Below are 288,358 nucleotides of genomic sequence, written 5' to 3'. Positions count from 1 at the left end.
GTCTGTTTGCGATGATCAGTTTTCTGTATGTAATGTGACTTAGTGGTGACCTCTTTTAACTGAATAATTCTACAGTTTAAATCAGATATTTAAAGAGAAGGGCTTTGGCTTCCTGGTTAAAACATCAAATAAATGCAGTGATAGTAAAAAAATATAAAAAGACACACTCCAACGACCCAAAGGTTGTACATCCGAAAAATACCTTAATCTTTTCTTAATCAGGGTTATAATCCAATGCTGCAGTAAATGATGAACTATGCTGTGTTAGAACTGAGTCTGACTGATTCAACAACAACTGAAAGGCAGGAGCAACACATGAAATGACAACAGCACCAATAATTTCAACAAATGATCTTCTGCATGCATGGAAATATCAATTACTCATGTTTTTGTGGAGACTTTTTGACAATGTTCTTTCAGTTCATTGGAATTTGTAGACATCTGGTTAACATGAACAGAAAGCTAAAAGCTGATATAAATTTCCTGGAAAAAGGTTTTTTCTATGCACTGTGAAACAAACAAACAAAAAAAATAAACAATTGTAAAATACTGGCAGTTGTGATTTCCAGAATTTAACTGTAGTAAATGCTGCCGTACTGTATGAGGCATTATGGTATAATATTTTGGCAAGCGTCATTTTATGTGTTAGTCTGTTTGCAGGTCAGAGCTGCAGACGGTTTACTGAACTGTGTGATGCATTATTGAATTTTATTATAAAAATAAACATTATGGTAAATTACCGGCAGCTGTAGTTGCCAGAATTTTACCATAAAAAAAGCAGTAAACACACAGTGTTTATGAGCATTTCAAAATGGAAAATCATAAAGGAAATAAATTCAAAGTGAACAAAAATGCAGACTATGACTGATCCACTTAAAGAAACTATTGAAACGTTCAGTAAAAATAGGACTGATTCAATTTCCTGTCCAGTATCCTCACAAGGTATTACTAAGATCTGAAAAAACCCCCCAAAAAACCAGCTTGTGTCCACATGAGGGAGAATCGAATCCATGGTGGAAGAAATACATGATAACAGGATTCTTGATCTGGGCTGACCAAGAGTAATGAGTCACTGAGTCCAGACTTTGTTCAAGCGGTGGTGCAGCATGGACATGCTTTTCCAAGTCATCAGTTGAGCTTCAGACTCATCAGTCCATCAGGTGAACAGATCAATATGTGAAGGTGCCAGAACTTTCTTCAGCTGAACAGAAACAAGACTAAAGTAATTATTTTTGGACCTAAAAAGGAACGGTCACAACTCATCTCACAGCTTCAGTTATTACACTGGTGGACACTAGAGATCAGCCCCAAAATCTGGGGTTGTGATGAACTCTGACCCGAAGTCGGCCTTCTGTCACCTTTATTATTTTACAAAGCCAAAAATGACTTTGTTTTTGCAAAAAGACAAAAAAAACAACAAACTTAGTTCTAATGCTAAGATATAAATAAATGTACACAGAGATCTGCCAAGCTATCTGCACATTTTTGTTCTATTTCTCATTGAAGCAAACACTGAACATGATGAATGTGAGACATAACAAGAGTAGACAGAAAACCAAGTAACATGGCAAAGGAGGTAATGGGACAGAAAACAGCAAAGGAGTGCTGATGCTATATGGAAATGCATGATGTCATAAATCTGTGAGGGACTGATGACCTGTGCAGGGTGACCCTGCCTCTCACCTGTTGACCACTGGAGAAAGACACCAGCACCCCATCCTACACCTCTAGGGATAAGGGGGTATGATGATGGATGGATGAAGTCATAAATATAGAGACAGCAGATGTGACAATGACATTTATAGAAGATAAAGTAATGGCTCTACATATGACATCATTAATAAAGCAAAAGATTGCAGGAATGATAGTATATTTTGCAATAAATTACTGGAGTAATAAAACGATACCCTTACAACAAAACTGACAGAGCGATAAGCTCCTCAAAAATAGCAACAACATTTTTAATCAAACTATCTCATCTGTGCATTTAATATAACTGTATCATAACAGTTGTGTTTATTCATTTCTACACCCGGAAATTAGTTCCTCTCACATACAGGAAAAGGAAAACAATTCTGTCCAGATCTAAAAATACCAGGTAGGTCAGGTAGGACTCTACTTTCATGTAAAGAAGCAACAAATTGTCCGTTCTTTCCTGAGCCTGCGTTGTGAGAGAGGGCAGGAAATAGAGCCATACACAAAATTAGCCGGACGGATCAATTTAACCCTTTAATTGCAAAACACAAGCAGCTGCCAGCACCTTGTTTATAACTGTGCTGCAGTCAATTATGAACAAGCAGAAGAAAAAGAAGAGAAACTCTCATGATGGAGTTGTGGATCTGCTTCCTTAGCGTTTGGCAACTTGTGTAATAATTAACACACAATTTAGTAGTGCAGCAGGACCTGGTAATTAAGCTCCCTTCAGCCTAATATTGCTCTTATTCTAATTCTCTCTCCCTCTGAAAGCTGGCGCTACTGTTAAAGCAGCGGGGCGATGAGAATGCTGCCCATGCCTGCTGAAGGGTACATGGCTAATTTATGACTAGCAGCAATGTGGCAGCTTGTAACAAAGACAGCACAAACATCCAATCAGCAACATCCACCACCTGAAATTCAGCATAGATTTCTTTGATGGCTCATTCTTGATTCTTATGTTCACCGGAAAAAACATATTTGATCAACTCCACCTTGTGATAAGGTCTACTTATCCAGGTTTACACAAGCATTTGCTATAGATGCTTATGATTGTGGGCAGACAAGCTCTCCTGTAGCAGTCAATACTGCAGCAGATCTGAGGAAGCCTCTCACCGATAACAATCTGTTGCTGTTTCATAGTCTGATGAAGAGGATGCTGCAATATTCTTCAATTTATGAAGAATCCTTCTTTGTACAATAATCTGTCCTGAACCAGACGTTGCAGAACTGTCCCCAGAACTGACCCAGCATTCTTTATCAGCTTGTTGTGCTTAAGGTCTGTTAATTCCTGGCTCTGAAACTGCTATTCCAGCATAAGATGGCAGGAGAGATCTCACTGTATGCAACACATTCTTAGAAGATCCAGAGCATCTTGATCCAAATGACCTAATCTTCCTCAGGTAGTGAAGTCTGCGCTGCCCCTTCTTAGAGACAGCATCATTGTTTTGTGTGTGTTGCAAAAATATATGAATGGCTCTGACAGTTGTTGAGTGTACAGCCATTCTAATAAGAAAATATGAAAATTACATTAAATCCTATTGACATATTACATATAAATTGAATATCTAATATCCTCAAGTGTTTGATAATTTATCTCAGCTATTTGAAAGGATATGAGTTTTTTTGTTTGTTGGTTTTTTTGTTGTTTATGAATCATTTTGGGTCACACTACATTCCAGTTGGTGGCTGTAATGCACAGCTAATATTTTTGGCTAACTGCCAAAAAACCCTAGAGAAACAGAAGAATCTCATGGTTGACACATGGCAGCTTTCATTGCCCCACCTCTGCTGCTTCCACTTCCACCCTGAATAAACACACCTGCTCACAATCATCTTCTCCTGTTCTTCCCTCAAATTTTTGCCTCTAGCGATTTTTTTGCTCCTTTTGTGCTTCCTGACTCTTGCTGTGTTTCCATAGATAATACAAATGCACAAATTGGGAATTACAAAAATTAATTTGCTTAATGGAAACAGTGCAGTTTTGACAAAAAAAAAATCACATCTATCTATCTATCTATCTATCTATCTATCTATCTATCTATCTATCTATCTATCTATCTATCTATCTATCTATCTATCTATCTGTCTGTCTGTCTGTCTGTCTGTCTGTCTGTCTGTCTGTCTGTCTGTCTGTCTGTCTGTCTGTCCGTCCGTCCGTCCGTCCGTCCGTCCGTCCGTCCGTCCGTCCGTCCGTCCGTATGGGGCTGAGAAGATCTCTAACAGAAATAATAACATTTGAGGATTCAGATTTTCGGTGTGATGTCTTTGTCAGATTTCCTGTTAATTACAATTTATAAATACATTTACACATGGTGGTAACAGATGGACAGTGTGGAAATCACCATGTATAAACACTTCTTTCCCACAGACTCTTACTGTTGCCATCGTCATATATAGGACTTGGGTTAAATATTACTTTCCATTTTGCATCTTGCTATTACTAACGTTTGTAGGAAGACTACTTCACACTCTGTCCTGTCATCACAGGGATTAAAGTTAATTTTAAATGCTCACACATAGAGTGTGGATCTAGCAACATGAGCCATCTGTTCAGACTGCAAAGAGAATCCACAACAAACAATGTTGTGATGCGACGTGACGGCAAAGCTCTCTGTCTTATCCTCTGACATGTCAGATAATAGTAGTATTGATAATCTGTCACCTACGGTGCTTTATATGTCGCTATGCTTCAGATATGATATCTGACTGAGAAGCGCCTCCAGTGTCCACTGTATCGTTGCCATGCTGTATTGATCTGACTTGCTGGTCTCACCCTGTATGAATCTGAACCGAACCTTCTTCCAGCATTGTACAGTACAACATGTTCCTGAAGAGCTGCTGGGGCTTTGTGTTTAGTACATCTTTACAGGATTGAAATAATTGAACTTTCAAGAATTCACTCTGAAATGGTGCATAATCAGTCTGGTTTCTTTAACACCAGTTTTCACATTACAATTTTTGGCATCCTGTCTTCATAGGTCCTCAGAAATAGTTGTTTATCATTACAGGCATATCAAAAGAGTTTTGACATAAACAACGATATTATGCTTTTGCTAGAGGTGTGTGACATTCACTGCTGTTCTTTTAAATCAATGTATTCTGCTGATAAAAATCTACTTGTATTTATCATTTTTTTCTGTTTCTTTGGTACATTTTTCGAAACGTCATAAATTTCTCATAAACAGTTTACAGGAAAACAAAACACCATTAACTGCAATCACCTGAATTTCGCCTTTGTGAAACAATAAAGGCTATGCCTATTCAATTCAATTCATTTTTATTCATTTATTCTATCTTGCTCAAAATCCTTATTTATTTCTCATAAGCTTCAATGAACATGGCAGTGCCAGTGCTTGTTTCATACTGTGAAGAAAAGACAGTGAAATTGCATAGTTATGTTGTCAATATAATCGTGTACTCTAGAGGGATATTTTAATATAAACTATATCAAAATATAAACAATTCAGTGATTTATAAACTAACAACAGTATTTTAAAGTCTATTCTCTGATCCTCAGGGAGCCAGTGGAAGGACTTTAGAACTGGGTGATGTGCTCTATCTTCCTAGTTTTAGTGAGAACACCAGCAGCAGCGTTCTGGATCAGCTGCAACTGGAGGACACTGTTGCAGGAATCAATGTGACTAAAGATAAACACATGGATGAATTTCTCTAGATCTTGCTGAGACATTAGTTCTTTAACTCTGGAAATGTTCTTCAGGTGATAGAATGCCGACTTTGTAACTGTCTTCATGTAACTCTGAAGGTTCAGGTCTTATCCATCATCACACCCAGTTTTGGGCCTGATCTCTAGTTTCTAGCTGTAATAACCAAAGCTGTGTGCTGACTCTAGATTGCTGCTCTTTCGATGCAAGATACAAGATAATAATTTCTTATCATGAGTTGTAGGTTAGAAGTTGGACCAAAAAGCAGACTGTTACTAGGTGTGCATATCATCTTGAAAAATTGTTTTAATGGAAAAATGATGAACAACCTTACAAAAATCACAGAGAATCAGGGAAGAAACAAGAAGTAAGCCAAAGCAAAAAAAACAAACAAACAAACAAAAAAAAAAAAAACAAAGAGATGCTGGAGGCACAAGGAGAATACAGAGAAGTGACGGGAATATATGGGAGAAAGAGAGACTTAAATCTTGAGGAGATTGAATGCTGAACAAAAGACTTGGGTTGATGAGCTAACTCAATGTTTCTCAAACTGGGGTTCTGGATTACAGGTGGTCCGTGGGCCCCCCTAGTGGTCCACAAAGTATTCCATATAAACAACCATTTATTTGACGTTTCTTGAGCTCAAAGTATGACGCATATAGCTGGCTTCCCAAAGGATTGTGGTTAAAAATAATAATGGGTAAGTAGCTTAAAAGCACTCACAAAAAAAAAAGAATTCTGACATGAAATAATAATCAGAATAAAGAAACCTAATAAAACTAGAGTAGCAAAATTTAATTATAAACCAGAAATAAATGTAAATATGAACACTAGGAAGAATTGTCCAACCCCTCTCTAGGAGGCTGGTTCCAGAGCCTCAGCCATGCATTGAGGTGAACCCGACTATTTCTAGCTAAAACCTCTCAACCTCACACACCAGCTCAGGCACCTGAAGCCTGAGAGAGGCGACATTCCACACCCCAAGAGCCAGCTTCTGTAGCTGAGGATCAGACTGTCAAGGTTCCTGCCTTCACTTCTGCTTCCATGAACCAGTTCACACTTCGACTACTGGACAGTTATGAAAGTTTTTGTATGAAAAAGGTCTGAAGTTAATTAGCTTTCCTAATCCACAGGTGGTGTTATTCATCTATTCTGATCCAGATGCCATCCTAATTTAGTAAAGTCCATCAAGAAGGATACCTTCTCCATCACAGACATAAATCCATAGGTGCCTCATTGAGCACTGAATTGTTCGTCAATGTCGCCACCATTTTGGAAGTGGCAGAGTAGAGTGATCATGGAATTGTTCCAACTAGTGGTGCAGAAAAAGATAAATTCTACACAGATTTGCAATTTCTAGACCTGAGAATTTTAAATTGATTCACAATGCTCAAAATGTAATTTTAAAATGCTCTTAAGTTGTATCTCTTTGCTGCTCCTACTTGCGAGTTTACTGCATATCGCATTACGCATCCACTCAACCACGGTAGGAGGCCGTGTCTCCGTTGATGTAGCAAAGTACGTAGCTAACAGCCAGCTTCTTTTGTCTGAATGGAGTGCGCTAGCATGGAGCATGAGTAGAGTATGATTCAACACGACCTGCTGTAGCTAACCAGTGTCTGGACACACTTTAGATTCTACAATGTGCCAGGGAGGAGACAGCTTGACATGAGCTCAATAATGAGCAGGCAAAGTAAAATAAAATTGAGATACCTTGGACATACGACCAGTACCCAGGCTTATTCCATCTTAACTGTGTAACACAGCCTTCTTTTTGAAGACTGCCATGCGATTTCAGTGTGGATGTAAATGTTGTGTTTGTTTGTGTTTTAGGGGGCTGGAATAACAACCCGTCATCAGCCAGACAGATCCAGGCCATTTTCTGCCATCTGATTGCAGGGTGTTGACAAAAAAAGGCTTCTTGTTGTTGGTTAGTGTTTTCTTCCCCCAACATGGAACATGGTATGAAGAACTTATTTTCCATTAGTTTTTCTGGGAACCTGAAAAACTAATGTTCTATTATAACAGTTCTATTATTTTCTGACCAGCATAAAAATTCAGTTTATTAACAATATTAAATGTAAGATACCCTCTTTCTTTAAAAATATGTGCCCAAGAATCTTTGTCAATTCTGTTACCATATATTCTTTCCCTTTAAATTTGTGCAATTTCCTCCCACCATATGATGTCATTTCATCTGATAAAGAATACATACAGAGATACATACATACATGTACATTAAAGTATTTTCTGGTTAAGTTGAATACAACCCTACATTGTTACTGTAGACAGGCCTCTCTCAGCATTGAGCTAGGCCAAGTGCCAATCCACATAGAAGATAGGAGTATGTATTAAAGGGCAGAAGAAGATTGAGATGCAGCAAGGGATTGGGAAGAGTTAGGTTGGTGACAAACCTAACTGTAAGAGAAAAGAGGAAAAAGCAAGACAGCACATGATGCAAGTAGAACAAGAAGAATAGAACACAAAGAAGACGACCAACCACAAACTCCTGATTTCACAAAGCCAATCTTCAGGGGTCAGCAATGTTTAGAAATCAAAAAAGAAAATTGCTAGCTAAAGTATCATGCATTGTTGGTTGACTTATTCTATATTATTATGTTGACACAACTTAAATAATTATGGTTTTAATAACTTTTATAAAGATATATATAAATACCACTGTGGTTGTTTGTTTGTATATATGTTCATCAATGTCAATATAAAAATGATTGATCATTTGTATCAAATACAACAACATTGTGCTCTTTCTTCAGAAAGCCAAGAATCAGAATAATCACATCAACATCTTAGGTGCTTGTTTGACTTCCAAATATATTAGTGTTTACATGCAGATGTTGCAGACACTGTGACGTATCGCGGCGATGGGCTGACCTGCTCTATGAGGTGTCTACATATTTATATCTATGATCTCTAGAGCAAAGCTGCCATGGGCCATAAAGGCAACCAACTGGTCGATCTTGCTCTAGAGCATGTTCACGTTAGATTTCAGTAGAGTTCGTGATTGTGTGTCTCAGACTTTGAATTCACTATAATCCCTAAAGCTAAACATTAGAATGCAGCAGCAGTTCTTATCTAAATCTGGGTTGCAAAAGATGTTTTGTTTATACATAAATATTTATGGCAAAGTAGCACAGAGCACATTATGCTCACCAAACTTTATAATGTTATGTAAGTGTGTTCATATACGTAGATATTAAATTGCTGTTTAAGATCACTAGCCAAGCAAACCACCACACAACATTATAAAGGATAGTTCCAGACATGTAGGCTACAGTATCTCCTCCTACTGGGCTCAGTCTTTTTTATCTTTGCAGTCTGTTTAGTGCAAAGAACATCTGAAACACTGAGATGAAAGTTAAAACTTTCTGTCAAGTCACAAAAAAAGGCAGCTGAAAAGCATTGTTCATTTGTTCTTTAACAATCTGGCCGTAATTGACAGGTTTATTTTTTTGACCTTGTTGGCTTTTTCTTTTGCAGGCTTACTTCCTGGATTTTCATTCTCACATTACAATAATACCCATTTTACACAAACTCCCACATATTTGAATGGAGCCACTGGCATACAATTTACAGCAGATGTCGGCAAAAATCCAAGTAATCTCCAAATTCAAAGAAATCCTGGTTACAGCCATAACATGTAAAGTAGATTATGTGTTCTGATTAGGCTTGCTTGACAGATTAAAAGTACCCTTTGAAAATAACATTTAGACATAATTTTCATAAAGCCCTAAAGCCACATTTCTTATCAAAATATTTTTTATTGGTCTGATGCAATATCCTAATCTTAAATGTCATGTTTCCATTAGCTGTTGTATAATTAACAGAAATAAAAGGCTTGAAACCATCAGTCTGTGTGGACGTAATCTAAATAATGAGTTTTATTTGGTTAATTGAGATACAGAAATCACCTTTCAAAAGTATCCAAATTTATTGAATGGGACTGCAGTCCACAGAACATGTGGATTACAAACAGTAATGGATGGATGGATGAATGTTAACAGATAGATGGATTAATAGATGGATGAATGTCTGATGATGGATGGATGGATAAAACAAGTGGTTTTCAAATACAGTGTCAGGGTGTGATTAATCTGATTAAATATTTCAATCGATTGACATCACTAGTTTATGTATATATTGTTATATGTATATACTTATCATTACTATCTTATTTAAATGATCACCACTATATGTTGAAAATGTCAAGAAAGTAATTTAGAGCCTTTTCTAAGGAGAAAAATGTAAAAACCAAAGTATACAGCAGATAGAAGGGGTGTAATGGAAGAGAAGTCTAAGGGAGAGATTAGTCATGTCTTTAAATGGTAAATATGTATTCATTTCCTACTAGTTACATAATGACATGGGCTGTTGGCCCATCTATGATCCTGTCCCGGGGCAGGCAGCACTGCCAGCTGGCCCAGCTCCTGCTATGGAGCAGGTTATGTATTCAAAGTTCTGGTTTAAATATCTCCTCCTGAACATTCAAGAAAATTTCTACTGAAGCATTTTCTATTTTATTAGAGAGGTACTGAATGACTCATCAACCTTTGGTTTTCTATTACATATCAGGTTGTTTGTGTGCTGCCAATTCATGTTAAATCTCATTTCAAGGCACTCAGAGCTGAACCAGCCTCATTTGCCAGTTGAAAAGCTCTGGCTTGATGTTTCATAAATGTATTGTCAAGAAGTAATTTTTCACTGTTGCACAATTAGATACACATACAACACCAAGCAACATTAGGTACCAACTTGTCATTCCATTCATTCTCATGGATGATGTGAGATCTGTTACTACCAAACTGCATAAATTGGTGGTGTTCACCTTTTTTATTTTGCTGGCACTCACCTGGCATTGGAGGAGACCAGCTTGGTTATCCTGACTGACACATACTAGCTAAGCATTCTAACTCTAAACTCACACAATGTTTGCGAAAAGATTTGAGTTACATCTGCAACACAGGGCATTTTTGAAACACAAAAGACAATTTACTCTTGTGTCTAATTTATGTCTATTTAAATGAGGGTATCATTGTGACCTCTAAGATTTGCATATTTTACACTATACTTGAATGAAATTAATATATTAAGTCTGGGAGCAGGGCCCGCCCAAACCACAACTCTAATTTTCCAAGCGACCTATTTTTCTCAGTCTGTTATGTTTTGTGAACTGTCAGACTCGTGACTCTTGCTACGATTACAATCTACAATTTTGACTCACCATGGGAGGTGACGTGACTTTTCAGGTCAACCCTTCTGATTTGGATGATGATCTCTTCAACACTCCATCTAATGCTAAACATTGTCCTCCTCCACTAATGAGACAAGCTCCAAATCACAAATGCCTGTGCTCCGTTATCTTTGACCCTTGTGCTCAGGCTCCCATTACATCACCATCAGCTCAACATCTGTCTGAGGTTCATCTTTCACCTCCAGCAGCATCCCAGTCTCGTGGCTGTGAACTGCTTAGAAACATCAAGCAACACGTGAGTCTCTCAGCCAAAGCAATACTAGTGCATCCACGTCTCAGTGTTCCTCCTCAGGCATACCCAACATGCCAAGTCTTTAAATCCTGGACTGTCACGCCCCTTCAATGCTCTTTAAAAGAAAAATTATTCCATTCAGCCGCGCAGACAACAAGTTAAGATTCTTCTGACTGCTTTCATCTTTAGTGCCTCAACAAACAACAGTACTACCATCATTGTGGCTTCTCCTCAGTGTCATCTTCTTCCTCCAACATCTTCCATGACATCATTCCGTCGCTGGCTTATGAACTTCCGTTCGCACCGATAGCTCCCCCTTGTAGGAGCCAGGTCATATTACCCCCTGTGCATGCATTCTCTCTTTCATTCCTGTCCTCTCAGGCTTCACAAAATCCTTGTGTACATGCATCCTTTCATACCTCCATCCCTTCTACTCTTCTTTTAGTCAAGTTTAGCTCCCGCTTCTTTTCAAAATGCTTCCTCATCCATTTCTTTCTGACCTATCCTTTCAGCCTTCTCCTTATCTCCATCCATCCATTTTCTAACACACTTGTCCCTAGTGGGATCAGGAGGGGTGCTGGTGACTATCTGCAGCTAATGTTCTGGGAAAGAGGTGGGGTACACCCTGCACAGGTGGCCAGTCTGTCGCACAGAGAAAAACAGGACAAACAACCATGCACACACACACTCCTAGGGAGAATTTAGAGAAACCAATTAACCTAACAGTCATGTTTTTGGACTGTGGGAGGAAGCCAGAGTACCCGGAGAGAACCCACGCATGCACAGGGAGAACATGCAAACTCTATGCAGAAAGACCCAGGGCCTGGAATTGAACCCAGGACCTTCTTGCTGCAAAGCAAAGTGCTACCAACTGCGCCACTGTGCAACCCAGTGGCTGCAATCCTTATCTCCCCAATACCCAAATGTGCTTCCTAATGTCAATAACCCTTACAATCTCACCACCGTAGTTCCTCCTGTCCAGTCCTCCTCATCAGTTCAATGTCCTTTAACTATTTCACCCTCATTATAATAACAAATTCTAAATGGTAATTATGTAGATTTAGCCCAACTACTTCAGCTTTCTTTAAGTAGCTTCAAGGGAATTACATTCAAGTCTGGGATTTATCTCCTCCTTGTTGTGGGCTCAGTGATTTAATCAAAACCTTCTCAGAGCTGGGTGTCCCTATTTCTGAACAGTAAACTATCGGTTCATGCACTTCTTTAGAATTCTTTGGCATTACTTTTGATTCCTCATCCCCCAAGCATCTATACCTACCCAAAAATTAATTGAAACACTTTGCTCCTGTCAAATTTCTTACTGACAGATGTTACAAGCAACAGTCGCTTACACTCTTAGCCATCTAAACTATGCCATTCGAATTACTTCTCATTGTATATCTTTCATTTCATTGCAAGAGGGAAATGCGTCTCTCGCACCATTTTCGTTCCTTGTGGAATGGCATATCTTTCTACTACAGCGACTTTCTCACTCATCCACGTGATATTCAAATCTACAGAAATACAGTGCCCTCTGTAGGCTTTTGTGGCCATTACGGAAGAGTGGAAGAGTTCATGTCTCTTCAGAATCAATCACGCTGTCATCTGCACTTCACATACTTTAATCCCATCATCATTGCAGCGATCCTATGGGGGTACAGATGGTCTAAATCTATTCTCATTAATTCAGATAATATGGCAGTCGTAGAAATTATCAACAAAGGGCAATCTTGCTCTGCAGAAATCATGCAGTTAATTCGCAGACTTGCCCTGGTCTCTGAAAACATCAGTTCCTGCTTCGAGCAGCTTATATTCCAGGAACTAAGAACATTGCTGATGCTCTGTCTCTCCTTTCTTTTCAAAAATTCTGACTCCTGACTCCAGATTCAGAAACTCATCTAACTCCAGTCCCATCGTTTTCTTCAACAATTTTCAACTGACTCCCCGCTTATCCTACCTCATCAAGCACAGTCCTTTCGTTCATCCATGCCATCCATTCACAGTCAACACTCTGCGTGTGGGGTGCGTTTGTTTGTAATACCTTGTGTGAACCAACTGCTCTGACTGAAGCCTGGTCACCACAAGAGGAAATGCTGTTTTTGGTCAGGGTTAGGCTTAGAACTAAGGTGTGAATTGAGTTTTGGTTAGGGTTAGATATGTAATGGTTAGGGTAAGGATAAGGGTAAGATTTAGGCTGTATAAATGAATGGAAGCCAATAGAAAATCAACACAAAGATAGCCACACAAACATATGTGTGTGTGTGTGTGTGTGTGGGTGTGTGTGTGTGTATGTGTGTTTGTCCTGTCTGTCTTTGTGTTGCCCTGTGATGGACTGGTGACCTGTTCAGGGTGACCCTGCCTCTTGCATGTTGGCTGCCAAAGATAGACACCAGAACCCCTCCCAACCCAACCAGGGATAAGCGTGTAAGGTAAAGGATGGATGAATGGATTATTTTATCTATTCTTGTCGTAATAGAGCAGTTTCTTCCACGTCCAGCCAGGGTATTTCAGACCAGACTATCCAAGTTTAGTTTGCTGCTCATCAAAGACATACTGTTCCTACATCTGCAGTAATCTCAGGGATTTGCTCCATGCTCACTCTCACCTCTGATCAGTTTAATTCTGTATCTTTTGGAGGTCCAATGTGAGCTCGGGAAAATTAGAGGAACAAATTTTCCAGAACATATCCCCACACTAAGTTTTTATCTTCCAAGGCCTCCAACATTTTCCCCAGATGGCCAATCTCATTCATCCCTATATCCCATCATCCCTTCATCCTTACTGTATATTTAATTTCTGTATTATAGAAATTGAAATCCATTAAAAAGCTTTATCTGTTATCTGATCAGTATAATTTCAAAATTACACCCACCTGGTATCAGCCCATTCTACAAAGATGAGAATAGCATTGCTTTAAGTAACCTCAACAGCTCTAACAGCCTTGATAGCAACCATTTGAGGTAGTAACTGATGCTCCAGGTCCACGGTTTCACACATGAGCAGTCTCCCATTTACAGGCTGTTCAGTGGTCCATGTATTGTCCCAGCTTTGATGCTCTTTCAAACACAACTCATGAATATGTTAACTGGGCCTTTTCAAGGCTCAAAGGAAGACTTCCTGTTCTTTGTCCGCTTTGTTTTCTTATGATTTTCACTTATGAGAGTGCTGAGGTCATACAGCAAACAAAAAACAGAAATTGTCCTCTTCACACAGACTGCTAATTATTGGTCTCAATAGAACGTTGGGAAATGAATTTAGAACCCTCTGGATAAATCTGTAAAGAATAATACTGTGCTTAGAATTTACTTGGATATCTTCATGACTAACACAATGCTTGAATTATCATTTTAAAATCCTTATCTCAGAACAGCACTGTTAAATAAAAGTAGGTATCTTACTTTTGTGGAGAAATAATGTGATTAGATGCGGACCTAGTATTTAATCTCTTTCATCTGTTTCTTTGCAGAGCAAATTCCAGAACAGGCAAGCAGTGGACACAAGTGAGTGCCCTTTGCATCAGCTTGGAGAACAAAGTGGTGAAAAGAAGCACAGGCTCTACTGATTGACAAGCTGCTGCTGAGCCCTCAGAGGGGCTGTTAATCTTCCTCTGTGAATGCTGGAATTATCTCACCAGACCTTACTGCCCTTTGAGTAAAAGGAAGAAGTCAAGTTTGGGAATTACATTACAAAAGGACATGCTTCACCAGGTGGAAGCAGTAAAGAGGAGGTATTTCAGGTGAAATCTCCCCTGTCTAAGTGCTTCCAGCAGTTTCACTCAATCTGGGCCTGACTAGAATTTACCAGATCAGTGAAGTAAAAAATTGGTGTCAACAAAATGAATAAAAAAAAAATCTTGTTAAGAAATTTCATAGGCTTCACTAAGAACCTGCCAATTAAAGAACCTAAAAAGTGTTTGTTTGATCATAAAAATGAAGAGTGACGACTCAAGCAAAGCATACCCTGCTTTCTGCTTCCTCTGAGCATAAGAACATGCAGCAGTGCCTCTCCAAGCCTCTACCTGTTTGTCAGTCAGTAGAGGATGTCTATGTAGCTGGCTAAAGTTTGATGTTTCCTCTGTATTGCCTACCTCTGACAGCTTCACGGTTGAGCTGTTTTGTTTTTGCAGTCTGACTCAGTCTTCTATAAACCTTCCTGAGCCTTCTGGCCAGAGAATGACTTGCCTATTTCCCAGAACATCAATGATTCTTTTAATTTCTCTGTTTCATTGTCCCTGATGCTTCAAAGCTGCAAAACGCTACAGTTTTCTAAAAATCAGTCGCTTCCAGGTAAATAAACAACTTGTCATAGCTCAGAATGCCAAAAAACACACAGCACATGGACAGACAGATGGAATTCTTTACTTCAGTGAAGTTCAAACAAAAGTACAATAAACAGGCTTCAGGCAGAGATCTGCCCCAAAAACAAGAGAAGAGGAGGAGAGAGAACGAAAATGACGTCACAAAACTCCAGAAACACTTGAAGAGTAAAGACTCATGCTTTTCAGTTTACATCTACTGTATTTAAAGACACAAAACCATTTTCTCTCACTGTCTGATATTAAATCAAGTCAAGTTTATTTCTATAGCACATTTCAGCAACAAGGCAGTTCAAAGTGCTTTACACCATAAAAACACATAATACAATAACCAATAATAAAGTAGACAAAAAACATTACATTCTGTGAAATGCCATTATCAATATCACCAAGAAAATGTTTGGGGTGTATGTGTTTATTTATTTATTTTTTTGGTCTAATGCATAAAAGTCACATTGGGTGCCATCATATGGTTAAATGTTGCATGAATACTCTCATCTGTTTACAATATTCATATTTCAATTATTTCTTCGTTAACTGCACCTTTAAATAACTCCCAGTTATCTGTATGCTTGCATCAGTTCCACTATAAGTCACCACAGAAATAAGAAAGTGAAGGAATAGAAAGAAACAAACAACACAGCTTCAAACTGATTGTCTATCCCCCCATCTCCTTAACCCCCCAGCTTGTTTTTACTGTCAGGTTTTCCACATTCATTCAGAGCCACTTACTCTTGAACAGCTTCAGGACTGAACTGGCTGCAGCAACAAAGATGCAATGTGGCCATCTTTCAAACAGTATTTCATATGTTTACTTTCAAAAAGTAACAACATATATATGTGTGTGTGTGTGGGGGTGTGTGTGTGGGTGCGTGTGCGGGTGTGTGTGTGTGTGTGGGGAGGGGAGGGGGGGTATTTGTGTTTACTAGAAGTGCTTGCCTCTCATTGTGGACCCTACAATTGAACCAGACTTGTGAATGTCAAAATTCTCTTGCTGAAATCTTAGCTGATTTAATTAAATTTTTGACATCCACACAGAGCCATAGCTGCTTACAGCAATTTCCTCTTAATGGCTGCTGTTGTTTCTGGGCTAAGCTTTGTAAAGAAATGCAGAGGAGCAAGTGATGTGAGCTACAAATTGACGGCAGCAGTTCATCCAGTTTACTGGAGAAGAACTTCCTTTTTTCAAGTTCTTCCAGCTGTTTCTGCCTCCACATGTTAAAAAAGATGTTACAGGGTGGAAGTAAGTGTACAGCAAATCTTAAGCTGTTGCTAGGCAACTTCCCTTTGAACATTGCCACTATTTCACATAGAGGAGATGTCAACATAATTGACAAGGCAGAAATACACTTGTTTTTAACTTTACCTGTAGGTGCTTGAGAATCCTGCCTCCTTCTCACAGTGTGCTGTTATTTGGAGCAGTGGTGACATTCTAATGCTCTAAATATCTCCACTTATTTCATAATGCAGTACTTAACCAAACAACAGCACCTAAACAGCTAACAAAATCTGGCAAAAAATTTCTCAAATCAAATAAATTTTTTGTTTTAAAAAAGAGCTTACAATTGAGATATACAGTACTTTCCACCATCAAATCATCTAATGATGTAAAAATAGATAAATTATAAATAAAATATGTAGTTATACAATATGTTATTGCCACTGGTCGCATACATGCATCTCAGTAACTGCAAGATTGAGGATTGGAACCCTATTTCATATCGCTGCAGTGCAGCTGGAGGACCATGCTGGGACGCTGTGTCAACAAGCTCAACCATAGATCTGTAGAATGTTGTGAGGATGCTGGTAGGAAGGACCATTGTTTCAGTTTCCTCAGAAACAGTTGGGATGAAGAAAAAAAAAACTTTTGCATTTACAGTAATGTTGACCTCTCATCTGTTGCCAGGTGAAAAGGAAGGGGGCCAAACCTAAGACCTGGTAGCAACAAGCAGACAGCTGCAGGTATTATAATAGTTATAAGAGTTATATTAACATTATATTAACAGTCCAATGGAAGATCCTACAAAAACTATGAGTCAAGCAGCTCTAGTACTAGAATAATAACAAACAGGATAGGACAAATAAAAAGAGGTAAATCAGCAGAGGACCTCAGTCAAAAATACACCGAAAGGAACAAAGGACTTGACTATTTAAGGTGCAAAAACATTACCATGGGAACATAACAAGCAGCATCAATGGAAAACACTTAAAAATTAAACACAACAATACACTAATAAAGACACAAATAGGCTACGTGATATAGGCTTTGTTTCAGAGGGTTTTTTTTAAATAAAGAAAAATAGAGGTCTGCTTGCTTTGTGCTGTCAAAGTTAAAGTTATAGGTTGCTTGTAACTTCTGTAATATGATATTATAGGATGTCCTTTTTGTGGTGTTTCATTTGTGAAACACAAACACATAGGAGAGCAGGTAAATGATGCATTTCATGAATAATAGTAGTTTATGCTGTGTTTTTTAATAACACATCCATCCATTCCTTTTACACCCTTGTCCCTAGTTGGATCAGGAGGGGTGCTGGTGCCTATCTCCAGCGAGACATTTGGGGTGAGAGGCGGGACAGATCACCAGTCCATCGCAGGGCAACACAGAGACAGACAGGATAACAACCATGCACACACACAGTCATGTTTTTGAACTATAGGAGGAGAGAACCCACACATGCACAGGGAGAACATACGTTTAAGAACTCGTTTAGGGAATCAAACCCAGGACCTTCTTGCTGCAAGGCAACAGTGCTACCTACTGCGCTACTCACTGCTCATACTATAGCAGCCAAATCAAATACTTTTATGAAGCTGAATGTTTTGCAAAGCCAGAGCCATTAAGGTAGGATGTTTAAAATGTCAACAGGTCATTTGGAATTTACTGTCTCTATGGTTTTCAGGTCACTTGTTTTTGACTCTGGATTAAAAGAACACTTTAAATATTTTATTGCTCATACATAAATTTATAGTATAATCTAATTTTAATTACAAACCCAGCTAGGTGGTTTTCTAGACTTGCAGGCTGCCCGAAAAACAAGATTAAAAAAATCATTATCTGTTGAAAATCCCAAATACTCTAAAATTATTCATAGCTTTAGCTTTTAACCTTTTGAACATTCTTGTTGGTAAATATTTTCAACACTGTTAACAATTGAAGTGAATTGACATGGAATGGAGTTTAACTGAGCTTTTGAGTCCTTAATTAAATTTGAGTGAGATTCTGTGGAGAGAGTTAAAGATTGGAGTGATGGCAAAAAAATCTTCCAACCTCGAAGTTCATCACTAACGATGAATCATCTCAATTCAAATCTTTAGAAACTATCAAGCTGTTCTTTGATCACAGAACAGGTTTAATTGCTCTAATAATAATAAAGATTCTTTATTATTGAGAAGGGTGCTTCAGACTAATTTGATAAATGTAAATAAAAATAGATTTTTTTAAACTGATACTCATTCTAAGTTTTATTATAATTTGGAAGATACTTGTCACATGTCCTATGAGAAACAGGTTCCTTGATCGAAGGAAAATGATGTTAAATCTACCTGAGGTGTTTGTTTTAGTTTTGTCAGGATAAATAATAATAAACTTTATTAATAAAGCCCTTTATTTCCCCAATTGAAATCTCAAATGGCTCATTCACATGCAGATGACTGTAAGCTACTGGATTGTAGCTACAGCTGCCCTGGGGCAGGCTGACAGAACCTGACCAACACCAGCAGGCAGGGTGGGTGAAATGTCTTGCCCAGGGACACAAACAATGAGGGCAGGCAGACTGGGAATCTAACCAGCCATCCACCAATTGCTGGGGGAACTCCTACCGCCGTCACTACAGTCACTCCTTTCATGAAAAATTTACTAGGTAGCATTTTCAATGGTTAAAAAATAAGATTTTTTCACACTAATTGTCAATTGTGTGGAATTTTCCCCAAAATCTAACAGTAAGTATAAAATATACTTTAAACTTGGAAAGATTAAAATCTCAGTTTTTTATTTTTAAGAACTCTTGAAGTACACTGAAAGCAGCACAGCCTTATTAGCAGTAGCATTCAGAGGCTCACACTCAGGTCCACAGTACAGCTGATATACACAATGAAATTGTTTCAATGTGGTCCTGAAGTCAAGAATAAGGTTAGTGTCTTTGCTACACCTCGTAGATCTATGTTTTTGTAGATCTATTTTTTTCCTCCAATTATAACCTCAATCAAAAACACAGACTAGGAATTCACACTCTGATCACAGATCCATGCTTTGACAAAAATCATTTCTCCATTTGGATCATGCAATACGGTCTTCGCTTGCAGCAAACAACTGATTTCTGTTAACTTAAAGCTTGACTCAAAAGAATAAATGAATAAACAGTAGAGAGAAATAATTATAACATCTAAGTTCTTCTGCAGCAGCCCCACATGATCACTGCACCTGTCACACTGAAGAGAGGTGTTTCATGATGAAGCTCTGGTCTGTTCGGGTCTGTTTCATTTGTGTCATGCTGTCATGTGTCTACTCACTGTTTTTTCTGATAACAAGAAAACAGTCTGCTGTTGTCTTCAGCTGAGGAAATAATTATTTCATGATTATGAAAAGCAGCTTGACAGCCAGAAGAGTTGCTCACAGTATAATTATTTTCAGAGGATTACAACCTTCAATGCAAACAAGAGTGTTATCTTGCAGATGTATTCTACATATAAGCAAACAGCTGTGGCAACAGAGTGATCTGGGGTGAAGCTCAGTTTGATGCTAAATGATGTTTCCACCTAGTGAAAGGTGATATCAAGGCAGGAAATATTACAAATAAATTAAAGTTCTTTCTGACAGAGAGAGTCAATGACAGTTCTGCAGAAACTATAAATGTAATATCATAGAATCCACAGTGGAATTAAAAGAAAAAAATGGTTTAAACTATCTGATTTGCATAAAGAAATAGTTATTAAATATTATACTGGTATATTAAATTCAAACAACTGTAATACATAAATGTTATGAAGTAAGTGTTTTGGTGATTTATAGTGGGGGAAAATTGTTTAATAATATCCAGGACAGGAAGTGTGGGCATTAAGCCAAACATCTCAGAATAATCTCATACCCATTTAGAGTACATGTCTAGCAACAAACAACACACAGCAGTGGGCTTTGCTAATTATTGAGGTGCTAATTAGTACTAGCACTACATGTTTTTTCAATCCATTTTATACAAACACTAAAGCAGTAAGTATATACAGGATATAAAAGTATAATGCTGAAATGAGATATAAGCCATCAAACATGCTCAGAAACAGCTTATCCCTTGTAGTAGACCCAGAATGTTTTTTTTATCCAAAACTTATTTTCTTGCAAAACTAATTGGGAACATTGTCAAGCCTAAAGCAGGGTCACTGATGACAACTCATGTAGAGTTGCTCCACATTCTTGAAAAGGTCTAACATACTGAAAAGGCATTTCACCAATGCAGATTTCTGCATTTATCACTAATATTGTACAGCACAATGTTTTTTAACTGGATGTTGCCAACTTGTGCTTCTGTTGTTACCAAGTGCTGAGGTCTCTTACCGTTAGACAGTGCCTACTGGGAAAATAATCTAATACAGTATACTTATCCTGTCTGGAAGCAATAAACAGCCCTTTGAAGATCTAAACTTCAAAGTGTTGGAAGATCAAATATCTGCACTGTAAAAGTAACTAAAACTCAAAACTTTTCCAGCCAACATAACTAGATTGTATTTGCAGCTTCAAAATAAAGAGCAAGAGACAAACAGATCAGGCAAGTTATTGAGAACTTCATTTAACTCAAAGAGCCTGTTCTGCTGATCAAAAGTTTAATATTTTTGTCTTAAATGTCAAATTGGGGCATAAATTTGACATTTATGTTATTTTTGATGAGTCACTCAAATTGTCATAAACCAAAGGCAAGAAATCTCTGTCTTTGAATCTGGAAGGACTGCTGATCTGAACAAGGAAGGCCTCTTAACGCACTATCCCCATGCGGGTGGGACACAGTAAGACAGTAAGACAGAATGCTTTAAAGTTCTTAAAACATTTTGAGGGGTTTTTAGGCAAAACAGCGAAGTCATTCCAAAAAACGTCCTTTGATCTGAGCTCAAGAATCAGAAGGGCTGTCTTTGAAAAACAGGCAAATGCTCAAGATTGAGGTCCTGAATGATGCTGACTGCAGTCAAATAGCTAAAAGATTGCAAGATTAAGTCTGACAGAAAATGAGCATCTTCAAAGTACAAATCTCTTACATTCCACCAACATGTTCATTTGGACTTTGTAAGTGAGCACCAGACATGAGGCATTGAGAGATGAAAGTTATATTCTCAGACAAGAAAGAGTTTCATCTGGATGGGCAGAACTGTTCCTGGGTTTGAATCCTGACTGGGTTTCTGTCCAGGTCCTAGTTTCCTCCTGTCCTTCATAAACAGCACTAAACTGGCTCCGGTCCTTTCCTTCAAACAGGAGTTTTTCTGTAAATCTTTAACAGCATTCTTCCTCTGTGTCTCCTCTGAAGTATGGGGTTCCCCAGGGGTCGATATTAGCGCCTGTTCTTTTTGCCTTGTATCTGCTGCCTCTGGGTTGTATTTTTAAAAAGCACAAAGTCTCTTTTCATTGTTTTGCAGACGACATTCAAATCTATCTACCTGTAACTACAAATGACAGACAGTCTGCTGTACATATGTTACAGGATCGTCTTTAGGATGTACAGGCATGGCTAAGAGCAACTTTCATTAAACTAAATAAGGAAAAAACTGAGATTTTAGTGTTTGGTCAATGCAGTCCCCTGCTTGGACATGACAGTGTTGTTGGTCCCCTGTCTTCCTTTTGTCGTCCATTTGTGAAAAATCTGGGTGTGATTGTTGATCCTATGTTTTATAAGCATATTAGCACTGTTATCAAAGTCAGTTTCTTTCAACTGAGGACCCTTGCTAAGATAAAATATTATCTTCCTCTGCCTGATGTTGAGAGGGCTATCCACGTATTTATTACATCACGTTTAGATTATTGCAACTTTACACCCAGAGCCCTAATGTCAACTGACCAGCTTTTATTGTCTGTCCCTAAAGTTAGGCTAAAAACTAGAGAGGACAGAGCCTTCTCTGTGGCGGCACCCAGACTGTGGAATGTCTCTTAAGCTCTCTCAGTCAGTAGGTCAGTTTAAGTCCAGCCTGAAAACTCATCTATTCTCCCTGGTCTCCAAGACCAGTCGAAGAGAAAAAGTAAAGGATGGATGATAATTGTTGCCTCTAAATTTTAAAACAGTTTGGTTTTTATTCATGTTATCAGCTTTTGGTATCTCTGCCAAAGTTTCTTTACTCATTAATTCTGTTCAAGCGTTTGTGACAGATTTCATAAATATTTATCAGAAATAAAAGAGAATTAGAGAGAAGGAGAGAAACAAACCAGCATTAATGCTTTTTCTGACAGTTCCTCTGACTGCTTAGAGAATGCATTTGTTCAACAATGAGCTGCTACGGTAATGTTTCTGCTGTTTACTGCTGGGCTGGTGTCTTCTGGAGGTTTGATTATTGCTGACAGAGAAGCAACATGTAAAATTCTGCATTGTAAAATCAAAGTAAGGACGTGAGAAGAAGTGCAGATAATTATTTTTACGAGTTAGTTACCCATTACTTAGGCTTAACTGACATTAAAGCGATCATTATGGACATGTAAATGTGGTCATTGTGAAGGTAGTTGTTAGGAAAATGTCCTGCAGCTTCTTCAGTAATACACATTATTATTCTGGTCTGCTCCGTGTCTGTGCTTTTGTCTGAGCTTCTCAATTTCTCTCTTCCACTTGAGAGCATGCATGGTGACTAATTGGATTTTCTTCCTCAGCCGGCAAGATGGGGCATGCAGGCATGTGACAATGGCAGGCCACACACACAACACACACCAAATCCATTAGTATTTGGCCTGGACTATATGCTAATTGCAGCTGCTGTCCACTCACTTCTTCTAATCGCTGTAATTATTTCTTGTGAGATGATGGTGGCTGATGTGAGAGAAGCAGGTTAGAAAGTCAGAACTGCCTCCTGCATGCACATCGCCACCTCAATATTCACATGCTAATTAATGTCAGAATTTTTTTAACATGGCTCATGTTCCGACATGATGATGATGTCAAGATGACATAACTGTTGTTCTAAAAACAGAATTTGATTCAAAGTTAGTTCAAAAGGGGAAAATAAATCCAAAGGGAAATGAAATGTTGTAGCTATTAATTCAAATTCTTCAGAGTTATTGTAGATTGTAGGCAGATTGTAGGCTGTTGGCAGGAATGATCTCCTGTAGCAGTCTGTATTACAGCAAATTTCCATCATCATCTCCAGAGGTTCCACAGAAGTCCCCAGAACAGAACCAGTGCTCTTTATCAGGTTGTTGAGTTTTTTTTAGGTCTCAGGGTCTGATGCTGCTGCACCAAAAGATGACAGCAGAAGAGATGACACTCTCAACAACAAACTTTAGAAAATCTGCAGCGTCTTGCTGAAAACCTTGAAGGATCTTAACTTCCTCAACAAGTCCAGTCTGTTCTGTTCCTTCTTATAGATGCTTCACTGTTGCATCTCCAGTCTAGTCTGTTGTCCAGATGAACACCGAGGTATTTATATTCCTCGACCACTTCCACTTCTTGTCCCATGATGGAAATATGGTTTGTTCTAATGTGGTACCCGTGTGGTAGATTTGATAAATAAAAACTGCAGGAACTGTGGGCAGGGTTTTAAAAACAAGGCAATAAAAGTTAACGATAATTTATTTAAAAAAAGATGAGTGACTAAAAAAACATATAGGGCAATAATGAGCAGCAGAGTCAATGGATAATTCTGTATAAGTCTTAGCTAGCCCAAGGGGGGCGCGGTCCTCTTCGGCTTTCAGTCCTTCCCTTCGCCAGCCGACCGATCCTCCACGGCCACGTGCAAATCTTGGCGGCAATCTGGCCACTCATGCTCCAACACCCGGTCGTCCGTTCCTCGACGGCGACCAGCTGGATGAATCTCTGCGGCAACCAGTCCTCCAGTCCACCAGTGATCCAGTCCCACTGCTCTGCCGCTCCTACACCTATGATCTGTCCAGCTTTGTCTCCAGCTTCAACTGCACAGCTACCTCTTTATTACCGGCTTCCCGGTCTGCACGCTGCTTAGCTAATGGAGAACACCTGTGCTGCTGCAGTGGGTGTCTCCGGGTATGAGTGGTAACGTCACCTCAAAAGCAAAAGAAAAATCTGAAAAACATGCAACACAACAAAGCAAGAATTTAACTCAAACTAAATCTAATAAGAAAAGTAAATAACTTCTAAATATAACAAGCAAATCCAAAACAGCAATGTAAGAGACATGATTACCTCAAAAATTAACTCAAAAAAGGAAAGACAAAGCCACATTACCACACTAACTCTGTTTCTCCTGAAATCTACAATCATATCCTTTGTTTTGTTCACATTTAAGAAGAGATGATTGTTCCCACACCACAACAAAGCGCTCCACCAGCTCTCTGTACTCAGCTTCTTGTCCATCTCTGATAAACCCGACAACTGCAGAGTCATCTGAGTAATTCTGCAGATGACAGAAGTCAGACTTGTGCTGGACATCTGAAGTCTAGAGAGTGAAAAGGAGTGAGGAGAGTACAGAGCCCTGAGGTACATCTTACATTTTAGCTCACACTTCCAATCTGGTTTGTTTACATGGAACTAATACTCCTCAATCCATCCATCCATCCATCCATCCATCCATCCATCCATCCATCCATCCATCCATCCATCCATCCATCCATCCATCCATCCATCCATCCATTTTCTGTACACTCTTGTCCCTTGGAGGGGTCAGCAGGGGTGCTGGTGCCTATCTCCAGCTAACGTTCCGGGCGAGAGGCGGGGTATTAATTGAAACGAGTGGGATATCGATTCCAGATATTACACGCCTTTCAGAGAAGCAAGAATTGACCAGAATATAGACATAAAGCAACAGCAGATTGCTTGTGAACATGAAGCTTTTCCAGTTAAGCTTTCATGGGTCAACATGATGGACCTCAACATCCAAGTCGACGACGATCCTGTCATTTTCCCTTTTGAAGATGACATAGACAGCCCCATTAAGCTGGTAGATGAATCAGCAGAGATCCAGGGGAAATCAGGTCCTTCCGGCGACTTTGAGAGTCCAACATCATTGGAAGTTGAGCAGGAAACAACTGCCTCTGCTGGCTTCGAGATTACCTCCTCAGTGGAAGTTGTGGAAAAGACAAGCCAACACGTCATTGATCTCACAAAGCAGGTAGATAACCTTAAAAAAGAAATGCAGAGTAAGATTTTTGATCTCCATGAGGAAAGAGAACCAAGGATTGCATATCAGGCTGAAGTCAAATCACAGCAGGAGGAGATTCAAAAACTGCAAAAAATGTTAGAAAAAGAACGTCACATGCAAGTCAAATGTGAACATGGAAGAAACGTGCCAGAGATTAAAGATGTATCAAAGATTTCTTGCTCTTCCAAAGTTTCAGCCGACAAGAGAATTCTTCAACAGCTGGAGTACTTCAAGAGGGAGGCTGAAAAATACGCCTCCCGCAATAAAGGTCTGATAGAAGTCATGGTTGAAGAGTACAGAGTGAGCCTTAAATATGAGGAGCAGCTCAAAAGTCACATTGAGCAAGTTTCCAAATTCAAAACACAGGAGGAAACAATGAAATCTCTGCAGGGTCAGGTTGCAGATCTAAAGGTGAAGTTGAAACTTGCTCTGGAAAATAACCATCCTAGAGTCTCCACCCAATCAGAGACCCCAGTGCAAACAGAAGGCTCCGTACAAACAGAGGAGTCCAATCAAATACAAACCTTGAATCAATGAGTGGTCTCCATGCATAGCCTGGCTCGGCCTTTGCACCGACCCACTCCCAGGTTGCAAATAGAAGGCTTCCTACGAACAGAGGAGTCCAAGCGAAGACAGAGCTCCAATCAACCAGGGAGCTCCGAGGAAAGACAGATCTTGAATCAATGAGGGATCGCCATGCATAGCCTGGCTCAGCCTTTGAGCCGACCCACATCCAGGTTGCAACCAGAGGAGTCCATGCAAAGCCAAACCTGCACACAAACTTGGAGGTCCGAGGAAAGACAGTCGTCCATGCCACCAACCTCCACTGGTTGTATGGAGGGCCTTCATGTTGGCATTGGCGTGAAGGCCAATCTATGCCCGGCTCGGCCTTTACTCCGACCCACACCCACGTGGCACTAACCTAGGTCACTATCCAAACCCAAGTTTTGCTAAAACTGAGCGCCTGGTGGCTGGACTATTTCCCATGTCTTTTTCCCGGCCGGGCTCAGCCCGAAGAGGAAACATGGGTCTCCCCTCCCATGGGCCCACCACCTATGAGAGGGGCCAAAGGGGTCGGGTGCATTGTGAGATGGGTGGAGGCCGAGGGAGGGGGCCCTGGCGGTCCAATCCTCGGTTGCAGAAGCTGGCTCTTGGGATGTGGAATATCACCTCTCTGGTGGGGAAGGAGCCGGAGCTAGTGTGTGGGGTTGAGAGGTTCCGGCTAGAAATAGTCTGTCTCACCTCAACGCATGGCTCTGGTTCTGAAACAAGTCTCCTTGAGAGGGTCTGGACATACTTCCACTCTGGAGTTGCCCACGGTGAGCGACGTCGGGCAGGAGTGGGCATACTTGTTGCTCCCCATCTCCCCATATATATTGTGAGGGGGCATGCAGCGGTATGAGCCGCATTAACGGTAGTAGGAAGCGGCAGTTATTTTGAGGTGTAGAACAATTGCGAAGCAGGTCAGTCACTGTTCTCCCTTGCATTGCTATGGCAGGCCCCAATAAATAAATAAAGTGTCAATCAGTCCTTAGGGTGCAGCAATACTTATAGTTGCATTTGCTTCAAGTAAATGAAGAAGACAGGTTATACCTGTTGTTCACATAAAACTTCTTCAGAAAATTTATTTCCAAAACTTGTGAATCTGTAATCTTCATATTTTAAATAGTCACCATGTTTAATGTCAGACTCATACAGCATTTAAACACTGTTAGAGTGGTGTAGTAATGAGTCACATTGACTGGTTTCATTTCACTTCTTACATTTTGAAATAGTTCCAGTCATAACACCACAGCAGCAGTGAAGGTGTCAGCCTGCGTTTACAGACTGGGATGAAAGAAGCAAAACTTCTTTAACACTTTTCATTCCACATCATATGGTGTGGCTGGCTCGCAGTCTGAGAAAATGACATGCCAGTAACTTCCTAACCTCCTAAAAGGTCCTATAAGGTAAAGCTACACAGCAGCTGTGTTGGGATAGACACAAATTTCCTCAGCCAAGCCTTTACACTTATAGGAAAACTTGACTTGGATGATGTGTAAAACCTTTAATCGAGAAATTCTACCTGAAGTTGAAACTTTTATGCTTATTTTTCTTTCTTTTTTTGTTTTACCAATAATTATATTTCAAGTTCAATTTCAGATTCAACCAAAAAGTTTGTTTGTAATAACAAAAAAAAAAATGGATCTGTTTATTGCCATTCAGAGGCGACAGATGTCCAGCTCCAGCCATTTATTGTTGGATCCTTCCTCTCCAGAAACGTTGGAGTCATCATCGCTTCCTGGACTAGATGGCTCAATAAATAGGAGTGCCGTCCTTCCTTATCTTACACACTTACCCATAGTGGGGTCATGAGGTGTGTTGGTGCCTATCTGCAGCGGTCAACGGGTGAGAGGCGGGATCACCCCGTATGGGTCACCCTGGACAGGTCACCAGTCCATCACAGACTCCAACTAGCTTCTTTGTCAAAAACTGCAGATAAATTGGCAAAATCTTTGATGAAATCCTCACATCTTCCTCTGTTTCTGTATACTCAGCTTAGTTGTTTACGGTTGTTGTTTACCTTCGTTATGTCACAAGATGGCGCTGGTGTTTGACCCAATTACTACAGATAAAAACAGCAAAGCATTTATAGCATTCTGTGAGAAATATTTATCATGACAGCTTGTGCACAGAATGAAAGTACAGTAGTTCATCTTTTTAAATCATTTAACCCTCCTGTTATGTTCATTTCTGAGGTACAGCAATAATGTTTGTGGGTCAATTTGACCCGGGGAGTGTTTAATCATGCAGCAGTATCAGAAACCAAAAAATTCCTTCAAAACATTTTTGTATCTGCTTATTAACTCAAATGCTAACCATTTCAATCAATATTTGTGCAATGATGTTTTTTTTATTTTTCAGAAATTAAGGCTCAATGACGACAACCTGCTCATTTACTCATTTGGACATAAAAAATGGAATTTACATTTTTTTATGTAGACTGAAAAAAACCTAGACACAAAACAACAATTCCCTTGTAATTGATCTTTGGTAATTTTTTTTATACTACACTTTATTTATTTTTTCAATGGGTGATTTTTATAATTGAACTTGAGACACACATACTGTTCAGGGTCAAATTGACCCGCTGATTAAAATCAAGATAAATGAGTCATGCAGAGAGTATTTATGTTTTCCTCCACTTCTGCTGAGTGTCACTCAGTGTGGGTGGAGTTTGTTCACGGGAACAGAAAAGATCCCCATCAAATGTTGTATGAACACCTGCTTTCTCGCAGTTTCCTAGTGAAGTATAAAGAATAGTGAGTTGGTGGGCTGGGGTGTGTCGGGGTGTGCATGTATGTGTGTGTATGTGTGTGTGGTGAAATATGGTTCAAAGCTGCAAGGAAACATATAGAATTGGACATTTTTTAAAATCTTTTTTAACCTTCAACCTTGGGTCAAATTGACCCAAACAGTATCTATGTAAAAAGTAGATGCGGAGGGTTACAAACGTGTAAAATGAATACATTTTCAATTTCTATGTAGAGTGCACCTATTAAGACAAATAGAAAAAGTTTCATGCAAAAAAAAAATACTTTCAACTATCTAAAAAAAAAATTAAACTTTAAAACTGGTCAATTTGACCCGGAACATAACAAGAGGGTTAAGTGGTTTCATTGTGTCAGTGACACTTTAGATTTGTTGCACTCCTAAACACTCGAAGTACACAAAAAATATATTCTAGAGCTAAGAAGGTGGGTTTTGTATGTTATGTCCCCTTTAGAAAACACTGTGACTGGGACAATGAACTGCCATATTTTTCTTTAACATCTTTAAAAACAACAAAAAATCAGACAACTTAAGCAGTAAATACGCAAAATGGTATGACTACAGAGAGTAAAGCCATAGTTACTTAATTTGATTTTTTATGATTTGACAACAAGCGAGCACAGCTTTTGAGCTGAATGCCCCCTGGGTGACTCTGCCTACAGGCCCAGTAAACCAAGTAAGAGTTGCAATAAGCCAGTTACTTTTAAAGTGTGTGTAATGAAGTCTCAGCATGTTTCAGCCTCCTTTCTTCACAGTCTATAATTACTGCCTAAGCATTAGAGTTTTAGAACAGAACAAGGTTTAAGGTCTTCATTGAGCACAGGGATTAAAAGAAGGATTACTACAGTGTTTCATAATACAAGACAAATTACACTAAACCCTCCTCACTTGTTACTTACATTTCTTTTACATTAATGATTTTGAACAGTTAATTCAATAACATTTTACCATGCTGGGTGTGGTTTTACAAACCCAAAGCTCTTGCTCTCTTTCTTTGGGTTCTAATTAATATTTTTATTATTTTACAGCTAATGAATAGGGGAACAACACAATAGAACACACGACACCGAGTACTTCCAAGTTGAGCTACTCACACTTTCTGTATGGGGCTGTAGGAGGTCTGAAGGGCATCCAAGGAGGTTGGAGTCAGAGGTCCACTGCTCTGTTTGTCTCAATTAGCTGTACCTGTAACATGCTAATGGGACAGTTCAAAACTACAGTAGTCAAACATACAGGCAGTTAGATTGGAGTTGTCTAGCAACGCAAAAAGAACTGGATGAACAGAAGAATATTTTTTTTACACTTGCAACACACTGTAAAACATGTGAGCCACATTAAGTTGTGCCTATAATCTTCTACTCTTTACGCTAAATAAATTGAACAAGTTTTCAATTTATTCATTTTGTCAAACTTGCTCTCAAAGAGTTGAATAAACAAGATTTTTCGGTTAGCACTTAAAAAACTGAAAGAAGAAAAAGTCAGCAGCGGGAACTGGAAGTGTGTTACATTGATCTGACTTATGTGTGTTATTAAGGTAAAGGTTCATTGTAATACAACTGATAGTTTGGAAAGTTTGAAGATAATTTTCTGTTTACACTAAAATGTTTTGAGCAGAATTCATTGTGATATTTAATAAAATTAGATCAGAAATTTTGTTAATGCAATCTGAAACAATAATTTTAATTATTCTAATGTAATATAAGTAATTATTTTAACTTGATAATAAGTAATAATAATAGAGAAATGTGTGCTGTTTGACTAGTTTAGGGAAGTTTTTGCCCTGCACATTTTGAAATAATTACTTGGTTTAAATTGCAGCAGTAAGTTAAAAGTCATAATTCAAGATTAATGAACTTAAAAAACAATGTTTAGACAACTTGTCTTCTGCTAAATCAACTTCATGAACTTTAATTTCTGAGTTAAAACCAAAACAATTTTCTTGTTGACTTAAATTGCATTTTCAAGGCAGCAGGTGAACTTTTGTTTTTAAGTTAAACCATCTTCAGATGTTTTACAGTTCAGTTGTTACAAACGATTGACGACGGTTATAAAGAAACACACAAAACCCAGCCATTAGGTTTTACTTTTTCACACAAGATCTATTTGTTTGGGTAGCTTTTTCCTTATTTTATTTTTTACATTTTACTTGATTTTAAAACATGCTTCATAAGTGTGATTTAACAAAGCATGATCAGGAAAATACATTAGAGGAGTAAAAACAGTGCAGTGTGTTAAAATTATAAGATTTTTCTTTTATTGTTTTAATCATACTCAGACATGCTCTCTGCCCTGCGTGTTACACATGTTGAAACACAGTCCTGCAGCTATGAATATACTAAAGGTTTTCCTGAGGTCTGAATTTCAAACTTCTCTTTCAAACACAGTGGGTATCAGTGCTGGTTCCAAGTAAATCAGCTCAGAGACCAACTGGGAAAATCATACTACTGGCATCTGGTTCTTGTTGCTAGCAGCAACCACACTGTCACAGTTTGTCAGCTTGAAGCCCTGTTCATCCAGGCTGGATGTGTGTGGAAGAAGAAGGGTTATTCTAATGTCACCTTTTCTGAAGCTGTCATCCAGGTGGAACGTGTGCGTGTAAATTTAAGTTACATTCTTCTATTATTCTCTGACAAAATCCCTTTGGGAGAAAAACTGAATGCAACGGCAGTTTGGGGTCACAGAGGTTTTCTAGTGTATGGCAGCATCAGTGTTCAAGTTTTGTGAAATAAAGAACTACACTTTATGTCACCTGAGTTTAACTAAGCAAATAGGTAATTACTGCAGGGCGATTAACTCTCAACTGGCTACAGGTTGTTTAACCCAAACTAATCTAGTAGCTTCTCATGTCAAAAGGCACACAGGGAAAAGACGTTAGTCTCTTTAAAGGGATCCATGATTAGCTGTAACAATATACTTCATTTAATATATATTCGGTTTAGATATAAGAACAATACAATAAAATTACTGCAGGCTGTTTGACTTTCACTCGACAATGTATACTGGGTAAATGACGTATGGTAGGTCCTATTGAGCTGGCTCTTTCCAACCAAAACAGTAATGAGTAACGTAAAGTCTTTTCAATTTGAACCAGATCATAAGAGGTAATGAAAATGAGGAGGACCAAAAGGAGGAAGAGGACGGAGTTGGCTCTTCATAAATGTTTCATTTATGAAGCCTTCAGCTTCATGTACCTCTGGTTGGACTGTGTGACCTGGTAAAGCACACAGTAGTTGACGTGCTCCGTGTCTGATCCAGAGTTCGGTCCTTTAAAACCCATTCATGGGTCTTTGGTCCGGTGTTGAGTCCATAGCTTCATATTCAGTGCCAGCTGTTTTGGATTTATTATCATTTAAAAGAACTTCCAGTGTTGCCTGTTTCTGATGTTTCTCCCATCGTCTTTCGCACACTGGCCGGCGGTGGAACTCAGGGTTATGTTAGTAAATAGTAAATGAATTTCTATAGTGTTTTGTTGAGTCCAGAGGCCCCAAAGCACTTCACACTCAATTCAGTCATTCAACCATTCACACACAAATTCACTCACATTTAATAGTGAAAGTAAAATCATTTCCACACCAACAATGCAAAGAGTAGTCAATGGATTGGGTGTGGAGCCATAAGAAAACTACTAATCAGACTAACAAGAGAAAAAAAGCTTCAAGTTGCAAGGAAGCATAAAGACTGGAAGCAGGTCATGAGTCCAGACGACTCTGCTCCAGTCTGGATGCATCAGGGTGAGGAGATCATGCCTGCAGGGCTTTCTGCACCAGCCTGAGGTCAGGGCTTTGTTCTGGGGTTGTTACAGAAGGACCAGCAACATTATGAGTCCAAAGAATGAGGTCAACTGAATACCTGGATATACTGAATAACCAGGTTATTTCACACATTGATTTTTTTCTCTCCTGGTGACAGACACATTCTGAGATGCCAGCTCCAGGATACAAACCTTAAACCCTTGTAGAGGGCTTCAGGAAGTAGTCAGACTCTCCCCATCACCAGTAAAGAATTTTGTTGAAGAATTAACTTAGCACTGGATGGAAACAAATTTCATAATATTGCAGAAGCTTAGTGAAACAATGCCACAAGAAATGTGTGCTGTAATTTAAGCTAAAGGCGGTCCAAAGAAATATTACAGTAGTCGGGCCGCTTTCGTTTTTTTTCTTCTTTTGGCCAGGCAGTGTATAATTTTAAGATCCAGGTCATGGAAAAAATGTTCTATCACTATTTTAGTTTTAATTAAATATGAACTGGTTTTACTGGATTTTACTTGTAATAAACTTTAAATCTAATATAAAGTGCACAAAATCATTTGTAAATGTCCCTTGTTTAAAAAAAAAATCTAAACAGAGCCAAAGGCTGCATGTGGAAGCTTATGTGAACTCTATAAATTATTAGCTTATGCAGTTATGGCAGCATTAACTGAAAATAGTTTCTGAATGACTTTATCAGCCTCTCGCATTACTGCTTCAGTTCATGTGGGGTTGCAGGCATTTTTATGCACAGCTCTGCTTTAGGCCATCTGTCTGACAGATTACAAAACATTTAACTCTCAAATACTTTGCTTCCTCAATCTCTCCAAACTAGCCACACTGCAATATCCAAAGGCTGAAACGTCTTTGGATGTATTGTTTTTTTTCTTTGTATTTTATTTGAGCTTTGCACAGTGTGACCTTGGGATGAATTAGATGGGATGTACAGTAATGGGAAGATTGGCTGGTGTTTTAAATGTTTTTCCTTTGGGAATACTCTCTCATTGTATAATGAGGGACTTTAAATAGTTTATAAATGTCCCTAAAACACTTCCCAGATTGATAAACAGCAATAATTGCTTCTCTAAGGTCATTGAAGATATCTCTTATTTTTGGCATTGTGTTAGGTTGCACACAGAATGATCCAGACTGGCAAACTCTCAAAACAAATTAATTAGCTGCTTTAATTAGCAACATTCTCCATAAAATCTCATATAAAACAGCAAATTTGTACATTGTTTTTGCAAATGCCTTTTTTGTTCACTTTATTGATTGAAGAAAGGTAATGTGAAATCTGTTCTATATTTCAGCGCATTTGTAGATTTAAATAACGAGCTGATTATCATCATGATGACCTCATACACAACATGCTACAGCTGAAATGGGTTGTACTGTCTCTTTAACCCAGACTGTATATACATAGATTTTTATAAGTATTTTTTTAGTTCAATGTGATTACTGTCTTCATTTTTAAAGAATTAAAAATTAATCATGAAGTTAACTTCTTGGCACAAAAATATTTAAACACACAATTTAAAATATGTGAAAAAATTACAGTAATGTTTTTCATTTCTAGCCATTTTGTGTTTATTATGAGGTGAACATTTTTCAGTTCTGTAAAAGAAACAGTGTTGAATTTTTCTGAATAAAAGATTTCAGCTTTTCTACAGATCCTAGTCTTTGTCTCACTCTGCTTTCTGTGACGTTCTATTCCTTTTTGTCTGTAGACAGATCTGGACTTGCAGGCGGGCTACTTCATCGCTCACATCACTCATATGAAGCTGTGGAAAATCAGGTCTGGCATTGTCCTGCTCAAACAACATGAAGAGAAAAGAAGCTGCCTCAGTGATAGCACACATCTCACACACCAGTGGCATGCCCACCAGCAGGTTAGCTAATAATGCACCTCCATGCCATCATGAGGACTGGCCTCCTTCAACCCTTTTCTGATGACATACCTCTCATGGTCATAAATAGAAGTTAATTTTTTCCTGATGGAACTGGAGCTCCTTTAAATCTAGCTGTTTCTATTTCTTACCTCAACTTTCTGCTATTTGTATTGTGCTACATCTTGTCTCTCTGGTTGTGTGTGTGTGTGTGTGGGCATGTGTGTGTGTGTGTGCGTCTTTCTCAGATTACTGTTTATTGGCAATCATAACAGTAAGCCTCGATCGCAGTGAAGCGCTGTATCAGTGTTTATACTAACCCTTGTCAGTTCTCTGCTGCCTCGTCACCAGCCTGTCAGGATGTCTGCTGGCTGCTTCTCTTCCCATCAACCCATCATTTGTCTTGTCAGAGACCGCTGGGTTTCATCTCACATTATCACTAGGTTACTCAGGGAATCCTTCATACATTATTTGATCACCCGTGTCAACTTTCCACCTCTGTATGACAAGTTTATATATAATTTTATGTTGTTTTCAGTTCTATGTTTGGATTCAGTAAGAGTGGAGTAAAGAAGGTTTTCCCAGGATGGACTGCATGTTGGAACAGTTGGTAGCTCTGTTGCCTTTCAGAAGGTCCTGTGTTCTGGTCTGGAGTCTCTGCGTGGGTTTGTCTGATCTCCTCATGTAGTCCAGCTTTCTCCCACAGTCTGTTAGGTTAACCTGTTCCCTTTAATCAGGATCAAATCAGAATTTCACATACAGGTTAATCTACAAAAATAGAAAATGGTGAAAACATTCAATATTTTTGTCCCTTCTTTCAGAAACTCATTTGTCATATAGATTGCTTACAAATAGAGTAAAAATATTTTAAGCCTTTGTTTCTTGTAATTTATCTTTCAGTTAAGAAAATCCCCCCAAAAATTCAGAATTTTATCAGAATAAATGGATATTTTAAGAAGAAAATACACCCAAACCTGACACCTTCACCCATTATGACTTAATTTGTCGCTTGTTGAAAATGTGTTTTCACTTCTATTAAAAAACCTTTAGTCAAGTGAATTTAGGGGTAAAGCACATTTAGGGTATAATCAGATTTTAAAGAAATTAACATGTGGGTTATAACAAAAAAAAAAAACCCTTCAGCTCAAAAATACAAATAAAAAATTTTACCCTCATTACTTTCAGCTTCAGTGTGTTTCTTTTGCTTTTGTCCTGCACAGCATCTGTCTATCAGGTCCTGTCATGTCTGGTGACATTACAGGAACAATTAGTAACATTACAAGGAAACATAGCACATTTTTCTTTCAGTTTCTCTGCCTTTATTCTGACTTTTTTCAGATAGGCCTGCAGAGACGTGCTATGAACATTTCCATCCACTACTGTTCTGCAATTAATAATCTGTTCGTGTGGGAAATCTTTTTGAGAGGCAATGTTTCACAGGAGGTAACGTATGTAGCACCTACTCTCTGTTGCCTGGCTCTCATTGAGTTTTTCAGTGTAAATAGAGATCAGATAATATGTCCAACCCAGAGCTGCCTGTGTTGAATGTTATTTTAAAACACCATTTTATTCCATTGTGATGCCACATGTTGCTTATACCAAAAGTCTTTCTATTACTGTTGAAGCATTATTGAACGCATTACTGCTACATTTTAGCTTAGTTGTATTTGGACAAAAGTAGAACCAATAACAAAACCATTTTCTTTTACACAGCTTTGCAAGGGTGTCGATGCCTCTTCAAGTTGTTTTTTTCTTTTTTCATGTTACGACCAGAATTAGATCATTATTATACTGGGATTTTATGATAAAAAAGGCATGACTGTGAAGAAGGAAAACAATAAATTTTTTTGCAGATAAAAAGCTAAAAAATTTGTCATGAATTTGTGTTGAGTCTGTTCAGGCTGGATTGTGAAGGTAATTGAGAGATTTTTTGGAATATTAGAAATAAATGCAAATCAGATCTTTCATTTTTTCCCAATATATATAAAAATCCTCTTCACAGCACCTCACCAATTTGTGTTACTCTGTCTCATGAAACCCTAATAAGATAAACTGAATTTATATTAGGTTTTATTGTGACAAAATGTGAAAAGGTTCACTTGGGATTCCTATATGTACAAGGTGGTGTATAAAAGATGGAGTTTTCAGAATGTAATTTTGTCCTATTAAAATAACAGGACAAATTTAATTAGGACAATTAAAATAATAGGGCTTCTTATTCTTTCAGGTCTGCATATAGAAAACGCTGAACACTCATAATTAGTTTTCATGACCATTTTGCTTCACTGAACCAGCTTGTTTTTAATTACCTCCATTTGAGCATCAACTACACCAAACACTGCAGAAAAAAAATATTTAAGTTGTTTTCTGGCTAAGGTGAAAGTTTTTTTTCTAACAAGCTAAGGCAGTTCTAACAGCAGTAGAAACAGTTATAACTGGTTAATTACACTGCAAGGATCTACAATTAAATTCACCCATGAGTAAATTGGGACATCTTGTTTCACTAGTTGAAATAAATATCTGTAATGGAGGGTAAGAACATAAAGACATGGGAAATAATCAGCAGTCGTTTCGCATATTTGCATTGACAGCTTGTTGCATCTCCCTACAGGCAGCCAAGTTTCACAGCTTCCTACTGGGCTTCATATTTATACATAATATATCTATCTTCACCCCCCCTCCCGCCTATATATATATATATATATATATATATATATAGGCGGGAGCGACTCTCTCTCTCAGAGAGAGTCCAGAGAGAGAGAGAGAGTATATATATCTATATATATATATATATATATAGATAGATAGATAGATAGATAGATAGATAGATAGATAGATAGATAGATAGATAGATAGATAGATAGATAGATAGATAGATAGATAGATAGATAGATAGATAGATAGATAGATAGATAGATAGATAGATATCCGTACTGAGAGGACCCACTCTGTCACTTTTCCCATTTCACTTCCTCCCATGTCTGCTGACAGTTCCATCTGTTGCATGTTTTTTAAAAGGGTGTCATTAATTATCGTCAGTCTCCCCCTGAACCCTGTGCTGGTCATTTCTGTAACGGGATGTCAACAGAAAAATAGAAGTGTTGAACAGAGGCACCTCTGGAGTTGAGCTCTGCTCCACATGTGTTAGACATGCAGGAGGTTAAAGCTGAGGAGACACAGCACAGCGCTGCAGTCGGTATGAACATCTTAGCTTTGAATAGTCAAATTATTTAGTCTGCAAACTTTGTCAAGCAGCTTTCACACAGGTAGATAGGGGTGTGCTTAAAAGAGCTTCCTCTATGCCACAGCTCATTAACTCTGAGGTTCAGTGAAAGTTACCTGCAACTTTACTTGATACTAAAAACAGCCCCTCTACTCCCTGGTGTGTGTGTAGGTGGCCCTGAAGCCACAACAGAAAGCTGTGAATCTAATAAAGATGCAGTGGAAGGGATTGTAACGAACACATTTCTCATGGATATTAGGCATGTGTGTGTGTGTGTATGTGTATGTGATAAACTGGATGGAAGGAAGAAATTCACACACTCAGAGGACAACAGTTGGTAAATGGGACACATGTGAACCCATCTGGGAGGATTTAAAATGAGCACCAGCTGTGAAACTCTCCCCAGCATGGAGTCATTACATTACTTTATCAAACTGATAGACGTTCACTCGTCACAATGTGTGTCTGCTACTCTGTGCCCAATTTACCATGATTGGTATAGATGATTATGCACAGAAACCTGCATAAACACAGATGGCATCCTGTCACACGACTCTGTAGTCTGCAGAGCTCAACCCAGGCTGCATAACAGCCATGGCCGCTGTGATATATGTGGCCTCAGGACACAAGCACTGGCCCCTGGCTTGCAGATGTGAGAGCAGGCAGGAGCAGTTTTTATTTAAAGTTGAATTCAAAAGAACAGCTGGAGCAGCAGCAGAACAACAGCAGGTCCTAAACGGTCCACAAGGGATCATCCAACCAAGAACACAGTCAGATTGAAGATGTGAGTGGGGGGAAGGAGAGATGGGTCAGAAACCTGAGGGACGTTCCTCCACCCCACTGAGTTTAGGTGGAACAAAACATTTGCACTTTTGCTGGCTTTTATAGCAAAAAAAATTATCAATTTCAGCCACTATTATATTATATATATACTATTAATGTTAATGAAAGTTTAAAGGCAAGGGGGGTGTTGGTGTCTATCTCCAGCTGTCAAAGGGTGAGAGACGGGGTCACCCTGGACAAGTCACCAGTCACACAGAGACAGACTGTGTTGCCTTGCAATGGCAACACAGTCATCGCAAGGCAACACAGCACACACCCTTAAGGAGAATTTAGAGAGACCAATTAACCTGACAGTCATGTCTTTGTACTGTGGGAGGAAGCCGGAGTACCCAGAGACAACCCACGCATGCACAGAGAGAACATGCAAACTGCATGTAGAAAGAACCTGGGCTGGGAATTGAACCTTCTTGCTGACAGGCAACAGTGCTACCAACTGTGCAGCCCAATATTTGAAGTCATTTCTTGAAATAAATATACAACTAATGTGAGCTACAAGCTTAAACACAACTAAAAAAAATGTTGTGAAAATAGTGATACTCTTTCATAATGACTTATATAATCAAGGTCATGTAAAAATATCATGACTGGTTGGGAGCTTTGGGCATGTCAGAAGAGGATGGATCGATCTACTGTTACAGGACCAAAGAAATTAGATTTGAGTAACAAAAATAATCTTTCAGTTCTTGAAATAGGAACTGAAAATCATTTTTGCACACGTCCACTTTAATAAGATGTTTGAAGAGTTTCAGTCAGGTTTCCGAGCTCATCGCTCCAGAGAAACAGCACTGGTAAAAGTCACTAATGATGTTCTCATATCCTCAGACATGAAACCATCAATCATTAGATTGATGTTTGAGTCTATCAACTTTCTGAAGTTCTTTGAAAGTTTTGGATGAGTATTTTTATTCACTTCCAGTGCAGTTTTTCAGATAAGACATGTCCTGTTTATGGTGAAGCAACTTATAACTAATACATGAGTCATTCCTCCATGGATGTTGAAACATAAAATGCTGCTTGTTCTTAGTTAGGACATGTTTTGCCAATAAATTAATACGATGTGATCATCATGAAGAAATTAAAACTCTGTACTGAGACATGGCTGAGCCTCCAATTGTACATTTAAGAAGAAAAAAAGACACATTATAACCCTGATCAAGAGCAAAAACATCTGTGTTAGAATCAATCATGTGCACCTAGTGTGAATGTAAGTTGATAAATGGAGCAACGTGACAATAAATAAATGAGCACTTGTGGCTCAAGCTAACCCTCGTTTTTTTTAGTTCTTCCTCTCATTGACCATTAGAATGAATATATCACCCATACACAGAGATTATTACACTGATTAATAGACTGGCTGAGAGGATAGTGATTAAGTATCACAACCCTGTAATTTATTCTGTGACCCTTTAGTGAATGGTACAATGCACATAAACTACTTAACTGCTGTGCTCTCATTTGTTTCATGGCATAGTTCTGACTTTTTGACCCTCTACACAGTCCGTTCTCCTGACTAGTACAGATGAGGAAGTTCCTCCTCAATTTTCTACAAGTTTTGCGTAAGCTGCTTGCTTTGCAAACTGCTTTATCTCTGCACCGGATTCACAAAGCAGATTACACTTAAAGCAAATTCAAACACACTCATCCAGCCGATAACATGGGCTGGATGTTATCAGCAATTTGGTCCTTTATTTGGACCAAATTTTATTTTTCTTGGAATTGTTAGATGATTATAGTTTATTGGAGAAAGATCAGGCCTAACATGACATTACGCAAGCAGTTCATTCCAGCATAATGTGTTGAATCCTCCAGAGACTCTCAGCATCCATCGAACCAGTGATGTGTGGCGGGTTTCTTGACTCCTCTGGAGTTGTATGTACAAAGTCCAAACTAGAAGCTCATGTATTTTAATTGTGACCTTGATTAAAACATTTAGTTGTTTTAAATGTTTTCTGTTATGCTCTCATTAAATCTATATGGTTCTATAGAAAGATAAAATATTTTAACACATTTTATTATTTTTGTCTTTTGAAGTTATTTTTTTTTAATAAAACTGAAAATGATGCATGATCTTAACCTCATTTGTATATGAAGTCCATGCATCTGCCCTTTTCCAGGTGACAAATATCTCTGTCACTGTTACAAAATTTGTTCCAGTTTGTCTCGTTTTTCTTTCAGTTTTGAAAGTCCAGGTCTTTCAAAAAATATGTTCAACAAGGAGGAGAGTCATCCTGGAACAGTTCTATTCCAACTGTACTTTTGTGCTTTTGCCAGATTCTTTTGTAGTCTGTAGAAGAAAAGCACCTATTGCTCTTTGTGTGGATGGGGTTCAGCTCTGTCCTCACCCTGCATGTTTCAAGTATATCACACACATTCATTAGATGTATCAGATACACGTCAACATAGGACATGTGAAATCGAGCATGTATGTTGACTATGTATAGAGTGAGAAATGGGGAGGTGGCAGTTGCCTGCTTCAGTCAGACTGTGTAACAGCGGCACCAGCAGTGAGGCACAGCACTGCCTCACCTCCCAATTATTTCAACATGCAGGTGCTTAAACTCAATATTATATTTTGCAAAATTCAGCAATTTTGAACATAGAAATATTGATACCATACATGAAATGAATTTGCAGGACAGTCAGGTGAATAAACAGATTTTTTCTTACCTATTTTACTTGTCATGACAGTGGAGGCAGTGCCTCACCTGCCTCCCTGACTGCACATCATCGCATCAGACAGGACAGATCCTTCCAACGTAGTTCCTCCTTCTGACCTTCTCTATTTCCTCTCAGGCTGCTTGCTGTGTCTCAGCCTTCAATCTGTTTTAGCTAAACAAACTGCTCCCCCTTCTCTCCAAGTTAAAGATGTTATGTAAAATTCTATAATTGGTCCTTTTCCTTCACCATCCTTTCCATCATTTGAATAAACCCTTTAGGTATTGCTATTTGCAAGTACTGGCAATAAGTATTTTATCTATCAACTTCACACCATTTATAAAAACCTCCACTGACAGTCTGACACCCAGCTATGAGCTGCAGAACTCTGCCTCTGCTGACCATACCTTATCTTTATTCAGTCTAGCAGCAGGCTAAAACAGCAGACATTACTTCATCTTTCAAAGTGTATCTTTTATTTGTTTCTTATCTATTAGGAATAAAAATGTGTCTTGCCTCTGGCTGTAAAAGCAGTCCCAAAATCTTCAATAAACTTGCAGAAGCTCTCTGTTGGATTCTTCACACCAAATACCATCTACTTTTTGTCCTATTTTCTTTTTCACAATCTTCCCTGCCCTCCAAAAAGATTTGGTATTTTTACCCTTGTAACTTGTTTCTCTGTCTGTTTATCCTTTCTAATGTTATCGATTCCAAGCAACAGTTACTCTCCCTTGTTAGTCACAAAAATTTTGAAATGTGTATAATCCCACAGGGCTGCGTAATCATTTCCCAGCTCGCTGACATGCCTTCTATCTCCTCCCTCCATGCCTCAGTCATTCTCAACAGTCCAGATTTGTAAGAAGCAACCCTGGAACAACTGGAAATTCTTTCGTCTGCTCTGATTCTTCTTGTTCTTCTTGAAGAACAACTAGCTCTTTAAAGGCTCAGATGCTTGGAAAAGTTTTCAGCACTTTTACTTCTCAGATTCCATTTAATTTCCTTCAGATGATCTTGCAACCCCTCACCTCCTCTATTACTACCTCACAAATCTGACATATCTGGCTGAAATTAGCTACTTTTACCAGCTAATCATTGGCATTCTCCATCAAGGCTTCATTGACTCATTATATTACAGAAAGAACTTCAGCAAAATGAAACATGTTTTCTTCAACCTTTCCACAACTACTGCAACTGCTTGAATACCCTATACCGATATATGTCCCTCAATTTCCCCATTCGACCTCCTGGCCTGTTTCAGGTCAACATGTTCAGTGTATGTAATATTAACCTTTCTATTCGTCCATGTCCCTCATCAGTGAGATTTAAGTTGCTTAGTTTGCCTCATCTAAACTATGTATTGGAGAGCTACTTTATTTATGTTCTGTTTCTTCATACCTGCATGTGATGCATCTCATAACCATGAGCTTTGTATTCTGTATTTCAAAAAGTAATAGTCTGAATTTAACTGAACTGACAGAATTTCATTTTGTTTATCGTAAGACCTGCAAATCCGTCAGACTTTTCCTTGCATGTAGGAAGAAATTCAAAATCAACAGATACATCAGTTGTCTACAGTCTACTGTGATCATTAGAGCTGAAGCATGCCTGTTGTACTGCTTACAAACCTGATGCAATGTATGCCTTCTTTCCCCTATTTTATTCTTGACTTGAATATCATTGGAATTTTCAGTGACATAAATCATGAGCCAATCAGTGAATGCGGTCAACTGTTAATCAAATCACTTCAGTGTCGTATCTGGCTTGGTGCTGCTGGTACTGTCCCTGAAGTAGGTACAAAAATCTGAGAACGGGCAGAGCCATGCTGGATCCTCTAATGGAAAATGGAACTGGTCGAGGCGGACCAGGACTGAACTGGTTAGAAGCGCTCTCTTTGAGTTGTTCATTATACTTATCATCAGGACTACTAGATACTGTATATATTATAAATTAAAGCTGTTCTTTGGTTTATTTTGGTAAGAAATTTCTAACTGTTGTGCCAAATTGGTCTAATCAGGAGTATTTAAATCCCTATTTGTCTTTGGCTGTTTACACCATTTTCTTTTGTTTATTAATTAATTTACTGTAATGGTAAGTTGCTGATAAAGCCAAAACTTGGATTCATTGATCTTTTTTAACGGTCTGTGATGTAATTTCAGTGTCACATGTCTTTTGGAATTGTGTCCTTACTTTTATGTTTATCTGACCCTGGATTACCTCTTTAAGATCCAAAATCTCATTTACACTTGCATTAGTCATGACCACGGCAGTGAGTTTGCCCTGCTATTGGTTGATTGCCGGCCCGATTCCTGGTCTGCCCGCCCTCATTGTTTGTGTGCCTGGGCAAGACACTTCACCCACCCTGCCTGCTGGTGTTGGTCAGAAGGGCTTTTAGTCAGCCTGCCTTGGGCAGCTGTATCTGTGATCCAGTAGCTTACCATCATTAGCATGTGAATGAGCCCTTTGAGATTTCAATTGAAGATATAAAGGGCTTTAAAAATAAAACTGATTATTAATACAATAGAGACCTGTTTGGGAGAATTGCTTGGTCCCCATATGAGCTGGTGATTGGGACTTTCCCTATGGAGCTGCTGCTTCCATGATCTTATCTGGGCAATTTATAATTTAAATATTATTTATAATTTAAATTATAAATATATTAAATTGAGCTCTACAATAGGAGTGAATGATAATGACACAACTGAAGTGATTTGTGTTTGAAATGAGCTGGATCAAATCAAATAAATTATACTAATTGGATTTCATTTGTGTGTGTTTAGTAATTTTTCATCATATAAATAAATCTACTTTAGGTCTCTGTCTTTCCTCATGTCAGTCACCAGTTTAATGTTCTTCTTTGGTTCAAAAAATATTTCCCATAAGTTAGACTAGTACTTTCAAACAGGAGTAATTTGGGTTATTCCCCAGCTGTTTACCTTTCTGAGCCACATGCGAGGTTGACTTTCTTGACTCATAACCAAGTTTAAAGCAAAGAGAGGCGAACGGCTTCTGTTTAAGCATTTAGGATTATGGTCCTCCTACTTCCGCTTTAGGCTCCCATGTCCAGACCTTTCTTCTCCTGCTGTGATGGGAGGCATATTAAGCCTCACTCATTGATTCGGGTCTTTACTCTTACATAGCTCACATTTAGAAAATCCACTTGGATTCCAGAGAAATTGCAGTCTAAGATTTGCTTGCTTTAATCCGCTCTCCAGTTTTGCCTTCATCAGTGCTTCCAAAGTGACCATAAGATCAGCCGTCAGTCCAACTTGAGTGATCACAGTAAGTTGTGGAGTGTAATTTCTTCAGCCACCTATACTCTGCTGCTCCCCCTGCTGAGTTACAAAGTGCCTTTCATGTTGCAGACAAGTTTTCAGACAGTAAATACTCAAAGAAAATGACTATACCTTCTGATAAGAGCAGCCTGAAAATTTAGCAGCATAAAATTGCAGCCAAGTGCAGATTTGCTATTAAGCTAGTGCTGGCGTACTTGAAAAGAAGTGATTGATGGGAAGTGCATATTAAAAAAAACAGACTTTGAATCACTCCCCACTCCTGTAATCCCTCAAAACAGAAGCACTGCAGAACTGTTTGAGATTACCACAATTCTCAAGAAGACTACAGCACATGCAAAGTTCTTCTTTTGTACAGCTGGAAAGAATTTAAAATTGTACCCAGATTTTGAGGAAATGGATTAGGGAATAAAATGAGTTGCTGTTAAGAGGCTCCTTCGTTGACAGGTAGCTGTGGAGAAATCTAATTTTAGGTGCATTTCCCGATTTTCTGTGTACTCTGAAATGTAAAACTGATGCACTTCCTCTGTGTTTTGACCAGCAAGTCAGTTCTTATTTCCAGAGTATCAGATACCTTTGTTCTGTCAGGGAACAGCAGTTTTTCAGAGATATGCACAAAGCTGCCAATTGGTATTGGAGCCACGACGCTGTGGCTGTTGTGATATTTGATGCCGGAGGCAAACTCTGGCTTATGAAGCTGGAAACACATTCTATTTTTTGGAGATAAGAAGTTATGAAATGATATTAAGTGCCCCGGAAACAAATAAATCTGGAAAACAATGACGGAGAGTGAGCAGCTCAATCATTTGTAGGAAATGAAGAACAAGGAATTAATACACTTTAAAACAAAAAGACAAACACAAATGTGCCAGTTTTATTTCCATTTCTGATTTATTGGACTTTATTTTTAAAGCTATTACCCAGGAGTGATGCATGCATAATTTCCTTATTTCCAAGGAGAATTCCCCCAGAATGGAAATGGGGATTTTCACTTCGTCCCTTCATTAAGAAGGTCATCCAACAGAACGGAATCATTAATAGTCATCTGCATTTATATGTCCCTCAGAAGAGAACAAATGGAAGTTTCTGTCTTTTAATATATTTTCAAATGTTCAAACGTGAGCTATAAAAGCTCTACATTATTTCAATGATTTCACAGATATGCAGCTCTGTAGTATGCAGTACATTAAGCAATCCTGATTCAGAGACTAAGCAATGTCTTTGAATGTTCTGTGGGATTGTTGGAAAAAGTTCTTAGTGACAGATCTCAGCGCCTGCAGGCATCTGCTTGTGATCTTGTGACACGCCGCACTGCGTCGCCGTCTTGTCTTCTTCAGGTTATGCTCCTACTCCAAGAAGTGAAGAATCCCGCACAGCATACCTGGTCTGATTTAAAACATGTTCTTGATGATGACAAAGACGTCATGATGCTCTCAAATGCTCAAAAGCTTTTCAATTTTTCATCTTTCAAAACATTTCAAGGTTTTGAGGTCAAGCCAATATATTTCTCACATTCAACAGTGAAAAAAATTAACATAAATGTTTTTGTAATAAACAAATTCCTTTACCAAGGTAATGGGTGAATTATATTAAATCATCCAAATCTGTATCAATAGATGTTTTCTATAATGAGGATGGAAATATGGCTTACTTTGTTCTGCTGGCATCCTACCTGTAAACCCACAGTCTTCAGAAATGTAGAGAAAAATCACTCCTCAGATAGATGCTTTCTATTTCATTATTATAATGAAGGCTATAAAATATATACAGGCTAACATTTCAAAGTCAAAGGTGCTACAAATTTTGACCATAATCTATGGAACACATCAATGAATGATTCAATTACGACAGATCCACACTTTTTTAAATCAGATGAGAGGGTTAGGTTTAACTATGCTTCTGCTGAGCTCTCTATGCAAGCTACTCTGATCCTGACTAAATACTTTTGCCACATTATGTACTATGTAAAAGATAAGTGATCACAATCACAAATTTGTGCACAATATTTGAGAGAAATGTTTATTTTTTGTGTATAGAAAATGTTTTAGATCTTTGAGTTCAGCTCATGAACAATGGGAATAAAAACACTTTCTGTATATATCTGTTCAGTGTATCTGTGCTGAAACTGTCAAAGTTTGGGGGCCCTAGGTTTGTTGATGCCTTGGGCTGGCTCTACAAGAAGGTCTCAATTTCATCAAGCTTTTTCAGTCAACTTTATTTTAAGTAGTTACAGTCAGGGCCCGGCTCAAGTATGAATGGACCCTTTGCTGCTTGGACCCTCTGTTGGGCCTGGGGGTCTCAAGTAAAATCTGAAAGGAGATATTGTTAACTTGTTTTTACATACCAAGAAAAACACTGATGGATCAATTAAAGAATAATTGCTTACTTGTACAGTACAGACCAAAAGTTTGGACACACAGTTGTGTCCAAACTTTTGGTCTGTACTGTACATCACAAAGCAAACTGCGTCTGATAAAGAATGCAAAAATAGATGTGGTTTTGATGTGGTTCCTGGTGGGCTGAACTGAGTGTGGGCCCCAACATGAAATTCTATATTGGGCCTGATGCAAACCGTGGACTGCTCTGTAGTCGACCTGTAGTCAAGGTGTAGAATGTTTCAGCAGGTAGCTGGAACTCAGATTTAATTACATGATAACTACAAAAACATGGAAACATGATACTTTGTTACTGTACTTAAGTATAATTTTTATGTATCTGTACATTACTTAAGTAGATTTAATGGTGGATAATTTCAGTTTTTACTCCACTACATTTTACAGTATGTATCTGTACTTTTTACTTCACTACATTTCTACAAAAGCGTTGCGTTACTCATTACATCCAAGTCCCATTTCACTTTCTTGATTTGTTTGTTAAAATGTGAAGTTCAGGGACATTAATGTTCCATCTAAATATATTGAACTTTTCCCTTCTAGTTGTCAGGTCAGGAGCTCCTATAGGATCTGTTCCCTGTTCTGCTACAGTGCTGAGTTTGTAACTGGTGCTTAGCAGTGTATCAGAAAAGAATGTTAGCAAGTTTAGTCGAACCATGTTACTCGCACAAATTAAAATCTTGAGGTTATAATGAAGCTTAGCCTTGAGGACATGGGAACAGAAAAGCAGTCTAAGGTTTTTGTTTAGCAGTGTTTTGTTTCATTCTTTCAGGAATTAAACCATTGCAATTTTCTTTAACCCAAACAACCTGTAGCCTTCAGCGAACAAAAGCAACATCTGTGCAAGGTGATTCAGACCAATGGGTCGACAAATATTTTCCATGCACTGCCTCGGCACTGCATGTCAAAGTATGCAGTGTCTTACCGGCGCATGATATTATAGAAAGCTGTTGCCCACACAATGCTGGGCCCAAGCTGACCCCCCTAAACGCTGTGTGTTTGAACTCAGTCATGCCAAACTCTGTGGTGAGTTACAGATTTATTTGTCAGTGCTGATTTGTGAGGTTTCGAGAGGCACCAGCGATTGATGGTGTCCAGCCGACAGGGGTGGCAAACGAGAAAACGATCTCAGCTCACTTGGTGGTTCTGCAGCTTTCAGGTTTCCTCATCAGCAGAATGACTTCCATCGATTCTTCTCCTGCATCATTTGCTTAAAATCGACCAGAGCACTGTTTATTCACCCAACACCACCAGAGTGCCCGCTGCACATTAACTGCAGCAGAGACGAAGCTCTTCCCTCCATCTTCATACAGTTCTTTGTTTTCCAGCAGTTTTACTCTTTTAAAAGGAGCAATATTCATAAGGCTTCAGAAAATCTTCACTATAAAAAACCTGAAATCTATCTTTAACAATTGATGTGCCCTTTTTTCTCCAAAAGGAGTTCAGAGATCTACAGCTCTTTGGTCAAGAGATGTTTTTAAAAGTATTGTTTAAAAATTTTATTTGAATTGCTTTACCAGTTTGAATCAACGTAAATGACTTTGTGTCAGTTGCTTGTGTGTGTGTTGTTTCTTTTAGTGAGTTCATGCCTGTTAAAGCAGCAGTACGTAACTTTTGTAAAAATAGTTTTTTCTTATTTCTTTTCTTTCTTTTTTTTTACAAATTGCATAGAGTGGACATATGCTTTTAAATCTTTCCTTACATGTAAATAATTATCTAATGGTCTGTATAAAGTAGAACTGCAGAGCTTTGGTTTGAATTCCTGGTTACTGCAGTTCCACAGACCCTTGTTTATCTGTTGTGAGGCATTTTACACCAACTCATTTTGCTGCTTTCTTTTTATATTAAAATATTAATGCTACTACAAAATGAAAGAAGCAAACAAAGCCTCGATATAATTATGGAGGCAGATAACACAAGTGTCAAGAACATCAGTGAATGCATTTGGATCATGTGTCCCCCAAGACAAAAACAAAGCCAAATAATTATATTCAAAACATGCAGCACAGCACAAGGAAGCAGCTAAAAGCTAGCATACAGAGCTAACAGAAGCAGAAGGCTCAATGCTGCTATAAACCAATGGCCAGGACGTCATTATCAACACACAACATTCATGTCTAAAGTAAAGTTTGCTGTCATTTTAGCGTTATTAGCAGTTTATTAGTTTATTAGTAAAGAGAACTAACTGATCCTCAGATGAAGTTTTTCAGACAATCCCTCTTAATACTGGTGGAGGTCTATAAGTGATGAATGTAGGTACATTCCTGAAAAAATACAATTTACCAGACAGTTTGAAGAGCCTCTGATTTGTGTGGGTTAATACATGCACTTACCAAACATTTTGATTTGTCTACTTGTAATAGAGGCATAACTGAACATGTACTACAAAATCGCTACCAGGAAAAATAAGTGATAAAACTGATTAGCTGGAAGTCATGACCTTGTTTAGCAGTTTCACAGCAAATGTGTGACATCATAAACAAGAAAAACGTTACAGTGAACAGAGAAAAATTAACAAATTGAAAAATATGACTCAAAAGAACACAAAGATATCTATGCAGCACCGGGATAGAATTTTTTTTTACATTTTTTTTCATTCGTAGACACTCAAAGTACACAAAGTAGGGCTTAAAAGTGAATTTTGCATGATATGTTCCCTTTAAAACTATCACTGTACCGTAAAAAATGACACTGAAAATCTGTGAAGAATTGAGTTTGTCTGTTTCCTCCCCGTGGTCCTACTGCCATTCGCAGAAATATCCCATTCCTGGTCAGAAGCAACCAATCACAGCCAGGGAGAGGGTCCTAGCATTTGTCAATCAAGCTTGTGTATTTGCTGCTCAATGTGCTAATTACAGAGAAACAACTTAACCTTTAAAGGAAAACTGTATATTCACATTCATCTGTGGCCATGTTAAGTAGCCTACCATTCATGGCAGGGTTCTTGTGGTGAACTAGCTGTAGCGTATCAGAGAACAAGAGTTGATGTTACCAGCACAAGCTGGTGACTTCCATCACTAGAACGCTCCTCCTTGCTCTGGTTGGTTGTTTGTGTCAAAGTGATGTATTGTAGATAACAGTAGGACTTAAGGGAGAAGGGAGAGGAGGCTCATTTTGTCCCATAGATTATTTGTCTCACAAAATGACTGTTTTAACAAATATTTATTTTATAAATAATGCATATTGTTTACAAGTTACCTACTACAATTTTAATTGATAATTAATTAGCTTTTGGATATTCAGTGATTAAAGTGCTAATCTTTGAGATGATTTTCAAATAAATCCTGAATCCTGAGCAACATGCTGATTCCTCATGCGATCAAGACAGCTGCCTCAAAAGAAAATATAATTATCACATTAAATTTAATTCATCTATGAATATGAATATAATTTCATGCATTTTAACTTCACTACATGTCATTCATTATAACTGCTAAAGTGGATGCAGCAGAAAATATATGACTGTTATGTCTTTAACAACTGTGGCAACAATAGTTGTGTCTCACAGCACAGTAATATTTTTACTGACATGACAGGGAGACTGTTAATCAAGATGGCTGAGCTCTATTCATCTAATAATGTTCCACTGTGTCCTTTTCAAGGCTGTTGTCAGCAGACACTAAACGAGGTACAGCCTGAGGAATTTACCAACACAGACATACACGAGAATCAGGCAACCAGGCAAGTTGAAACCTAATTGCAGAGGTTTTGTTTTCCCTTGTGCTGCTACTGAAATATGAAGACGGCAAAGAGCAGCCAACATTACCTGATTACCTGATCAGCAGCAAGAATGAGGGTAGTTATAAAAGCAAATGTCTTAACAGCTTGCTGCTCTTCTAAAAGCTTAGGTTAGCACAATGCCAAGCAGGAAATACATCAGCAATGAAGAAAATCTTACTGCCCATCAGAGTGGGGAGGATTTTAAGGTTAGGTCTAAACAATTTGAAATCTATCAACCTACAGTGAGAAAGATTATGTACAAGTGGAAGTCAGGCCACTTGTGAATTCAGCTTGATGTCTGTAGATTCTAAGAGATATTAGAAGCTCTGTCTCAGACTCTGCAGGCCTCATATTCCAGATTAGTGTTAAAATTCATCAAGTAATGTAAACTATCTATGAATAACAATTACTGCTTTGAAAGAATTTATTTAAAACATTAAAATAATGTCCTTAGTAGTAAGTTTGTGTAAAATAGTTAAGGATGTGGATTTTACAAAGGGCTGAGTTGTGTTTTATATGATCCTGGTAAGACAGTGTTGGACTTTTGGATAAAAGACTGCAGCAACAGAAATGTGTTTGCAAGAACCCAAGCAGAAAAGTTTAGTAATATACTCATTTTTATTATTAAATTATACATCTATACAGTAGATCCTTAATAAAACTGCAGCTATACAAATCATTAAGAAGTGACCACATGTATTACCCATTGCAATATAACCTAAACACTCAGAGGTATGTGTTCATTCACTGTTACAGGAAATCTGCGCACTATCACATCTTTGAGGGATACTTGTGGGACATGCACAGGGAGATCCAGTGGCTGCAGACTCATCATGCTTGTCTTGTTTTTCTCAACCCCATTTACTTCAACCTAAGCCATTATGGAGCTCCAGTCCACCAGTGCATTGGTCCAAAAACTTAAATCAGAGGAACAAATCCTCCCCAAGTGTTTGTACCAATATTTAGAATCCCCAGAAGATGTTTTAAAATGTCTTAAAGATGCTAAAATAACAGAGGTTGTTGCATTTGTGTCAGCATGTAAATTTAGCTTTTCTTTGGGATTAACCTTTATTTAGCCTGGTGAGCTGAAAGCATAGCTGACGCTGACAAAGACAGTCATACTCCAAAGAGCAGTGCGGTAATGAGAGGAACCAGACAAGCTGAGTTTTAAAATTTGGGTAACATCCTTTTCCTCTGGCATCAGAACTTTCTCCTGCCCTCCCAAAGCATACATCTATAAAAAGTAATGCAGTTACCATCCAAGCTTTAATGTTGCTTTAAATGTGCCCTGTGCATCACATGTCCTGGTGCAGACGGGCTTTTTTTTAGATTGTGTGCACATATTCTACCAGTGTATCATTTAGGGAAAAAGAATGATTATACTTGAGACACACTGGAAAACCAGAAACATATTCTACCACTTGGTGTAGGTCACTCAGGGCATGGAAAAACTAGCAGATTGGCTGTTTTGCAGGTTGCAGAAAGCTCTGGCTTTGCTGATTTGCATTGTGAAGTAAGAGACAAATTAAACCTGTGCACAGCCAGAAACTCCCAGATAAACTGCAGTGGGCCATCTCCCTCAAATGCAAGTCATTACAAAAGTTGGATGTTGTTATTTTTGCTGCTGGTTATTTTAAATTCCAATCATTTGTGTCACCCAAAGGATCCGTCACCACATCCACCACACTTAGAGGCTGTGAGCAGCTCCTGGTTGCCTGCAGAGCTTACTACTTGTTCTGTGCACATCACATGACTATACTTATTATTAATACAATGCCACTTTACATTCACGTCTTATTTCTGCAACTTTAAACAGTTAGTTTTAGAATGATTGTGCTACAGTTCCTACAGACGAGCCTTAGAACTTGCAGAGAATAATGAAGCCTCATTTATCAAACATCCCTGTGCACAGCATGGAAACTGTCCCAGGTTTCCAGACACAGATCAGGATTCATGTGTTCCAATGTGCATGGAGGTTTGCTCGTTTAACGGGGCTCCAGGGCTCCTGACAACAGGTAGGCTGCTAATTACAATAAGATGTATGAAGGTAGAAGTTTTTTCAAGCCTATGTTGGCTGTTTTTAACTTCCTGCACTACTTTGCTTCTGACTCAGGATTTTTATTACATTCTGCAGAAAGATGTTATTGATTTTAGGAAATGGCTTCTCCATTAAAGATGCTACTATGTTCTGGTAGGTCCTGCCAAAGGAACATCTTCCTGAATTGCAGGTTTCTTTGCGGAACAGTTCACAGAACATCCTCTTCTGGCCACTGGCTTGTCTTCCCTCCACAGTGAATCCATGTCCCACTTGAGCACTTGGTGACTGTGTGTAACCTGAAAGTAAAGGTCATCACTTTTGTTTCTGGTAATAATCGTCAGAAGACCTCTAACATGTTCATTGCTCCTGGACTGAATTACAACATCCATTCCATGCCATGGTGAAGGATTGCTTTCAACTGGCAGTGCTGCCTCCAGTCTCCTGACTGCTACATGAACCTGTGAAAAGGTTTCATCATTATTCTGACTACCTGTCCAGTGCAGGGCTAATTACAAACTCCAGCTTTAGTGTCCAATGTAACAGCTCAGCACGCCACCTGAAGGTCAGAGAGTGCAGCTTCATGGTGCTGTGGGATCCTGACAGGAGCGCCGGAACGTTCCGCACAGGGATGGCACTCTCTACATGCTGCAGCTCACACTGTCAGCGCATTAAGTCAGCAGCTTTAACGCTTCTCATGTGGAAGTTTGCATCCCAAACCAATCAGAATCCGACTGACACAACCAGGTTTTGTTATTTCCTTTTGCTATGTGGAGCAACTTTAAGTTATTTCTAAAATCAAAGTGTTTCAACCAGACTTGATCATTTATCGGAACTAGAATGGTTAAATACGCATAACAGTTTGATTATGTGAATCGTTTCTCATACACCAGTCAATTGTGGTACTGCACAAAGTCCAGTACCTGGATCAGTTTGTTTTACCTTTACTTAACTCTGAAAGTCAAATAAAGCTGTATTATGTGTCTTTAAAATTGAATGATTGAAAAATTTGCTCTAATAAAACTAATAAATGGATGTAGTTTGACTTGCAACCCAAGTGTGAGCAAAATAACTTCTCCATCTGTGGAAGGATTGGAAGGCTTTTCTAACGTAAGGTGCAATGAGATTAATTTTGTTTCTTTATAAATAAATGTAAAATTGGAGAGTGAGGTTGTCTATCCATTTAATATTCAATAGAAGAAAGTTTCACAAAGCCATGCTTGCTCCCACATCTCTGCAGTATTAGCCCTTTCTGAATTTGATAAATGAGGCATCGGGTCTCCGTCCAGTTACAGATTTAGAACTTTTCTGGTTTGTTAGCTTCTGTGTCGTTTCTCTGGTGAAATGGAAAACCTCTCGGTAAGAGAAACAGTCTCCCCCAGCTTGGGTTCAGGAAACAGAGGATGCTTACAGCTGGGAGATTCAGCTTTTACTGTGTTGGTCGCACACCTAAATGACAATAGGCTCCTATTAAATGCAAAAGTGACTGCATTGGTGCATATCTATGAAAAGAAAATCTCTAAAATATTGAAAAACAAAAAGGTATATGCAAATTAGGCACTCATACTGTTTAGGCAGTTTTGTCCCTGTTTTTTCTACAACATTCACCACCACTGGGAAAAAAAGAAAAACAATTACAGCAGCGAATGCACGCATATCATACAGGCCTGATCTCCAGCTTCTCATCTGCATGTCCAGCTTAGTGTGTCGCCCGTCCTGGGAGAAGGCCAGACTTTCACACGGAACAGGTCGAGTTGTGTTCGTTTAGGATGGGCAGCAGCTTCTGCTTCCTGTGTTCACACCATCCTTCTGTCAAGCCCTGAAGGACATTCATCTTATGCTTTACACAGTTTCAATGACAGAAATCACAGCAGCTTGATTCTGACAATTTCACCAACATCAAATACACTAACAGCTGCGAAGATTCAGCCACTAGCTTGTAGAGGAGCATTGAGGGGACGGACGGCAGGCTGCAGGTGTTTGCAGTGTTCCTGGGAGCTTCCAGGGCACCGGGATGGGTCAATCCTGCAGCAGTATGTCCACCTATGAAGTCCTTTGTCAGAGAGAGGTACGTTTGTGGTACAGGCTGCACGCTGCACTCAGATGTAGTACTCCTTCACGTTGTCCCTGACAGAGTTGTGGAGGTGCAGCTCAGTCCTGTAGTCTGTGTACGTGCTGTGTCTGTGCTCCTCTTTCATGCTGCTGCTCCTCTTCGCCCGCCGCTGCTGATACAGGAGGCGGCTTATCACAGCCAGAGCACACACGGCAATGAAGACGACCGCTGTGACCACACCTGAGAACACAGCAGGGAGGGAGCATTAGAGGATGATGACAGGAGGTTGAAAGTCATGCCTGGAGGCAGGAAGACTTTCAGCTTCCAGAACAAAAACATCCAGCACTCAGAACTCAGACAGTAGCAGCATTCCCACATTCCCATGTTCACCACTGAACACAGTAAATCATTCATAAAGGAACCACCTGGATCCCTAAAGCTGTGGCTGCTTATCAATACCTTTGTTTTCTGTTTCATCTCTTTCCAGATCCTATAAAAGAGACTCAGATATGTGCTGTTCTGTGTTTAGGTTCTGTTTTAGATGAAATGCCAATGAAGGCAAGTTTGATGATCAGGGTTTTGCTCTACTGGAAATGCTCGGACATTTTTCTCTTTGAAACTCAAAGGCTGTTTAAACAAAACAAACCAGACTCCATATATCAAAGGGAATTTTGGTCTTTTCAGTTGTGGAGATATGGATTAAGAGCCATGTAGTCTGTGACCTGCAGAAGTCTGATCCTGGGCCAAAGAAACCTCTCAGAACAGATCTACCAATAGATGAATAGTAGCATTTCATCTTTTTAAAATTGACGTAAATAGCTAAGTTATATAAACTACAGTATTTTAGGATAAACAGAGCAAACCTTTCAATTGATTTGATTCCAGGAAGTGTCATATTTTAGATATTTTACCTGAAAGGCTTGAACTGTTTTAGATCAGATCTGGGTCACATCTGGCTCTTTAGATGTCCTGCATAATGAACCAAGTATCACTTCTACATGTAAACCAGAACATGCTGGTTTTATTTTGAAAAGTTTGCTTTTATTCAGAATGCAACCAATGCAGCATTTCTATGATAGCAACATTAGCATCCTTAAGCATTTGCTATTGGCATTTCAGGCTAAAAAGTGACTGATGTGGAGTGTGTTTTTAATGGAAACTAGTTCTGTAAAAGTTAATATTTCCAATGTCCTGGAGCTTCACAAGGTCACTTAGGCCAGTTAGCAAAGTTAGTTTATTTTTAAATGCAGAGCTTTGGGTCTACACCATAGAAATACAGGGCAGCAGCTTTAAGCCCACAGATTTACAGAAACAGCATAAACATCAATTATTGATTTCTCTGTAGAGGGTGAACCAGAGTACAAATGTTCTACATGGTGCTTAATCTCTGCATAATCCAGAGTTATCAAAATTATCATAACTTTTACAATTTAATAAAAGGTCTGAAGTTGTTATTGTGAATGAACTACACTAATGTGACACAACATAAATCTACAGTAACAATGTAGGTCAACCACTACATCCCAAAGAAGGCATTCAGAATAAAAGAATGCATGAATGAGTGAGTGAATGAATGCAGCATATTTTCATTCCATTTACTTTTTGATGTAAGCAATAGAGTTTGGATGGAAAAAAGCTATTTCCATGTCTTCTATGTTTTTGTGAGGATGATTTTCTTCACTGTGGTTCAGTTTGAACAAAAGGAATCTACCGTTCCCAGCCTGCTGTGTTTTATACTCTCCACACGACAAACAGAATTATCCACCAGAAATGAAAGTGTCCAGTTCTCTTTCTGTTTTACAAGGAATGCTGATCAGATATGGACTGACACGTTTTTCATGCATCACTGATCGAATTATTGTTGATTCTGAAAGTATTCACATCCTTTAAATACTGTGCTATTTATTTTTGCTGTGATTTCACTTTAGATTTAGAGAAACAAACAGGTCAGGTCTGGATTTTAGAGGTTAGCAGGAGCAACTTTGTTCCTCTCTGAAGTCTGTTGCTGCATGGAGCTCTGAAGATTATTTAACCACATCAGGTGACAGGCAATCCCAACCTGGCCACACAGTAGGTCTGAACAGTTTTTCAGTTTCTATTTCACTTCATTCTAAACATGTAAATAACTGATGAGGACTGATGAAGTTCAGGATACATCGTGAATTTGCTTCTTTTTGAGCTAATAAGGGAAAAAGAGCAACTTAATGTTAACATGTCACACATTCAGGAACACCACCTTTTAGTAGGTGGAGACAATAAAGCATCAGACTCAGCAGGCGCCTGAAATAAAACTGTTAGAAAAATTATTCTCTAGGTTCATTTACTTATGAGTTTATTTTTCGAGTTATGTTTTCATATTATTCTTTTTATATTATTATTCTCATATTATTATTCTGTTTTATGTTTACTTAACTTCTCTCTTTTGTAGTACTTTATTAATCTTTTGTAGTATATTATTAACTTTGTTTAGGATGTTTGCCTGGAAGCTAAAAACGTTAAAACATTCATGTGTTATTAACTCCATGTGAAACTGATTAGTTGTGGTCAGCCACATGCCCTTGTAAGGGCATGTCCACAGAAGGTTCCAGAATGTAAAGATCGTTGGTCAATTTTCTGTGTGACTGTGTGAAGAAGCCCAACCTCCTTTTTCTATACAATAAAGAGTAATGCAAAGAAAGATCTGGCAGAATTGATTCCAGACAGTGTTTGACAGCGATTCTTCGCGTCTGTTTTCAATTCTCCTCTTCTGCAGAAAAGTAACCTTTGTCTCTGGCTGATTCTTTGCAGGTTAGGATATAAAATAAACCTATCAAAAACCTCATGCTAAACTTCCTTAAATTAATCTTGCCTTTATCTTATCCTCTGTTTAAAGGGAACTTTAGAAATAAGTGAGAAACATTGTTTTGTCCTTCTGGGCAAGTTCAGTGAGCAGGTTAGTCACACTTTCATGTCTTTTTGATAAACATGAGGCAGATCTGTAACATGGACTCACGGTTTGTTGCCTGGAAACTGGGCTCAAGAAACACTGTGTGAAAGAGGAAATGATCATTTTCTCAGCTCTATTTGAAGTAAAAAAGAAAAACATCCAATGTCTACACACTCATCAAATATGTAAGCATTCTGGCTCTTATCATCTTTATGTATATTCCTAACTTAAACAGGTAGAACTGACTGTTAGCTTGTTTTAACCTTTTTCGGCTGATAATTGTGAAATCAGTTTCCATTTAATAAGCAAACAAACAGTGTGACCTTACTCTCTTGTTTTGTGAAATTTAACAAAGTCTCTCCAAAAGGAATAAAGTGGTACTCTTGTGAAGAAAAGTAAGTGGAAATAAAGACCAGAAGAACTAATAGAAAATAAAAAATGAAGCCAAAATTTTGGAGTCAGGTGACCATCCCGGTTGCCCAGCTCTGCCTTCTCCATCTTTAATTTAAGACAAGCACGCCTCTTAAATGATGCTCCATGTGAAGTTGGTTAGTGCTGCTGGAGGCAGAGCAGTAAAATGCAGCTTTAAAGCACCTCACTGTGTGCTGAGAAGTAGAAAACTGATATGCAGGAATCCTTACAAAGGGCATTGATGAACAGGGGAGAAAAGCTTCCTTTGTCTTCGCCAAAGCAATTTTCCTTGTGCTTGTCTGAAAAGGTTATAAGGCCAAGGAGAGATGAGAGAGGCATCCTTAAGCTCTCTGCAGAGCAACAAGAATTCCATCACAGTAAGCTCCTCAGTTAATCTATGGTTATTACAGTGATTAACTGCGCTTGTATTTTTTATACCAACTAATTAAAAAAAGATTTTATGCAGAATATTTCTCAGCTATTATGAATACTAGTTGCAAATTTTAAACACCTACTGCATAGTTTTGATCATCTTAGGCTCTCACATCATTGATCTTATGCCATATTTATTAAAATGCTTTCTAATTAGTACAAGTGAGTGTTGCTGTTTGACATATGGAAGGGACTACCTTAAATAATCATCTTCTTTCTTTGAAAAAGGAATCTTTGAAGCACTTGACTTTTGTCTGTTGAAGAATCAGACAGCTCCCTTCACCGACTACTTCAGTTTCATCAGTTCCATCGGTTAGGAAAGTGTGTTGCACAGAAATTCCCTTCTGGCTACAGATTCCATTACCTCTTGTTTGAAAATTTGCTGTAACTCATGTAACTTGTGAGATTTTGTGCATCAGAAAAATTTAAATTTATGATTATTTCAGTTTCTATACCAGTTTTAAACAACTACAAAATAAAAACTGCAAAAGTGATTCATCATACTGTTCCTATGGTTTAAGGAGAAAACAGATAAAGAGTCAGGAGGACTGGGAGACTTTTCCAATTGTCTATTCACCCTAATAGACAATGTGCCTGTCAGCTGGCTGAAGCAAGGATAACGCACGTTACACTGTTGACAACAATAGAGTGGTCAAAGAGGACAGGCCTTGGAGCGGTCCAGTCGACCTCCACTCCAGAACTCAATCCTACAGTACATCTGTGGGTTTTGAAGTTAAACTCAGTATCAGAGTTAAACCTGCTGTTTACAGACCACAGATCTTCAATCAGGATGTCAATGTTTCATTGGTTTTCCAAAAGTTATGTAGTGGTATAGAAATATACATATTTCTATACAAATAGTTTCCAGGTGTGACGCTCCGGTTGGGTAAAGTGGGCGGGGTATATAAGCGGCCGCTGTGCCCAGTCAGACATGTGTCTTCCTCATCATCCACTGTGTGGCCCGCGTCTCTTGGGTTCCGGCGGAAGAAAAGGCAACATATCGCCAGTGTGGTGCATGCTGTTTTGATTCCCTGGTGGTAGGTTTCCTCTCTCCCTGCACTATTGCTGATCTTTGTTAGAAAATCTAAATTTAAGTATGATTGTAGGTGAAACGCTATTGTGCTGCTCTCCTCTGCTTCCTCGTTCAGCGAGTGTGTGTGTGCGTTTTTGCCTGGATTGACAGGTAAATAAATAACGCTCATTGGAAGCTCCAGTTTGTTGCAGTTCTGTCTAAAATGATTAACTTTCCTAGGTTTCCCCATATTCGAACCATTGCTGCTCTTTTGGATCCCGGATTTTGCACGTCATCAGTCAAACTTGGACTGTGGTGGCGCCTACACGCCTTAATTGAAGCGGTGTTTGGGGTGTGGCATCGGCGCGCCGAGCTCGCTCCCTGCAGTGGCGTGACTAGAGCCACACCGGATCTTAATATTCAACTTGGATTTTCTATTTGTTTCTTTATTTAGTTTCCAGCCCTTTTGGTTCCTTTAGATAATTGTTTATTTATTTGGGCTGATATTGTTTTTCTTTTGTTGTATTAAGTATAAGGTTGTTGTATTTGGTTAACTGTTTTTCTGTTGTTTGCAGTTGCTGAGGCCCGGTGGCGGTGCTGGTGTGGTGACGGTGTCTCCCTCTTTTTTTGTGCCGTGATTCCTGAGTTTGGGTTGTCTCACTGCGTCTGGTGCTTTTACGGTTTTTTTTGTTTGCTGTGTTTGGTGGATGCCGTCCCTATAGTGGCCCCTTCTGCCGGTGACCTCAGCTACTATAGTTTTTTTTCTGTTTTTCCTTAGTTTTTTTGTTGTAAAGAACTGGTTTTAAAAAGAGTTTTAAAAGAATTTAATAAATAGCTTTTTGTGTATTTGCAATTGCCTCAGATGTTTTAATTCATGCATAACCGAACCTGTGTGCTTTAAAAAAAAGAGGTAATATTCTCTGGGTGAAATTCCCAGGGTGGCGCTGTGAGCAACTTAATTGGGTTTAGAAATTTAAATTGCCCAATATTCTTGATTTTAACCTAGTCTCGCCACATTTTGATAAGTAAAGAAAGTGCTTGAAACTAATTTCACCTGTTAGATGGGTGATGTAACCCTCTCTGTTCAGTTAGTTTGTGTTTTTTTTTGTCCAGACTGAGGTCATTGAAGTAAAGGTCAACTGTGTCACTGATGTGCTGCACTGTGACTCTGAAAAGTCAGAGCTGTCCTTGCTGCACTGGGCGGCAGACACACCACACACACACACACACATCTCAGCTTGTTTGTGGCTGTTCTGTTGTTGTGTTTGTGACCTAGGTGACCTCAGTCATCAGCCATGTTTTTCCAGATCTCCCTCCTGAGTTGATGAGGTTAGGATGTCAACAAGTTTGAGGTGCCTCCTTTTGCTTGTGTGTGTTTGCATTTATTTTCAAGGCAATGACATAGACCTCTCTTGGCCACCAACATGGCTGCCAGTGATCTGGGTCAAACAGCAGCTATTGATCTGAGTTTGTTAGGTGTGTTAGTATACCACTGTGCTAAAACCACTGTGTTTTTAAGGATGTTCACCAAAGAAAGCAGCTCTAAACTTCTTGCCTGTGAGATGAATGTTTATATTCACCAGTCTGATATTTTCACTTTGACTTGTTGCAGTCATTTTGTTGTAGATCTACCTGAACCAAACCACTGAGGTGGATTTATCTGTGGAGCATAACTCTAAATTATTATTATTAAGTATCTTAGCCTATGAAAGATATTTGAAAAAAATGCGATAGAAAGCAGAAATATCTTGGAGCAATGCTATTTGACACACTATTGGTTGCCGTTTACAAAGCAACCAATCTAGAATTGGCCATTCATTTTCCTTGCTGCTGATTTGCTGCGCTCTAAACAGCAAGGATAAGGCAGGCTGTGGATGTTAGGTTCTGTGGTGGTGTCAATATGGCTTCCACTGTGTGTCCTAATAGATGTGAAGATATATTTGATGTTTGAACTAATAAAATAGGCAATAATAATTGTTTTGAGGGAGGTCTCAAGTATTTGGATATTTCATCCATTCAGTGATGCTTGTGGTCCCCTGTGAATACCAAGAGGTCCCCAATGAATACATTCACATAAAAACTTTATTGCCATTACTCAGCTATATTGTCCTATGGTATTCACACCGTGTAGTAGACTGCCAAGTCATTACTAAGTGAATATGTCAGTAAGCTATAGAACACATGCTTTTGTTGCTGAGTGCTCATGCTGCTCAAATCATCATCACACCTGTATGCTTGTGGTTTTTCTGGCAATATGTCACTTTTGTTTTCTTGCAGGTCTTAATGCTCTAACAGTTTGGTTTGATTTTGAGAGCTGGATTATCTAAATAGTAAAATTAGATCTGAACAGTAAAGTTAGACTAATGTTTGTGGATGCTGTGTGATGTGTAAATTAGTAAAGTTGTAAAGATGAAGGAATTACTATTTTCCTGCTGCTTGTCTTTGTGTTCAGCCTGACTGACTGTTCTCTAGTAGTATTAAGGTGAATTCAATCTTCCTGTTGAATGTCTGGCAGATGATAAACTGTGGCTTTTATCTAAACCAAACAAGTTTCATCTCAGGGTGGCAGATGCCAAGATAAAGTTCAACTTGTGTTTGTTTTGAATACTTCAGTGATGATAGCATTTGCCAATGAGGCTGTTTTAGACTCCTGTTCATTACCTCAGAGACTGTGGTTACATTTATATCTAACTTGTTTTTTTCTGATTGCTTTCTACTGTTAAAATCTGAGGAGAACTCTTTTTATTTCCTAATCACAAAGCAGACATTACGCCATGAAACAAAACACGCTAAGCAGCCGGATTGAAAATGAGCTGGAGCGGAGTTATCAGGAGACGAGACAGGAACATTAAGACTGTGGAAAAATGAGGAGAATAACAAACAAACAGCTGGGGCTCATTTTCAATTAACCACAAGAAGAAAAGCTGCAGAAAGGAGGGGAAACAGACCTGCTATTACAGCCAAATCCTTCTGGGCGTTGCTGTCGTGCTGCTCCTTATCTTCATTTGCAGCTTGATCTGAAGAAGCATGAATGAGGAACAGATTCATTAATTATTGCCATAAAGACAGATGAGAGAGTGAAGATGTCAGGAATCCTAGAAAATAGTTAAATTTATTGTCCTAATTTCTGTTTAGTCATGTTTGACAAATACATTGTTTTAGGTTTAAAGTGAATAAAGCTGTCTTTTGAATATTTTTCAGAACATTTGCCTTGACATTAGATCCATCACAGCCTTTAGACATACACATTCTAAGCCACTATCTGAGAAAAATAAATTATCTGCAGTACATACAAAAGCTTTACAATCTGTTTGCTTTCCCAAATAAATTTCATTTTCTAGCTAAATATCCAGGCTAACTTGTAGGCTTGAATTTATGTTATCCATCCTTTCACACCCTGGATTCTTTGAAGCCATTGTTCAGGAGCTGGTGGTTGAGGGTGCTATCACAGCATCATAGCATATACAATCACATTTTCTCTAATACTTGGGGATCACACTAATGTTCAACTGAAGTTTTCAACTTTAATAATCCCATTATACGCTGTTATATTTTTTGCCAGAAAGGCTTGAAAACCAGGAAGTCCCAAAAAACATGTATAAAAGTCTCTTACCCTCCAACAGAGGGGGCTAGAGGATCCATCACTACTGTCTTTCATAGGTTGGTTTTAGTAAAGCTGATGAAGGATGATGCTTTCCTTTCCTTTCAAGCTTTCCTTTTTTTTCTGGTTCACAAAATGCTGATAGAATATTTTAAATGAAAGAATTACAAGTACAAACTGCTTGAAATATTTTATTCTTAGTTTGTGAATGTTAGGCAGTTTCTTTTGTATTGATGATGACCTGTGCTGTTAACAAAACAAACAAAAGGATAAAATACAAGTATTATCGCGACTAATCTTTGAAATAGAGTGGAAGCAGTGCTGCCAGGTCTTGTGAGAGAAACAAGAAACCAGCTCAACCAAAAAAGTCAAAATGGTGTAGTTTTACAGTGTATACTTGATACTACTCCCCAGCAAACTACCTACCTTTAGAGCTGAAAAGAAAGTCAAACCCAAATAAGCAACTTCATGCTCAAAGACAAGTCCAAAAAACTGCAATCCATGACTCATTCAATTTGCAAGTGACTGTAAAAAAAAAAAAAAAAAAAAAGAGCCCAAAGTCACTTATAACTCGCGGATTTATCAACGCTGGGTAAAAGATGTTTAAATGTATTGCGATAAGTGGCTTACATCATGTGAAGTCCTAATACCCGCACTGCTATCCTTGTTCCGTCCATGTGTCCTTCAAATGCGTGTTTCATGTTGAAGGGTTTGAGTGTATAGTGCATGACTTAGTGTGTCCCAATTTTCCACATACATTTTAAGTCCCACCCCCTTTGGTCCCTATTTACAAACGTCTGCCAAACCCACCATCGATATAATGGTCCGGTCCCAACACACTGCATCCTATGCCCCTCTATCAAGAGGGGCATAGGACTCAGTCAAATGAACATAAGGGTTTGAGTGCGCAGGTTACAAGCGTGCAAAAACTTGAGAATTGGGACAGTACGCCCCTGCAATGCAACTTTGACATCTTAAATGGTGGACAGATCACAGACAGCTACAACAACAACAAAAACATTATTCTAATGTACAATATAGGTATTACTGTTTTCCAAAGTCACTAATGAAGCTATTTGGCTGTTCTGTGTTTTGTTATGACTTGCTGAATACAGAGCAAAATTAGATAATATTCACAAATGTACAGTGAAACAAAAATGATTTCAATACATTTGAAAACAGTTTTTTGCAACAGACACATCTTCCTTGGTGTATATTGCCAGATTTCCAATGGAAACATTTTATCACATGACAATTTTGTCAAAAAATACACATTAGAATGTACTAACAATGAATTTAACAGTCTTAAAGGAAATTTTCACATTTTTAAAGTATCTAATTATTAGTATTATAAATACTTATACTACCACAAACAAGGACCATTGCCAAGGTTACTAGGACATGTGGTGGCAGACTTACAGGTATTTGTACTAATTTACATATGTACTTATGGGTGGTAACAGGGCTGACTAGCAACTGCGCTCTATTTCCCCTCAAATTTCTAAAGGAAAGCTGTGCAGGTATGTGCGTGCATACTGTACATCTGATTTGTTTTTGTGTAACTCACTTTTCTAAATTCGTCCCTAAGCCAAGCTTTTATAAAAGCGTATGCATAAAAAATGTGCAGTGCCATATAATATACCAATAAAGTATATTCTAGTCTATTCTATTTTAATCTCTCAAACCATTCACAAAGCAATGGAGTTTCATGGATTTTATGAGTAAATGCACAAATTACACCCTCTCACCAATACATGACGTACAAACTACTAAACATGAGAAAAGATTTCTTTTATTTATGTCAGATCTGCAGTTCTGAACAACAGAACCTCCCCATTGGTCCATACTTGTCCAGCAAAGTGTCCAGCAAAGGACACTTCAGGGACCAAAAAGATTTAGTCAGATTACAACACTAAGGCTGCATCATGATGAGCTCTCACCAAGGTTAGTCTTTTGTAATTAGCCTTTTTAAATGCCAAAGAAATGTGTTTAAATTGACTGCTCTAATAAGTAGGGGTGTGAGTGTGTGTGAAAGGGTGTGTGTCTTTGTGTTGCTTTGTGATGACCTGGCTTCCTGTTGAGGGTGTTTCCTTCCTCTTGCCCAGTAGCTGCTGGAGACAGGGACCACCAAGTTAACAAGTCTGGCTTTGACAGTTACCAGGACAACAGCGCTTGCCTGGCTGCACAATTTTAATAGTAAAGTTTGGTCCTCGGGGGATTATGGTGTGTGGATGTTTTTCAGGAGCTGTTTTTGACTCTGTTAGTTCCAGGGCAATGAACTCTTAATGCTTCAGCATACCAGAACATTTTGGGCAATATTATGATCCCACCTTGGAATAGTTTAGGAATTCTCCCATCCTGTTCTAACATGATTGCAAACTAGTGCACAAAGCAAGTTCTATAAAAAGAAAAATGGTCGAGCTAGGAGCGGAAGAATTGGACTGGCTTGCACAGAGTCCTGCCCTCAACCTGAAAGAATCTTTGGGTGTGAAGACTTTGAGACAGGCCTTGTTGTCAAACATCACTATCTGACCTCAACATGCTCCTTTGATGAACTGATGAAATGTCCTACACACACTCCTAAACCCTGCAGAAATTCTTGCCAGAACAGTGAGAGTGAAAGGCTGAGCTGATATTATATTAAACCGCATTAAAAATGTGATGTCACTGTTAATGTGGGTCAGATGCCAGATAAGCAATATTATTGGAAATACAGTGTTATGTCTATGAACAGGATTTTTGTAAAGTTGTGAATAGGGGCTTAATAAATAGACTTAATTAAAATGATTCTCATGATTATGTATCTGAAATGCCAGGATTATTTCTTCTTCTTCTGTTTCCTGAAAGATTTCCCTGTAATTTTTATAAAAATTAAAGGAGTGTAAAAATGTGATTAAAAGCCAAGCTGTCCACATTATGTACAGTACAGACCAAAGGTTTGGACACACCTTCTCAATGAATTCAATTAGAAAGTGTGTCCAAACTTTTGGTCTGTACTGTATATATAGATGCTCATGCCTTTTGTTCAATTGCTTTGGATGGAATTGTATTGCTTGAAATTTCTCAGTAGCATAAAGAGCTAATATATAAAGGGCCCACCACATTTTCTATCAAATCACAAAAGTCCTCCAGAGGAGATGACATGCAAGTTTATCTCTTGAATAGAGGGAAACAAAATGTTGTCAGCAGGAGACGGTGTCACCTTAAAACAAGGACAATCCGTCTGAGCCGTTGAGGTTTATTGTGTCATTAATTGATGACAAGATAAATGTGTACCAGAGGAAAAAAAACATCAGCAAACACCTGCTGGCTGATGGGCAGCCTAGAAGGCATCATATTCAGCTGCTTCACTGACTTTATGCCATCATTTAAGGACTGCTTAGCACTGAAACAACCTTACTCTGTTTGTTATAATGTACACAGGCTTGGCATTGGGTGCACGAGCATAACTTCAATTTGTCAATTTGTCTACGCAATTTAAACTTTGTGCAGACCACACTTGTTTGTGTTAGAGTTTTACCTTGCAGAACGTGTGAGGTGGATTCAGCCAAAGCTCCACAATTTGATTGGACCAAAGGGCCACGAATAGTGATGAGGGAGCTTCCCCGATTGGTCAGTGCTGCCTTGAGTGGAGCAACATGGTTGAACTGCACTGAGGAGAGACAGCCGACGAAACCTTTGGAAGCAGCTTTTATCACCTCTTCACCAAAGCTGTCCATCCCTGCAGAGACACGGGTTAGAGGAGAAAAGACAAGCTGCTGTATGATTCATTTCTGTGAGTCACATTAATTTCTGATTAAAATACCATCAGCAATGACAGAGGAATGGTGACAGGAAATGATGAATGGTTGCAACACAAGTATCACGGTGTGTGGTTTCTCAACACTTCTCCTTAGATTGGACAACTTACTGATAACTTTGCCCAGCGTCAAGGATCTGATTAAGATCAGCTCTGCATCAGATGACAGTGTGTACTTTCTGTGGATGTCCTGGTCGATCTGGTTGAGTGGAGAGAAATCAAATAACAAGGCAATTACACGAAATGTAAACCGATCTAACGGCTGCAGAATCAGCAGCTCACTATAATATTTTATAGATTGATATTTGTGTTCTCTGCAGCTTCACATAAAACCTTCTCTGCCCACAGCTGAGTGATTTTGACCTCTCTTCTCTGCTCTGCCATGCTGACTCAGATGCAATACTTAACACAATGACATGGATTGAAACACTGCAGAATTTTCTGTCCACTGCCATCAACACACCAGGGTTCTTTACAAAGAAAACAGGTTTTAACACTTTTTCACTGCAGCTGATAAAGTTGTTGGAAGGCTGCAAGCTTAGCCACTTCTAATTCTTCTAATAATTGTGTGTAAGTGATAAATTATCACTTATTTATCCTTCTGATCCAAAATGTAGGAGGAAAGTATAGCTCACCTCCCCCAACCCATAGGAATTAGCCAGTAAGCAGCAACTAGGCTCTGTAAAGCAAATAAATCAGATAGGAACTCAACAGAGCTTTAGACAGTGAGAGTGGAATTCACTAGTGTTTGAGGAGGCTTCATCTGCATGAAGCTAGACAGTCATTGAATAAGCTAAAGAACTACATAGCTGTCTGAAAACTAAGTCAAATCTATCAGCAATGATTTATTAATAATTTTATTCAAATGTTTTGGAGTTCTATGCTTGATAGGATCTAAAAATTGTTCAACCAAGCCTGTGAAGGTTCGCTATCCTCCTGATATCCTGTCTGAATTCTGTCAGGTTTTGTTTTAAAGTGTAAACTTCTATATTTGGGGAAATTAATAAGAATAATATAAAAGTTTACAGACACACCACTACGACAGCAGATGACTCTGGGAATGTTAAAATTAGCAGTCCATCTACCAGCCAGCTATAATAGACACTCTGAAGACCTGCTGGTCTGAATGTGACACATAATGCCTTTTAGCAAGATTTGGTCTTGTTCAGATCCTTCTGTGAGTCTTTTAGTTTAACCCCTTAACATTCACCTAAAAAACACTTTTATGTTGTCCAGTGGTCCATGAGGACACCGGTGTCATCATGACAGTTAAGGGGTGAAAGTGTGAAGGTTTCAGTGTTGGAGGCAGATTTGACCTTCTGCCTTAGTGACATGTCACTAAGGCAGAAGGTCACTAAGACCTTCTGCCTTAGAGACATGTTCAGAGGTGAACATTGGGGGAGTGCACCTCTCCCCCAATGATTGATTCCAGGAACCTTGGAAAGGGCATCTGCAAACATCAGTTGTCAAATTTTGCCTCATATTCTCAACTGGATTTAGATTTGGATTTTGATCATTTTAACACCTGAACAAATCTTCAGTGTGATATACTGTATGATCTCAGAATGTGTCCCCAATGTGCTTATGGTGAAGTACAAACATGATTTGTATTATAGCCTATCAACAGTGACTTTCTTCTTGCCATTCAAATGTAAATGACAAATTATTCAAGTCTTCCCATTAGATCCTCTCACCTGAGTCTTCTCTTTAGTGAGAGAAGACTGGACCAACAGAAGAGTTACCATGCTCACCATGTGTGGCCTGTCAGTTTAGGTCTCCAGCAATGTCTTGGTAGGTTTGTAATTGTGTCAGACTCTTTCTTCCAGATGAAGGATTAAACAGTGACCTATAAAAAGCTTGAAAATGAACATACCCCTGCTTTAAACTTCTTCAAAAACCTAAATTAAATGTTTATGGGTATGAATGCATTAGCATGGAAACAATTAAACGTTTTAAAGACATTTTATCTGGTTTAAACTAAAGATGTTGCAAGATGTTAGAACTTAAAATAATTTCATTATAGCTCTCTTTGTTTGGCTGGTTCAAAATATATATTTTTTTCTGTTTTTTAATAAAATTCTATCAGCAAAGCAAAAAGTTATGCTTTTTGCTTTGCTGACAGAAAATGTCAGACAGTGTTTCTACATTTGGTATTCTTACAACATCTGGGCATCAGGCCACTAGAACCACTTAGCAAAGGTCACAGGAAATGTGGTTACAAAGCAACATGACACCCACTGGAAACCTTTAGCTGACCTTCAGTGGCTTATCTTGTCATCCGGCTGCAGAGTACTTGTCTTGGGGTTGGTGGTAAAACAATCTTGATAATTGCTATGAAGAAAATTCCTTTCAACAATCGATGATAAGCTGATGAATGAATAATTTAGGACAAATGCATCTTCACTGTCAGGGTCAGTCATGTTGTGAGGAGTCTGTTGATCAGACAGGAGCAGCAAGGTTATAGCTAAACACGGTGAAATGGTAAATGGACTGAACTTATATAGCGCTTTTCCAGTCATTTTGACCACTCAAAGCGCTTTACACTAGAGTCACATTCACCCAGTCACACTCACAAACACACACATACACCGATACGCAGATCGGTAGGCAATTTGGGGTTAAGTGCCTTGCCCAGAGGCACATTGACATGTGGCAGGAGGAAGCTGGAATTGAACCTACAACCTTCCGATCGCAAGACGACTACTCTACCAAAGAGCCACAGTCGCGTGAAAACACGCTTAAAGAAAACTTGTGATAAAGCATTATCCTCAGGCAGATGACAAGAGCTTGTGGTGAGTTTAAATCCAACTTGGACTCATTCTGTCTATCTTTGCAAAGAGTGTCTGATGAGAGATACTTTTGTACCACACTCAGCTACAGGACTGTGTGTGTTCAGGTAAGCTAATGAGTGAACTTCAGTCCCCATGAGCTTATTTTTGTTTCCCTTGTGCGAAGCTAATATTAGGTACACACTTCCAGAACATGTGAAATGGATTAAAAAAGACTGAAGTTTAAACAGAATAGAATTTACTATTCTATTTAAATAGTAAGTTCCAAGGGGAAATTCCAAAGTGTTTTTTCTGAAGTATTTACATTAGTAAATACAAATATAATCATAAGTGATATAAAATGTATTTGACATTTTTTATATTCTTTACATAGATAAGTGTAATATTCTAAGTAATTTAATATGACCTAAATATAAAATAAATATGTTAAAAAAATAAAATCAATCTATAAATGAGTCCAGAGTAAACTTAGATTTAAAGACACTCAGAAATTGTCCAAGTTCAGATTTATTAGGAACAACTTGATTCTGTAGTCAGTCAGGTTATATTTAGATCCAATCATTATGTCACATATGACATATTATAAAAACATGTTGAAACTCAGCTTGTGTAAAACAATGTTAAAAAGATGAATAAATAAATTTAGATGATATTATTGACATTGTGATTATTGGTTTGAAAACATTTCGTTGTTGGGCTGCACCTCCCCTTTCATTGCACCCTAAGAAGGAGACCAGTGAATGAAACACTGCATGAACTACAGCGGACAGTCAGACCATTTAGGAAAGGTGTTTTAGGTCAAACTGTCTTGTTTTTAGGTTCTCATACCTGGAATTTAATTCCAAGAAAAAAACTTACATACTCCAAACTTTTATTTCTTTTAGCAAACATCTCCAAACATTGTTTCTGGAAAATCTAAATTGATTATTTTTAATTATATATTATAACCATGTTATTGATATTATTCTATTTGTAGTGTCTTTGTATATTGGTGACCCACCCAATTGGCTATAATCTCTGGTTAAATAAGGTAATGATCATTTATATGGATTGTCCCGTAAAAACAAAGCAACAACTAAGTCTTTCGCAGTAAGTAGTAAATCAATTAATCGCATGATAAATTAAAGGGTAATTGACCTGTATTGTATAGCGCTTTATCAAGTCCAAAGGACTATAAAGCACTTCACACTACATTCAGTAACTCACCACTCACACACACCTTAAGCTGTGTGAGTGTAGCAGCTGTAGCTACTATCCAGAGTAGCTGGATAGTAGCTACAGCTGCCCTGGGGCAGTCTGACAGAGGCAAGGTTGCCATGTAGCTACAGCTGCCCTGGGGCAGTCTGACAGAGGCAAGGTTGCCATGCACCAGTGCCACCTGTTGGGCTCTCTGACCACCACCAGCAGAAGAGGAGAGTGAAGTGTGTTGCCCAAGGACACAACAGAGGTGGACAGAGTGGGGAATAACCAGCCCATTTTTAAATGACAATTTTGTTTACAGAAACTTTATAAATTTTTTAATTTGCTGTTTCTGCTGTTTGGTTTATTTATTTTGGCTATTTAAAATGTCTCCCAGTTCCAGTGTTAAATGTTCATTAAGATTTAAAGGTTATTGATCTTTTGAGAATGTGTTCTTGCACTATTATGCCATTACCATTATATTACTTGAAAAGGTTATTATTTATTGTAATAACTTCTGGGTCAATTTATTTCACAGCAAAAGTTGCTATCATGACAGAACTACCAACAACACCAGAAAAAACTCAAACTGAGCACTCTGTTTAAATTGCGTCAGCCCACATACTGCACTTATTTTACTTTTCTTTTACTGCAAGCTACTGTACAACTTTGATCTTGTAGGCCTATGCAGAATCACTTGAGTCATTTTTGGACTCTGTGTTGCTTCTCATTCAGAAGACAGCAACTGAAAACATTCTTAGTGAGTCTCAAAGTCCAGCTACTCCTGGATATCATCAGGAAATCTCTTAACAAACAACATGGTGTGGACAATTATCTTTTCTCCATTAGGTTCTTGATGCATGAGGTTGAAGAAGAGTCAGTGAGTTGAATTCATGAATTCCATTTATTAATTCCAAAATACAGCTGATCCATTTTTCATGCTATCCTTATGGGCTAGCAGAGCAAAATGGCATCAAACAGCAGTTTGTAATTCCCTTTGTTAGCCTCTATTTAAGCTACACCCTAAAGAGGGCATTCTCTGGTGTGTCATTTCCTGCTTTGCATGTGTCTGATATGTGAGTGCATGTAGGTATGTATGAGCATGTAAATAGCTAAAAGAGATAAAGGAAAACAGAATTATTAATTCTCAACAACAGCAATAAATTAGATTCTGTTGAAAGGACCCTAGCCATTCATTTACCACCTTAGTCCTATTTGATGTTGTGGGAATCAGTTTCAAATGAACAAAACAGAACAAAACTACAGCAGACACTTCTGCTATTTAAATGTACATTTATAAAGATATGTCTAATGTTTGTGAATTTCTTTAAATTTCTCACATTCTTCTCCAAATCAAAATTTCTGCAAGCTTTCTGACAGTCTTTAAAGGTTTTTCTTTATGTGGTGGCAGCTCATTCATATTTGTGCTTTTTATAGATTCTATGAGTTATTGTGAACAGGTGATTTTTAAGCATGAGGTGACTGAGACAGAAAGATTGGGGACAGAATGAGGAGTTACATCTCCTTGGGGAATATACATTTACAATAACATCCGCGAATGTGGAGTTATTTAGCCAACACACCCCACTGGAGGACACCAGCTGTGAGGAACAAGACAACCAGACTATTCATCCTGTAAAGCCAATCTAGGACCATTCATCGAGTGGGCAACCTGTGGCGTAGGGGCAAAATCAAATGTGAAACTTTCTTGAGTGTCCTGGAGTGGAAGAATGACTGTAGTAAAACACATAAAGACTTCAAAGCCACATGACGTAAACCCCATTTGTGTTTTCTTTGTAAAGTTACAATAGTTTGGTGAAGTACTTTTCAAAGAATATTCTGCCTTGAATCAGAATTTTTTTTTTCTGTATTGTGTGATTATGGTCCCATGTAATTTTTACAACACCCCCCCCATCTACCTTAAAAGGGCGGTATTATGTATTTTCCAGGCACATAGTGCCATTTTTTAGCACAGCCACGTAACCATGTTAGCTTCAAATCCTTTCTTTTAAATCAAACAGGATTTAAAAGAAATTTGACTTTGCAATTTAACACCTTGAAATTGGGCCTCTGTCTCTTTACGCACTCCTTCTATAGCACATAATCATAACAATGTTCCAACATTATTCTGTTTACAACTGTTCTTAGGAGCATTGGACTGAGAAGTAGTTAACATGACAAGCTCAGCAGACTCGCAGTTCCACCAGGTGTTTGGTAATTGCTGCTGCCACTAGTCTGGAGGAGCTGAATGGGGGAATCGTGTGATAGTGGTGCTCTGTGGGGCAGAAACTTGACTGGAGACTGCAGCTTAGGTGAGGCTTTGGATAAATAGGCAACACATGTTATCAGCAAGTGTTTAGACACCTCTGAATGGTTGCCATGGAGGATTAAATAATTCTCAAACATGCATGAAAGATTCAAGGGAACGCTGCCAGTAAGTTTTTGATGAGAGAATGACAAAAAAAGATAGTAGAACTCTCAACTAAGCCGATTTTACATCCAGGCACCACATGAGTCAGTGGTGGAGAAGCAGCACCACAAACTGAGGCTACGTTCTCAAAACTCAGTAACAAAGGCCATGCTTCCCCTTTTTCTTCACATTTATTAATGTCAAACTGTTGTTAAATAAAGGCCACTAGTATTTTCTCACTTATTTACCTTAATATATCAGATCATCATAATATGAATTCATTTTCATTTTTCTGGAAAATATAATGTATTTAAAAAGCTATTATTATTTAGTTTATTTAATGAAGAAAAAACTGTCTATTTTTGTTGCATTCTTCTAGCCACACCAAGACCTAAATACTATCTAACCCGTAGAACCAGACAATCGTTGTAGTAGAACCACTAAAAACAGATCTGACAGCAAAGATCCTACAAAGGATCTTTTAGCCTTAAGTTAAGTTCAATTTTAAGTTCGAGTTTGAGGTTTAAGTTCATAAACCAAACTTAAGATATATAAAAATAGATGATAATCAAGGTATCTTAAATTTCTCAATCTCTAAGGGTTACAAACTGTTTCTAAGGCTTTAGGACTCCAGCAGACAGCATTGAGACTCATTACTTACAAATGGAAAAGGCATGGAGAACTTTTCCAGGAGGGACAAACCTATCAAAATAACTCCAAGAGTGCATCAACGATTCATTCAGGAGGTCATAGAAGAACCCAGAACATCTGAAGCATCACAAGCCTGATTTCAGTTAAGGCCAGATAAAGTCAGTGTTATGGTCAAAGAGAAAGCAAAAATGGCACCAATGGGAAAATTCTATAACACCAAGGCCCATGTTGTATTTTCCAAAAAAACCCCCCAAAAAACAGCTTGATGACCCCCAATAGTTTTGGGAGAATTTCGGCAAAGAATAGTTTCCCAAAACTATATAAAGATAAAAGTGGAAAGTTTTGGAGAGTGTGTATTCCATAACACCTTACATAACTGATACAGCATTTCAAAAAAAGAACACCATACCGGAAGTCAAACTTATTGAGGGCAGTGTGACAGTCTGGCTGACAGTCTTCTTTGGCTACTTCCCCAAAGAAGAGTTATATTAAATTTCTCCACAGCGACATAAAAGATTCACTTCTGGCTATCGCAAAGTTGAAGATAACAGTTCTCGTTGGCAATGCAATCAGTTTTTATTTTTTTCAATAATTTGTGACATCAGAATTTATAACTGCTTTTTTAGTCATGTTATCTTTGTGTGATATTAAAATGGGTTTGATGATCTGAAACATTTAAGTGTGACAAATAGAGTTAATGTGTTAAGTTCGGGAGCTGGGCCATGCCCAAACCGCACCTCTAATTTTCCAGGCGGCCTATTTATAATCTGCTCACCCACTCATCTCAGTCTGTTACGTTTCATCAACCCCGCCCTCCCTTACCCTTTGTCTCTTTCATTTCATCCTTCTTCATTCATAAAAAAATGCTTTGCTACCTTTTTTGCTGCAGGTCTCCTCTGAGGTGTCCTATGCAGGCTTGGGAAAATAAGAGGTACTGTTTCCTAAAGACCAAACCCCTACATAGAGTCTTCACCTCCTAAACCCTCCATCATTCTCCCCAGATAACCAAATTAACAATTCATTTCTTCATCCCCTCATCATTACTCCCTTCTATCCCTTCATCCATACATCCCTTGATTCCTCATCCATCCATCAATAAATCTTTAAACATATATCTTTGTGGTGTGGTCTTTGCTAGTGAAACAGTAAAAAGAGAAGGAAGTGTTTGAGTAGGAGAGATTCTATTTTACAGCTCTGCAGTTTAACTACACAGATGCTCATTACTCACCTGCACATAGAGGTTTTTGCCAACTCTGTGGATTCTGATTCGATGGAGACGCCCATCTGCCAGATTTTTGGGGGTAGGATTGAACACATCTGGACTTCTCTCTGTCTGAAGATGATACCAGATCTGAAGGCTTCCTAGACAGAAAACAGAAAAAAACATGTATGAACATGTAGCACATCTTTGCAGAAATCATTAGCACCTTGTCATAATTGACTTATCATCTTACTCAGTGTGCTAACTGCAATGTGTTATTTTGAACTTCAGAGAATTAGATTCTCAAACACTTCTTTCAAACAGGTTTGTTCCTCATTTGTCACCAAACTCAAACCCTTTGAGATGCAGGAAACAGGCATCTGCTGTTCGTTAACAAATACTTATGAAAGGTACAAAACTTCCTCTCTGAAGTTCAGAATATTCTTAACCCTTTGAAGGACAAATGGGCAGGCTAAGCTAGAGTCTCATTAATTTAAATCTGTCAGAAGTCAGTAAGAGCCATTTCTACAATATCTAATATCGAGATTTTTGGTGACTTTGGAATTGAGGATTCACCATTCTGAAACAGCATTGAAAGAATAGGAGGTTAGTGAGCAGCAGAAAATTCCTAAGATTTTCTGCAGTGGGCCTAGAGAAGCAGCTTTGTCATCCATTGAATCAGATTTATGGGTGTACCAGAAACACGATTTAAAGGTTTCAGCTTAGGACTTTTGCATATAAAAACTCATTTATTTTAAGCTTAGCTTTTAATTTCTTACAGAAATGTTATATGGGGATGGCATTCTATTTGTGAGATTGATTTTGTTATATCAAGGTTTCCCTTGGCATCAAAGTAGACAGGTTGAAGAATGAAATATGAACCCCTATTGATATGACCTTTGGCCTTATGTGCATTTGCAAAGTCTTTTGATTTGTCTTGTTTATAAAAGATGCTTTAATAATGAACTTATTAGCTTTTTAAACTTACAGACTACATGTCCACAGAAAGTAGTAACTTGTTTCCAAAACTCCTTAGCATGTACTGTGTTATTATGAACTGTCTACTTATAGAGTTCAGAATAAGTTTGTGTTCCTTCAAGCAAAATATCAGATACTTTCCACCTATTTTGAAGTCAACAAATATTTTTCTCATAGCTTCTCACTTCAGAACTGAACAAGTCGATATGTGCTCAGTGTTCCTGGTTTTAACACGCACACACTCAGACAGCTGCTGCCAGATCAAAGAGTCAGAAAGCTATGCATTGTCAAGTGGAGCTGGGTCAATATTACAATTCCCAGAGTGTAAGTGAAGGGCTTTGTGTTGTGATTCATTTCAGATACTGAGAGTGCTCCACCAGATGAAGGTCACCGTGGATAAAGTGTCTTCTTGCCCTTCACTGTTTACGGAGGCCTGAGGGACACGGGTGTTCTGCTTTAACACACAAGAGTGGATTAGGAGGGTGGCTAAAAACTGCACAAAGGTGCTACATATGTCACTCAATATCATGCTGTCGAGTGTGGATACAGCTTAAACAGTGGCAGCTTAATGCTTCGAGGGCTGTCATGTGTCAGAAACAGAAAATGCTGGGACACTAGGCTGACAGCAAGTAACTAGCATCACAAATACAACAGCCTACCTCTGAAAAGTGCTGCACAGTGTGATAGCTCTGGTGAAGCACAGTGGAGTGGTTTTTCCCACTCTTTTTTTTTTGCTAAAGAATTTGAAGGCCATGAGAAATCCAATGAAGGAAGAGATGCAGAGGAGGAGCGAAAGCATAGAGGTCAAATCTTTTCATTTGCCTATAAACACAAACCTGCGGGGGAGACTGAAGCATTGTTCAGGCAGCAGATGGAAGATCAGCTTCCTGCTCTTTGCCGCTGGAGCACCTGTGTCTCATCTGTCATCGGACTTTATTTTACATTGCTTCATCTTTCTGAGTAGGTTTTTTACAAGATGAACATGTTCATATGGCAAATATATACAGTACAGACCAAAAGTTTGGACACACTTTCTCATTGAATTCAATGAGAAAGTGTGCAAACTTTTGGTCTGTACTGTATATATATATATATATATACCGTATATACTGTATATATATGGGTGTGTGTGCGTGTTGAAAAAGTTGTATTTGCTTCAGCTTATAATTAGCAAGTTGCCAGTCACATTTGTTATTCTAGAGTTGATTTCATTATTCATATTTATTTATCTCAAAAGAAGACACAGGAGAAGGAACAGACAAAGAACTGAGGACACATGATTTAAAAACTGTATTTAAACACAAACAGGCTGGTCAGCTGGTCATTTTAAAATCATCTGGGTCTTCTGTTATTTTCTGTCAGTCATGACAGAACCCTTCATGGAAAATTAAAAAGTTCTTTGTGTCTTTGAACATGGTGGGATTGTTCACATATCAATGCTACAAAATGCGGCATAAATGAATCCAGAGAGGCTTTTTAATCTGCCAACCTCCCTCCTCTCCCACAGCTCCGTTTTCTCATCAAACATCTTTATGGCGCATGTAAACCACCTCCATTTAATTATAGCATAGAAATGTTTTTCTTTCAGTATTGACTTATTACATAAAGATTAGAATGGGTTCTGGGCTTCTGCATGTGTCCTTGAATGGGCTTCTGTTTGTTGATTATCCATCGTGTTAACTGGAGTTCAGGAGGATTACAGCTGGATCCTTCCACACTGAGTGGATTCTATTTTCCCCACTATCTCCATCCGCCTCCAAGTGAACTCTCTGAGTGTTAAGTGGACCAATTCACAGTCAAAGAAGCTATCTCCAGTGTAATTATGCAAGATCATTTGGTTACCATGACGACACATTTGTCTGAGTTTGAGAGTGAAGGTATTTTTTGTGATAAGCAACGAGTAAAAATTCAAAATCAGGGGGACAAAATCAAAGAAAAGATGTGTGCTCTGAGCAACATGAGACACGGCCTGCACGACACAGGCATTTCCAGATACAGCTGTATTATTTTTAATAGTTTTGTCAATGCAACATAATTAAAGTACATCTTTCCAAAGGGTGCACCAACAAGCTGTGGGTTGGTTAGGGTGAGCGTAATGACTGACTGGATGCTGGTCCAGCTGTCACAGCAGGGTTGAACTCTCTGTCATCTCTATCAAAAACACCTGCACAGTTTAATGGCATCAAACACAAAAGCTCTGCAGTTGTTCTGTTTGACCAAAGCATCAACCTGTTCCAGTCACTGTAATTCAGCTTCATTTTTACCTTTTAGATCATCATGGTTGGCTGTGCTGTGCTGGACTAGAGAAAATAGAGTTTCATCATGTTTGTAACTCACATCAGAGATAAACATTTTCTGGAGTCAGTAACAATCTTCTTGTAACTTCTTTCTGAATATTTGCCACTCTGCCTTATCAAAACTGTTTGTGTTAAATTTAAAGTATGCTTTTAAAAATTACTGAACCATGGACATAAGCATGTTTGATTAAACAGCTTTGCTTGTGGATCAAGAAGCCGAAGCAGAATCCTGAATTATGTGCAACCTGGAACACAGAATCAGAGAACCGGGAGCAACGAGGCAGATTAGAAATCCCAGCAGTGCGGTGTATACAGCTTTACATACTGACTTGGAATAATCTCTGTGAGGAAATTGTCTTGTTTTAGACAAACTTCCAGATATCCTCCTGATAAAAGGATCCATGAATGTATACTTTCGCTTTTAAATGAAAAAAGTTCTGTAGGAAAAAAAGGATTTTCTCCCTTTCAGATTTCTAATGTTGCTTTCTGTTTCAACTAAATGCTTTTGACCATCAAACAAGAATTAATATTAGACAAAGACAACATTAGTAAATAAAAAATAAGGATTTTAATGTTAAGAGGAAAACTAATGCAAACTAATCTGTTCCTTTTGGAAAATTTATTGCCTCCCAAATCTAGTAACTGGTTATGCTACAATTGGTGATTAAAAAAAGCCACCAAGCACTTTGATAACTGGCAGTGCGTCTTTAACATCACTATGGACACATTATGGCCCACTTCCCTTTAAAGAATTAATTCATTTTATCTGCTAGAGACTTTTCTGGTATTACATACCTATATCAGGCCAACCCACAGCATGGATTTAAGTCCAGATTCCGATACGTCTAATCCGAATCCAAATGAATGTTTTTGACTCATTCCTGGGTAGACCTGTTTCAGATTAAGATCACAAACTGATATTTGGATATTCTCCCCTTGAACTAGACAGCAGAATTCACAATGATGATTCCATCATCACAGGAGGTCATTTATGTCTTAAAGAAGCAAAGCAGCCCCAGACTATCACACTACTACCACCATGTCTGACTGTTAAAACAGCAACCTTTTTGTCTGTTAGTTTCACAATGGCTGCAACAAAACAAAGACCTTCCAAAAGGTTTTCCAGACCAATAGATGCTAGTATCATTTTAGTCTGTTCTCACTTTTTTTGCATTGTGAAATAATGTGTTGCTTTATAAGATCCTTTAGTCTACTTCATGTTGTCAGGCAAGATCTATTAAAATATTTGTATACAGATCAAGCAGTAATCAAGCCTGGTTGTGGGACATGATTGTGATTACTTTTTATGATAAAATTCATAGTTGATTCATGATTTAAAGGGGCGGTATTATGTGTTTTCCAGGCCCATTGTTCCAGTTGTTAATACAATCAAGTAACTGGTTTTACAGATTCATAAGGCCACGTCCAACATGGTGGACTAGCAGACGTACGGCAGCGATGGGCCAGCCCATGCCAGGCTGTTTCTCTAAACTGCTCAAGTATCTAATGTGTCTGAGAAGTAACATTTCACAGATGTAGCGCCGTTTGCGCTCCACCAGAAAATTTTATTTCACATCAAATGTCTTCTTAAAGCTGCAGCATGTAACTTAAAAAACATTTTTTAAGTTACATATGTATTGAGACTTTCGCTATGTCCTAACATGAGGCAGATAATCTGTGAAAAAAACTGAGCTCCTCTCCCTCCTCCCTAGGGTTACTGTTCTCACTGTGATCAGCAAAATTACACTGGTCGGTCAGAAACAACCAATCAGAACCAGCACTAAACAACTAGCTATGCTCACTGTTATGTTCTGGGGTTCTCTGGTTCTCTTGGTGGGGTTTTTCTGTGCGCCTTTTCCACCTCTTACCACCAGATGGCGACAGGTTCCGGTTGGAGTGCGGTGGTGTCATCATCATCCTCAGCTGTCATCGATTACCCTCATCAGTGGAGCATACTTTAAGAGTTGACCGCCAGTCCAGCGTCGCCTGAGTGTTTGCCAGTCACGGTACCTCTGAGCCCCCTTGAGCCCTGTCCCTGTGTTCCTCGTTGCCTTGAGCCTTCCAGTGATTCTTTTGTGTTTCTCTGTTGCCTTCAGGTGATCCCTTTGACACTCTGGACCCACTGACTAGATCCTGGCAGTTTTCCTGGTTTCAGAACCTCCCTCGTGACGCCGTGGAAAGTACCCACTGGTTGCCCGAGTTCCCAGACTCACCTCTCCGTTGTTTGCAAGTATCTCCTGGATCCCACGGCTGGCGGCCGAACCACTCCTCTGTGTCTCCGTTGCACCCAAGCCTACCTGTCCGTTCTCCGCCGCACTCCTCCGTCGTTCCTGGACCCACTAAGAGACCGAGACCCTGGACATACTCAGTTACCCTCCAAGATTCAGATCCAACCACCACAAGTAAGAACAACCTGTGTTTGATCTGAGATTTCCATGTTCCCACGACCCCTGAACTCACCAGTCTGCTTTTTCCCCTCGCAGTGAACCACTGCTGCCCGTAACCGTTGATTCCCTGGACCAGACCACCTTGACACTTTCTGATAATTGTGTAATCTTAATAAATCACTTAAACTGATTCCAACTCTCCTGTCTTGTGTTCTGCATGTGGGCTAGAAACCTTAAACCCATCATGACAGAACACTCAGGCCTACAAATCAGCCCAGCAGACGCAATCCGGAGAGCATTATCAGAACAACAATCATTATTACAAACCCATGAACATGCCTTAAGAGAGCTAAGCAGAATCCAAACTGAAACAAACCAACAGTTGTCTGAATTAACCCGCTATCTTCGAGGTTCTACCCCTCAGACTTCTCCTCCAGATCCAGATCCAGCTCCTGATCCAGCTCCAGTTATCCAACCCACGTTTTCTGAAGTCCGTCCACCTATGCCCGAACGATTCACAGGTGAGCTGAGTAAATGCAATGGTTTTCTTCTGCAATGCTCAATCACTTTCAATCACTCCCCGAGAAGTTTTTCTCACAACAGTTCCAAAATCGCATACGTCCTTTCCTTGCTGTCGGGCCGAGCTTTATTATGGGCCGAACCTCGATTCCCCGATCCGGCACACTATGGTTGGTCATTCGATGTGTTCATAGAGGAGTTCAGACAAGTGTTTAGTCAAGACGCTGACAAGTCTTTTAATTCCAGAGAGCTATGGAATATCAAACAGGGAAGTAGATCTGTGGCAGATTTCTCCGTCGATTTCCGCATTAAGGCTGCAGCTACGGGCTGGAACCCAGCCGCACTTAAGAGCGCATTTTATAACGCGCTAAATGAAAATATTAAGGATAAGTTGGCTACTTGTGATGAACCAAGGACATTAGAAGAGCTAATTAGCCAGACCATCCGACTTGATCACAGGATCCGGTCCCGTACTAGAGATCAGGGTCATAGGAGCCAACCATTTAAACACCTCAGTGGCTCCGCTCCCACTTCAGCGGTTTCTCCGCCCCGAGTTTCACAGGAGTCCGAACCCATGCAAGTGGGACGAACTCGCCTGACACCGGAGGAACGCCAGAGGCGCATCTGTGCCCGCCTGTGCATTTAATGTGGTTCTCCAGGTCAATTTCTCGCCAAATGCCCGGTCCGTTTAAACCTCCCGGTCCGCCAGTAGAGGCGAGGAGGATGGCGGACCATCCCAGCGAAAGAGACTCTCCTCGCTTACTGTTGCCCGCTACTATCATGGTCCAAACCCAGTCATATTCTTTTTCCGCCCTTGTCGACTCTGGTTGCGAGCAAAACCTGATCGATGAATCCTTGGTTAAACAAATGGAAATAAAGACTGAACGACTACCTATTCCGCTGCGAGTCACCGCCCTTGATGGGAAGATGCTGCCACAAATCACACATAAAACCAAGCCTATCCACCTCATCATTTCTGGTAACCACAGTGAGTTTATTTCATTTTTTGTTTTTCCGTCAGCCAACTCCCCCATAATTTTAGGTTTCCATTGGTTACAACTTCACAACCCACAAATAAACTGGTCCGAAAGGAACATTGAATCCTGGTCCATCTTGTGCCACTCATCTTGTCTCCGCTCAGCTGTTCCCCCAGGTCCGTCACCGGCAGAGCCACAGAAGGCGGATCCAGCTGATCTCTCCGCTATCCCATCTGAATACCACGATCTCGCTCCAGTGTTCAGTAAATCCAAGGCTCTTTCTCTCCCTCCTCACCGTCCTTATGACTGTTCTATAGACCTCCTGCCTGGTGCTCCGTTACCCACCAGTCGCTTATATAATATATCACGTCCCGAAAGGGAAACTATGGAAAAATATATTAAAGAATCCTTGGCAGCCGGTATAATCCGCCCATCATCATCTCCCCTGGGAGCTGGGTTTTTCTTTGTGGGGAAAAAAGATGGTTCCCTGAGACCCTGCATAGACTATAGAGGGTTAAACAATATCACAGTTAAAAATAAATACCCCCTGCCATTATTATCATCGGCCTTCGAACCTGTGCAGGGCGCTACAGTCTTTTCCAAACTCGACTTACGAAACGCCTATCATCTTCTGCGTATACGGCAAGGTGATGAGTGGAAGACTGCGTTTAAGACCCCTATTGGCCATTTCGAGTACTGCGTTATGCCATTTGGTTTATCTAATGCACCCGCCTTTTTCCAAGCCCTGGTTAATGATGTCTTGAGAGATTTTTTTGAACATCTTTGTGTTTGTATACCTGGATGACATTCTCATTTATTCACAGACATTAGAGGAACACAAACGCCACGTCCGCATGGTCCTGCAAAGATTACTCGAGAACAAACTGTTCGTCAAGGCTGAAAAGTGTGAGTTCCACAAGTCGTCCGTTTCTTTCCTGGGTTTCATATTAGGGGACGGGCAGGTGCGGCCAACCGAGGAAAAGATCCGAGCAGTCCTGGAATGGCCTACACCTGAAACCCACAAACAGCTCCAGCGCTTCCTGGGTTTTGCTAACTTTTACCGCCGCTTTATCAGGAACTATAGTCAAACAGCTCTACCGCTAACTGCTCTAACCTCGTCTAAGATCCCTTTTAGTTGGACTCCGGAGGCAGAAGTGGCGTTCTCACGCCTCAAGGCCCTCTTTGCCAACGCACCCATCCTGGTTCAGCCAGATCCATCCAAACAATTCATCGTTGAAGTTGACGCCTCAGACACCGGAGTCGGTGCAGTTTTATCCCAGATCTCCTCTCGTGACAATAAAACTCACCCTTGTGCCTTCTATTCACGCAGATTATCCCCTCCAGAGAGAAACTATGATGTGGGAGACCGGGAGCTGTTGGCCATTAAGTTGGCCCTGGTGGAATGGAGACATTGGCTGGAGGGAGCAGAGCATCCAGTTCTGGTCTGGACCGATCATAAGAACTTGTCCTACATTCAGTCTGCCCGGAGGCTCAACCCACATCAATCACGCTGGTCACTGTTCTTCTCCCGGTTCAACCTCTCCGTCTCATATCGTCCGGGGTCCCGCAATGTCAAACCTGACGCACTTTCTCGCCTTTACTCACCTGATGATTCCGAGAAGATTCCGGCCACCATTCTTCCTCCCAGCTGTACAGTCGCCACCGTTACCTGGGAGATCGAAGACATCATTAAACAAGCTCAGTTAGCTGAATCTACACCCGACTCCTGTCCTCCCAAGAAACTCTTCGTTCCGGTCTCAGTCCTAGCCCGTTTTCTTCGCTGGATCCATGCTTCCAAGTTTTCAGCACATCCCGGAATTAGCCGCACCATTGCACTAGTCAACCGCAAGTTTTGGTGGCCATCTGTTCATAAAGACGTCAGTGAATACGTCCAAGCCTGCACCACCTGCTCCAGAAATAAAACATCTCATCAACCAGCGTCTGGTCTCCTACAACCTCTTCCCGTTCCCAAACGACCATGGTCCCATATAGCCATAGACTTTGTTACCGGCTTACCTCCTTCCAAGGGCATGACCACCATCCTCTCCATCATCGACCATTTCTCCAAGGCCTGCCACTTCGTTCCCCTCCATAAATTACCCACAGCTTTCCAAACTGCACAACTTCTGGTCAAGCACGTTTTCCGGCTCCATGGTATCCCACGAGAGATCCTTTCAGACCGAGGTCCCCAGTTCATTTCCCAGGTTTGGAGAAGTTTCTGTTCTACTCTCAATGCATCTGTTTCACTCACGTCCGGTTTTCATCCCCAGACCAACGGTCAAACTGAACGGCTCAATCAGGACCTTGAAACCACCCTCCGCTGCTTCACCTCCACCAACCCCTCCGACTGATCCCGATTCCTTCCTTGGGTGGAGTACGCTCACAACAGCCACGTTTCAGCAGCTACCGGTATGTCACCGTTTGAAGCATCCCTTGGTTATCAACCCCCTCTACTACCCTCAGAGGAAGAAGATATTTCAGTCACTTCCGTCCGTCACCACATTCGCCGTTGCCATAAGGTCTGGAACACCATCATCCATAACCTCAACCAAACAGCAGAACGTAATAAGCGCCAGGCTGACCGTAAGTGGAGACCCGCACCCTTATACACCCCTGGTCAACAGGTATGGCTCTCTTCACGCGACATTCCCCTCAAATCCATTTCCAAGAAACTCTCTCCCCGCTATATTGGTCCGTTCCCCATCGCAGCCGTAATCAGTCCATCTGCTGTTCGTCTCCGTCTGCCCGCCTCCCTCCGCGTCCATCCCACCTTCCATGTGTCTCAGATTAAGCCCGTCCAGACCAGTACGCTCTGCCCTCCGGCCGAACCCCCTCCACCCCCCCGTGACGTTGATGGTCATCCTGCCTACACCGTCCGCCGGATTGTGGACTCCCGTCGGCGAGGTCGCGGCTGGCAGTACCTCGTCGACTGGGAGGGCTACGGTCTGGAGGAGCGTTCCTGGATCCCTGGTTCGTTCATCTTAGATCATTCTCTCATCTCCGACTTTCGCTCCTCATTGCCGTCCAGCTCTTCTAGGCCGCCAGGTGGCGACCATTGAGGGGGGGGTACTGTTATGTTCTGGGGTTCTCTGGTTCTCTTGGTGGGGTTTTCCTGTGCGCCTTTTCCACCTCTTACCACCAGATGGCGACAGGTTCCGGTTGGAGTGCGGTGGTGTCATCATCATCCTCAGCTGTCATCGATTACCCTCATCAGTGGAGCATACTTTAGGAGTTGACCGCCAGTCCAGCGTCGCCTGAGTGTTTGCCAGTCACGGTACCTCTGAGCCCCCTTGAGCCCTGTCCCTGTGTTCCTCGTTGCCTTGAGCCTTCCAGTGATTCTTTTGTGTTTCTCTGTTGCCTTCAGGTGATCCCTTTGACACTCTGGACCCGCTGACTAGATCCTGGCAGTTTTCCTGGTTTCAGAACCTCCCTCGTGACGCCGTGGAAAGTACCCACTGGTTGCCCGAGTTCCCAGACTCACCTCTCCGTTGTTTGCAAGTATCTCCTGGATCCCACGGCTGGCGGCCAAACCACTCCTCTGTGTCTCCGTTGCACCCAAGCCTACCTGTCCGTTCTCCGCCGCACTCCTCCGTCGTTCCTGGACCCACTAAGAGACCGAGACCCTGGACATACTCAGTTACCCTCCAAGATTCAGATCCAACCACCACAAGTAAGAACAACCTGTGTTTGATCTGAGATTTCCATGTTCCCACGACCCCTGAACTCACCAGTCTGCTTTTTCCCCTCGCAGTGAACCACTGCTGCCCGTAACCGTTGATTCCCTGGACCAGACCACCTTGACACTTTCTGATAATTGTGTAATCTTAATAAATCACTTAAACTGATTCCAACTCTCCTGTCTTGTGTTCTGCATGTGGGCTAGAAACCTTAAACCCATCATGACACTCACAGACTGTTTTGATTTAATAAATTAGGATTGTTTACTGTAATGCGACCTGTATTTGACTTTGAATGAATGTTTACTTTTCATTATGTTGATGTAGGCAGTATTGTAATATTTTATTTGACTTCATGTATAGTTTTAGGCTGCTGAGAGTCTTAGTGTTAAATATTGTATTACTGATGACAGGTTTTTCAGTTGTCTTTTTGACTGAAAACTTGCTGCATTGTACCTGCAGGTATTTGCATGTCTGTGTAAATTAGGTGATTTTTTGGTTGCATTTTCCAGATCATGTAGTAGCATTTATTACTAAAGAGAAAACTTAACAACCATGTGATCGGTATCAATGATCGGCAGTGATCGGCCCTCATGGGCCATCGGTATCGGAATCGGCAGAAACAACCTGATCGGAGCATTCCTAGTCCACATAGAATATGGAAGATGTTTGAAAGACATTTCCAGTTCCCATCGTCCCTGAATGCAACTGCCATTGTCTATCTGTTGTAGTGAGCTCCCTTGTCATTTGAGATCATGTCTTAAGGCAAAACCAGGGCCAAAAGTTTGAAACTAAAAAAGAAAACTTTGAATCTGAAAAGAAGTTTTGACATTTTTTTCAGTTTCAAGTTTCTATTTTCAGTTGCAATTTTTTTTTTAACACTTTATGGTCCCAATTTAGCTCCATATGGGACGTGGATGGGAGAGGGAAATGCTTGGTTTTGAGACTCTGACTGGTTGCCACGAGAGATTCAAGGATTTCTCAAACGTGCCTGACAGAATCAAAGCAACACTCCAGGTATGTTTTTGATGAACAAATAACATTATCATGTAAAGCTCAAAAAAGTCCATTTTAAATACTGCCCCTTTAACAAATGGAGCAGGAGAGTTACATTTTTACACAGGTCTAGAAATATGTAGATAGCTTTTTTAAATGAATTTATGAAGTCATTATTTGAAAATATCTTTTTGTACTAGGATCATGTTTAATGATTAATGTTAAACATGTTAAAAAACACAGCAAATACATTAGAGAAATGTCAGGAGCTAAATCCTGCTGCACATCATATAGGCAGGACTCCACTGTCTTTACCATTAACCTTTCACAATAATGTACCGACTGCATGAAGCTTTTTAAATGTCAAACAACCTGTTTATCTTTTCTGCCCTGTGATTATAGTATTTTATTTCACTTGACTTGAATTGAAATGTCTGTGGTCAGAGAGCTGATGGTCTTTATATGACAGCAGGAGATAAATGTTGGGCAGCTTTGCATCTGTCGATTTGTTTTCTCATCTGTGAGAGGCTGCAGTGCACACAGGAGCAGACCGCTGAAGATATATAAACACAGACACTACTCACTTCAGTAATTAAGAAATCAACGAAGAGAAGTGTAGATTAGTCACTATTCATGTAGATGCAGCTTATTTCAGTCACAACATAACAGCCAGTTAACATGACAGTGATTCTATCACTTCCTGACAATATTGCATCAGCACAGACTGTATCCTAGTTTCAATAAATAGACTCCTGCTTTCACATCATTTTCATGATGAAGTTGCATGAGTGTTGACAATCAGCAGTGGTCTGTGTTGATTATGCGTTATTAGTGTAAAGTATGGATGGATAAAATGAGAAAAAATGACAAGAGTTAGAAGGGAAGGATTAGGAGGGAAGCAACAGTTATGGATCTGTAATTTTGATCCCCAATATGGACGTTTCTGGTTGTGGTCTAATGTTTGTCTGACCCACACCACCCTGGCCAGATCCGGTATTCTTTGGATCTTTGTTGAAATTAAGAAATATGTAGCCGCCTTTGGCATCATTTTTCAATTGATTAATGGAAGACGTGACAGCTGATACCTTCCACTCTTCCTAAACTCATTAGACATCTACTGTAAGTACAGCAACATGGCAATCACTGAATTCAATGTTTCAGCTCCACTTCCACTTGCTCAGATGTGTTAGTGTAACTGCTTTGCCTCCTGCAGTCTCTGTTAGACTTTAGATATTGACTAGAGAAGCACCAAGTTAGTTCAGTCCTTTTACCCTGAGCAGATTTACTACCCAATGTCTACCAGTTAAGAAAATATAAAATCTGTATATACCATTTCTAAAATCATATTCTTCCGCTTGGTAAAAAAAAATGTCAATCTTCTCTGAGAAAATATTCAATACATTTGTTTTTTCTGTTTCATGTAGGAAATTATTATAAACTTGTTGGAATTGTAATTCAGTGGAAAAAGATGAGGAAGGACAACTTGGGACTAGCTTTATCACTAACTAACAGGACACAGGTAACTTTCTCTGCAGGGTCAGGTCAAGTTCTGAGTGGAAGTTACCCAGTTTGGTAACCAAAATGTAAAGTCTTCCCTGTATCAATAGAAACTCTTGAGCAGTGATGCATATTTACTCAATTAAGCAGCCCTCTGTGCAAGATTCAGGTGTGTAGAGCAGATGATCCGTGTCAGCAAGCTGTCAAATTATTTCACTGTGGTGACGCTTATTGGGTTACAATCTGTTGTGTCTGTGCACTGGCAATGCGCTCTGAGAAGTCACACAGTTTTAATTCTCCTTCTCCCATATGACATCTGAGCTGATAGCTCACTCTGTCAGGTGTATTTGTGTGTATATAAAGTGGGGAACTGAACAGAGATAAAGAGTTTTATCAGAATCAGAAAACATGTTACTACCATCTCTGAACAGGACCAGATTAGTAAATACATGAAGTACTACTGACAGCATCCAAAGCACCTATATCACTCAGTAAGGACATACTAAATAATTTTTAAAGAAAATTCTGAAAGAACACCCTCTACATTCTGAGACATCCCTTCCACAGGTCGCTTAACATCTTGCCACCTGGCAAAGTATTGGGTGCTTTACCTAAGAACAGAAGGGTTTTATTCCATTGATATTAGGGCTACAAACACAATGTGTTCCCAGCAACAGTCACTGCAGATTGCTGTTTACCACCCTGAAAACTCAGTCAGGAGTACCCTTACTCTCCAGAATGATTAAAAAATTGGGCAAATAATAAAAAAACATAATGCTCTGGTGCAGAGCGCTCATTAAATATTTCCTGTTTTTCATAAGATTACTGTGGGTAAAAACCCAGCAGGTTCTGCGAGACTCAGACCTGCTGAAGTTGTGCATTAAACATCCAAATTCAACAATCCCTTCTGGGAACTTTTTTGTGTTTTCAGAGAGATTATTTAGATGCCCAGATGCCCGAGCCACCTCAACTGGCTCCTCTCGAGCCCACCGGGAGGAGGCCCCGGGGAAGACCCAGGACACGCTGGAGGGACTATGTCTCTCGGCTGGCCTGGGAATGCCTCGGGATTCCCCCGAAGAGCTAGAAGAAGTGGCTGGGGAGAGGGAAGTCTGGGCCTCCCTTCTGAAGCTGCTACCCCCACGACCCGACCCCGGATAAGCGGAAGAAGATGGATGGATGGATGGATGGATTATTTAGATGTGTCTGTATCATTTTGGATTATGAAGAAAAAATGAAACACAGACAGATAAACACAAATATAGACATTGTCCAGACTTTAAATCTGTAAGATATAGAACTGTCAAACTGTCATTTTCACTTTTTCATACGCCATAGTTCATTGCTATTATTTATCTCAGATGTAAATTTGTTTCTTTATATCCATTCTTACCATTTCTGGCCAGGATGGTTGTAATGTACTGCTGAGTGAAGGTGCTGACGGTCAGCAGCATGGCTGGCCTCTGGGAGGTAACGAAACTGAAGGCCATGTTCTCTCTGGCCCTGCTCTCAGTGAATGCACTAGAAGCTTGAGAGCTTCTGTTCTGCATCACTGAGAAGGGCTCCTGGAAGGTGTAGGTCACTGAAGAATCTCTGTCAAAGGACACAGACACCTCTGCAGGGACACAAGGAGAAAAACCTCAGCAATGTTATCAGCACAGAGTTCAAAAGTCTAGGTTAATTTGCACCTACAGTTGAAATAAAAAACAACAGGGCATTTAAATTACATCAAAGGATAAATCAACAGACCCAAAACAACAAATTTCTTGAAAGACATAGTGCTATAAAAACAAAGCACACAATGACTGGAGGGAATTTCACAATCTTAAAATAGCCAACATTAGTGTCCATCGTGCAGAGCCTGGTTACATCCAAAAGAGTTGCCGTATTTCATGTCTCATCACTTGGGGCAATTTATCAGACGGATCTCTCTGAGGGCCCAGAAGCCTTTACACAGCTTCTTTCTCCCTCATCCAGTGCTACTTTCTGAGACCTACAAACAACTTTGATGTGTAAAATTGGCACAGTTCTCGAGCCTGTCCTCCCAGACAAGCATGGCACGTTAAAACAAGCCTTGAAAGTAGAGCATGCAGGATCAGCCTTCCTTGTGTTGATGTTATATAACCACTGTGATGGAGGGTTGAAAAACAGAGGAAACCCAAAGTTCTCCTAAAACTTTATGATTCCACACATATAAGAGAGTTTCTTCAAACAGATGATAATGAGGACTTCGCCACAGAGCCATTGTGCTGCACTAATATAAGCAGGTACTGCTGCAGAGTGACTGATTTCTTTTGTTTTTCAAGCATAAGATCAAATGCCATCTTCAAATCCAAGTTTTTTCTCCAGAATAAAGGATGATGGGGGTGAGTAGGAGTGAGAGTATGGTGGTACACTCTGCTCACAGCTGTATTTACATTGCTGCAACAACATATTTGCATTGAGAGTGGCTGAGTAGTGCCATAGTCCCTGCTGCCAGCACACAGCGGTAAAATGGATCAAGATGAGGCGACTGCGTCCCCATTGCACATCACTGATGGCTGCCACAGCTGTACACACACCACTACCCTTACATACACACAAAACTACTGAAACAAAATGAAGAAAGGGGGATTTTACCGCAACCGCAGCTCTGATGTCTGATGTATGCGTGTGTGGGGGTGTGTGTGCGTGTGCAAAATAATAAGAAAAGCTCAGCAAAATAAAAGCATACAGTGACTTGAGATCACATTTAAGAATCAAATTTTTAAAGGTCATTACCCTTTGAATGTCTTCATTCAATATTAGTTTGCTTGATTTAAAAATAGTTCACTTATGACACAGTAGTACTGTCATGGATTCTTAAAAAAAAAAACCAGGGCAACTGTGGCTACAATACAGTAGCTTGCCATCATCATGATGATGACAGGTTTCATTATAAAGCATCTTTGAGTGTCTTCAAAAGCACTACATAATTCTGATATAATTTAATTTCAAGTTTAAATTGGTACTGTCAATCCATTAAAAAATGTAATCAGATTAACCACATTGGCACTGTGATTAATCATGATTAATTGCTGTGCCTAACTTTGCAAGCTTGAAATACAAATAAGCACACAGCTGTGCAAGCCCCTCCTGCTTCACTCCGACCAATTCAAATGCAAACATTTCTAAAACATTTTTGTCAATCAAGTAATGTAGTCTCCCTGTACGCTACAGCAACTACGGTAAATTTACTCCACTACACATACAAACAAGTAATACCAAACTTGTTAAGAGGTCAACTGATAGATGAAAGACAGTTCATTTTCTAGATCTTGGTACCCCACCCCTTTATGACGTCGTCCTGGGCAATTTTCAGCCCCTGAATCAGATTGCCCATGAAGCCCATATCAAAAACCACCACTGTATGAATGTTTTCTAAAAATGTTTCATGGTCTCAAACCAAACATGTAATGTAATGTAATATTAAGTTTTTATTAATAATAGTAATATTAACAGATTGAATAGCATGACTTAACGTGTTAACACTGACAACCCTAGATTAATATAATATTAATCTGTTATGATATGATTAAAATATCTGTAATCTAAAAATATCTGTGTAGTTTAGTATTTATTTTACAGATGCAGAAAAGTATTAATCTAGGAGTCATTCATATCTGGCTTCCTGTAACCAGCCATCATAGTATTTCACCAGCATTTCAGATGAATTTCAGATGATTGCTGTAAGGACAGAAAGAAAGGAAAAACTGAAATCTGATCAAAGCTTTGGGATGTGTTATTCCCAATGTCACACAATGGCGTGATACAATAGTGATTTCAAGTGCAATTGTGGTTTAGCTGGTCACTGTGGTTTTTTTCAGCCCCTGAATCAGAGTTGTGAATGAACATTTCCTGTCTTCCATTCTTCAGCTGGAGTTCCATGATGAGATGCAATAAATCAACCCCTCCCTCTTCTGTACACACTAGGAACTGATCCTACAGCTGGGAGTCTTATTTTGGGTTTTAATGATTCCGTCTCATTCACACAGATGAAAATGAGCTTACTTAAGCTAACTTGGGCAAATTTACATTGTATGATGTTGATTAATGTGCACCACCCCTTGACTAAAAATTATCTCAATAAAATAAATGATTGTCTGATTGTAAGCCAAACAGCTAGAGTAGCAGCAGTCCATAAACAAATACATCCTTGTTTTACCTCAGCTGGGTCCAACAGAACCAGCTGGTGAGGTTTGTCCACAGCCTGTGTTGATGAGGAAGGTGTTCAGGTGACTCAATACTTCATTTGCTCTGTTCAATGTTGACTGCTTTGTTCACTAGTGAAATAGTTTGGCTGTGCCTGTTTTTAGATCTACATAGATTGCCCCACAGAAAGGCACAATTCCATCTGCTGTGCTGGTGAATTTTGACCACACACTCCCTGCCTATTAAATAGTTTTTTATGACTAATTCAGTGTACCCTGAGGAGGGTGAGTACAATGAAGAACCAAAGGAAATTATACATACTAGATTTCTCTAAAAATACCATCTAGATCTAAATACATTTTAATGGTATGCTCAAATTTACTGCAAAACGATCAATGGTGCTTCATTTTCATTACTGCATTAATCAATAATCACCATTGTCTTTCCCTTATCAGACGAGGTAACAGAAAGACTCAAACAGCCCTCTCCGTAATGACACTCTCTAGATTACCAGGAGGGGTCCCAATGCATCCCAACAGGAAAACCATTGGTCATTTATAATCAAGATTTTTAAACTTTACTATATTTTGTTTGGAAATTTAAATTTAAATTTAAAAAAAAGTAAGAAATTCTGGAAAATATGAAAAAAAAATGCCATCCTATATTCTACATATCAAAATAAGTTTTTGAAGTGCACTAATCAGATTTCTGTATCTGTATCTTCCTTCTTCTGGTTTGTGTGACGGTCTGATCTTTAGTATATTCAGAAAGACATTTAAAAGCATCATATCTTAGTGATTAACAGAGCTGTAAACAGAGGTTTTGGCATGGATTTCCTAAAGAGAATGTAAAGTTTTGGGCTAAAATTGTTCATACCACAAGCAGGTTTTTTTTTGTTTGTTTTACAAAATTGATACTCTCTTTGATGCCATCGCCCTGATCTTCTGTTCCCTCCTAAAGGAAAGAGAATAAGGCTCTAATTTACTTCTTTTTATGACTCTGTATTATAAAAATGGAGGTAGAAGCAGGTTTTTGAAAAAGCTGAAGCTCCTGCTGTTTTCAGATCTCGGTTCATAAGCAGCAGCAAACAGTGGAACTGTGCAGAGTGGTTCGCCACAGCTTCAGGCGGAGTTTTCATCTGTGTTCTCACAGAGTGTTCACTTTGTTTCTTTGTCACTTGGTCAGATTGCAGGTTGCTCAGCCTACTCCTCTCCAGTCTGTGCAGGCTGTGCCCATACTGCAGGAGATAATTTGTTCTAATGCATTTTAAATGCCTTCACACGCTGCAGTAGGGACAGGTATTAATTGTCTCTTGCATTGCTCGTATTCCTATTGGTTCTCTGTAATGGAATAACCTTGACAGTGATTGATTTTCTGTTTGCTACAATCAACCTTAATTGATTAAAAGAATTACACTGTGTATCTTTTGTTTACACACTCACAGAGTGGGACTCACCTTGGTTGCAGGTGGCTCCTCCATATGCAGACTGTGAGCAGTCGCAGATGTAACCGTTGCTCTTCTCGATGCAGCGGCCTCGGTTGTGACAAAGATTGCTGGAGCCGCTGCAGTACCCTGGACAGCCAGAGCTCACCCCAGGGGTCATTTTAGCCCTCTCCTCCAGGTCAAAGGTCATGCCGTTGACCATAAGAGACCTGATGCAGCCCAAGAAGCCTCTCTGCTGGGACGCTGTGCCCCCTGAAAACATATTACCATTTAGATGAAAAAAAAGATTCTGCAGTAACTTTATAGCTATGGCTATTTATAAAGCTTCCATACCATAAACAACCAGTATGAAACTAGAGAAACATTTTAAGCATTTAAGGATAAAAACCTCATCTAGACTAATGGTACAAACTATTTTCCTTCATCAGTTTTAGAGAGAAACTCAAACTGTACTTCTTCACTCCAGGTTTTCCCTCCCAGAGATGGAAGACTGATGACTTTGGATGGAAAATAAATCATACAGTTGTGATAGTAATTTATCTGAGAGAGGGAAAAAAAATCACAAACCTAAAGGCATAATCTCCTTTCACAATCCCTTAAGGCTGATAAATGAAGCTTGTTAAATGCTGTATTGTTTCAGATGAAGAGAAGCTCTGCCTGTATTTGCAGCATGCATTCATTATACATTCCCTCATCTGAATTCAAACTCTTTCAAGTAGAATTCTACCTACCAGTGTTACAGGTTGTGCTGCAGTGTGTCTGTGCTGTTTTTAGTGCTATTAACCCTTCTCCCCACTGAGGTCCCTGTAGCAGAATTCTTATTACAGCATGACCCACAGTTGTCATTTTTCACAGGCTGAATGGATAAAAAGGCTTCTGATACTACTGAGAGACAAATGGATGTTTTGTTTCATTTCTCTTGCATCAAATCTACGGAGTTTGATGCAACTGTTGGGAATTTTTAGAACATTTAAGTCTCAGCTGTTTCAGTGACTCGTATAAACCTTTTGTCCTCTTCATCACCATTTTTAGTGTACAAACACATGAAAAAATAACATGTACTTTCATAGACTATTATGAATTTGCTAAAAATTCTGTGATGGTTAACAAGATATGCGTTTATCCAAAAATATGGATAATGCCATTTTGGGAATAGAATTTTAGGTTGGGTGCAGACCCAACCTAAAAATTTGACTTGATATACAATCAAAGCCCCACAAAAACAAATAAAAAAAAAGGAAACATAACAAAGAAAAAATGTCCCAGCCTTCTGCGCCACTTCTCATGAATGTGTTTCGGAGCAGCTGTTGGGGTCAGCAGCTGCAGGTAAAGACTGGTACAGCTAAGTTAACAATGTTGATACATTTTGACACCAATAAAGTACTTTAAATGTGTTGTGCTCTTTTCTGTGGTCTGATGAAAGTCAAAAGTATTCTAAAGTATTCTTCACTACTATCCATACATAAATTAACAGGAATAAATAAAAAACACAATTGTAAAATTTTCATCCATTTGAATGAAGACATATCTTTTTAAAACACATCCTCTTTACTTTTGGTATGAACAATGATTTATAAAAGGTAAGCAAACATTCTTGGATAGCTTAAGATGAAAGTGAAATATGAAACAAATGATATGATTCTTTCTTGCCGAGGCTGTTAGTCCCTCGGTATGGGATGAGCAGCCCACTCAGCAGCTCATCTTTACATTGTTGTTGCTGCTCCCTCTCACATGTCCTGACAACAGTAATCACATTCTGGTCATCACTACCTACCAAATCTCTATATAGTCCCTTGTGGTATATCCTGAATTACAGCTACTGTATTAATCATTCTCCCATACATGATAGTGGAAAGCCACTTTGCTATGTGTTTGCCTCCAGGCCTGTTATTCACCTTGCTACAAAGCCTTAAACCTTAAGTATGTGTTCATCTGTTTCTGTACCTATTTATATGTGTTTTCTATTCTTAGTGGTGACTTCAGTATAAACAACTTTAGGTTTGTTTGTAAATCAGAATGAGATGGTGATGTAAGTCTTTTTTTTTAAATAAATAAATACATTTATATAAAAAAGCTAGGATCAAATGCTATGAGATTGTTGAGATTGGAGTTTATTTTAAGGTCTGGTCCCTCATTGTTACTAACTCCTCTGAAAGTGATCAAATATGCTAAGAAATATCCACTGTATGTAAAATATTGACTGATCATCATGTAGATATACAGTCATATTCAATAGATTATAATGTAACTTAAAAGCTCATTTCATTTACTCAATGACTAAGTGAAATACATTATAGGTTAAATTTGCAGTAATGGATGTCTTCAAAGTTTTATTTCTGTTTATTATCATATCTTCTTGGGGTGCTGTGGCGGTGCAGGGGTAAAGCACAACTTAGTCTTTGATGAGTCCATCACAAGTTCAAGTCCCAGCCTGATGATATTTACCCCGTGTCTTCCCCCTCTCTCATTACCCACTTTCCTGTTGATTCACTGTCAAAATAAAGGCCACTAGAGCCAGTAAAACCTTAAAAAAATGTATGATGCCTTCGACTTATATTAGTGAAAACACAACCTTTAAGATAAGAATATTACATCCATCTATTTTAGTACATCTAAAAAAGAGAATATCGCATTAAGGTGCAGTATTTCTTGCTAGTCTTCTCAAAAGGTGAAACAGCCATTTTGTTTAGAAATAAAAACACAGAGTAAAATATTTCAACCTTTTTTCTGCATTTTTATGATTATGGCTTATGTAAATCATACCCAAACTTCTATGTCTCAGAAAATTGCGGTATTACTTTAGACCAGTCTTTCTCAATCTGTGGACCTCGGAACAACAGGTGGTCTGGGAGGCGGCCCCTAGTGGTCCGTGAGGTACTGCAAGTAAACAACCGTTTATTTGCCGAGATGTGAGCTCAAAGTGTGATGCTACAGCTAGCTTACCAAAGGATTGTGTTAAAAATAATGATGGGAAAGCGGCTTAAAACCTAGTCACTCAAAAGAAAAGCTGCAGATACCAGTGGAAAGAAAACAACTCCAGCAACATTATATGATCAGAGGAAACTAAGTTATAGCTGCTGAGTGTTGATGTGTTTTTCACTAGCGATTGGATTCCTTTGAACGATTAGTGGTAGGAATCGCTCCTGTTAGTCAGAATTGTTCTATGTTTTTTATGACTTTGCTTGATAATGAATGATGCTCTGCTTTCAGGTCAACAGTGTACCTGCTGATCCTTATGAGTCATGTGGGAGTGAGGAGGTTGGTGCCTATCGCTATTAGTCACAAGGTGAAAGGTGGGGTAAACCCTGCACAGGTCCATCACATCACAGAACATTATTGTACATGAGTCTTATAGAATAGCAATTTCGGTGCAGACATGTTGGCTCAATCATAATTATGTTTACTTCCTGCCTCAAGCTTTTTACTTTCAACACCTACATTTAATCTGACAATCAAGCCTAGTAGGAATGGAATTTAATGATTATGACTGCATATAATAGAATCCCCACTTTATTCTGATTTGTTTGTAACATTAACTTTTGTACCTTTTCCACACCAAATGTGACGCTAGATTTATCACAGCTGTCAGGGACTCTGGAATGATCTGGAAGGTGACTTGCTGTGTAGAACATTTGTGTCCACGCTCTGTTAACAGAAAACTCGGGGCATTGGCCCGTTGCCTGGGATTCTTTTGGGTTCTTGTAAAAACTGACGAAGCCAGTTTGTTTGTTTGTTTATTTTCCTTGGCGCCGCTCGTTTTATTCTCCATCACTTCTGTATTCTGAACCATGTCTGAGACAGTATGCACTGGCATCCCAAGGGGACTGTAGAGCTACACCACCAGCCTTCCTGGTTTGTGTTCCACATATCTCCTTAGTCTTTTCATATTTACCACCACACACATGAAGTAGTTATTTAGCTAGCATTCAGTTTGTTTGATTAGCCATGAAATAAATCTCAGATGCTTTACAATATTACTTCCAGGTTGTGTTTGCACTATCTTCCATATCAAAATGCACATACTGAAATACAAGTGCAAAAATATTGTGAGATCAATGACTCTGTGCACTATATCTTTGTTTTCTTAGATAAAAATGAAATGGCCCCTTTGTGCTTTATGGAAATTATCTTTAAGACCCACAGAGGACTGTCACCTCTATCTGTCCTTTCACTTATTTAGTAAATTATTTTTAAAGTAAATGAGCTATTAGATCCTTGGGAAGCTTCCCTATATTGAGATTTTATTAAAAAGAAAGGAAATGATTTTTATGACATCCTATAAGAGTGTCACTTAAATAGGACACATTTAAATGTCAGAGGAGACAACGCAGCAGATATGTGACAAATCAATGACAATAGCCATGCATCTTAACCAGTGGAGTAATGAAAAAGAAAACAAAAGAAAAACGATAAAACAAATTAGATTTTGTGAAATTGGTATATCATTACAAGCCTCTTGTTTCCCACCACACCCATACAGATAAAAGGAGCTACGTTTTTCTGAGACACATGAGGAATACAGAAAGACAGCCACCTTATCCACCTTGCTTTTTGTTTCTCTCTTACTTATATAGATCATGTCTCAAATATCAGAGCCATGGAACATCATTATCAATTTTACATCCTTTTAATAAAGGGGGAGGGGGCACCTGATTTACACAACCTGTTAGGGGGCCACATAAAACTAGAAGGGATTGCCAGGACCTAATCAGATGTGGATGTGACCTTCAACATTTATAATACAGAAGAATTCATAGCTACAACAAGACACACCTAGCATGAAGTGTATTGACTTACACCTACTGCAACTTTAATATCTTATTACTCATCTAAGTAAAATCCAATATTACATCTTCCAACAGTCAAATTAGATATTTACATATTTATAATTCCATGCTATTATAATTTTAAATGTATTTTAGTCTCTAAATGTAAATTTTTGGGGGGCTATTGAATGCCATCCATCCATTTTCTGTTCACCCTTGTCCCTAATGGGGTCGGGAGGGTTGCTGGTGCCTATCTCCAGCTACGTTCCAGGCAGGAGGCGGGGTACACCCTGGACAGGTCGCCAGTCTGTCGCAGGGCAACACAGAGACATACAGGACAAACAACCATTCACACACACACACACACCCCTAGGGAAAATTTAGAGAGACCAATTAACCTAACAGTCATGTTTTTGGACTGTGGGAGGAAGCCGGAGTACCCGGAGAGAACCCACGCATGCACAGGGAGAACATGCAAACTCCATGCAAAAAAGACCCCGGCCGGGAATCGAACCCTTGCTGCAAGGCAACAGTGCTACCAACTGCGCCACTGTGCAGCCCGGCTTTTGAATGCATAATGTAAAATTATTTTCTCCTAGTACACTGTAAATGCAAACATTGTTTTTAATTTAAAATTATACACATTGTTTTATCATCTAATTGCTATCAACACTCACTTTACTTACTCTGGATTAATTTATAAAAAGTAAGTTTTTGATAATTGTGCTTTTCCTTCTGTGTTGGAACATACTTTGATTCAATACCACATGCATCCAAGTACAAATGCTTTATTTGAGGATTCTTTTACTTTGCTGGAACCAGTAATTTATCTCATCTGACTCATGATAAAGAGATAATCCTAGCGTTTCTATGAACAGGACCACATTCACATCAGAACAAGTCTCCATTTTATCTTAAGCTAGTCTACAGTTAACTGACTTAATGTTTGGGTTTTGGGGGGCGGGGGGGCATTAATGCAATTAATTGCATTTTGTTCTACAAGCAAAAGTCCCAAGTTGGTCCCTTTGTACTGTGTTTCTGGTATTCCTGTGACTCTGATGCACAAGCAACACCTGCAGACCACAATAAAGGTCGAGAGTGAATTTATCTTTATTGTATTATTAATTTGATCAGAGAATATTTTTTGGATATATTATGTATCACAAATATGTGACATAATTAGTCATTCTGTGAAGTATAAGAGAAGGGTGCTGAGGTGACACAGGTATAAAGCACAACCCATGTATGGAGGCCTTAGTCCTCGACGAATGTTGCACAACATTAAGGCATTTACACAACAAATTAAAGAGAAACTGTGTAATATAATCTAACTGCTTTTAATTAAAATCTGTAGCTTTTTAAAACATCAGCGCTCCTTCATAACTGCAGTTGGCCTATGTGTCATATATGGGGTTTGATTTGGTTTTAGATTTTGTTCCTTTTTTCTTTAGTTCAGTTCTTAGTGTTTCTAGTTATGTTTATTTATTAGTTATTTTTTGCTACTTTAGTTTTACTAGGTTTCTCCAGTGGCTACTTATGTAGAACTGGTTCTAGGGTTCCAAGCTGCATGGCTAGCTCCTGAGCTCCACAGTGCTCTCCAGTCTCTAGAGCTCTGAGGGGCTCAAGCAAGACTCGCCTCAGCTCCCAAGCCTCTACATGGGTTCAAGACATACCTCAGTCTTAAGGGGGAAATTTTAAGGCCAGCTATCAAGTGTTAAGCTCTCCTAGTGCCACAGCCCTGCGGGCGTCAAGCTCTAAGTCTGGCGCTTCAACCCTGTGGACACCAAAACACAGCCACCAAATCCTCTTCGTTGGTACCTTCAGCCTCACGGTCAACCTACAGATCCAGGGTTCCTGTTCCTCTGTCGCTGACCCCCAGATTCTCAACTGAAACTAGAGTTCTTAAAAAGCATCATGAACTTTGTAAGAACTCTAGTTTTGGTTCTCATCTTTCTCTCTCTCTGATTAATAAGAAAGGAGGCTAACCAGAGTAATTTAATTCACTTCCAAATAATCTTTCTGAAGTTTTTATTCAGATTTAAATTCAAAAATACTAATAGTTTTCTTCCTAATAGTCTGTATTTTACTTGCAGTTATGTTTGTCCTAACTGTTGTGGTTTTGACTTACAGATTTGTTGTTGTAATTCCTCTAAAAGCTCATCTTTCTCAGTTGCAGCAGCTGTTGCTAGTAAAACACAATCTGTCCACTGTTCATCAGCAGCAACAAACAGCAGATGGACAAAGTCAGAGACTAGCTGCAGCGCGTATTACTAAGTGCCGGAAGGCAGTTGGACGGCTTCTTTTTTCTGTTGTACTTATCATTAATTATAGAGCCAGATCCACTGATTGAGTAGAATACCAGGAACTTCACCCAAACACTGGGTCGGCCTTCATCGGGTTTCTTCTGTCCATCCTCAGTGTGACAGACTGTGCTGATAAGACTCAAACTCTAAAACCTCTGATTTATTGCTTCTTTCTCCAGGTTGGAGCAATAACTGGACTTTTTCTTCTTCTCTCCTACCTCCTGTTTGACCTCCAGCATCACACCTGATACTTATTACATTCACCTCTCTGAGCTATTTTGTGCTCTTAAATACTTTATACATACCTTGATGTGTTGCATTGAAATAGGTTAATTTGTAACAAAGATACCGCAGTTCCAGGGTTACAGAGGTTAATGGATGCCAACATTTTCTCATTTCCAACTTCTCAAATGCTGACACTTAACGCATGTAGAGCACCCTTGATGTCTGTTTTAGTGGTCTGGATGACCCTTTTTAACACACAGAGTATTCTATTTAAGACAATCGGAGGAGGGGAGGCTGGCTGAGAGGATTCCTGCAGAAAAACAAAATTGTATCTGCAGTGTTTGCTGCCGTGCTGAGGGTTACCTGAACTATATAGATAACTGCAAATCAGAGTATTTTTGTCTCAGATGTTACATTGGACATCACTGGTATGGATTTTCAATGTATGTTTTTTTTTAAAAAAAGAGTAAAAGGTGAAAAGGCGATCTGCTGTAATTCTCTGTAGTTAGCCTTTAGATTAATAGACACATCTGTAACATGACCTGGATGATTTTAACATTTTTCTTAATTTTCTGTAGATTTGGACTGCTTTTGAGAAATTATTAATTAATTTAAATAACACATTTAAATTGCTGTTGTCAAACAGATGGTAATTTGAAAAATATATGTTATGTGGATCTAGATGTCGGAAAATCTAGGCAATTTTGGGAACAGTCTTGTCACCTTTCTGAAGTAATCAGTGCAATAACTAATTGTATGCATGCTTGTATGTCTGAATTACTTATTCATTTGTTTTTACTACTGACGGTACATCTTAATAACAAAAATAATTTGAAATAACTTCAATTTAAGAAAAAGTTGTGCTAGTTCACTTGTGGCAAGCATGTTGGCAAGAGGTTGAAGGTCAGGACCTTCAAGTTTACAGTGGTAGGTGGCAAAAGACACATCATCAGTGTAGCAGCTAGCAACATGCACTAATAACGTGAAAGCACACACAAAATCTGCAACATTTGTGTCCGCCACAATATATATATTTCTGCTTTTATTTATAATTGTGTTAGTTTGGTCCTCCATATTACAGCAGCTTCAGTGTGCCACAGAAAATGTAAAATAACACCGAGAACAAATGAAGAACATCTCAAAACTACTTCAATTCCACTTTTCCTCGCTGTGTCAGCTTTACTCTACAAGCAGTCCCATTGCCATGGCAACCAACAGATAACAGATCAACGAGTCCACAGAGCAGATATTACCTTCAAGTGTATCAAGAGGAATAACCACCAAAATACACAAAAACATTTTCCACACAAAAAGTACGTAAGCCCCCAAAACAGAACATTCAGCCCGTTACATTATTATGTTTTCAGTCTTGATGTTTATATTGTGATCATTAGTGATCGTCTGAACACAGTGGTGGTTGATTAGCTCATGTAAACACTGGCTCTACTAATTGTGTGTCAGAGTGTAGGTGAGTGTATCACCTTATTTTAGTGCTAACTGAATTGAAACACACCAAACTGCACAGCACATGTCTTAGTGTTGACAATATATAGAAAACATTTAATTTTTCCAGAATATTTGAATGATTGTGTCATTTTTCCAACCACCAATATAAAAATACAGAAGCAACGGCAAATGAGTGGCGGACAATAAGTCTAACCACTATGGAATTAAGATTTAATGCTCTAAGTCAGATAGTACGTGTAGCCATCAGTTTCACTTTCAGTTTACTGCAGCCAACAAACTGAGGGGAGTGAAACACTTCCATGAGTTTAAATATTCTTTACCATGTGGTCATTGCTTCTGATTTTGTCACGTTTTCTAAAATAAATGGCAACTACTACTCTGAACTTTACAACTTTGTGGAGCAAGCTATTTTGTCCCCTTGCTGCACCACATGACAATCGACAAATATTTTCCCTAAAATAGCTGATGGACGACTCTTTTCTGAAAATAGCTAACCCACCTTTAGTGAGAGTGTATAAATTATTTCTGGCAGTTTTTTTATCTTCTCTCTTAATAATAACAATAGTAATAATAATAATAATAATAATAATAATAATAATAATAATAATAATAATAATAATAATAAATTTTATTTGTAGGCACCTTTCTTGACACTCAAGGTCACCATATAATTTAACATAAAAACAAACACTGAAAAATTTAAATACATAGTAAAAAAAATAATTTTTTACTTGCATCATTTGTAATGCAAAAAAAATAGATGATAGAAAAGTGACTTAAAAGAAATATAGCATATTAGCTGTTAGCACGAGTTCCTGATAATGTTCTAAAGGAGAACATTTTCATGTCACAAAGCACAGCTAGACTAAAACTAAATGTTCAACTGAATGTCTGAAGCCTACAAAATAAGAATGCTGATAATACTAACTTTTAGCCATTCACACAATGCTTTTCCTCAATGTAGCAATAAAAAAATCAGTTTGATGGAAAGCCTACCAACAAACAGCTGGCTGCTGAGCCGGAGGCGGAGGTGTCCATCAGCTGGAGCCTGCAGGAGGCGAAGGGGCAGCTGGTCAACCTGCAGGGAGGCCTCCTTCACATTCCGCTCTGCCCTCACATAGTGCCATTGTCTGTCATTCAGAGGGAGGTGGGACTTTACGGACAGGACTGCCGGACCGTTGCCCACATCAAAAGAGAAAGTCACCACTGTTGGAGCTGGGAGACACAAAGTCAGATCAGACTGAATGTGATATGAGGTTTTATATGTTCTCCTCCATCCTGCCTTTCTGATGCAACGTGATACAATGCTGCTGAAAACTTGATGACCCGCATACATTTACAAAGGGGCTTAGCTGACAGCTTGTCAATATTTTACAATGTGTCTGATGCTGCAGCAATACATAATGACTCCAAATATCCACACAACATCCCTCTCAGGTTTGAGAACAAAACAGATTATAATAATAGGAAGTCCACAGTCACCTGAGTGCACTGTCTATGGTTTTGAGCTAAACACGTCTGCTGTCTTCTAACTTGTGTTTGCACATTTCTACTGTTGAGCTCAAACCTTTTGTGTAAGCATATAATTTTATTTAATGTTTTGTTGCAATAAATCTGAAAGAGTTTTTTTTTTAATTTTATTTCCACTTTACCCATCAGACGAATTCATTAAGCTTTTATATGTGCATGACAGCAAGCTATTGCTGTTGACTGTGCCACTGGGATTACATCATGCTGTGCAAACCTGACAGGCTGAGTCTCTGGGAAATTGAACTGTCAACTACAGTACTCCCCAGGAAGAGCAAAGTATACTGCTGATGGCTTTTGTGGCCATTCTTTACATGTGGACACTCTGGCATGCAGGCTGATGTCTCATGATGTACTGCATCACTCTCATTGTGGTGTAAGTATTCACTCACAGCTCAGCTCCACCCTGATGAAGTCCTTCAGGCCCTGGTTTTCCAGAAACACTCCTGAGGGAGAGCTAGTCTTGAAGTAAAAGGAGATGTCTGAGGCTAGCTCCGCCTGCAGGGTGGGGAAGTACAGGTAGGAGGACTCCTGGTAGAAAGACGCTGCGTTCCATATAGACTCTGGAAGAAGAAAGAGAAGAACAACAATAGATGAAACGAGAGTCCAAATCAATCAATCAATCAATCAGTCAATTCATCCATCCATTCATCCATGAACATATGATATGTAAGTCATTTTGAAACACTCACAATTTGGTACACACACTTAGCCGATGTCAACTTCCTATCACTTATTAGCTTGTCTGTATGTTAAACCACATTTTTGGTGGGTTAAATTTTATATCAGTGATCTTTAAAACATGGACGGTGAATAAAAGTTTGAAATTACTGAACGTTTTCTACAGAATATTTGGCAAACGATAATAAATGAGTATGTACAAGCAAACCATACAGTATATTGTACATTAACATCTGCACAAGTACTCACCTGCTGTGCAGTTAACCAGAACTACTAACTGCCTGGCAGATAAATGATTTTAATACTTCCACAGCGGGATGCAGGCACACCATACTGACCCTGGTTCCAACAAACATCCTCCTTATCCTTCTGGTAAAATAAATAAATAAATGTTTGTCTGCTTATTTTGCTGTTTATGCAGGCAGCTGAAATTTCAGACTAATTCCAAGGAGATTTTGAAGCAGCAGTGTGTTAGTCTGTTGAGATGTAAAATATATTTAACTGTAGGTAGTGATACTGATGTTTCAGCAGGGTCCAATTCATGGCAGGTCTGTGCTGTAGTAGTTACTAGGTAGCTCCTTATTTTAGATTTGTGGTCTGTACATTAAAGTGCCAGGGAACTGTCACTCTGAGATAAGCTCTAATAAATCTGCAGCCAGGATTATGTTAGATGCATGCTGACGGTTACAGAGATTGCATAATTTAGGTGTAATTCACTCACAGACATAGAGGTCTGTGTAGGTGTGTGTGTGTGTATATTTGATGTATACATAAAATTGAACCTTAGAGATAATCTACAATATATTTCAATATGTGTTCAGTTCTTGTTTTTATTCACTCCATTTGTGTGCTGTATTATTATTCTTGTAAACAAACCAAGTTAAATAAATGATTAAATGATTGTGACTTGTCATGCAGATGGCAGAAGTGGGTAAAGTACCCACAATGACTACTCAAGTAAGAGCAGTACTAACATTTTTACTCAGAAAAAAAGTAAAACATAGTCATCTAAAAAATACTTCACAGTAAAACAGTACAAACTTCTCCCTTGAGCCGTGTTCAGCCAAAGAAAAGACTTCTTTATCGTTTGGTTCCATCAGCGCTCACTGAGCAAACGACTTTACATCTCAAACTTCTAAAAGAACAAGTCCTGATCAGATGATTAAATATGTTCAGGTGATCCTGTGCATATTATTTATATGCAAGATGTTCTATTTCAAATGATACTTAATGGAAAATATATTTTTAAAAAACCTGTTTGTGAATTTTTTTTATTTTTATTGCAAAGACAAGAGTGTTTCTCCAAACCTCGATTTAGATTCTGAGTGCTTGAGTAGAAGGCAACTGCTTCTCCTGCTGCCTTCTATGTAAACACTTCGCATTGTTGTGTCCTGGATGACTGAGAATCCACACCAGCGTTTTATTAAAACTGTGACAGGATAATGTTTACCCCTGTTTTCCATCAGCTCATTTTTAGAGTGTTTTAGAAATGAGAAGACCAGCTGTCGAAGGTTTACAAGTAAAATGTTTTCAGGATTTAAGCAGCTGAACAGTTTGTGGGATTTTATTTTTTCCATAATGCTCCAGATGTTTTCCCTGAGTGACAGATGTGGAATGCAGGCAGGTCAGTTTTTAAGACACAGCCATGCTGTTGTAATCCATGGAAAATGTGGTTTGTGTTTTGGACATAACAAGACACTTCATACTTTTTCCAGTTTGCTGCATATGCTACTCATATATCCTTCCATATTAGCAAAACCTACACAGACCTGACTTTGTAGCGTAACTTCCTGAACTGTGTTCACTGAAAACTATCTAGCGTTATGTTCTTGAACTAGGAGATTTTTAATCCTTGGTTTTAAAGCAGTGGTGAGACACAGAATTAAGAGTGTGCTTAGCCCTTCATGACCTGCATAACCCATGAAAGGACATGATTGGATAACAGTGCACTTAGAAAACCTGCTTCAGTGTCAAGATACTCAACATTAAAATTGTGATTTTATATACAGTACAGACCAAAAGTTTGGACACACAGTTGTGTCCAAACTTTTGGTCTGTACTGTACACAGTTGTGTCCAAACTTTTGGTCTGTACTGTATATAAAATCTAACAACAGACAGAGGAGCATACCGTCTGAATGTACATGTATTCAGACGGTATATACATATATACGTATATATCAGAAGGGATTCAAACGGTATACTCCTCTGTCTGTTGTTAGATTTGTTAGAACGGCAGAAGGACTCCTAACTCTTTATCCACTGACAAACACAAAAGCACGAGTCTGAGAGACGCGGTCTGAACATTGTTTGTCTCAAATCTGTCTCCATCTGCAACCAAATCTGGCACGGCAGCTGCAGCGCTGAGGTGATCACCTACTGTCTCCATAACAACGCAGAGAGCCGACATGGTAGACAGCCTGCGATCCAGTCCTGTTGGTGTCTCCGATCACAATCTGACTCACTGGAAGGTGGTCTTTGTAGGAGAGGATGCCTGTGTCATTAGTCCTGAGACAGACAGGGAAACAGAAGAAATATTAGCTCAACAATGTCTTCAGAGACTGTCAACTGTTTTCAACAGTCATAGAATGTACAGTCTATAGTTAAAGAAATGAATCTTTCATAATGTAAACAAGTGCCAGTGAAAATATGAGCGCTAGGGAATCAGGGAAGCTTTGGAGAGGATTACCCTGCTGTAAACAACAGCTCCGACCGCCCAGCGCCTTAAATTAACCTTTCACTCCAATCCACACAGAAATAATTATTCACTTCCATTCCTTCATGACATAATGAATGTAATTCATAAATGTAATGCATTATATCTGACTTGTGCTGTAATTAATTATTTTAAAGGAAACGCTGTCAAATGAAATGTTAATGAATTTTCTCATATCAAAAGACTAAATGAGCTGCTATGAGTGAATAGAGGATTCGACCCAAATGCGGCATGACACGGGTACCTTTCCAGAAAGAAAATGCAAATGTTCAGTGGGTGTGGGGAAACATGGCTGCTTTTACTGTGATATTTGTTGAGCAAGTCAGCACTTAAATGCCTAATTAGCCAAATGGTGGAAGTTTCACTGATGCAATATATTTTTTCTGGGCAGCAGTTCATGACCACACCACAGACAGAAAGAGAGAGAGAGATTTATCTTTCCACTCTTTCATTTTTGTGTTTCATGTTTGCTAATTTGCTTTTTGGTACTGCTACCAAGCTCAGACTGTGGAACATTACGAAATGCTTCATCCGGATGTTCATTTTGATTACTAGAACAACATCACATATCCAAAAGAGTCAATATGGAGGTCATTATTAAGGTTATATTTATTATTTTGAGAATCTATACTGTGATTCAGTGCAGTTCCGTTCACTTAAGATATACAAAAGATGTAATTTCAACACACTTTATATGCTGCCCTCACGATGTGTTGCTCTTACAAAGCTAGACAGCTAGCTAACACTTGAGTTAAAAATAATCCAGTCCTTGATAGTTTTCTTGTTTCATTTTGCAACTCTTAGCTGGTTTGTTTTTCTTTTCTTTTCCTTTATTTTATTTTTGTTTGTAAAACTGTAACAAAACACAAAAGTATACATCAGCTACAGATACAGAAAACAACTAGGAAAACACGTGACTCCCAATTCTCTCCAATTAGCTAACGATGCACTGTAGCTTTAAATATTGGTTGGGAAACGTAAAACTTTTCTACAAAATATTACAAAATGCTGGAATAACGATTAATAAAATGAACTTACAGACAAATAGTGTCCAAGGAACAAACGTGTCTGAAGGACAGACGAAGACACCAACCGTACAGCTGGACGAGTTCTGCTTGACTGACCAAATTAAATATGTAAACAATGTCCTCTAGGTGTCAGTAAGGGTCCATAGTTTAACTTAAAATTTACCAACCAAATACTTAACAAAACATAATGATGGAGTCAGCACACTTTACAAGACAAAGAGATTAAATTCATATCGCGATGAATTGGCTATAGAAATATATAATCATGTAAATCTAAGAACGATATGATAAAAAATATTCTGTTCTATCTACTTAAAAAATGAAGGCAACTATTTGCATAATTTATTTATGTTTATCAAGCAAGACTGTTCTTTGTTTAAGGTACTTATTTCATTACATGAAAAAGAAAATTCAAGTAAAGTGAATTTAATTTTGTCAAGTAGATTAAGCAAAACTGAACTTTGTATGAATTATTAGACTTTTTAATAATTCATACAAATACAGTGTATTTTACATTTTACAGTGTAAATGTAAAATTTAATATTTTACATTTACACTGTAAAATGTTATTAACCAACACCCAAAGCCTTTTTTTAAAGTAAACTACTCAAATAAAATACTTTATTGAAGCAGTTCCTGACTCCTGTTTTTTGTTGCTCAAACTTTGACAGAAAACATGGATAGTTTGTTCACTTTTCAGTAGAACAAACACAATCATATGCAAGGCTGCACCATCAAGCAGCGGGTGGTCATGAAAATGAGCACACAACTCTCTCATGGTGCAGTTTCATGTAAGCAATAGTAAATGCTTAAACTAGCCAATAAGTGCTCTACTGCTCTGAAATTAGCCTGATTCTTGTTGCCCTCTGATGATAGAGGTCAGAGGTCAACTAGTCGTCAGAGGGCTGGTTGATTTGACCTTTTGACCTTTTATCTTTCATTAATGTCTTCAAAGCCAAAGCACCACAAACAAAACATGTTGCTGCACAAACCTGCACAAATGTAGTCGAGTTGATTGGCACCAATTTTGTCTGATTTGAAGAAGGTTGGGAGGGTGGTTGACCTTTCATGACCTCTAGATACATTTCTTAATATTTTTAAAATGATAGTGACACAAAGGAAAAAATTTTTGCTGCACAAACCTGCACAAACGTAGAACAAACGTTTGATACCAATTTTGTCTGATTTGAAGAAGGTGGGGGTGCCACCTTCACTCAGGTAAAGTTAATATATGTCTATTTAATAATTTGTGCTTGTTATTGTATTTATTGTTATTTTCTTTGTAGTACTGTTTTGTCCTTGTTGTACTGCAGCTATGTGACTTCTTCTAAGACAAATTTCTCCCATGGGAGACAAATAAATGATCTTGTCTTATCATGGACTTTCTTGGACTGTCCAGCTAGACATTGGTCCCAAAACAGAAGACCCAGTCAACCTGTCCTTGGCTACAGCAGGTAGAGTGAAGGTTCCTACCCTCTCACTGTCCTGTCAGACCTGCAGCTCATGAGAGACCTAAAGGAACGGGAAGCTTTTTGCCAAGAAGAGTTTTCCCATCCCCAAAAATAAACTCTCCAACAACTTCCTCACAACACTTTAGTATGGAAGTTAGAGTGGGCATTACTCGATGTTAAACTTTATGTTGTGTACACTCTTGACAAGGATCATCTTGGTGTGATCAGGTTTCATTCTTGTTATTTGATTATAAACAGTATTATTTTATTAGAAATGACTCCCCACAACAACTAACCATGAGTAAAGGAAAAGGCATCAGAATAATGAAAAATAAAATAAAATAAAATAATTCTGCCAGGATATGTGATTATTAGCACATCTGTAAATATATTCCAATCGTACACACAGGCAATTACAATATAATACAGTCAAGCAGAGCTGATCTTATAAAGCAATATGTAAGGGAGGATGTGTGTAATGTAGCCCAGCTGTTTTAATCCAATCATTAACAGCAAACTTTTCCTGAGCCAGCATGGACATCCTTCAATGCTGCAACACCAGACTGGTTTTCCCTGTAGCAGCTGCTCAGTTTCTTCTGTTTGCGACTCTCTGTTTTTATCTTGTCCCAGTCTATTCTGCTATGGCTGGCATAGTTTTTAGATCAGCCAAATAGCTATCATGATGCTTTATTTGAAATGTGGTTCAGGATAATGTCAACAACCTGAGATACCACTGAACAGGAAAAGATGACATTCTTTGCTTCTTAGGGATTTTTTCTGAGCTGTTTGAAAATGTCATGGTGTTAAGAAAAGCTGGTAGGTCTAAAGAAACAGCCAAATAAACACATTTCCAAACAAAACTGTGATAACTTACTGGTCAGCTTAAAACTGAAAAAAACAAAAACAAAAACAAAAAAGTAATTAAACAAGAAGAAAACTCAGACCAAAGATGTTGTATTAGAGAGGCTGTTGTCAAATTGCTGTGTTAAATATAATGGACCATGACATAAAATATGAGTTTATTATCATGTTTAGAATGAGAATCATATATTAATAATTATGGAAGTTAATAAATAAATTCATTAAGAATCTGATAAATAGGTAATGAGCCACATCAGTGAAAGATGCTGTTCACAAAGCCTCATTTCTCTGCTCCAATTTATTTACATAAATCCCAGTTATCAGAAATGTATGAACATAACAGTGCTGCAGCCAGAAGCCACTGAGAGACACAGTTCTGTTCCTTCATAAAGAATAGTCTAGTGTTACCATGCTAAACATGACAAAGAGACACTGCAGCTTTTTCCCTGTCACTTAGTGAATTCTCCCAGCTTTGATCATGGTGGCCGTTTACACACAGCCATACTGTTTTATTCAGTTAGGATAACTTGCAAGAGAAACAAGACTGGAGCCATGGATTGTAAACAAGACAGTCGTCACACGTTTCCTTTCTGAGAGGGTGAGACCTGCTTTTATGAAATATTTTTTCAAAACGTGTCTGACATGAGAGAATAAAATAATAAATTTAATTGGAAATCAAAATAAAATAGAAAAGACTTTATTCTGCAAATATTAAATGTAGTGTGCATACCATGTGTCTGTGTCAGCATCACAGTTGCAGAAGTAATTCATGTCCATACAGTTCTCCTCCAGGCTGCAGGAGCACTGCTGCACTCCAGGCAGGAAGCCCCCCCAGTAACTCCTTTTGTCTCCTTGGCGATCCAGCCACCAGGACAGCGGGCTTCCATCTGCAGCACAAACACAGCCAAAGGAATGTTTGAGGTTGTCACAAAAAAAATCACAAATTTCCAAGAAAATAGAGTGGTTAATTTAAATGTTCAATAATGGTTTAGTTCTGAAAACCATTAATACTTTCTTTTGCTGCAATTAATGCTATGATTATGATAAGAAAGAAGATTAGGGTCACAGAGGAAAAAGAAGAATTCTCATTTTAATTTCAGAATTTTGACTGTTTTTCTTATAATTCTGACATTTCTTATAATTCAGAATTCTGACTTTATAGCCGATGGGCACCAGGGAGGAACCAGATTCAATGTCCAAGTTGCTAGTTGTGCTGGAGAACAACAAACATTCTGGAGGAATAATAACAACATTTAAAAAAAAGTTGAATATTTGGTGACATAGGTCACAACATTTATCTGCTTTTAACATTAACTTAGAAACATCAATGATCCTAAAACCTCTTCTTTGGCTTTTAAAATGATGTAACTATCTTTGGTTTTTTACCTCAATACATCTTTGCTAACATATCTGCAAAAAGAGGCTGCTTCATGTTGTTTCAATTAAACAGTCAACATTGTTTAATATTGATTAAACTATCAACATTGTTTAATTGAAATACACACAGTGCCTATAAACATATTCACTCCCTTGGATGCTTTACCCTTTTACTCATTTTACAAATTAATCATGATTAACAAAATTAGGCTTTTTTGACCAAAAAACTGCCAAAATATTAATGTCGGAGTGAAACCTGATTTCTACTAAATAATGACAATTAAATTAAAATATGTAACATAATCAAGTAACTGCATAATTATTCACCCACTTCCAGTCACCATTAAGTATTTACCCCTCTGGCTCTATCACAGCAGGCAGTCGGTGTGAACTGGTCTCCGTCAGGTTGCACTTTTCCTCCATTCTTTCTGCTAAACTCTTCCAGCTCTGTCAGGTTGGAGGGATCCGCTGTGAACAGAACTGTTCAACTCCAGACACAAATTCTTTTTCAGACTGAAGTCTTAGCAATCTCTGGAACCTTCATTTTGTTATCCTCACACCATCTCTGTGTAGCTTCAGATGCATGCTTCAGGTCGTTGTCTTGCTGAAAAATGAAAGTTCTCTGACGTCGTGGTTCTGTGGCTGATGAACATTAAATGTCCTCCAGGATTTCTCTATATTGCTGCTTTTCAAGCCTTCCAGGGCCAGTTTCAGAGAAGCATCCCCACAGACTGACACTGCCACCACCAAGGTTCACAGTCATGATGTGTTTGTGGTGATGTGAAGTGTTTGGTGTCCACCACATATCACCTCTTATCTGATGGCCCAGAAGCTCCATTTTACTCTCGTCAAACCAAAGAACTTTCTTCCACTTGACCATGGAGTCTCTAGTTGAGTCTTGATCTGAGTTCTCTTCAGCAATCGTTTTCTCCCATAAAGCTCTGACTGGTGAAGAACCAGCAGTTGTTGTCTGAAAAGTTTCTCCATCTCAACTGTTGAAGCTTGTAGCTCCTTCAGCGTAGCCATGGTAACCTGGTGTCCTGTCTCTCCAGTCAGTCAGGTTGTGAGGACGACCTGATCTTATCAAATTTACACATGGACCAGATTCCTTCCATTTCTTGATGATGATTCAACTGAACTCTAGAGGATTTCAGGTTCTTAACGTCCTCTGGAGACTTTTTTGTCTCCATTTCCTGACTAGTACTTTTTTAATAACCTTTTCTATGATTGCTTGTACTTTAGTCTTTATACTGTAATGGTAGCCAGGAGTACTTATGAAACAGTGAGTGGACCTTCCAGAACCATATGTCTTTGTAACATTTTCTATATTACGCACTATGAACTGCCTTGTTGCTGAAAATGTGCTATATAAATAAGATTACCTTACTTTACCTTACCTACCTTAATTTTTATTTTATTCAATATTACAATCACTGTAGACACATTCACTGCACTGCTGGACTTCTGTTGAAGGTAAACATTTATCTAATCACTTATTTCATGCTACATAATTTTATTTAATTGTCATAATTTTTCTAGAAACTTGTTTTCACTTGGACATTAATGGATTTGTTAAAAGAGCTAATTTTGTTTGTCATGATCTGTAAGAACAATAAAGGGTAAAAATCCAAGGAAGTGAACACTTTTTATAGGTGTTTTAAAGAGAGAAATATAGACATGGTTAGTGTTAAAAAATATTGTTACAGTGTTATTTAAATGTAGGCAGACATTTAAATACTTAAATACTGTCTACTTTTAAGACTATGCTTATCCCTTGTGTTGTCTTGCAGGTCAAAAGTGACGCAATACCATTTTTAGCTGCAGAACAAATACCTTAAACTAACTTTTTCCAACTTAAAATTTCATGACTTTTTCTAAATTAACCCCATCATTAGAAAAAGTGATACTTTATTTTTGTTTATGTTTCCATGTGGGCTGTACACCACTAGTGTACAAAGACTGTCTTATGGGTCTTTTTTGACCCTTGAATTATAAAATCATTTAAATACCAGAAAACAGGTCAAAGGTCACACACAAACTCTCTCTAATACATACACACCTATACACCCACTAAAAAGTGCATTCTAAACTAAAAAGTATACTCTCAAAAGTGTATTTGGGTTGTAATTCATGTTATAGACTTATTTACATTAATCTCAATTCCTTTGCTTTAGTTATGACAACTTACATTCCTGTGTTCAATTAACTTAAAGTTAATTAAATCTTTAACTTAAAGGAGCTTTTACTTTGACTTTTCTTGAAACAATTAAGCTCAAGGCCACATTTGTGTCCTACGTCATGACGCAGGCCTCACCAGGGACAGATCCTGTATCAACCAAGGTGCTGTGGTGGTGCAGGGGACCTTAGTCCTTGATGTGGCCGTCGCTGATTCAATTCCCACCATGATAACCTTAGTTGCATGTTTTCCCTCTCCTTCATTACCCACTTTCCTTTCTGATTTCTCTCAAATAAAGGCTGACTGAGTTAATGAAATAAAAACTTTTGAAAGAGAGATCCTTTATTAGTTTACTTCTTTATCTGAAGTAAATTAATGATTTGAGTAAGACTGACTTAAATTTGTCATTTTAAACAGACTTAATGAATTCAGTTAAATAAAAACGACATATATTGAGTTGGATAAACTTTTAAATAAATTATCTTTTCTGTAAAGTGCCTGGAGACAATATTGGTGGGGAACTGGTACTAAATAAATTAACTCAACTGAAGTGAATTTATATCAAAACTCTTTGTGGGCTGTTTTGTAAATGTCAATAGAAAAGAAAAGTTCCACTAGATGATAGAACATGTAAAGTCTGATAGATCGTATAGATGTGTTTTTCTAAATTCTAAAAAAATTAATAAAACGGGAACAATCTTTATTTTTTAGGTTTTTGAGTTTAAAAAATTTCTTCAGACCTGCCTTTCACTGTAACTGTTAAAACTTAAGTAATTTCTACATAGAGATGTTACTTTTAAATCCAGTGTAACAAACCCATATGTAAGTTTTGACTCAAACTTTATGGTAAATGCTAGTTTACCATAAGAAACATATAAGATTTCTTAAATCTAATCTGTTAGTTTTATGAGTATCTCCATCAGTGATCTGGTTTATCCTGGGCATGTCGCATTTTGTCATTTAGGGACAAAAAGATCTTAAATACAAACTTCTCTTTTACCTATACAACAGTGTTAACACACACACAGCATGAATCTACATAAAATGACAAACATTTCTCAGGAGATATGAGAAACTGAACTACCTTTCTATGATTTTATCTATTAACCAAATGAGCCATTTCCCTCAACTCTCAGCCAATTGACAGTAAAGCTTCACCTGTGCTATTAAATCATAACTTATCACGCTTACTTGTGTGTTACGGGGTTCAGCTTCAATCATCCATCACACAATGTGACCCTGCATTGCAAAGAGGCCAGCCAGCAGAGAGAGGCCCATTAAGCTGCATGTCACAATACATAACCAGGTGTCACCCGCTGCAGTGCCCACCTCCTGCAGATATTACAGCTCCATTAAGCAAAGCTTTGTGTAGGGATGCACACGTCATGGAAGAGTCAGAGGCTCCAAATAATTTTCTATCTCTCTTTGAGTTGCTTTTTAAGGTCTATATTAGAAGCAAAGTAGAGACTCAAATCTAGAGCTACCGCAGTAACTCTGATTAACCAGCAGCATTTGCATCACAAAGCTCCCAGCCCCCAACCCCTGCCTTTGCAAACATATGTTCTTCTGTTTGCTTCCAAACAAAATTCAAACCCCGGACAGATCTGCAAATAAGAAAAGGCAACAATCAATAGTTCCTGTAGGGCAGGTCGACCTCTTGCTCAAATTGGCTCATATTGACACAGCTTATTCTCATCAAGAAGGCAAATGCATCTTCCTGTTTCACTGATGCATGATGCCTCACAGGCAGCATCAACAATCAGCACAACCACAGCACCAACAAGGTGAGAATACACTGCACAAGAGAGGCTCTTACTCTGGAAAGCCAATGACAAACAAAACATTGCATTCTTCTTCATTTCACCTGGACCAGAATCTTAGCTGCTTGAAAATGGCAATACATTCAAAACATGGGCATGTTCAGAGACTTGCAGAAGAAATATATTATTTCAGAAATATGTACTAGAGGCACTGCTGGATGGTGAGACAAACGTCACCCTCCTGCTGCGTGACCCCATTTTCTGCAGAGATGCTGTAACTACAAGCAGCTTTCTAAACACGCTTACTTCATTCACCCCAGACAACAGACAACGCACCAACAAAACAAACTTTTACAATTCAGTCAATTCAATTAGTAAAAAAAAAAAATACCTAAATTTTCTTTAAGATTCTTTAAGTTTATAGGTCAAGAGATACTTTAAAATATTCAATTTCACCAAATTTTTAAAATGAACTCACTTCACCAAATTAATTAAATTGTAACTAATTATTAAGATGATGTACTAAAATTATTTATTTTAAACTTTTAGGAGAGATTATAACTACACTGAATTACACAATTCTGGACATATCTGCTTCCAAGAGAAATTGTAGACTGACTTCAGTTTGTTTGATTTGTTTGTTTGTTTGTTTGACAACATGAAGCAGGTTAGAACAGAACACCATCTAAAGCAAAAAGCAAAAAGAGTAAGGAAGAATAGAAAAAGTCCAAGATAAAGGTATGTCTCTTGGTAATTTAAGGTTTATCAAAATGATTTGTAGAGCTGCTAAATAAAAACGTAGGTTGATAGTGACCTTGAACATATAACGGGATGTAGACATTCCAAAAAGATCAACTTTTGTCACAGAATATTCACAATGTTCAACAGCCAAACATTTAGGCTATGGTCTTTGTGTGAAATTGAGTTTTAACTTTAAATGAATTGATTCTCGTGGTTAGCCCTAAATATTTCTGAGGTTTTTTTGGCTTCAAGACAGGGTGTGTGATAACAATAATTGAAACTTCTCAATGTTTGACATTGTCTAGCAAAAATGTTTTTACATCAGGCCACATGTCTACTGCATTAATAAATGAATGAACTACTCTAAGCTGTAGTTGGCAGTATGCTGTTTGCTGCTGAGCATAATCATTTATGTGGCTAAAACAGAGACATACCTTATAAGCTACATAACTTGTACCTTAGAACAGTGGTCCCCAACCTTTTTAGTTGCGCGGACCGGTCAGCCCTTCGCAATTTTGCTGCGGACCGGGGGGGGGGGGGGGGGCGCGTCGTAAGCATCGAGTCGGGGCCGGGTGGTGGGGGCTAACCCCCTCGTTTTTCGAGGGGGTTAAGTTCCAAAAAGAACCCGCGATAGGCGAAATCCGCGAAGTAGGAACCTTTATTTTTTTACAATTATTATACAATGAAATACTCCATAATACATTGAAACCAAAGAACAAAACTTTTTACAGGCCCAAACATTTGTTTAACAAATAAAAAGTAATGTATAAACAATTTTTTTTTTTTTTTTACAAATAACTACTGCTCCTCCTTGGGCTGCCACCTTATCGTGGTGGAGGGCTTTGAGTGTCCCAATGATCCTAGGAGCTATGCTGTCTGGGGCTTCATGCCCCTGGTAGGGTCACCCAAGGCAGACAGGTCCTAGGTGAGGGACCAGACAAAGCGCAGCCCGAAGACCCCAATGATGAAGGAAAACCTTGGACTTGGTGATCCCTCGCCCAGACGCGGGTCACCGGGGCCCCACTCTGGAGTTAGGCCTGGAGGGGGGGCACGATGGCAAGCGCCTGGTGGCCGGGCTTTTACCCATGGAGCCCGGCCGGGCTCAGCCCGAAGAGGAAACATGGGCCTCCCCTCCCATGGGCCCACCACCCGTGGGAGGGGCCAAAGGGGTCGGGTGCACTGTGTGATGGGTGGCGGCCAAGTGAGGGGACCCTGGCGGTCCGATCCTCGGTTGCAGAAGCTGGCTCTTGGGACGTGGAATGTCACCTCTCTGGTGGGGAAGGAGCCGGAGCTAGTACGTGAGGTCGAGAGGTTCCGGCTAGAAATAGTCTGTCTCACCTCAACGCATGGCTCTGGTTCTGGAACCAGTCTCCTTGAGAGGGGCTGGACATACTTCCACTCTGGAGTTGCCCAAGGTGAGAGACGTCGGGCAGGAGTGGGCATACTTGTTGCTCCCCATCTCGGCGCCTGTACGTTGGGGTTTACCCCGGTGAACGAGAGGGTAGCCTCCCTCCGCCTACAGGTGGGGGGAAGGGTTCTGACTGTCGTTTGTGCTCACGGGCCGAATGACAGTTCAGATTACCCACCCTTTTTGGAGTCCTTAGAGGGGGTACTTTTTGGAGTCCTTAGAGGGGGTACTAGAGAGTGCTCCTCCTGGGGACTCCCTTGTTCTGCTGGGGGACTTCAACGCTCACGTGGGCAATGACAGTGAGACCTGGAGGGGCGTGGTTGGGAGGAACGGCCCGCCCGATCTGAACTCGAGCGGTGTTCTGTTGCTGGACTTCTGTGCTCGTCATGGATTGTCCATAACGAACACCATGTTCAAGCATAAGGGTGTCCATATGTGCACTTGGCACCAGGACACCCTAGGCCGCAGTTCGATGATCGACTTTGTCATCGTTTCATTGGATCTGCGACCGTATGTCTTGGACACTCGGGTGAAGAGAGGTGCGGAGCTGTCCACTGACCACTACCTGGTGGTGAGTTGGCTCCGGTGGTGGGGGAGAAGGCCGGTCAGACCTGGCAGGCCCAAATGTGTTGTGAGGGTCTGCTGGGAACGTCTGGCGGAATCCCCTGTGAGACGGAGCTTTAACTCCCATCTCCGGCAAAACTTTGAACACGTCCCGGGGGAGGTGGGGGACATGGAGTCTGAGTGGACCATGTTCCGTGCCTCCATTGTCGAGGCGGCCCATCGGAGCTGTGGCCGCAAGGTTGTCGGTGCCTGTCGCGGTGGCAACCCTCGAACCCGTTGGTGGACACCTTCGGTGAGGGATGCCGTCAGACTGAAGAAGGAGTCCTATCGGGCCTTTTTGGCCTGTGGGACTCCGGAAGCAGCTGATGGGTACCGGCAGGCGAAGCGGCATGCAGCTCGGGTGGTTGCTGAGGCAAAAACTCGGGCGTGGGAGGAGTTTGGAGAGGCCATGGAGAAAGACTTCCGTACGGTTTCGAGGCGATTCTGGTCCACCATCCGGCGTCTCAGGGGGGGAAGCGGTGCAGCACCAACACTGTTTATAGTGGGGATGGTGTGCTGCTGACCTCTACTCGGGACGTTGTGGGCCGGTGGGCAGAGTACTTCGAAGACCTCCTCAATCCCACCAACATGCCTTCCATTGAGGAAGCGGAGCCTGGGGACTCTGGGTTGGGCTCTCCAATCTCTGGGGACGAGGTCGCCGAGGTGGTTAAAAAGCTCCTCGGTGGCAAGGCCCCGGCGGTGGATGAGATCCGCCCGGAGTTCCTTAAGGCTCTGGATGTTGTAGGGTTGTGTTGGTTGACGTGACTCTGCAATATCGCATGGACATCGGGGGCAGTTCCCCTGGATTGGCAGACTGGGGTGATGGTCCCCCTGTTCAAAAAGGGGGACCGGAGGGTGTGCTCCAATTATAGAGGGGTCACACTCTTAAGCCTCCCTGGCAAGGTCTATTCGGGGGTCCTGGAGAGGAGGGTCCGTCGGATAGTCGAACCTCGGATTCAGGAAGAGCAGTGTGGTTTTCATGCTGGTCGTGGAACACTGGACCAGCTCTACACCCTCGGCAGGTTCCTGGAGGGTGCATGGGAGTTCGCCCAACCAGTCTACATGTGTTTTGTGGACTTGGAGAAGGCGTTCGACCGTGTCCCTCGGGGAGCCCTTTGGGGGGTTCTCCGGGAGTATGGGGTACCGGGCCCTTTGATACGGGCTGTCAGGTCCCTGTATGACCGGTGTCAGAGTCTGGTCCGCATTGCCAGCAGTAAGTCGGGCTCGTTTCCGGTGAGAGTTGGACTCCGCCAGGGCTGCCCTTTCATCACTTTCATGGACAGAATTTCTAGGCGCAGCCAAGGTGTTGAGGGGATCCGATTTGGTGGCCTTAGGATCTCATCTCTGCTTTTTGCAGACGATGTGGTCCTTCTGGCTTCATCAGGTCGTGATCTGCAGCTCTCGCTGGAGCGGTTCGCAGCCGAGTGTGAAGCGGCCGGGATGGGGATCAGTGCCTCCAAATCCAAGTCTTGAGCCGGAAAAGGGTAGAGTGCCTTCTCCGGGTCAGGGGGGGTGTCCTGCCCCAAGTGGAGGAGTTCAAGTATCTCGGGATCTTGTTCACGAATGGGGGAAGAAGGGAGAGGGAGGTCGACAGGCGGATTGGCGCAGGGTCTGCCGTTAAGCGGGCGCTGTACCGGTCCGTCGTGGTGAAGAGAGAGCTGAGCCAAAAAGCGAAGCTCTCGATTTACCGGTCGATCTACGTTCCCACCCTCATCTATGGTCATGAGCTTTGGGTCATGACCGAAAGAACGAGATCGCGGATACAAGCGGCCGAAATGGGTTTTCTCCGTAGGGTGGCTGGGCTCTCCCTTAGAGATAGGGTGAGAAGCTCAGTCATCCGGGAGGGACTCAGAGTAGAGCCGCTGCTCCTTCACATCGAGAGGAGCCAGTTGAGGTGGCTCGGGCATCTGGTTAGGATCCCTCCTGGACGCCTCCCTGGTGAGGTGTTCTGGGCACGTCCCACCGGGAGGAGGCCCCAGGGAAGACCCAGGACACGCTGGAGGGACTATGTCTCTCGGCTGGCCTGGGAACACCTCGGGATTCCCCCGGAAGAGCTGGAAGAAGTGGCCGGGGAGAGGGAAGTCTGGGCCTCCCTTCTGAAGCTGCTACCCCCGCAACCCGACTCCGGATAAGCGGAAGAAGATGGATGGATGGATGGATGGATAACTACTGTACTGTAAAATAATAATTTTAAAATGAACTGAAGGCGGATTCCCGTGCCCGAATTGCGGAGATCAGCGCCGCCCCACCGCAACCTGAGTCATTGGATTAGAACGGGAGAAAATAAAAAATGATTATGAAAAAAAACAAAACAAAGTACAGTAGGACAAATAGTGACTCTCATGTATTTCACTGCTCTTCTGGCTGAACCGCTGCAGCCTGACTCCGCTCTGTAGCGGGTTTTTTTTTTCTTCTAAAGCCCGCGGTGCAGGTGTGTTTTTTTCGAGAGAAGAACATAGTTATCGGTAGCTGTTGTCGCTCGTTTTTCTTCTGGGTAAAAAGATTCTTATAAACCGACATGCCACCATCGATTATGTTAAATTTGGCAAGCTGTTTTACGTACGTGTACATATTAAACCGCAACGTCATTGACACACAGGTAGAGAAGAAGTGGAGAGACTGTTTAGCCAATCAGAATGCAGAACACAATGCACGATGCAAATCCGCGAAGCAGCGAGACCGTGAAAGGTGAACCGCGAAATGGCGACGGTTCACAGTACTCTGATGTTGTTTTGTTACTCATTCTGCTGCAAGTTGGCTCAATTTTGACGCGCACAACGTAACCGGTAAAATCCGGTTTAGGATTTTCAAAATAAAAGATCCGGAAGTAGTTCATTATTTCTTGCGCAGCCCGGTACCAATTGGTCCGGCCGGCCCGGTGGTTGGGGACCACTGCCTTAGAAGTTATTTGAAACTTCTCATGTTAAAATTATTTGAAGGCACAGAATCAGCCCAGTGCCGGTTCACATTCTCAGGTAAGAAAGACTCACCTAGTATAAATGTAATTGTAAGCTATTGAAATTACACCTAAGAGAAATGAATTTAATTAAAGTATGTCATGAATATGTATTACATCTTAAATCCAGAGCATAAAAGTTTTTTTGTTACATTTCCTACCACTAGATGATACATGCATATAGAACAGAATGTAAACAGCACTATCAGAGATGCAGTGAATTCATACCAGGCCTGGACTGATCTAATCGTCTGACTGTTGATTGCAGCAATTCACTTTATTAGCTGAAATAGAGGGCCTCAAAGGCAAATTTTGCTTAGGGCCCCGCGAAGGTTTGGGCTGGACCTGGGTAGGGGCCCTAACCCTATACTTCATGTAGTTGCCTTTCAGCTGAGGCCAGCAGAAGAGATGACACACTCAACATCAGAAATACAGAAGATCTGCAGCATTTTGCTTCAAACACTAAGCTTCCTGTTCTCTAATAGTCTGTTCCGTCCCTTCTTGCAGGTTAAATGATGACCTTAGTTATCAACTGAGAACTCCTTCATACCCCCAAATTCACTGATGAATTTGTTATTATTAATTACTGTATTTTTTAAAATTAATTCAGATATTTTATAATTAATTATTAAAATTAATTAATACATTTTTAGAGTGTACCACTTGCCCAACTATGCAGCTAGCTGTGATCAGGGAATGTATCACCATAAGAAAACTATTCCTGGAAACGTGTGAAAACAACAAGCAACACAAGAAGGGGACACCAATACAAGAAGCAATTATCCCTGTTAGCAGTGGGCTTTTTTCTTGTTGTCATGATGAAAGCCAGTTACTTCTAAGCAAACACAGCTTATTGTAGCTCCTGCATAAGGACAAAGAGCAATGAGCTTAAAATGACTGATTTGAATGTAAATGACTTTGCTGAAGGTTTAAGAGAAGACTGGAATCAGGACAGACATGCTCTACAGCTAAACTCCACAACCAGAGGTGAACTTCAGATGTTCTTGGCAGACGCCTACATCTGCAATCCCACAGGGTTTTTTTGAACAGCTGCTGTTGTTGTCATTATCTTTTGAATTTGCATGAGAGGTGCCATTTTGTCAAGAAATTATTAGAACATGTTTCAGATTCTGCTTCTCATCAAAAGGGTGATTGTTTGTATCCAGACACTCAGAAAAGTTAGGAACAAAGGTTCACTTGACTTTATCCACAGTGGATATTCCACCACCAAAGAGAAGCATTAAAAATTCAGGCTATGTCTGAAAGTGTTCATGCAGCTGTAAAATAGGCTGTTTCAAATCTCTCTTTGATGTTCGATGCAATAATGAACTTGTTTATTTCCATACACATGGCACACAGGGACGGCAGAAACTGGGACTTCATGAATGTTTTATGATTTAAGAGAAAATGTTTAGATGTTTGGGAGCAAAGGTGCCGACGCTGTTCCAGATGAATGAGTACAAAAAGACTGCAGCTAGCTTCTCAATATATTATTGAAATGTAGCGAGAGGAGAGAACAAGCGTGTGGGAGGGCCTCTGAAAAGACAACAAGTCCCAGCAGTGGTGAACTACAGACTGTCTGAAAACTCAAAAAGCACAATAGCTGGAAAAAAAAGACATGGTTTTCACTCCGAAGTGATGTCGATGCTGACTTTAGCTCTGCATGTGGCACTCTTCTATCTCTGAATGAAATTCTTGGGTTCACCATTGCAAAGTAAGAAATGAGAGTCAGTAATGTAAAAGCAGAAAAAGAAACACATCGTTTGTCATGTTATTGGCAGATGAAAATGCTGCTTTTTTCTTTATGTTGTATATCAGCATAAAATGATATAATTGTGGAAGAGACTTACACTGGGTCTTCTGTTGGACCTGATCTGTTACATTGTTTCTTTGCCTTTTAGTTAGCTCCTTCTCTGGTTTAGGCTAAACCCTGGCAGGATCGTTTTCTTTGAGACATATTCATAAGTTAAGTATTTTATGTAAATAATTTTCTTATGTAACTGAAAGTTGCAAGGAAAACATGAAAGGCCTTAGAATTCAACTGCTCTCAGTTTACAACCACAGATAGGAGAGAAGGCCATAAACAGCACCCAAGCAGCTACTCCATAAAAGCTCTACCATCAGTGGTGTTTGTGTGCAGGAGTGTGCGGGGGTGCGTGTGTGTAGGGGTGGGCGTGCAGGTGTGTGTGTGTGAAGGGGGTCAGGAGGCAGTAGTTAAAACCAGTCCTTGAGAGCTGCTATCCTGCAACTTTTAAATGCTCCAGTGCCATGACAAAGCAATTCCCCTTACATATTTATTCTTCTTTTACTTTTGATTATTAAACACAATTTAATATCAGACAAAACTAACCTAAGCTTTTTTCAGAAGTACAGTACTGTACTGTATAAAGTAAGTACTGTATAAAATACAGTTTTTAAATTGCAATTTTAGTCACATGGACAAGAAAGCTATCCAAACCAATCAACACCATGAGAAAACGTAATTGCCCTAAACAGAAGAGCTGCTGTTCACACTTTTCCAATTTGAAACTTCATTTACTACTCACCTTAGATTATCTTTGTCCAACATTAGCATTATGTTTATAAACTGAAAGTGTGCTCTAGTTGCAAATTTCTTTTGCGCTGAAATTGAGTAGCTGGCTTTAGCCTTCAGTTAAGCTTCATCCAGAAGGCTAACTATTACTGAAGTCAGTTAAGAACAATGTTTTTTCTTTGCATTTTATGTATCTAAGCACAAGTACATCACTAACAGAGGTTGGACAAAATTTTGTTTAGATATTGTTTGGTACAGAGTTTCTGCAGCTATTAATACATTTTAATGTAATTACAGGTCGACTGGATTAGTTGGAAAGCCCAGATGTTCAGAATTGATGTTTTCACTGCTGTTGGCTCTTTTTGCCCATTTGAAACTTGGCATTTTTAACTGCTGAATTCAGTCAATAACAATGCATTGACCAAACAGGCAGTAAGAATAGATAAAGCTCTTTCCCCCTATTCTTGGTTTTAACAAATTATACATCCAATATAAAGTTCAAGTCTTGTCAAACCAAGTGATAATAGAACTTAGAATATTTTGTAAGTTCTGTTTCTAAAGTGATGTGGAACTTGAACAGAGAATGAAAATAGATGGGATCAACATGTTTCTGTACTGAAATGTGGTAAATAAATTTCTGTGAGAAGTCTGTATGTCCTCTGAATTTGCATGGGCGTTCTCCAGCTCCACTAAAGCACAAGCAGAACTTGCTCAATCAATTTCAGCACCTACACACACCCCCTGGATGTTGATGATTCTACATAATGTAACAGGGCTCCTTCCGTGCAATATTACATCCTGTCTGCTGAAACAACTGCTGAGGAAGAGTCTCCAGAGACTTGGCAAAGAGTTGAAATGGCAACCAAACTTCTATGTTTCCATATTAATTTAGCTGAATTGTTTGTGTAGCAAATTATTCTGGTGTCCCAACTTCACAACTAGTCTTTACAGACGATGTTTAAATATTTGAATTGGCTAAAGTGTGTTTTCCGTCAGAAAAATACACATATATCTCCCACACATAATTTATAATAATTATGTAATTTAAAAAATTTATTAATTGTAAAATAATGAATTATTTTACAATTGTATTATTTTATGTAATTATAAAATAATCACATATTGTAGATATGCAAAGATTTAAAGGTAAACAAATTGCTTTTGTGAGGAATTAACTCACCCTTTGTATTGAAGAGACGTGACTTCCTGCAGTTGTAAACTACTTCCTGTTGGCACTGTTCTGCTCCAGTCACAATGGCGCGAAGTTGGTCGGCTGATGCGTTGTAGCTGAACTTCATGATGTGAGGCTTCTGGGGAGAGGAGTTCTGAACTTTTATTGGAGCTGAGTTGTTGTGGGACAACACCGTCCATACTTTCTTTTCTGTAGGAAACATAGGAATCTTTCAACCTGAAGTAAACACACCCTTCTCAAAGTTGAAACCAAACATTTAAATGTAATGTAACAATGTATTTCTCATTGTTAGACCAGTCATTCTTAACCCTTAGGCCCCAGTCCACATTTCGCACTACCACCTATGCATCCACAAGAAACTCCCAGGACTTTACCAGGGATGGGTGAGTGGTGAGTCGGTGTGTTCTGACTATCTGTGCTAACCTTCAATCCGTCCTACCTTATGGTAATGAGCATGCGTACATCGATCCAGTGTCACATACTGCTTATTCAGCAGATCTCTTATCCATACATCCTACCTGTTGAAGTTTATTTTGTAACTGGCTTTCCTTAAGCTCTCTACAGATCGTCAGAACAGTGGCTCCTCACTGAAAGTCGTTCTTCATCGTAAGAGGAAGCGCTACCAACAGTAGCATGCAAGCGGTAGAGACAGAGAGTGGAAGAGAGAGAGAGAGCTGTCTCCCCACTTTCCTTTTTGCTGCTTAGCTCTCACTCTTCCAGTGGCTCTACTGAGCGGCTTTGCTCATGGCAGACTTTATCAAATGTAGAACAGTCAAAATGTGTCTACCAGACTGTACAAGTCACTGTGCACCTGAAATGGTAGGGTATACAATAACTATACTTATTGATATATTAATATTACCCTGTAGACATACACAGCTTCAATCACACATAATAAAGTTTTCTTAGCATGGTTTAAAAAGAAAGTATTTTGAAATTAAAATATTTTAAAGAGAAAAAATAGCCCACAAAGCAGCATTTTTTTCTGATTCACATGGTTGACACCAAGCAATAACTTTCTTGTTTACAGAATACAGTAGCGACATTGCAGATGGCAAACTGAAGCCATTTACAAATATGTTCACAAGCTGCCTGCCATGTAAACTTGAAACATGAAGTAAAAGCCTGTCAGAAAATAAATTAAATCAAGCTTACCGACGAAGTAAAACAGACGAAACATAAACTTCCACAGGTATGGATAAGAAATCTGCTGAGTAAGCAGTAGGTGACGTAGCAACAATGTGCGCATGCACATTACCACAAGGTAGGATGGTTTGATGGGTAGCACAGATAGTCAGAAGACACTCTGTCACTTTGGCCTGGAAAAATTGGGCCCCGAGGTCAAAAAGGTTAAGAATCCCTGCGTTCGACCAAACATTTCCTGGTTTAGATCAGCTGTGATTACTAAAATTCTTTCTACTCTCTTCATAGTCAAAAGTGGTCATACTTTATTTTAATTCATTTTTAGAATATGTTTGATTTGGTTCAACTGTTTTATATATCTTCCCACAAGCTGGAATTTGGGCCCATTCCTCCTGACAGAACTGGTGGAACACTCCACCTTACTCACACACATAGTTTTTAATTAAACTAAATTGAAAACACAGAATCTGTCTCCTTCTCTCTGAACACAATGACAACTAAATATTCCTGTGCTGTTGAAACTTCCATAAAATTATTTGAAAGATAAACATAGTTCCTTCAGTCATCTGCAGAGTGCACCAAAGGATGAATCAGACTAATAGCGGTCCAATTCCTGATTTCTTTTCTGATTTCCTTTGATTGTTTCTTGCTGTCACACAAGGCAGCAGAGTGATGGTGCCTTAGAACACATTTCCTTTTATGCCTGAAATTAACTCAGATGTTGTGAACTAACCTATCAGAAGCTTACAACACAATAACATCACCATCTGGACTTTCCCAAATTGTTTAAAAGGATTCTCCCACTCATTGTTCTGACATTTAGCACACAGGCATAATGTTAGAACAAGAAGATTTAAACCTGACTTAAGTTCAGAGAGTGAGGAGTACAAGGTTTTGTGTACGTTTGCACAGTTTATATAAACACCTCATTTTATTTGTTTTCAAGTGAAAAAACCTGAATAAACATCTACCAAACTGTTAGCAACATGCAGCTGTTTTCATTTTAACCTTTATCATTGTATCATTACGTTTCTTTGGTTCAGTGTGTTGTAATTGCTGCAAAGTTTAGAATTTGGTGTCTGTGGAGTGTTGTGGCTGAGCTGTTAGTGTTGATGGTGACATTTCACAAATCTGTTGCTTTACGTCACTGAAAATCAAATGAATACTCGTTTCCAGGCAACAATCAGACCACCTTCTTTGTCCTCAATCTGCAAACATCTAATCCCCTGAAAATAACCTTTAGAATAGAACCTGGACAGCAGACTTATTCCCTTTGACTCTCTGTGACTAAAGGGGTGTACATTTGGATGCAATAGAAAGTTTGTCTGATAAAAGCTGATAAGGATTGTGTCCTGTGCCCACAACTGATCACTTCATTATTTGGATTCAGTGTTTGCTCTGCTTTAGAGAAAATCCCTCTCCTCTCGCAATTATTCCCATCAGGTTGTATGGCTTATAGCTATTTACATGTATAATGGATTTCTTAATTGAGGTCAAGTTGAGGCATATCTGCTGTCGGCTGATTCTGACTCATAAGGAGAAGACTGAAAGCACCAAGTATATGATAACGCTCTTTCTGTGATGACATCATCAGTACATTAACCTTGTAAAGGACAAAGCAGCTGGGAAAGCTGTGACAGTCAAGTGATGAATAGTGTCACCAGAGTGTCAGAACTAGACACACTATTCTGTCCTATGTGTCCCACAGACCAGCGCTTCCCTGTCTGTCATCTGTCACAGCTCAGATGATGTCAGATGATGTTGGAAAAGTTTTCATATCCCTTAAAACATCTCATAATTTTTGACAGTAGTAGCATAAACTTGGTGCTATGTTGTGCCAACATAATGTAGTGAACAATTGTAAGGTGGAAGAAACAACACATGGTTTTCAAGAATTTCACAGATAAAATTCTGAAAATTATTTGTATTTTGTCTCCCTTTAATATTATCTCCTTCAATTACTCCCAGTGAAACAATCTGCCTTCACAACTAACCAGTTTAGTAACTGGATTTCATGTTTTAATCAGAAGAGACAGCATCATGATAATGAAGGAAGACAGCAGACAGCTCAGAGAGAGGGCTGGGGAGAATTTTAAAACAGGTTTAGGCTAAAACAAAATATTTCAATATGCCAATCTTACAGACCTCTTCTCAACAAAGAGTATGCCAAACCTATAAATCTATCAAGCCATGACCGTCCATCTATACTGACAGACTGATCAAGATCAGTAATAACAGAAGCTGCCAAGAGTTTCGCAGACCGTCTTCAAATCAGACAAAATTGGTGTCAAACGTTTGTGCTACGTTTGCACTTTGGCTTTGAAGATATTAATGAAAGGTTAAAGGTCAAAAGGTCAACCAGGCCCCCCACTTTTATGAGCAGGGGCTGGTTGACCTTTCATAACCTCTAGAAACATTTCTTTATATCTTTAAAATGATAGCGGCACAAACAAAAAATTTTGCTGCACAAACCGAGACAAACAGTGAGGGGGGGGGGGCAACTTCACTCAGGTATTTCTTGGTTATGGTTTGAAGAACCACAAATCAAATTGAAATAGCAACTATTAGCTGCAAACCCCACACACTACAGTTAGGGCATTCCTGTAAAACTATGTTTTTGATACAAAGATTTAAGACTCCAGGTTCACTTTTATCTTCCTTTATCATCAGTGACTTTGCCAGATATGATAATGTTCACTCTCCATTCATTCTGACTGAGACAGCCATTTGTAAAAGAGCAAAGGGCAAAAATGTCTGTCTGTAGATGTGCACCATCAGTTAAGGCCCAAATTATTCATAACCCTGAACATTTTTGATTATATTAATCTTATTCGTCTTTAAGGTTTTCAACATGTTTCTTCTTATTGGTATTTTTACTAACAGCCAGAGTCAAAGTGAGTCTGTGGAGGCAGTAAAGATTAGTCTACACTGATGGCAGCAGGAGCCTTTCATCCTCAAAGACTTGGAGCTCATCAATAAAGACAAAGTAACAAAATACCAGAGGACATCTGCAAACTCCTGCGCATCCATTATAAAAATGGTTTGATTGCTATTATATCAATAAAAAAAAAAATTCAACTAACCTCTGAGGAGAGTGTAAATACTTTTTACATGACTTTGCTTTGATAAATGCAGATAAAAACAACTATTTCTTTCTTCATTGGTATGGCTTTCACACTTTAAATCATTTAGAAAACTGTTAGATTTTATTTCCACTTGTTCTGCTTTGTGTTGGTCTTTCACATAAAATCACAACTAAATATCATGAACTCTGTTGGACATAACAAGACAAAATATGGAAAAAGGCACAGTATGCTATATATGCAGAGACCATGAACGGGATTACATAATTTGGTTGATGGAATCACAAAGTAAAATTTCAAACTTCTAAAAGTGCTAGAAATAAAAGTGGTTCCACAAGTTCAGAAAACTGAATGAAGTAAGGCAACAAAAGCAAGTATGGCTAAAAGGAGGTTTAAACAAGTTTTAGTCCCATTACCACAACTTAATTCATTTTTCAAATGACTTGACAATAATTCCACATAACTAAACAATAACATGTAATTTTTTCAACCTAAATAATCCAGGCTGATGCGTAGAGAGAATAGCCATGTGTAGTTTTGAACCAAGAAAGCAAAGACCAAAACCAGAGACCTAAACTGTCACTAAGATGTGGTGGTTATTTTTCCCTGAGCAGAAGTACTTTGTAATTTAATACTGTTCAGTTGGTTTATATGACATTGATTCATAACGCATCATTTTAAGATCAGTTCAGTCACATTTTCAATAGATCCTCGTCAAAATGTGCTTCAAGTTCAGTTCCTTATTCAAATTAGCTAAAAAAGTTTTCTCTCCAAAGAAACCCAGCTGATTGCAACGAGTCATGAATTTACAGCAATTCTTCATATTGATGAGGAATACTTTAGTTCACTTGTCACCAGGTTACTTTCACAGCTTGCATCATGAAAATGTATGAGACCTGTAATAATGCAGGCAGTTTGGATTGTCATCAGTATATTTATGTCATCATTAGTTGAAAATGTAATTTTGAACACAAATAATCATAGTGGAGAAGAAGTTCCCAGAACTGATTGATCCTTTTGTGCAGGTCAAATATTTCATCTTTAACGACTCCAGTTCCCAGCCTCTGCAGTCTTTACATCTGTAAGCTTCTGCAACTGTAACCTTTTTCTACATGGTTACACTTAGTGACACTTGACTGTACAAGATGCTCTTTTAGCAGAAGCAAGTTTACGTTACTGGATGCAGAGCAAGATAAGTTGTTTAATTAATCTTTAAGCCACGATGATCTGAAGAGTTTAGATGGCAGGAAAAGATAAAACCACAAATGACAAATGCAGGTTTCTACCAGGAGATGCTCTTATCTTTCCTGCCCTCTTTGAGTTTTTTATTTTTATTTTTATTTTTTTAACCTTTTCTCTGTGTGAACAATGCATACTTAACAAGAAAAGAGCTACCATGATCTCACCTGTCATGTTGCAGTATACCTGTGTGGGCCCCAGGGGACCACTCCCATCTGGATCGATGAAGTAGAAGCCTGAGGAGCTGCCGCTCAGCTTGTAGGCCTCGCAGGATGACTCGTGGATAGCTGGAAGAACAGTAGAACAAAAATAGTCATTTCTCCAAGAATCAGCCCACTCTCTCCTCAGTCTGAACTGTATGAGTCACAAACACACAAACTCTATCTGTATTTATACAATGCACTCAACTGATTGGGTTCTAAGCTCTCAAGAAGCTTTCTAGTCAATCTATAGGATCCAGTGTCAACTTCAGCTGAAAATGATTTCAAACTTCAGCAGTTAAAATGTTTGAACTGACAGGCAGGACAGGAATGTATTTTATATGAAGGGATCAGGTCACATTTATGGGCTGAATGAACAAAGCTGGCCAAACCATGGAACACAGACTGTTATCTACTGCTAGTTATCAAAACACATGATGAATAATTAGGAGACAGTATCATCCACAGCAATCAAGAGAGCAGCAACACATTATCTTTTAATGAAATCAGGATTGATTGGTGACTTTAAAAAGTATTCAGACCCCTTGGACATTTTTGAAGACAGAATTTCTTTGTACAGCTAGCAATATTCTTGGTTTTCTTTTAACTTGGGTTGGTGTTCAGTTAGATTGGTGTCTGATAAAAAAGAAATAATTTTTCCTTTTTATCATGTTTTTATGCTTATTGTATTGTGATGCATTGTGAATCTTGTGCTGTTTGCTCAATGACAATACAAGGCTTCTGAACCTTTGAACTTTTTGAACTTTGAAAATATCTAGATACATTAAAGTGGATGCAAACAAGAGCAAATGTTTAAGACAAACAAATAACTCTGAATTACAGAATGACAATAATTCAGAAGTAAGGACAAAAAGAGAAGACTAGTGGTCATTCAATACTCTAATGGAAGAGAATAAAAATGTGACTCTCCTCATGGACCTTTAATCTGGATGCTGGAAAATCAACTGTCCATACTGATGAATAAACTAGACAAGCTAAATAAAAACCCTTGTTGTAAAACACAAGTAGTGTGGCTCTGATCCTTTTAGTTTAGTCATAAAGGCTCCTCACAGTGAGACATGGGGCCAGTAAGTATGGCAGACCAGCTGAAAAATTAGGCCTCCAGTTGAGTTATTCATGTTTTTAGTTGACCCTGACAATGCCGCAGTGAACGGCTCACAGAAAAAATGGCTCTGTGTTTCACAGTAGAGTTAGGTACAACCTCTATCACGGTCATGGGAAAGAAAAATCGCTGGATCAGAATCATATTTCATACGGCTTCTCTATACTGGGATGTCTGCTCTGGGTATAAGACACTTCTGCTTTCCCAGCTAATCATGTTTTATGATTTTAGCAATGAGGAACAAAGTCAGAAGCTAATCTTTTCAAATTGTGCTGATGTTGAGAATAATTTATTTGTGGTTTCTTTATTTAACCCCTTGGCTTATTACAGACTTAAAACACACATGCATTTATTACTTATATGTTTTCATCTTAGCTAATTATGACACTTTTAGCACAAAAATATATATATATATATATGTATAAATAGTTAGGGAAAATAAAATGAAATAGATTACATTGTATTTTATTTTCAAAAGGTGTAGTTAATTTTTGTTTAAAATCGCACAATTTATGTATGATTTGCTATATCATGTCTTTAGACCTATCTGCTTTATGCATTTATTAAAAAATCTAAAAAAGATAATGTTACACCACTACCTGATTAGTGAACTGTAAAATTAGGTTGAATTTTCTGTATTTTCAGGAATGTGTCATTGCTCACAAACTGCTTTAAATGATCTGTACGTAGTGAAGGATACATCCAGTCCTAGCTGTTTTATTCATTCTGAAACATTCAACTGACCAGATTTGATTCCTCTAAAGCAGTTAAAATAATTTGTCCATAAATGTCCACAGTGCCAGAAAACATGTATGTTGTGTAAATTAAAAAGAGGAGAAACTCTGAATGCAGTTCAACTGTCTGCCTCCTAGCAAAGGGGAAACGCAACACTGGAGATAAAACTGCAACAAATACATTCCTGGTTAGCTGCATGGCTGCTTCACCTTTCAGTTGGATTAAAATACAGACTCAACAGACTAATAATAACAGGCTGATAATAAAGCATTCCTCTAAAACCAACTGGTGGTCTGTTTAAAGTACACTGGTTTCCAGGCTACAGCTTTGACTTTAAGATAGAAAAGCTGAATTTGATGAAAGGAACTATTGTTACTGCAGCAGATGCTCTTATCTGCCATGTTTCCTCCATAACTGTCTGTCTGCATACAAACAAGATATCAACATTCTGGGGCAGAGGATGGAGGTGCAGGGAGGGGGGATCCACACTCTCTCCAACAACACTCCACAGTATATATCAAGGGAATGTCAAAAATGACACCTGGAAGGAAAAACTCCTACAATCACAGCCAGTCTGAAGTGGGGCGCTATTTAAGGATGGAGCAGGAAAAAAAGTGCAGATAGGAATTGTGAGGTCATGTCAAGCTGAAACAGGACAACTTTCTGCTTCGCCTCTCAGCTACACAAAGCGAGGAAAGCTCCAGGTGAGACAGGCAGGTGGATGTGTGTACTGAATTGAATGTGAGAAGGCTTGGCAGACCTGGAGTGAGAGGGGGGTGAGATGGTGGCTTTGAGATGGTGCTGAAAACATGAAAGTGCTCACAGTTGTGACACGTGGCTCCGGAGTATCCAGTTCCCGAACAGTCGCAGGAGAAAGAGCTCCACGTCTGGGAGCAGCGGGCGCCATGTTCGCAGAGGTTGGGCAGGCACCTGGGAAAACAGGAGCAGCGCCACATCTTAATGCACCAAAACTAATTCCACACTTCACACTCACTTCACAGCTCTTTTACTTTCAGAGCACAAGAAAAAATACAATCCTAATGAGACCTTGTTTTTGCCTAATTAGTCCTGAAAATGAAGAGAAATCTTAATTAGCACGCCATAGAAACCAAAGAAGCTTCAATTATCACATTTAAAACTGCAGCCGCAGAAAGCTTGGCTTTATTGCTTGTAATTAATTGATTATCAGACTAGTTTGTAATTATATATATCTTTTGAGCTGACTAATTGAAAAATCTCCAGGTTCCTCCTAATTTGCTTTGATCTTTGTTTGCCCAGCTTTCATGCTTTGGGGGGATCAGCTCTAACTGATTACGATTAACCTGAAAGTGACTATGTCAGGTGTTTGTTTCAGACAACACAATGAAGCACAGGCCATTGAAGCACTCTGCCTGACAGGTAAGAAAAATCCATTTCATTCTCTTCTTTATTGTCTTCTTTGTTGCTACGAATATGAGCCTTGGAACATATCCAAAAGTTAATTTGCTGATGACTCATGTTTTGTGAGCTGAAATTAAAAATCCCAAACGAGTGAAGAGTGTCGGGTCCTGCAGCTTCCTTGAAATTTGAAAAAGCCGATTTCTCTGAGCACAAAAGCATCACTGTCACCTTCAAAGAATGCCTGTTAATGGGATTTTGCCGCAGAAAAATTTACACCGCACTCTTCTGATTAATAGTCCCTTCCTCAAGTCTCCTTGAGTTTCACATAATTGCCAGCCTTTCAAGCATGCATCTATAATTTCATACACTTTATCTCTCACCTATTAACTGCAGCACAGTGGGCCAGCCGCAACATGGATAGGGTTGCAACAATCGCTTTAATTACCATCAAGCTATTTTCTGTTGTTATGTCCGTGGCTGCCCTTACAGGACGTAAAATTACAGTAGGCAGCACACTTAAGCACACGCTAACTGTAAACTGAGGTGTAATTAGACTCAGAGAAGAGCAGATTAGCTCTGGTAAAAGTTAATTTTCCTCATGCACTCAGGGGTCATTAAGTAGGCCACAGAAGAGAAATGACAGCTAATATCAGGGATGTAATCACTCTCACATGTCATGTCCTCACAGCGGCACAGAAGGTTGCAAAGACATGAGGCAACAGGAAAAAAACAGCCTCTGCTATGCTGTCTTTAGCCTGCTGCTCTGCTCACACACACACAGGAATGTATTTGTGCTCTCATTTGTTTGAAAAACTATTAACATTTTTTAAGATTAATCCCTCGTCAGTCTGAAGGTCTTGTGTGCTGGGACCACCAGGCTGCATCTGTTATTAAAATGCAACCCGCTGCCATTTTGAGAATGTTGCTGAGCATGGCACAATCACTGAAGAGGCCTCCTGGTGCAGCTGTGATTAAAATGGATGCAACATTTCTGGTGCAGTGAATTTGGCCAAAGTGTAAAACCATTTGTTTTTTCTTGAATGTTTTTCAACATATTTTTTAAAGACTAGATTCAAAATTTAGTGTGATTTATGTCTCTAAACAAAAGTCAAGCAACGCAAAAAGCATCAGGACGTCAGAGTGAGCAACACACAAGCACATTCCAACATGAGAATATTTTACTTGTCTGCTTTGTGTGCAGAAGGTAGTCCTTTTCTTCACGTCATATTATTTAATCAATAGTGTCAAAATAGCAGATTATATCTTATATGTGTCTTCCATTTTGACTTGTAAGTCAAAAGAAACTCAACAGAAAGAACCCCAGAGGTCTGAATTCTGACCTGGTCAGTCAGCTCTTCTACAGGAACAGTTTAAAATCCAACATGACTGCTGCCACAGGAATGACTGCAGAATGAAACCCTTTATTTGAGCAACTCTTTAGACATTTCAATCAAATGTGTCACTAAATATGTTACTCTGCAATAACTTTATATGAGCATGTTCCTGTAGTGTGCAAACAGACTGCAGAGGAGTCACAGTAGTTAGTCTGCTGGCTGAGCTCAGTGAACGGTTCTCAGACTCAGGTGGATCATCAGATTCTGAAAGAATACATGCAACATTCTGTAGATTTTATTATAAACAACTGATGAAGCTCAGCTTTTCTACATTGTATCACACTTAATTTTAGAATAAGAGACATTGGAGAGGTAGAGAAACAACCTGATTTAATCTCTTTTAAAGCACAGCTTTCAAACACAAGGCATGTGGGCCAAATCCTGCCTGCCATAACTATGTATGTGGCCCTCTGGACACTGCAGGGCCACATTCATTCAACTTTAAGATAAGAGTTATGTGCTTAAACATTTATCAATTGAGTTTTCATTTGTATAGGAGCAATGGCAGACACCAATGTGAAAAGATGTTAAACATTGCTACATTTTAAGAAGTACTAATCAAATGCATATAAAATTATTATATTTTAACAGTTTGTGAACTGGTAGTTTTATCAGGAGATATTAGCATATTGCAGCCCAAATACCATGAGTTTTTATGTCCCTTGTATTGAAAGATCAAAGGGAGATATAAACTCACAGAAATTACTGTTGTGAAAACATTTGGCTGAACTAAAACAGGGGGAAAAAAATTACATTTCACCTTGTTAGTGTCAGAATCCTTTCACCCCTTCCTAATAATCTAATCCAATAGAGTATTAGGGATATAGTTAGATAAAAGAAAAAAATAATGTTGCCACAGAGGAGTAAATTAGTGTCAAGCAACTCTTCAAAAATTCCACACATTTGCAAGAAACAATGGGACATTTTCTAATGAATCTGACAAATTTGCAAAAGCAGGGACAACTGGCATGATTAAAAGCATATATTCCTGATGAAAAAATGTGATACTCATTGTGAAGTCAGAAATTTGTACAAAGAAACCAAACATGTTTGAGAAAAAATGCCAAACGATGGTGACTGATAGCGCTAAGACCCGCCTCCAGTCTCTGATTGGTTGTTTCTGATGCAGAACAGTGTATCAGTGGTCCAGCGAGGAGGTGGAGGAGCTCAATCTTTTCACAGATTATCTGTCTCATAATATAATGTCACAACAAGGCGACAGTTTGAACAAATATGGGCAACCCTGAATGTTTGCCACAGGAGATTCAAGGATTTCACACACATACATGAATGAATCAACGCAAAAATTAAAGTAAGGTCACGGTCCTAAATCAATTAAAGGTCTGAATTCAAAAAATGACTTTTTACCTTTAGAACCTGAAGAAGGACAGACTGATGAGAGTGAGTACAGACTGCTGCTGCACACCATTTGAGAGAAGCAGCAGGGTGCTCATTCAGCCATGTGCAGACAGACAAATAAATGAGAAACAAAGCCAGACTGAGACACCTGCTTAATGTCAAAGGAATTAGTTTTGCAGCAGTGTTTTGGGTTCATTATTGGTCTCTTGACGACATCTACACTTTTCTTAAATCACAACTTTTGCCATGTAAAAGGGTCTTTAATCATTGGTACACCACGTTTAATTGATTGAAATCTTTGCATGTTCAGGGGATGATGTAAAATGGAGGCGTGGATTTGGAAGCTAGATGTGATGTTGAACCATGCTCTGTAATTACAGAATCCAATTTATGGTGTGTTTCAAATCAGAGGTGATGAACTGCAGTTTTGAAGCAACTGGTTTCCAGTTTGGCTAAATTTATTTTTTTACTGCTTCAGCAATCACATGATTACATGATTCACTTTGCCTGTAAGGCGTGGACATGTCTGTGTAGAACTTTGATTGACATGTTTCTTCTGACTGGAAGTAATATTGCAATTTTGGAGCAACTAATGTGAATCTAATGAGAATTTGTAGAGGAAGATAAAGATTAGGGTGATGGCAAAGAAACATGCAGCAAGGTGGTTTTGTGTTACATTCAGTTCAGCTCAGTTTATTTATATTGTGTCAACAAATGTCATCTCAAGGCATTTTACAAAAAATAATTTCAATTCTGTCACACATTCCAATTCCATATTAGTTATCAAACAGTACAGAATGCTCAATTAATTAGTCAAAGTAGATTAAAAGGTTTGCATCTAAGGAAACTCAGCAGATTGCATCAATTGCCTTGCAGCATTGATGCCTTCCTTTAACAGGAAGAAACCTCCAGCAGAACCAGAACTAGAATCAGAACCAGAACCTGGCTCAGTGCAAGCATCAACTGTTACGACCGACTGGTGGATTTAGAGGACAGAGAGGGATTTTGTAAGATGGGTTTGATTGTTGTAATGAATATGAAGACATTCCCATAGATTATTGTGAATGGTATAAATGACTTTTGACAAGCAATTTTTAAATAATCTAAATAAAAAGGTTTTATTTCCAAAATGAATGCCCACCTTACAGATGTTTGTTTTATTTTTTTTAGAAGCAGACTTCTTAATTACATAGAAATAATTTTAAACTAAAACTTTCCAGGACCATGAATAGTTCAGATTCATTCATTGTTTACAAACAGCAACGATATCGGCCAGTTGCAAGAGTTTTAGTTTGCTCAGCTGTTGGTCATAAACAATGTCCACTTCTCATTAATATGGAAGAGGATGAAGAACTGTGTGGCAGCCAGTCACAGCACTCTCAATTCCAAAAACTACCTTCAGGTTTCCATTGTTGGTGCAGACATACATTTTGTTTGTCTTATTTCAGATAGAATGTGCTACAATAAAGACAGACTGACCAAGACTGGCTATAAATACACAATATACTTGGTTTCCATGAGGTGCTCAGCACCTCCACATGCTGTGTAAAAGTAGCCTGAAATTATATCTAGCTGGCTGAATAAATTACTGTAAATGTAATTGGAGTTTTATAGTCAACAATTACTGCATTCCAAAAAGTCATTTGTGGTGATAACTTTGCTCATAGTCCTATTGTAATAGCCATATACTTGTGATATATTGTGGAGGCCTGCCTAACGTGCTTATCCAGAATGCTGCAGCTAGAGCTGTGACGAGAATTAAAACGAGAGATTTGATATTTCCTTTTTTTTAAGCTTCCCTTCACTGGCTCCTTGTTTAATCCAGAATAGAATTTAACATTCTCCTCCTCACATAAAGCCCTTGATAATCAGCTCCATCATATGTCACAGATTTGATTGTTCCAGATGTGCCTAACGAAACACTTTGCTGTCAGACTGCAGCTTTAGTGCTGGTTCCTAGAGTTTCTAAAGTAGAAAGGGAGGCAGATCCTTTAGTTCTCAGGCTTCTCTCCAGTGGAACCAGCGCCCAGTTTTAGTGTGTGAGGCAGACTCCCGGTCTATTTTGAAGACTAGGCTTAAAACTTTCTTTTTAATAAAGCTGATAGTTAGACTGGCTTAAGCTATCCTAAGTTATTTCTGTAGTTATGCACATCAGTCCCAATCTGCCCATTTTAAGATTCCATCTGCTATTTTCTTCTACTGCTCTCCAGTTATATAGGTGCTGCCACGCCTTCCAGGAGAACTCACATGCATTGTATTGTAACATGGAGTGAATTAGAATTGACTATGAATATACCTCCAGCAGAACCAGAATCAGAACCAGATCCTGGCTCAGTGCAAGTATCAACTGCTACAACCGATTTGACTATATCTTGTCATATTCAATAAATTAAAATATGGGTTCTGATGAGACTCATTTGTCAGATTTCCATTTAAAACTAATCTTTGGAAAATAACTTTCAAGCAGGTAATAAATATACTTTTGATTAAGCCCACATTTCTGTATTAAAAATATTTTTGAATTGGTCCAATGTAATATTCTATTCTTAAAGTTAGCATTTTCATTAACTGTAAGCAGAAAATCTCCACACTTAACAGAAGAACAGCAAAGGCTTAAAATAACCAGTAATTGATCTACATGATGTGTTTCTCTTCGTGAAATGAGGTAATATATATTTTAAGTAATATTTCACAGATTATCTGTCTCATACCTTACAGTCACAACATACTAATAGTTTACAAATATGTAAAGAACACTTTTTTTTTTTATAAACGTTCCATATTGCAGCTTTAAGGAGATGATTAGGAAATAATTAATAGTGAAAACAGGAAGGGAGGCTTTAAGTTCGACCATTCAGTTTCCCAAGGTGAATGAATTGTTTGAATAGCATAGATTGAGATTGTTTTTGATTCAGTTAAGTTTTGTAGTTGCATTGTTGTAGCAGTGATGTATATTTGTGGTGTGTAATGGTGTGTGTGAGGAAGCCATCACTTTAAGGTGGCAGAATTTTTCTATTTGCCCCCAAAATGTCTGTGCTTCTAAAAATTGTATTTTGAAAACTTCAAATGCAGATGTTCAAAGTGTGACAGCAATGATCCTAATGAAGTGAGTTTCATGCAAGGTTCTTCTTCCTTCTTCTTCTTCCTTCTTCTTCCACAGTAACATTTTAATAACAGACTGTTCAGTTTGTTAGATAGCTACAGACAGAAACAGAGCAAGAAATCAAGAAGGAGTGGGAGGTTTTTTGTGGTCTGCTTGCATAAGCCTAAGGCTTAAAGCTGAATAAAAAGAAGTTTTTTGTTGGAGCATTGATTTAGCAGTCAAATAAAGTAAATCTGGATAATTTTTTAACTTGACTAAAAAAGTTGGTAAAATGTTAGACATGAATATCTGCTGATCTTACTTTGTATGATTCTAAAGAGTAAGATAGAGATATTAAAGGTTGTAAGTTCAGTTTCAGTCCAACAAGTAAGTAGATATGATCAGGCTTTCAAAAGTAAGGATTTGAAAGTAACAATCTTGGAGTTTGGTTTAAGGAATGTTATATCTGAACAATGTCAGAGTTTACCCATTATTCTAACTCATTATTTGGAATGCAGTAAATTCAAGTCAAGTAAATCTTTTCCCCTCAGTCCATATTTTCATTAGGCGATTTGTGATCCCAAATTTATCATTTTAGCGTTATATAAAATATAAATATTTTGTAGCAGGTCTTTGTTTTCATACAATTCTGTATAACCCATTAAAATATATTCAATATTTTTATTGTCAAGAAATCTACTTTGTTCAGAAGCTCAGTGGTTCTCAGTTTAACGATGGTTACCCTGTGGATTTAAACAATTACTGGCTCAACTCTCCCTTGTCCGTTCTCATCATGGCTCGGGATCCCCTGAGAGCGAACAACTTAAGGTTTCTGTCGACAAATAACATCGTATTAGACATTAATGAGGCTGTAGATTAAGCTGCAGCACAACTAAAGTAAGCCATTAGGAAAACCTTATTTCACATTTTTATTGAATCTAATAAGGAACAACATTGTGCAGCTTGGCGTGGTATACATTCTGTTGTAATAAGCAGATACATTAATGATCTTTAGGTTGGTATAGCAGGTGATGTTTAGCTTTTTCTCAAATTTATAGTACTAACTGAATAAAAACTCATTTTTTAAATATGGACGCCATAATTCCATGCTTGTCAATCTGATCCCAACAACATCTTACATTGCAATCTATTTCATTTATAAAGCTTTCAAAACTGTAGTTTATGCACATTATTTTGTTAATTGATTCTGGGTTTCCTGCTTAGATCCTCAGCCTTCTTTACCCTTCACAAGGGCATTCCTAGTGAGTCAGGGCTGCTGCAGCCTGATGTCTGTGTGTCATGAGCTCACTCCTCAGAAAGAAAGAAACAGACAAGGCCTTCATTTTTTTCCACCATTACTAAGGATCTGAAACAGGGGAACGAAAATTTTGTTTCTCACTTGATTGACTAGAGCTAAAGTGAAACATGTTATAGGCCCAGTTATCAATGATACATGTCTTATCAAATTATGCCAAAATAAAGTTTGCTAACAACCTGCACTAAATGCAAACATCATGTGTACTGTCAGATAAAACAAAGAATCAATTTAGTTGCTGTTATTAGACAAACAACTTTCCTCATGAACTGCAGCTTCTAAAATATTTGCTGCATTTCCATTACAATGTGCACAAATCTTAGTCTACATTCTGCTAATGTTGAAAACACACAATTTTGCAATTGAGGTGTTTCCATTAAATGAGACATTAAATTAAAATCCCAGGTGAACAGGCTGGTTGACGTGATAGCCCATTGAAAATCATGACAGCGATGGATGTAAACAGTTACATGAGTCATATTCATAATGGTGGTGCTAATCATCTATCAGCCATCATCTATCAGCTATCAGCCATAATTTGGTTTTGAGGCCCTCTATTTCAGCTAGTAATGTGGATTGCTACAATCAACAGACAGCTGATTAGATCATTCACACACCGGCTATAAACTCTGACAGTGCTGTTTATATCCTATATGCATCTAGTGTTAGTAAAAGCAACAAAAAACATTGTATGCACTATTTTGATGCACTATTAGGGGTGCACCGTTTTGTTGGTGCGGATTTCCTTAATTTTGGGTGATCGGCCAATACTCTCATGTGAAGCTGATCTTATCCACCGATCTTATCTACCTCAGAAAAGTTCTAAAATAAATCAACCACAGTGCTCTTCTACTCTCCAGTGAAAGAGGTTTGATTGATAGAGCAGCCCATCAGCTCTGTCAGTCTGCAATCGGTGCACCCCTACTTAAGATGTAATACATACAAACATATTCATGACATTGATTATATTTATTTCTCTTAGGTGTAATTCCAATAGCTAACATTTTAATTTATACTGAATGAGTCATTCTTGCCTGAGAATGTGGACAGGTACTGGAGTGCTTTTGTGCTTTCAAATAATTTTAATAGGAGAAGTTTCACATAAGAAGTTTTAATTTTTGTTATCAAATGTTAGCACACTCTGTGGTGTGGTGAACTACACATTGTCTGAAAAAAACAACAACAACAAAACATCACCCTCATATTTCCTCATGTTGTCGTCATGATGTCACTACTGCCAAAAGGCTGTTGATCAGCCGTTTTATATCACTTGTGATATAAAAAAAAGTGTTTCCATTGCAGTTCTCATCCCATCTCATCCCAACGCAAAAATGTTTTATGAAAAATGTGACTTGATGGAAAATTGCCATGTTTCCATCAAGCAAATTTATTTTCATAATTTCAATTAGTGTAATTCTATGGTTAATGAAAATGCAGCTATTTTTGGTACATGAGCTATGAACGTGATGAAAAAATATTTTTACTTTTGATGAATTTGAGTCAGATCTTACAGAAAGAAGTTCCTGAGTTCAAATACTGGTCTGTGGTCTTTCTGGATGAAGTTTGCATATTTTCCTTATAGATGTGTGAGTTTCCTCTGGGTACTCTGGCCTTCTTTCCACAGTCCAAAACATGACTGTTAGGTTAAGCTGTCATTTTAAAATTGCCCTGAGCTCTGAGTGTGGGTGTATGACTGTTTGTCCTGTGTGTCTCTGTGTTGTCCTGTGATGGACTGGTGACCTGTGTAAGGTATACCCCGCCTCTCACCCAATGACTACTGGAGATAGTCACCAGCTCCAACACAATCCTTCACCAACAAGTACGGTAGACACTGATAGACGGACTTAAAGGTACTAAGTTTTCAAGTAGATGAATAGCATTGTTTTTACAAGCATTTAATTGGAAGTTACTAAATTCCTTGGATCAAAGACTAAATATTAAAGAGAATAAATAAATATAACAACTTTGAAATAGGATTTGAATTATTCAAGGAAAGAAAACCTTCCAAACTAACTAACTCCCCCCCAAAGCTAAAAGCTAGTTCTATCACACTTGCTGGCAACAACTGTTGTCAAGCCTGTAGGCTAATTGGGGTCATTTCGGAATTTTGCAGAATAGTTTTAATTGAGCAACATTGGGGAGTTTTGAGCATTGAACAGCCTGTTCAATGATAAGGTCTTGCCACAGCATCTCAATCAGATTTAAGTTCAGCATTGAATAGACCTATATGCATAGTTTTTCTTTGAACCATTCAGAGGTGGTTTCACTAGTGGGCTTTGGATCATTGTCCTGCTCCACAACCCAAATGTACTGATTCCAGAAATCAGTTTTTGATCAGAATGTAAAAAAACTTCTGATCAAATGTCTGATGTCTGGAATTTTTGCTGCAAGATTGTTTTATAGAGAACATAATTCCTGGTTCTAATAATTAATGCAATTACTGCAATTCACAGCAAAGCACACCACCACCACCACCATGTTTTACCATCAACATGATGTTATGTTTTAGATGCTGTGTAAGTTTCCTGCCAGATGTAATAATATGAACATGTCCAAAAAGTTCTGCTTAATGTTTTGCCAACTCCTGGAATAATCGTGGAGGCGCCCTGGGGGTAATTCTGGTAGATTGGCCATTCCTAGGAGATACAGTACATCATGATTCCATATTTAATCCATTTTTGGATATTGGTTCTCACTGTCACTGGCTGTAGTCTAAGGGCATCTGGAATGGTTTAGTAATCCTTCCCTCACTGATGCCCATTCATTTCCATTTCATTCATTTCTTTAGATTGGGGAAAGACGTGTTTCTTGGGATCATATGGCTCACTTGATGATGCCAGGCAGTGATCAGGTGAACTGGTATGAACCCGTTGTGTCTGGAGAAACTGAACTCAGCTTTCCAGAAATCTGGTATATCATGATTATGAAGGGTCACATTAATTTACGTAAATAGCTGTTACCATTAAATTAACATATCTATTTGAAAACTGATTTTCTTTTACTCATACTTATGGTATTGTCTGATGTTAAAATTGGTTTGATCTGAAAACATCTGTAAGAAAGAATATTTTATAGAGCATTGTACAGTAACATAATCATGTCGTTTAAAGGCTTAAATAAATACATCTGATGAATCTATTATTTAAATAAGTTATAATATGATACATCTGTTACATGTATAATTTTATTTTAACATGAACTGTAATAACTGAGTTTTTTTCTAAACAACCATTGTGGAATTTTCCCCCCCAATTTCTTTCCAGTATTTACGTTTGCTACCTTTTCCCGAGGGCTGCAGGTACTGATCATTTGAAGGGCCAGTCATTCACTAACATTCCAGCTCAGAGGAAAACTGTGCACATCCCCCAGAGAGGTAATCCCCTCAGAGTCACAGTTGAAGTTTCAGGTGGAGCACCAATCCTGACTCTCTGTTTTCTCTCATCCCAAGGTACATTAGGTGTGAAGAAACAAAACCAAAAACAACATCCATCTTGCTAAGCCTGGGAAAATAAAACATCTCTCTCTATCATTCTGTCTTTTCCTACAGTGCATCTCTTTACGTACTGACATGACAGACTGGCATTGCCGGTATGTTTGCATATCTTCCAACTGCGAACAATCTGGTCTAAAAAGTAGGTAGTCTGAAATTTGACAAAGGGGTAATTCTCCCCAGGGCATGCACAAGGGAAAGTGGCAGTTTGCATGTTTGCCTCGCTCCTATAAATGTTCCCCTCCACATGCAGACATTTATGGAGCTCGTAGGTCTGCCAGGGCCCACAGCTGTGCAGGATAATGAGGGAGAGCATGCCACACAGGACAGTGGGGAGCAGCTTGTTAGCATAGTCCTCTGCCAGAGAAGGTGCAGCCGGGTTTCTGTTGCACTTTAATTGGAAGATCCAGTCAGCTTGTTTGTCTCTACAGGACAGAATGTCAGCCACTTTCAGGCTTTGCTGCAAACAACACACTGCCATCCACAAATTAACATTGGGGGCATGAATGACTCTGCGCTGCCAACTTGGATAATGTTTGACATTCAGCCATCAATTGAGAGGAAGTTTTTGTCTGCTCCCTCTGAGAACTGTCCTCACAATTAATTAAAGTCTAGAAAAGAAACTCAGACTACTTTACCTGTCTTTCATATTGCATGTGTCAAACTGGAGCTCATTATAATTTCCTTGCAATCCTTGCTGCACATGACTGAGATTCACCAGGTGATTGTTGATGGATATAAGCTGCATGCACCCCTGGAAGGCAGGAGCTTGGATGTGACACTCTGTGGGCGGACAGCCTTGACGAAAGTGACACAAGAAAGAAACAGCCTTTAGTTTTACTCCTCTTTAGTCACAGAAAACTGTAAGTGACAATGTTGGAATTTCAAGAGAAAGACGACACAAAGGGAATCTCACTAACCTCCAACGTAGAAGCTGCCTCTTGATTCCACCGGTTCCCAAAGCTCAACGTTGGATGAATGCTCGCCATCCACACTCAGAGTGATCTGCAGATTCCTACTGGCAAGGCTCACTGTGTGCCACAATCCGTCGTTGACTCTGCGACCTAAACAACAGAGTATAATCAGTTTCAAGGGATACTGATCAGATGCAAATTATGTCAACATAGAGCAACAAACATCCCAGCTTATGTCCAGAATTTTTTTTCCTACAGGGCCAGGCAGGGGCACAGATAGTACAAGAGTGGCATATTGAATTTGCAGTTTTATCTAAATGCAGTCTTAAATTGCAATGAACATCTGAAGTTAAAAAAGAGGAAAACATGTTGTGTTAATTGGTCTTCAGTCTGGAGGTTCTAATTTGAAATGCTAACCTTCATATGTGCACCATGAACAAAGTGACTGACAGCTTTGGTGGACGTGGCCAGGCAGAGTGACCCAATCAAATTTTAAGAGGAGCAGGAGTTCACCACTGAAAACGTCTGCATATTTCTATTTCTGTGATTTTTGTATCTAGATAGACCACATGAATGAGTCATGGTAAATATCCCAAAATATAATAAAATTAAAACTGAATAAAGTGAAACCAAGATTATTCTTAACTCTCGCACATCTAGACTCAAAGTCATTCAATCAAAATGCATATACTGTATGTTTAGATTGAGATGTTCAGCCATTAAAATATGCATTTCTAACTTTGTTAGTGTTATTTAATTTATCAAGATGTTTAAATTTCAGCTCATAGAATGTCAAACATTTTTTTCAGTAATTCTGATTCAAATAAAGAACTTTGTTTACTAGATTGTTGATTAATCATTAACAAAATGGTGATTTAAAACCGTGAATCTGTAAAACTGCTATGCCATGCGATCAAACATTTGGGTTCACCTTACTGGTGCACCTCAGAAACAGCCCACCAGTGCAACCACTGGAAGACATTAGTTTAGAGCCCAGTAACATATTTGTCTGGTGAAAATCAGGGCATAAAGTGACATTTTCTAAACATCTGCTACAGCTGTGTAAAATCTTGATGCACCTGCGAGAGCACCCCTACCTCCCAACCTGCTCTTTCATGTTTGATGGCAGCTTCTATAGTTTTTCTTCTAAAGCAGCTTGGGCTTTGTTTTTCTCAAAAAGATTTCACTTTAATACAGTCATCTTTTGTTCTGTGCCCCTTTTCTCCACTCTTTGTACCACAATTTTCTCAGAAATGTCTTGTACTCCCATGGCTTTCCTCTTTGATGCATACAGTGCCTCCAGCACTGCAGCAAAGCATTCCCACAGCATTCCGTACCTTCACTGTTGGTAACAGAAAGCTGGCTGCTCTTTTCTTTATTGGGCTCAATTTTTCACCAATAAACAAACTGTAGAACAGCAAGAGCTAAATTGTGCTGGGCCTCTACCGCCACATGCAGACTTTGTTAGCACAGTACTTTCCACATCTTCAACTGCATTTATTTTTACACTCTTCTCAGATGTAAAAGCATAAAAAACTTTCTGTTGTTATTTGTAAAAACAACATTGACCAACTCTGCCATCAAGTATATTTACAGATTGTGTCATCAGGACTTTTAGCCTGAAGTAGGAAGCTGCAGCTGCACTAAACAGAGCAGTGAATGACAAAATTAGACTCAAATTTTATTTAATAGCTTTTACAGTTTAAAACACATCTACACCTCTAAACACCGCCACAAAATCTAATGATCATACAGCTAGAAAGTAATGTATATAACAACCAGTTCTTAGACACGTGGATGGAAATGAGGAGAGGGAGCTAAATTAATTCAACTATTTCTATGTGTTAAGACCTGCTTTATCTGTTTAATCCTCAAGCAGATACAGAATGTGGTTACAGAGGAATATCTGCTTATGTATAGGTTTATTTTATATAAATTAAAATAAGTAATTCTGTTCATGACAAGCAGGTTGCATAAAAAAAAATATCTCTGCTGAAATCTGGTGGTAGCAGTAAAATTGCAACCTGTTGCTTGCTAATAGGAGCTATAATTCATCTTCACTAACAATTTATACACAAAACAGCTGCAAAATGTTTCTCTAAGTTAAATAATAAATTGTGCAAATGTAATTGTTCTTAAATTAAGTTGAAATGAATTAACACTGTAAGCAAGACCTGGACTCATTGTGCAATGATGCTGCTGCGTTGGGTGAGGAGATGAAGTGGATAGTACACATAAAATATTGGCAAGAAAATTTAGCAAAAAGCACAGTTTTGTGAATTCAACTGTATAATGTAAAATGTTTATCCACTACTTTGCTCAATAACCTAAATGAATAATTTTACATATGTTTTATGGCAAATTAAACCAGCTATCAAACTCAAACAGACAAAAAAAATCCAAAGCAAACTAAATCTTTTAGACTCCTAATCTCAGCCCATAAACAACTGAAAATTAATTTGTAGTTCTTTCTTGTCTTTCATTCAACAGTTTTCATGTAGAATGAAGAGCAGATGTTCTATTTATACAGAACTTGTTGGCCACCAAATGCATAAGAAGCTTTGGACAATGCTGCTCAGATTTCATCTGAAGGGGTAAATGTCCAAAGTAATCTAGAATTTGCAATATCTAGGATACAAAAACAAACACATCAGGAAGAATCGTGAAGATGAAAACTATCTAACTGAAATGGAAAGAAATTTGGACGGCAACTTGAATATTCGGAGGTGACAACATAAGTCTGTTCTCATCTAATGTTGCTTTGACAGCCTTTTGATTTTCATATTGATGGTGCATTCTTGTTCTCCTCTTTCTAACATTTCAATTCTTCCAGCTGATCCACATGCAGACAGCAATTGGAGATTTCATTGTTCCCAGCTTTTATCACACCCAATTCAGAGTGACTGGTTTTTAGACCACAGTCATGCGTCACATTGTTCTATTTTCAGTTTCTCAAACTATTTTGGTCAGATTATTCTATGTGCACAATGATGCATCCATTCCCTCCCCAAAGCCCCACTCCCACACAACAACTCCTGCGTAGCAACTAATGAACAGCACAGATCTGTACTTTACTATTCTCTGTCCAGGGAAAACTACGGAACTTATCTCAGAGAGTTTTCTCCTCCTGTTTGATCGACCCTGTTCTCCTGAAATCAGGATTTCAGGGTCTTTCAGCAGTCGCTGTATCCTCTGGAGAAAAGCTCTGGTTTCTATTACAGACTTTCACTCATTTTCACCATGAAAAAAAGTGAAATACAGATTTACTAGTTAATGACATTTTGATGAAGACTGACAACAAACGTGATATTTTTAATAATTTAATATTTCACTGAGTGTAGGCAACTCTGTGCTCTGGTTTAGTAAACTGCACCAATATAAACTACTAATGAAAACTAAAAAAGTGTTGACATATCCATTACCACATTACTGTAAAGTTTGTTTTCTTTATTAAGTTCCTAGTCTTCATAGTGTCCAATCCTTAACTACACAGTTATATCAATAAATAAATACAATATACATTCAAGAAGAACTTAAACTTTTTCTTTATCTCATACTGAATCTGAAAACTTGTTAATGATGTTTGGAAACCATGTTCTAAACTTACATTTAAAGCTGTTGTCAAGTTGAAACAATGTTAACATCTCATTGTTTTTGTAGCATTAAATAAATTATACAGAACTATGGGGCAATGCTTTGCATAAATATGAATTTTTATCACATGCATGATGTTAGTACCCCAATGTTTCAGAAACGTGGGTTTCAGCTCCATGTTGCTGAAGCCTTGAGGAGCAGAGTTCTATATGAAACTATGTTATGGTCCAATCACTTTATTATTTATTTATTTATCTTTCTCTCCAGCCTGTAAGCTCAACAGGGACAGATGATTAGGAGAAATGCATCCTGGGAGTTGTTTTCAGTTACTCTAAAATAACATCTGTCCAGGCTCTTGAGGAACTTGAGAATTTCCAGTGATGCCTGTCGCTAACGGCACAGCCTTTTATCCTGGAAGCCTGTGAGCGCCACAGGCGTTTCCTCCTATCTCCATTCAATGTTTCAGTGAATAAGCCATGCAGCCATGACGGACTGCTGGTGAGCTTCCTGTCACACTCTCAGGTCATATACATTTCATCTGCTGCTAGCCAGCCCTGCAGGGTCAGTGTAAGACACAGATCTAATCAGACTGCTACTCCCCCACTAAAAGAAGAATCCACCATTTGGGCTTTTTTTTTATCAGCTCCTAATCTCAGAGCTTTCCTTCTGTCCAGACATTTTTTAATGCCAGTTTTCATTGTTGACTCTGCAGAGGAAGCTGGAAGATGTCCTTGACAACAGACAGAAAAAAGTGAAGAAAACAAAAGCTTGTTTGCATGCCATCTTTCTATGCTTCTCCTCATTTAGCTGAAAGATAATTTCTTCTGCAAAAATCATTTCTTACATAAACACTATTTTTGGTCAAATTCTTTCCTTTGTGCCTTCACAAATATCACAGAAGAGCCAACTTCTCCCACCATCAAACTGGAGAAAAAGCGGTGCGATCAAACGGAAGACAGAGTTTAATTTTAGAAAGGAACATACATGAAATGTAAGATCGCTGTGAGCCCTGGGGCTCAGTTTAATGATCTCGACAGATATTGCTGTTTGTGCTCTAGTCATAAATCCAAAGAAAAGGTGGGGAAAAGGGTGAGAATTACATTTTTCACATCTCTGTTTTCTAAGCTCTAGCAGAACCTGAAAGAAAAAAAAACACTTTTCCAGGACTAAATATCACAACTTCATAGACCAGATAGAACTAGAGTTTCACTCATTTTAGAAGCTCTAAGCTATAAGTAGAAGTGGTTATACATTTTATTTTTTAATGTTACTGAGCAGACAGTCTGCTCATTTTAACTGAGCATTTATGCTCTGTAGGATTCTGGATGTGAGTCCAGTTTTATCTGTTGCAAAGCTCAGTTAGGTTATGTTTCAGGACATTCATCACACAGAGAAGACTTCCAGCTGCTGCAAGTCCTGCACGTTTCTCACAGCAGCATATCATCAATATCCTGCTGTAATTAAGGAATTTACCCCCCAAGTCTGTGCAGCACACTCTCACTCAGTCAGGCTGACTCTGATTCAGGGGATTTCTCTACGCGTGTTTGATATGATAATGAATTTGTAACCAAGATGCTATCACAGCTTCGGCTCAATAATCATTTCAGCTGTGACCTCCAAGAATGTACCTAAGCAGTCCCAATAAAAATAATTGACAAATTCCAAGCAAGGCAGTTTATATCGAACCTATATCAGATTAGCTTTTCTGAATTCATTTGCAGTGAAACTTTGACTAATTATTAAACTCTGGGTCCTGACATGCTGCAGCTTGGAGATGGATGTGTCCCAGTGCAGGCAGCTAATCTAATGCAGCTTCAGGTAAATGACAGAAAAAAGCTGCCGCTCCTCTGCTGTGCGTGTCCTCTCAATCTAGATTTCCCGGCAGCCCGGGACCTACGGAAAGTCAGACTACCTGAAACGATCCCACTTATCTATGTTATCTGCACCATGAAGCCCCAGACAGAAGATTGGATGGTATGTTTTCCCTTCTAATTGTCAGAAAAGCTTTTCTTTTGTTGAATCTTTGAGGGCAGAGATGATAATGGACCCCAGGTGAAATTTCCTAATGCACTGTATTGTCTCCAGATTGTGAATCAGGCTGTCTCTCCTCGTCTGCTTCAGTAAAATGAAGCTCAGAGTCAAGCACCAGTAAAAAAGGACTTTAGTGTGATAATATGTTCATGTGGATGTGCATGCACTCCTCACAGCTGGGATTGAAACCAATTGAAGCTGCATTTTGAGCTCAAGTCTTGAGAATGAATGTCAATATATCCACTATATAAACAAGTCAGATGTATACAATAAATTACTTTCTCCAATCTTTATAAGATATATATTTTACCTGAACCTGAGTTCACATTAGCTATTCATCCTTCAGTTTGGGCACACCTCATGCCACACCCTCTATTTCCCGGGAGTTCCTCAAGAGCCTGGACAGATGTTATTTTAGAGTAACTGAAAACAACTCCCAGGATGCGTTTCAACACATGGCCGGATTGCAGCATATCTGAAAAACCTCCTCTAGGTCACTGTATATGCAATCTTTATTGGAAATAATTTTACTCAAAATGTTTTCTTCCTCATAATTTCTTAATACATTTGTTGCTGCCCTCCCCATTCTCTCTGCAGTAGTACGTTTGTACAATGGTACAAAAAAGCTTGACCATGAGTCACCTGACCAACGCACACCAACACATTTTGACCTTAAACCATCACAAAACATCTAACTTCATAATTTACATTGATATAAAACATTTGTAGAGAAAAATGAAGGAGCTTCTATAACTGTTCAGCAGATGATGTTGAGGATTTGAAGAAAAGTTCAACATTGTCCTAATTTTGGAAAAAAAAATCTCTCTAATAGTTTTCCTCTTTCCATTCATTTCATTCTTAAGATGTTGTTTCAAATTAAGTATCTGGACTGTTAAAACAGTATTTGGCTGCATTTTGAAAAACAAGCATCTCCAAATACTTTAGTAATATAGAGTCCAATTGCATTGTTATCACAGTGTGATAATAAATTTATGATATATTGTGCACCCACCACCACTACCACCCATCCATGGATTCATCCATCCATGGGCAACAGGTCCTGGAGAGAAACCCATATATTCTTTCTCCGGCTCATTCTGGGAGTCCCTAAAGTGTTCCCAGACCAGATCCACTCATATAAGATGCCGGTTGCCAATAGTATCACCTTCTGATTTTAAGTCAGATGTTGTAACCAAGAATACTGCAGCAGGGGTGAGGGGTGGATTAATGATAATTTTAGGGCTGTCCTGCCCTAATCTCAGCCTGGGATCTTCCTACATGGAGTTTCATGTTCTCCTTTTGCCTGCTTTGGTTTTCTCTAGGTACTCTGGTAAGATCTCAAACCATGACTTTTAGGATATTGGCCTTTTATCCTGTCTGTGCCCATGTTACCCTGTGTTGGACTGCTGACCAGGGTGGACCATGCTGGATAATATGAATTACGACAGAATTTAATTTCCCTTTGAAGCTAACCAAGTATTGTTGGATCTTATTGCAATACTAAAAGTTGAATAATATTTTCAACAAGCTGTATATAAAAGAAAATATTTGAACTGGAATGCATGAGTCAAGCTGCAGAAGCCACAACAAACACTCTCATTGTAAAACTGCAGCTGTTAAAAAAAACAGCACTATTTTTCTACACGCCTCGGTTAATGTGAAAGCCAGCATTTGGCTACCTGAAAGGCTCATTAGTTCCTCTTCATTTTATGATATAGTTACCTCTTCTGTTCATAATGAGCATGGAAAGCAAAGAGACAGCACACTCCAACCTTCCCTAACATCTCAGCCACACATTCATCTGGCAGCTACAAAAGCTTCGCTTTGCATATTCTCACCATCCCATGCAGGCAAACAAGATTCAATCTACAGTAACAACAGATCTTCAAAAATACATGCAGCAGCAGTTGTTTTATTGCATTCATTATGAAGCTTCATTTTAGTTGTTTACCTGATTTAGACTTTTCATGAAAAAAAAATTAAAATAAATATATTTATGAAACTACTGAATGAAATCCATTTAACTCTGCATGGAGTTGTAAAACAAATCAGGCTCAGTGATAATTTAAGGCGATGCAAACATTATTGAATCAATATTTGCATCATATTACTTTTATTAACAATGTGTGCTTGTGTTAAATTACCTTTAGTTTAGTAGATTCACAGTTTATTTCAGCAAGACTGGAGACCACAAATGTAACCTATAACCCACTACTAATACTAAATCAGTCAGTTTTTAATTAAAATAGGCATATCATGCTTTTAAATCATTCCTTACATGTAAATAATTCTCTAATGGTCTATATAAAGTAGAACTGCAGAGCTTTAGTTTGAATTCCTGGTCATTGTAGCTCCACAGACTCTTGTTTATCTGTTCTGAGGTATTTACAGCTACTTGTTTTGCTACTGTCTTTTTAAATGGTAATGAGATATTTCACTCTATGTCACAGGTCCAGGTAACAGAACCTTCCACTCCATCCAGTTCACCCATTTTTGTAGTTTGATAGCTGCAATACAATTATCTACCAGCAGAGAAACATTTTATTCCAAAGTTTATTAAACACATCAACAACAGAGGACTTGTCCATGTTGGAGCCAGAGTCTGATTGAAAACAACCAACCTGCAGAACCACACATTCAATGAATGCATCATAATGGTGTTATTAGTGTATTTACACTCTCTAAATATAGTAGATAGTTTAACTCACATGTTATAGGTCCACATATTAAGCAGACTGGTGAACCAGTTTCATCAGCGGTGAAAGCAAAATGATCTGTCCACGTAGCATTAAATGTTCTGCCATCTTCAGAATGTTTCCTTTTCTTGGATTTATTCATGATGTATCTTCCAGGCAAGGATCAAAAAGTCAATAAATCAGTGCGCTAAAAAATGCGGTCTGCCAGACATGTGGGGTATGCCAGGAATGCCTGTCGCACATCGGCGGACATGACGTATATTTTGGGTGCTAAAAATGTTCAAAACTTTTGTTTTAATGTTACAAGTTTACCATAATCTTCAGATTTAGAAATTTATTTTAAAATGATTTTAATTCATAATTTTTGAATGATTTAATTTTAATAAAATATTCTATTTCCCGAAGTCACTGGGAGCCACATGAAGGATGAAAGAGCCACACGTGGCTCCGGAGCCATTGGTTGCCGACCCCTGTTATAGGAGCTAAACTCCTATAACATGGAGTGTAACTATAGTTTAGCTATCCATGCATGTCCATGCATGTCCGATGCTTATTTAAATATTAATACTACTACAATATGAAAGAAGCAAACAAAGCCTCAGTATAATTAAGGAGTTAGCTAACGGGAGCATCAAGAACATCACTGAATGCATTTGGATCATGTGTTCCCAAGGCAAAAACAAAGCCAAATAATTATATTCAAAAAAATACAGTTATATCCTAAAGGATGGAGCTAAAAGCTAGCATACAGCGCTAACAGAAGCAGAATTCTGCTATCAAACTCAATGGCCAGGACGTCATTATCAACCCACACCATTCATGTCTAAAGTAAAGTTTGCTGTCATTTTAGTATTATTAGCAGCTTGCAACTTAATCCCTCTCAATTCTGGTGGAAGTTGCTGAAGCACTCACCCTTAAAAGCTTCACACAAACACGGGAGAGTTTTCACTCTGATGTGGGTATATTTCTGTCGAAAACAAAAATTTAACCAGACACTTCGAAGAGACTGTAATGCTGAGGGAATAATGTAAGGAAATGTGTGCATTAATACATGCCAGAACCAAATATTTTGACTTGTCTACTTGCAACTTTGGCATAGCTTAACTTAGACCACAAAATTGCTGTGAGAAGTAAAATGGTGGATTCACAAAACTGTTTAGCTGGAAGTTACAAACTTGTTTAGCAGTTCCACAGCAAATCTGTGACATCATAGACAAGAAAACATTACAGGTGAATGAACAGACTGAAAAATATAACCCCCCAAAATATAAAGAAACCTATGCTAGGAGAGAATAAATTAAAGTATAGTATTTGCACACGTAGGCACTCAAAGTGCAAAAAAACTATTAAAGGGATTAAAAAAGTGGATTTTGCATGTTATGTCATCTTTAAATTTCTGCTATATAAACTCTAATTCATGAAACAGACAGATCATTTCAGCAAACGTTAATGCAACTATTTACATAAAACAAATACTAGATTTAAAGGGAAAATTTGCCGGTTTCTTGAAATGGTAGCTTAGAATCCAACAGAAAACAAAGGGATTACAGAATAATATTTCTTTATGCCTACAAACATATGTCCCTCAGATTAAAAGAAAAATCTGAGGGACATATTTATTCCCTCAGAATTCCCTCATAATAAATGGTTTAAAACAAAACAAACTTTTGTTTTAAGCTCTTAGTAAGCTTTAAACAAAATGCACCAAAGAAGGGGCTGTTTGTGGATGTGTTAACAAACCAACAAAAGCTGGAGCCTTCCACTTTTTTGCATTATAATTTTAATAACTGAAAAGTTAATTTCGTCACATTCATGTCAATTTCAGATCCTTGGAAAATCAAACAGTTCAGTCAGACACTACATATCTCAGTTAGCATTTTAAAAGTTCAAGTTTCTGACAGAATGATAAAAAGTATGGCTTTGTTTGGATTGCCAGAAGACAGAAAGCTTTTTGTCTTTAAAGGCACATGACAGCAGATCCTGAATGAACCAAAAGACTTGTAAAACAATGAACATTAGACAGAAATCTACTAAACCAATTCTTAAGCAATTCTGATTAATTGAGCTTGGGGTGAACTGACAGTCACTAAGTAAACCACTAAATCTATAATGAATTTAAGTATTTTAGGCCAACTTACAGCTTGGTCCAATCATGCCAAACACAACAGCAACTCGACCAGAGAATAAATGAAAACATACAGAATCACAGCGTATTTCAATGGCCTAGTTAAAGTTCAGCCAGATAGAAAGGCTACAGTGGGACATTGGGAGAGCAGAAAGCATGTCTGAGAGGCTCAAATGAACTGAAGCAACACACATCCAGAGTGTTTCCAGATTCCTCCCCAGTGATAAATTCATACAGAAAACAGCATCTCCATGTTACTGTGTGTAACACGGATTCAGTAGAACATTATATCACAGATTGGTTATCATAAAAGTGAGTCATCAATGCATGATTTCACTCTAAACAATATGCCCACTGAATCTTTTCTTTTTCAACAGAAATCTCAACAAATAAAATACCTGCATGACTTCAACTTTCTATGCACATCAAATATTACTGAATTTTAATATGTTCTATTTATTAGTTGTTCAGAGAGGTTTTCCTTTAAGTCCTGAGAGACATGTTTCATAAATCTATCTAATTACACAACCCATACTTCTAAAGGGGATTTCATTAGAATTTTTCTCAGTAATTATGAACACATTCCTAAAACTGTAGGACAAAGGACCAGGTGATATTTAGAGAGGGTTTGATGTTCACACTCACCGGCAGAAACCTCTGATCTCTGTCGCCCTGTGCTGTGGAGGGTCAAATGAAGCCAGCTGTTGCTGATCTGCAGCTCTAGTTTCTGTGGGCTGGGGTTTAGCTGCACCGAGAGCAGAAGCCCGTCGGGGTTCCAGGTCCTGAACTGGAAGCGAACAGTGAATTCCCCGGTGGGGGGAGCAGCAGACGGGAGCGACAGGAAGCTGCTGCTGGAGCTCAGGAAGGTGCAGGCCACCAGCTGGGGCGGCGAACATGAGAAGGTCACGTTGCCCTGCAGAAAAAACGAAAAGGAGAATTACATGCATCTTTAGCAACGTGTCAGCCGAGGACGAAGGCTGCAAATGTCTTGTAAAACTATGACCTTTTATTAATTATAGGCAACATCTTTTCCAGGTCCAATTACTTGGGATCAGTTTAACATAATTACAGAAAATGGCTACCACAATATGAGATACAGAAATTAAAATAACAACAAGTGGGAACTGAGATAATTATATGGATTATTTGACATTTTTAGACAAGATCGAAACTAAAGTTCCTCCTAATAAAATATGTGAATGAATATGCAGACAGTGGTTGTTTTGACCCAGATTTTCAAAGGATGAATCCATAAATAAAACATTGTTTTAATAAAAACATTCAGAGTTGTGCATAACATTACCCTAATGTCTAACAATATTAGACAATCATCAACAGAGTACCAAAATGTGAATGCAGATGAGGTTGATACTTTTCATGCAGTCCCATCCTGACGTGGATACTGAATCGTCCACTTGTGAAATCAAAAACATCCCTCTGGGCTGCAGCTTTTCATCCAATCCCACTATACATATAATCTTAATTGTGTGTCGGGCTGCAGTCAAAACCCAACCAGTCATGACTGCTGAGGTCAGACTCCTATCAGTCCCACAACCCCGCAGGGCAGCACACAGCAATCACAACTCTCTCACTCTCAATGTGATTCCCTCCCATCAGCCCCAGGGAAATGGTCCCATTGAAATTCCATTACAGCTTCCATCATTCCCGTCTCCTCCACCTCTGCCTTTCTAGTCAGCAAAGGCCTTTAATGCAACAGTTAAAGGCTGTGGGTGTCTCATTTGAGATGTGGCTTGTAGCTCTTCGACCGACCCGTCTGATTGGTGTGGGAGGAGACTCTCAAAATGCACTCAAACTTAATCACAGAGTAGCCAGGATTACAATGGCTGTAATGATTGTTTATTCTCCATTTGTGCCTCTGACAATCTTTATTCAATGTCTGGATAATCACAAATCATCAGAAGAAGGGAAAATGTGAAAACAACAGCAAATACCAGTCAGAATTTGAATATAGTGCCACCACCAGGCCAACATCTTAACTGTTTGTGTCAGGGAGTAGTTTTGGTGGTTGTTTCTATGTTTGCTTCTATTCTTTGATTAGATCAGCCTTGATTCCTTTTTGCTTTTGTTTGTCCCTCATTATTCCGTGCCAGATTCATTCCCTCTGTTTGCTCTCCCTTGCACCCTGGTGCCACCCTCTCTCACACACTTGCAGCCCGTTAGCTAATTAGCCCATGTTCTTTGTTCCAGCGTTCACTCTCCCAGTATTCATACACCTTTTCTCTTCTCATTCCTCACTGTTCCTCCAGTTTGATCCTACATACCTGGTCCCTGGTCCTTCCTGCTATTTGAGTTTTCCTGGCTACTTGTAAGTTTTGTTCATCATGATTTTTGTCATTAAAGTCTACAAGAGTGAAAAAGGATGTTTGCTGCTTTCTGTTGAGCCTTCCTTATATAACTCTTACTCTGCTTTTTTGTCTCAGTTTGAATGAACAGCAGAGATATTTGTTAAAAAAATAATCACACTTCCTGATTTACAGTGCATATAAATACTATTCATCCTGTAGTGTCTGAAAACAGGTTATGTCTGTATGTCTCAGTAACACACCCAACCTGAGGTCTCCGTGCTATGAGTGATGTAGTGTCTGGACACATAAAAGGATATTTTGAAATGATCGGCAAAACAGGTCTCACACCAAAGACATTGGGTTTGAAAAACAAGTTCATCTATGGATACTGTCTTCCTGAAGGCACAAGGAAGAGTCCAGAGGCTCAACGAGACAATACAGCCCAGGACCCAAATAAGGCGTCAATGAGGAACATGTGAATGTGATCATATGCTCATGCTGTAAAATATGTGTTGGACAGAGCTGTATAAAAAGAATGCTGTCCAGAGATCAGAGGGGACTTTATTGTAGGGCTATTGTAAAAGAATATTTCAGTAATCGAGTACTCTATCAATTATTTATTATTTACAATTACTCAAGTAATATGAAAAAATATCTCTCTCTATTGTTCTCTATCTCTCTCTCTCGCTCGCGCACTCTCTTTCTCTCTCTGTCTCTTGCTCGCTGTCTGGTTTATCTTCCCACCGTTTGCTTTGAAATGGTCACCATGCAGTTCCAGGAAAAGAATGGCTGTCGTACTCCAAGCATTGCACCAGTCAATTTAAGAATGCCTATTTCTTCCCCAAAAAACTATAAAAACTTGGAAAATTTCACGTTTTACTGCTGGCACTTAGCAACAACTCAAAGGTGGAAGTGAGAGCGCTGCCCAACACAAATAATGACCCGGCCGGAACACAGCGCGCTAAATAATAAAACATAATTTAACAAAGCTTTGAGGCAGATATAGATTCCTCAAGGAATTTTAATAATCGAGGTATTTGAATCACTCAAGGAATTGTTACAGCCCTACATTATCATCCTTCTGACCAGTCTTTAAATTTTGACTCACTAACTCCTCATTTTGACAGACATCAATGTCTAAATTTTGGGTTTGCTTAATCTTTAAATGTATTTGGATAACTCAATAAATGTTCTTATTTATTTAACCCTCCTGTTATGTTGCGGGTCAAATTGACCCATTTAAAAATTTTAAAAAAAAATTTAAGTATTTTTTTTGCATGAAACTTTTTCTAATTGTCTTAATAGGTGCACTCTACATATAAATTGAACATTTGTTCATTTTAAACATTTGCAACCCCCCCCTGCGTACACGTTCCTTGCAGCTCTGAACCATATTTCACCATACATACGCACACCCAACCACACGCATACATGCACACGCGCACGCACGCAAGCCCACTTTCTATCCGCTTTACTTCACTAGGAAACTGCGAGAAAGCAGGTGTTCAGCCAACTTTTGACGGGAATCTTTTCTGTTCCTGTAGGCAAACTCCACCCACACTGAGTGGACACTCAGCAGAAGTGGAGGAAAACATAAATACTCTCTGCATGACTCATTTGTCTTGATTTTAATCAGCATGTCAATTTGACCCAGAACAGAATATGTGTCTCAAGTCCAATTATAAACATCACCCATTGAAAAAAAAATCTAAATGTAATATAAAAAAATTTACAAAAGATAATTTTCAAGGAAATTATTGCTTTTTTGTGTGTAGGATTTTCCAGTGGACATAAAAAAAGTTAATTCTATTTTTTTATGTCCAAATGAGTAAATGAGTAAGTTGCCATCATTGATCCTTTATTTGTGAGAAATAAAAAAAACATTATTGCACAAATATTGATTAAAATTGTTAGTATTGGAGTTAATAATCAGATACAAAAATGTTTTGGAGGAATCTTTTGGTTTCTGACACTACTGCATGATTAAACACTGCACGGGTCAAATTGACCCAGGGACATTATTGCTGTGCCTCAGAAACAAACATAAGTCTGTCTTACAGAGTTTGTATCCCACAAAGTCATATTACAGACAACCATAAAAGTATATTTCAACCCCTTTGGATCATTCACCCTTTTTTCTGATTGAACCGGCAACCCGCTTATGGGGAGCCTTTACCACCAGAGCCACAGAACTACGGCTTCAGAGAACAAGACAACAACCTGAAGCAGGCAGCTAAAGCTACACAGGGATGGTTTAAAGACAGTAAGGCGGAGGCTCTGGAATGGCTCAGTCAAACCCCAGACCTCAATCCAATATAGAATTAGTGGTAGGACTTAAACAGTTCTGCCAACCTCAGAGAGCTGCAAGAGTTTAGCAGCAAGAATGGAGGAAAAGTGCAACCTGACTGAGACCGGTCCACGCCGACTCCCTGCTGGGACGGAGCAAGAGGGGCAAATAAATACTGACTGCAAGAAGTGAATATTTATACAGTCACTTAATTATGTAACATATTTTCATTTAATTGTCAATATTCTATTAAGAGGAATTTTTTTTGTTGTTTTGATTTTTACAAAGAAGCCCAATTTTAATCCGAGTTGTACAATGAAATGGCAAAACATCCAAAGTGTGAATATTTTTATAGGCATTGTAGGTCAGAAGCAATCTTTCAATTTTGCTTAATTTCTTCTGACTGCAGGTATGCATGATAGTGCAATTGATAATTATGGGTTTTATGTCTGAACATGTTATACAATTTCCTTTGAAGTTTCTTCTGACTTTACTGATAATGAAAGAAGCAATAGTCTTCTTCAGCTAGTAACATTGTAGACAAAAACCAGTGTTATTAAGCCAAACTGTTAACACTCAGTATGGTGTGTTCACTAACTGTATAATGAATGAGTTTTGTCATTTTTGAATTCCTGGTCGTTTGTGTCCAGTAGCCGTCCTGATCAGACCCCAGCTAGTAGAGCATGACTGCTGAAGTTACAGTTATAATGTAAATGGTTAGAGACTCCACAATCCCTAGATAGCCCTGTGTGCTTGGAGTTTAATTTATATATTCAAACTTTTATAGATTTCTATAATGGTGGAAATCAGCGTAAAATACTACCAATTAAAATTAAAGGGTAGGAACAGAAATAATTTAAAACAAAAGAAGACAATGGCTCAAATATAAGACATGGTACCTGCTCACAGTTTAAGTTTGATGTAAGTTCATATAATCAGTTGGTTTAATGTTCATTTTGTTCTCCTCAGCACATTAATGTACTTCCATTACAATACCAAATTCAAAGTATAAGTTGCTTTTTTTATTCAGACTGTCATGATTTGTTGTGGTTGAAGTGGACCCATATGCCGAGAGTTTGAGGTTTTGAGTAGATGGTGAAGTGATTTAAACTTCCGTTCTGGAACATGCTGGTTTGGAAATGTAGGCAGCCTTCTGGAAGTTTCAGACTAAGTTTGACAACTAGATATTCTACAAGATACACACAGGGACTGCTCTTTAAAATAATTCTAGCAAGATACAAATAGTTTTTAAATGTCAACTATGTTATTCTGTGTTTACTTTAAAATGTGTAAACTCACCTTTCCTCTTATAATTAAAATAAAAGCTCATGGTAGCAAGGTTAGAAATAAATGTTTTAGCTGCTGCTCCAATATCAATTATCAAAATAAGCATCGCCAGGTCAAAGCTTTCCAAAAAAATAGAGATCAGCAGTGATTCATTATTTGTTGATTGGAGGATTTTTAAACTGTAGCTTTGCTAACTAGTCAGATGTTCACATCTGCATAAATTATTCCACCTGACTCTGGTCGTAACACAGATCGGATCAATGGTAGGCCTGGATACTAAAACTGAAGGTTGAATAATTAGTTTGATGTATGCCACTGGGAAAGCCTGATACTCGCTCATGGACTCATAATTTATTTTCTGGAGTTTCCAGTCTCAAAAGAGGCAGACTGTGAAGAAAAGAAAGGAGGAGTCATATTAAGCAACTGACGCTGTCCCTCTGTAATGGCCTTGAAAAAAGCTGTAAATCCATACTTGCTTTGATGCAGCTGTTTCAGCATGACCGAAAAGAATTTCACTTTTGTTCCTTCATCTGTTAAAATGCAGACATTGCTTTAGTCAGCATTGGTAATGTGCTTCATCAGAAGACGGTAGCTTGTGCTGGTAGTTGTAATTTAGTGAGACTATTAAACTCCTCACCGGCAGCGTTCTTCAGAAACACTCAGGAATGAGTATCATAAATAGTGATACAGCAGAAGCTGTGGGAGGATTCATGCCGTCTAAAGGATTATTGATGTTTGAGGCATTAAAATGTCATGTTGATTCTTAGGTCCAACAGATATAAAACCGTTTCTTTTTTTATTTTTTTTATTTTTTGTCTGACTGCATTTTAATATCTGTTTACAAACCATTCTGGAGGTGTAACGTAGAGTTAACAGAGTGTGAGCTAAGAGTGTATTTAAAACTTCAATAATAGGATACTGAGCTTGGAAATGTTCAGTGGCATTCGAGTTTCAAATGTACTTCATTAAAGTGAGATTTTTTTCAGCTTGTAAATCTGTGAGTTTATTGAGTCCTCTCTTTACTATTCCTCTAAGGTTTATCCTTTTTTTTCCATTGGTTGACTAAAGGACTTTTATTTATTTATTTTTCTTTTTTTTATCGCCCCGCAAGGGGTCTTTTTGTGGGCTCTAGTGTCCCTTTTTTTCAAAGTAGTCTGTCAGGAAAGGGGAAAGAACAGGGGGAAGACATGCGGTAAACGTCGTCGGGTCCGGGAGTCGAACCCGCGACAGCCGTGTCGAGGCTACGTTTTTGCCTGAATGTGGGTTGCGCTAACCCCTCCGCCACCACCGCACGCCCAACTAAAGGACTTTTATGAAGCACTGCTGATGTAGTCTGTGCTGCTGCCAGAGTTCTGACCAGCACCAGAAAAATGGATCACATAACCAGTTAAATACTTACTGGCTTCATAATAGAAAACAGATACATTTATAATGTTTTCTACTGGCCTCTAAATCACTTTGGATTGTCTTTTGAATAGTGCTACATTAAAAGCCTCAACTTGCCTTACTCTAGATTTTGGGCTGTGTTTCTGTCATGTTTGCTCCTAACCTAAATGGCATAAGTCTACTATCATCTCATGTAGTAAAATGTTACCTGTGTCACAAGCTGCGACTGAAGATCATTTCCTTATATATTTTTTTTATATCCCCTACACCAAGTGAGGGTATGAACTAAAAATAATAATCATTATCTTTTGCCAGTGCATGTAAATATTCACCACTTCTCTTTGGGTTCATCTCTAAACGTTCGTTCAGAACTGACTCCGTTCTGTGGCCGTGAAACATCATCCTGTGGAATTATACTGGAGAGCTACTGTATATATGATTACCAAAATAAATCGTTAACAGATTTTTTTTTTCCTCCAGTAAAACCGCCCACTCTCTGCCTCTCGCCTACACATGAGCTCATTCGCTCTCTCTATATCTTTCTCTTTCTTGTCCTCTCTCTCTCTCTCTCATATCATACCATCAGTTTTCCATCCTTGAAAACTGCGCTGCAAGATAAGCTTTACATGGCAAAGTGATATTTCATATTTCTGACATTTTAAAAGCATTTATAAGTTCTTTGAAGAGAAGCAGCAATCAGATATAAAATTTGACAGTGAGCTTAAAAACATTATTTATAAAGAACTTACCTAGGGACTGATATCTGATCATCAACAAAGTCAAAAACAGCTCCATAAATTGGTCTGATTTTAGCTACAGATCTTGAGTTCTACTACAAGACTTCAAAACGGGAAAACTCTTCAAAGAGAGGAATTGATCATTATTTATGATAGTGTAACACATAAGAAAACTAAAGTGTAGCTCACCACACTGTGTATCTGTGGCTTGTGTCTCTTAGCCAGGTCTATGATGTTGATTCCGTTATAGTAGAGGTTCTCTATGCAGCCATGGAAGTTCTTCCTGAGGAAGGTGCCCGGTTTCCCAGGCAGAGGAATTCCTCCAAAGCTCAGCTGAGGATGGAGAACAGCAGATTGATTACATAACAAGAACAAACTAAGCTGCTCACATGCGCCACTTTTAGAACAAAAATGAGCTGAAATGAAACTCTTTCTGCTCCACAGTGTGTGTGATGTTCAGGTGACATGAGTGTAACCTGAATGCTGAACACACACATTCTTAACAGGTTGTGCTTTAACAACTGAGCCAGTTATTCAGCAAGTGAGAGGTGATGTGAGAAAACATCACCTCTCACCACAGCATCTGAAGGTGTGCTGCTCTGAGCCTGATTTCATGGTTCAGTGTGCATCAGCTGAGTCAAGCCACAGACAGAATACATACTTTCACACATTGGGTATGATCCCACATCTCTGAGCTAGAGCGGTGAAAGAAACCCCTCTGTTTGTCCCACTAGTGCCACGGCCTCGTTTCCTCAGTGGAATTTATTTGTGTGAACGGCAGACTGGGAGCAGACCAGTTCAGGTCAACCAGAAAAATGGTCAACTTTATTAAAAAGAAATGTGCACAACAAAGAACTTTGATCATTTGTCAGAGTTGTAAAATCACCAAAATAATTGCACAAATCTACTGTATGTTTAGCTTTCTTCTACCATTAAGCAGTTAAGTTTATTATGGAAGTTATCTGTCATTATTAGTTAAGGTCTTACATTCCAATTTTAATTATCTTGAGGGGAACAAAGCCCAAAGAGGATGAAATGTAATTTTCTGAAAGTTGCAGAAGGCCTGTTTCAAAGTCATTCTTCACAGTTTGCTTGTTATTAATAAGTGATTGTGTTACTGAACAGAATTATTGCACCATTTCTTTTGTATGAATTTTTTTTCCATAGTTGCCTGGAGTTTTTCAATGGGTTTGACAGCACTAATGTTCCTGTTTATTCTCTGATCAAGCTGTTGTTCACACTCTTTACTTTGACATGGTAAACTTTGAAATCTTGCTGTTGTTTTTGTCTTCAGATCTCACTCTACACGGTGACTGTAACCGATAGTCTGAAGGTTAGCGTTTGTTGTTTCCAACACAGATGTGCAGCCTGTACTGACAGACTACGGGTGCAGAGATGACAGAGACAGAAAGCGACTTCAAGCTCTGCAACAAAAGTGCTTCTGTTTACAAGGTCGAAATACAATGGGAAAGTCTTTGGAGGCTTGCAGTATTGTTCGATAACAACAAAATGTCTTTTTTCTAATTTTATATTTAAAGGAGTGCTTCCAGCAGTTCCACAGAGCACACTTTGTTTGCTCCAATGCTGCAAGGCTCACCCTAATGCTGCTCATCAGTCTGTGTTCATGATAAGGTCGTCTGCGCCTCTGTGGAGAAATATTTACACAGCTGTTCCATCTTTTCGTCAGGTTATTCAATCTGGCTGAGAACTCACCTCATAGTCCACCTCCAGAGACTGTCCTTCCCCTTTGGTTTGGAAGTGCTGTGTGTGGGCGTCTACAGTGAGGTTGACCTGCCTGTTAAAGCGCTCGATGTGAGCAGAGTGCCAGTGCTGGTCATCCAGCAGGCTGCCCACAGTAACTGGAACACGGCGGCTGCTGAACCTTGACCTGCTATCATCTGCACAAAAAGGACGACAGCAGCAGGAGCTCAGTGGGTCTGGTGGGAAAGCAGCTTCAACTTATGCAGAATTCCTCTCAAAGTTAAGCAACAGCTGTTAAACATAGGAGAAAAGATCAGCAAACATATCATAAACCATTCTATTAATGCAATAAAGAAACCCTGTCATTCAATCTACATAATTAAGATCATGCACTGCGATCAATCCAAAAGCTGCAGGAGGGAGTGAATGCTTCTTAAATCCTGATTACCCAGCATGTTATACTCAATACAATTTAAAGAGTTAAACTTATACACAGTCCATTTAGTTCTATGTACTATTAACTAGCTATACTCAATATAAAATGTACAGTAAATGTAATGTAGTAAAGTATGTACACTGTATTTCATGTATTCTACACAATAAATCATATTTACCTTGCAGTATGGCTGCCAAATTATCTAAAGGGAATCTGATCCAAATCTCCACATTGTACTCAACAGGATCTCTCATTAATTTTTTAATCTGAATTTTTCATCAGTTTTGTACTACCATATCTTTCTCATTGTTCAACAAATCCACCCCATAAACTAAAGATTATGGTGATGGCAGGAAGGCATTCTAACCTCAAAGAATAGGAGTTCATTACCAGCTGAACATTTTAAACTCTGATGGAAACATGTGAAAAGCTGCCCAGCTCACACAACAAGGCTTCTAACTACTGTAATGCAAATGAAGACATTTACTTTTACTGAGTAACTGTCAGCACCATTTATTTACATTTATTAGGATGTAAATAAATATTTTATAGAATGTAAATGAACAATAATATTAGATTTTTGTTATATTATCTTGGACAGATGCCAGTCCTATTTCTCATCAGAAAGAAGCTTGATTGTTGTTTGCCAGGTGTATGAATAATTTTGGACTTTATTGCATACCTATATGAATTGAATAATGTTGTATAGACCAATTCATACTAACTGATGGTTACTTTTAATTCAATCTGAACCTGCTAAAGCTACAACTGTTTTTCTTGTTCTTTTTGTTTTGCTCAGTGTTATCAGAGGCTATATTTCATCCAGATTATCACATAAGGTAATAAAGACATGAAATTTTAATCAGTAATGTCAAACTTCTGGAAAGTCAATTCATTTCTCTGCACTCAATACTTGGTTGGGGCTCCTTTTGCATGAATTACTGCAATGCGTCGTGGCATGGAGGAAATTATTCTGTGGTTCTGCTGAGGTGTAATTAAAGCCCAGGTTGCTGTGATGGCTGTCTTCACTGTCTCTCATCTTTCTCTTGAGAATCCACATATTCTCTATGGGGTTAAAGGTCAGGCCAGGCTGCTGGCCAATCAAGTACAGTAACACCATGTTCATTGAACCAACTATTGGTGCCTTTGGCTTTTTGGCAAAATAAAATTTTCTGAGACACTGAATTTGAGGTTTTCATTATCTGAAAAATTGAGTTTCACTTTATGAAATCAGTGAGAAGTTGTCACTGGCAAGAAATGTTGAACATTTAAATTTACAATACATGCAATTTTTCAAGGGGGGACTTATATAGTGTTTGAGAGTTATTCAACTAAACAGACCTTTGCTGTTATACAGTTTTATTTTCTTAATCCTTTGGAAGATTTTAAGAAAAATAAAATACAATTTATCTCTGCATTCCTATCTTTAGATTAAACAGTTTGAATGAATATTTTAGGTCTTCTATATGTTGAGTAAAAGCTGGAAAAAAGCATCAACTCAATCACCGAGGCATCCTGGAAAATAAAGTTCTCATATCCTCTCAATCACTTCTAATCTCTAGCTCAATCTCAGGGAATGATTCCCACAATCACCACAAGGACTCAAAAAGGAAAGAAAACAAGTGATTTTCAGGGGCGATATCAAGAAGGCGTAGCTCACCTAAGTTGAGATAGAAGTCCAGTCTTCCTCGGTGCAGCTCCAGTGTGATGTAGTCTCCTCTCTGTCCCTCTCCATGCAGTAAGACCCCCTCAGCCTGGTGGCTTTTAAAGCGCAGAGAAATAACATCCTTCACTGTTGACATGGACTTCTGGTTGAACCGATACAGCAGAGAGCTTCTGCCATCAAAATCAGCCACATACGATTCTGTGGAAAAATCAGAACCAGTATGAAGGGGTGTGCTCTGTTAACTAGAAGCAAAGTGTTAAGGTTAGAACAAAACTGGAGTATTCTACAACCAGGACTACAAATCAGAAATGTTTATACATCTCTGAATTACTATGCTTTGGCTGCAATGTACATAATTAGGTAAATATAGACATGTTTTTTCTTTTAATGTATGCATCAGAGCAGAGAGATGCTGTTTGCTCTGTGAAACAACTTTTGTGGCATATCTACATTTGGATGCACACAAAAACTCAAGTTAACAAGCAATCACTACCTGCTAGCTTTGCAGTTCACTGTTTATTCTCATCTGACTTGTTTTCACCGTTTTGCTGTGCTCCCTTCATGGTTTGTTGCAAAATGCAAACAGAAGTTCTTATTATTTTCTTTCAGAAAGAACAGTTTTTGGGGGTTTTTTTGCCACTTTTCTATACAAGCCACATTTGTGGGGTTCAGCGCAGAGCAGTCCAAAGAGATTCTTCCACCTTCAGGTACCCAGGCCTGAAGGTTAAGTAACAAGCCATGTATAGAGGCCGTAGTCCTCGACGCAGCTGTCTCAGGTTCGATTCCAGGCCTGGCGACCTTTGCAGCATGTCTTCCCCTTCTCTCATTACCCACATTCCTGTCAATTCACTATCAAATAAAGGCCACTAGAGCCAATAAAACCTTTTAAAAAATGTACAACATGCCGCTTTTATGGATTGAAGTTCTGCAGTGACCGAAGTTTGGAGTTATGTCTCCCTACCTTGTCACTCAAATTTAGCTGACTTAAGTTAGAGGCAATCTCTGAATTTTGCTTTACTTAACTTGTTTCAATCAAATTAGCAGTAGTAGTCTTAGATTTTCAACAATTTCCACACAGTATAGTTAAAGAAATTCTGGTTGCAACAGTTTTGTTTCATGGAATAAACACTTATTACCATTCTATGGTAAGGCATTGTAGCACATCACAGCTACAGAGGGAAAGCGAAGCCCTTGTTACAACCCAGGAATCAACCATCAGATAGCATTTTTCAGGCTACATTTTCAAAAACCTAATGGAGTGAAACCCACCGTGTTCCTGATGACTACCTCTCTCACTTCTAGTTACTCTGCTGGATGCTTTAACACAAACTAACACTTAATGAACACATAAACTAGACTAACAGGAACAGAGTAATCACTAAAAGAACATCACTAAACAATTCACTGAAATGATTAACAATGAACATAAATCTTACCCATAATCCCTCACTGAATTCATATGCCAAACACAGCAGAAAAATGCAAATATAAGAACTCTGGTTTCAATTACCATATTAATAAACATTTTCCATTGTCTTCATTGGTCTTCACAATGTTAAACAATGTTCACTAAAGAGCAAATTGGTACGAAAAGTATATTTATTCACTCTCACATTAATACTGCAGTTAGCTACTTATGACATTACTTAACAACAAAGAAAGAGCAAACCAACACCAACATTTCACATTATTTTTTTCTGACAGGTATGTGTATTTGTTTTGCACCATTTGTTTTAAATAATTTGGGGCAAAACTATAAATTTAAGCGTATTTAAGGTGTAACTCAATTAATACGTGTGTCTTACAAATTTGAAGATGTTTAATTGCTGTTTTAAAAATAGTTCCCTTATTTCTTTTAAGTCGATAAGGCAGATTATTTTTTATCTCAGCAATCACAACTGTTTGTTCTCTGAAACCGTGACATAAAAGATACGTTGAGACACGTTGAGTGGTCTCTGTTTCTTAAATAAGGGATTCAAAAAGCAGTTGGTTTCCATTGATTTCACCTAGGGGCATCAGAGTAGGAGGAGCTGAAAACATGTGAACACCACAACCTTTAAATTTTCAGTTGTAAAAGAATGGAATGAATTATTTTTCTTCCACTCAACTTCCATGTACTCTCATGTAAAGTTCAAAAGGTATGAATACTTTAGGCAGGACCAGGCCTAACTGTAAAATGCATTGGATGAGGCTCCTTTCTGCAGCAGGTTCTCTGACTCCATTTAAATTCCAGGGCTTTTATATTACTCATGGAAAGAAACTATAGTTAATTATTTATACCATTTTTCAGCTTTCATAAGTCATAGTACACCAGTTAATTGCAGAGTCTGCACAGGTCTATCATTTCTCATACACATAACTGTGCTGGTGTTTTTTGTATGAAATGTTTTTCTATCACTTAAAATCCCTCAACTGTAAAAATATGAACAATCCTAGTTTTTGTTTCACCTTTCCATTGAGTAGGAGTGATGCACAAGGTGATGTTTTTGGAGAAAAACACTGAGTGAGAAAATTGTGACAGGTTTGAGTGTGGAAGCAGATAGATGTATTGAAGTGAAGTCTAACAAGAGGGCAGCAGCTTATCAAACTTGAACTTGGTTTATTGTCTTTATGAACCACAGGACATGCCATCCTCTCATAGTAAGGTTAAAACAGAGAAAAACTAAGCTTGGAACAGCAGCCTGAAAGAAACGCAGACAAAATTGCACTCAAGAGAGTAACCGTCTGCCTCAACGATGCTGTGCCGTACCATGTGGCGCTTGGCTATCATAAAACTGCTCACTGTGGTGTGTTCTGACACTGTTCCACAGCGCAGTAATTCTCTGGCTCATCTAGTTAGTGCCGCCTCACAATGCGTGGGAGAGGTGTGCCAGTAAATCCCCATTAAATGTCTTATTGAGAACTGCTCAGAATATAAATGGAAGTACGCTTGCCCTTTATCAATGTCCACAGCCACAGAAGACCGCTTTTTACTTCATTACAGTCAGAGGTTGAGGGTTATCTTAGTGAATTCTTTACCAACATAAAACAAACATTATGACAAATGAGTCTTACCCATCATATTCAAAGAATTACAGTAACTTTTTCCATTTAAAAGCAGTTGTATAAAGCAAAGTACGAAGGGAAAGACATGGAACCAGCATGCCGAGCACTTATAAACACATGCATAGATTGCTTTCAGAGTTCAGTGTTCTGTCTGGGCATGAGTCAGGAGACAGGCTGGTGCACAAGAAAAGCAGCAATTTGCATATTTGCTTCCAGGAGCAGCACACCGCTGCTACTGTACTGTGTTGCTGCTTCTACTTCCTGTGTGGCACCTCTGGAGTGTGTAACAGTTTCAAATTACATTCATCAACTCACTGAGGGTCGCAAGTGTGTGAAACTTCCATTTGTGGCTTTTATGTCTTTAACACATCAGGTATGCACAACACAGTGTGAAAGCATGTGAAGATATGATAAAGAGACATTAAAGAGATCACAGAAGGATCTTACTGTTTACATCTGCAGCAGTTTTACTGTGTGTACGCATGAAAAGGTTCAAACCGAACGTCACAAAGTGAGTTATTTTTCCCAAGAAAAGGTTGATGGAGATGTTCACCAGACAGGAAGAGCAGTATTAAAGAATGTGATAGCATAATTTCATATAGTTATCAATTAAATGTTTTTGCAAAATGTTACATCAGTCAAAACATCTATACGTAATTCCTCTGTCACATGATTGCACAACAGCTTTCAAATTTCATTGCTTTGAGAAAATATGATGTCTTTGACCACCAGATGCGCCAACATCAGCACTGCAGCACTCCCACGCCATCACTATGGAAGCATCACAGCAATGACCCAATGATAACGTTACATAATGTCAAGTTTTACTGTCCAAAATATTTACCCACTTGAGGCAAGAGGCTGAAAAAGGAAAGAGAAAATAAAGACCTCCCTTACTGCCTGATTAATTCTGATAATAATAATCTGACCACACACAAAATAAATAATATTAAAAAGCAAATCAATATAAATAATAATCTGACTATTTAAGAGGCATTAAAATATCATCCCTACAGTCAGTTATTCCTTTAATTTGGAAACACAAATTAAACAAAACAGAAACACTGAAAGTAATATACCTAGTCATGATGAAGCGTATAGCAGTGACTTTCACCAAATTGTTCTCATTGTACACAGACTAATTATATGAATGCCTCAACAGAGGTACATATACTTAAATATTTAAGTATTTGTATAAGACTCAATGTGCTAAATAAAATCCCTCATTCCTGGATTACACCGATGAAAAAATGCTTTTTAGATTTTCACTATGGAAAGATAGGAAACTGTGTGACAGAAGTGTAATACTTATGTATAAGGCAGAGGTTAAGCTAGACTTTATTGTTTACTAATTTGACTGAAGAAGTAAAAAAAAAAATCCAGTCATATGGCCGTTTTTATCCATCAAATTTTAAAATAAAACTGACATATTCTGTGATATTTAAATTTGATTCATTTTAATTACCATTCAGTTCAAACAAGTCCACATTCTGCTATCCAACTGAATGAACACATGAAACGTTTTTCTCTGCAGTGAGAGAAACACTGACTGTGGCCTCAGTAACAGCACACAAACACTGAGATTAAACTCCCATTGGGAAAGATTCACCTGCTGTGGTCTGAGCGCACAGGCCCACAACTTCCTCCTGGTCCTTCATGGACCTGAACTGTGCATCCACTTGTGCATAATCAAATGTCTCACCCGGGATTGCTGCAGAGGCTATATTCTAGATTCAGCTGAATGTGAACCAGTGGTTCAGCTGCACTGGTCTGTGACCCGAAGTGGCATAAAGTTGAAAATGTCTGTATGTCTATAAGTGGTAAAGAGTGTGAATTGTAATCCTTCAAAATGATAGATGATCTTCAGATTTCTCCATCACCTTTTAAAAAAACTGTCAAAGACAGGAAGTATTGGGTTAAGGTGACCCCTTTTTTAAGGCCATGAGTTGTAGTTAAATTATTTATGAGAAATGTGCTTCCTTGTTAAACAAAGGCAGTTTTTCTTCATAGCAACATCTGCACTTTAAACACAAATCTGCAGTGAGTGTTGAGTGCATTAAGGGGCAAACCAGGCAGCAATATACATGTTTATCAACTGGTTAATAAAGGACATCTGCTGAATATGACTGTATTCTGATGCAGAGCCTGAATCTGAACCTGAATCTACACCTTAGCGAAGACCTGCTTAGTGTTTTAACTAAAAATAAATGAGGTTCGAAGAACCTCATTTATTTAGAAAAAAATTCTAAATGTACAGCAGGTTAGATTTCATTTTTGATTCAACATCACGGATTAGGGAATCACTAATGCGCAGTCTTACTAATACTAAGACACTGTTATTTTTATTTTGACTCTTTTGCAGTTGTGTTTTACAAGAGTGAAATGACTGTATTTTATTAGAATGCATGGTATGTTTATTCCTGTTCTGCTCTCAGTTTTCAAAAATATTGAAAAACTAGCAGTGAACTTAATACCCTATAAACCCATATTTGCTGTTTTAGTTTGAGTATATATATTTTTTTCCATCTGAAAATATTCTCAGAGGAGTATAATGATGGCATAAATTGTTATGAAATCAGACCCAGGAGCAGACAGGAAAAAATAAGTCCACTGTTACAGGAGAATATTTATAAAATCAACTTGCAAAATGAGGAAGAAGCGAGTGAGGAACTAGAAAGAAGGAAGTGAGAATATTAAATGCCTAAACATGGTGATTAGCATAAACATAGAAAATCAAGTAAATGGGCATATCAGGTATAAATGTAGTTAAATAAAATCCTGCAACAAACAGTTTCCAATACACCCAGGGTTCAATATTTTCATACCCCACACTGATATTTAAGAAATGGTCCTGTCGAGGGTTGCAGAGGAACACATAGTTTTTAATCATCAACTTATTTGGAAATGTTTGTGGTTAATGGAAGATTGAACCAGTTATTTGATGGAAGTTTATCCTGTACATATTGTCAATCATTTTTCCAACTACAATGAAAATCACCTAATGCACTATTTTTCTGTCTGTGAGTTAAATCAACCCTGATCCTCCCTGAGTTTTATCTTTGGGTCTTCTGATAAAAAGTCCTTTACTTTGAATATTGATTCCCTCACTTTAACATTCAGCACCATAAATGTTACACTATGCTGCAGCTTGATAGGTAAATGTAATTGTATATATTAACTAATATTAAGATAAATATTCATGAATATTCATTAGCGTAACCTTATTAATTTACCTGTGAGTGTAAATGGGGAACCATACGGTCCGTGTTTGTTCTCAGACCTATAACCAGTACATTGTTTAATATTTCAATGTCTTTCAGAACTTTTCTAATGTTTATCATCTTTCTAACCACTGCCTTCCTCTCTCTTATTTTTGTGTTTTTCAGCTGCTGCTCAGCAGTTTGACCCAAAGTTGATTGTAGAGTACTGCATCAAAACTGTCAAGAAGTGGCTTCATTATAGAATGGGAGGAAGGCATCGCAAGGAACCAAAGTGATGCCAACTAGAGTCAAACTTGGGTTACCCCAACACATACTGTTTCCCTGGTTCATACAGTACAAGGCTTAACCTCACTGATGCTGTTCTTCCACATACAATAGACTTCTGATAGTCAAAAACCAGTCAAATATGTTTACAGATCTATCCCTGTTTTCTTAAATAAAATGTTATATTAATGCCATGCTGTCTTTTTTAAGCTTGTGTAAACACATTTCTGGAAATATGTTAATTTAAGTTAATTATGAACTAGATAATACTCATCTGCCAATAAAATTGTGTGTTTAATACCAGTGATGAAACTTTTAATGGTATGTTATGATGTAGACCTTTCAGACCAAAAAATGTACATGAATCAACATTGATAAATTAGCTTTCATTCAATATAAATCAACCCAAATGTGCATGTACTGTAGATCCACAATCAGATGATGGTTGAATCAACATTGACTCAACCATCAGCTATGATTGAAACCCTAACGTTGATTCAATATGTAAGTTACCGATCACTTTCAATTTCATTTCAATTTCAACGTAGATTCAAGGTAGATTCAATATTTCTGCCTGACATTGTTTCAATGTTGTTTCACTCCTATTGTGCTATCTGGGTAGTCACTTTAAAAATGTTAAAGTACTTGCCTGCGGTTGATGTGGTGAGCCTTAGTGAAATAAAATAAAAATCTCCTTTTCTACAGAATCAAGCCTTTTTAAAAGCAAGAGGTGAGAAAATGTTCATTACAAGCCATCACTGGTAAATGATCTAAGCAGGAGTGGACGCTCCACAGTGCTGAGTGCTTTCAGAGAACAGGCCAAGCCACGGGGTGTTGGGTACTCACTGTAGGAACATCCAAACACCTCCACTCTCAGGCCCATCCACCCGCTGGGGTTCCAGTCAAGAGGGACAAAACGCAGGAAACGTGTCTTCACCGGGTGGGACAGCTTGTTCTGGACAACCGTCTCTGAATTCACATTCCCATCAAACCTCTGCAGGAAGAGGGAAGATAGAGTAGAATTAACAGAGAACAAGCCACCAATGGTCTACTTAGATCTGGTGAGCGCAGTGAAAGTCTCAGAAGGGTGAAGAAATGTATATCTCCTGAGCATCCTAAACAAAAGCAGCATGAAAATTTAAATCTTTCTCCAGCCAAAACAAAAAATAAAACATAATTATGACAGGACCAAGGCAAGGCCAATGTCTGATTCTGCTTCTTGAATAAACTATTTGATGTAAAGTGATAAAAATGATGGTGTGCTGAAGAAATGTGAGAACATTCGTTCTAACAGCACCATGAGAGGTGGAGGAGAAATGACCACTGAGGCAGCCTGAGGCAAAATAAGGGCTCTCATATTGTGTTTTTCTCCCTGCAGAGCTAAAAGCAAAGACCTCTGAGTACAACTATGAGATGTCATTCTTTTTTTGCTTTTTTCCACCCCTCGCTGACTTCCAGTCTTCACCAGATAACGCCAGAGGACATAAACAGTGAAACACAGTGAAAGATGGAGGCTAAAACGGAGACAAACAGCCTCTCCTCTAAAATGACTGATTACTAGCTCCACCATAACCGATTTCTGGGCAGGTGACATATCAAATCAATAAGCACAAGAAAGAACCAAGATGATAGATCTTTGACAGAGAGGCTTCAGGCTTTTATAGAATAGTTCAACACAGTCAGACAGGAAAAATCATTCAGCTTGCTTTTGGCAACAAGAACACAACGGGAAGGAACTGGAATGACCGTGAGACGCTTGTGGAGCGCTGTGGAACAGAGGCATCATTAAATGGAGCAGGACCCAGCTTCTTACTGGATAATCAACGCAGCAGCAGAGTGCTGTCGCTGATTTATGCCACTGCTTTCACCATTTTGAGCCATGGGCTGAGTGGAGCCTGGTGGCAGAGTCTTAAAACAGGAAGAGCTGGCATTATTACAACATGCGCTATAAGTCACATCAGCACAGGAGGGATTAACTAATGCCACTGGGCTTTACTTATGTGGTTAATGTGTGTGCATTACCTCAGCTCTGCTGTGGAATGCTTCTGAAGGAAATGAACCAGGCCAAAGAGCGTGTTAAGATGTTCAGTGTGAAGGCTGGAAACTCCACATCAGTGTTTCGATGAAAACAGTCTGCTCTGGATGCTACACTCAGCTGCAGTTCCAGCATTAATTTCATTTAACTGCTGTTAGGTATTTAAAAGTTTGCATTAAACCACTAAAATTGAAAACGAAGTATTTTCAGATCAAATATTCATCCATAAGGATAAGTAAAATAAAAAGTTGAAGGAAAAGATGCATTCTTAGCAATAATTCATGAGTGAAATTTTGTGAGGCAGGAAAAGGATGAGGCTGATTTTCTGTGTGAGGACTTACCAACCCCAGCCCCATTGAATCAATTGGCTGCAATGCCTCCTCAGCATGTAGTCAAATTCTACAGAGTAATGCTAATGATCTAATTATTTGATTTAGTTGTGTTGAAACAGAGACACGTGTAGAAGTTGCTGGGCGCTGGCCCAGGAGGGCTGGAGTTTGGCATCTCTGGACCACTGGGTGTGATATGACCATACAGCACAAGGATGGAGAAAATATGGAGTAAACCTGAAGGTTTTACATGTATTCTTACTCCTTCACAGGTGATTCAAATGGCTGAATTGCCTATCTCTGTAGAGACCTTCTAATGAACCAGTTATTCAGGACTCACAGACATGCAGGACACCAGAGCTTAATAACTATATTTATCAGGATGAGCCTCCTGTGTCGTCCAGTGGAGATTGACAAGGGTGATGAAATTCAGTCCAGACGTTGGACAGTGGTGGTTGTTTCTTCAACGTTGTCAAAACACTGAGGGACCATGTCTCTCAGTCTTTTCTAGTGGTGTGTATTTTGTCCTGGAAGAAAAAGTACATGAAGCTAAATTGGGGCCATAAAGTTTGTTCAAAAGAAACAAAAAAATGTAAACTAAACTAAAAAAAAACATCTGAAACTGAAAATCACCCTTGAATCTAAAGAGTAGGGTTTTAGGGTTTTGGAATCAAAAAGGTATTTTTGAACTGAAATTGATATAAATATATATTTTTTTCAATCTCAGAAATTCTTTCTTACTTGTCCAGTTAGGACCATATTTGTACAGCAAAGGGTATTACAATACAACAGAAGAACTGCCTGAGCAGTGCAGTAGGATAGCAGGAACTGGTAGTGACATCCACTTTGTTTAATTCAGTAATGATGATGCTCCATCAGAGCAGAGCTTTAAAAAGGATCTCAGCCTTGGATTGCCTCCTACTAACCAGGCGCTGCTGGTGTTTAACTGCAAATACTGGGGGGGACATTTTCTTTTTACGCCTTTCTCTTTAGGATATCGGGGATTAGGAAGGCCAATGATGGCGAGAAACTGAAATAAATGTGAAATGTTTATTAATTTAGGGCAGTGGTTCTTAACCTGGGTTCGATCGAACCCCAGGGGTTCGATGAGTTGGTCTCAGGGGTTCGGCGGAGCCTCTGCCACGGAGGTAAAGACACACTTGTGTAAAGTCGTGATGACACGCCCTGCTTGGCCATCACTTGCTGCAGAGGATCATGTTACATTGCTCGGCCAATCAGTGCTGCAGGGAATTTAGAGCACGCAGTGTCACTGGCTGTCGTAGTTGTACGTCGCATGGTTTCTTTCTTAATATTTTAATCCATACTAAATATGTCGAGCAAAAAAAGAAGAAAATGAACAGACTTTGCTCTGAAGATGCACTTGCCAAGGTGAAGCCATGCCTCTCTGAACTGGTCTCCCAAAGACATCAGCAGAAGTCACACTGATTTGCAGGTATGTAATTTGTGCAATAGTTTATTCTGGCCCCCAAAAAAGTACTTTGTGGATTCAAAACGACAAAAAACAAACTAAATTTAAAATAAAAAAAATTAAGTTATTAAAATTTTTTTAATTCTTTGAAAAAAATCCAAATTTATTTTTAATTAGTAAAATAGTAAAAAAATATTTTGGGGGGCTGAAATTCTTTTATGGGGCCGAAATATTTTTTGGGGGTGAAGGTTATCCTGCAATAGTCAGCCCCGCCCACTTCTCACTACTCCCCAGGGCTGCCTACTGACCAGTTCTCCGTCTAACAGGTCCGGAAAATCTCTGAGACCTGGGTATTACCCTAAAAGTACTCTATAAGAGATAATCTATTTAAACTGGTGGCGAAAGTGATTCGTCTAGCTCTAACTACCTCCAATCCAGAAGTTATGACCCTTTACAGTTAAAAAACAATCAGCTGAGTAGCCCTCGCAGCTGCATAATTCCAATAACCACTTCTGTTAACGGTAGCCCACTTTCTAAATCATAACTTGCACTTGGAACCGGCTAGATTATGTTTAGTGACTTAGAGGTAAGTCCCAGGGTCATTATTTACTCTCACCAAAGGAAATTATGAAGCCTCCTATTCACTGGAATCATGTACATTAGTTTTACCTCAATTAAAAGAACTGGACAAAGATTAAATGACTCTATTAATTCCAATGTCCACCAACCTCATTAGAATTTTATAGTATAAATTTATTAAGCAAGCTTAAGCAGGGATATGCGACATACAAATCAATAATCAATCGTATATGATTCAAAAACAGTGTAATAAAATTTACATGTACAATCCTACTACCCTGTCTTCTTTCCCTAAGAGATAAGTCGCACATTCTGAAATGGAATTTCAAGGAGCAGATTCAACTCATACCCAGAAGATGGAGGATCTTTTGGCAACAGGAATTTCTAGCAGCCTTGGTTGAGGTCTTTGCCTTGTATGGAAAAATCCTCCTTAGAAAGGAAACAAAGCAGAACGGGTCCGAATCCTTTTGCATAACCCAGTTCTTTATCCCTGAGGGACCTTTGTCCTTCCTCCAAGTCTTGTTGCAGAATTTGAAATTGTTGCTGGGTTGAGACGAGACCAACGGTCGAATAAGAACCAGAGATGGGGCAATGGGACCCAGTCCTTTCTTGGCGGTGTGAAGTCCGAGCTTCCCGGTGGTTCTGAAGTGCGGTCCGTAGCTGCTTCTGCAAGTTGTCTCTCCTTCTGCGCCGCCGGACTGAGAACAACTGGTTCCTCTTTTCAGCCCCTTTTTAAGCATCTCTCCACCATGTGTGTGTATGGGGAGGTTGGGTCTACGTGACTTGCTTCACATCTGCTGTCTCTCATGAAAAAGCCCCCACATTTCTCAACCTGTTTTTGCTGACCATAGTGGAAAGTCCCGTGCTTCTCCTTTCTCCGTTGCTTCAGCCAAACTCAACACACCAACCATCCTGTGCGCCCTGGCCATCTGTTCAGAACTGCTTGCGACATTTCCTGTTTCAGGACTGTGCTGTATTCCTCTCTTTTTCTAACTCACTTTTCCATTTTTTACAATCATTAAACACATTTAACCTGTATTAAACCCATTGGAACTATCACAAGTTTGATCCTCAGTTAATAATTAATCACATCTCTCACTTATTATAATTCATCAACCATAATCGTTTCATAGTTAAATCATTACAGAAATCAAGTTAAATCATTACAGAAAAAGTACATTTCAGAAGGTTATTATGTGATTATTGGTAGTCAGTTTACTAATTATATTCATTCATATTCAACTTAATTAACTTTTAATCAAACTACAAGATTACTTATTTTCTCTCAGGCCTCTATGCACCTTTTCTGCATGCACCCGGAAGGATCTCACACCCTATGCCAGTTTTCTTGACACCCCCTCCTTGAGATCGGACGGTGCTTCGCAGAAACCACAAAGTCCAAAGTCAAAAGAGATCAAGTCCATCACCACAATCGGTAGTGAGGATGTCCCGCTCATAGCAGGTAACTGGAGACGATGAAGGTGTCCAGGAATCCACAACCTCATACTCCGACAGATTGGATGGCGGAGAAAGCCAGTGTTCTGCGCCTAAGTCGTTGTCAAGTGTAGATTCACCTGAGACGGGAAGGGTGGAACGTTCCAGTGGAAGCTGCAGATGCGAAGGCAAGTCCATGCCGAAGTCTGGCAGCGTTGATGGATTGTTGCAGTAGCCGTCCAACTCTGCCAGCAGCTCCTGGAAATCCATATCACTTGGTGATGGAGATGAAGGGGAAAGGATGTCCTCAGGCTGGCATGCTTGGGGAGATGAACTGAGGTTCTCAGTTTGGGTGCCTCTCTCGTTAGTCGCACTGCTGGCTTGGCATCCGACGTCGATAAACAAATCCGGAGACGCGGGACGTGTAGGCGGAAGGTAGTCGCCCACCGCCACAATTCGGCCATCCAACAGGTGTAGAGTTGGGAGGCATTGCCGAGTAAGTTGGTGTTCCCATAACTTATGAATCACGGGCAGCCGTAGTCCCGTATACAACGGAGATGCTGTGAAGTCGTCGTCGTCTAGGCCAAACGCAGAGGTCCACACGATTTTGTGCACCCGTTCCAGGGATCTAGATGTGTAATCCGCTATGTAGGGCAAATCCTCCAGCCCTGTGGCGCAGAGGATTGCCGTTACATTGCTAAAATTGCTGCTCACGCATTTGTGACACCAGCGGAGGGAAGACGATGCAACCCAAATGAATCCATAAGATTCTGCAGTGATTCCACACCCCACACAGCAGGTTGATGCCTGAGGAGAAACAGTAACCCAGGTAACTTCATGATCAGTGGTTATTGATTAACTACATTTACTTACAACGACGAAAATGCAAAAGCGAAAGCTGAGAGAGTAGGCTGGTTTAAGCCCGTGTGCCGGCTTGTTTTGCGAGCCAAGGAGAATTAATCACAGGAGCCGGGATATCATGATCTGGAGCTGGTTCACCTCGATCATAGACATGTGCTGAATCATGGAATATTGCCGCGTAGGTCATCAGCCATACAACAATGGCTAGGTCCGAGGTCTCACGGAGCCAGTAGAGGACCACCAGGATCCCCCAAACCGTTGCCCAAAGAGCCAGAATTATCCACTTTTGCATCCAAATGCGCCGTCCCCGACCCTTGATAGACAAGGCCTGGCGCGCTAAGTAGACGAGGATGGATACTGCGAAAAGCCCCTCTAGAAGAGCTGTGAGGATCTTAAATGGGGCGGTTCGTGTGGCTTGTATGCCCCCAAGGACCAATTCCAATATCAGGGCTGTGGTATCGGTGATAAGCCATAGGCAGACCACAACACCCCTGCGCCAATTAATGCGAGTACGGCCCATCAAGTAACAAGCGAAAAGGGATGATGCCAACCCCCATTTGTGGAGAACGATGGGACGGAGGATCAGCTTGGCATATCCTTGGAGCGCGACGAAGATCCTCATAGGATGTCCCTTAGGCCAAGGACCGGTGTGGCAGAAGACTACCCAGGCCAGGGTAATCCCTAAATGCTCAAGGGTACTCACTTGAATTGGTGCAAAAAGTGAGTTAGGATCCGACGAGTTGGTTGAAGAGTTAGTCGAAAAGTTGGTTTCCATGATGTCCGATGATGGTTGCTCTGGATCAGGTCTTCTCGGCAGCTGCGGTGAAGGTTGAATGGCTCGCAGACACACGGCAGCTCTCTCTTATGCAGAAGTAGGCTCCTCCTTCGGGGGGAGGGGCTGGTAGTTCCTCTTTTTACAACGACACAGTGCTTTTAGCCACGCCTCCAGGACGATTTTACCGATGATCAACGCCACAGCGACGCCCAGGAGGCCCAAGAGGTATGGCCACAGCAGACTCAAAGCACTCATCAACCATTGTTCAACAATGTTGAGGCCTTCTTCCACCACATGAGCAACTTCTTCCGCAACCTCAGAAATAGCGGCCACCAATGTTGCCCCCATAGTCTCATACCAGTAACAGTCATGTTGATCAGCGCCTTCTCCACATTGTTGCCAATTCTCTGTAGTGGTTGAGCAGGAGAGATTGGAATACAAAAGGTTAGGTCCTACCCAGTCAAACCCTGAGCCTATGTCGCCGTCACACAGACTTTTCCGGAAAGCATGTCCTTCTGCGATGGCTATAAGGGAGTCTGGGATGAACGGAACAGGAAGACCAAGTATACTCTTGCGCTTCTGGAGATGATATCCTAGAATTGCATCGGTGCAGGTCCGTCCGCTCACTATTGCCCTTCGCCATGTTCCATTGAACTTTCGCCAAGTAACCTCAGAAGAGTGAGTGTCATACTCGTCTGCATAATGGTCTGTGCAGTAACTTTCCCAACCTCGGAGTTCTCCGCAGGGTCGTCTGGCCAAACCTATTACACATTCAAGGACATGTCTGGTGTTGTTTTTACAAGTCATGCGCCAAGGTCTTGGGCTGACGTAACTGGCCGGTCTCCAAAAAATCCCAGGCCAAATCATGCGTTCCTTAGAGTAGACTGTAGCAATGTACTGGTACTTGACCCAATAGTTTGGTGATTCTGTAAGGCATGGTGTTACCCAGGCTTCAAACTCATGTTGTTGGAGTCCCCACCACTCGTAGTCCCATTTTCGATAGTAATCCTCGTACCAGGCTCGTAGGGCCCATTTGGCCGTAGGAGCTTTATCAGGATCAGGGCAGTTATACCTCCAGGTAGAGTGCAAAGCGTTGCCGACCTGCCAGAGGTCGCACCGTGGCGATGAGAGGGTTTTCTTCCAACAGGTGTCATTCAGGCTCTCAAAAATTCTTTTGGCGACACACTTGTCAATTTTAGCAAAGTCGTCTTTAGGAGCGCCCAGAAGGTCATCAGGAGTTGGAAGGCGTTGCGTACGCAAGTTGGCAATGTAGAGATCCGTTAATCCGGTATGAGAACGAACGGTCCCCTCTGGGAAGTCTCCCATAAAGAACGTTTGGTCTTTGGCTATGTATGTCCACGGGAACGTGTTGTTCAGCCAGGGTTCAATTTCTGTACGGTGTGGACGTGTAGAGTGCCAAAAATCAGCCCAGTACTCTTCTATGGCTGATACTATATAATTTTGTCCCGCACATTTCACAAACTTGTTCCAGAGGCAAGGATTTAACCAACTAAAGTGGTGTTTATAACAGTGCTGTTGCTCTGTCTGATACATAAACCGTCTAGGTCCTTGTTTGATCAGGAAAGCCGTCACGTTAGTTAAATTGGCTGATGTAGGCGAAATCGTTGCATTGACTGGAAGATTACCTCGGGAGGCATTCCGGAAGGTCCAGTTCCCCGTTGGTGCTGTTGGGATGATGTCACCCACCCTGCAATTCAGGTGAAAATCTCCCCAAAACTCCTCTCGGGGAAGCCAGGCTCGACAGCCTGAGGACCTGTGTGGGGCTGGGTATACTACTTCTGTATCCCAGTACCCTTGATTGGGCAACAGCAGCAGCGACCTACAGGCCATGCTGCAATGCCATTGTGGCATACCTCCATCTGGGTGAATCCAGTTGCATCTGACGGTCCGACGTTCTTTAAATTGCAGAACCCGTATCCAGCAGAGTGCTCCGGTTTCGAGGAAATTGTAATTGTAGATCTCCCAGGTGCGATTCAGAAGGTCGTCCAGTGTGGAGTCGTTCAATTTGAAGGCTCGGCTTTCGACGTACTTCTTCCCGTTGTCTTTGGCGAACAGTCCGGTTCGGTTCTGGACAGAAGTTTCGTTGTCCCATGGCACAAAAATAGCCGTGGTGCTTGCATTCCAACAATTGAAGTTAGCGTACTTGGAATGTCCATAGGTGACTCTTGTATGCGTAAGATACCACGGTCCAACTCCGATGAAGTAGAAGATAGTAGCAAGAACAGCAGCAGCGAACAGCAGGGCAAGAAGCGTTAGCAGCCCTTTCAGGCATAGGGACTTTCCGGTTATCGTAGTCGTTTTCCGTAGCAAAGGTTCGTTAGAGGTTTCCGAGTCGTCGTCAGTGTCAGTAGAGCTGTCTGATTCCGATGTAACATCCAGCAACTCCGGGTCTGTAGGCCGGCGCTTCATGCCGATAGCATCCATCCTGGCCAGATTAGTGCTTCTCTGGGGTCCGATGTATCAGGCTTTGCACAGATTTTCCTCAAAGCCTTGAGGTGGCCCTGGTTGGCAGGGTTCTTTCCAACCCGTCTGGTGGCCCTTCTCTGCTGCAGGGCTGTAAATATGGGAGAGGGGTAGGGTAAGTCAGGCTCCAACCCCCTCCACACCCACTTCCAGTGGAACACCCTCCAGTAGTCCGGCCGAGGAAACGGGCCTTGGGCGGTGCCGGTCTTCAGCGCCTGGTCATACCAGGATTCGTGTTTGTACCCTATTGGGGCAGGCACTGAGATGTAGGTGTACAATGATTGTCCATGCAGAGTTAGTCTAGTGCGGTACCCCCAGGATGACGGAGTATAAATCCTCTGGTGTGGTGGATTGGGGTAGACCCTGTCTATTTCCAATTTTAATGGAAGCCTGGTGTTATTAAATATATAACAATCTGGATCTATCTCCCTCTTTATTATGGTTTTCGCCATGCTTGGTGAAGTGGTCCAAATGACCATGTTGTTAAGTGTGATTTCACAATACAGTCCTTGCAGTGGTTCAAGATAATGGGGACCCCACCTAAGCCGTAACTCGATCCCCCGTACCCTGAAATACACTGTATTAAAAGTCCATGGTAAAGATCTTGGACACATAGGTGAGATTGATGCAAAATTAACCGTGTTTTCGGATCCTCTTCCTTGCCAAGCAGGCGGTGCGGTAGGGATGAATAAATGTGGCTTCGTGGAAGGGGGCGTCGTGTATTCTTCACTTTCCCCCACCTGTTTTACGTTTTGGAAATTGGTGGGTCGGAGATATATGAGATACTTGAGAAAATAGGCTTCGGTGAGCGGATTGGAAACAGTGAAATCTTCTCTTGGCATATCGAGTAAAATGGAGGTGGTAGGGAGTCTTAAAAACGGGCCTCTGTTTGATAGTCCCGATGAGACTCCAACCCCCACTTTGAACAATTTAGTCACAAAGCACTCTCTCCCCTTTCGCTTTTTGGTTTTTTGCTGACCTGCAGACTTGACGACTCGTTTTCCTCCGTCCGGTTTGTCCGTTAGTCTTGGTTTGTCTTCCTCCATGGAAATGCTGAGGCGAGCTTCTGCCAGGCATGAGTTTTGGATTTCTTCTTGGGAGGCTCCGGCTCCGTACTGGACACGGTGGCGTAGGGCTGCTCGTCTGGTACCACTTTGATGGCTGCTCCGACTGAGTAGATTCCTTTATAGGGGACGGTGATCATGCGTACTGACAGCTGGACGTGACAGGAGGTGCTAGGATCAGAGGGCGTACCCGCCCTGTGAGCCACGCCTCCCGGGTGTTGCAAAACTCCATCCCTAAACTGGGATTCCGCTGTCACCCAGTACAGGCAAGACTTCTCTTTTGGTCTCATCGCGTTGCTGCCCCACCCGTCCACTTCAGTGGTGTAGTAATACATTTCTGAGCTGCGCACCCCATCTTCCCGTGGTGCATCCGGCAGATCTACTATAGGTATTGTGCAGTCATTGATGACCTCCAAAATCAGATGTGCCCAAGTAGTCAGTTCCCAGGGGCCTGTCCACCCACCGTTAACGGCTTGCTCTCGGGCGTCATCTGGGAGTGCACTTAGCTCCTCAGCTGATGGTTGGTATGCATGAGGCCGATGTACCCGGAAGACCACAGGAGAGTGGTTGGCATTCAATGGTGGAAATGACAGGGAAGCTCTAGCAGCGTCATACGGCCAGGCGGCTTGAACAGAATCCCACAGGACATCATGGGGCCCTTCTTCCCTATTCCACACCCATGGGTCCAGTTCTTCTGGAGTGTTCGGAGGGGCGGAAGGTCCTGATAATATTATCGGTATGGGGCTCCCATAGTTCGACTGCACTTGCCCATAGGTTCTGTAATATCGCAGCGAGCTGTAAAACCTTGTCACTTGCCACCCTTCAGCTTCGCCTGTCAGTGTTACCTCTCCGCTCCTCAGCTGTTCCTTGCACACAGGACAGTGGTGTAGCTCATCTCCGTCCCACGTGCAATAACAAGTTCTTGGTTTTTCCTTGAGCCACCCCCATTGGGTTTCCAACTTAAGCCGGGGCAGGTAACCCACTCGGCAGTTCCCACAGATTGTATTATTCAATACCGTGACCGGGGAGACGCGAAGATGTTGTAGCATCTCTGCGGTAGCCCCCTGGTGCCTTGGCTTCTCACGGCCTGGTCCTTCCCAGATAATGGGGAGATGGTGGTCTGCTAAACAAACCGGACAGCCACTTTTAGCTTTCTTCCATTCCAGCAGTTCTCTCTCCTCTGACAGGATTCCATTTTTAGCCCAATCCAATTTCTTCAGGGCTCGTCCTGCCCAAATCCCTGAAGGTGTTCTTCTAACTACAACCACCCCTTTCACGGTGGCCAGTCCGAGATAGGGTGGAATGGTACATGATCCACTGGCCATTTCACCGGCTTCTGTTTCGCTTTAGTCAGGAACTGGTTTGAGCTGCTCGACTCCTTGAATCCCTTTTCTCTCCAGCAATACTGTGTTCCTATCCAGTACTTGCTTGACGATGTCCGTTGTCTCAAACTTGGGTTTTACTGCTGCATGTACAGGTTGCTCTCTTGCTTTGACCCACACGCGCTGTCCCTCTCGGAATGGCACTCTGGGCGTCAGCTTCTCCTTTTTGTCGCTGGAGCCCCGCCCCACTTCCTTCGTGGTGAACGGCCGTTGGTTGAGTTCCATCGCAGGGGCGGGCCTCTCGGCTCTGCTTCTGTCGTTCAGGGCCTGCCCTATTTCCACCGCTTGGGTGCTCCAACTGTTGGTGTTAGCATTTTTAGCTATCCAGCTTTTTACTAACCCAATGGCTCGTTCCACCACTCCGTTGGCTTGTGGGGTGTAGGGTGGCGAGTAAACTCGCATCACTCCATGCTTCTGACACCACTGGTCAACCTGTGAATTACGGAAATGAGTCCCATTGTCCGTGCGCAGCTCTTTCGGGATTCCCAGGGCACTGCATACTTGTTCCAGCATGCCGACAACGCTATTGCCGTTTGCTTTCCTGGCTGCTTTTGTAGTTACAAACCCCGACATAGAATCCACCAGCACTAAGAGGTACTTTTCACCTCTCCTTCCTGTTATCCCCATGGGACCTGCAACATCCATGCAGACTGAGCCCCAGGGGACCGTGCTTTTGATGGACAACCCATCCATCCGCTGCCCTCGGCGACCTGCGTTGTATTGACCACACACTTCACAGTCCCTTAGCACGCGTTGGACTTGTTTCACTGGGATCCAAAGGTCTTGCTCCTCCAGCTCCTTACGTGTAGGTCGTACGCCTGCATGTCCAAGGGCCTCATGCACGCTCCGCTCCTGTGTCCACCAGGTAGGGTACTCCCTCCACTTTAGCGTAGATTTCGTCCCCCTCCCAGTAGGCATTTTCTAGAATGACCCGCGACCTGGACGCCATTACTTTGATGACCCTCCGGCCCCGGCTTTACGGGACTCACGGAGGGCCGTCCTCTCTTCTGGGCTCAATTTCCTATACTCCTCATCTGTCAGGAACTGACCTTTTCCTGGCTGGTTTGATGGAGCCGGAGGGTTGGTCGGTTTCCCTTGTGGTCCCGGTGGTTTCTGCTGGAACGGCCGGTTCCGGAAGTTGGATGGCGGTGCTCCTTGTTGAAACGGTCTGCTCTGGAAGTTGGATGGCGGTGCTCCTTGCTGGAACGGTCTGCTCTGGAAGTTAGATGGTGGTCTGATGTTAACCCTTCCAGGTGGCTTTGCCGGTTGGCTAGCCTCCTTCTTCCTTTTGTCTTCGTAGTACTGCTGTTCCAGGTCGAATCCCTGCACTGCTACATCCATCTGAGCGATCGTTGTGCTTCTCACTGGCAACTTCACGAACACGATCTCTCCCCTGCGTCCTTTTGTCACCTCACGCAGCACTTTCACATATCTCGCAGGAGAAACGGTCTGCTTAAGTGTGTGCCAAAGCGGTTCCAACCGGCTTCCTCTGTCCAGCCGTCCTCTGGCCCTCTTCACCTGGGACTCTTCATCATCCATGTCCTCCAACACCAGCCTTTCGTAGTTGCTCTGTGCTGAATCCGTCCCAACCATCGGGTCCGTGGTCACGCTGGTCAGCCACAACTTTTTGGCTCCTTCATGGTTGGTGGTAGACAGCACGGTTGGCCAAACATCTTTCAAGTATTCTTCATTGTTTTCATCTGCGTTTTTACTCCTAATCACCAGCCTTAAATTCTTCAGCTCGGCGTAAGCGTCCTGTCCTGTATTAGTGGCAGGTAGCTGAGCTGACACCTCTGGTTGTCTCGCCGGGATCTGCGGTCCTGGCTCCGAAGACGTCGCCTGAGGTTCCTCTTCATCAGCCGACACTTCGTCCAGCTGCTGTTGAGTTTCCCTGGAGTACTTGTAAGCGGCTTTCTTCAGTCGTCGCAGCATCACATCATACATAATTCCAATGTATGCGTTCCTGAAGTTGGTAGTCAGGGAATAGTGTGCCGTCAGAGTGGAGCAGGATGGTGTCATCAGGATGTTAGCCCATTCTCCGATTGTCGCTTCCACCTCGAGCTGCACCCGGTCTCCCAATCTGCTGGCCCATCCTGCCGGGATCTGGTACTCGGTTTGGCCGACCTCGGGTACATACGTACGCCGTCCGTCCTTAGCCTGCACTGGACCCCAGGTCACATCTCTTGCCAGTCTTTCAGAGGATTTCTCGATGTCAAAGGTTTCCATTTCTTTCTTCTTACCCCGGTGCTGTCCTGTTCGGAGTATCTTGTGCTCTGTCGGTGGTTGCTTCGGGTCGGAGAGGACGCTGCCGTGATCACTTTCCTCTTCTTCTTCTCCAGGATGCTCGATCTCCGGCTGCTCCTCTTCGTCCTCCGAGTCGCTGAGGTCCTCATACTGTTGCTGTCGGAGAGGTCCTCTCCCAGGGGAGTTCAGCGGTCGAATCTTAGCTGGTTTCATTGGTCCTTCTTCTTTCGGGACCGTCGGCTGCTCATTCTTGACTCTTCCCATATTGGGTTTTTTCAGTTTACTGCAGCTCTCTTCAAACGAGAACTCCTTAACGTACCTTGCTGCGGAGAGCCCTGGTTCAACGGGTGTCTCCTTTATCTTTATCCTGGGTGGCTGCACGGCTTTGGCTTTACTTATCTGGGTGGTGTTTGAAACCTCACTCTGGGGAATTTTTAAGGGATATTTTTTGATTTCTTGTGATGGGCGACTAATGCGGCATTGTTCCTCCATCTCAGCTGCCAATTTCACCCCTTGTTCAGTGCGGAGTCGATGCAGACGGGGGTCAACCACCACCACCACTTCTTTGAACACCAAGAAATGACTGTTGTTCCTGGCTATATTCACCACTCCGTTCTCCGCAATTGATCTGGCGGTGTCTCTTGGCAGGTCCGGCGATCTCAGTCCTTGGACACTCACCACCGCTCTTCTCATGCCTTCGTTGCTGGCTGCCACCAGGCCCCGCTCGAGTCCGTGCCACATCTTCTTCCGATATTCCTCCAGACTCTCTCCTTCTCGGTAGACGTCAATCGGGACCAGGATTACAGCACCATAAGGGAGACTATAGCCGTTCATCAAGACTACTTCTCCCCTTGTCTTTGGGCTACAGCTAGCTTCCAGCAATCTTAAATCTGCTATGTAAAATTGCCCTGCTTGGTCCTCAAGGCTGTGTCTGAATTTTTGATTGTGGATCTTGTATCTGTCATTGGTGAACACAATCAGTCCGTCACCTTCAAGATCCCATATTCTTCCAATAACCTGATAAATCCGGAGGCCGGTCTGCAGTCTAAAGTTGCTGGCCCCCGGTGGTATTTTGGCTAATTCTCGGGCCATCCTCCAGGTGTCCGATTTCTGAGTCTTCTTTTTGGGGCGGCCGGGGCCCCGCTGCTCCTCGCCCGATTCCTCCTCGTTCTCGTCGGAACTGCTGGCCGATGGGGTCCTCGTAGGTGGCAGTGGCTGCCTCCTCTCCGTGCTGTGGACTCGGGGATGAAACCCGGGCTCCAGACCTTGTCGAGGGGACCAGTCCTTGGCCGCCTCCTCCATTGCTGCCCACTGCTCCTTAGAGAGGCTGCCGACGTGCGGCCCTTCGGGGTCGTCCTCATTGGCCGGTGCAGGTGGGATGTCCTCGTCCCGCGATGGACCCGGTGGAGCTGAGGGACCTCCGTCGTTGTCGTCGCCGCTGTCGTCGCTGCTGTCACCGCCGTCGTTGTCGTCGCTGCCGCCCGTCAGGTCTATCAGAGCCCTTGAAGGTTGCTCCTGCTGGCGAATCGGTGTCGTGGCTCTGCTGGGCAGATGGGATGGAGCCTCAGCCACCTCCGACTCCGCCCGATCGGGGGCTTGCTCTTTTTCTTTGTCCCTTCTGTAGGCGTGCAGTTTCTCCAGGGCCTCAGAGCACTCTTTGTACTGGCGCACCCCCCTGGCGTTCGAATCCACCAGGATTCCGTCGATGCCCGCCGCTAAGGTTGCTGTTTTTATTATGCGGTCATACCTCTCGGAGGGGCTGTAGACAATCCGCAGCTCACCATCCGTCCATCTTTCAAGGAGTTCAGCGAACCACTCCAGCCATCCTTTAACCTCCGACTTCTTAGTAACTTTCACTGGGCATCTGACGACCCCCAGGCGGTGCCCATGCTTAAGCTGGGTGCAGTAGTAGATGTGATTCCGCACTAGGATCTCCATTAAGTCCCGAGCCATGTCCTTACTGGTTTTGTAGTGAGATTCGAAGAACATCCTTTTATTTATCTCAGTCCAGGATTCCAATCCATCGCCGAGTAATATCAGCTGTACAGGAATTCGTGTTATAGTAGATTGGGAAAGACGGGATTGATGATTTTCCTCGTCTCGGCTGATGTGGCTTGCCCCTTGTCCCATTGCTGGCTTTTGCAGGGGATTCAGTTCCCCTCCTTCTTCTTCTTCACTCATAGTTGTCTTTGTCTTCGAGTCGCCTATCCCCCAAAGCCTCTCTTTGCGCTTTCGAGTAGGGATGGGTCCAGGCTGTGTTGGCTACTGGCTTTACTGTCTGGATCTGGTCATTCTATCCTCAGTAGAAGCTTTCCCTCACCTGCATGCTATACAGTTACTGCGAGGGTTGTGACTGATGGCCTTATCAGTCACCACTAACTCTCTTCCCTAAGAGCTAGTAACCCAAGTGAGCTATTCAGAGTCTCACATCTGTTTTTACTGACTTGGTGTCTTTGGGGCCCGCCTACTCAGTTGTGCGCCGCCCCACGTTGGGCGCCATGAAGGTTATCCTGCAATAGTCAGCCCCGCCCACTTCTCACTACTCCCCAGGGCTGCCTACTGACCAGTTCTCCGTCTAACAGGTCCGGAAAATCTCTGAGACCTGGGTATTACCCTAAAAGTACTCTATAAGAGATAATCTATTTAAACTGGTGGCGAAAGTGATTCGTCTAGCTCTAACTACCTCCAATCCAGAAGTTATGACCCTTTACAGTTAAAAAACAATCAGCTGAGTAGCCCTCGCAGCTGCATAATTCCAATAACCACTTCTGTTAACGGTAGCCCACTTTCTAAATCATAACTTGCACTTGGAACCGGCTAGATTATGTTTAGTGACTTAGAGGTAAGTCCCAGGGTCATTATTTACTCTCACCAAAGGAAATTATGAAGCCTCCTATTCACTGGAATCATGTACATTAGTTTTACCTCAATTAAAAGAACTGGACAAAGATTAAATGACTCTATTAATTCCAATGTCCACCAACCTCATTAGAATTTTATAGTATAAATTTATTAAGCAAGCTTAAGCAGGGATATGCGACATACAAATCAATAATCAATCGTATATGATTCAAAAACAGTGTAATAAAATTTACATGTACAATCCTACTACCCTGTCTTCTTTCCCTAAGAGATAAGTCGCACATTCTGAAATGGAATTTCAAGGAGCAGATTCAACTCATACCCAGAAGATGGAGGATCTTTTGGCAACAGGAATTTCTAGCAGCCTTGGTTGAGGTCTTTGCCTTGTATGGAAAAATCCTCCTTAGAAAGGAAACAAAGCAGAACGGGTCCGAATCCTTTTGCATAACCCAGTTCTTTATCCCTGAGGGACCTTTGTCCTTCCTCCAAGTCTTGTTGCAGAATTTGAAATTGTTGCTGGGTTGAGACGAGACCAACGGTCGAATAAGAACCAGAGATGGGGCAATGGGACCCAGTCCTTTCTTGGCGGTGTGAAGTCCGAGCTTCCCGGTGGTTCTGAAGTGCGGTCCGTAGCTGCTTCTGCAAGTTGTCTCTCCTTCTGCGCCGCCGGACTGAGAACAACTGGTTCCTCTTTTCAGCCCCTTTTTAAGCATCTCTCCACCATGTGTGTGTATGGGGAGGTTGGGTCTACGTGACTTGCTTCACATCTGCTGTCTCTCATGAAAAAGCCCCCACATTTCTCAACCTGTTTTTGCTGACCATAGTGGAAAGTCCCGTGCTTCTCCTTTCTCCGTTGCTTCAGCCAAACTCAACACACCAACCATCCTGTGCGCCCTGGCCATCTGTTCAGAACTGCTTGCGACATTTCCTGTTTCAGGACTGTGCTGTATTCCTCTCTTTTTCTAACTCACTTTTCCATTTTTTACAATCATTAAACACATTTAACCTGTATTAAACCCATTGGAACTATCACAAGTTTGATCCTCAGTTAATAATTAATCACATCTCTCACTTATTATAATTCATCAACCATAATCGTTTCATAGTTAAATCATTACAGAAATCAAGTTAAATCATTACAGAAAAAGTACATTTCAGAAGGTTATTATGTGATTATTGGTAGTCAGTTTACTAATTATATTCATTCATATTCAACTTAATTAACTTTTAATCAAACTACAAGATTACTTATTTTCTCTCAGGCCTCTATGCACCTTTTCTGCATGCACCCGGAAGGATCTCACACCCTATGCCAGTTTTCTTGACAGGGGCCAGAATACAGTAATACTGTAACTTGCTGTGAGTTCATGGTTTTGTTCTTTGAGCAAATATGATGTTCATGCACGGCTCATTTTGTGCACCAGCAAAAAAACATATACCTATGTCTTGAATTAGGAAAAAAAAAAAAATTTATTTATCACTAAAGAAGGGTTCGGTGACTGCACATATGAAACTGATGGATTCGGTACCTCTAAAAAGGTTAAGAACCACTGATTTAGGGTAAGGATGATTATGCGAAAAGTGAACAATTCTCCTACAACTACACCAGAAAGTTCGACAATAATCCATGTGACAACACAAGAATCACTGGTAATAATTTATGTTGTCATCAATTATAGCTGCTAGGTATGGGGTGGATGGCAAACATTTGCCAGGGAACATGTAAATAATTCAGGGTAGCCTTGAGAAAAAATGCTGTGATATGATGAAACTCCACATTTTTGGCATCAATTTAGAATTTAATGTTGAAGGAAGATAAATGTTGAATTTGACACCACACATAGACAAGAACAGACTGGTAAAAAGTATGCTTTGGGATTGTTTTCCTGCTAAGAGACAAGGACTCTTTTCAGGAGTCGGTGCTTGTGTGTGTGTGTGTGTGTGTGTGTGTGTGTGGGTGTGCGGGTGTGGGGGTGTGTGTGTGTGTGTGTGTGTGTGTGTGTGTGTGTGTGTGTGTGTGTGCGTGTGCGTGTGCATGAGAGTGTGAGTGCGAGTGTTGCATCTTCTTTCAGCGAGGATCTTCGTGAGGAGTCTGTGGAGCCAGCGCAGGTGAAGCTGATCTGCCTCATCAGCGTGCTGGAATATAGGAGCGGCAGAACCCTTCAGCCTTCGCTAGATGGTTAACGCATACCGGTAGTCACTCTGGCCTCACCTGTTGATCTTGTTTCCAGAACTTTGTTGTGCAACTCGTAGCGACTAGCTCTCTGTGTCCTGTTCGTTTGTTTAATGAATTTTTTGTCTTCGCTTTTCAAGAACTTGCCGAGAATACCTGCCTGCCTGCTCCGCCGTTTCCACCGACCCCATCTCGCTCCTACCACCCGCGATTCCGCCTCGCGCCGGACCCTGGCACCTCACCCCCCACGCTCTGAAAGATCCACGCCAAATGTAAGAAAGTTCCTGATTCCTCCTCCACACTCTCTCACTCCGAGCCCATTATAATTCAGCTCTCGTTTCAGGCCAACTGGTCGGGCGACCCTCGCCCTCCTGCCGAAGTCCAGAGAACTGAATATAATTTGTCCTGTTGTAAATAAATCACTTACCTTTTCCATCTAGCGTGTGGTTTCTGCATGTGGGTCCGCAAACTAAATCAAACCATGACAGAAGTACAGTAAGATAATGGAGTGGCTTGGCCACAAACCAATTCTTAATAATACAGAAAACTTCCAGCTATAAGTTGAAGAAAATGTATGAATACATAATAAAATCTTTACCTTTTTCTCAAGGTCAGAGGTTAAAAAGGGCTAATCTTTTCCTGTTTGTGGTCAGTAAGGGCATTTTTTTTCTGCTTACTATAAAGTCAGAAGTTACACACATTTACATTGTATTTAGTAGAATTGGCTTTTGCATATATGACATGGGTGAATTGTTTATTGCCAGAACCATCTGAAAAGTTCTCAGATTTTTTCCACAGATAAAGTTCAACAATCTGGGAAGATTGAGCTCCTCAAATTTCATACTTGGATCTTGGGACTACAAGTAGATTTTGGTTGACGGATGTGGGAAATCAAGTTAGAGAATGTGGCTTCAACATTTCTGGAACTGGAGCAAGAAGGACTTTGAAATTTAAAGTCAGGTTTTTAAAACGAACTCTAAAGTAACCGGGTTCACAGTATTAAACCAGATGTGATGTGAGTTTTTCTGTTTATTGTTTTTTGACCATCTAAAAGTAATGAAAGTCTTTTTCTTTGTTGATACATGTGAAAGGTCTAGACTAGGACAAATAGAAACAGGCATAACCATCTCACCAACATTTGACAGAAATGTGGTGAGATGCACAGATACAAGGGCAGATACACCCATCATAGATTCAAACATGGTGATGAACTAGAGTTGGGTAGGAAGAAGCCTGTGGTTTGATTTACTAACACTTGGAGCACTTCAGGCATTTTCAGGAATGAATCAGTGTTACATAGGAACCACAGAAGTAACCAGGAAGACAAAGAATGACATGAAGTGAATTGAACAGATGGGAGGCTCTTCAATAAAGCCAAACTTTTAGTCAACTTCCCACTACCTGACAACACTTTTAGTTAGAAAATAATTTTCAAATGATTGCATTTGTTTTGGACAAGTCGTTTTAGGTAACCTTTATTGAGATATTGAAAAGCTTAAATTTCTTACATTTGACTTAAAAACCAAGCTGTAGAGTTCAATATATTGGTTGATCAGAGGGCCCATGTTTTCTGGGCCAATAATCATCTGTGATAAATGGACAGAACAGTTGCAGAGATAAGCAGTACCTTGGCATATGCCACAATTTATTTTAACTTGAGCAACTGGCTTCAGCTGGGCACCAAATTTCTTCCACAATCTGATGCAGCTCGCCATGAGGAGGATCTACAGTAAGTGTCCTGTTAATATTATGCAGCTTCTAGCTCTCCAAGATCTATATGTGATTCTTGTGAATCCAGGCAGTGCAGAAGTTTGTGTGTCTGGATAGTCAGTCATCATTACCCAAAAGAGCCGCCCTCTGTGGGCCAGTTCAGTTGGAATGCAGATTTCCTGTCATACAGAGCTATTTTTGAAACGGGAAGATATTTCTTTTTTTTCTTTTTTTACTGTATGGCATGATGCCAAGAATTCCTTCTGAAACAATCAAAACTCTGCAAAGAAAAAAGTTTTTATGGATGTCGACACCGCACATAACAAGACACACAGGGAGTCCATTACACTAAACTAAAGACAAGCACTAGTGTTCCAAAATACCTTTTACATAGTTCACTACATTCTGTATGGTCTACATTATTGTTATTTGATCATCATTATTAAACTCACGGTGTCTGGACCTGAGCCACATGCCCTCTAATTGACTCTGGACTGCACTCACTCACTCAATAACAACACTCAGATGTACGTCATCTTGAGTTATTCGTATTCTAAAGAAATCCCACCTCAGAGCAGCTCAGGCCACTCTGACGTCTGTGTGGAAAATGTTGCAGCAGAGAGCATGCCATGTGTTCCAAGTGGGAGATCAAGTCTAGTCTGTGAAGAAGGGCCTGAGGGTCCAAAAGCTGTTCCAAAGGGCCAGAGCAGCAGGTTCGGCCCCTATCCACCAAAACAGCCTCACCCTATGGTGACTTCATTATTTCTATTTATGTTGCTGTCACTGTGGAACAGTTCCTCCCTGTTAATTAAGACTCTTTATGCTTCTTCTCCCGTGATGAGCTCCCTTGTGTCACTTTTCCTCTTTTTCTGCATAGAGAACAAGCACATACGTTTATTTTAATCAATTCACTAGGGGACGGATTTTGCTCCTGGCGCTGAAGATGCTACAGTATGTTCTAGAAGGTTAGTGGGAAGTTAAACAGCCTGAGGCATCACCACGTTAAGGGAACGTAACAAAAGCAGAACCACGCTGGGAGAGGAAACTCTGGAGTGATCCCTGGTTGTCAGTCAGCTGTACGTCTCAATTGACAGTCTCATATTTTTCTTCAACCTAAGCACATAGCGGCGAACTTATTCTGTTTTCCTCATAATGTTTAGCTTAAAGCTGTTTTATTTGTTTTATTTCACTTTGAAAAATTATTCACATGCTTTGAAGTTTTCAACTTTTTGGCACTATTGAACACAAACTTTGACATATTTCTTTGGAGTTTGATAGGACAAAGCAACATAAAGTAGTTCATATTACTGAAGTGGAAGCAATTTTCTGTAAAACAAGTGATTTCGCTCTTAAATGTGACGACAAAATGATGACACCTGGACACCTGGAGGAGTGAAAACATATCTTGTTTTCACTCCAGGAAAACGAGATATGTGCCCAGTAACTCATTAACGCATAATATTGTGTTATTACATATGTATGTAAACAGAGAAGTAATCACAGAGCATACGCCTTTATTTGGCCAGATCTTGATGGAATCTTGCTGGATACATTTTTACAAGTCTAATAGCGGGACTGATTGAACTTCTATGAGGTGCCTAATAAAAAAAGATGATTTTTGAATATTATGTAGACAGAGTTGCCAGAAATGGCCTTTTAGTAAACAGATCCATAAGAAAAATAAGTCTATTTATGTACCACATTTGGAACCCAGTGTCAGTTAGAAATGGTAGAAAACAGAGAATAGTAACAAAGCACTGTAACTTTGTGTTTTAAATCAGATATTGAAGTACTTCTGTGGCTCCACTGAAAACTAGCTAGTTGAGGCTATGCGTGCTGCCAGGTTCCAACACAGACGAGCTGAGTGAAAATGACCCTTCAATCTCTACTACATGTTTTGTTGTTTCTAGCCAGTTTGAACTTATGAGTTTTTCTTTTTTGCATGAAATAGTGAGTCACGTGAAGCCTTCTGGGTCTCCCATCGATCATCCAGTCCAACCTTGTCTTTTTAAAGAGGTCTTCAATACCCCAGATTCTAAACTCCAGTTTGGAAAATGGGATAGTGCCAGTAAACTTTAAACATGCCATCGTGACAACACAGATTAAGAAGCCTGGTCTACACTCATTCATACTTGATCATTTTAGGCTGATCCATAAGCTCCCTTTTCTTTCTAAAATCTTGGAAGAATATTAAATACTGTCAATTGAAATCATTCTTACATGGAAACAGCATCTTTGAGGTGTTCTAATTTTAAGAACTGTCACAGTACAGAGTCAGCACTATTAAGGGTTTTAAATGAGTTATTTGTAGCAACAGTTTTTTTCTTTCATGACTGGGGCTCACACACTTGACAACTGAACCTGCTGAGGGATCACATGCTACAGCATTTAAGAAACCCACCAAAGCCAACTGAAGAGATCAAACCTGCAAGAGTGGCGGTCTGAGGGATGAAAGAAATACCAGTAGGTGGTGATGACCAAAGATATTCTCAAAATTCTATTCTAGTCCTTTATAAAATGAAAGTAATCTAATTTCAAATAAGTTTATCCAAGATAGAATGTTAAATTGCAGAGTTCCAATGAATAAAAAAAGACGCCTGACCTTAGACTCCCTGTGTGTAAAGATACTGACCACACTATGTCACCGGCTTCCAACCAATCACCAAAGATACTCTTTAACCTGTGTTCACTATCACTGTTACTGGTGTATAAATAAACAAACAATGCTTAGCCTGGTGGAGGTGCAGGAAAAGCCTGATTAAAGCTTATGATACACTGGGGAAACACTGTGGCTGTATTCTAAAAATAGTGCCAAAACAAAATGACAAAAAAAGGAATCTTTTTGTAAATATTTATTCATTCATACATTCATTCATCCATCCTTCCTAATAAAGTGTTATTTAATCTTGTATTTTGCCTTTCACTGACTTGGTCCAGAATGGAGTCATACAGTCACAGTATCTTCCGATGATGAAAGTCGGTTCACTATTCTAGACCTGGCAGGACCTCACCGTGATGCAGGTGATCCACAGGCACACATTCATGGACAAGCATTCTCTTGTTAACATAATGTGCCAGAGTGATGGATAGGAGAAGTAAGACATGTGACTGGCATAGCACTGTGTTGTCACAACCAAGAGATGAACTGGTGTCAGACCTTGTGGCTACCGACATCATGACCACAACAAGATATCAGGATGTCTCTCCACCACATTCCCCTCATTAGCACCAAATACATACATGATTTGTCCTTTGCAGTAATGACGCTGATTATGATACAGCACCACTTGTCATTAGTCAATGCATCCCACTCACAGCTCGAAATGCGGCACTCTTTGCTCTGGTATTACAGGTGGGCTGGATGATAAATTGGTTTAATTTATGCCAGGTTTTGTGGGATAGTGCAAAGCGCAGGCATAGGTAACACATGATTGTGTAAAGATACTAAAGGAGCATTGTCAACATAAGCTCAGTCTTAGTGGATGGCAACATAATTGTGGCCTTTTATTCACTGTCTGATACCTGGCACGCAAAGAGGTGACAGGTACCAGCAAACATCTCTCAATCAAGTGGTTGTCCCAATAAATGTTTATTGTCTTTAGTTACGGTTTCATTATTATTTTACAGAAAATTGCTTTGACATTTTTATAGTAGATGATTATTGACTATCATGCTGTGAATGTGCTGGGTTGTAGATGGAAGCTTGGAACAAATGATTTTCATGCTTTACCCTCACAGCGTTGTTCTGCGCTGCTGAGGGGAAGTCAAGCCAAACATATATCGTTGCTGCGATATATGTTTGTTTTCTGTGTGGAAGTAGTCGTTCATGTCGAGGTCTCTGGCACATGTTGTTCATTATTGTTTGTTTGTGTGTTGTGTAGCAGTTTTGAACAGTTTTAACTGTTATTGTGGGTTTTATGAATAGTTTTATTGTCATTCTTTTTGGCGCAAACATGTCCCCAGTCTGTGCCGGTCCAGCGCAGTTTGTTTTAACACTGTTTTTTGTTTTCATGTTCAGGACTGGAGTGCAGGGAGAGAGGTGAAGAGAAGATTAATTTGTTTTAATCTCCTCCCCAGGTATGTGTTTTTATTAACTTAAATGTAATTTAAAATTAAGTCTTAAACTCTGGATGGCAGTTACTTATTCAGGTTGATTTGGGTAGCTTTTCTTATCCTTGATAAATGAAATCAGAATTTGAAACCTACAGGTTATGTTTATGAAAAAGCAAAAAATGAAGCATATGAAAAACATACACTTTCTAAGAACTGCATGTGTTTTGCAGATTCAGTTTTATTAAACTAGACTACATAATGGTCTTCATGATCAAATTTAGCAGCCCTGAATCAGATGAGGATCTTGCCAAAAATCACTGAATAAAAAACATCGGTGTGACTCATCCTTCAAAAACCCAGTAACATGTTCCAACAATCCTACTCATAATGGCTAATTCTGTCGGAATAGGCTTTTGGAATAATGCTGCTTATTGATGACAAGCAAACCCTTCATTTTGCCAACATCAGGTGTTTATCAGATATAGTGACCAAAAGGTTGCTCAAATTTCCTGTAAGCTGTGCAGCACTAGTCCAGTCAGGAGCACCATTACCACTGTGTTAGAAGGATAAAGGAAATTAGCAGCATAAAATCACTCTTTGGTGCTCATGCAAACACATTTTAATCCTTGTTAGATCCCCATCTACCTGAATTGTTAACATGCAGGCAAATTAATGTTTAAATATTCCCCTCAAGAAGGAGAATTTGTTTCACACATTTATTCACCGCTGCATTAAAAAGAGATTTTTAAATAAGACTTTGTTAAGATAATGAAGGATAATATGGACTCCCTGCTGAAACACAACCCCCCTTCCTAACTATGAATATATGCAAACACTATACAGTTAATGAACTCTGAAGGATATTGCAAATATTATACAGGATTTTAGGTTAAAGCATTGTTTAAAACTGGGGCACTGCTATTTTCAAAAAATTTACTTAAGCTGTACAGCACTATTAGAAATCAAATAGTTAAACATAGTTCCCCATGCATCCTGGTGCACACTATGCATGTTCCCATTCAGACGAAACTACATTCAGTTGTGTTTTCTAAAGATATTCCTTTCAAAATGAACTGTGGTGAAAAGTATTATTATGTTAACACTGTTCTGGATTTAACAGACAAAACAAGCAAGTAAGTTGTTTGTGAAACAATCATTTTAATAGCACAACACATGATCAGTGGGTGTCACAGTTATTAGCAACGAGAGTTACAACTGAGAGTAAAACAAACTCAAATCAAACCTTTATTCTGCATAAAATGATTTTTTCAAGTAAAGTTGAAACCAGATTTTTACATATAAATAGAGCTGGCTATTTTACTTTCTGACATTACATCACCTTAAACATTTTATCTTCTAGATTAGGGTTATCACATGTCACATAAAGACAGTTACAGAGTAGGCCTTCTATCACCTGGAGAGAAAGCCAAGGATTAGAGGACTACTATCTCCATAAGATCTATACTTAACAAAAATATAAACACCTCATGTTAAATATTGTTGCCATGTGGAGTTAACAACTGTAAATGAGCATTTGCTGACATTTTATTTTACAAAAGTAATATTTCTCTTGATTTGTGTATAGTTTTTAATCCAATTTCCTGTCACTGAGCATTACTCAGTGAGTTTTCTTTTATCCAGTGCACGGGTGGGACATGTCCAGTGGGTGATCAGACAAAATGAGCAACAACTGGACAATCCTTGGACTGGAGACAAAAAAAGACCACCCCAAAATGTCAAATTTTGTCACAAGTCATAATGCCTCAGATGTCTCAAGTTATGCGTGAGCATGCCAGTGGCATGTTTAATGCACTGATGTCCACCAGAGCAGGAACTGCACGACTCAATGTCCCTTATCAGACCATAGACCTTTTAAGAGTTTGTCTCCAACAGACTGGCATTACTGCAAACTGACCTCATCCTCGTCGGCCACTGTGACCACTCCAGCACAGGATCGCCACATCCGGCTCGTCCATCTGTGGGATCGGCTAAGACCAGCAACACACACGGCTAATGAGACTATTGGTCTGCACAACAGACTCATCACACATCAGGCTGTCCATAACCGCCTACGAGAAGCCAACTTGCATGCTCTGCAAATTCCTCAACCTGACCCTTATCATGGTCAAAGGACTGTCAATCCGCTACAAATGGCCATACCACGATGTTATCAATGCTGATATGAAGATCAATAATTACTGAAAATACATTTTGAGTTTCTCTATATATTGCGTAACCCAAATGTTCATAAAACTCTTACATATATTTGACATGGGGCGTTTGTATTTTTGTTCAGTGCAGAAAAACTTGCGATTATCGTTAGTCGCATTGATTACTGCAGCAGTGGCTTCACAGGTTTGCCTAAAAAATTAATCCTCCAACTGTAGCTGATCCAGGACGCTGTTGCTGGTGTTCTCTTAACTAAACTAAAGCCAGGAAGAAAGAGCACATCAACCCAGTTCTAAAGACCTTCCACTGACTCAAAGAATAGACTTTAAAATACTGCTGTTACTTTATAAATCACTGAACAGCTTAGCACCAGAACCCATTGTGTTGCTAAGCCTCCTGGTTCTGGTCTTCCTAGGTAGAACTGTGCCACTATTATTATCATTACTAAGAATAATACTGCTAATGTTGTTATTAACATTATTAATATTATTTTTGTTAGCAGTAGTAGTGTATCAGTATTATTGCTGTCATTATGAAAAACGATCTCAAATCATTGTAAACCTAACTTGTCTAAGACACTCAACAGATATTGGAAATGAATTGCAATCACTAATTTAATTAGTGCTTTAAAGCATAATCATTATAATTATAAAGCAGCGTTTTCCCAAATACTTCATGTGGCTTGTTTGGCTCAGCACCAGGACCCTTAGATCTCAGAGTAATGTCAGCAGCTTCTAGTATCTCATTAGTTCCTTTCTGCTCGGTTGCTGACAGTTAGCTGTTACCTTTGAGCTTTAGTCGACTGTGAGGTGGAATCTGTCAAAAGGTCTTAGTGTGAGCCGAAGTCAGGTCAGGTCATGGGCTGCACACAGACTGGCTTATATCCCTGCCAGCCATCCCTCATGTGAATGTAAAAACATTGACTTACTACAGGAAATATGAAGGCTGCTAATACCTGATTTAAATGTTTGCCTTTCTTTGGTTGCTGAACCACTTGGCCGGGATGAGTGCAGAGTAAATGACAGGAAGTTCACCTCTCTCATGAAATCAGTAACAAAGGGCAACAGCTCCAGGTCACACCACTAATGTGTAAACATGTTGCCTCATCTTGTCTTTGCATAAGAATTTTAATACATTTTCACACAATATGAGAAATGTCAACGTGTTCTTTACTTTTCACCAAAATTTAAAAAGATCTATCATCTCATAATAAAATATTCGAGATAATATTAATAATGTTTCAAAGAGTTTGCCTTTACTTGCTGAACACTGAAAGATAAGATGAGCTTGCTAATGTCTTCCCAAAGGGAAACGTTCAGAGTTGGTTCCTGCAGTTATCTCAATATTAAAGGTATTTATTATCAAAGTAAATAGCCAGAATTGCATTTTCTTTTCAGCAAATATACAATTATTTGATAAAACACCAATTTCACTAAAACATGTTTCTTATAATAATTTTATGTGAAGAAATACATAATGGAGCAAGCAATGCAAATTTGCTTATGTTACAAATATCTCAGCGTTGACAAACCACAGCTCAGACAGAGGCAGTGTTATAGTTACCTTTATTTTTTCAGATCATCAACATGAATCTAAGCAGCCATGATGGATGCCAATGTGAAGCAAAAGGCTGAAAAAAGTGGCGATCATATGGATCATATTCAGAACTTGATTTTGGTTTAAATTGTTAAGTTCATCATTTGATTAATTTCTGCACATATCTGAACTTGTAAATGCTGCTCAATTATGTGACGTGTTCCTCATGTCACGCCCCAGGCATAGAACTGCGATATGAAACTACAAAACCACAGTTGTGGGGGATGAATCAGGAGTTTATATGGCCAAAAATTATCTTTAGTAAATTAGTATGTAATTTTTCTGAGGATCTTTCCTCAGATAGATACTTTCTGATAGACTAGGCTAACTTTAGCTTGCTTCCACTCTGTTTTCATATGACTCACTGATATTTCATTACACAATGTATTTCTTTGGTTACATTTAACTTGGACTGAATCACCTTTACATTGTTCAATTCACACCTTGCCTTTATATACACACATCAAGGTTATTTTATACTCACTTCAGTGGTTGATGATTTAGATTATTTTCCTAAAAAATTCTCAGGCTTACATATGGCAAGGAAATCATGTAACTTAAGCAGGAGCCTACCCACAGAAGGCTGCTCCAGGTTATTTTGATTCAATTGTGGGTTATAATATAATTTTTCATATATGGGTCAACTGGTCCAAACAGGAAAAAAAACAACACAATCAATGGAAAATGGGCATAATTTAAAAAAAATCTTTTTTCTTTTCTGTAAAATAAGTAATGTGGTATCTTGACATTTTTATTATTATTGATATACTTAATAATATGTGATATGTAGTAATAAACTTGTAAGGAATTGTAAAGTACATGAAACAAACTAATCTTTACAGCTACAGGAGGAAAGTAGTACAATAATAACAGCTAGTAATGAAATGTGGGAATAAATTCTCAAATCCAGTAGCGGCACCATACTTTGGTAATTAAAAATAATAACAGACTTATTTTTAAAGCAGTGTAGATTTGACAATGCAGATTTCTATTTTTTGTTTTGTTTTGCTTAAATTCAAGTTTTGTGGTCAAATATAAATTTTGCATCCAGTCAATAGCTTGACATGATTTCCAATAAATGTTTCCAGATCTGTTCCAAGCATGTAATTATTAGGAGAGAAAAAAAACAAAGTTGTTGCTTACTGAGCAACTTTATCTCTAAGTTTAGCAGGTGATAACAACTCACACATCAACTTCTATTTTAGCAGAAGAACTCAAGCTACTTATTACTGTCACTGTCCCGCACGTGTGATGTCCTTCCCCTTATTCAGGAACACTTCTCTGTGCTTCCTTCTATTCTGACACAGAGCTGCAGAAACGCACCAACACCTCCTGCAGTGTTGCCCTTGTGGTGCCACAGAGCAGTGTGGACCGATGTGACACAGTCTGTCACTTTCTGTCTGAGTTACCATCGCACTTGTAAATAGAGCCCAGATTGCTGCACAGATTTGTGTTGTGTGGCTCTCTTAGACAATGCTACAGCTGAAGAACACAATTAACAGATTATTTAAAAAACGCTGTGGTAAAAGGATGATGAAAATGTTTTTCAGAACTGGCATCCTTTAAAGACATATACACTGCCTGGCCAAAAAAAAAGTCGCCACCTGGATTTAACTAAGCAAATAGGTACAAGCCTCCTATTGGATAAGTACTGCATAGGCAATTATCTTTCAGCTGGCAACAAGTTATTTAACCCCAGCTGATGCAATGAGTAACTCCTCATTTCTTAAACAACCATGGCAAAAGACACATCCTGTGGTCGTGGAAAAGATGTTAGTCTGTTTAAGAAGGGTCAAATCATTGGCATGCATCAAGCAGAGAAAACATCTAAGGAGATTGCAGAAACTACTAGAATTGGGTTAAGAACTGTCCAACGCATCATTAAAAACTGGAAGGATGGTGGGGAACCATCGTCTTCCAGGAAGAAATGTGGTCGGAAAAAAATCCTGAATGATTGTGATCGGCGATTACTTAAACGTTTGGTCAAATCAAATCGAAGAAAAACAACAGCAGAACTCAGGAGTATGTTTAATTGTGAACGCAAAAGCATTTCCACACGCACAATGCGAAGGGAACTCAAGGGGTTGGGATTGAACAGCTGTGTAGCCGTAAGAAAACCTCTAATCAGTAAGGCTAACCAGAAAAAAAGGTTTCAGTTTGCTAGGGAGCATAAAGATTGGACTCTGGAGGAATGGAAGAGGGTCATGTGGTCTGATGAGTCCAGATTTACCCTGTTCCAGAGTGATGGGCGCATCAGGGTAAGAAGAGAGGCAGGTGAAGTGATGCACCCATCATGCCTAGTACCTACTGTACAAGCCTGTGGGGGCAATGCTATGATCTGGGGTTGCTGCAGTTGGTCAGGTCTAGGTTCAGCAACATTGTGTGCCCAAAGAATGAGGTCAGCTGACTACCTGAATATACTGAATGACCAGGTTATTCCATCAATGGATTTTGTCTTCCCAAATGGAACGGGCATATTCCAAGATGACAATGCCAGGATTCATCGGGCTCACATTGTGAAAGAGTGGTTCAGGGAACATGAGACATCTTTTTCACACATGGATTGGCCACCACAGAGTCCAGACCTTAACCCCATTGAGAATCTTTGGAATGTGCTGGAGAAGGCTTTGCGCAGTGGTCAGACTCTCCCATCATCAATACAAGATCTTGGTGAAAGATTAATGCAACACTGGATGGAAATAAATCTCGTGTTTCTTATTGAAACAATGTCACAGCGAATGCAGGCTGTAATCAAAGCTAAAGGCGGTCCAAAAAAATATTAGAGAGTGTGACCACTTTTTGGTGGCGACTCTTTTTTTGGCCAGGCAGTGTAGTTCCTTGTCTGACAGCTTTATGCTATATCTTATAAAAACCTTGCAGTTATCAACTCCAAAGCTTTTTCCTGAATATTTTCAGGATGGAGGCTATATATTTACCTTTGGTTCACCCTTGACCTGTGACAGCTTTATGTCTGCCAAGCAGACATGTTTAATCTTAAAGGTATAGCTGAACATAGCACAGTTTTTAATCTTACTATGATCGTGGAAAAAACTCCAGTCTGGGTGCAAGTGAGAACTTTCTTATTTTAGCCTCCTGCTTTCTGATTCTTACATTTTAATGCATTTCAGATAATCTATTTTTAAATAGGTGAGGAAAATAAATAATTCAGACCAGACCAGAACTACACATATTGTTCCCCATTCCATCTCTGTGCTTTTTTAATTTCAGAACAATGAAAAAAAAATCACTGTGCAGCAGTGACATGCCAGTAGGCAACTACAATTCTGCTAATTGGACTGCCAAGTAGAAAAACACTCTGAATTACAATTTAACATCCTGTTGGCAGCCTTTGACATAACTGGGGCAAACACAATAAAGAATTAATGACATGTGCCAACATAAGGCTATTTTCTTAGCTACTGCATCCATGAACAGGCTGCTGGGAGTTTACATGGAGGACAAAAAGAGGCAGCATAATAATTGTGTTGACAGCAGACACTTCCCACACCTTGAACAGTGTTGGAAAAAGTGAGAGGATGTTATCTGACACTGACCTACCCTGCTGTCAATACTGCAGGGGGCCCTAAGAGCACAAAAACAAATGCAATATCAGGCAACACAAGACCAAGTGTAATTTTTGGTCTATTCTTCTTGGAGACCATAGAATCAGCCAGCATGCCATACCACAGTTGACAGATTAACAAACGCTCACAACTCCACTCTGCTTGATTGAATTAGCAAACGTATTCAGAGAAAATTCAAAAAATAGAGTTTTAATCTGCATATGAACATCAAATCTGTGGTGACTTGGATTTGTGTTGCTTGTTTGTTACTTTTAGTCCTCTTGTGTGTTGTGTTTTCCCGTTTATTGGTTAACTGATTCCACTGTAGTCTTCTTGATGGTACCAGCTGTGCCTCATTCTCTGATAATGTTCCATAGGTATTTAGTCTTTCATTTCCTTATCCTGAGTTGCGGGTTCCTTGTCAATGTTTACTGTCATTTGAGTTACCAGAGCTATCTGTTATCGAGTCTATGTTTGTTCAAGATCCCACTGGAAGTATTAAAAATGCTGAGTTTCCTCACCTCTACCAATTATCTGAGTGGTGACATTCTTCTCAACTAGCGAAATTATGACAAAATCCAGAATCAATGCTATGTCTGATCCAAAGAAATACAAAAAATGACACAGTCCTACCAACTCAATCATAAAAGCTTGGAAGAAATTATGTTTCTTTATCTAGTCCAGAGGACTCCAAACCACACACATTCACACGCGCATACAACCAAGGTGGGTGAAGTGTCTTGTCCAAGGACTGAGAGCAGAAGCTACAAGGGCAACAAGGGCTGTAGGTATGTTAGGCTGGGTGTTTACACGTGCCACACCACTTAACCTCACGCTCAAGACTCTGATCCAGGGGTGACTACCAGAATAGGCTTCAGGAGAACACTTTTATCTTTACCAAACCTTGTGCTGGGTCAGACAGACTGTTGTTAGATACTGGTAGTGTGGATAAAGCATCAGCATTCCCTTGCTGATGTTTAGAGATGGTTTGTACTGAATTGCAAACGCAGCTAAAATCAAACACCAACAGGTGACACTCCTATTTAGGGAACTAAAATGAGGTTTGTGATCCATTAAGGTGAACTTGTGACCATATAAATACCTGTGGAATTTCATTATACCAACTTCAAAGCCAACAACTTCATTTTCTATCTGAGAAAAATGCTTCTCCCCTCAGATTGAGAACTATGTGTTTTGCTGTTTTTCCAACATGCATGGCATTCTAGGTTCTTAAAGCAGCAATTATCCAGTATTTTTTCCCTCCAGCACAATTATAATATTACTTTCAGGTCCTTCTACATTTGGTGCATCTTGTCTTGAAAGATCTCTGTGATAATTTCTATACACTCTGTCTGGTAACTTCGCGTGTCACTCCCTCTTCACAGGCTCCTGTCAATGTTAAATCTTTGGTTTGTGTTGCTTTTGGGATACTTTAATGAAGATTTGCACTTTAACATCACACACAAATGTGTCTCTTATGGGGTTGCCTGAAAATGTTCCTAACTTGCATGTACTATTTACTGGCTTGTGTTGGGCTAACCTATATAATCCTAATAAGACACATAAAGATTTGTGGTTGTTACCTGACAACAAGGTAAAGTCTGAGCAGTATGAATACTTCAAAGCACTGTATAATACCTCCAGTGTTGAATATTATTATTTTTCTCCTTTTCTACAGTAATTATCCGGCATGCTTGAAATACGTTATTTACCTTCTCAAAGGAATTAGACCTATGTGCTGAGATTAGCTCAGCAGTGAAGGCATGCGTAGTTCGAGTACCGGCTCCCTGCAAACCCCAGCTTGACATTTCCTCATTTCTATTCCTCTATAGATTATACAAACAGTTAGTGACCTTTTGAGCCCAGCTCCCTTCGCTCCCTGCTCCCAGAGTTTATGCTAATTTATTCTAATCAACTCTGCAGCTCCACAAGTACTGAACACACGCACAAGTGCTACTGACCTTTTTTTACTAACACTCGACAAAGAAGCAGAGGCATTTTATCCAAAACATTAACCTCGTCCATCAACAGCAAAAAGCCCAGAATCAGTCTCAAACTGTTTAACCAGACCCAAGAAAAAAAACAGCATTTATTTTGGGTATATTCAGTTTGAAAAACCAAATTGGCAGCTCATCTCAACTGGAATGTCAGAGTGTGGACTCACCTCCAATCCATCTTCATGCCTATACTGCTTCCAGATGCGACCCGTGTCACTGTAGAGCAGTAGGTAACTGCTGACCCAGTCCGAGCTGTCGTAGCGTCCCTGTGTAGCCACAGCCGTCACCTCCATCTGCTCCCGGAGGTCTACTTGGAGCCAGGGGTCTTGGTCTGTCACCATTGGAGACCAACCTCCTGCTTCTGGAGTAAGAAAGAACACACAGTTAGCATTTTATGTTGTGCTTGAATGAATGGAATGTGGGGAAATCAGCAGATCAGTGAAACAATTTGAAAATCCCACCATTATATTCAGTTTTTTTTCATTAGAACTGCAGTGTGTATCTTCTATAAACAATGTTTTTTTTTTTTTTACATCTTTGTTAAAACTGTCACTATATCCTGACAGTATATTATGAGGCAGAAAAAGCTGAGCTCCTCTGACTTCTCCCTGTGGCCCTACTGCCATCTGCAGTACTAAAACCATCTCCACTGTGCATGCTCGTGCATATTAACGTGTATTTGGTATTAAAATAGGCAGTTCTAAGAGTTTATAGAGGATCTCTCAAATTATTGCAGATTTTAGCCATTTGTGCACATCTGTGGTCCCTAACCCTCACAAATAAGAGCTCCACTGTCGTTGATTTAGAATTGCCAAAATTATTTCTATTTGCTATACGTAAGAATAAAGTGAGCTGTGTGGACGTTTTCTAAGAATTTAACACTCCATGATAATCAAGGGAGGCAAAAAGTTAAGCATTCAGTTTCTGTCTCCTGTTCAACTCATCATGCAGTTAGGTTTTTATTGCATTATTGTCATTTTTACATTATTACATTATTGTTATTGTTGTCCACCAAAAACAAGCCTAACAGGTTTGAAAGATATACATCTTTCAAAAAAAACAATTTAGTTTGGTTTATTTCATTAACAATGGACATGGAGTTGGAAAGGAAAGGGAAAAGGAAGGCAAAGAGGACAGGGAATAATTTAACATAGAGAGAGAATTAGATCAGAGGAGGGAAGAAAATACAAGAAGTACACACAGTACAAATACAGTATACCAAGAACAGTGTCACTAAATGCACACAGTACTAATAAGAGCAACCCAAGTCAGTATTTTTACCTGAACACACTTTATTTCAGGCACTTGAGCATCACAAACCTCTGCCACCTGCTCCTGCTTTTATCTGTACTCTCCAGCTAACACAGTTACTGGTCACAAAAACTGCTGGACAGAGAATAACTCTGCACATCCAAACAAAGAAGAAAACAGTTTTGGTTTGGTTAAGAGTCCCCAAAAAATACAAACACTAGCATAAGATAAAGCAAATGAAACAGCCTGCCGATACAGCAGCACTATCTTAGATTGTTGAGGTAATGTCTCACTCAAAATCTGGGTACAAAAAAAAGTGTGCAGGGTTGGTGATGGCAGCCATAGTAACTCTTCAACAGCAGACTGTGGCAGTTTGAACAATGAAAACAACCACAACTCCCTGGTTTACTAGACAGGAAGGTCTTTATTTTTTACTACTTAAGGAATAACGATTCAGTTTCCAGTTCAATTTATCTTTTATGCACAAATTTAGAACACATATTATTTAAAGGCACCTTACAAAAAAATAGTAAATTTAGTCCAGTCACACAAACATTCCATGTCATGTTGTAATGTAATATAGAATCAGTTTCCTTCTTACACAGGGCAGCCTAGCATGACCTCCTTTTATGTCAAAGGAAACGTTTCCTCAGTGTTTTAAGGAATTCCATGAGCTCTTATAATGTCTGTCACTGAGACACCTTTCTGCCATTTTATTCAGTTAATGAAATGACTGTTTGACTGCACCCAAAGGGATGCTAAATAAAGAAAGGTTTTATGAACCATGGAGCATTTCCCTGTTGCAGAACATTATTTAACAGAGTTTGTCACTTTTGGCAACTTCCCTGAAATCATTTGATGTGACGCTCGCTGAAGCTGTTCTGGGCCCCTCAACTAAATCCTACATAGAGCAGTGAGATTTGCATCTGGAGTCCTAATGTGAGGAAAACAAAGAGGATGTTTCACTTTGATGAAGCCGTATGTATGATTGCTTTTCATATACTAATGGATTTGCACAAGAAAATACTGTTAGAACAGATGAATATATACCATTGTCAGCTGTATGTTCTTTAAGTTATTTTCTGAATAATGAAAATCCCATCTCTGCCTTTCATGAATGAGGCCCAGATGGATCGACAAATGCAGAAACTACAATGAAACGACAAAAGACATAACACAATGGCATTAAGCCACAAGCCTGCTGCTAAAACCTCTGCAAGTAAATTTATTATAACTTCCACTTATTATAAATTCTGTTTTAGGAAAACTTCTGTTGCAGCTTTTTGCTGTTGTGTTGTAGCTTTTGTGTTTTGTTGACCTTATCTGGAGTACTATAAATAAAAGTGGAATTTGGTTTAATTTTTATTATGTTTTGCCTTTCAACCACTGACTGCCACATATGCAGCATTGTCCAAAGATAAAACCTTCAATAACCTACAGAACTACTGATCAAAAACTAAATGAAATGACCATCATGTCTACTTGTGGTTATAAACATTTGAATTATATTGGAATTGGAATGCATATTACAATTATGTACAATGCTGATGGTTCAAGATGGCTTTGTTTGATATATGAAAGTTAATTTTTAACAGATTATAAGGTATTACTGCTTAAATTGATTAATCAATTCAATCCTGATGTATAGATTATTAAATTACCTGACAATTATTTTAGTAATCAATGAATCGCTAACTGGAGTATGAAGACTTAAAAAGGACATTCTGTTGAAAGAACAAGGTCAGGGCAGTAATTAAACCAAAACTGTACAAAAAAAAGTACATTTTACTTAAGATAAAAAAACAACTTTTTGTTCTCCTCAAGTGGAATAGTTTTAGCTTCACCTGATTCAAATTCTGCAAAAACAAAAATAATAACAATAAAATCCTATTAAGCACCTTTTGCTATACATTAATTAATACTTTAATGCAAAAAGTCTGTGGGTGTTTTAACATAAAAGAGTGGAACATACATTTAAATAAATGCAAGAGAATCCCAGTAAATGTGGCACCAGTGAAGAGGTTTTTTTTTTTTGGTAAGATTATCAAATGAGACTAGCAGTAGTACATGGGAGAGGTGGTCAACCCGGACAGGTGGTCAGTCCATCTCCTGACATAAAACTGTCTCTGGATCATGATTTAAGCAGCATTGTGGTTTGACCTGACAATGAGGTGGCTGGTTGTCCTATAGGAACCAAGCCTGGTTGAGCCTCACAGAGTTCCAGAAGCACACTATCAGTTCAAGACTAGTCAGGTGATACTTTATGTTGTTTTTACTTTTCGACTCGGATGGCTTCGCAGTTTTATGTTTAGTGCTGATGCCTTATCCTAAATAATAAACTGAGCTGAGGTGCATGTGTGTGTGCTTTCAGTCTGTCCATGCTGATCTCTGACTCTCACTGTTCCAGTAATCTCTGAGCAACACTGAACATGTGCAGACCATGAAAAAAATAACATTTATCCATGTTTTCTGATTAAAACAAGCCTAACTGGGCAGCAAAAATAATCAGGAAAACTGAGTCATCAAAAAGTTTGTTTGCAAGTGAACACATGTTTAAAATATACTGTGCAAAGGCTTTTTACCTACAGAGATATTCTTGTATAAAAAACATTTAGAACAAACAAATAGATCAAGGAGAAATGGACTGAAATCTCATAGAGCACATACTGTAAGTCCTAAGTTCTCAAACAATGTTGCTATAAGACACCAGAATAAATTTAGGATAGATAGATATTTCTCAGAGTACTGTTTTTTTTCTAAATAAAGCAGTGTGAACTCACCATCTCTCCTGTTGAGCTTGGCGTAGAAGGCAGAATAACTGGCCGAGGACTGAGATGAGCTCTGAAACGATGAGTGTGGTAATGCTGATGCGAGAGGACCATTGCAATTATCTGGAAAACAAAACAAACACTGCATTTCAGAACCTGTTATTGTCAGATGTGAAAGGTTTGAATATTGTTGCATATGTAACTTGCCAAACTGGGACTTGCTCTGTGGAGAGTAATTATGGAAAATGTTCCAGGCGTTGTTACACATTAGTTCAAAGTGTTCCTCTACCTGTCAGTGGAGGAGTTTAAATGCAGAAAACAAGGAAAATAACAGCTTTATTTCGTTCCTCTGTTCCCAGGCGCCTGCAACAGTCTGTTAACCCCTGCAGTTCCTCACAGACTACAGCACAAACATGCTGCCTCCTCTACTGTTAATGTGTGTACTTAATCCAAGATTGTACGATTACATCACATCCAACCAGCAGCAGATTAGGAGTAGTGTGATCTAAAGCCGTCACTTTTATTGCGCTCTGATCCTTCTATCCTATAATAACCTTCTCCAGTTTGTCTGAGCGGCATTAAGGCCTGGGTCTGAGATCATAATGAAAACTGGCAGCAGCCTGATTACAATTATCCCTCAGCTTTCTCAATCAGTCGTGTAGCTGAGTGAGGGGCAACCCTTTGTTTTTGGGCGTCTCTCTGCTTGGAGCTCAGACGGATTCTGGGCACAACTGGAGCTGCGATTGGACATCCATCTGGCGGACAAGAGCTCAGCAGAAGTGACAGAGTGATCTGGTGCGCTTTTAGAATGTCTCGCTGAATCTCAGCCGACCTGACTTGACTCCTCTCACGTCCTTTGCCAAGAGATTTTTCTAATCCTGATTTCAAGTGTGACTAAAGTGGATCATGCCGTTTTTTCCTCTTCTCAAATTACGACTGAAGCTGAAGTGCAGTTGCACGTGTTCATGTGGAAAATGAAAGTGCTGGCACAGCACCTTAACAGACCACAGTGTGCACTGGGTTATTATTCAGGAACGGCTCTCTTAATCTATTAAAAGTCTCCTTGATCCAATGTTTGCTTCAAACACTCTCATTCATTTCTCCCACCTTTCAATCTGCAGCCATCTTTTTAAGTTTCTCTTCCCTTTGAAGTGAGCTTTCTTTCAGTCAGACATCAGACATTGTTGGGCTTTGACAGCTTTAAGGTGCAGAACTCAAGCAACAACATTCTCATGTTCCACCATAGGTTAAAAACAGTGTGTAAGTGGAGTAAGTTAACAGACTCTAATGTTATCACAGATTTGTTCCCAAGCCTAAGGCCAGCTTGTGACACTCAGGATGACTTATGGACGCAGGATGATTTGTCTGCAGAACGGTCCAAAGCCTGTTGAACGACTCCAAATCCTCTGAAGCTAATTCTAGATCTGTGCTCTGATCTTGGGGGGCTTTTTTTTTCTTTTTGCTTAATGAAGACACATGCGCATATCCGGGTGGACAGATATAATACATGCACAGAGGTTGAGGAGGAAGAACACTTCATTGCTCTTGAAATCTGAAACGTGTCAACTGTAGTCAGGCAACTGATTGGTTTCCTGCTGAAGATGTTTGCTCACTCTTCTGGCTCAGGGAAAACAATGTTTCCAAGGAACGGAGAAACTGGGGAAGCTTGTCTGAATTACCCTTGGAATGTTTTGATATGAGCACAGTATATCTAAAACTAGCTGATTTTGTGGCACCCAGGTCTTAGATGTTTGGTTCATGAAAGATGATGAAAGACAAGAACAGAAACACCCTAATTTCATTAAGCCTGACAAAACTCATCTACTGCAGTTCATTATGTATAATGCAATGTTGTCCCTTATTAGTTCAGTATTAACACTATTTCTAAGAATTGATAATTTTCTTTTCCATATTATGTTCAATTCATTGTACAGAAGGGGTTTGTTGGAAAAGAACATTATGTGACCATGAGGGGAAAAAAGAAAACATAATCTGTCGCTCTGGGACTCAGAGTATTTATGTCTTGTTTCTTTTTTTAAGCAGCAAAAGTCAAAAATTTACAAATGACAAACTTCTGATTATGTATTTCATTGGAATCTGGACTCAGAAATGTATTTATTCAGCTTTGGCAGAGTTATTTATCATCTTAGAAGACGATGAATCCAGCTGTAAGAAATAAACACTGAGGGAGGAATTCACAAAGCAGCACTCTTCATTTTTATTTATTCATTTTGCTATTTGCTTTTTTTGTTGTACAGAAGTGTTCCTGCTTCCATCAAGTCCAGCAGATGGGAACAATTTCCTGCTATTTTACTAATCACCTTGTGTTCTCTTTTTAGCTATGAAAACAGCACTGGCAGAAATGGTTAGTGTTTAAAATAGTTTGATTTTCCCTTTTGTATCTTAGTATAAAACTAAGCCCTCCTTCATCCCTTAGAATTTTCTTGATGTTTTCTCTTTTTTTTCTTTCATTTTTGTGACTTTGTTTTTAAATAGCATTGACTTTAAGGTTGTGCATAGGTTGAATTCTTAAAAGTCTGAATTTTTTTATGTCTTCAAATCTTTAACATTTTAAATCAAATAGACAATCTATGTCCTTTTGCTTTTTACTACGATTGTCTCCCATTGAAAATGTACATTTAGTACAAGCTACTGTAATTTGATTTCTAATTCTTCTAAGACTACACGCTAGAACTTATTTTTAAGAAATTCAAAATTCTGAATGGTTCTTAAGTTGGTGAGGACAAATGTTAATGCTACATTCAGGTGGATAAAACAGTGGAATAATTACACATAGCCTATACAAATATCATGCTGTCATGTAGATGTATTGTGTAAAAACACTTGTTTGATTAAAAAGGGCCTTTTTATCTATTACACTGTGCACACTGTGTGCACTCCTTGCCCCTCCACACTGGTCCCATGTTTCCCAATACAGACACAGCTTCTTTAAAGCAATAATAATAATATTTGGAATCTTTTTACATGAGACGTGTCTGAGGATATTCCAATTACAATAATAATAATTATAATACAATTTTATGGTTTTATTCTTAATTTTAAAAAAGGCCAAAATGGTTTCCAATTTAGATGAGACAATTTGCCTAAGTTCTTTTGTCTTTTTTTTCTCTCTTTTTTTTATTTAGACCTCACAGGATCACTTCTTTTGTTTTCATCATGCAATCATGATTATGAAAATTCTGGCACTACAGTAAAGTGCAAGTAAAGAAAAGAGGAGAAGAGCCTTTTCCAAAGAATCTCTCAGTTTAATCTAATGAAAATGTTCCCAGAGTTGGAGAAATCTCATTGACCCATTGCCTAAATGTTTACTGCGTCCCCTTCCCCAACTCTGGATTTGGCTCAGAGAGGACAGAATTGACTGACAGGTCCATATATGGGAAACCCTCAACTAATTTATCCAGTTGATAACCAGCACTGTGCATTACATTTTGTTAAACCTAAAGTCCAGCCCAGTGGAGAGAACTATATCCATAAAATTATTTCATGTAATTATTTTAGTGTTTTATTTTCAAAATACTGTAGGACTTAAATCAGATTTAAGTAGACTAATTCTAGAGTGAGTTTTCTAAATAAATCATTCTTTTATATAATTTTAAAGCAAATATATAAGGCACAGCAAAAAATTAATTGTGTACCTCTGCACTTCTGATATTTATAGAGCAGTGTGTGTGCTTGAATACGGGTGTGTCTGTGGGTATATTCTTGGTTATCTGCCATGATAACACCAGAGCTCAACGGCACAGAGCAATAAGCTTGAAACATCAGACTCGGCTACACACGCAATCCTTGATAATAGGATCAATTCCTGCTCACTGTTGGATTTTCTGACAATAGAAAAACATGAAACATTTCAAAGATTATCTTTCATGTCAGTAAAAAGCTTTTCACTGTTTGCTGCTTTCATTTTGGAAATGAAACAAGGTTTCTGTCATTATTTCCCAAATCAATGATTGCAATTATGTTTAGATTTAGAGAAAATCCAGGCTCCTTATTGTGTTCTTCTTTATCATTTAATCGATACCAGTCACATGGAATGAAAATCTGTAATTAACTTTGTACAAATTATCTTCAAGGACACATTGCAGAGAGAGAGGAAAGCCTGCAGTGACAGGTTTCACTTTAGGTTGGAATAAGAAGAGAAGCATCCTGTTTCTTATCTGCCAGACTTAGACCTTCTACCAACAATACAAAGTGATGTTGTTGCATAAAAAGGCAGCAAATATGTCACAACAAAGTAATTTTTGTAGCACATAATTGAATATTTTAGGCACCACAGTCAGAAAGATTCTTCTACATCTGAAACTCATGAAGTTTGAGTTTTCACTTGGACTTCAAAACAGTTGAAAATGAAAAAAACACATGCCAAAGGGATTGTTCTAAAAGTAGAACAAGTAATAGTTGTAGGCAACAGGAAGTGTTAGAATGAACAGTCTGCCCTGATCCTCTTCAGTGGAAGGATGAAACCCGTCTAAAGTTACTACTGACCAATTAGAGTTGAGCTCTCAGTGGTAGCTTTGAGGAAGCCCAACAGGGAAAGGGTTTCTTCAGACAGCAGCTGGGGTTGATCACAAGTTAGCTAGTTAGTAAAAGATCACAGCTTCTAATCATGCAAACAAAGCTGCCAACAATTAACACTGTAAGTTCTATACAAACTTCCTGTTAATTTAACCAATCAGTGCAGTTCGACCTTCTAAAAAGTTTTCAACTTATTTAATGAAGACCAAAATGCTACATTCAATACAATTTCTAATATATTTAACTTAGAAATTGTCTCAAATTGGCTGTTCTTTTAAGCACTGGTAGTTAGTGGTGTTTGGTTTAAACATTTAATTAAAATATTTGTATTCACCAGCAGATTGAAAGGGAAAAAATACAAAGAAAGAAGTAGGCCATAAAAAAGTCTAATTTTTGTTCTTGGTTATATTATAAAATGTAAATGTATTGCTCTCTGTTCAATAACTAGTTGTACTATAGTGGCCCAATGCATTTTCTTGAACTTGCATTTCATGAACTGTGAAATCCAGGAAGCCAGAGCAGGGAAAAAGCAAAAAGAAAATTACAGAAACCCAGGAAAACAGAGAAGAAATGGGATTTAACAGGAGGAACCAGCAAAAAAATCTAACACTAAAGAATAACTAGACCTAGAAACATAATTAAATACAGGCAACAAAAAGTAATAGACACAAAAAATAAATATATTAAACTAGAATTACTAAGGACGAACTGATCTAAAGTAAAACAGAAACAAGACTGATCTAACACAAAGAAATTAAGGAAATCCCAAGATTAAACTCTTGGAGTCATGAAGATGGTTATGAGAAATGTGAGACTTTTGTCATCAGTGGTTTGAGCTTGAGACTCTCCCATGAAGTCCATATTTTCTAGTCTCTTTCTTATTGTTGAATCAGGAGCTCTGTTATTGAGGAAGATGAGGCCGGCTGTGTGCTAGATGTTTTTAGAGCCCTTCACTGACCTCCTGGATGACTTGCTGATTCACTCCTGGAGTATTTTTGGAAAAGTGGACAAAACAGGATTCCACCAACAACTGGTCTGAGAGCAGCTCTAAAAAATATCTAAAGTACAAGAGACCTCACTTAGAGGTCTGAAGGCTCTCTATAGTCCAAAGTTTTCTCTTTTTGTCAATCAATCTCATTGATGGTTCTCAATGTGGATTGGTAGAATCCAAAAGCCTTAAAGTGGCATTGTAACTCCTCCCTTACTGACAGACATGTATAACTTTGTTTCTCATCTGTTTTTGAATTACCCGGGGCATGATATGTTGTTTTTTTAAGATCGTTTAGCCTACTTCATGTTGTCAAACAGGTTCCATTTAAGTAACTTTTTATTCCACATGAGGCTCAGGTGGGACAGGTGAAATTGAAATCAGATTTTCTATAAGTGTGTTTAATCCAACTTAGTTTATTATTTAATTAGAGTGACATTCATTTATTTACATTTTCTGTAAATTAATGAAATAATTTGTTAACTGCACTTTGTATCTATTCTAGCAGTTTTTTTGTCTAAAAAAAAAAAAACCTGATCATCTAAAAAAAAAAAACACAGAGATATACGTATCTGCAAGGGGACAAATACTCTGTATCAGTGGTGCCCAGCCTTTTTAGTACCGCGGACCGGTCAAGACTTCTCAAATTTGCTGTAGATCGGGCGGGGGGCGCACTCAAGACGTAACCGACAGAATCCAGTTAAAGGATTTTCAAAGATCCTCCAGACTCAATACATAAAACGGAAGTATTTAATTATTTCTTGCGCGGCCCGGTACCAATTGGTCCACGGACCGGTACTGGTCCGCGGCCCGGGGGTTGGGGACCACTGCTCTATATGTTCTGTCGCCACATGTTTTTCTAGAATTTTCTCAAGAAACCAAATCAGCAAGGGTTAAGTAATTTTATTTTTTCTTAAACTCTAGTTGTTGAAACTCATGCCTCCTGTTACAAAATAACTAGAAACTGCTCAGATATGCATGCATTGACTGTATGATTGTGTATGTGTGTGCATTGTGATTATAAAGCAACTCATAGTGTTTTTCTGTCTTATTTTAATGTTTTATTATACATAATAAAACATTACACTTTTATAACAAGGAGATGTGAATCAGCTTTTGATGTAATCTGCTTTTGCTGTAATCTGCATAGATGACATGTTTTTACAGGCATGTCATCTATGTCATCACCATTTGATGACAAAACGTCATCAAATGGTGACATCTATGTTTGAGCTGTACATTGTTTTATTTGTTTTGTTTTTAAAAGTTCATCATTATGATTACTAACTTGTAAATCAACAAAGTGTAGATTTTTACAACAGATAATTAGAAACAGTTCTATTGTGTTTTAGGGCTGATTGCAGCCCTGATATGTAATCTGCTCATCGCGGATTCTTTAAAAAGCCTGACATGCCGATTCCAATTTTGGCAGATACCATTTTTTTGTTTAAAATGTTGCTAAATATAACAAGAAAGTGACTGAAAGTGACTAACTATTCAGTCACTATTGTTACCTGCAGACATGACGTGGTTGAGGGTTGGTCAGTCAAACCTTTCACTGCAAAGCAGAAGAGCACAGTAGCTGATTTTTAGACCTTTGCTGAGGTAGATAAAGATTAGTGGTAAAGATCGGCTTCATGTGTAAGTGTCAGCAGATCACCAATCTTATAAAATTAAGGAATTTGGTGCAGAAAAATCGGTGAACCCCTGCTCTATATATAAACCAGGGTGCTCTAAGGCTGTGGGTAAATCTACCTGCAGGTGTTTCACATGCTAGACTCTTCTAATGGTTTTCCTCCAGAATAACAAAGAGCAGCTCTGTGATTTCATTTAGCTCCCACAGTAGTTGCTGACTCAGCAGAATTACACCATATGTCAAAAACATGAATTTGTTTCTTCTGCAACTATTCAATATATTCTGTTGAATAACATTAGAAACCAAGTATATCCAGACATCTTTTACATTTACGACATTCATATTGTCTTTTAAACCTAGTATTTAGTTATCACCTTCCTTTTTTAAAAAAGGAAGGTGTTAGTTAAAAAAACTAACACCTTCGTTAAAAGGTGTTAAAAAAAAATAGTTAAAAAAAAATATATATATATATATATAATAATGGAAAGGTAATTACTGCAAGGTAATTGTTGCCAAAATGAAAACACAATATTTATTTTACAATAACAAGAAAAAAAAAAATCACTTATGTAATATTTAATAGCTTTGGTAGCTTGCCATCATCAGCGTGTGAACGGAAATGACTGATTTCATTGATGTCTTTAAGCGCCCTGAAAAGCGCTTTAAAAGTCTAATGTCATTATGTGATGTTGATGAAATGTGATGTTTATAAAAGCTCTAATTCATGTAGAATAAAGCTAGTGGTTAAGCGTTGTGTACTTGTAATTTGTTAACATGTTTGTGCTCCTGATAAACATGCTTTTGTAATTTCTTGAAAAGAAATGTTTTCACAGAATGTGAAAATACTTTTAGCCACACCTATTGCTCTCTTTTTTTGATACTGTTACCATAGTTTTACATTGAATGCAGGTCTATTCAGTTACATGTGTCTTCTTCAAATTTTATATTTGTCCAAGCTATACGCATGATTTTCTTTAGCATTTGAAGGCTTAAAATATGAGGCATATTGTCTATTTCACCGCTGTTAGAATTGTCTCTCATGTGAGCTTCCCTCTTTGCTGCTATGCTTATTGCCTAACTGTTCAAAATAAAAGTTGTGGATTCTTCTGGGGTTTTTTGTTTATCTGTATCTTCCTTTATCTCCATTGCTGAATTAAGATGGGAGCTGCCATTACTGCTATCCACATGTCAAAACATAGTTCTGCTTTTAAAGATAGAGTTTGAAAATGGCCCTCAAAACAAACAGCAACAAACTTTTATGTTAAAGTCTCAAACTGTGGTAAAAAGCAAGAACAGTCAACCATAGAGAGCATCTGAAAACATGAAGTACACTGACCTTCAGAAAGTGAAAAATTAGTTGAACACAACTTTCAATTTTAAAAAATGCATGGCTAGTCAGCAATCTGTGAAAAACTAAGTGCACCCGCATGTTAAGAGCATGTCAAACCCCATGTTGCAGTAATAACTAAATTCTGCATGTCTTCAGGCATGTGAAGAACATCTCTCTTAAAGTTCCACTACTCGTTACCACCCATAGCTACATAAGTAAATAAAAATAAATAAAAATAAAGTACCAGAAACTAAATCACACTACCAACCACATAAAACAGACAAATTATTATTATTATTATTAAAGCTGAGCACGCCACTTTGAACTTGGTTTAAAGTTTAAATGCGTTGTTGTTTGAGAGCTGCGACAGAGCCTAGAGAGGCAGTCTGCTGGAAGAGGGTGCAGAAGTTAATCAACACAGAGACCACAGAGTCAATAATATCAAAGGGTACAGAGATAGTATCTGGTATCAGAGTAGCCTCAGACCTCTGTGTGGTATTGACAAAGCTTCATATGATACCCTGCTTGGACTAACAGGCTATGCAGCTTGGTGACCTCTGCTTAGCGATAGTCCAAGTGGAGCAGAGGTATCAGTTCACAATTAGCTCTGAACGTCGGCGGAATTCAGGAAGTGCACATCAATACAAATGATTGAGAAACATGGGGCACTTTACTGTAGCACTTTATTTCTCTGAAGCTAGAAACTAATCTGAAGGGACCTGCCAGCATTTACAGGCAGCCTGCAGCGTAATTCATCAATGACTTTAATGATGATAAAAATGTGAATTATTTAGCCCTCGTTCAGGAAGCCGCTAAAATAGAAAACAGGTTTATTTTCCTCTGGACTACTGAATCACTGGAAAATTCTTAATGTTTTACAGCTCAGTGCGGACAAGAAAGACAAAGAAAGATTAAACAATAATGACTGATTAAAGAAACAGCATTACAAGCTTAGATGTGCCACCTGTGGGCAGTTCTTTCAGGTGGGGGTTGTAACATCTGGAACAATATCCATTCACTATAGAAGAATGCTCCACGTTTATCACCTTTAAGATCAGTTAAAGAACTGCCTTAAATCAACTCAGTAATGTCTCTGTTAGAACCCAGAAGATTAAAAATGGTTCAGATTTGTTTTTGTTTATGAAATGAATGGGTTCTTCTAATTTAACAATGTAAATGATATGACATTTTAACTTTGTTCATTTTACATCATATGATGTTGATTAATGTGCACTGTTCTGTGACAAACAGATGCGCTTGAATGTGAATTGTTGTGACAATAATCAAAAGATAAGTTTGTCCTTACCTTTAAAAGTAGCTATGTACTGCCAGGAGCTGCTGAGATACAAACTGATAAAATAATTTTGTGGCCAATAAGAAGTACATATGCCAGTGGCTCCCAGTATTTTACAAGTACTGACATACTAACTGCCATTTAAAAACAATAACCCAGCAGGATCAATTAATTTGTTCCATTTTTCTCTGAAAGCTTGTAAATAAGAAAAAAATGCCACTGAATTTTTGAATGAAGGAATGTAAATTCTAATCTCTACATTTGCAGTAAGAAGTCCACATTTCCAACTTCAAAGTTGAACAAATGCACAGCATGTTTAACACATATAGCTGAAGTTGTAAATTATTTTTGAAAGTTTTTATCTAAATAAAACCTCATTATACATACTACTGTATCAAATCTGTTAGTGTAAAAAGTTGCTTTATTTTTTGAACAAATAAAAATGCAGAGAAGCACACTGTTTATCTTATACCACTAGTAGCAGTTGGCTTGTCACGTTAATTAGTGTATCCCACTGGTTTCAACTTGCAACTGGAACATGGGTGAGTTTGGACTGATGTCATTTCCAATCCAATGGTCCAAATGTAGCTTCCTTTTGATGATTGATGTTTGCTTCAGTTTATAGTGGAAATGTTCTCTAACGTACTTCTCTTCAGCAGCTTCTGTCTGAAGCAAAGATCAATCCATTTGAGAAGATGCAGGAGCCCCTAGTGGGACTTTGCCACAGCTTAAGAACATGGAGCTCACAACTGTTACCCTTGGTGTGAAATAAGATCAAAAGCCAAAATTAGTTTAGATGCTATGACTATCTGCTCCACCTACTGTATATCTAAAGGTGGGGCAGAACATTTACTAAAATGTTTCTTTTTAAGATATAATCTTTTATAATATTTTAATTTATGTTTACTCTGTTTATGCCTAGTATCACACACTTCCTAGTTAACTACACAAATTTCAGACTTTCAAATCCAAAATAATACACTATGCAATTTATGCTGCAAGATCCTGTCCATGATGTCATTTTTAACATCTCCAGCTTTTACAATTAAACTTCATAACTTCACTTTTTTCTGTCTCAGGTTCTGCTGAATCTTTCCATCTCTACATCTTCTCTGTGTTTAAGCAGCCAGCTGCCTCTGAGACTAGTGGAACTCTGCCACTGTTCTCTTTCATATTGACTATTGTGGTCTGTGCTGATTAACTTCTAAGCCATCCTTCAGCTACCTCTCTGGGATCTGTAACAGCCCTTAAATGATTTTACAAGCAGCAACAGAAGCCATGTAGTTCAAGAGACACGGTATCAGAATCTGTTCAGAATAAACATAAATGACATATTTCTTTTTTTTTTTAAATCTAAGTATACACGGACAGAATATATAATTACTAAATCGATATTGCTGTTGTTCTCTCCCCTGTCTTGATTAAGTCTGTCTCAATTAGCATTTAGCCATGCAATCAACATTATTTGACAAGGTAATGATCTGCATACGCAAAGGTGTCTGACTGAAATTCTAAGCAGGTCAGGTTAATCTCTTCCAACATTTACACAATTCTAGTTCTTTGGTGCTGTGGAAATGTGTCACTTTCAGATAAATTTTATAATCTAAGTGGTTCAGATTTTCTTCTTAAATTACACAAAGATAGCCAGAGTAAAGAAATCACGATTCATTAATTAACTTCAATTAACCACATCTCTGGTTCAGTTTCACTTCAGGGTTAAGAATGATAAGAAAAGAAATTGCTTCAACAGAAGCTGCCTGGCAACATGAAGAAGGACTTCAAAAGGCAATACATTATGCCTGGTTCTGAAAGCAAGTTAAGAATAGTTGAAAAGGGTTCAATTCAAATTAGAAGTAAATCAATTGGTGAAAGCGATTGATATCCATTGGGATAGAAAATGTATTGAGGCCTTTTCTAAGAGTTTGGGACTACACGGAAAGCAGAGCAACTTCTAAAGAGTGGCTGGCCTATCAAAATTATTCCAGGTGAACTGTGATGACAATTTCATTAGTTCACAAACAATCCAGATCTATATCTGAAGAACAGCAGGCCTCAACTTTAGCCTTCAAGATTTAACAACAAGAACAGACTGGGCACCAGGCTTCCATGGGAGTTCTGAAGCCAGATCCACTGCTGACCCAAAAGAACACAAAGTCCAACTGACATTTTCCAAAAATATCTTGATGGTCCCCATAAATTTGTGGAAAATATTTTCCAGATCAACATGAGAAAAATTAATTTTAGAAAGTATAGTTTTCATTTCATCTGGTATAAAACTAACAATATTTCAGAAAACAAGCAAAATACCACCAATGTGACACTGGTCGCCTGACCCCTCTGCAGATGTTTGGCCTTAATTTTGTGACTATGAGCTCAAGAACACTTAAGTGTTATTGTAAGACAACTCCGACACTTCATTGCAACTGGTGGCATAGCCAGTGGTTTGATTTGAAGAAGGATTACGTTTCACACAGTAAGTAAGTACATTTAGTAGAGCACCTACGCAAAAGGCTCATCATTACTCTAGTAATCCTTCAAATCAAACCACTGGCTATAGACTAACTCTGGTTAGTCTACTGCTAACCAGAGAAGTCATCTCTTAACTCTGTCTCCAGACTTTGACCCAGTCAGTGAAGTCGCTGCTGGGGGTGGTTGCCCAGGGCGCCAAACAGGCTAGGACCACCTCTAAGTGGCAGGAGGGGCTCTGTGGTTTGGCTTGTGCTCTGAATAATGCTCTTACAAGGAATATTCTACATACTCATCTTTGGGAGTGGGAAAGGGAGTTGGCTGGGGGCAAATACATTTTCATGGCATCGTATATTTCATTAATAACTGCCAACACTCCCAGTAGTAAGCTTGAAGTGTTGTTCATTTTAGAAAATTTGGGAAAGTACTTCACTTTCACCAGCTTCTGTTAGCAGATTTTCATTATCAGCATCAGAAAGATGGGGTCATATTACAGGGTCACCAAGGAGACACGACCGGTAGACCAGGGGACAAACGTAAGAACGAGGGGGAGCAATATGGAATTTTTACGGCACCTTCGTTCGTCACACTCAGAAACTTATCTACCAGCTATGTACCGCCACAATGCGCTCCGCCAACCGTTTGTTCAGACTGCGATATATGAAATTTATTGTGCAGTTCGTCCGTAAAGTTACACTTACACTGTAGGCATCAACTACTCGGCCGCCCGCGGTGTTCAGTCTATCTTCTCACCTATATAAATACTCCCGCAGCGCTCTTCCTGCATTTCGCTTTGAACCACCAGCTCCGTAAGGAGAAAAGCTGCCGTACACCAGGCATCGCGTTAGCATTTTAAGGATTCTTATTGGTACCCCCAAAACGATGACAACCCGGGCATTTTCATTAATCAATAAAATCTCCACGGGCCGAACTTGAAAATTGGACGTTATGCCGCTCACACTTAGCTTTCGTCAACAACTCAGAGGCGGAAGTGAGAGCTCTGCGCAACGCAAGTAATAAGTGAGCCGGAACACGGTGGCTAAATAATAAGCCAAAAATTAACGAAGCTTCAAGGCAGGTAAATTTTCCTGCAGGAATTTTAATAATCGAGGTACTCGAATCATTCAAGGAATCGTTTCAGCTCTAGTTAACACATTAACTTCATTTCAAATGAACGTATCTCAATGGTGTTATTACTGTACATAATAACACCACCGTGTTATTATGCAACACGGTGGTAGTCATACCTACCTACAATAGGTAGTCATACCAACTACCTACAATATGAATTTAACTATAGTGCCCATGCATGTCAGATATTTATTAAAATGTTAATGCTACCACAATATGAAAGAAGTAAACAAATCTTTGATATAATTAAGGAGCTAGCTAAAGGGAGTGTCAAGAAGATCACTGAATGCATTTCACTATCAGCATCGGAGAGATACTCCCTTGTTTGAGTGAAAGCTACACTCAAATAAGGGAGAGTTTCTACACTGATGTGGAAGCATTAACAAGGAAAACAAAATTTATCTTCAAAGAGGCTCTGATGCCGGGGGACGATGTAAGGAAAATCCTGTGCATTAATACATGCTAGAACTGAACATTTTGACTTATCTACTTGCAACTTCCTAATAACTGAACATATTTTTCTCTGTGTTTCCAAAGAGAAAAATTTTAAAAACAAAGGCAGATAATTATATCCAAAACATGCAGTACAGTTATATCCTCAAGGAAGCAGCTAAAAGCTAGCATACAGTGCTAACAGAAGCAGAAGGCTCAATCCTGCTATAAAACCAATGGCCAGAATGTTATTGACACACAAAATTCATGTCTGAAATACGTTTTGCTGTCATTTTAATGTTATTAGCAGGTTACCAGTTTGTTGTATACCTGGTTTCAGTAGAGAGAAGTGACTATCAAACATAGTTTTTCAGAAAATGCCACTCGATACTGATGGACGTTGCTGAAGCACTCGCCCTTAAAAGCTTCACACAAACAAGGGAGAGTTTCCAAACTTATTGTTGTAAGACAAAAAATGGCAGATTCGCAAAACTTGGTTTTGTGGCGGATTTGTCTGGAAGTCATGATCTTATTTAGCTGTTAAACAGCAATTACAGTGACATAACAGACAAGAAAACATTACAGCTAATACAGAAAAATTAACAGACTGAAAAATACAACAGAAAACAAATCTAAAGACATCTGCAGCACCAGGAAGAAATACTTTTTTTTTTTCACTCCTAGACACTCAAAGTACACAAAAAATGTATTTAAGGGCTAAGAACGTGGATTTTGCATCATGTCGATTATAAAATATATGTAAAGAACAGAATTTCTTTTTCAAGAAAGCAACAGGCAAACACATAAAACATGACACTATTCTGCTCATTAGAGCTAATTTTTTGTCAAATTATCTCAATATGAAATGATTAATAGGATTATTAAATAGAGTTGTCATGAATATGAACCCAGTAAAAATAAATAAATGGTAATCTTGTGTAATTGTTAGCTATTTATTTGTCGTAACATTTCATAACGTGTCAGCCTTAATCAGTTAGACTGAACTTTATCGCAGACTGGTAGGAGCGGCTATGAGTGATGCAGCACACTGCTGACTTGGGAATATAAAATGGCTTGTAAATACCTGAGTGGAAAGATCTGCAAGAATAAAACTGCAGAGTGGTCATTAACTCTGCAGTTGTGGGAACAGCTCTGCTGCAGAAATTAGACACAGCGTTAAACACTGAGACGAATCACAAATTGTGCTTCGGTCAAATCTGCATAGCAAAATCAGTTACATATTGTTACGTGCATCCAACGAGTTTTCATGGTTAGAGACCCCTTCTCTGGGTTCTCCTCGGCTTGTGTCAAAAACATAATCTGGATGAGGCAAACTGGGATATTGTTTATTTCTTTAATTGGTCATCAAAGTTAATACTTTTTTGTAGACATTCAAGTTAAGTTAACATGCGTTTTCAGGATATGTTGAAGATGTCACCTAGATACTCATCACTGGTATCATCACTGGTAGTGATGAGCAGTGTTTCTCACAGATGGAGGTTTTCTACCCAATACAAGACAATCATTTAACATTAATGCAACACAGTTGAAAGTGAATGGGAATAACATACAAACAACATATTCCGACTTCAGTGAAACAGAGTAAAATAACTTGAAAAATGGAAAAAAAATCAGATTTACCTAACATGTTGAAACCAAAATCCCCTTTCTTAATGTGTCCAGTCTGTCAATAATTGTCCACATGTGATTGTAATTGTGATCTTAAGATGATCTGTTTTTTTGCATTAACAATTTAACAACACAGTTGTACATCTGTGACAGAACTGCATTCAGATACAGAGCAAGGATTAAGAACTGCTGTGGAGTTTTAAGATGTTTCCCACAAGACTTAGCTGTTTTCCTATTTGTCAGAACATCATGCTGATCACTGTCAGAAATCTCAGTACTAAACTGAAGTCTGATGGTTTGTAACTGGGAAAAAAAACATCCATCCATCCATCCATACATGCTTGTCCTTGCAGAGTTGCAGGGGTCCTGGTGTCCAGCGGTCTTCAGATGAGAGGCGGAGTCCACCCTGGACAAGTTGAGCATTAAAATGTTGTAATTGCATGGATGTCAATCTTCGATAATTTGAGAGCTGATCTTAAGGTTATACATCTGTGATATTTACGAAATGATCGAATCCAAAACATGAATCATATCTTCCTGATCTGCTCTATTTGGTTGTGAAGTTGAACTTCAGATCAAACCAGGAAAAAACAATGATTCAGCAGGTCTCTTTATTTTAATATGATCTAAATCACAAATAAACACTTACTGCTTACTGCTGAAGTCTAAGTGATAAAAATTGGTAAGTGAGGTTCTTCTAATCATTTAAGGTACATTTGCCAGTCCAAAATAAACTTAGCTACGAATAAAGACCAAAACAGGATAGCGAATAATTTGGTCACACACTTGTATTAAAATATGCAACAACTGCCTTTTTTACAATGCCTCTGCATTCCTTATTCCAAAAAGTCCTAACTATTTCTCATTGCAGTCAGTGGCAGCATCCTTTGACTCCTGCTGTACGTTCAGCATCTGTTCCAACAATTAAACACGTAACCATTTTCAACATTTATGCTGATGTAAAGAATGTCTGCCTTTTTGTGTAGGTGACCTTCATGTTACATCTGCCTGTGGGTTGTCACGATCAGAGCTCTGCATCAGCTGGCTGGACGAGCTTTGTTAAAATATGAAAGAAGCATCTATCCCAAAGTGTTTCTTTAAAAGGCACATTATTCTCTCAGCTAAAAGCAACCTGAACAGAACTGCATTCAGACAGAGCATGGATAAAGAACTGCTGTGGAGGTTTAAGCTCGCTTTACAAATATCTGGTTGTTTTAATTATGTGATGAAGCGCTTCTTACAGCACTGGGCTTAATGTTTATGCATAACAACCTTTTTGATTAAATGCAGGGTTTGATTTTAACAAGGAGCATAAAACCTAGGATGTTTAGCTAATCTCAGAAACCTGGATTTTTCTGATTATTGTTGTCATTTTTATACTATTTTATTATGCATTTCATAATGTTTTAAGCTTTTTAATCTAGTATTTTATGGATGGTTATCTATGTGTGTGAACAACAGACTATACTCATAATTTTCTTGGGATTAATAAAGTGCCACAAAACCAAACCTAACAAAATATAAGGAGGAGATTCACTGAGAGCTCTTCACCAACTTCAAGAGATTGAAGATGGTGAAGACCTTTTTAATGAGATGTAAGAAAATGTTCCATTTGTCCTCAGCAAACATGACACAGCTAACAGAATTAGTGGACAGATACTACAGAGTGACACTGTGCACACTTCTCTGTTCAGAAGGCCAAACTATAGAAGAGCACAAACAGGCTATTAGCACAGCTGAAGCTGCAGATGCTCTTTTAGTCCACAGTTAAAGCTGTGAAGTCCATTCATGCACTTCTGTTTCACTCCGTCATGCTGTGATTATGTGATCTCTGTGTGATTTCTGATTTCCACTGAATCAGAACTTGAGAAAACTGTTGCTCAATACAAAGGCGGGCAATTTTTTTATCTAAATATTTTGTGGCATTTATTATAACAATAAAAGTGATGATAAAAATAATGCTAAAACCAATACAATTTTTTCTATTAACCATTTAAGTCCAAAATTATTTATATACCTCTGAGATTTAGATTAAAATTGATCTTCATTTAGTCAAAATCTCTGCTCTAGCAATAGATAAACAATGTTAAAGAAACAATTTTTTAACAAACACACTGTAAAACATTTGACGGTGATTTAACTTGAAAATGAAAGTTCACCTGCTGCCTTGAAAATGCTATTTAAAGAAAATTGTTTTGGTTTTAACTCAGAAATTAAAGTTCATGAAGTTGTGAAAAACACTGTTTAGACAACTTGACAAGTCCATTGATCTTGAATTGAGTTTTAACTTAACTCTGTAATTTAAGCCAAATATTTTTTTCACAATATGCAAGAAAAAACTTCCCTCACCTAGTCAAACAGCACACATTTCTCTATTATTTTCACTTACATTATCAAGTTATAATAACTACTTACTTAATATCTTGCTTTAAATTACACAAACAAAATATCTGATCTTATTATGAATTTTATTAAACATCACAATGAATTCTGCTCCAAAAAACTTAGTACAGCCAGAACATTATCCTGAAGCTTTGTAAACTGATAGTTGCATTAGAGTGAACATAAGTGTACCTTAAAAACACACACGAGTCAGATCAATGTAACACACTTCTGTGTCACTCATGGTGCAAAACAGGATACAAAAACATGCCACTAAGCACACTGGGAAATAGTTCCCAATGCTGTCTTTTTCTTCTTTTAGTTTTTTAACATACTAACTTTATTCAACTCTTGTAGGTTTGACAAAATTTATAAAAACTTACACAATTTAACTCTGTAAGTTTATCTTTCACAAACTCACACATTTAGGTTCAAAATCTAAATTCATTTGACTTAAAGAGTAGAAGATAGTAGACACAACTAAATGTGGCTCAAATGTTTTACAGTGCAGTGGTAAAACATTGAAAGGAGCAGGAGATCGACAGGCGGATTGGCGAAGCGTCTGCCGTCAAGCGGGCACTGTACCGGTCCGTCGTGGTGAAGAGAGAACTGAGCCAAAAAGCGAAGCTCTCGATTTACTGGTTGATCTACGTTCCCACCCTCATCTATGGTCATGAGCTTTGGGTCATGACCGAAAGAACGAGATCGCGGATACAAGCGGCCAAAATGGGTTTTCTCTGTAGGGAGTCTGGGCTCTCCCTTAGAGAGAGAAGCTCAGTCATCCAGGGGGGACTCAGAGTAGAGCCGCTGCTCCTTCACATCGAGAGGTGCCAGTTGAGGTGGCTCGGGCATCTGTTCAGGATGCCTCCTGGACGCCTCCCTGGTGAGGTGTTCCGGGCATGTCCCACCGGGAGGAGGCCCCGGGGAAGACCCAGGACACGCTGGAGGGACTATGTCTCTCGGCTGGCCTGGGAACGCCTCGGGATTCCCCCGGAAGAGCTGGAAGAAGTGGCCGGGGAGAGGGAAGTCTGGGCCTCCCTTCTGAAGCTACTACCCCCGCGACCCGACCCCGGATAAGCGGAAGAAGATGGATGGATGGATGGATGCAGTGGTATATGGAAATATTCATAGCTTTCTCTGTAATCAGCGAGAAACTCTTTGCTGGCGTTACACCAATTAAACCCTTCTTATATTTTGTGACCAAATTTATAAAGGAATTGCAAAAACCTAATGTGTTCTAACGAGCTTCAAGGAGTTTGAAGTAGGAAGGCTTCTTTGATTTCATCCTAATCTCGTCCTCCCTCCATATTAAAGATGAACAAAAAATTATGCCCAGAACAAAAAATTATGCCCAGATGCCGATACGGTCGATTCAGACTTCACAAATAGACACCAAAATGTTATTACTTTTTTGTTCAACTATGATCTGATTTGAACAAAAGCAAAAATGGAAGTTGGATGTGTGTAAGTGCAGCACCAGGATATTCTATGATGAAAACATAAGGTCAGATACACTGCACCCTCATCATCACAGTGAAAATGAATACATACTACACACACACATACAGTATTACAATGCCATCAAAACACAGTGATTGGATCACAAGCATGCAAAATAGTTCCAATTTGAACATGAACAGCTTTTGCCAGAGAATCACATTTCATCTAAACTGCACATTGTATGATGTGTGTCAATTGTTGTGTTGGTGGCACCAAATAAAATCAATGAAAGAAAGTCACTCATAGCTAAATATAAATAGGTTTAATAAAAAGCACCAGAGAACTGGCATGTAATGAGAATTTATTTTTAGATCCAGGTGAGGTAGAAAAGATTTTGATCTTATTAACCTATGAATAAGGTCAGCTGATTGTTCATTCAGAATGTGCAACGATCCAAAACCCTCTCCTGTATTATCGCCATCACCGTGTTTTCTCTGAGACAGTTACTCTCTGTTTTCTGTAGAAATGTCCCCAGGATATGGCTGTGTACGTATGGTGGGCACATGTTAAATCACAACACAACCGTTCCTCTGAAAATTAAATTATATACTATCACATTAGTTACTTAGGCAAAACCAGACATGTAATATTGAGTCATATTCAAAATTGATTTATGTTCTTTTTGAATTAACAAAGGAAAACAAAATGTTCCAACCATATCGTGAGCTTTTGAGTTTTGGATAGCGGCCATCATCAATATGAGCTCATAGTAAAGTAAACAATATGAGCTAAAGTAAACAACAAATAGTTTTGAACACAATTGATATTGCAATATTTGTTACATAAAAGATGTAATAGATAGATTTTTCCAACTGTTGTGTAATCTTAGACTATAAAGATACACAAAAGCTTTCAAAAAGCATTCCAAGTAGAGATATTATTGACAACAACAGCTTATGTCAGGCCAGTTGGAGACTGAGGCCTGACATTTCCTCTAGCTGCTTTAACAGATTTTTTTTTTTTTGACAGAATATGTAAAATATATATGATTATATAATAACTCTGACAGTCATAATTGCATGGAAAAACACAGTTTAACCTGCCGTACATACACCACATTAAAGCACAACCCTGCAGGAGCTCAGAAGCACACAGCTCAGTCACAACCCTCAGACAACACAGCCATGTCGTGCTAAACACACAGTCAAAGCAATAATCCTAACAAGTAAAGCACAGGCCGGGCTCCACTCTTAATCACAGCTACAGCCGCCCTCAATCAGCCCAGCAGCAGGTGGTTATAGCCTAATAACACAGTGTAAAGAGCCACATTAAGTAGCTCCGCTTACAGATGCTGCCAGTTATCTTTAGGCAACAAAGACACTGAGATTGTTCAGATAACAGGCTGGGATTTGAGAGAAGTTGGATAAAATGCGTTTTAGAATTCATTGATTGCATCCCAATCAATATCAAATCATGCAGTGCCAACATGCAGCTCTAAGCATAACATCTAATTATATAAATGTATAAACTGTGAAATCCAGCATATCACAGAGTTTTCCCACAATTTTTGGTCTAAATTTATCATCCAATTAGTATTTTCTGATTTCCAGTTTTTGGTCTAATTTTTCCCATCACTATATGTGCCCCCACACATTTTTGTCTGCATCTTATTGGCATAGTCAATACAAAGTGGGTGTTTATAATCCTTTCAAACCCTCTGCCAGTAACAGTGAAATAAATAGAGGAGGAAACTTACAGGTTATACAGCTATTTGCAGCACACTCTATAGATTGGGAGCTGGTGCAGCGTCACTGTGTGACCAGTGGAGCTGGAAAGGGAAAGGCCTCCACTGGCGCCGCATTCATCATGATAGATTTTTTTCAGTTCCTAAGGGATGAGCCAGAAATTATTTCTCTAAATAGTCTGATATCATGTAGCTTAGTATTTTCTTTATTCCAATCAAAAAGCATGTTGTTCTGTATACTTGATCTCCAGAGGACCACACAGGCTGCCTTTTAACTTTCCCTCTGTGCATACCGGCACAGACAGACTGGGAGGTTATATAAAGGTGAATTGCAAGGTCTGATTTTATCTACGTACATATTGACTTCGATTTATGCTGGGCTCATGTCTTCAGACTTTGGTTCAGCTTAAGCTAATTAGTTTTATTAATAGGATTTTCAGCAATTAGAGTCATGATTAAATGAATGACTCAAGGAAAAGGAAAAAGAGTAAGAAGATGAATCTTATTGACAACAGGTTTTGCTAGGAAGACCTGCGCATACACATATAATGACTATCTAGGCAGTCACAATATGAGCTGGGTGGTTTTTCCAAGTGTTAAGAGTCTTAGAAGTCAGTCTTTTCTAATTGTTTTCTAAACCTTTAGGTTTACTTTAACATTTTACTTTTACATAACGTCGATATGTAATACAGCCTACATGGTCTAAAGGTGTAAAGACACACACTCCTTTGCCAATATGCTGCTGACAAACACCTTTTACCAACAGCTAGGTCAGAATAACAATCTGGAAAAGTATCTTTGGGATATTTTGGTTAAAATATATTAAATAAGAAGAAAGATTTGTTATTAAGGTGCAGTTTATTACACTCCTGCTTTGCAGCAAGAAGGTCCTGGGTTCACATCCCAGCTTGTGGTGTACTTGCTTTGGGTATGCATGTTCTGTCCATCCATTTCTTCCTGGATACTCTGGCTCTTACTGATGCTTAGGAGTATGTATAAAAACTAAGACATACAAATGTGAATATTAATAAGAAATGTCAGATAATACAGTATATTCTGAAAAAAACATATAAACAATATGTAGGAAAGGTATGATGGAAGATGTTCACCATCCTGAAATGTTAGCTTGATTGCTGATTAACCAGCCCATGCTGAAGTTTTTGAACTTTTTATATTGATGTGTCTGAAATCGGTTTTATCTCAGTGTATCAATAACATATCTAAGCCTAAAGCCTTTATGCCTGGAATAAGGCATAAAGGCTTATGCATAAGGAAATATATGTATGTTGGATGACCTCCCAGTCCAGAGCTACTGACTTCCATATATGTAGGTAAAGACCAGTGCATGGGGGTTCAGTGATGAACAGTTTGCCCCAGTGTATAATAAGCTAGGTGGGCCACCAGGGCTTACTTGCCCCTCTGACAGGCTAAACTTAGTTTGTCTTTTTTAAATAAGGTTCCTTTAAATGCACCAGTAACAGTGATGGCAAAATGGGTTAAGAGTATCTTTGGCAAAATGGCTGAAAGCACAATGGCGACATGCTATGGTCTATACATGAACACAATGCGAGTCTGGGGTCAGGTATCTTTTTTTTTTATCACTACTCGTCTCTACTTGTCTACATGCTAATATATTTATCAAATAAAGTTAAAAGTCATGAATAAAGGGTTGAAAAATGTTGGACACATTTTTTCCTGAAGTCTGAGGAGAGGCAAGTCTGACCAAAGGGGGCGTCTGCTACAGAGCTGACATTTACTACATTACGTTAAGGGCAATAGGCTGATGTGATCCACATGATCATCTAAGAGTGTGTGAGTGTGTGTGTTGTGTGCATTTACATCTCACACACTCTTAGATGAGCCACACCACCAGCAAATCACACACAGGTCTTTCTTTATCCAATCAGAGGATTTTTGCAAATGCTACAATTGATTAGAAAAATAACAACCATTCACAACCAGCAAATCAAAACACTGCACCAAGCTGCAGAAGTAAAACATGGCATGATTTAGGAAACAAGAAAACTCCATACTTTAAGTTGTATGATTAGTTAAGCATGCAGAGCAAATACTTACTCATCATTGCCCGTTTTTGTTCATATTTCTTTTAATTCCCTTTACTTTTAAATATTACTATTACAGAACTTGTTTTAAGATCTTCTGGCTAATTACTTAAATATTAAATTGAATTGCAAATTATTATTTACTTTAATAATATTTTTGTGTTTAATTTTTTGAAGACTCAATAGTTGGTGTTTAAGAACTGTCAACACATGAATTCTTAGTCATAATTCTGACATGTTCGGATTTAACCTTCTGACCCACATGCAGAATCAACAAGTCCAAGTAAGGAATAGGTTTTATTTTCTTTCAAAGGAACAAACAATTGATAGGTTTCCTTGACGTTTCTGGGAGTGGTTAGTGTCACGCAATCCGTGGCGCAAGGAATGGGAGTTGGGGTTATTGGTGGCCTGTAATGAGTTGATCAGATGAAGTAAGAAAAAGCTTACTTTCAAATGGGTTTGGTGAAGCGTGGGAGAGAGGTGTCCAGGGGTCCTGTGTGGAGAGTGGTAATGGTGCTTCCTGAGGCCAGTGCGAGGTAGGTGGTGACCGAGAGCCAGTGGTCTGGTTGAGCGGAGTGGAGATGGGGGGGGGGACAGTGGAGCAGGCAGGCAGGTACTTGCTGGTGGGTTCCACAGGAGGAGAAAATGGTTGAACTGATACCTCTAGAAAGATCCAGTGACAAATCCTAAGGGAGCAAACACAAAGACTATGAGCTTCAGGTCATCAAGATCACTCAAGAGACTGATCAAAAAAGCTTAAAATAGCCTGACAACAAGAGGTGGCCAGAGTGACTACCAGTAGACGTTGATCATCCAGCACTGAGTGAAGGCTCTGCTGCTCCTTTATCCCCAGCACTCTGATGAGGCAGATGAGCTCCACCTGTGAAGGCTGCCCAGGCTCTCCACCAAGATCCTCGCTGGAAGAGATGTGTTACTCGCACCCACATACACACAGGAACCCTGACACTACCCCCCATTAAAGACCGCCCCCTGGCAGTCGGGATGAAGACGACCCACGAGAAGCCTCAAAATTTCTAATGAGGTCAGGGACCAGGATGAAGGAGCGGGAAACCCAGGACCGTTCCTCAGGTCCATAACCCTGCCAGTCCACTAAGTACTGGAACCCTCTTCCCCGACGACAAATAGCCAGAATCCTTGTGACGTCATAAGCAGGGTGACCATCAATATCCCGGGGGGGTGGCGGGGGTCTGGATGGAGGGCAAAAAGGACTGTAACGGACTGGTTTAAGGAGAGAGACATGAAATACGAGGTGGACCTTTAACCCATCAGGAAGTTTGAGGCGTATGGCTGAAGGACTGAGAAAAGAGGTTATTTCAAAGGGACCAATAAAGCAAGGGGATAGTTTACAATTAGATGATTTGAGATTGACGTCTCGAGTGGAAAGCCAAACCTCTTGTCCAGGTGAGTATGAAGGTGCAGGGGTTCTCTTACGATCTGCCCATCTGCGGTTCCCCTCGGCTGTCTGGTTGAGAGCAGCATGGGTTTGTGTCCAGATGTGTCTGCAATGGTAGAGGTGATGGTGGACAGAGGTGACGGGTGTTTGTTGTTCATCAGATGGGAACAGAGGCGGCTGATAACCAAGAGAAGACTCAAAAGGTGACAGGCCAGTAGCTGTTGATGTGTGACTGTTGTGGGCGTACTCCACCCAAGATAAGTGTACACTCCAGGATGAAGGGTGTGATGAACAAAGACAACGAAGGGTAGCCTCAAGCTCCTTGTTCAGACGCTCAGTCTGACCATTAGTTTGAGGATGAAACCCAGAACTGAGGGTTACCTTAGCTCCAAACTCCTTCCAGACTCTAGAAACAAACTGTGGACCTCTGTCTGACAGGATCTCGGTGGGGATACCATGCAGACGAAACACGTTTGGTTAGAAGATGAGCAGTCTGCATGGCGGTGGGAAGTTTACGTAAGGGAACAAGATGGCAAGCCTTAGAGACGCGGTCAATGATGGTTAAAATGGTGGTGAAGCCCTTTGAAGGTGGTAGTCCAGTAACAAAGTCTAGAGCTATATGTGACCAAGGATGTTTGGGAACTGGAAGAGGCTGAAGTAACCCACTGGGGGGTTGATTGTGGGTCTTATTGCAAGCACAAATGGGACAGGCTAGCACATAGTCTTTGACATCTTTATATAAAAATGGCCACCAAAAGTTTTGTCTGATCAGAGAGACGGTTCTGTTAATGCCAGGATGACAAGAAAATTTTGCTGTATGGCCCCAATGAATGAGACAAGCTCTAACGAATGAAGGGACATAGAGACGGTTGGGTGGTCTATTAACGGGACCGGGTTCAGTCTGATGAGCTGCCAGTACCTGGTCTCTAATCTCCCAAGAAAGGGCTCCGACAACACATGATGGTGGAAGCAGGTGTATCATGATCGGGAGAAAACTGTTTTGAAAGCGCATCTGGTTTGGTGTTTTTGGACCCTGGCCGGTAAGAAATTGTAAAGTTGAACCTGAAGGGACCAGCGAGACTGTCTGGGATTCAATCTCTTGGCCTGTTGAAGGTAGGCTAGATTTTTTATGATCTGTCCAGACAACAATGGGATGCTCTGCCCCCTCTAACCAGTGACGCCATTCATCAAAGCCATCTTTATGGCCAGAAGTTCTCTATCACCTACATCATAGTTTCTCTCTGCAGATGAGAGAAACTATGAGAAAAACACACAGGGGTGCAGTTTGTTATCAGTGGAAGAAATCTGTGACAGAACTGCCCCTACTCCTGAATCAGAGGCATCCACTTCAATAATAAACTGTTTTAATGGATCTTGTTGCATGAGGATGGGGGCAGCGGCAAGCTTCCTCTTTAATTCTAAAAAAACTTTGTTCAGCTTCAGGTGACCAACTGAAACTAGCTTTGGTGGATGTGAGGCTGGTGAGGGGATAAACAGTTTGGCTATAGTTCTTAATGAAATGGCAGTAGAAATTTGCAAACCCCAGAAACCGTTGAAGTTGCTTGCGAGATGTGGGAGTTGGCCAGTCCAAGACTGCTTGAACCTTCACTGGATCCGTCTTCACCTGCCCGCTCCCCAACACAAAGCCAAGAAATGTAACTGATGAGGCGTGGAACTCGCATTTTTCGGCCTTGACAAACAGCTGATTCTCCAAAAGACGCTGAAGAACCAGGCGGGCATGTCTCTTGTGTTCCTCTAGAGATCTTGAAAAAATGAGAATGTCGTCAAGATAAACAAAGACAAACTGATTAAGACATCATTGACTAGTGACTGGAACACGGCTGGTGCATTCATGAGGCCAAAAGGCATAACCAAATACTCAAAATGGCCGAGTGGTGTCCTAAACGCCGTTTTCCACTCGTCCCCCTCTCGCATTCTGATCAAGTGGTAAGCATTACGGAGATCAAGTTTGGTGAATATAGTGGCTCCCTGAACGAGTTCAAAAGCAGAGGCAAGTAATGGCAGTGGATATTTATTCTTTACAGTGATCTGGTTTAAGGCCCGGTAGTCGATGCATGGTCTGAGTGTTCCATCCTTCTTACCAACGAAGAAAAACCCGGCTCCCACAGGTGAAGTTGATGAACGAATTATGCCAGCTGCCAGGGACTCGCTGATGTATTTCTCCATGCTCTCCCTATCCGGTTTGGATATACTGTACAAACGACTGGTGGGTAGTGGTGCTCCTGGAAAAAGGTCAATAGCACAATCATATGGACGGTGAGGAGGAAGAGAGAGCGCGAGAGACTTACTGAAAACCATGTGAAGGTCATGGTATTTAGATGGTACGCTGGCCAAGTCAGCTGGAGAAGGTTCATCTGCAGGATGAGAGACCACTTGGGGAAGAGCAGAGTGAAGACATGATGATAAACAGTATGTACTCCAGGACTCTACCCGACTGCTCTTCCAATCTAGGTATGGATTATGGAGAATGAGCCATGGGTAGCCTAGAACCACTGGAGACTGAGGTGAAGGAAATACAAAAAAGTTATCTCACGATGATTTCTTGAAACTAAAAGTTCAATGGGAATAGTGCGATGAGTAATGACAGGTAAGGCTTTACCATCCAGTGCAGAGACCAAGACTGAGGCTGGAAGAGGAACAGTAGGTATTTGGAGTTGATTAACCAGGTTGTCATCAATGAGGTTTTGTTCACATCCTGAATCAATTAAAACGAATGTCTGAAAGGAACGGTTACTTGTAATCAAGGAACAAGGTAGAATAAGACGGGGATTTTTCTTTGAGTTGCCCACCACTCCTCCCGTCGCTAATGATGGGCATTGTCTTTTGGCAGGTTTTGACAGTTAGCAATGTAATGTCCTGTTTGACCACAGTAAAGGCAGGCTCCAGATCTCATGCAACACTGTCATTCTTCGGGGGTGAGTCTGGTTCTTCCTATTTGCATAGGCTCCTCTGGGCTCTGATCTGCAGGGGTGGTATAGGATTCGACCTTGTTTGGGTAAAAACTCAGTTCTTTCTTGGATCGGGTTCTATCTCTGAACCTATTGTCAATCCTAATAGCTAAAATAATGAGATCTTCCAATGACGCTGGTTCATCTCGATAAGCCAGTTCATCTTTTATGTTCTCATTCAAAGCTTGTAGAAAAGCTCCTTTTAATGCCTCTGTATTCCAACCAGAAGAGGCGGCCCGGGTTCTAAAGTCAATGGCAAAATCTGCTACTGCTTGACGACCCTGCCTTAAATTCCACAGCTTGCGGGTAATATCTGACTGTGATTCAGTATACCCAAATGTCTGTTTAAATGCAGACACAAACGAATCATAAGTGCCCTGAAAAAGGACTTGCTGTCCCAGTTTGGTCTCTGCCCATTTTAGCGCTTTTCCCCTTAAGCCAATGACATAATAGATCTTTGCTGCATCTGTTTGGAAGCTTTGGGGTGAAAAAGAAAAAACTAAGGAGCATTGCAACAAGAAACCCCCACATTTACCTATCTCTCCTGAATAGGGCTCGGGAGTAGGTGGCAAGACTTCTCTGAAACGTACGGAGACAGTGGGCGTTGGTGCAGGACTGGCGGAGGCACTGGCTTGAGATGGAGGCGGAACTGTGCCAGGATGCAGACCTGTGGGAGGGGAACCTGCAGAAACAAGTTTTTGGTGAAGATATTTGAGAATCTTAGAAAATTGCTCTAATCGTAGGTTTGCATTTATTTGTTGCTCATATAAAGATTTTAGCATAGAGTCACGACGGACGAGTACAGCATGATCCTGATTGGGGTCCAGAGATGGTTCTGCTGGGTCAGGTTGGCTGGATGATTCTGACATGTTCGGATTTAACCTTCTGACCCACATGCAGAATCAACAAGTCCAAGTAAGGAATAGGTTTTATTTTCTTTCAAAGGAACAAACAATTGACAGGTTTTCTTGATGTTTCTGGGCGCAATCCGTGGCGCCTGGAATGAGAGTTGGGGTTATTGGTGGCCTGTAATGAGTTGATCAGATGAAGTAAGAAAAAGCTTACAGGGGTTGGACAATGAAACTGAAACACCTGGTTTTAGACCACAATAACTTATTAGTATGGTGTAGGGCCTCCTTTTGCGGCCAATACAGCGTCAATTCGTCTTGTGAATGACATATACAAGTCCTGCACAGTGGTCAGAGGGATTTTAAGCCATTCTTCTTGCAGGATAGTGGCCAGGTCACGACGTGATGCTGGTGGAGGAAAATGTTTCCTGACTCGCTTCTCCAAAACACCCCAAAGTGGCTCAATAATATTTAGATCTGGTGACTGTGCAGGCCATGGGAGATGTTCAACTTCACTTTCATGTTCATCAAACCAGTCTTGCTGTGTGTATCAGTGCATTGTCATCCTGATACACGGCACCGCCTTCAGGATACAATGTTTGAACCATTGGATGCACATGGTCCTCCAGAATGGTTCGGTAGTCCTTGGCAGTGATGTGCCCATCTAGCACAAGTATGGGGCCAAGGGAATGCCATGATATGGCAGCCCAAACCATCACTGATCCACCCCCATGCTTCACTCTGGGCATGCAACAGTCTGGGTGGTACGCTTCTTTGGGGCTTCTCCACACCGTAACTCTCCCGGATGTGGGGAAAACAGTAAAGGTGGACTCATCAGAGAACAATACATGTTTCACATTGTCCACAGCCCAAGATTTGCGCTCCTTGCACCATTGAAACCGACATTTGGCATTGGCACAAGTGACCAAAGGTTTGGCTATAGCAGCCCGGCCGTGTATATTGACCCTGTGGAGTTCCCGACGGACAGTTTTGGTGGAAACAGGAGAGTTGAGGTGCACATTTAATTCTGCCGTGATTTGGGCAGCCGTGGTTTTATGTTTTTTGGATACAATCCGGGTTAGCACCCGAACATCCCTTTCAGACAGCTTCCTCTTGCGTCCACAGTTAATCCTGTTGGATGTGGTTCGTCCTTCTTGGTGGTATGCTGACATTACCCTGGATACCGTGGCTCTTGATACATCACAAAGACTTGCTGTCTTGGTCACAGATGTGCCAGCAAGACGTGCACCAACAATTTGTCCTCTTTTGAACTCTGGTATGTCACCCATAATGTTGTGTGCATTGCAATATTTTGAGCAAAACTGGGCTCTTACCCTGCTAATTGGACCTTCACACTCTGCTCTTATTGGTTCAATGTGCAATTAATGAAGATTGACCACCAGGCTGGTCCAATTTAGCCATGAAACCTCCCACAATAAAATGAGAGGTGTTTCATTGTCCAACCCCTGTACTTTCGAATGGGTTTGGTGAAGCATGGGAGAGAGGTGCCCAGGGGTCCTGTGTGGAGAGTGGTGATGGTGCTTCCTGAGGCCAGTGCGAGGTAGGTGGTGACCGAGAGCCAGAGGTCTGGTTGAGCGGAGTGGAGATGGGGGGGGGGGGAACAGTGGAGCAGGCAGGCAGGTACTTGCTGGTGGGTTCCACAGGAGGAGAAAATGGTTGAACTGATACCTCTAGAAAGATCCAGTGACAAATTCTAAGGGAGCAAACACAAAGACTATGAGCTTCAGGTAGGTACACAAGAGACTGATCAAAAAGCTTAAATAGCCTGACAACAAGAGGTGGCCAGAGTGACTACCAGTAGACGTTAATCATCCAGCACTAAGTGAAGGCTCTGCTGCTCCTTTATCCCCAGCACTCTGATGAGGCAGATGAGCTCCACCTGTGAAGGCAGGCTCTCCACCAAGATCCTCGCTGGAAGAGATGTGTTACTCGCACTCACACACGCACACAGGAACCCTGACAAATTTCACATTTTTTCTCATCTTTTAACATTTTTAAGGCAAACCAAACCAGAGTTCAATTTATTGCTGTTTCACAGCTTTTAATTAAATATCAATTAAAGATATTTATGATATGATAAGAATGTTAAGAATGTTTACACTTCATCTCTATGCATCAGTGATCTGTGGGAGTTTCCTCATTACTCTAAAGGGTGTTGCAGCTGTGAGTTGGCATATTGACCCATTAAACCGCATTAAACACACAACCGTCAGCAGAGTCAGCTGTGAAGATCAGGTGGCTCTGATGGAAAAACAAGCTGAGGTGGAAAAACAAAAACCTTCTGAGAAATTATCAAGCAGAAAGAGGTGCAAAGATAGTAAAGAATTTTCTAAAACATGCAAAACATTTAGCAGGTATACAAATGTAGCAGACACTGCAGGGTGATTGATTCACATTGTTTATGAACATCTGTTAGGCAGATGTTTTCACAGATGTAACACCTGAAAAATTAGGTAATATCTTCTGCTTAATCTAATAACCTGAGTATTACTAAGTGTATCACACCATGGAAGATCATATCAGAATATGTCCTTAGAAAGGACATACTAATACTTTCTGTATAATAAAGTTGCCAACTCAGCTGTGCTGAATGCACTGAACCTGAGAGGTTGGTGGAATCTATCCAGTAAACATCATCATGTCCACTTCTGTTTGAGCATTTTTTACTTCAAACTTTGGTTTTGCACCACATGACAGTATTGATATGACATGACCTGGTTTTATGTTTGGTCACTAGTAGAAATAATGAAAAGGAAAAAAAAAACACTTAAGCAGCTATGAAAAAGACTCAATGTTTTATGTCTACACTAAAACAAGCAGCAGCATTTCAATATCACCAGAACCACCAGAGATAATCACCCTTACTGCATGGGACATGAGCATTAACAGTTGCAAAGGCTTACAGAAGTTAAGGAGATTTAAAGATTTAAACATGCTGGATTTTACTGTAATGAAACTTTTAAAAACAATTTTAAGTTAATAAAGGGGCACAAATTCACTAAAGGCTCCATCTCATCTTTCTCTGACCCAACAAAGAATTGTGTGTGTTTTTATCTGCAGAGCTGAAGGAGGAAGTCAAGCAGGCCAAACAGGGTTTTACCACAGAGATTCCCAGCACTGATGACCGCAGTCAGCCATGTGAACGCCACACCACGGCTGGAAAACTTCAGCATTGTATTTTTAAGGTTGCCTTAGTCATGCTGTGGATTAATTAAGATCACTGACGTCAGTCAGATTTTTTTATGAGCAACAGCCTAATTCGTAACATTCCAAGTCACATATCCTCACATTCCAGATCACAGTCAAAATTTTATTTTGACCTCTGGTTTCTTATCCACACCTCTGAAAAGTGTTCATCAAGCTGCCGCCTAAAGCCAGGCACTTCGGAGCTCTAGTCAAACCCCTGGACAGGTAAACCACACAGTTGGTTGCTGTGCTGGTCCAACACACTTCAAACATTAGGCTTAAGTGAACTGAAAAAGAACAGCTTGATGGACCTCCGCCATGGATAGATCCTTCTAGAAAGCTGAGAATAATTGGTGAGAAGGACTTCATGCAGCAATGCTCAGTAATCAAACAATAACACCCTCACACAATGTCCATGTGTTTTACCATGGAGTATATTTGAAGGCTTATTGAATGGCAGTTGCTAAGCCAGTATCATTTCAACTAAGTTAAGCAATAACAGAAAAGTGAATGAGATAATGCTGAGGTTGCCACCAGATTCAGCACTTGATTAAAAGACTACTTCAAGGAATCTGTACTATATATGATAAACTTAAGTTTTCAACCTAAAACAACAAACAAACTGATCAAAGTGAGTCTGAATTATTCAACCCTACACACATACAGTACAGACCAAAAGTTTGGACACACAGTTGTGTCCAAACTTTTGGTCTGTACTGTATATTTTAAAATACATTTCACTGATTTGTGAAAACTGTTAAAAACATAAATAAAATGTGGGGTCAGAGCAGAATAATCCTTCTACATCTTAACTGATTCTATGAAATTCAGCAATATTAATCAATCAATCAAACCTTTTTTTTAGATTTATTGATTTGATTGAAAAAACACAATGTGCAAACAAAAACAGACAGGAGAAGACATAAAAATAAAATGATAATCATATAGACTAAGGCTGTGGTGATTCACAGATTAGAGCTGAACCTAACTGAGCTTTGAACAGAGTTGGTCAAAGTGTGAATGATGCTGTTTACAGTCTGTTAGCTTACACATACATATGTGTACATAAGGTTTTGAAGCACAAGTTACACTAGTATTTACAAACATATGATAGAAGAAAAAATAAAAACATAAATTTTTTCTAAATTACAAAAATAATTTATAAGGTAACATTTGATTATTTTTTTGTTTGTTTAATTTAAATGTTTTCTTTGGCTGAATTCTCTCTTCCGATAAAAAATTTAAAATTGTGTATGAGCTAACCTTTATTTTCATATTATGTTAATGCATCTGTCCTCTATGAATATCTCTTTCATTCTGTATAAGAAACATTCTTGTCTCTCATTTTCCTTTCGTTTTAAAAATCGGGCAGCATGAAGGTGGATTAACACCAAAGCGAGTGAGTGCCCTTGGATGGTTCAATTCTGACTGTGTCTGGCCAGACACGAACCATGTGGGGGAATAGTCACAGGTTACTGTGACTGTATGGCTGGGTAGGTTATATTTAATTTACTTAGCTTTTGTTAGTTTTCGCATGAAAGTCGAATGGAATAAACATATTTTCTGTCCATGACTTGGCACTGAATTAGCTGCTTACAACATTAGCACTCTGGCGACTACAAAGCTAGGGCGTAAAAATAATATATTTACCTTACATATGAATGCTTGTCCTTCAAAGTACCTGTCCAATAAAATGTATGGAAATACGATTTAAGCGACGGGATCGTTACCTGTTAGAAAGTGGGCACTGCAAACTCTGGCATGGTTGGTTTCCGCACCTCCTGTTTTTAGTCATAGATTGTTGATCCACTTTTATCCTCTTTTCTGGTAAGTTTCTTAAAATTAACTCCTTTGTGACCAACTACCTTCGAAACACAAAAATGACGTTTATCTTTCTCTCTATTAGAACAGTTGGAATAACTGTACATGTTTCAGACTTTAGGTATTTTGATGCTGGATCAACAGAAGTAAAGGGCTGCATTTACTTCTTGCCCTCCATCTGCATTGGGTGACGTCGATGCTACATCATCTGAAACCCAGCAATTAAAACAGGAAATACATACATGTAGCAATTTTGACCATAAAATGTGATTACCATTAAAAAACTAATTTATAGAAAAGTCAAGTGGACAAATTAATTAATTTCTTATGTACCTATTTTACTTGAAACATCACATGTTCTTATATTTGATGATGTAATTTTTCAGTCTATAGTGAAATTAAACAAAAATAATAATTTATTTTATTTGTATTGTTCATCCAAATTGTATACAAATCAAAGCTGTGAAGTTAAAAGTAGAGCCATTTTTTTATTGAAAATATATCAGGATTCCAGCAAAGCCCGTCATTTTTCAGCTGTGACTTATGTTACATTCTGCTCTCACAGTTTATCTATTTGTTTCTGTACAATTCACCACAGGTCCCCATCTGAGGGCTTATTTTTCAACCTTTCCTTCCCCCTGGATTCAAGGCTTTTACTGGTTCAATATTTTATACTTCAAACTTTATTTCCGCCCCCTGGCTCTGTAGCTGTAACCAAAATCCTGCAAAATGTCGTATCCAGTGTTTTTTTCCCTGCCTTCTACATCTAAGGAAATGTTGAAATGGGAAGAATTATTAAATGATTAAGGAGCAGAAAGTTAAACAAGAGATTCACATTTCAAGCACATGAAACGAAACAACTCTCACCCCATGATTTGATGAGCCTACTGTGACGTGAACATGCATTTTAACATTCCCCATTTCAGGATTCACAGTCTCCGTCCGATGGCACGCTGCTTCCGGTTGGTTTTGTCTCTCAAAGGAACGGTGAGCGTGAGGAGAGGCAGCGCCACGCCACGCCGCTTTGCCTCATTTACCATCTGATAAATTCATCAGGCCCTGAAAGTGTACAGCTGCAGGAGTTCACTGAGTGGCTGCTTCACATTCATTAGTGAGTGAATCTGCAGCTGCATCGTCTCCATCTCACACACACACGCGCACACACCCCACCGCTGCGCCTATGAAACTGCATGCATGCTCTGCTTCAACACCTTCCCGGTGCTTCAGATGGAAAATAATTAGTAGTGAAGTATATGCTCACTGAGCTAACTTGAAGCATAAAAATTTAAATAAGTGTGTATGTATGTGTGTGGTGGGGGGGTGCGTTGCCACCCCGGAAACCGATTCCATCTCATAAAAAATAGATGGCTGGTGAAGCGGTCTCCAGTGAGGAGATCACTGGAAGCGAGGCAGCATTCCTCCCACAGACTCATGCTGAAGAGTGTCACATCAGCCACTAATGAAAGCCTTTTTCTTTCTATTCTCCCGAATCAGGCCTCAAGTGGGTTGAGCACTGTGCCTTCACTGGCCTTATTAATGAAGGAGATTTGGAATGTTGCTGATAAATGTGCAATAAACAGGTTACAAATCCATAAATATATTAAAATCACATGTAACCAGCACAATATAAATAACCTAAGTTGTTCCACAGTTTGTTGCTTCAACTTTTTGTCACAATATTTTGGCCATCTTTTGTTGACCAAATAATCTTAAATTTAACACAAAAAAACTGTCCAAAAGATGAAAAAGACATTATTAATGGCATTATTAATTAGGGAAGTTCCAGCTCTGCTCCAACAGCAGACACTGAGTGACATTCGGTGGGTAAACAGGCAGTCAGAGCTGTGGCAGAATGGATCCTCTGACCCCGACAGGCAGCTCATCGCTTCCTAACAGACACCACCAGCCACCAAACTTCCCAGAACACAATCCACTAGAATTCATGTGTCTTTTCACAAAAGACACATGAATAAAACTGACCTTCTCAATTCCCTTCCTGCATCGAACTGCTGCAAAAAATGAATGTGACTTCATGAATCGCTGGTACTTTACTGAATTCAAATGTGAAAGTGTTAATGGGTTTCAAATCCTTTAGCATCTTTTATTACTGAGAGGAGATTGTGTCATTTATCGGGGTCAAGGAAAATTATATTTTAGTATTTTTAAAACAGAACTCAATGTTTCTAGACGTTTCCTACAAATATTTATGTTCAATAGAAAACATTTTAGCTTCTGTGTTTAGCTATCTTATCTTCAAATAGATAATCTGCTATATTTAAGTACTACTAATTATCAAATTATCTATTTGGATAATTTGATATCTTAGAAAATGATCTATTTGTGGAAAAAAATAGGTCTGGACTTCACATTGATTTCTACAGTAAATAATTTATGTCACCTGAACTTTCAAATTAGTGCCACAAAAATAGTGATTTATATTTTGTGTGAAAGACCATCACTAGGTAGAATACTATTGTTAAACGAAGAAAAAAATAATCAACATCTGAAAAGTGTGGCATGCATGTATATTAAATCATAGCTGAAAGTAATTTGGCTTAGGTCTCTACCAGCTTTGCACAAGCAGAGAACGTGTTCATACCCCTAAATATTTGCATTCAACCAAGACTTTTGCTCAATGGAAAATGGAGCAATCAAACCAAACATTATGATAAGTGCTGAGGAGTTTTTTTGCTTGTTTCTTCTGGTATTTTAGGGATTTATCTCAAATAATAAATTCCAGGTGTTTTAAGGTTAGAAGTTTAGGTCCCAGTTGTGCTTTTCCCTTTTGACATTCAGATGGTGAATTGAACAGAGCTCTGTGAGAAGTTCAAGGTTTAGGATATTGTTTTATGACCTACAGTAACCCTGCCTTAAACATTTTTCCTGTTCCTTAAAGATCATGATAATGTTTGGTCACTAATGTCCTCTAAAACAGTGGGGTGGGGTGGGGGGGTGCGCGCGTCGTAAGTATCGAGTCGGGGGCTGGGGGGTTAGGGCTAACCCCCTCATTTTTCGCGGGGGTTATATTCCAAAAAGAACCTGCGATAGGTGAAATCCGCGAACCTAACCCTAACCCTATCCCTAACCCCTAACTAACCTTTATTTTTTTACAATTATTATACAATAAAATACTCCATAATACATTGAAACCAAAGAACAAAACCTACAGGCCCAAACATTTGTTTAACAAATAAAAAGTACTGTATAAACAATTTTTTTTTTTTTTACAAATAACTACTGTACTGTAAAATAATAATTTTAATACGAACTGAAGGCGGATTCCCGTGCCCGAATTGCGGAGATCAGCGCCGCCCCACCGCGACCTGAGTTATTGGATTAGAAAGGGAGAAAATAAAAAATGATTATGAAAAAAAACAAAACAAAGCACAGTAGGACAAATAGTGACTCACGTGTATTTCACTGCTCTTCTGACTGAGCCGCTGTATCCTGACTGCGCTCTGTAGCGGTTTTTTTTTTTCTTCTAAAACCCGCGGTGCAGGTGTGTTTTTTCGAGAGAAGAACATAGTTATCGGTAGTTGTTGTCGCTCTTTTTTCTTCTGGGCAAAAAGATTCTTATAAACCGACATGCCACCATCGATTATGTTAAATTTGGCAAGCTGTTTTACGTATGTGTACATATTAAACCGCAACGTTACTGACACACAGGTAGAGAAGAAGCGGAGAGACTGTTTAGCCAATCAGAATGCAGAACACAATGCACGATGCAAATCCGCGAAGCAGCGAGACTGTGACAGGTGAACCGCGAAATAGCGAGGGTTCACAGTACTCTGATGTTGTTTTGTTACTCATTCTGCTGCAAGTTGGCTCAATTTTGACGAGCAAGACGTAACCGGTAAAATCCGGTTTAGCATTTTCAAAATAAAAGATCCGGAAGTAGTTCATTATTTCTTGCGTGGCCGGGTACCAATTGGTACCCGGTGGTTGGGGACCACTGCTCTAAAACACCTCTAAGCAGTGGTGGTTTATGACATGGGCAACTGCCCAGGGTGGCATCTTGTGAGAGAATATGAGTGTGTCCTCCCTCCTTGTCCTCTAATTGTTTTATCCCCCGCAACTCCGTAACAAAAAGTCTGAATGTCAACGGTGCCTATGAAAAACACCCATCCTCCTCCTCTCTCCCCCGTCTACAACTTTGTTGACGGAGTTGGGGGGGTTGGTGGTGGAATGGTTCACTCATGGTGCCAAATTGGCTAGGACCGCCTATAACGCCAAGGCCCTTACTGATCTGTTGGATGTTTAAAGGCTGAATCTACTTACAAATCAGAGGCTAGAAGCTATTGGTTCCCTTTAGAATTGGTGAGGGGTATCAGAGTAAGGGGGGTTGATATCGTTAAAGAAAATAAATTAAAAACATCTTCCTTTCTCTTTAGAATTACACACTACTTTGTGTTTTTCGGACGAAATCCTTGTTGGTTTTAAGTTGCAATATTACCAAATATAGCGAAGCTCAAGGAATTTTTTCAAGGAGGTGACATGAGAGTTATGAACTAGAGATGTGAAAATTTAGTTTGTTTTTGAAAAGATTACAAAAAACAAAACTCCAAAATCATTTGACAAAGTTTGCAAAACTAAAGGGACTTGATTTTGGCAGTAATGAGAGGAAATCTTCACATAATGGATTAAATAAAGAAAGTCTTTGATATGTCTCTCCCAAACATTAGGTGTAGATACTGTAAGTTCTCACTCTTACGAGGCCAGAGTTGCTTCAAATAGTATTTTTACATATAAATGTTGTCATTTGATTTCACATAAATGCAACACAATCCAGATGAAAGTTTAATATATTGCTCGGTCTGAATTATTGCCAAGCAGAGAGTTAATAAAACAGTGTAAACTGAAACTGCATCAAACTACAGTAAAATCTAAAGCAGCACTGATAGATGCTCACATCCAACAGTTAAATATACTGCAGCAGGTTTCCCCCACATAAATGGCCTGCTGGTAGGGTGGCCAGTACACGGCCAGTGGGCTGTGTACTGTAGGCTCACTAGCAAGGCACTGTGGTTTTCTGCTGACAGGAAATTTTAAAATATGACGTGATAATTTTGTATTTTTGGAAGACATTATTGAGAATACTTAAACACCAGGAATCTTAAAAAAGGCAAACACATACAAATAAATGAAATAAAACAGTTTTTCCCTTTAACTTTAGTTAAATCTTGATTAACTTTTAGTTAAATCCTAAAAAGTTAATCAACTGTGTAATGTTGGTCACATTTAAGAGTAGAATAAATTAAAATAAGCATTTCTAAAATGGACAACAATGAATATTGCTATTCTTCACTAAATATTCACAAAACTACAAAACTGCAAAACTGCGCTAGTTTTTGTTTTAAGTTTTGTTGTGTTTTCTTAAAATCTAGACTTGTTTAGTAATGTCTGCTTTGGTGCAGTTTTTTTGATTTGCTGGTTGTGATTGGTTATTATTTATCCAAGCAAATGCAGCATTTGGAAGGACCAATACTCTGATTGGACAAACGAGCTGTCTGTGATTGACTGGTGGTGTGGTTCGTTCAGATACACTTTGTCAAGTTGAAAGGGCGGACACACAGGGCCAAATGCATGTCAGAAGACATGTTTAGCAAAAGTGTATTGGATGTATATGGATGTGCCACACATTATTACTTGTTCACAAACATATATGAGCTCAACATAAATCTCTAAATGTCCAATTATAACTCTATAATTGTGATTTTAGAGGTCTGTGTTGAGCGAGCGATGAGGCTTTTATAACTGACATGTGATACTTGATGAAGTATTCTCCAAAAAGACAGTTTTGCATCTAAATGCTAGTAGACCCTGTTGAGTGAAAGCTGTTGAGATGTATGACCAGCGTGCGAGGCAAATGTCTTGGGGACAGCATGATTGGTGCATCCAGTTCAATGCATATAAACCCATCTTTGCTACAATAATAATCATCTTTAATTATAATGCCCTTTATGTCTCCAATTGAAATCTCAAAGGGCTCATTGATGATAGCAAGCTACTGGATTGTAGCTACAGCTGCCCTGGGCAGGCAGACAGAAGTCTGGCTGCCATTTTGTATCAGCTCTTCTAAACAACACCAGCAGGCAAAGCAGGTGGAGGGTTTTGCCCAGGGACACAAACGATGAGGGCAGACTGACCGGGAATCTAACCAGCGATCCATTGCAGGGTGAACTCCTACCGCCGTCACCACTGTCTATTTGTGTATCGTTTATACAAAAACTATGTAAAACAAATAAACAACAGAAGCTTAGCCAGGCAAGCAAAGTCTGTCGACTACAAGTGATGCTATAGTACAAACATGATGCTTTGTAATATATTATAGCAAAAGTATAATAGACAAAGGATCAACTGTCCTTTTTTTCTATGGAGAACTTGTAGTACTACTGGTACTTATCCTACAGAAAGACATCATGATGGAACACACTGTCCCCAGGTTTCCATCTCAAAATTTTTTGCCTATGGTAAATAAGTAATAACTTTGTATTTTTAGGAGTTGACATAATCCTACCAGAAGAGACCGGATGCATAAAATGAATGAGAAGATGCGTCAAAGTATTCATTAGAGGGGGCTCATATTTATGCAACAAAACCTTGCACCTTTTTATTTGTTCACATTCCACCTTTCACAAATTTGTTTTGGGTTTTTCAGCTGAATTGTATAACAGAAATTGTACATTAAATGTCCATCCAAAATACCACTGTAGAAGCACTGCATGCTTTAATTGGTTCGGACCGGGAATCAAACTCAAGACTGCTGTACTGAGGCCTCATGGCCACCATACATCCTGCAGCCACTTTGTCTGCTGAGCCCCGCGGCGTTCCACTGCCTGGGTATTTCAATCTATACTCAAACATGATTTTCAAGCTCATCAGCAAACAGTTCATCAAATGGGATTAACAAAATCAGCAGCCACTATTTGAACATAAAATCAAAATTAAAACTCTGAAAGAAGGCTCCCATTAATAGCTGCTCCCACTTCCTGCTGGCACCATAAAAAGTAGCCTAAGCTGTGAAGAGCAAATCAACATCATGCAAGCTTAGTCTATCTCATTAAACACACTAATCAATGCTCATACAATACTGCGACAAACCCCAAGCGTGACAGAATTTCTATGATGATGTAATACATCCCGATATCTCTCGCTAAGCGCCCTTCTCAGAGAAACACCAAAACCTTCTTTCAAAAATAATTCCATAAAAAGACAATTTAAGAATGAGTGAAGAGTGAAGACACAGCTCTGATCCTTACAGGCTTGAACTGCAGGCCAGAGGGAGGAGAGTGGCACTGGGACATTGAGTGCAGATGTTTTCTGCCTCCGAACAGTCCTGGACTCTCTGTGGTCCTGTAACTGGAAAGTGTGATGGGGTAGATCTAAAACAGAACCTACACTGGTTTTAGTCTAGTGACTGATGAAAAAATTACAGTTCTCCATCCAGTAGTCTCAGTAATATTCAGTATAAAACAATAGCAGCAGGGTCATTAAACGCCTCGGAAGCAGCTGTGCAGAACTCAATACATTTGAAAGAAAAGCACTTTCACCCCATGCAGTACATAATCACTTCTTATTATTGTTGCGGCTGCTGGAGTGCACCTCACGGTTTGCTGTTGTCAAGATACATTTCAACAGTGGCTAATAAGGTTGGATTGTATGGTCATTATGCAATAATTCAAAGAAAAGTGTTATTCTGATTTAATTGTAAATAACTCTTTTCGTGCAATTGGAGAAACCATGCCAATACAGCACCAATTAACTCCTGCTGAAGACTGACCCATTGAACATTAAAATCCAATGACAGACCTGTCATCATCTCATAAAAAAGTCAAAGGGCTGTCCTCAGAGAGGAAATGGCTGCCACTGTCTGAGCCTCCCAACAGAGCAGCTGTGACACCGCTTCTATCGCCTCCTTCTTTCTCCCAGCGGTAAATATGAGAGCAGCACTTTGACCTCCAGGAGTATCTCAGCGTTACATCGCAGCACTGTATGTCAAGCCTGATCACTGCCAACATTTGAGAAGCACATGACTGTCAAGGATGAAAAATGTAGCTGTCAGCTCAGCTCTGCTCCTCACCTGAACATGACCAGCTTAAACACTGATGTCACACCCACCATATAGTTCAGGGAGGCAAACAGATCAAATGGTGGCAACGCCTCTGGTGGATTTACTGCTGCAAGCCCCTTTTACCTTTTAACATGACATGAAAGGGCAGCAATGTAAGTTGAGTCAATTCTCCTTCATTCCTAAGCATTCACTGTTATCATTGAGAAAACTCAGCTCAACGTGTTAGTCTTGTTAATGGGGCTAGAGGTAAATGATGTATTAAAAATATAAATATATTAGTTATCACGGAAGCCAATGCTCAAATGCCATACACCTATGGGCCTGTCGCAATAAACGATAAATCAATTAATCGTATGATAAATTAAAACTACCGACGTCATTTTAATTATTGGCATTATCGTCTCTTCCGGCCTTTTTCTCTTTCTGTTGATGACACTGAACGAAAAAAGGGCTCAACTCCGGTGCTCTCCACTGACTCCTCCCTTCCTCATTTCCTTAGTGTAAAGCCCAGCGCACAACACACGATCTTAGAGCTGTAGGCCGATTGTCGGCCCATTTTCAAACCCTGACAGTCCACACATTAGCCGACAGAAATCCTAGGTATAACTGTTCGATCGGGTTCGTTCCTGCCGTGTGGTGTCCAACAATGGGCACAAAATAATGGCCACAAGTTCAGTTAACTAATTTTAAAACCAGGCATTAATCAATGCTTTACTACAATCTACCTGCAATGCATGTGGCTAGTGTCAGCGTAAAGTCCTGACCGAATGAAAATCATTATAACCTATTTACCTCACTTTAACGAAGAACAGCTGAAAAGTTACCGGGTTTATCAACTGCAGTAGCAATTTCGCTCCAACTCCTCCCTTTGTCATTTCTATATTCTTTGCATGTTGAATAAACATTAATATTGTTTCCACATATCATCTCCAATGTCCACTGGACTTCGGGTTGCGCCGGGTCAGCTGTTTGGGATTCCCCTCCGTAATTTCCCCTCAGAAAGCCGGAGGAGAATCCGCGCTTTCTGATTGGCTACCTGTCACATTCAACAGGCTGAGTTAAGCTCCCAGTCGGGGAAAACCCCTGATTTAGATCGGAGCGACAACGACGATCTACCGTAACACACCACACAATCTTAGGAAGACCAACGATCTAAGATTGTCTAAGGGGAAAAATAGGAGCAAAAAATCATGTAGTGTGAACTATTGCATCAGGTAGTCGATGTGCCCATCTTCTCTATTTAAATCTAATTATTACTGAAGGGCAATATAGTATACAGACTTCATAATCTGCACTCTTTTGGTTGAATGCAGTATTTATTTCCACTTTTACTTTATGTTGTTTAGTTTTTTTTCAAGTGCGTTTTTTGTTAATGAGACTGAGAATCCATTTTATTTTTGTTTTTGGTTGTTTTGTTTATTTTGTTTATCAGCTCAAGTGTTAAATATTCTTTTGAAAATAAAGTGTATCTATCTTTGGCAGGAAATCGCATGCATTATTACGTCATTTCCATTAAATCAGTGTAAAAAGGTCTTCAAACAATATTATCGTTTATCGCAATAATTTTTTGAGACAATTAATCGCTCAGCAAAATTTGTTATTGTGACAGGCCTACATACACCACATTATGCATTCTATAGAATGGCCAACAAAGGGAAGAAAAAGTTTTTACGTAAAAATGTTACGTAAAATTTACTTGTTTTCTTTATTCTCGTAAACACTCAGCCAAAAAGTGACTTTGTCACAGCAAAGCTGATTATGTTTTCTCCAGTTCCATCACATTTAACCACACAGTGCATATGTATTATTTGTCCTGCAAGCTGCTATTTCAGAAGGTAAGTACCTTTTACAAAAAAATAATGCAACGAGCCAATATTCTGTTTAAATTGTCATGGATTATAATCAGAAAGATTATAATATTTAAATGAAAGGTAAAAGCCTATTGTATCAATTATGATACAAAACAAATGCAAACAATGTTTTAAATTTCTGTTATTTGTATTGATGAAACCATGCAAAACGGAGAATATTTTGATAATTATATTTAGTATCATTCTTTACAGAGTTAATCTATCTAAACATATTCAAAATTTCAACTCAATCGAGTTTATTTTATTTAATATGGTAAGAATTTTTCTGTGGTGTTTTACATTGATTTGTGTACACATCAAGTCTGATCACTGCTGAGCCAACATTTGATGACTGTCAAGGACAAAGACAGTCACGACTAGAGAATATTTTATATTCTGTAATTCAAAGCATTCCAAATGTTTCAATTGTTTGAGATTTACAACTTCAGCCTTGAAAGTTCAAAGCAACAACCCAACATGTTAGTTTCACAAACATGTCTATAAGCATGTGACCATGTTGATGTTTGTTATCATACCAATAGTGCTCATATGGAGAAAAGTGGTTGACAGAAAGTTTTTAGCCATGAAATTCACAATTTTTAAAAAAAGAAGTCTAACCCATGACAAAAAAGAATTGTAATAATACTGAAAAACTGGAATAACCTTTACTTTTGCCAAAAAGGTCCACTGATTATTATAGTTCTAATAATGCCATCTATTGCATTTATTGTACTATCGATACAAATAGGAAGATAGAATAAACATTCTTCTGCTACTTGGAAGATATACTGCTTACTGGTTTCAACTGTGTTACTACAAGAGTAACAGGGAGCATCCCTTCAGCATGATACTGCCACTGCCATATTTTTTTAATCAAACTCCTTGCAAGTTCAGGTTTAGTCAATAACAAATTATGCTTTGCAGTTGAAAACTGCTTATTTTTGGTAGGCTTGTGTTATGGTGTCTACCATGTTGCACTACCCTATTCGTAGGACAAGCCAGGTTCTACATAGCCAAAACATGGACATTATGACATGTCCATCTCCCATGCCCTATACAACACTCTTTTCCTATCATTGCATACGGACAACTCATCATGAGATCTTTTCTGTTTCCAGTCCATCTCTAGAGCTACTCCTCAAACTCCTCTACAGCTTCCATCAATACTCCGGCTGATAGAAAATAGTCTGTTCAATCATAAACACATGACTTTAATCAAGAACTCAGACAGGGAATGATTACCGGACTAGTGAACGTGGAACTGGTGAACATGGAACTGGTCTCAGAGCAACCCCACCATTACACTGGTACAAGGCTCAACAATACAACAAATGAATTGATGGTGAAACAATAAAATTCTAGTTTAGAGCAGGGACAAAAATTAAATGACATGTTTGGCATTGGAATGCATTTTTCTTTTCAATGCTTTAAGCATATCTTGGATGTTCTAGATTACGTGAGGTTTTAGGCACACTGGGTTTCTGAGAAAGGACAAGTTCTGACAGGATTTGTTGTGAGTGGTTGTAATAAGCTTAGGCCTGTCACAATAACAAATTTTGCTGGATGATAATTTGTTATTGAGACAAGTGATAGTTGTTTTAAGACCGTTTTAAGTAATATAATAGTAATGGTAAAATAATGCAAGAACGCCTACTCAAATATCAATAAACTTTAAATTCTAGTAAACATTTAACACTGGAACTGGAAGACATTTTAAATATCAGAGATAAATAAACAAAACAAGAGAAACAGCAAATGAAATGGACAATGGAGTCTCTGTAAACAATATTGTCCTTCAAAAAATGGGCTGGATGAAATCAAAGCAGACTGAAGACTGAAGTCACCCAGTTTATGACAGAAAGGGAGGAAAATATTCAGCTTGTTTTAATTTATCATGTGAATAATTGATTTAATAATTATTGTGACAAGCCTAAATAAACCACATACAAATAATATATATATAAAAAAAAGTGAAATTTAAGACAAAATCTGAGAATACTCCAGAGAAAAGAGTAGCATTTATGTTTAAATAAATAACTCAGCACAGGACTAAAAATATATTTGTTCCACTAACTGAAGTGGAACTTTTGGTCCATATTTGACCAGGACTTGTGAACATGCTGCTTTGAGCAGTCAGACTTTGGTGGCAAAAAGTTTTTATTTACTCTTGATTTTGAGTCTGGAAATGTTGGACGTTATGATACTGTCCAAAGCAACATCCTAAATATAATATAAACATAGTTCTCATCTCTGTTGACCATTTTCCACTAAGCTGTCTCTCTGGATCTGACGATCCAAAGCTGGACGTTGTAATTTCCACATGATATGGTTGCGGGCAACACAATGTCTTATTTTATATTTAAGCAGACACTCACTCTCATTACAGCCTCCTAGAAACATCTTGTAGAAGCACAAACCCCAACATTTTTATAACATGTTCAATATACTGTTGTCTTAAAAAATGTATAAACATCACATCTGTCGGGACAACATTGTGGGATTTTGCTAACCGGCTGATGTTAATGCTGCATTTACCACTTTGAAAAAGGGTCTAAGGTGTGGCTGACTGTGAAACTAAAAGTTTGAGCTTAGTTTACCCCTTACTGTTAAATCAAGCCAGTCTTTGATTTAGCAGTAAAATAAAGAAAAAAGCTGACAAAGCCTCAGAAGTCTGGTTTTAAGATGGAATGACATTTTGAAAGATGACTACTTTGTGTGACTTGAAGTTTCTGAAGGTTTGTGCTCCTATGTACTTTAGCTATAAAACCAGCTCAATAAAATGATTCATTTAAAAACAGACCTACTTTTCAACAAGAACTCAACCAAATTTGATCCTAAATGTATTTCCAACAATAACTGCAAATTAGACTTCAAGCAACAGAAACATACCAATTAGAACATACAAGTAACCAGAGCAGGGACTGAAGCTTGCTAAAAAAAATTTTGTTTTTAACATGTTAAATTTGCGTCCTCAGCAGGACAACACAGCGCAGACAGGCCTTAGCGCAGTTCAACAGCCCGCCAGCCCGTGTTGGGTGAGTGTTCAATGGGCTGCAGGCTGTCTGGAGATGATGCTCTCATGGAGCCGAACCTCGGCAAAACATCCAGCTGCGGCCACTCGGCACTTTGTTCAGCCCAGAGAGCAGCAAGCAGCGGAACAGAATGAAACCTGTTTGCTTGACCTTCATCCACTCGCTACTGCTCATCAACTTTTTCACATGTACAACAAAAACTAGAGATGACAACCAGCAGCATCAGCCACGGTCACGGCGCCCCTCCAGCCGGGCGTGAAGCCCCGCCAGCGGCAGCATCGGCAGCTCCAGCCGTGTAGCCGCGGCGCTGACAGGTGCCATACTCACAGTGAGACGCGGCTGATGCTCCGCTGAAGACACTCGCAGTGCAAAGAAGAACTACAGGAAACAGAACATCCATCTTCCCGGCTGTGCTGCGCTGTTATCTATCCAAGAATCCGCACACAGGGTCCTGCTTGTTCCTCCAGCTCGGAGGGATGGTGGGAGTCTAGTGTGGAGAAGCAGACCTCTCCCACGATGGCACGCCCTCCCTCCTCCCTGTGAGGTACAGCCCACCTCCCTCTCCTTCTCCCCTCCCTCCCTGCCTGACCGCCTCCCCCCGTCTGTGTCTGTTTCAGGGTTTATTGGCAGAACAAGAGAACCGGACTGCCCAATCATTGCTGCTGTAAAAACAGAACAACGGCAAAGATCCACAGAGAACAGCAGCGCTTCCTCCTGAGGCATTGCATTAAGAAAACCTATCAGGAGATAGCAAACTGGGTGTAACAGTCTGGACATGAATTCGTTCATCCTGACAAGCAGCACCTCAAAGTCAGGTTCTTTCTTAATTCTTCAGGCTTTATTTAAAGATCAAACATATTCGAACCATTTCTGACTCTGGTTTGACATTTGAATGGCTGAGGAAAGGTCAGTTAAACTGCTCAGATGTGGATCTGTTTTTGCAGTAAAATGGCTCTCAACACACCTCTAAAATATGTTCAGAAGAAATTGGTTTTAAAACTTCAACACATTTTATGAAACATAGTTTGTCCTGTATACCCTGCCATCAATACAAAGTTTACCATTTTAAAACTTCTGAAACTGCTATAATGTGGTTTCTTCATCTTGAACAAGTATATTTTGCTGTAAACAAAAACTATTTTTTCACTTTTCAGAAAGTGAAGATTTTTCTTCTTTATCTCTATTAGTCCTCTGCTGACTTGTTCCTCCTTTTCTTGTGACCTGTCACATGTAGTTCATCTGATTCATTCAAAGTAGAGCGGTCGTAAACAATTATTTTAGTCATTAAATAATCTATTGATTTTTCTGACAATTAATTGAGTAATCAAATTTATAATTTGATAACGTAAAATACTGGTAAGTACTGGCATAACAGCAGTATTAATATTGGATGTAGCAAATACTCTAGTTTTTTTAATATGACTATCCTGTAGCCTATCTGACAGATCTGTTTTATTATTTTACAGTGAAGTACCTGGTGATTTTATTTTGAAGTACATGAATGCAACCTATTTACTGTGTTTTGGGCTGGAAAAACAAAACATATAGGCTCTCCTGGTTTCAACCAAAGACATTGTTACCACAAAAACTGAAGCAAAACCATTTACTACTATTGCTAACCTTCAACATTTCAGTGACTGTCAGTTCTTAATTATGGCTTGTAACTATGGCAACATATCACAACAGAAGCTAAATGTGGGATAGGACCATTGGTATTTTTTGGCAAAAATCCACTTTTAATAAAAGGCACATAACAGCAATAAATGCATATCAATATGAGCATTTACGAGCTGAGAAAAAAACTACTATTCTTTTTATGTCTGTCTTTAAGGCTCAAAATACAAATAAATACAAACCACAAATGTATCTTTGTATTTAAATGTAAAGTCTGGTCCCATCCAGCTATTGTACGATGCTTATTTCACCAATCTGAATGGAAATCACTTTTTGTTTATAGATATGGATAAAACTAACCTAAAAACCTGTAAGCTATTTGATAATACCCAGGAGAGATAGAGGTACCTGAATATGAGTAAATATTCACATATTTGGTAATAATATTTGAACTACAAAGATTAAAACCTTGAAAAAAACATTTTGAGGCCTAAAATCTGACACTTACTGAGGATTTTTCTGTTTTGTTTGTTTTGTTTTGTGTTTTTTGGGGGGGGTGGGGGGGGCACCACCGGCATCATTAAAAAACAGAGACTCCATCTGACAACACAGTTATGACTTGTGAATTATACATAGTGACCTGCTTCTATTGGGGAAGTTGTACAATTCTAAATTAAAAATACATATGCTTTTGGTTTAGATGCTGCATCCATCCATTTTCATTTCACCTTTAGTTTCAACATCATCTCCTTTTGCAATAACTCAGTGAGGAAGAACACAACAAAACATAATAGGCATGTAGATTATTTAATCTTTGCTTCAAAATCTTCTTCTCTGACAACCTAGTTTGAACCACGGGTAAAATGTTCTGCAATATATATATATATATATATATATATATATATATATATATATATATATATATATATATATGCATGTGTGTGTGAGTGAGTATTTTCTAAAATTCACTTTGAACAAAAGATTATTGAGGTAAGTTTTAGCGATTGGCTGAGAAACCAGTAACTTGGAGGTAGAGGAGTGATTCCACCACTTACTGAATGTGTCTCAGGCAGTACTGTCCAACATGTCAAACGGAGAGCATTTTGACATGTAGTTGAAATAAAAAGAACAATATAGAGCTAGACAATATATAGGTAAAACCAGACATTTTTATAATTTAAATAATGTTTTTTAGGTTTCCTTCAACAACCCTCACTACAGTTTGCTGGAGTTTTGACCCATTCCTGTCACATCTGGTGGACAGGGTCAGATTTCCCTCACACATTCCTTTTCACCCGTTCTCACATATTTTCTATGGATTGAGATCAGAGCTTTGTGATGGCCACTCAGCTTATTCTTTTAAAACCTTATTCTTTTAAGCTGGTTTGTAATTAATTTACAAACCAGTGTCTTCCTCTCTAGAGATGACTCTGGAGATTCCTCTCTTTGCACCGAACAGATTTGTGATGCTGGAAAATCTAATCCTCTTCTTCTAAAACCACCAGAAAGGCATTCGCTGAATGCCTTTCTGGTGGTTTTATTTCTAGCTGTCTTTCCAAACAGGATTTATTTCTCTGTATATTGAGAATCCCTTCAGCTAGCCTTTTTACAAGGTCTTTTGCTTCTGGGAGTTGATTCGCACCAATACACGCTCATCTCTGAGACACAGAACCTGTCTCCTTACTAAAGACAGTGGGCGTTAGACCTTCCCATGCTGCTTTAACACATTCACATGACACCTTCATCCATCTGGTCCATACAATGAACTGGACTTGTGGAGGTCTTCCTACCATCTAGGCTGATTTCCTTTACATTTATTTTTTCTTGATGTCACTAAAAAAAGCAGTGCTTTTGAGATTTTGTCTCAAACTACATTCACAGGTGTGCTTCCATTTAAATCAGATACTTTTATGGGAAATTCTGGATTGTAAAAGTGAACCGAAAGAATACATTGTCAAGAGGTGATATGTTTAGCAGGTACATAGAGCCCTTTTATAGTATAACCAAGTAACTATGTTACCATCAGTTGAATGACTGTAATTTAATGCCTTGAAATTTGACCTCTGTCTATTTAAAAACTCCTGCTCTTTCTGAAACTCTGCCTTCAGGAAGTCATCACAACTTGGCTCCTTTATTAACCCTTTAACAACATTTTTACCAGCATTGCTCTGAGAAGTAGCTCCTATCAGCAGAGTCTAATTTCCACCAAGTGTTTGCTAATTGCTGCTGGCTAGTCTGAAGAAACTGAGTAGGGGAGTCGGTGGGGGCGGGGAGCTGCTCTGTGAGGTGGGAGCTATGACGCTTGGAATCTGCAGCTCTGAAGAGGAACTGGGCCTTAAAGATGGTGGTAGGTCCACGCAGGCATTTTGCACAGCTGAATGATTGCCATGGAGATCAAAAGATTTCTCAAACATGCATAAAAGAATCACATTAACACTCCAGGTGTGTCTTTGATGAGGGAATAACATTATGACATGATGTGTAGCTCAAAAAAGTGGATTTTATATAATACAGCATCTAAAAAGCTGAATTCTGTCATTTTCCTGGTATTTAGAGAATAGAAAAAATTTAGGTAAATCTAAACTTTTTCTGACCTGAAACAAAAAAGCTTTGATGGTGAGAGCTAAATGATCTGTGTGTTTATACAAAGTGTGTGTGGTAGGACCCCGCAGTGGAGGAGCACAGAATTAATTAACTCAGCAGACAGATTTGAGAATCTTGGTCATTACTGCTCCATGCATAGATAAGTTGGTTTATCTTTTGCTTCCATAGCAACAAGAGTTTCAACCAACTTTATTTTTGCTGTGACAGTATGTTGTTTTCTTGGAGTTTTGTTTTTCTAAAGTCCTTCATTGTGCATGCCGGCTGTGTTGGCAGACTCCTCTCTGTCTGTTCTATCAGAATTGCCAAGATTTGCTGTGACAAGCCGTGTCAATGGCCAATTTGTGGTCACTCAGTCCTTTTTGGAGTGACGTCTGTGATTGCTTATACTGCCCAAATAATGTGCTGCTCTGTGTGTTGTGTTTAACAGCTGACTGATGCACTTCCCTTTTTTGTCAGCTCTAAACCGGTTGGTCAAAGGCCATCGGCTGAGTGTCCTGACTGATCAGCTGGTTTAACTTCAGTTCTGAACGTCTTCCTCTCTTTGCACCGAACAGATTTGTGCTGCTGGAAAATCTAATCCTCTTCTTCTAAAAAACTTCACACCTAAACACAGATTAATAGGGATTTATGGGAACAATTACCAGGAACTGGTGAAGCAGGCCACAAAATTCATAGCCTGAAAGCATTTCTGCTTACTGGTGAGGTTTAGATAAAACTACAGAATCAGATACTTTAAAGACTATAAAACACAGCTTTGGAACATCAAACATGAGCCATTTGTCTAAAATAAATCACTCACATCATGATAAGTTATTCATAATAACAGAATAAAAAGCACAAGATAATTTTTAAACTTAACACCTGGTGAGAATATTGTGGGTGATGTAAAACTATTTTACCATAATTATTTCTTATGTGTGCTTAATGGGTCTTTTTATGACTGGAGGGGTAAACTCATCTAACACACTCCCTTTACTACAATGTAAACATGATCACTTAATCTACCTGTACACCCACGTTGCTGCTTTAGTGCTCATGTATACATTCAGTTATGCCAAAATTCATTTGCATTCTCTGTTCACCACTCAGTTTTAAAATTCTTTTCATTTTATGAAAATCTTCACAGGAACAGACCTGAAGACCTGAATCGTTCATGATTCATGAGCCTCATGGTCTTTTTTTTGGTATCTTTCAGAAGCAAAAATGTTTTTTTTATAGATTTTTATTTTTATTTTCTATAAAATTGTAGACATCAGTACAATGTTCTTTTGTTAATTCTTATTACACTGGAAAACAGAAGCTTACATACACTGAATAAAAAGAAACATATAGCTTTTTCTTACTGTCTGAAGTTAAATCACACCCAATTCTTTTCTTTTTACATCAGTTAGAATTATTACAAATAGTTACATTTGTTCAATTCAACAATGATAAAAAGTGTCATGAATTGTGAGAGAGAGAAAATGGCCCACAGGGTGTGAGGGAGAGTACACAAGAGACTAGGAAAAGAATCTAACACTAAGGAATAACTGGAGCTAAGAAATATAAATAAACTAGAGTAACAAGGATATAACTGGACAATTTTTTTTTTTCCTTTTTATTCATTGTGTGTACATTTGTGGTTTCAACTGTAAATTTAGATTTGTTGGTGAGTTAATCAAGTTTGCTGTTCTTTTTGTTTATTGGTCAGTTGGGCTTATTGATTGGTTTAATATTTCTGTTTGGTTCATTTGCTGTTTGGATGGACGGATGGACGGATGGACAGATGGACGGATGGACGGATGACCTTTAAGCCTTCTGAACTTCAGCAGACGTTTTTTTCGTCAGCACAGGTTTTCACTAAGAGCCATTAAGACATGTTGTAAAACTATTACAGCATTATACAGAGATACATACATCATTTCAGCAGAACACACCCTTCAAGGCAAATACAGAAATACATAACATATAGTCAGTTAAAATTAGATTTCACACTGTGTCATGAACAGGGAAAAGCTAATAGGAGCAAGAAGACGAGACAGATTTCCAAGCAGCTCAGTGGAATTCCATGTGTTGTTGAGCTGCTTTTCCCTCAGGCTGCGACACATATTGTTCCTTTGCTTTCAGTCGCTTTATTCCCTCTGCACTTGCTGAATTTAGATTTGGGCTGATGCCGTATCCAGTGTGAGGCATCTCACAACTTTCTATTATATAAACAATCCCACCACAAAGTTTGGATCATTCTGAAAGTTTACATCATTTCTTTTTTTAGCAGCTGTTTGAGTCATGCAAGTTAACTGAAAATAACCCCTGGAGTTCTGCAGGAGGACCCAGATCCATCTGGGTCAGGATCTAAAACCTGGACCTTCTTGCGATTAGACAAAGCAGACAGCATCACAACCACCGTCCAGTTCTTATAAATGTAATTTGATGATTGAAAAATATTTTTTTTATTTCCTATGATTATTGTCTTTGTTATGTATCCAATAGTACTACCAAGTCCCATTCCTCTACTGCTGCTGTTAACATCACCCTTTGTGTCTCTTATAGGAGAGAAAAATGGACTTTTCTCTCTACCTCTGTCATGGCCCTGTCTAGCTTCCATGTTCTATAGAGGAAAGCAGCTTGTACAACTGGACTTACTGTCCTAAAAATCAAAAACATGCCCATAGCTCTAATTACTGTACAGTGGGAAAAGCGTACTAAAGGTCTCTGTTTAATTGTTGCCTGAAAGCATCTCTGATCATTGGTAGATGATCTTTTGCAAGAGGAGCATAGCAACATTAAACTTTAACTACATAACAGTGGGTCCATAGCATTCCACATTCATTCTGCTCATTTGACTTTACAAAGTTAAGTTATAAGACTATTGAACAGGAAAAAGCTAATAGGAGCAAATAGGTTAACGTCTGAAATTGACAGATGTTAACCTATTTACTGTATAGTGCAAGAGTATTTAAAAGTTGAGCATAATGTAACTCAGATGTGTTATAAGCGACTGCCGTGCAATATAAGATCCATGATCGCTTCTGTGATCACATCCCATTCCATCCCAGTGTAGCATGGAGAAGTAAAACCTGGATCTTGTTGTCTGTAGCATTTCCAGTTGTAATAGTTTCATTAGCACTGCTTGTCTTTGATGTTTTTCCCAGCTTCTGTAGAGCTGTATCCGGTTCGGCTACAGCTGTGTTGTGTAGGGTCTAGTGTAGGTCCGGAAACAGCTGTTTATGTAATGCTCAGAACAGAGGACCTGGAATTTCAACTAGACACAATAGAAAAGCAAATGGCTTATTAAGAATGAGTGTATGGGACAGGCAACCACCAGGGATGGGACCGGAACCACCGAGGACAGAGAAGCAGGTTAGTGGCTCATATTCTTGGGGTCAAAAGGCCCGATAAGAAAAGCCACTAACTTTCTCAAAGTGCTGAGGAGAACAGGGAAGGTTCTTGCTTCCTCAGCGAAGTGGTGGTGAAAAGTCATCTCAGGGGTTGGTTGTAGAGAACAGAACACCTCTGCAAGATAGAGTCTGATCCAGGGAGTAAATACTGGTAGCAGGTTATGTGCCCTGGGGAAATCAGAATTCGGAGGTCAGGGGACAGAAACTGGTGATGGGACAGACGACACCGAAACCTTGGCACATGCACCAAGCAAACAAGATGAAACCCTGTGTCGGTGTGCGTATCACTTTAAGGTAAACCACATGACCAATACAGTTCCAGTTTCGTTTGGATGTGAGCACGCCATATTGTATTGATGAGGGAGCAACTGTGTCGACACATTTGTGGATTTTGTTGGAGATACTTTGTGTTCTTTGGTTTGCATTGGTTTTTGACTACCAGCATGGATCAACCAAAGAAGAGGATGTTTTCTCCCATCTGGGATCATTTTGATCTTATAACGGAAAATAATTATTCCATTCTCATTTCCACTTTTGATCATTTTTCATTCGGATTACTCAAATTCCTTTCCATGTGATATTTGAGTTAGTTTACATCAGGGGTCTCAAACTCCAGTCCTCAAGGGCCGCTGTCCTACAGTTTTTAGATGTGCCACAGGTACAAAACACTGGAATGAAATGGTTTAATAACCTCCTCCTTGTGTAGATCAGTTCTCCAGAGCCTTGCTAATGACCTAATTATTCTATTCAGGTGTGGTGCAGCAGAGACACATCTAAAAGTTGCAGGACTGCGGCCCTCGAGGACTGGAGTTTGAGACCTCTGGCTTACATGGAATAACTTGTATTTATATTGTAGGTAAAAATTGTAGTATTTGCTCCCAGGTTTTGTCTTACTGTAACAGGAGCACTTCCACAATGCTGAGGCATCAACGTTCCCGGCATGAGGGGGAGGAACCGGCTAACTCTCCTGTCTTTATTGAATTTGCCTGCAATGACTTTCTAAATCCAGCAGATGTCACTGTGAGTAACAAAGCAACACAGTCTCAGCACAGTGTCGACACAGTTTGGGAAATGTGCCACACACCCAGTGACGCCTCATCTGCCCATCACTAACAGAAACAGGTCAGGCACGTGAAGACATTCTCAGGCAGGCAAATCCAGGGATGAAGCAGGCAGCAGCAGTTGAGAGGCAGAAACAGGGTTGTGTCCAGAAATCAGAAGCCAGTGAAGTATCCGATGTGTGTGGGCTAGGCAAAACAGGGCAATCCAGGAGACAAGAATCGTGGTCATGATTGTGGTCAGACAAAGGAGGCAACGCTGGATATCTACTCACACTGAAGGCTTTCAAAATCTGGCACTGTCTGTACTATAACTGCTGGTGAACAGATGGATGACATGAGAACCAGGTGAACCAGGTGAGCTTGATTGGAGAGATGAAAGGTGAGGAGGAAGACAAAGCAGGCAGACTGCCAGAATCATGACAGTTTACAGTTTACAGTTTACAGATCCAGTCGGATCTGTAGATTTAGTTCAGAAGGCAATATAGCTCTGTTAGCATTTTGAAGAGCTTCGAGTGCTGCCTGTCTCAGCAGCTGTATGGCATTTACTTTTAGCTTGCTAAAGTAACGATCACCTGTTAGAGCCATCTTAGTTTTGCTGTTACAATTGACTCAAAGTTTATCTCCATAAACAATTATGGAGATAAATGTACAGATTAAGTCCTTCGGAAGTTGTTTTCCACTCCGGCTCTGGCACTGCAATCTTTCTTTCATGTAGGAAAATATCCAAGATAACCTCTTCTTTTTCTTTTTTTAAAAAATTACAGCCAACAGTGACACAGTGTGGCATTATCTAAAATTACACCAGTGAAACGCAATACTATAAGCAAAAACGCAAGTGAAGTTAGCCTTCCTGTGTTAATCTGTAGATTCCAGTACAAAATGGGCCACTATGCATCATCAACCCATCAAGTGAAAGAATGGTCACCTCCATGGGTGAAAAATCTAACAAAAGATGTACATTTTTGAAGTAATTATGGGTTTTGGAGTATCATAAACAGCAATTCTTTAATTAATAGGAAAATACAACATATTTAGGCCAAAATGTTCAACTAATCCTGGGTCCCTTTAACGAAGGGCCACAGACCATTCACTAAATGTTCTTTCTTCTCCTCCAACATCTGAGAAAGTAGCTGCACCTTTCAGTTCTAGACTCTTCCACATGTAAAACACTCCTCTATGATATGAAGGAAACACTTTATTCTGTTCACACCAGAAGCAAAGGCTGAGATTTAGAGATGCTGATTGGCACTCAGACAGCATTACACTCAAAGTGAGCATTAGAGAACCCCCTGCGGTGCTGCCAGAAGGACTCTGCATGGTGTGCAGTTTACCACGTTTCAAAAAGAAAAGCTAAAATGTCTGAACTAATCTAATCAGAAGAATTAAAATTAAATCAGCCAGAGTTCCATTTGTTTTGCAAAAAGTATCAGAAAAAATCACCAGACAACCACCTCTGGAAGCTTTCTCATCTCATCTTCTAAACACTACAGCCATTAAAAGAACTGAATCATACAGGAGTCAGAGCTCCTTTTATCACAGGTTACAAGTAAGACAGGGATTTGTAGCTATAATCTTTAAAAATGAAGAATAGCTGATATAAAAGTGTGATGTTCAACAGTGCAAGTATTAAAGGGTGCAAAACAATTCACTGCAAACATTTTAAAAATAGAAAGTATTGTATAAGCTGATTTAAAAAGTATCTCCCTGTGTGTTGTTTCTTTGAAGTGTCTGGCAGCATCCTCTGACACACTGCAGCTTTAAATTGGTTTAATATTCTTACATGAAGCAGGGAATAAAACATCATTTGTCCTCCACTGTAGCACAGAGATTAACAGTCTACTGAAGGACATCACAATAATACCGGTTGGAGATTTCAAAAAGCTGTTTTAATTTGTCTCTTGTGTTTTTTGCAGAAAGAGATTTCATGATTTAACCAGGATAATGAAGGCTGCATAAATATTTGCAACAAGATGGTCCCTCAGATGGCTATCTAATGACAGCATCCATGCTTGAATTCAGGGGGAGATATCTTTACAGCCAGGAAATGGAACTGTAACTTACTTCCTTCTGCTTTCTGCCTAGTTGGACACTGATTGTGAAGGAGAACTTTTCCCTCAAGGACGTTATCAGCAGAGGTGCTCAGGCCTAAATGTGAGAGTTCTTTGCATTGGAAAAGTCCCGCTCATCCATCATCTGCAAGAAAGAAACTCTCAGCTGTGCCTGTGTTTCCCAAATTAAATTCTCCACAGTGTCTGCATCAGAGGACGATTCGCTCTGTAGTTTGATAGAAGAGAGAGGATTCCAGAACAACTGTCATGAGGAAGTTGTCACAGATTCAGGTGATTTGAAAACAGAAGCACAGACTTCGTCCAATGGGACATTTAAGAAGTGAGGAGTGGACAAAAGCCTCGGAATTCCAATGCCACAAAAGAAATTAGATTTAGCTTAAATGTGCTTTAATATTTTTATCCTACCCAGATAATATGCAAATTGACTTTTCAAATTATCTACAGCTGTCTTCATTGGAACAAGTGTTCCTAAATGTTCTCTTCATCTGAGTTGAAAGTCATGAAAGGATCAAAGCAGCTCACACTGCAAGAAGTTGCACACCAGCAAGCTCACAATAGGAAAAGAAAGCATTCTGATGACATTGTCAGCCACTTCATTTTAATTGCATGGATTATGAGATCATTTTCAAAACCAATGTTTCTTCTTTCTCTGCTGATCCTGTTCTTCTCTGCTTTATTGTTCTCCTGAAAATATAATTTAGTTCTTTCATGCTTTTATTCTAATCATGTGGCTATTTCAGTTCGCTCAAGAAATATGTCCTCATGGAGAACAAGAAAGTGGTAGTCATTACAGAGTGGAATCCACTGAGGTAGTCAGAACACTCTTTTATCCTCTCAAAAGCCAAGATGACATTACTTTAGAAAAATAAAGATCTTGTATTCACAAAAGTTTCCTCCTTTTCTGCTGTGACCTGATTAATCTTTTCACTTCATTCTCTGGCTGACAATGGCCACTAGGTTCTAACAGAGAGCCTTTGGAAAAGTTCAAACTTGCTCTACCATTGTGAAATCAACTCAAGGGAAAATCAACTAATCAAAGAATTGAACACATAGAAGGAAGCAAGGAGACATCCAGAGGTCTGTCGTTCTGTTCAACTTAAGAAAATAGGCAAAAAATAAAATACTACATCAGTCAGCTATTCCTGCTTTGGTTGAGTGTTTCTACATCTCTCTGGACTGTGACCTCATAAATCACAGCAACACCTTATAACAAGCTGTATATGTTAAACCTTGGGTGGATTTTCACTTCCTACATGAGTCTAAATATTGTTGCAGGCATGAAGCACCCTCCAGCTATCCAATTATTTCCAAAGACAAAACAAAAAAACAACAATTTTCTGCAGCAGCATCAACTGTTTGCTCTTCCAGATCTCAGTAATCATGTCACATCTGCACAGCTCCTCGACAGCAATCGGGCTCTCCAGGATGGAGCAGCTGAATTAGACACGAGAGGAAGCGGATCAGCATCTTCATGGCCTCCCTCTGCTGAGAGCACAGTGTGGAGCTGTCAGCTCACACTTTTTCTTCTGCGCCATAAAACAAACATTAAAACCATTACACTTCCACCTGATGCCTGCTCCACTCTTTCATCTCACAGGATCACAAAGTGTGAGGGCTTTTCTAACACACTGCACTCACACCTAATCACAATCCCATAGTTTCATTTGACATATTTAATAATAGATGAACTGACTGCAGTTATTCTTTCCTTTTCATTCCTCATCTCTGTCTGCATTGACTTCCACTTTTCACACAGAACCTTTAAAAGAAATTATGTCCAGTAAAAATGAAATCAGTTTATTTGAGTCTCATAGAGTGCAGTCTAAAGCACAGAACAGCAGTGAACTTACAGAACAGCTATTAAATGGACCCACAGCAAAACTCATTCTTAGCTTTAAGCTTTATTGGGTTAGTACATTTAAAGGGGACTAAAACAGTACCTGATATTGTGATTTTGAGAATAAAATTATATTTTAATAAGACTTTTCTTTTTATAAATGGGAGTTCAAATTTGACCATGCTTCAGTAGACCTGTAGGCAGTGTAGAACACCCCTTTCCATGATTGACCAGCACATTTATATTGTGCAACAGTAACTTTGTGCTAAAAAGTGCTCTTTTTACACATATATCCCACGTGGAGCATAGAGTTATCTAATTCAAATTTGATGTAATTATTTGAAGTTCTGAGCACTGTACAGATTCATAAACTGAAGTAGTCCTTTAGTACCAATAAGGAGCTTCAGAGTAGATTTTAACTGCAGAGTTAAAATCAGAGTTAATAGTAAGTGTTTTGTGATATTCTTATAATGGTTACAATCTCTTTGTATCTAGTTGTTCTATCACGTTTTTGTTTTTTTATAGAGAGAGCCATGACATGTAGAAACAGTTCTGACTGAAAGTCTAACCAGAAACATCTGCAATAAGCTCTGCAGCTTCTCTCTATTCACTGCCTTTGTGGCAGATGAGTAAAACAGAAAAAGCTCGGGGGGGGGGGGGGGGGGGGGGGGGGGGGGGTTATCCTATTTTCTTTAAAAAAAAAAAACATAATTTTTCCCCTATATCTACACATTCTCAGGATCAAATTTTTAAAGTAAATAGCACTATTAATATTGTGATGACAAGCCCACATGTGTATCAGGCCTGTCAGTGAGAATCAACAGCATTGGTTCATTTGGGTGAATGAAGCCATTGTGAGGTTTTTTGCTCTCTCCTTTCTGGCCTTCAGTAGACCTGTAGACCAGAAGTTAGTTGTTAGTTGAAGTTGTTAGTATATGGATCAAAATCCATATACTAACAAACCATAACAAATTATAATGTGATAAATCTTTCAAGCTGCTACAGATTAGAATTTTTTACATAAAATGTTTCATTTATTTTAGCAGCCTAATACCAACAAAAACAGTTTCCAAACTTAAAAAAAATAAGAAAAAACAAAAGATAATAGGAGCAGTTTCCCTACTTATGTCTACAATGTTTTTGCATTATAATTACCAGGGTTTTCGACCTCCCCCCTGAAGTCCCGAAAGAGGGTCAAAAGACCCTGGACTCAGGGTCTTTTGACCCTGAACTCAGGGCCCTGGCCTTATTTAGCGCCTGTTCACACCTGCTTATAGGATGCTAGCTAAAATCCTTCAGGTCAGTCGACCCGTCTCTGGGCTCCAAAGGTAGAAATGTTAAATGACCCTTCTCTGGTAATGCTAGTGTTCATTATTTTCTAGAAAATAATATTTTCACTTACATTAAAGAACATTTTATTTCCTGCCACAAAGAGATTAGTCAGGTTCAAATAATCACAAAATGTATTGAACATATTAATGTCTGGATGTGCCAAAATTTTCTCCAACTAAATAAAAACAAAACCGAAGTATTAGTGTTTGGACCAAAAGAGTATAGATTAAAAATGATCACCCACCTTCAATCTGTTGGTTTAAAATGCTCTGAGAAAGACAGTAATCTGGGGCTGAACATGGATCCTGATCTGAACTTTGATAATCACATCAAATCTATCATAAAAACAGCATATTATCATCTAAAAAATCTTGCTAAAATTAGACAACTGATATCCCCACAAGATTCTGAAAAATTAGTTCATGCCTCTGTTTTTAGTAGACTCGATTATTGCAACGCCATTTTTACTGGATTATAATAAAAAACAATAAGACAGCTCCATCTTCTGCAGAATGCCGCTGTAAGAGCCCTTACTAAAACAAAAAGAGATCAGCACATCAGTCCAGTTCTGAGATCCTTGCACTGACTGCCTGTTGCTCAAAGAATAGAATTTAAAATGTCATTAATGGTTTATAAAGCACTTCATAATAAAACCCAGACTATATTTTTGATCTTCTTCCACCCCATATACCACTCAGACCTTTAACATCGTCAGAGTCAAACCTACTAATTATTTTGAGAGTCAGAACTAAACATGGTGAAGCAGCTTTTAATTTTTATACTCCAACACTCTGGAATAAGCTTCCTGCTCACTGTAAGACTGCCCCTACCTTGAGTTTATTTAAAACAAATTTAAAAACCTTTCTTTTCTTTTTTTTTTGCAGTTGCCTAGTGTTAACATTTTTAATTCTATTCACTAATTATATTTCACAGTTTTAATATTTACTCTATTTTTAATCTGCTTGATTTTTTCTTCTTTTTTTATCTTCTTGTTGTATGTTGTTTTTAACGTTTTTGTACAAACACTTTGAATTGTCTCTGGCTGAAAGGTGCTATATAAGTAAAGTTGCCTTGTGTTTCCATTTATCTGTTCATTTTGGTAACTTTGTGCTCTGCTTGCGACAAAGTAGGTCCAGGTTTTTTGCTCCATGCTGCTGTCAGCTGCAGGTGGAGGACTGGGCCATCATAAGCTGCTGATTATCAGGTTCTCATGCATGATTGGCACCCTCTACTGAGGACTATGAAATGAAAACTTATCTTCTGTGTTGTGATTGAACTTTTATGTGACTTCCCCTCCAATCAGTGAGGAGGCAGGGCAGATTTGTTTTTAATCAGCCTTTTGTTTATCCTAGCTGACCTTCATATCTGTTCCTCCATGGGTTTTAAAAATGGGCTGAAATGTTCTGGTGCAGAGCTTTACTGGTGACCAGATGTGTGTGTGTTTAGTGTGCTTTTCTGTTTCCCCTGCTATGGAACTAGTAACTCAACTCTTCCCAGCTTTATCAGTCAGCTTTATTTAGCACATTCATAAACAATTTCACTTAGTTTTATTTTTTATGGTTTTTCCCTTTTTAAAAAAAACATGTATATATACGGTGTTTTTACAAAACAGGAAGTCAAGTTTAAATTGGTGCTAATATGCATGGTATAGATCTGGGGACTCATGTCTAAAGCATGCGTGAGCACAAAATATGTGTGCAGCCATATTTTACGTACAAGTCTGCATGCATAAAAATAAACGTGACTTGAAAGTTTGCATAAATATACGTAAACGTTTAACCTGCCATGAAAATGTGTGGCAGGCACTCAAACTTTTTTGTGGACAATAACTAACTACAAAGAGGCAAATCTCAAAAATAAATGGATGGGAAAACCTCACACAAATGTAAGTGGTACATTTAATGAGTTTGTGTCATATAAAATGTAATTGCACTGAAGAGCAAGAAATGCATGTTATCTGTGATACCCTTTCATCCTCATTGAAAAAGAAAACAGGGTCATATCCGCAGACTAACTCCAAACAGGTCAAGTTTTATTATTGTTAAGATGGTCAAGGTGTGTAGACAATCACACATGTATATGAATAGCTAAACAAAGGTGCGTAATTGTGGAACCTTTTGGAACTGATGGAGAACATCGTCAATAGAAGGATTCGGAGGGAGCATTTGATCAGAGACCATATTGATCTGCTAGCACATGTTGATGATGGTTTATTAGCGCTTAGCTCTGTGCAGAACTTAAAAAAGGAGCCATGCATTACCAGTTGAACTGAAGCTGCTGACAGGTTAGACATTCATCCTTCAGTCGAGCCATGCCAGCTTTGTAACTGCACTTTCATGAATAGAAAGCATCTATTCTGTAAATGTGCAACTTATGCACACTATTCACTTTCAACTGCAAATGCTGTTCAAATAGGCATTTGCACTTGGATCTCTTTATTCTTTTTTTTTCTATTTGGATTTTTTCTGTAAAATTTATTATTTTTATTTTTTGTGAGGTGACCTTACGTGCCCTAAAAGCACCACTGAAATAAGATATATAAGAATTATTATCATGAATACTTATACTGATACAAGCAAGGACCGTTTTCATAGTTATTGGCAGCCTTCTGGGTATTTATACTAATTTACATTAAGATGTACTGTATATATGGGTGGTGACATGGCGGACCAGTATGGGAGTTCCCCCATAGACCAGCAGCTGTGCTCTATTTCCCACAAACAAAGGAAAGGTGTGCAGGTACGTACATGCTAATAGTTTTATACATCTGAATTTGTTTGTGTGCTGCACTTTTCTAAATTTGTCCGTGCATCAATTTTTAGTATTAGAGCTGCTCACTCTTTTATACATGAGGCCGTGGACATTCTGACAGTTACTGTAAGTGTTCATCAGAGAGACGGCATGGCGGAAGGAACCTCCTCCATTGCAGTCGGTGTTTGCAAATAGTGCTCAGAGGCACCAACCTCAAACTAAAAATCCCAACAAGCTGTGTCCAGGATGTTTGGGATCTGCAGAGACGTTAGCTTCTCCTTTCCTGAGTCTAGTTCTGTGCATGTCCTGAATGGAGGGATGGTCACCCTGATAATACTTTCTGCAGACCTGACTGCTTGCTTTAGAGCAGGGGTTCTCAGATCCAGGCCTGAGGGCTGTTGTCCTGCCGGGTTTCAGATGTGTCTCTGCTTGAACATCTGAGTCAAATAATCAGATCATTAGCAGGACTCTGGAGGTAATTCAGTCATTTCTCAGGAAAACCACCATCATCTCCACTTTTATATGGAACAGAAGAAATTAGTTACTGGAAATATTAAAGAGTGAAAATTAAAAATGTAATCCTTGACTAAGTCACCTGGTTGTATTATTGAAAAGAATGCACTTTATGTAATCACATAAAGTGCATTCTTTTCAACCCACTTCTAACCAATATGGATGTAAAATATCCCTTTTTATCATCTTTGGTTTTTACCAACCCGGTAATTAATTAATCTCTAAATTAATATCATACTTCTGATTGGCTTTATGTAAATTGTAGGCAGTACTGATATTAAGTTTGCAACTGATGAAGAGCATAACTATGAGAAAATTAACTAAATCAATATTTCAAATAAAGTAGGACAAAATAATTCTTGTTCATATTTCATAATTAGAATGACTGAACTGTTTCTACCTCTGTCTGTTATCTTAAAACTCAAGATAATGATAGCAGTTTTGTTACTCATACAGCATCATATTCACAAGTAGTTGTTGAAGAACGAGTCAGTTCCTGAGGCACGTAATGGAGATAGTAGGGGGACGCAGGTGCTGCAACCATTTAGGGCCACAAGGCTTCATCCTGGCAGTGTAATATATTGCAAGCATGCTCCGGTTTTTAAGGGAGATTTGTCATAATATCACGTTGGTCACATCCTTCCCCCAGTCAGAGAAGCTTTTCCTTGCCCACAGGGTCATCCTGTCAAACACAGAGAAATGCACAGTGTGTCATACTTGGGCTTTCACCATCTTAGATTACTAAGAGAGAGAGAGAGAGGAAATGGAACGACCTTGGCTGAAAATCACAAAGCTGAACAAGCCAGAGCTGAGGTTCATCTGCTGCAATTAACTGTGGGTGGCTGAGCGGATGGCAGTGTTTGCTCACACAAAACCACAGTCTTCTTTTAAAATGAAACCTAAAGAAAGCAAATATAATGAAGACTGTGGAACAGTGTTGAGTTCAGAGCTACATCTCGTTGCTTGTACTTGTGACAGTGCAATGACAATAAAGTTGAATTCTATTCTATTCTATTCTATTCTATTATTCACACTCAACACGAGTAAAAAAATGAAGATCAATACATTCTATTGAAAGAAAATGTGCATTATTGCAGCATAATTACATTTGTCTAGCTACAACACTGATTAGATAAACATTGGTGGAAAACAATAGTGGCTAAATGTATGAAGATATAGACAAAAGAACAAATAATTTCATACTTTGAAAGTATTAAATCCCTGCTCTCTTTATAGACCTAAACCTCACACAATTTTATTTGTGATACATGTTAAAATCATTTCAACTCACAGCGTACAGTCATAGTCTATACAAGAAAGTGTTAAACACACTTTTCCTTATGCCAGTCAAGTAATAATTAACAGAAATACAACAGTTTCTCTAAACATCTAAAAATTTGTTTTTATTGGGGAAGGAATTCTAAGATTGTTCTTAGCTGTTATCTTTGCAAAATGAACACATTTAATAAACAAAAAACAAAAATAATACATGTCTGACTCATCAGACATGTATTATTTTTGTTTTGTAAATTTGTTCTATAAATTCTTTGTTTTAAACTTGAATTGTATGGATGCTTGAAAAACTCACAATGCAATAAAAAACATGTCCTTGAAGTGTACATTATAAAATAATTCAGAAAGGTGATAATTTCAAAAATAAAATGATATACTTCTTTAAAACAAACATATGTAAAAATAAGCTAGGCTTTTGAACAACCCTTAGATATTAATTTACAAGACCTGAAAATCACATCTCTACCTGTCATCTGCCTATCCAACACATTCTCATAGTGCCACCCTGTTGCCTGCTTAGCCTACAAGCCCTTACAGCTATTCTGTAAGAGCCACATTGCTGGAAAAATGTTAAATAACTACTGTATATATAACTATATATAACTGGTTGCTTTACATTGATAAAGTCATTAAAGATAGTCAAATGGTAACCATGTCATGGTTTTACATTGTAAATGCTGTGATTGAAACCAGTTACATTTTCAGAATAACCAACTCCAAATGTAATCAGTTCCCCCAGGAGGTTTGGAAAATTTCACCAAACTGCTCTGAGAAGCTGGTGAAAGTCAAGTCAGGTTGTTGATTTATATAGGACATTTCAGCAAATGGGCTTTAATAACAATAAAGTGCTTTACACCTTTAAAGAATACACCAATCAATTACAAAACAAGCAAAACATATCATATATTGTCAAAATCATCAAGATTAATTATCAACAAATATACATTAACTTTATTGATAAATATTTATTATATAACAGAAGCATTTTAAAGTCTCTGATCTTCAGGGAGGCAGTGGAAGGACTTCAGAACTGGCTGATGTGCTCTATCTTCCTGGTTTTAGTCAGAACACCAGCATCAGCATTCTGGATCAGCTGCAGCTGGACGATTGATTTTTTTAGGAAGACCTGTAAAGACACTGTTGCAGTAATCAAAGTGATTAAAGATAAACTAAGACATTAGTTCTTAATCCTGTAAATGTTCTTCAGGTGAGAGAAGGCCGACTCTCTTACTGTCTTTATGTGGCTCTTAGGGTTCAGGTCTGATTCATCAACACACTCAGTTTTGTGTATGATATCTAATTTCTAGCTGAAATAACTGAAGCTTTAAAATAATACAAACAGATCTGTTCAGCCTGGTAAAGTTTTGGCAAAACTCTAAGGAAACATTTGACAAGTTTTAGAACGAATTTTGCCAAATACTAAAATATTGTATGGAAACTTTTGAATAAAAATAAGTAAAAGAAACATTAAGACATGTCTGTCTCTTTGGCAGTAAAATAATTATGTTTGTCCTAACTGACCTAAAACTGGAAACATTTAGTTTGATTTCATCTCAGAAAAAAACAAAGCCTATTAAGTAGTGGATGAAAAGATATAGTTTTAAATCAGTAACCAGATCAGGGTAGAATATTTGAGTAAGTAGTGTTTACAAAACAATATTTTGTTAATACAGAGCAGCACAGGGTTTTTCTTAAAGCAGAGACATATTTTTGTCTTTTAGCATCTCAGTAAAAAATTTTTTGGCATAACTGAAATGATTACTATATTGTACGTATTATTTTGTCTTTCTTACAAGTTGAGTATTGGTAAAAAAGGTTCATTATGTGACATTTCAAGCATGTTGTCTACTTGTTTTTTATTATGATTGCTGAAATGTTTGGCGTTTGGGGGTCAAAAGACACATTTTTCATCTCAGAGGCACCACAGAATTTGAAAGTACTTTCTGCAGCCCTTGGAATGAGGAAGAGATCAATTACACTTTCAAAAAGGTGCCAGCAGAGGAGTAGACTTTCTCACAAAAGCTTCAATTTTCTTCCTCATTTGAACTTGACCTTCCACTTACATTTTTTCTCATCTCTACTTCCCATCAGGAAGAAAATGCACCATATGTAAAGAATCTCTAACTGTCCCTTAACTAACTCTGAGAACAAACATTTGTAGAATTGCGTAGGAGTAAAATCAAATTATCAGGACTGTTACAAACATTTATCGAGATAAGATTGGACAATTTTAAGGACACATTTGGACAGACATTCCTACTCCTACATGTCACAAGTCTACTGACATGTAGAGATTGCATTTTTTATAAGCAGCTAGAGGTTATGGGGTATGAAAGCTATCCACCTATCAGAAGCTTACTGTTTCAATTCTCAGCTTTTCAGTTCACATGTAAAAGTGACCTTGGCCTACATGCTGAACAGGATAATTGGTATCTGTGTGTACCATAAAAAATGCACTCAAGGCATAAAAAAATGTAGGTGAGACTGTGTGAATGGGCTTTTTACTGGAAAATGTTGAGAGCTTTCAACATGATGAAAAAAGCACAGCTTAAAAGCAGTCTGTATGGCAGCAGTGAAACAACAGTCATGTGTGAGATTCTCAAAGCTAGTAATAAAATAGAAAACGCAATATTGTAAAATGTCAGCTTTTATGTCAGGTAATTCATCCTTCCATCCATTTTCCATACCCACTTTGTCCTGTTCATGGTCAGAGGAGAACAGGAGCATGTCCCTGAAGTCACAAAGGGAGAGGTGGGGTGCAAGCAGGACAGATAGCCAGTAGAGCAGTGGTAAAACAAACAACCATTCTATCATAAAGCCAGGTTTGATTCAGTAACTACACTAAAATGCATGAGTTTGGAAAATAAAGAGCACCTTAAAAATTTAAAATTGAGAGAAAATATTAATGTTTCTTTCCTTGGATACATTAGTGTTGTTGATGTATGGAATCAAGGCTGTAGCAAGAACTTATCTGGGGAGCAGCCAGGCATCCAAGTACAAAGTAAATTATATAATGTGCTGTATAATATTGCTATATTGCTGTAATTTATTAATGTGCATCTCTCTGAAAATGTTCAAGTCTAACTTGAATATATTGGAGGGAACATAACTGTATGACAGTGTGTTTGTGTATTATGATTAGAAGGAAACACATTTTCTGTCTTATTTTATTATTGTATAGTAATTTTAGTAACTTGTCAAGGGACTGTAGTTGTAAATTAATTTTTGCTTTAATGCGGTACAGTGCATCAAATGGTGATATTTATGTTTGAACTGCACATTGTCGCTTTTTAAATCAATTTTATTTACACTATACTACAGTAAATGGCTTTGAGTGTCCTAAAAAGCATTATTAAAATTTTATGTATTATCATCATTATTATATATAAAAATAATATGGAGTGAAAGGGCAATATTTCTTTCCAGTCAGTTCAGGAAGTGAAACTCATGTATTACATGGAATCATATGTAGTGCTGCAATGAAAAGATCTTCATTACTGGAACTACTTTTACTTAAGCCACTGCATAGCACTTCAAGAGCATTTTTGCATTTTATTAATAAGTACTTTTTTAGCACTGCACTTTAAGCATAGATTTGCACATCAATAACAATTTGCACACAAGAAGTTTTAACTATATTTATTGAGTATTTTTAGTGATTAGCATGTAGCCTTTTGTTCTGAGCTCTGCACATGAGGTGGTGGCCAGTGAAGGGAGGAGAATTGTTACTCAGGGCAAGGAGCTACTGGTTTGTAAAACTTGAGCAAATGTTTGGGCCTAATATGTTAAGTGCTGAGATGAAGTGACTAACCTGTCTTTTCTGTGTCCTCTCCACAGAGGGTGTTAGGACAAATGCTTCCCTGGTGGTCCAGACACCATTTATACCAGTTGTCCCCAATCCCTGGGCTACGGACCGGTACCGGTCCATGGACCAATTGGTATCGGGCCGCACAAGAAATAATTAAATATTTCCATTATGTATTATCTGGGTCTGGAGGATCTTTTATTTTGAAAATATTTTAACCGGATTCTATGGGTTACGTCTTGCACGCCAACATTGAGCCCACAAGCAGCAAAATGAGTAAAAAACAGATCAGATGTCTTTGGAAAGTTTCTTTACGAAGGGGAAAAGGCCCAGAGAAGAGACAGGAGAATGGATTTATCCCGGTAGGTTATTCCCACATTCCAAGCCTGCTCTGCATGACGTGTGTCGACCGGCTCGATAGACCAAGCACGCTGTGCATAAGCAACACTTCGGGTGTCATTGTCTCCCATCACTCCCAGGTGGGACCGTCTCGTTGCAGAGAAACAAGCACAGAGCTCCCCATCAATTTTGTCGTTATCGTGAGTTAAAATGTTTATGAAAGTAAAATGTTCCTTTTTGTTGCGCATCTGTATCTTATTTTGAAGGTGTAAACTTTACCATAGCAACCAGAGTCAGGGAGCATTAGGGCAGTGGTCGAGACGAGAGGAGTAGAGCTTGTGAGTCTTAGGTCTGGTTCACACGGTCCGATTTTAGAATTGATGGCTGATTTTCCAAACCTCTGTGACCACACACGACACGAGGCAATAAAAGTACAACAGGTTCGATCGGTTCGTGTGTCCAGCCACACGGCAGGAGCAACACACCACACACAAACCGATTTCACTCACAAACATTCTGATTCCAGAAGAAAATCCCGTAAAACCCCCAACATACCATACATGAATTTAGAATAACAAACACGGATGATGATGTAGAAGCAATAGTGACAGTTTGTGAACTTATTTTAAGCGAGCTATAGTGTCATCGTCAAGCCCTGACTGAAGAATAGCCTTATCTTTATAACCTATTTATGTCACGTTAATGATGACATAAATATCATTAACGGTAGGTTATTCCCACATTCCAAGCCTGGAGCGAAACTGTGGTCCCAGTTTCGCTCCAGTTCCTCTCATTGTCATTTCTGATGATATTCCTTGTATGAAATGCTGAAGCAACATTCATGCTGTTTATTCTGTTTATTGCGCGATGTCAGCTGTTTGGCATTCCCGTCCTTGCTTATGTCACTGCGCATTCTGATTGACTACCTGTCACATTCAACAGGTTGCTCCCAGTCAGGGAAAACCCGACACGCTGCTATAAAAGGGTCAAGGCAATCCAACATGATGAATATGCCCGAATTTAGATCTCAGCGGTCCGACGTTCTACGTAACACACCACACACTGCAGGATGATCGGCTACAATTATCGCAAGGAGGGGCGCCGTATAGGGGGAAAAGTTATGACAATTCTAAGGGTCCCTGACCAACAGGGAGCCCTCCACAATTTATTTATGTATTTTTTGTTCATAGAAATAAATAAAAAAATATTGGGGCCCTTTCAATTACAAAATTAATCATATTGTATTTTCGAAGATTGTTTTTAGCAGTAAAAATTAAATGTTACCCCTCCCAGACCAAAAAACACACACCCATATTTGAACACCCTGAACCCCCCCCCCCTCCCCCGGATCTGCATGAAATGATTCGTTCCTGCATGGAGGCTTGGCGGTGACGGTGTTCAGCAGCAGTCAGTAGAAAACAAGAACGACTGTGGCTGATACTATGCTGCTAAGAAAAATAATAAAGTCAGGTTTTCAAAAAATAAAAAAATAGAGAGAGAGAGAGAGAAAGGCAAGAGTGTCAATTTATAACCCAGTTTTTCTCCAAGAGGGGTGGGTAGACTGTGTGAGATTATCAACCATTAGCATAGTTAGCTTAGCTACAGACTACTGTTTGCCTCCATTTCACTAGCATCTAATGAATTAAGGAAAAAAATTACCAAGATATTGATACATTTAACTTGTCCCTGTACCTTTTACCACTTAACAGATGAGTCAATCAGCAGCAGCTCTAACCCACGTCCCTCCTGACCTGTCCTCTCCTGAGTGAAATTAAACAAGCAGTATGTAACTTATATATATATATTTTTTTTTTACATATTTGTTAAAACTGTCATTATGTTGTGACAGTATGGTATGAGAGATAATCTGTGAAAAATCTATTTCCTCTGCTTTCTAAAAGTGCTAGAAACAACCAGTCAGTAGCAGTGACTGGTTTTAGGCAGTTTTAGTGCTGTCAATCACAATCTAATGTGGCTGCTCATCCTTTCTCCCCCTCGCTCTGTGCTATGCTGCAGCTAGCATAGCCTGTTGTAAATGCTTAGTCTAGTTAGCATAGCTACCAGTGACGGCAGATAAACGATTTTTCTGTAATAATATGTTGTTTTTCCACCATTAGCACATTTAGCAGTGAGTAAATGAAGCTGACCTACAAACTTCAGTACTAAGACCCTCCTCCTGGTTCTGATTGGTTGTTTTGGTTGGAATGTTGCATTACTTTAGCCAGGAAGGTTTGTGGGTTTTTCTGGTGTTTCATAATTGTGCTTATGGTGTAAGGATTAAATAAACCTTTGCTGTTTCCGCCTTACTGTAAATCCAGCCTCTAAAGCAAAAGACAGACAAGCAAACCCCCAAATTCAGTGTCAGAAAATTTTAATACCGTGAAAAGGGTCATTAATGAAATTTCATGGAGTCCCCCCCTCATCAGATATTGAACTCAAAACAACTGCAAAGTCTTCTGCACCTTTAAGCCGTCCTGACTCTGGGTCAGTCGGCTACACAATCAGGAGAAGACTACCATCCGGAAGACAATCATTGTCACCCTTCACAAGGATGGGAAACCACCAAAGGTCATTGCTGAAGATGCTGATTGTTCACAGACTTCTGTAACCAAGGATATTAACAGAAAACAGAGTGAAAAGAAGTGTGGTAGGAAAATTTGCAGCAGCAACAGGGAGAACCGCAGCTTTGAGAGGATTATCAAGTGAAATCCATTCCATTTCACCCCCTGGTCATGATAGTGACCATGAAATTTACTTTAAAAGACTCCAAAAAGCTTACTGATTAAATTTTCAGTTAATGTGCCGCTAATATTGAGAGAATAGAGTGTTTGGGGAAAAGAAACTTATGCAGTATCACATGTTTAGAGTAAATTATCTCATGACCAGAGCTGTCAGCTGTATTATAAGAAAATGGAAGTGTTTGGGAACAACAGCAACTCATAAAGTGGTAGGCCACGTAAACTGACCGAGTGGGGTCAGCTGATGCTGAAAGCGCATAGAAGTCACCAACTTTCTGCAGAGTCATTACTACTTCATGAGCCTTCAGATTAGCTCAAGAGCAAAATCTAGGCATCCACCAAAGCCTAAATGTTGCCTTTGTGTAAGCACCAAACCGACAACGCCTCAATGCCTTGAAGGATGTTTATAATGTTATTTTTTATTTCACATAATTTCTTTTAAATGCCTGAATTAATTTTTTTATTTTTTAATGTTTAATTCTGTATGTCTGCTATTTCAAACATCTTTTTACAAATGCAGCTCAAACAAAAATGTCGCATAATTTTTAAAATTGCGCAGAGAGCTTCATGGAATGGGTTTCTATGGTAGAGCAGCTGCATCCAAGTCATACATCACAAAGTGCAATGCAGAGCGTGGTGTAAAGCAAGTCACCACTGGACTCTAGAGCAGTGGAGGCACGTTCTCTGGAGTAATGAATTGTGCTTCTCCATCTGATGAGTCTGGGTTTGGCGGTTGTCAGGAGAACGGTACCAGTCTGACTGCATTGTACCGAGTGTAAAGTTTGGTGGAGGGTGGGTTAAGGTGTGAGGTTGTTTTTAATGAGCTGGGCTTGACCCCTTAATGCCAGTAAAAGGAACTCTGAATGCTTCTACATACCAAGACATTTAGGACAATTCCATGTTCTCAACTTTGTGAGAACAGTTTGGAGCTGACCCCCTCCTCTTTCAACATGACTGTGCACCAGTGCACAAAACAAGGTCCATAAAGACATGGATGACAAAGACTGGGGTGGATGAATTGGACTGGCCTGCACAGGGTTCTGACCTTACCCTGATAAAACACCTTTGGGATGAATTAGAACGGAGACTGAGAGCCAGGTTTTCTTGTCCAATATTATCATGTGACCTCACTATGCGCTTCTGGAGGAATGGTCAAAAATCCTCATAAACGCAATCCTAAACCTTGTGGACGTCATTCCCAGAAGAGTTGAAGCTGTTCTAGCTACAAAGGGTGGACCAATGTCATTGAACCCTATGGATTAGAAATGGGATGTCACTTAAGCTCATGTGTGAGTCAAGGCAGGTGAGCCAATACTTTTGGGAATATAGTGTAGGTACATGCTGTGGAAGAGTAATATTCATAGAGCTACTGATTTGCTTACATGGTAAATGTGGTAGCATCTTGATCTGCATGAATAGATGAAGCAAAGCATGAAAGGAAAGCCATTACTCTGCACTCTCATTTATGGAATTTTACCATGTGTCATTCAGAGGCACTTTACTCCTTTGTATATGCTGCCATAATATTTCACCACTGTGGGATCTAGTCCAACATTCTGATTCTCTCTAAGTCAAGGTAGAAATTGCTGCACATCATTAGAATTTGAATCAATAATGTTCATTTGCTGATATTATTAACCAGTTTATTTAACTGCACAATGTGTCAAATATTGATATTTGATTTAAAGAAAAAATTTATAATGATTTGTTCTGGTGTTTTTCTAACTTTACTTCGGTGATATTGTGTCCGTGGCCTACATTGATTCCTCTTTTTTTAAAAACGAAACAATTTATTTGTTTGTAAAATCAAAAGTTTTACGTACAATGACAAGAACACAATGAAAATCAACCCTAAAGTGGACATTGAAACAAAACATGGTTTGGCTTCATGGTTGAGTGGTATTAGTAGGTTTGAATTCACCCTGAATGGCAAGCTTCATGGTTCATCTGTTGTTTTTGATGTATTTTAGTGATTGCTATATACCACGGCATACAGGCCAGACATTGTTACATTACTGTTTTGGGTTCTTTCCTTTGTATAAATCAAGATATTTCAAAAAACAATGTTCTGTTTCTCAAGAAGACTTTTGGAAGTATTCCAGAAAAGTCACCATTATTTTTATGTGAACAAGATCTAAGAACCTTTAAGTTTATTTTTATGTGATTACAGAAGCAATCTTGTTAACTTGTTTTTAAAACAAGTTCTAAAAACATTCCAATAACAAGACACCTTTTAATGGCAAAAAACCAAATGGTACAAACTCCTCTGGTTTAGATTTTACTCTCTCCTTTTTTGTTCTGCATAGTTTGAAGATATATTAATTGGGAAAAGCATTGGGGGATACTTTCTCAATATCTGTTTAATGTTAAGAATCATTTTTCTTTCAGCACATTGACTGCTGAGAAATTCATGTTTTTGAAAGTCACACTAGGCCTGACACAAAGGCAGCTCAAACCAAATACAAGAATTGTGAAAAGTATTTGTGTTTTAGTCTGCCTCAGACTTTCCTGTCACACCAGGTTCAAACAGGTGTAATTTAAGGCTGGAAGCATTTGGCATGTCTTTTCATACAGGGAGGGAAAGAGAGAGGTGGGCTCTTCCTGCTGAAAAGTAATTTGAAAACCAACTCAGATCCCCAGCAAAGGCCAACAATAAAGAACCAACACAGTCGAAGTCTTCCACAAATCAATAGCAGTGTCTTAATAAAACATTTATTGCTTTGATAGCAGCTATTATTGTGTTATGCTGTTTTCAAAAGCTTGGCTGTGATAGAATACATTTCGGTCAAGGACTACAAAGGTCATGTATGGCGATGTTTATTCCCACAGAGGTAAAGGATTGGCTCTGAAAGTAGAAATACAGTACACACACAGAGAATGTGTGACTGTGACTAGGAGGCTATGTTCTGTTGCCATGACTTTACAGGGAGAGAGTCTCAATCTCATCACAGCAGGAAATGGTCCGCCAGGCTGATTCGTTGATGACAAGTTTTCAGATGTACGGTA

At 39.3% G+C, this 288,358-nt stretch overlaps 1 protein-coding gene and 3 long non-coding RNA genes across 5 annotated transcripts; 3 read left to right on the top strand and 1 right to left on the bottom strand.

Moving 5' to 3' along the window:
• Positions 1–51,130: 51,130 nt before the first annotated feature.
• Positions 51,131–260,529, bottom strand: LOC116722872 (contactin-associated protein-like 5). 2 transcript variants are annotated; one of them, XM_032567238.1, is made up of 25 exons: positions 237,604–239,274; positions 237,255–237,493; positions 213,749–213,859; positions 209,885–210,078; positions 175,825–175,972; positions 168,443–168,646; positions 166,359–166,543; positions 164,835–164,978; positions 157,288–157,555; positions 146,203–146,346; positions 145,921–146,080; positions 134,086–134,192; positions 131,372–131,491; positions 125,728–125,928; positions 111,724–111,880; positions 107,318–107,445; positions 104,650–104,820; positions 103,727–103,945; positions 93,982–94,221; positions 89,749–89,970; positions 75,058–75,191; positions 66,912–66,999; positions 66,522–66,722; positions 62,349–62,417; positions 51,131–54,859 (listed from the first exon to the last, which is right to left on the bottom strand). In XM_032567238.1, the coding sequence occupies exons 1-25, from the start codon at positions 237,618–237,620 to the stop codon at positions 54,666–54,668; spliced, it is 4,065 nt and encodes a 1,354-aa protein (XP_032423129.1). In that variant the 5' UTR covers positions 237,621–239,274; the 3' UTR covers positions 51,131–54,665. The 2 variants fall into 2 exon arrangements, with proteins under 2 accessions (XP_032423129.1, XP_032423130.1); XM_032567239.1 differs by lacking the exons at positions 237,255–237,493; positions 237,604–239,274 and adding an exon at positions 260,347–260,529.
• Positions 59,246–60,346, top strand: LOC116722874 (uncharacterized). The gene is made up of 3 exons (XR_004339849.1): positions 59,246–59,425; positions 59,495–59,571; positions 59,641–60,346. It is a non-coding gene; the product is annotated as an uncharacterized LOC116722874 (long non-coding RNA).
• Positions 80,360–80,882, top strand: LOC116722876 (uncharacterized). The gene is made up of 2 exons (XR_004339851.1): positions 80,360–80,707; positions 80,789–80,882. It is a non-coding gene; the product is annotated as an uncharacterized LOC116722876 (long non-coding RNA).
• LOC116722875 (uncharacterized) lies at positions 85,220–86,033 on the top strand. The gene is made up of 3 exons (XR_004339850.1): positions 85,220–85,462; positions 85,553–85,858; positions 85,940–86,033. It is a non-coding gene; the product is annotated as an uncharacterized LOC116722875 (long non-coding RNA).
• Positions 260,530–288,358: the final 27,829 nt, after the last annotated feature.

This window comes from Xiphophorus hellerii, chromosome 7 (assembly GCF_003331165.1).
Source record: "Xiphophorus hellerii strain 12219 chromosome 7, Xiphophorus_hellerii-4.1, whole genome shotgun sequence".
NCBI classification, from domain to species: Eukaryota; Metazoa; Chordata; class Actinopteri; order Cyprinodontiformes; family Poeciliidae; genus Xiphophorus; species Xiphophorus hellerii.
The sequence above is the reverse complement of the archived record's forward strand: the minus strand, read 5'-3'. Positions and strand labels throughout refer to the sequence as shown.

Bases quoted from the DNA above. Each gene is read 5' to 3' on its own strand.
- LOC116722872 (XM_032567238.1), bottom strand. The intron at 166,544-168,442 runs GTGAGCTACGCC...CTTTTTGTGCAG, and splicing joins GGACTTCTATCTCAACTTAG to ATGATAGCAGGTCAAGGTTC. The intron at 131,492-134,085 runs GTGAGCACTTTC...CTGTTCTTCCAG, and splicing joins CGGAGCCACGTGTCACAACT to CTATCCACGAGTCATCCTGC.